The sequence below is a fragment of the Adiantum capillus-veneris genome, chromosome 27 (assembly GCF_014529385.1).
Source record: "Adiantum capillus-veneris isolate H3 chromosome 27, ASM1452938v2, whole genome shotgun sequence".
Classification (NCBI taxonomy): domain Eukaryota; kingdom Viridiplantae; phylum Streptophyta; class Polypodiopsida; order Polypodiales; family Pteridaceae; genus Adiantum; species Adiantum capillus-veneris.
In genome coordinates this window covers 134,574,540-134,862,897 of record NC_140957.1, presented here as the reverse complement: position 1 = coordinate 134,862,897, position 288,358 = coordinate 134,574,540, and the positions used below count along the sequence as shown (strand labels likewise).

Below are 288,358 nucleotides of genomic sequence, written 5' to 3'. Positions count from 1 at the left end.
AGAGATGGATATAGCTTCCTTAACCTTTTAAAAAGATTCTTCTAGGTCACGGCTATACTCATCAGTAGCAGCGAAGATATTCCCATGTACTTTAAGTAGCAAGGGACTTTTAGGTCTTCCCTTTATGATCTCAAAAGGTGATTTTCCCATAGTAGTATGGACAGTATTATTGTATGCATACTCTACAAGGGGTAAGTACTTCTCCCATTGTGAGCTTTGATCTACTTTTGTAACATAAGTCTCTAGTAGATTGAGTATTGTAAGATTGACTATCTCACTTTTTCCATCCGTTTGTGGGTGATAGGCCGAAACGAAATTCAATCTTGTAACTAGATTTTCAAAGAGACCTTTCCAAAAATTATTGGTCATTCTAGGATCTCTATCTGACATGATGGATGTTGGTAATCCATGGTGTTTGAAAATTTGAGATATGAAGATGATTGCCATTTGGTGTGTCTTAATAGTCTTTTTGACAGGAATAAAGTGTGCTTGCTTGCTAATATACTCTCCCATGGTGAATTAGGGATTGGCAATGGCTGAAGGAATACAAGTTTCTTCCCTCTATCATACTTAGTCTTTTGGCATACCACGCATTTTGAAACATACTCTTGTATGTCCACTTTCATGGTAGGCCAATAAAAGTACGTCTCTACTCCTCAAAGAGTAGGTTGAATGCCTTGCATAGGGAGGAGCATGAGATTCATACATGACTTTCTCATGAAGGGAGTGGGTAACACATAGCCTATTTCCATGGAGAAGATAACCATCTTGCAAGGTCAATAGTTCCTCTTTCTTCCCCAAAGAAAGGGCTGAAATTACATCTTTAAAGTCAAGGTCAGTATCATACTCATCTATCATAGAAGATAGATCATTGTGAGTTGCTATAGACACCGCATTGACTTTTGGTCGTCAAGAAGTGCATCGGCCACTTGATTGTGCTTACTAGCAATGTGAGCAATATGAAAATAAAATTTCAAAAGAAAATTTTCCCACCTCATTTGTTTGTCAAAAATCTTGGTTTGCATCATGAAGTACTTGAGACTTTGGTGGTCGGTTCGTAAAATGAATGGAGTCCCCAATAAATAGTGCTTCCATGTGTCTAGGACATGTAGAAAAGCTAAAATCTCTTTCTCATAAATGCCCAAGACTTGCTCATCCGTATTGAGCCTTTGGCTCTCATACGCTATGGCATGCCCTTCTTGAAGCAAGACTGCTCTAAGGCAATCACCACATGCATCACATTAGACCTCAAATGGCTTTGAGAGATCCGGAAGCATGAGTACTGTGGTTGAGAGGTAAGCTTCTCTTTGAGCTTGTAAAAAGCTTTTTGCTCCTTGGCAGTCCATGAATACTTAACGTTCTTCTTTGTTAAGTCATGTAATGGTCCTGCTATTCGAGAAAATTTTGCCATGAAGCGTCTATAGTATGCACACATACCAATAAAGCTTCTTAGCTCATGGTGATTCCTTGGATTAGGCCATGCTTTTATTACCTCTAACTTCAATGGATCCATACTGATACCATCTTGAGAGATAATATGAAGGAAAACTTTTTTCTTTTCTTTTGGTTGAGAAAAAGCTTGTTCTCCCTCAATGCTTAAGAAATCACTTGGAGATGTTGTTTGTGTTCCTCCAAGGACTTGGAGTAGATGATGATATCATCAAAGAACACTCTAGTGAACTTGCAATAGAGGCTAAATATTTTCTCCATCAAACGATTGAATGTGGCTGGTACATTGGTCAATCCAAAAGGCATGACTAGATATTCTTAAAGACCAAACATTGTACGAAATGCGGTCTTAACGATATTGTCATCCACTATCGTTATTTGATGATAGCCACTTTTAAGGTCAATCCTATTGAAGTAGGTAGAGCCTTGTAGCTTATCAAACAGATCTTCTAACTGAGGCACGGAAAATCTATTTTTGATAGTGATATGGTTTAGTGCTCGATAGTCCACACACATACGGTATGCACCATCTTTCTTTTGCACTAAAAGGACTGGAGAACAAAAGGGAGAGGAGCTAGGCCTCACCATCCATTTTTCTATCAATTCTTGTACTTGCCTCATGATCTCCTCTTGTTGAGCTTAGGAAACGCAATTAGGAGGCTTGTTAGGCGGTGAGCTTCCTGGTAGGAGCTCAATTTGATGGTCATCATCCCCTCGTTTAGGAGGTAAGAACATAGGAGAGTAGACAAGTCTAACTCTTCTTGATTCCTACCATTTTCATTTGATAAATCATTAGCATCATTAGTGGATTCTTTGACAAAAATCATGTATGCAGAAATCAAGCTTTTCATTGAATTATCAAAAGCTGGTGAATTAACAAGTGGTATAGTACGACCAGACTCATTATCATCTGTATACATGCTCTTTCCCCTGTAGGTGAAGTAGATTCTTCTTTCAGGGAACTTCATGTTGGAAGCCATGCGATCAAACCATGGCGCTCCTAGGATAGCATCCTCATGTTGGAGAGGAGAGATGAAAATGTCTTTTTTGTCGACATAGATTTGGACATGAAGCCTCAAATTCCCAATCAAGGGAGTAATGGAGGCTTCCCTTGAAATTTGTGTCAGTCATTACAATATCTTCCATCTAAAAAGCTTGAATGCCCAACTTGGTGGCCAACTCCTTGATATGAAGTTGTGAGTAGAGCCATGGTCAAACAAGATGAAGGCATCATGCTCTCTAATTACCTTTCCCCAAGCATAGGAGAGAGATGATCCTTTGCAATGAGCATACTCTTTTGGAGCTTTGATGGTGAAAGCCTTGGGAGTCCCATTGCGAGTAATTTTTTGGGGCAAGAACGATAGCCATGTCGTTGCTCCCCACACTTAAAATACTTATGGTCCTTGACAAAAGCTTCAAGATATTCATGAGAGAGTTTGTTTTTACCTTTGTAAACCCCTTGTAAACTCCCTTCTCCTTGGACCTATTGTTGTTGTTGTTGTAGGAAGTGCCCTGGGAAGAATTTTGGGCATTGGTTTTCCCCTTTGCATCATTTTTGTCTTTTTTTTTCCATGGGTTTGACATTCCATCTAGTCCCTTGTTGGAAATTAATGCGCGAAGCAACCATGGTGTGGTGGATTACTTTGGTGATAGAACCAAGCCATTTCTTTAGGTAATCCCGCACAAAATTGTTGCTTTTTCTCGGTGAAGTCTATCTTTTGGAAGACAATAGCCCTGAGATACACCACCAACAACAGAGACCTTTCTAGGCACATTGTTTCCATTTGAAGACCTCTTCAGGTCTGTTTCAATCTTAACCTTACCACTGTGAAGGCGAATTTCTGATAAAACCCTTTCAATACATTTGATTGCAGCATCTCTAGCTGAATTTGGCTGTAGCTTCCAGGCAAACCCCACATACAGATGTACAATTTTCTCCACAATTCTGCAAAGAGCATGCAAAGTGCATATGTGGACATTAGCAAGTGGAATATTTAAAACTGCTTTGAAGTTTGGATCTTGAGTATGCCTATTGGGTGCTTTGTTCCAATTTGCAGGATTACATTCTTTTGCTGATGCCATACAATACAGACAAGGGCTCTTTACCATAGCTCCTTTGGAGACATTGTACATACATTAAGGGTTTTAAGGTCTCCTCCCATGTGCCATTCCACCCTGTAACTTCCAAACCCTTTAACTTCAAGCTCTTCCCCTAATTCTTGTGCATTAATGACTTCGGGTATTGTTGTTTGATGAAAAACCCAATCCAGAACATCAAAGTCTTCACTCTCTACTTCAAAAGCACCTAACCACCAGACATTCTTCGCCAATTGCACGCTGAAGTACTTGGTATCCTTCGGTTTCAATGCTCTGTTCATTAAAGTTATGGAAATCCTCTCAATTTTTCTGTTCTTAACAATCTCGCATTCATCAAGCTTTATCACAAAACTGACAACACCATTTGCTTCTGTATGCTCCAGCTCATAGAATCTGATCATTTCCTTCTGAAGTGTCTTCAAGTCAAGGAAAATATTATTGAACTCGTCAAATTGAAGATCCCTCTTTTTACCGTGATAGGTACCATGAATGTGGTGAGGCTCACCCAACATCTCTATTATCCTCTCATTGATCTTTTTCCTTGCCTGCTGCACAATGGATGGCTTTGGAAGCAAAGAGGACCTGACTTTACATTGCTTTAACCTTGACTTCATATTTCTGAACAGCTTGCTATAACCATCTCTGTTAATTCCTACCTTATCCATAGTATATTGCACATCCTCCTTGTCCAAGCAAGAGCTCTGCAATAATCCCTCAATGCACTGCTCCTTTGCCTTTTTAAACTTCTTCTCTATGAAAATCTTTTTGGCACTTGGGAGGTAAAACATCACAATAATGTTTAGCTTCCATTTCCATGTTTGATGCAGAGTTTGGTTGTAGCAAACTCCTAAATCAAAAGGTACAAAATTAACTGATTATTGATCTTGTCCAAATGAAACCAACAAAATAAACAAATAGTGATCAACTAAATTAAAGTTAACTGAATATTAATCATTTAATAAAGAACAATAGTAATAGGGTCATAATAACAACCTAACAAAAAGATTAACAACCTAACATAAGCATAATAATGTGGAGCAGAATCATAATACAACTTAACAAAGAAAAGTAACCTAAGCATATTAACAAAGAATAGTAGCAACTTAAAAATGTAAAATAAGCATATATAACTTGCTGCTCTGATTCTCCTGCTGCAACCTCCTCCACCACGTCTCAAGGCTTCAATGTTCTTTAACTTCTTTTCCCTTTGTCTGTTTCCTAACATTGTATTCTTTCTTCTAGCTTGTTTGAGCTCAGTTTGTAGCTTTTCGTTGCTCTCTTTACATTCCTCAAGCTGTTGTTTAAGAGTATTTATCATTTGTTTGGCCAAATGATCTTCTAACTTAAGAATATCTCTCTTTGTCGCAAGACTCTGTGTATAACCCAGCAACCCTCTTTGACCATCACCCACAAATTTTATCAAAGATGAACAATTTGAGAATGGGGGAGTGCTCTTTGTCATTGGGTCCACTGGATACAATCTTCCATCAGTCCAGAGATCAATGTGTTTTTTTTTATCTTGCCGCATTGCTTCAAATATGGACGAGGACACCTCTGCACATTTGTTTCTCTTGTGCACTGGACAATATTCTTCATTTAGCTCAATGTGTAGATGGTACAAGCTTCTCTTCTCCATGGAAGTCTGTTAATAGTATTTGTCAGAGATAGTACTATAGGGAAAAGCTCTGGAGATACGAGGAAGAAGACGACACAGAAAAGGTTTGTTTCAGCTTTTGGAAATTTTGAATTTTGGGCCAGAACTGACGTTTTCGTTAGTTTTGGAGGGAGTATTTTTTATAATACTAAAGATCCTAGAAAGATTTGACAATGACATGTTTCGGCGGAGGTAAAAAGGACACAAACTCACCTTTTTACAAACATTTCACTATTTTTAAAATAAAGTATATATTCTCTCTCTACATATTCTTACAGGGCACAAAAGTGACCTCAAAATTCCCCTAATGCTTCGAAGTCAAAGAAGGACAATCCAACCAACAAAGCTGCACATTCCAAGATGAAATAGGTATGGCAAAAGAAACCCTCAATGCCAACTTGGTCCTTCTATAATTCTCACTTTGAGGATTCAAGCTTACTTTGACTTCAAGAATTATTTGTAGTAAGCTCAAGAATGTGAAAAGTCAAGTCTCTAGGGTAAAAAACACTCTTTGGTATAGTCAGATTCGGGTTGCTGAGCCACTAAATGTGTCATAATAATCAATAGCCAATTCTCCTAAATGATTTTCTCATGTTAAACTGATCATCTAATATGGGGAAGTGCCAGGGGAGAAAAAGCTAGAATATTGGTTAATCTAGTAGACCGGCCACCACAGTAGGGACCCAAAGGAGGGAAAATAGGGATCCAAAGGGGGGGGCAGCTGCAAAAGAGCAATGTGCAAAAATGGGCTTAACACTAGGTTGGTAACCTAACAAGACAAAAAAGTGTCCTTTCAGGGTTTTGAAAAAAACCTCCAAACCCATAGTAGATCCACTCATTTTGTAAAATCCTTTCATGAGGTTATAGTTCAAGGACTACTACACATGGAAAAAATAATAAACTTGTAAAATTTCTCATCTTTTGGTCACACCAAGCCTCCAAAGTTGATGGACCAGTACATTTTCATCAAAATAGTCATTTCTTACGTTTTGTTGCATAAAAATAAGATTAGGGATTTTTGTACGACTTGAGATAAATTCCCTAGTTAACTTCAATGGGTTGGTGATGTGAACATATGATTGCTTCTCACTCAGTATTTTTCTTTTTGCCAAAAGAAATAGGTACAAAAAAGTTGAATTTTTACCATTCTGCAAACCTATCATCAAAGTTTCTATAGCCACGCTCAATACAAATAATATATGCATGATTTCTTAGTTCCCTATTGTCCTTTAGGTTCATAAGGAGCCATGTAGCATGTCAAAAGAATAATACATCTCTTACCAAGGGGAATCTTGGGGACAAAGATGAAGTGCTAAATACAACAAAGATGAAAAAACTGGGTTCAACATTATGAGTTGTAGAATCCCATAGAAACTATTCAATATCTAGCCAAATTTGATCCTTATGACTAGATATGGTTACTACCTACAAAATGCATGTAGTTGTCACAAGAAACTAACAATATTGAAAAAGCTATACTTGATATACTAGAATGTTTTGTTTTCTTCTATAATCAAAAAAATCAACCATCGTTGTCTACTATGAAAAATAGGGTATTAGGTGCCCCAAAACTCAAGGAATATTAGCTTTATGTTACAATATGTGACATAGAAAATCAAAACTGGATTTGGATATCATGAAAGCCACTAAAAACATCATAGAAGAGCTAAAATTGGCTAAAAAACAGGATTTGACAATTTTTGTAATTTGGTCATAACTTACAACTTTAACATTTATTTCTCCCTAGAAGCATCAGGACATGTTGAGGACTACTAAAGATAGTTCTCTAGCATTATAGACCTCACAAACATGAATTCTAGAGTGGTATAGTTGCAAAAGTTGAAAAAAGCCAAAAACAGGACCCGTTTTTTCACACAGTTTAGGTTGTGAAATGTTGTGCAAGGACAAGGTTAAAGATGGAATTGATATTCCAAAAAAATGTCTAGTTTTTTTCAGCTCATGAGACAACTTTCTAGACAGATAGCACCTCAAAATCCATGTTGAAACTCTTGACATAATTCAAGGAAAATGGTCACTTAACAGGACATAAAAGTGTCCCATTACCAACCTAGTGTTAAAAGACCCTAAGGTTCAGCCCATCAAGACTTCCAAAATGCTAAGGTTCCAAAATGCAAAGGTTGTGTCCAAAGGCCAAACACTAGGGAAATTGGATGCTTAGTGTGTGTCACAAAAAGTCTTTATCAATCCCTACATAGGAGGGGGCGAGCCTTGCAAGTAGGGGATGAGAGAGAAACTCTCTCCCTCTCTCTCTCTCTTTCTCTCTCACACACACACACACACACACACACACACACACACACACACACACACACACTCCCTTTATACAAAGGGAATGAGGGACACATGTCAACTCCCTAGCCCAAATGCCCACAAGGTGTACCCAATTCCTATTGGATGGCCTTGGAGGTGGACCAATGAGAATTAGACTAGAGTAAATCTAGTCTAATTAATTTAAAAACACTTAATAAAAGAACCAATAAGAATTAATATGTCTAGAAGACTATTGGACAGTCTCCTAAGGGGATCAATGAGCATTCGGCAGTCCCATGGCTTGCCTGATTCCTATTGGCCAGGAGGCAAAGGGGTCCAATGAGAGTTTAGTTGAATTAAATAATTACCTAAAGCTCTCACAAAAGGGGAAAGGGGGACGCATGTCAGAAGGATATCACTTATACTGCTTAATTCCCATTGGCTAAGCCTAGGGAGGTCCAATAGGACTCTAGCAAGAGAAAATTGGAAGGGGGGTCGACTAAGAGAGAGAGGGGACTGATTTTTGCAAGGCATTATCACACACACACTCACACAATCTCATGTGTGAAGCAAAGAAGACTCTCTCTCCCTCTCAAGCTTTAATGGAAAGCTTACCACCTACTCCAAGCTTGTGAGAAGGGAGGCCTACACCAACAACTCTTGGATTTGTGATGCAAATCCAACTAAGAGCCAAGATTCAATGCATGCTCATCTCCTCTACCATGCTAATTACTAAGCTAAGCTATGCTAATATGAGTGATTATGTGAGGAGATGTACATCTTTCTCGTAAGAATACTCCTTCTTCCTCTCAATCTACTCTCATACCTTGCTCCCTCTCACCATCTTTGAAGGTGTGTGAGGTCTTGGGTCTGAGACCGTGAGGGAATTTATGTTGTGTTTGATAAGTGTTTTGCTTAGTGCATGAAGTTTCCATCTTCATTGCACTAGCTAGTATTGAAGGAGCACAAAAAATTGTATTGTAAAATGTCTCTCTTGATGGGAGAAACCATAATACAAAGCCTTTTGGAGGGGGGACCGGCTCCATGAAAATCCGGTCCTCAACTGTTGTCAATTGCTTAATTTCTCTCTCTTTTGAAGTATTGTTCATGCTATCCAACTAGGTGTCATGCTTTGTTTTTGCTTTCTCCACCCAAGCACTCTTGTTAATATCATTAGGAATCTATTCTAATAAAATGCTCAATATGTTCATGCTATTTTCCGCTACACACAAGTTACTAGGCCATTAAATGTTACATTCGTATTAGAGCACAAGGTTTCTCTTTTCTTGCTCAAGAAGGATGGTCCTCAAGCTAGCTATAAATGGTTGGTACTATTAATTGCATGTGAGTAAGCTAAGTTGCATTATTCGTTATTCGGGAGACAGACAATACGCGAATAATGGGCGTATTATTCGTTTATTTAAATTATACGACCGTATTATACGGTGCCACATCAGCATACACGGCGAAACGTATAACTTCTTAGTTTTTCGATTGAAATTTTTTTTGAATGAAATTATTTTCAATCTCAAATAATAACGATGATCGAATATATTAGTATATAAAGCAACACGCGACAACCAATTTTCACAACATCATTCACAAAGTCAGTGTTTTCCATGTGAGTATTCTCACCAAACAGTTAAAAGAGTAATATGTAAAAAAATAAAACAATTTGAATTAGATAAAAATTAAAATTCAATGGATTTGAAGTTTTGTGTTTCAAATTTATAAATTTGTTTTGAATAAATTAGTAAATAGTTGAAAGTTTGTATTTTGTGAAGAGTTTAATCTCTCACCTGATACAAAATGTAATTATAAGAACCACCTTTCAATGTGTTCAATTATTTGACACTTGAAAGTGACTAATTAAAAAATTAGGATATTATCGACGTTGTGTGTAGAGTGTACTCTCACATGAGATAATTAGTTTAAAAATATAATTACATAAAAATTAATTTTATGTAATTTAAAGTTCGATTTGATGTGTAGAGATTTTCTCTCACTTCAAAATGAATATAATGAAACAAGTTATATTTTTATGTCTTGTGTAGAGCTATTCACACCGCGATGCTCTCACTAGAGTAAAAATTTAGGAAAAACATGTCCAAAAATATTGATATTCTCTTATCTTTATTTGGACTGTAAAATCTATCGTACTGTGTGAGAGTATACACATGCTCGCATTGTAGATAGATAATCGCCTAAAAATCTATGGTAAAGTGTAAGAACTTTTTGTTTGCACTTTACATAGATACGATAATTATCAAGTATTTTAAGTGATTATCATTTTGACATTAAAAGTGTCACTTATAGCTCTTGTAGCTATAACAATTCATAATGATAATCATTTTAATACTTGATTTAATTGTAATTATTTATTATCGTAATGTGTTAAAGTTACAAGCTTGCACTTTAGATAAATTGATGCAATTTATATGTAATCCAATGGTATTGTTTTTTATCATTTTATTTTTGTTCAATCATTGTTTTTAATTATTTTAATTTCGTTCAATCATTGTTAGTTAAATTAATTTAATGTTTAAATTGATTTTGATAATGAAAATGATCATTGAATTTGTTTTCACTAGCAAATTACTTTTGTGCATCACGGTTAAAGGACAAGAGTGGAGTTATGTGCATGAGTTGAAAGCTGGGAGAAATACATCTCGACTTAAATGTAAATCTTGTGGCCACCAGTTCAGTGGTAATGCAACCAGAATTAAAGAGCATTTATTTAAAGTCCCTGGCAATGTTGAAAAGTGCGGGGCACCACCAAGAGATACTCATGAAAAATTTCCCATGTATTCTCGCAAAGTAGAGTTGATTCTTGTAGCTAAACATAAAGGTGATGTTTCTAAAGATATTCGTGCGAATATTGAACCATCTGTATGCAATGAGGCAACAGAAGAGGTGTTTACCACTCAAGTAAACGATCAGAGTTCTCAATTGAACCCTCTTCATGGACATGCTTCTACATCAGGAGGAGTTCCTAGCACAAGCAAATCTGGCAGAGCGTCATCCAATGGACAGACAATGCCTGAAGCATTAAGTAAACAATGGTTTCTTGAGTTTCATTTAAAATGGACACAAGCATTTTTTGCGTGTGGAATATCGTTCAATGCTATGCGCAATCCAATATTTCAAGATGCTTTGATGAGTACAGCCAAAAAAGGATTTGTGCTTCCTGACTATAACAAGATGCGAACGGAATATCTTGATAAAGTCAAAGACAGTACTGAAGCCATTCTCAAACGCATAGTGCTAGAGTTTGTTCCAGTATATGGATGCACCATAGCATTGGCTAGATGGACTAACTGTCAGAAAAAACCTTTAATCAATGTAATGCTTATTAACCCTAGAGGGGCTATGTTCGTGGAAGCAATTGACAGCTCATTGAAAGAGAAGACTATCACCTACCTAGCAGGGGTGTATGAGCGTGCAATTGCAAAGGCAGGTGGACCAAAGAATGTGACTGCTATTGTCACAGATAATGCGACCAACTACAAAGGAGCAGGAAGAGCTATTCAAGTCAAGTATCCGGAGATTTCTTGGGTACCATGTGAAGCTCACACTCTAAATTTTCTTTTAAAAGATATTGGTAAAATGGCATGTGTGAAGAAAAATTTATTGGATGCAAATCATGTGGTGAAATTCATTAGAGAGCATCAATTTTCGTATGCTCTTTTTCGAACCAAGTCACCAAATAAATCTTTGCAAATATTCTGCGCGACAAGGTTTGACACGGCATACTATGTTCTTGCTGCTTTGCAAGAGTTGAAGACTGCATTGATGGAAACCTTAGCAGACAGAAGAAGGGATGGATGGCTCAGCAAGTATCCAAGTTATCAGGATGCAGCTGGTCGATGTGCGCAAATAGTAAACTCGCCAGTCTTTTGGCGTAATGTAGAGAGAATAGTAACTGAGTCAAAGCCATTTGTAGATTTTTTGAGAGCAGTTGACACAGATTCTTTTATTTTTGGTCGGGTCTACTGGTATATGTCAGAGGCTATACGCAAGCTAAGAGAAAATGTCAGTTTTGGTGCAAAGGATAAAGCTACCATGATTACAATTGTTAACAAGCGTTGGGTGTAGTTGCATACGCCATTGCATGGTGCGACTTTTGTATTGGATCCTAAGTTTCAAATGCATCAACAATCTACCAACAAAGAAGTTATGTTCGACTTCAAAACAGTGTGCTCCCAACTCTTAGGGCACGAAGATGGAAAAGTAGCTTTTCATCAGCGAGTAGATTATGCCAATAGAACTGGTATATTTCAGGATCCGTGGCATATAGATGCCATTGGCAAAACAAGTGCACCTTTATGGTGGAAGGAGTACGGTGGAGAGAAAGTGGAGTTGCAACACATTGCAGTTAGAGTTTTATGAGTAGCTGTATCAAGTGGAAGTTGTGAGCAAAACTGGTCAACATTCGACTTTGTGCACACTAAAAAGCGAAACAGACTGCATACTAAACATGCTGCTGATTTGGTGTATGTTTTTTGCAATAGGAGACTTATTCATAAGCCTCAAAACATTGCAACTAGAGCCGCTCAAAAGAAATATGGAGTCTTCCAAATGCATGAAGCTATTTCTGCAGAAGTTGATGATGATGATGATATGGAATGGGAGATAGTTTCAGAATGCTCAGATATGGACGAAGTAGATGATATGGTTGCAGTTTTTGAAGATGGAGATGATTTGTGAGAGTACCATTGTAATACTTACTCAACAAGTTTTTGTATATGATGAAAGAAAATTTTATCTCGTTGTCGTTCACATCAAAACCTCTCTTTCTCTCTCTTTCTCTCTCTCTCTCTCTCTCTCTCTCTCTCTCAAACACACATATTTACTCACACTCAAATATATACACAATTAAGAGATGTGGTCTCTTCAGTTGAAAATAATAAATTGCCGATAATATCTTGTCGAATTAAAATTACATAAAGTCGATGTAGGTTTGAAATTACAACAAGGTTCTGGGAAATCACTCTATCAAAAAGAGTTTGATATAATTTTGAGATTACAAAAATCTTTTAAGTGACTTATGAGTTTGTTAGATCTTCTATAAGTTCGTCTATCGTAAAATCAGGGGATGGTTCAACAACATCTTGATGTGAAGTGATAGTATCATCTGGAAAAGGTCCATACAATGATTCATATCGTTGAAGCTTTGCTTGTGCATCACTTAGCTCTATTTCAAGCTCAAGAATCCGGCCACGAAGCATGTCCGGTGTTTCTCCTTGGCTGGCAAGGTCTTGTCCTTGGCTGGCTAATTCAGTTAGTGTTTCTGACTCTTTAGGAAGTAAAATAATAGGACGCTTGCGCGAAGGCATTGGATTGTTTGCATTGCGTGCTGCCACATTTTTTGCAATGCGTCCACGTCCAACGCCAGCGGTCCCTGGACGATCTGACCAATCCACTCTCTACAGCAAAACATATCGAACATAGCATTGCTGGATAAAGTAAATTGCTACTTGGTTGTTGTTTGGTAGGCATCTCTCTTGTCGTATAAACCTTTACAGCAATACACGTGCTAGTTCTTTATGTTGCAAATCAGAGAGCTATAACGGACCTGTATCTTTTGCATTGCCACTTATTTGAAATAGTTGATGGCGTACAAAGTGATTAGGGAAAATATTATTTCACTCTTTAAGGGTTAATGGTTTGCCCTGCAGTTCAGATTCATCTTCTTCAATGTTGGCAATAGTAGAAAGATCTGCTTGTCCACATCTAACTTGTTCTCTTTAAAAATTGCATGAGCTTCAACGTGGTTGAGTTCTTCTTCCATATCTGCATATCAGGTGAACATGTCATTACTTTTAAATACCCAGTCAATTAATTTGACAGTATATCGAATGACAAACATAGAATTTTTGCTCAATTAAACATACAATTAAATCTGACACCTAAAGTAAAACAATGATGAAATCATGAGACTGCGTTTTCACTAATCATCAACTGGTTGTAAGCCAGATGTCATTACAATTTTGTAACCCACTCTATGGGCACCATTTAAACATAAGGAGAGATCAAAAGCATTAGGCCGTTGGGGTCAACGCGCTTGCCGCTTTCAAGATGGGCAAGTACATTACTCAAAAAATGTCTCTTGCTTTGTTCTTGAGGGTTTGGTAAGCACTTCAAAATGCGTTTACATGTATGACACATGGAATAAATGTCCATAGCTTTGGTCCAGGAAGGAGGATTACTAGATATACATTCGGGGGCTGCCCATGGATAATCTCTCTCATATTGTTTTCTAGTTTCTATATTCATATCGCGTAGAGGAGGAAAACCAACTGTTTTATTTGTTTTGGTGCGTGAACCCCAATCCACAATGCTGGCGTAAACACCTTTTTCGCCAAAATGCAGCATCATATTGCGAGAGTGTAGATCATTGTGGAGGTAGTTATGCGTATGTATATACTTCATAGTTTGGAGGAGAGCATTGATGATCTGCAAAATATTCTCCTGGAATAGCTCTACTATTCCTGTAGTGAGTAAGTAATCGCGAATGACAAGTTGGCTACCGTCTGCAATGCATTCTTTTATCCATTGCTCCACATGGCCGCCATTCCAAAATCGTGAAATGAGCATAGGTCGGTCCACGTGGCTCACCATGGCAAGAGGGTAGATAATACCACGATGTGAAATATCCAAAATTGTTGCTTCTCTTTGACCTGTTGCTCCATGGTGGGCCCATGTAAGTGTACTTTGAACACTTTTGTAGCATACACTTGATCTTTGAAAGCGGGATGTGTGACACCCACACGCTTCACATGTGCCCATATTCCCTCTTCCAACTGTGGAGCTTGGATATTGAAGACGCCTGTGTCGGGTAAAAGGTGTAAAATAGGTGGTAGCTGAGAGGGGTCTAATGAAGCAACGGATGACGTTGCAGGCTCTATTCTAAGAAGGATTTCTGGTTCAACAACATCTTCAAAAGAGCTGTCTTCCACTCTTGCACGCTTTGCTGCTCTTTCTAAATTTTCCTTGCTCTTGAACTTTGTACAAAGTTTTTTCACAAGATGTATGCGCTCAGCTATGTTTGGCGAGGAAGTAATTATAGGATTTTTCAGTTCCTGAAAGGTCTTCATGATCTGCCCAATGTTTTGTTTGGCCATGTTTACTAAAGCACCTGATGTCATGAGGGCTATGTCAAAAATAGCTGGTGCAAACTCTGCCTGGAGCTGCTCAAACACAGACTTGGTTAGAGTCTCTATAAGCTGAAAAAAATGCTCCAGAGCGACAGGGTTTAAACAACGTCTAATCTTTGACTCGGACATGTAATGAAAGTGTCTCACAATCACTTTGAAGACGAACTTTCGTTGATGTTTCGCTAGCTTCGTGTCTGCCATATCTATATGACAAAATTATAAATTAAGAATCTTACGATAAGATTGTACACCATAGTTATTATATAATGAGTGTTAACCCTATATATATTAAATGATGATACAATTTATTAAAAAATATGAAATTATTGCAAATTAAAGAGAAAATCTTATGATTACAAACCACATTGTGCGAATCGACCATGAAAATTAAATTAGAGAGAGAGAGAGAGAGAGAGAGAGAGAGAGAGAGAGAGAGAGAGAGAGAGAGAGAGAGAGAGAGAGAGAGAGAGAAACAAGCCAGGAGTGTGAGATGCTCTCAACACAAGAACTGGACCCTGCTATGTGCAGAAGTGTGGGATGATGAAAGAAATCACATCTAAAGGATTGGAAAATCGTACATGTGAATAGCCCAGCTAGTGTGAGATATTCTCAGCACAAGTCCTGGATGTTGTTGTAAAATAGATTGATAGTTTTTATCAATCTAATCCCTCATAAAGTGTGTGGAACTCACAACACAACTATTAGTGTAAGTTACCTATCGTATGTGTTTACATCCAAAACAACACCAAGTCATTTAATGATGAAAAATGATGTTCCTTTGGAATATAAAACACACGAGTAACCAGTATATCACATTAAGATGAAGAGGGCATGAAAATATGCATCTCTTCACTCTTAATATAATGAGTGGTAACGCTTGTGTTTCTATGTAACACATATGATAGAAAAATTAATCTAAAACTGTAAATTTTATAAGCTATTTCTAGTGAAGTGTGTGGAACGCACAACACAACCATCAACAAACAGATCAACAATCTAAATGTAAATCAATTGTTGTATATATCTATGTTCAGAGTAACACCAAGTCATCTGCTGATAAACAATAATGTTACTACAGAAATAGTAGCACAAAAATAATGAAAGTCACATTAAGATGAAGAGGGCATAAAGTATGCATCTCTACACTCTTAAAATGACAAACGTTAATATTTGTGCTTCTATGTAGAATAATCAACACTGACTTACTTTAAGATTGTAAATTTTATAGGCCACTTTGAAGTGAGAGGTGTAGCATCATGCCTACTACACTCCACGAGTCGACCTCTAATCCTAACTCATCTCTATGGTGAGAGGTATACTACTACACTATACGAGTGAGAATCTAAATTTACCCTAAGCCTTCTCCTGGAGTGGGTCATATGACTACACACCACGGGAAAGGAGACTATATTCGACACACTTCTGGAGTGATCCATATGGCTACACACCACGAAGTGGCCGTAGCCAACGTTGTGGTGAGAGCCGAAACTACTGCACCACACAAGTATGGCACAACACAAAAAAAAAGTTAGTATTTACTAAAAATTGTTGTAAACTGAAGGGGCTGTCACTTTCTGCTAATCTCTCAAAATCTCCAAGCTCTGCAAATCCCCAAAAGCTCCAGAATGGTTTTCGATCGAATACAGCGACAGTTGTATATATATAGGCATTTTCGATCGAGATATTTTTCGACCGAAAAAGTTTTCGATCGAAAAATATCTCGATCAAAAACTTTTTTATATGGGTATTCGCGTACTATTCAGAAATACGACGTATAATGACGTTTTATACGTATAATTTTTGTTATACGGGCGTATAAATGCAACCCAGCGAGTAAGTAGAATAAGGATTTTTCAACCTTGCAGTGCGCTTGCCTTTGTGTAGTTAACGGGGCATCACCGTCGAGAGCTATGGTCTTAATAGTGGAGTCCTACGGGGCTTGCCTACGGCTTAACCACTATTGGGCCATTAGAAGCTTGACAAGAGCCGGTGTTGTTTTGGTGTTGAACAACCCTCTCTTCTATTCCTTGCAATTAATGGTATTCAAGCCACGGGTACAGTAGCTTGAGTGCTTTTTCTAAAGGGGTAAAGAGGAGTAGCAACTAGGTCTTGAAGTGCCAAAGTACACTTAAAAAGTTGTTAGAATGGCTGACAATAGTAAAGAGAGTGAAATTAATGTTGATAACTTTGATTTTGCTAATGAGCAAGCTACTAATGATGCCCCGATGCTTGTTAGCTATCTTGTTTCTAGGCTTCAACAAGCCATGTGCAATCCATCCCTCCAAAGTGAAGTGCAACGGTAGCTTCGTGCTCATGGGATTCTCCAAGCTCCCCACCATGATGAGAGAGCACCTAAGAAGCCTCCTTGTGAGACTTCCAAAAGAGGCATCTCTCCGATTCGGGAAGAAGAAGAGGATCCATATGAAGGGCTCACAAATTTTCTCCTTGATGACGCATCTCCTTCTCAAAGAAGAGTTCAAGAGACTCCACCCAAGGAACGAGAAAGAAGTGAGTCTCTTGCCACCTCGACGAAGATGGATCCATGAAGACAGCGGCCTAAACGCTCTCCGTCACCTCAAAAACAGAGAAGACCATGGAATACTTCTCCACACCATACTTCGAAGAGGGATGACAAAAAGGAAGAGATGAAAAAGGAAAAACAGAGGACACCCTCTTCTCCATCTTCTTCATCCTCTTGCTTTTATGAAAGTGATGGGGAAGACAAAGAAGATCAAGGAAAGAAAAAGGCGACAAATAGGTCACCCTCTTCTCCATCTTCCTCAAATTCTTCATCTTATGAAGAAAGTGATGGTGCAACCTTTGAACCATCAAAAATAAGAGGCCATAGGAAATCCTATGCCGCGTGGAAGAGGTCGTCCAAGCTCAAGAAATTCAAAGAGGGAGGGAAGAACATCTCTTTCCTTACCTATGATGGCACTTTTGGTGCTACGGACAAAGTCTTGGCCTTTATCCAACAGTTCGATGTGGCATTTGGAGATGATGGCTTCACGGAGTCCTCTAAGCTATGCCATGTAGCTATGCACTTTCAAAATTCTACCAAACAATGGTGGTCTAGCCTACAGGCCAACGGTGAAGCTCCACAAACATGGAAAGCTTTAAGAGCTTCCATGTGCCAAAGACAAAGTACTCACCAAATGGTGAAGCTTGAAGCTCTCTCCCTATGAATCCATTCACAAATATGTAGACAAGTTTTGGGACCTACAACTCAAAGCCACTGTCTTCAAAAAGTTGGATTCTAGAGATAAAAAGCAACAATTTTGTTGCTTGCTTAACTGAAGAAATGGCGGAGTATGTCAACTCGCAAAGGCCACGCACCATATCGGCGGTTATACACCATACTATGGTGGCCTCTCAATCAATTTCCAAACGGGGGCTAGAAGAAATTCTAAGCCCATGAAAAACAAGGGTTCCAATGAGCCTAAGGGGAAGGACAATGTCCAAAAGTCTCCTAAGGGAAACTCCAACAAAGCTAAAGAGAAGGGAGTTTATCAAGGCAAAAGTAAACTCTCTCCTGAAGAGCTTGAGCATTATCACAAGGATAACCACTGTTTCAAGTGCAGCGAGCAAGGGCATGCGTACCGCGCTTGTCCCCAAACTAACACCCACCATGAACCTCCTAGAGCTACCTTGGGCCCTTGAAATCCAAGAGGAGGAAATTTACCACAAAGAATCTCCTCTATGCCATGCTTGGGGAAAGGTAAGAGAACATGATGCTTTTATTCTGTTTGACCCTGGTTCTAATCACAATTTTATATCAATAGAGTTGGCCACTAAGCTAGGCATACAAGCCTACGAGATGGGAGATGTCCTACCCACAGAAGGTGCTTTGAAGGGGCAAGAAGCTTCAGTCACTCCCTTAATCGAGAAATTGAGGCTCCATGTCCACAGCTATGTGGACAAAGAGGACTTCTTTATCTCTCCTCTCAAGCATGAGGATGTAATCCTAGGGGCACCATGGTTTGATCGCATGGCTGCCAATGTTAAATTCCTTGAAAGGAGAATCTCCTTTAAGTTGAGGAAAAAAGATATGTACATAGATGCTAAGGAAAGGGGTAACACCATACCCATTGTAAATACACAAGCTTTCAACAAGTCAATAAAGAATTTTATTTCTGTGTACTTGATTTTTGTTAAAGATTGTCAAAATGAACCTAATGTTTTAGCAAAAGAAAATATACACAATCAAAAGGAATTAGAGTTATCAAATTTTCTCAAGGGGTTTCAAGATGTCTTTATTGATGAGATCCCTTGTGAGCTACCTCATAAACGAGGTAATGATGACCATGCAATTGAGCTTTATCCAGGAATTTCACCACCGAACAAACCTCCTTGTAGAGTTTCTCAAGCTCAACAAGAGGAGATTATGCAGAAAGTGCATGAGTTAGTTGAGAAGGGCATGGTTAGGCCTAGCTCATCTCCATTTTGTTCTCCTGGGCTACTAGTGCAAAAGAAAGATAGCACATATCGTATGTGTGTTGACTATAGAGCACTAAATAGAATCACTATCAAGAATAGGTTTCCCATTCCACGGGTAGAATACCTATTTGATAAGCTACAAGGCTCCACCTACTTCAGTAGGATTGACCTAAAAAATGGCTATCATCAAATAATGATAGTTGATCAAGACATTGTAAAGACCGCATTTCACACTACATTTGGTCTTTACGAATACATTGTCATGCCTTTTCGCTTGACCAATGCACCATCCACATTCAACCGCTTGATGGAGAAGCTATTCAGGTCTCACTGAACCTTTATTGGAGTGTTCTTAGATGATATCATCATCTACTCTAATTCATTAGACGAACACAAACAACACCTCCAGGTAATATTTCATGTTCTAAGAGAGAATAAACTTTATGTTAATTGAAAGAAAAGTGAATTTTTCTTACAAGAGATTCAATATTTAGGTCACATTATCTCTCATGATGGCATCCAAATGGATCCATCAAAGTTAGAGGTAATATAAGGATGGCCTAAACCAAGGAATCTTCATGAACTAAGAAGCTTTATAGGTATGTGTGCATACTATAGACACTTCATAGAAAAGATCTCACTAATAGCAAGACCATTACATGACCTAACAAAGAAAAACGTTAGGTACACATGGTCTGCCAAGGAGAACAATGATTTTGAAAAGCTTATCTCTCAACCTGTGCTTACACTACCGGATCTCTCAAAGCCATTTGAGGTCCAATGTGATGTTGTGGTGATTGCCTTGGATCTGTTTTGCTTCAAGATGATATGCCATACGCTATGAAAGTCGAAGCCTCGACCCTGTTGAGAAAGCTCTAGGCATATATGAAGAGGAACTCCTTGCAGTTCTACATGCCTTAGACTCATGGAAACACTATTTATTGGGGACTCCTTTCATTCTGCAAACGGATCACTAAAGTCATAAGTACTTCATGACGCAGACCAAGCTCTCCGACAAACAAATGAGGTGGGAAAACTTTCTTTCACAATTTAATTTTCATATTGCTCACATTGCTGACAAGCATAATCAAGTAGCCGATGCACTCTCAAGATGGCCGAGAGTGAATGCGGTTTCCATAGCAACTCACAATGATCTATCTTCTATGATAGATGAGTATGCTATTGATCCCGATTTTAGAGATGTGATTTCAGCCCTTACACTAGGGAAGGAAGAGGAACCATTTACTTTACAAGATGGTTATCTTCTGTACGGCAATAGACTATGCGTTACTAGCTCACTACGTGAGAAAGTAATATATGAATCTTATGCTCCTCCTTATGCAGGGCATAGAGGGATTTAGTCTATCCTAAAGGGGATTGAAAACATATTTCTATTAGCCTACCATGAAAGCAAACATACAAGATTATGTTTTAAAATGTGTGGTATGCCAAAAGACGAAGTTTGATAGAGGGAAGCAACCTGGATTGCTTCAACCTTTGCCAATCCATAATTCACCATGGGAGAGCATATCCATGGATTTAATCTTTGGATTGCCTAAGTCTATCCATGGGAATACGGGAATATGGACGATAGTAGACAGGTTTAATAAACAAGCTCATTTTATACCTGTCAAAAAGACTATCAAAGCCCATCAAATGGCAACCCTCTTCATTTCACAAATCTTCAAGTACCATGGATTGCCAATGTCCATAGTGTCGGATAGAGATCCTAGAATGGCCAATAATTTCTAGAAGGGTCTCTTTGAGAGTTTAGGAACAATGCTAAACTTCTCTTTGGCCTATCACCCGCAAACGAATGGCCAAAGTGAAATAGCTAACCTAACAATTCTCGATCTACTAAAAGCCTATGTAACGGAAGTAGATCAAAGATCCCAATGGGAGATATACTTACCCTTAGTGGAGTATTCCTACAATAACATTGTACATACTTCCACAGGAAAGGCACCTTTTGAGGTAATTGAGGGAAGATCAAGGTACACGGGAAGATCTTCGCTGCAGATGAGTATAGCCAAGACCTACAAGAATCTTTCCAAAAGATTAAGGATGCTATCTCTATCTCACAACAAAGGCAAAAGGCTGCTGCTAACAAGCAGAGAAGAGCCCAAGTCTTTAAAGAAAATGATTGGGTCTTACTCAAATTTCCCAAGGCTCGATTAAGGCACACGACGAGCAAGAATACTACAGGACACCAAAAGTACTATGCTAAGTTAGAAAAATGGTACTATGGTCCCTTCCAGATTCTTAGGCCAATCAATGAGATGGCCTATCAACTCAACTTGCCCAACCATTGGCTCATACACAATGCTTTCCATGTGAGCCTACTAAAGCCTTACAAAGGAGAGCCACCTCAAGACCCACCGGAGATCGAGGACCAAGAAGAGGTGCTGCAGCCCGAGTCAATTCTCCAACATGAAGACAAGGTACTAAGAGGTGGTAAGACTATCCGACGATATCTTATTAAGTTTAAAAATTATCCTTTTGAAGATGCTAGATGGATTCAAGGCATACAATTAAAGGATAACCTAAATCTTATCAATGCTTACAATGCTTCCCTAGAGTAAGCAAATGTACAAATTTTTAAAATGAACAAAGTTTTTTTCTTATAAGACTCTCTTTTTCTTTATTGTACACAAAAATGAAGTAGTATGCATGCTTAGATCACGTTTGCGAAGACAACATCTCCCAAACACCAAGTAGAGCTTGTCACCCTACTATGGAAGATTGATAGGACTAATATGTAGACATGCTTGTGATAGCTTAGGCTCTCAAGCGCCAAATGGACTAGTCATCCATTCTGGAACGATGTCGTAGGGTAACATAGGGATCCTCTACCCGCTAGGAAAAGGACTAATGAATATGGTTTATCTTCTCTACCCCATAGTCGAGGACAACTATGATTTCAAGAGAGAGGTAATGTCATAATAATCAATATCTAATTCTCCTAAATGATTTTCTCATGTTAAACTGACCATTTAATGAGGGGAAGTGCCAGGGGGGGAGAAAAAGCTACAATATTGGTTAAGCTAGCAGACCGGCCAGTAGGGACCCAAAGGAGGGATAATAGGGATCCAAAGGGGGGGCCATCTGCAAAAAAGAAATGTGAAAAGATGGGCTTAAAAGACCCTAAGGTTAAGTCCATTAAGACTTCTAAAATGCTAAGGTTCCAAAATTCAAAGCTTGTGTCCAAAGGCCAAACACTAGGGAAATTGGATGCTTAGTGCGTGTCACAAAAAGTATTTATCAATCCCTACATAGGAAAGGTCAAGCCTTGAAAGTAGGGGATGAGAGAGAAACTCACACACACACACACACACACACAAGCTCCCTTTACACAAAGGGAATGAGGGACACATGTCAACTCTCTAGCCCAGATGCCCACAAGGTGTACCCAATTCCAATTGGATGGCCTTCGAGGTGGACCAATGAGAATTAGACTAGAGTAAATCTAGTCTAATTAATTTAAAAACACTTAATAAAAGAACCAATAAGAATTAAGCTCTCTAGAAGACAATTGGGGGCAGTCTCCCAAGGGGACCAATGAGCATTCAACAGCCCAATGGCTTGCCTGATTCCTATTGACCAGGATGCAAAGGGGTCCAATGAGAGTTTAGTTGAATTAAATAATTACCTATTAAAGCTCTCACAAATGGGGAAAGGGGGACACATGTCAAAAGGCTATCACTTATACTGCTTAATTTCCATTGGCTAAGACTGGGGGGGTCCAATAAGTCTGTAGCAACAGAAAATTGGAAGGGGGGTCGACCAAGAGAGAGAGGGGGCTGATTTTTGCAAGGAATTATCACACACACACTCACACAATCTCAAGTGTGAAGCAAAGAAGACTCTCTCTCCTTCTCAAGCTTTAATGGAAAGCTTACCACCTACTCCAAGCTTGTGAGAAGGGAGGCCTACACCAACAACTCTTGGCTTTGTGATGCAAATCCAACCAAGAGCCAAGATTCAATGCATGCTCTACCATGCTAATTACTAAGCTAGGCTATGCTAATATGAGTGATTATGTGAGGAGATGTACATCCTTCTCGTAAGAATACTCCTTCTTCCTCTCAATCTACTCTCATACCCCGCTAGCTCTCACCATCTTCGAAGGTGTGTGAGGTCTTGGGTCTGAGACCGTGAGGGAACTGACGTTGTGCATGAAGTTTCCATCTTCATTGCACTAGCTAGTATCGAAGGAACACAAAGAATTGTATTGTAAAATGTCTCTCTTGATGGGAGAAACCATAATACAAAGCCTTTTGGAGGGGGAATCGGCTGCATTGGAATCCGGTCCTCAACTGTTGTCAATTGCTTAATTTCTCTCTCTTTTGAAGTATTGTTCATGCCTTCTAACTAGGTGTTATGCTTTTTGTTGCTTTCTCCACCCAAGCACTCTTGTTAATCTCATGAGGAATCTATTCTAATGAAATTCTCACTATGTTCATGATATTTTCCGCTACACACAAGTTACTAGGCCATTAAATGTGACAAAATGAGCAAAGCATTAGTCCCAAAGTTTCAAGTCATAATAAACTCTATGCTAAGAGTCGTAGTTATTAGGCTTATGCTCAAGGTGTAAGAGATGAGCATATGTAAGTCATGTTGCTCATGTTGAATGAGATGAGCATAAGAGTCAAATATTATCAACTTAATCATGGTGGAGTGACGTAGAGTCCAATACTCACACACAATGCACAGTAAGATGAGGGCACATATCCACGACAATGAGAACCCTTCCTAAAGGGGTTCCATCTTGTAAAGCCACGTCATATGCTTTTATAGATACACCTTCTTTTTGACGAACCCCTAAGAAATATTTCTTGCACAGCATATTGTTTTTCCATGTATTTCTTTGTATGCATATATAGGATGTTTTATCATTGGATATATGCATTAGACACTCTTCAATTTACTTCCACCTATGCACCTTGAGTGGACTACATCAGGCAGACCACCTTCTCAATCATGCTACCCTCTGACAATCATGTTGGACATATTTTCTTCCCTTTTGATTCTATATCCATCAACAAATAACCCTTTCAGTACTTTATTAATACTTCCCATGCTACTAACTTACTCCAATAATGCGCATATCCCAAAGGAACTTTTTCCCCACTAGGTTTTTTCCCTTTGGTCATCTAGGTTTTAGACCCCAATTTAGATTCTCATTATTCTACTTCCCTTGTACATACTCTTAATAAGTAAACAAAGCCTTGCCATTGCAATTTACATCCTTATAACATAATGTTAAGTTTCACTCGTACAAATAAATCTTGCATCAACATTATTAATTGGGGCATGATGCTCAGATCCCAACCAAGCACGTATCAAATAATTATGTATATAATGCATCTCAATCTTTTTTTTTTAAATTTAGAGGCAAAGAAAGAGGGAGAACATGATCTGTCAAAGTGGCCATGGATTGGTCTACAAAACTATGATCTACAATGTTTGGATACATACACAAAGGTGAATGATAAGTATGGACTAGGTTTTCTGTACGAGATATTGATAATTTTTGGAATACATCTAGGACATTATTCTTCAAACATGAAGTGTTTTGTCACCCTGACCGTGATACTCTTGAAGACATTCAATAGAAGGTGGACAAATGGTTAAAGTTAAGAGATCGTGAGGTGAAAAGAAATGCTTTAAACATTTTTCTATTTTCCAAAGAGCATTCAAAGATAAATCCTAACCATGTTCAACAGCCTCTCATTGAACTTACACAGTCTTTTCATAAGGCTTAAACACTTGGAATTTATCAATGTTTAATGTAAAATAATTTATTATCTAGGTTTTCATTTAGACCATCATTGTATAATCAATCGTGTTACTATTGTACACCTAAATGGTTTTCATTTGGGTTGATAATCTACAATCAATTTTGCTGATTAATTTACACATGAAGTGTTTGGGCCAATTGTCTATAATCTTGTTTATTGGGTGAACTATCTATAATCATGGTGATTGGGCCAACTAGTTATAATTGTGTTGATTACTCTATTTAAGCATTTTCATTCCTCTTGTTTGATGCGGTCTCGTCATGGTTGATAAACAATTTGAACTAAAAAGTGAAAAAGTAGATGCTCAAGAGAAAAATTTTTAGCCAAGATATTTAACATTTTTCTATTTGGAAATTGTAGTTTTGAGACACTATGGCTGGGTTGGACCAAGCATGTGACTAGCATGTGATGCACAATGAGCGTCAGCTTATCATCACCAAGCATGTGTTAATTCATTTCAATACATGAAGTCTCTAGCACATGGCATGTTAGCACAACAAGTGACGTGCATAGTCCGTCTGCTATCAAAATGGGAAAACTCGAATGACACGCAATGGAACGACATCAACAAAGAAGTGGTCAAGGAAATGATCAAGACAATATGGCCATGTGAAGCTGTAAAGATCAATAAAGGAAGATGGAAATTATTGAAGTAGAAACACCAATAAATCAAAGAAAACACCAAGAAGATATATTGAGAACTTTTCAGACACCCATTGCACAACGCAAATTGGGCTCTGTACTTTGCAAAGATGTTATATGCACAATTTTTTCAGGAATGTCCAGTAGACTTCTCCTCTAAAGAGACAACCATAGCCAGATACAATATAAGGGAGAGCTATGCAACATTTACATGAGAAGAGTTGGCACTAATAGTCAAAGGCACAGAGATGAACTTGAAAAAGGAAAAAGAAATTTTGACGACAAAGCTAGTGGAGAAGGATGCAAAAATCACAAGGCTCCTTCAAGTATCCCAACACCTCCAACATCACAAGAAGAATGAAAAAAATTCTTGATCGCCTAAGCCAAGATGTTCAAAACTTGACACAACGAGTGAATCCTCCACTTGTTCAAGGGACGCACATAAGTCACTTGGTTGTAAATCCAGATTTAGTCCCTGAATCACACTCACATGCATCTTCATCCTCTCAATGTATAATATGGTACAAGACTTTTGATGGGTAGAGTGGTTTATACACATTGGCATGTGGCTATTATTATCTCCTAATTTAGCTAATTATAATGAAAAACAATAGTCAATGTGGAATCTGTTCTCAAGTTCCACAGGGTGTATATTACATGTTGGGGATGGCCAATGAGTATAAATTCAAGCAAGTGCAACAAATCACTCCTTGTGCCATAAAAAATCTATTCACTACGGAAGAAGCACAGTCAAAAGTACACCAACCTTCACAACAAGAGACATTGTAATTTTGACTTAAAGCACCATTGTATATATTCAAAACTTGTCAAAGAATATAAGCTTCATTTGTAATTTCTTATCTTACAATCTTGTGACATCTTATGATGAATCTGTACAGTCATTGTTTTGCTCTGAGTCTATCCATTTTTTGTTTTTCTCTGTTGAATCATCTATATCTATCATGATATTCTCTTAGATTTTGGCTATCATACACTAAGATACACTAACATTGAACTTACCTTCATCTTCTGTTTGTTGACAATCATAATTGTAGCCGATAATTTCAATATGATGTAGTATATTTTCATTACTCAATATGTAAACTAATATCACCTAATAATCTGTTTGTGAATTGTGCTATGAACATACTTGTACATACTCCAATTTCTCTTAGAGCTTGAGTTTGTTGTACATTGCGCCAAAAATTTCATTGCAAGTGGACGCAAAGTCGAGTAATTCTCACCATCATGCATCATCCACCACTTCTATACATGCTTCTCTTTTGCCATTAATTAGACAAAATCATTTGCAAAAGATCCTTCTTCTAGTTTGAATGCCGTCATTCTTTGAATGCCCTCATCTCTTTGATGCAATTAATTTAATAATGAGCATTGGAGTAGAACATTTTGACTAACTGATAGAAATCGTTGACCACCTTGTATCTAATATCAAGTCTAAATTCCAATACTCTGGATCGAGCATATAAGCCACACTATAAAGTGGATTATGAACACTCTTCCACCTTACATCCAACTACTTGGACAAAACTTTTTGTTTTGCAAAGAATGATATTTGCCACTTGTTTTCTACTACAGATTTGTTTAGGATCCTATAAAGGCATTGAGGTGGATCCTTCAAAGGCAAAGGCTCTTATTGAGCTCCCATCACCGAAGAGTCTTAAGGAGGTCATCTCTTTCATTCAGAAGGTGAAGTATATGTCACGCTTCATTCACTTAGCCTCGGAGTTGCTTCATCCTTTGCAAAAGTTGACACAACAAGTAGAATTTGCATGGTCTGATGAGATTGAAGAGTATTTTTGTAACATTAAAGTCATTTTGTCAGAGCTACCAAGACTCATGCCTCCTTGTTGGGAGTACACATTCTTTGTTAGCTCTAGTGTTGGAAGAGAAACAATTGGTGCCGTGTTGCTACAACAAGATCCCCACAGTACAAGGATGCGACCCATCTACTTTGCTAGTAGGGTCATGAATGCTTTGGAGAGAGACTACACAGAAGCAGAACTCATGATGCTTTCTCTCATGTTTGCGTTGAGAAAGTTTAGATCCTACTTGCTCCCAAAACCTTTTGTAATCCTCACCGCAGAGAATTTGTTCCCTTGGGTGTCATCTCAAATGAATCTTAGTACTAGGATCTCAAAGTGGATTATGGAGTTGCAAGAGTTTCAATACTCTTTCAAGGTAGAAGATAGTGTGCGTGCACAATTGGCAGGGATTCTCACTTATAGGGTGCATGAAAAGGAGATTAAGGTGCTTGAAGTAAAGACCCTACCATTACCACCACCAAAAAGTATTCCTAATGCTTTTACCTTGTTCTTTGATGGAGCTTTTCGTCGAGCCACAGGAAAAGCAGGGGGAGGGCTAGTGTTGCTCAACCCAAGTGGAGAGGTGGTCATGAAAGAGAAGTTCAATCTACCAAGTTCAGCTAGCAACAATGAAGCAGAATACGACACACTAATTCATGGTTTGAAGATGTGCATTGGCCAAGGGATACAATGCCTCATGGTAAAGGGAGATGCACTTCTCATTGTTAAACAGATTTTAGGCATTTGGGCATGCAAGAATGAAAGCTTACGGACAAAATTTCATGCCATTCGTAGATTGTTTAATCAATTTGAAGAAGTGCAACTATATCATATTCCTAGGAAACAGAATGAAGATGCTGATTTACTTGCACAGCAAGTAGTTACATGTGTTGAGAAAGAAGTGCAGGTCATCATGGTGGCAGCAACTGTCAAGCAACCGAGATACCAAGGATTGGAGTCATTGACTCCCATTATTAGCTACATTTTGGAGGGCAAGTTTCCACAAGACTTCACAAAAGCTCAGAAGAGGAGACTCATGAAGAAGGCAAGCATGTATCTCTTCCTAGAAGGCTCCCTCTATCAAAGAGGGAAGGATCAAGTGTGCAGAAGAGTACCAACTATCGAGGAAATTTCAGCCATTCTAGAAGTTTTGCATGAAGAAGCATGTGGTGGTCATTTTGCCCAAGAATTATTTGTGAAGAAGATTTTGCTTGCGGGGTATGTTTGGCCAAGTCTGCATGTGGATGTCCAACATTGGTGTAAAAGTTTTCACAATTGTCAGGTAAATGGGAATAGAAGATTGGTTTATGGTCCAAGGCAAATCGTGCTTGCAAATGGACCCTTTGAAAAGTGGGGCATTGATGCTATGGGTCCTCTGCCTAGGACAAAAAATGGTAAACTCTACATTCTAGTGGCTGTAGACTATATGACTAGGTGGGTGGAAGCACAAAGTGTGGCAAAGGTAAATGAGAAGACAGTGAGCAAATTCGTCTACACTCACATTTGTTATAGATTTGGCACACCTTTGGAGATTGTTTATGATAATGGTCGAGGGTTTAGGAAGGGCTTGCTCACAGAAGTTTGTGAAGAGCTTCACATTCTACATCGTCATAGCACACCATACTACCCACAGTCAAATGGTTTGGTGGAGAAGGCTAATGGTGTCATTGCAGGAATCATTAGAAAGATGGTGCAAAACAAGACAAAATTATGGGATGACTTCTTGGATGGTGCCTTGTGGGCATATCGAACCACATATAGGGAAGCCAGGGAGTTCACACCATTTCACTTGGTCTATGGTCAAGAGGCTTTGCAGCCTATCGAGCTCAACATTCCAACAATGCGACTTCATGGCAAAGGAGCACAAGATGATCAAGAGGTATGGATGGATCGACTTCTTATGTTAGTGGAGCTTGAGTGGAAAAGAGAAGCAGCATATGAGTGCTACAAGAGGAAAGCCACACAAGCGAAAGAAACGCACGACAAGAAACTGAAGGACAAAGGCATCAAGGAAGGAGAGCTTGTGCTAAGGTATGAAAATCGACTCGATAATCGTTTTGATACCAAATTTGAAACAAGATGGTAGGGGCCATACATAGTCAAGAAGGCTTTCAATTCAAGTTACTATCAACTTATGGACTTGAATGGGAAAGAGCACTCCAAGAAGGTAAACGGCTATCGCTTGAAGCCCTATTTGAGTCGCCTTCTACCAAAGGATCTACCAAAGATCAGTCAAAAGGCCACTGTCTCATGTAAGTATTATTACATGAAGCATGAGTGTAACTCTAGCCAAAATTCTGAGGGGCCAAACAATAAAGATCTCGTCAAGGACTCTGAAGCACTCTCTTTGGAAAAGATGCTCTATGATGGTACATGAATATACCATCATCCAGGGGGAGGGCTAATGATAGCCGTTTTTCGGCTCTTTGTAATTACCAAGTGAGTTACCTCACCCTACCAAAATCACCCAAACACTGTGGCTATCCCTACCATTTCACTGTACATAGGCGTGCGTGAGTCACGGGACTTTTTCCATATCTTCTTAAAAAACCCTCAATTAGCTAGTCATTGGGCTAGTTGAGCCAAAAAAATAATAAAAATAATAAAAAATATAAGTATATTATGGCCCATGCGTATGTAAATATTTCTTTGTATATAGGGCCTAAATAAAAGATTTTTTCATAATTATTTTGGTATTTATTTAAATATTTCTACCTAGGTGTGTGTTATTTATGCTCTGTACATTGCCTCACCATTACCACAATTTTTCTTACCATTTTTCATACTCTTTATTCCATATAGAAATATTTTCATGTAAGATTCTCTTATATTTGGTGTAACTCCACCCCAACAAAAATCCAAAAAAACTAGTTTTATTTATGTGTATATTTTTTCACAATTGTGATTTTTCCCTTCCTACATCTATTTTGTTTTTTTTCTAAAAAATTAGAACACCAAAAATATTTATCTTTTTATGATAGCCTCATAATGAGAGAGATTTCTTTTGACCCCTTTATATTTTTTCCACTTATATTATTTATATTTGACATGTACATATTTTTTAGACCCCTCAATATTTGATTTTCTTAGTTGTACTATTCACTTATATCATAATCTCAACAATATCCTCAATTATAGACCTACCAAATAAGGTCAAGGGTAGGTGGCATGCATACATGCACTATGGAGGGCTCACTCTTGGAGGTATTCAAAAGAATCATCCAAAGAAGGACCCCACAAGGACCTTGTGCAGTGGAAAAAAACGGTCGGTTTTGCTGAATTTTTAAAGTTCACTTGCTCTCCGAATTTGAAAAGGTGATACAAACAAAAGTTGTAGCTCGTGGGCTGAACTTTTGCCTCAAAGTTTTTCATATTTTTTTGAGCTACGAGCTGTGAGCTATGATTTTATTAGTGGACCCCAGTTTTCCCATGCTATGCAGCCACACTCTCTCTTCCACTTTATCATTTTCCTCTTTCACACACACTTCTCCACTCATCATCCCCACCTCCTCACCACTCCTCTCTGCACCCTACTCACCTTCTCTTGAACCTTGAAGAATAAGAGAAACCATGGTGAACTCATACCTCCCACACACAATTCCATTCCAAAATTGACCACCTAGTCTCATTTTTCCTCCTCCAATTTACCCATATCTATCAAAAAAACCACAAAATTCAGCCTCTTCTCTTAAAAGACAGCATCATGGTGGTTGATTACTCAGCTTCAATTACCTTGTCTCTCAAGGAAGGTCAAGAGTGGAGAAAAAATGTACCGTCAAAGCTAGTGGACCATCAAAAAGCGTCAAAATTGGCCCTACTCAAGACACTTGGAGCATCAACCTTGTAAGAAATCCACCTTTTCTTACCTCTTAAGAGTTTTTCTTCCTTATTTGTATCCTACATGGATACTCCCATTGTAAATATCCAATTCCATTTGTAAATTAATACTAACTCTACTAACACTAACCCACTATGAAAAGTCCTATCACCTCCATTTCTCTCCTCTCTCTTTCCCCACCAACTTCTTGATAATTCCAAGCAAAAGAAATTAGATAAATTGCTGAAAATCCAACCCAACCATGGTTAGAGGAGTAACCCTAGCCTTCAAAATTGCTATAAAAGGAGGGTGTAGCTAGCACAAAATGGGGAGCCATAAGCAAGAGCACTATGCTATAGCTTGAGAAGCCAAGCTCAACCTCTCTAGAAGGAGCTCTTGAGTGGAAGCTCATTGTCTTATGCATGTGCATGTGTTGTAATAGGGGATTAGCAAGGGAACTCTATGCCATTGTAAGAGAGAGAGTGATCATTCAATTGAGAGTAGGAAATCTATCATTTCTCCTACTAGTGTAAGCCCAACATTTGCTGAATCAAGGAGGGTGGATTTGGACTAAGCTTGGATAGTTTGTCTCCCTTCCAACGTGAAGTAATGGACAACAATGATGCGTAGGTGTCTTGGTGTTTTTTGTTAAGTTCTTGATAGCTTGTCTCTGGTGTTGTCATCAATCTAGCCATAAATCCCACATACTGTAAGAGGGCGACAGGGTGGAGAGGACTCCCCTGGCTTTAAGACAGTGATTGGGGTGGCTTTTCTTGTGATGTGTTGTGGTGAAATTTACGCAAGCTATGTTGAACAAATACTAATCTCACTTTGATTTGTCATGACAGATTTGTAAGAAGGTATCAATGCAACAAGCACCCCCTCCCCCTTTCTCTCTCTTTCTTAAATATATAGTTGTGTTTGGTTGATCATTGCCGACACGTTTCAAAGCAGCCCGAGCACTATCTCTCTCCCTCTCTCTCTCTCTCTCTCTCTCTCTCTCTCTCTCTCTCTCTCTCTCTCTCTCTCTCGTGTTTTAGGGTGTGAGAGTGTTCCATTGGTGTTAGGGTTAGTGTAAATTCCTTGCTTGTTTGTGGGTTTCTCTAACGATTCTCCTCTTTTGCATCCTAGTTCGCTCTTAAACTAGGTGGTGCCCCTTGTGTAGTTGGGATTTTGCTATGGGTTTGTTGTTTTGGTTTGTGTTGTGTTGTGTCCCAGCCCCATTGAGCAGCACGGGAGCTTTGAAGGGTGTCTAGAGGTTGCTCTTCTTGTTGCCTGCCCCGAACCGCCTCAGCGCTTTTTTATCAATGTTACAAATCACAAACATAACAAGCATCATTACATAGTATGCATCCATTACACTCCTCCACCAAGCATGCTTGTTTATAGATCCTTGTAAACTTGTAATCTTCTCTTTCACTCATTGTTATTGTTCAAGGTGTCATTTGTCAAATGTCGTGCATGTGAAAGTATCAATCATAGCACACTTATTACATAGGAGAGATTCCAATGTTTAAAGTGCCTACAAAATCTAGTATCAGCAGGAAATTTCAACATAACTAACATGTGCATTTTGTATATATCAAGCACTCTTTTCCATTTCAAAATAAGCTTCAGAACTTGGCGTGCAACATCAATTGTTTTGGAAAACCATGAAGTCTCTTCACTAGTGTACCAATCTTTTAGCACCAAGTTTAAATTGTGCATATTAAAACCTTTGGCATAAATATATGGAAAGCAACTTCTTATTATGTTGCTAGCATTTTTATAAATCTTTGCATTGTCATTGTCTACTTGAATGATATGTTCAACACATATTTCTTTAATTTATATTGATCAAGGCACCAACAATAGATTTACCACTTTTAATTGCATTGTCCATGACTATTTGAATGATATGTTAAACTCCTATTTCTTTAATTATACTAATCAAGGCACCAGCAATATATTTACCACTTTTAATAGCACCCAACACTATTAATAGCTTTTTTAAACATCTCTCCTCTTGGACACACTAATAAATGGTCTTTATTTGAGCATTAGACCAACCATCACTAACAATTGTGCATCTTGAAAGCAATATATTTTCAAGAATTATATTGGAAACATGCTCTTTTACTTTGACGTAGCATTTTTCCAAGAGATCATTCCGTATCATGTGATATTAACCTAGGCTGTACCCATCAATTTTCTTCTATGCATGTTTCCATTGATGATTGTCAACCATGACTAATGCACTCCCATTAAAAAAAATTACTTTTGCACGTGCATTTTGTGCCTCTTCAGCATCTACGTTTGAAAGCTTTGATACAACAATCTTTGTTGCATTTTCCCAAGCCCAACCTCGTTGTCGCATTAAGAGGAAACACTCCTTCATATTGTGTCTCCTTGCGCATGTTGTTATGCATTGTATATTGACATTACCGTAGGATTGACATGATTGGAGTTCAACTCCCACTACACTTGGTATGCATTCATAACAGATGTTTCTATTTGGTGTTTCTTACCACCCTTCTTCTTGATGTCTTTCTCTCAAACGCTTTGCAATTGCACATTTGAGACAATTCTTTTTGAAATCACCCAAAAATGATGCCTAATATGTCATTTGGAAGAGGATGGGGTCTAGGAGGGCCTCTTTATTTGACATGAGCTTATGGAGGTGATTAACATTCTGAAAAATAGGTGTACGCCATGTGTGCAAGAATGGTGGGTGTGTAAGAGTGGTCAAAGGAAAAAAACTATGAAATCTTAATGCAGTTATACAGTTGAGGACTACTTTAACTCAATCAAGGATTGTAGCCCCCTCATACATTCAATTAGATATATAAGAACTATTTTCACCCAATTAAGAATTGTAACTCTCATATTGTGTAGTGACCAACAACATACATCAAATAAAATCTATGATGGTGTGAAATGCAAAACTTCAAGGATCTTTATATACCCGGTACAATAGTATAGGACATCCAACCCCTGACTTGCAATTCTTTTATAATATATAATCATCATCTAAATTCAATTTCAGCCCTTTATGAGCCAATTGTTAAAATGAGCATGACCCTAAGGAGATCCAACTTATATAGCATCGTATCTATGTCTTATGCCAAGATTTTAAATCATCTACGATGTGGGTACCGTATTGAGAATCACATTCAAATGAGTATCAGGACCTATGAATTTGTAGCCTTATGTCAATTCGCAAGGACAATTAATTGTACCTGATACAAGGATACACTCACTAGGGATCTGCCTAGTCAAAAGGTTGAAAATGGCAGCTTTTTATTCTATACAAAATGGCCCACCGAAATTTTTTATTTTTGGGGCCCGCTAGAAAGCCCCACGAGCCCACCAGGAAATTAAAAAAACTCAACGCTTATTAATTAGGGCGATTTCTACATATTAACAGGAAGGTTACATTAATATGTAAGATGATTTATGTGTTTTTGAGGTGTGATCATCACTCAATGTTATTAACATGTTTATATGTTTGTGATCACGTTAATGAAATCCCTAATATGGAGGTACAATAACTTGTCAAAATAGAATTGAGCTCTTGGTTGAGCTACAAGTATCAAAGGAACACTTGAATAATTGTGAGCACAAAACACACTTGATCAAGGAAAAACTGACTTCAACCTCAAACAAAAACTGACTTGATCAAGGAAAAACTGGCTTCAACCTCAAAAAAAAAACCTTGAAACATTCTCTCCATATTGCACACAAAAGAATACACACATACAAGATACACATATTCATCTTGTATTCTAGTAGCTCAAAAAACTTACAATGTGCAGCCATGGAACCAACCACATAATCAAATTATGATAGACTGTAGAAGAATAAATGAATGAATAAGCATAATTGATAAGAGTCACATAGAAGCATCTGGGTGGATATCAACATTGTTACAGCACAAAGAATTTATGTGGAAGCCTAGAGTCTACAAATATGAATACACTCTTTGACATCAAGAAATTTATTTGGTCTAAAATGATACATCCACATCAATAGATGGGCATCTTTGTGCAAAACTCTGCTCCAAAGAGGTATTCTTAAAACTATCAGCATCCATGCCACCAATGAGTGGAAATATTGAGTTCAAGTCCCCTTGTGTGTAGCACACAAGAAAATGAAGAAAACAATTCAGCTATTGTCCATAAATTCTCACACTTCAGTGTGAACAAATGAATGAGTAAACAAAATAGGTGCAATCAAGATATGGACATATTAAGTTACATAAATAGAAGCACATTTTCTACACCATGGCCTTCCATCAAAGCCTCAATATCATAAGCAATGATCATGGAAATAGGATCCCCATTAATGTCTGCTTCCAATTTTCTCACTGGAGGACAGACCTTCCAAAACAACAAAGCTGTTCAACAAACTACAAGAGGTTGTGTACACTTGTGACATTTTTAGTGACAAAAATACGTTGGGTTTTTATACTCCCAGGCGTGGCTAAGACCGTCACTATGGGAACGTCACTATATGTGTTGCTATCTGCATCACTATATTTGTTGCTATATAGCAACGTATATAGCAACGCAGATAGCGACGATTTGCAGGCTTCCTATAGCGATGGTCATAGCGATGTTGCTGAGCCTTATATAGTGACGCTTATAGCGACGCTTAAGAGTAACATTTTTTGGGTGGCAGGGCATTGAATGCCATGCCACCCATCAACGATATTGAATGTTTCAATAATAGAGTAAACCTGTTCACCTTTAAAAGAAAGTACAAGGTATAGACCCAAAGTAGTCACCCACAAGACAATATAACCATTAACTCCATCATGCATAGTATTGTTTGCAGAATAAAGATACAAAACTGACAAAAGTAAATCAATGACAATTGTACACATCACATGCAAAATCACTTGATTGTTAAGCTTTGGAAATGTAATAGTTACAACACCATTGTCATTATTGAGAAAATACATGGTTTTCCAATAGTTACAAAAAGACGTATACACGCCATCTCATTATACATGCTATGTGTTAACCCTCATGGGTCACGGACAACCTATTACCTACGACGGACGTTGTAACCTATGGCGGAAATTGTATTATTTATTTGGTAGAGTCAGGTATCGGGCTTGTCGGTCCAATAGGAAAAGGGTAAGAGTGATCGCCGATGAGAGGCGCACTCTAACTGGGACATTCAAGGGATTAGTTGGCTAAGCATGGGCACCCAAGTGTGAATGGGGCAAGCCCATATAAAAGTCATTCTAAACCTAAAATGTATCATTCTCTCATTTGTACAATAGAAGAGTGCTCTTGCTCCATCTCCATCTCCATCTTCTTCTTCTTCACCTCCTTGTGTGTGTGTGTATGTGTGTGTGTGTGTGTGTGTGTGTGTGTGTGTGTGTGTGTGTGAGAGAGAGAGAGAGAGAGAGAGAGAGAGTGCGATCGAGCATTGCGGCGGAACGATGGCGGTGAAGCAATTGAGCGCGACGTAGCGCGTCTCCTTCTTCTTCGTGGCGAGGAATCCTCCACGGCAGGAGCATAGAGCGGTGAGTGACACACCATTGCCCTCTTTTGAGCTTACTAGTTAAGCTAGTTGTGTGCTTGGAGCCATCTGTGGCTCGCACACAGTGTTAGGCAAGTCCCTTGCTTCGACAGTGTGGCAAGAAGCGCACATTTTTGGCGCCACTTTCGGGGAATCGCCCTGCACTAAGCCCAAGAGGCACTTTGTGCTTCTTCTATGAGTTGTTTGTAGTAGGAAAGAAGAGGAAGAGGAAGAGGAATGAGTTATTTTTCTGAAAGTTGTTAATTTCTGTATTGTCTGCAAGTTCTGTGATTTCTACATAATCTTGTGTTTTCTGTTTGCACACAGTCTTTGCACAATTAGTAGTCGTTAGCTTGTTCACAGTGAATGAGTAAGTAGGTAGACAGTTAGCAATTTCTGTTTGCACACAGTCTGCACACAGTTTTCTATTAAGGTTTTCCTGCACACAGTCTTTGCACAGTAAGGTAGTGAGAGAGGAAGTAGGTGGATAGTTAGCTCACTGTCAGTAAGCAGTTAGTAGAGTGGTTAACAGATTAGTTAGTAGATTAGTTAGTGGTTAGCAGCACTGTTAGTAAGTAGATAAGTTAGTGAGCTGTGAGATGTTGACAGAGAGGTTAGGTAGGTGTTGACAGTGTGTGTGGCCAAGAAAGGGTCACCTAAACCGCGCGCGGTCGTCGCCTAAAAAAAAAAACAAAAACCGAAAATATTCAAGCGTGAGTGACTGGGGGGCTACACTAAAATTTTGATCGAGATCGTTTCCCCAAGCCCAAGCCCAAGCCCAGGCCTCAGTCCTCAATCTTATGATATATACTAGACTCACTCTTATATATATACCCTACCCCCTCAAGAGGGAATGAGAGCATGTGGGGCAAGTCCTCCACTCTCCTCCCTTCTCTTCCCACTTGCACCCTTAGACTTTCTAATTTGGGCCTAGTCCCCTACTAGAAATTGACGGTTTTAGGGATTTCGAGGGCATAAAGTGACCAAACGGAGGGCTGTAAAGCATGGCACATCCCTCTGACCGAGACGCTCGTTTTGAGCTATCATACGTTCTATTCTATAGCTGGGTCAGAAAAAAAGGACCAAAAAATCAAAAAAAAAAAAGAAGAAAAGACTTGGGTTGCAAAACACCCAAAAATACTAGGTGAGCAGCCTTCACGGGCACTCACTGACACTTCTAGTGGATCCAAGTCATATGAACCTACGCTCTAGACGAGTGTTAGAGCACGAGCATATTGGTAGTGCCTCCATTTATGCGGACACCCATTATTCCTCCACCCTAGGTTCTGGACCTTCGGCCGGGACTCAAGGTAGCGCGGCCCAAGATCCTCATATCGCGTGTAGTGATTCTTCCTCTGACTACAAAGTCATGGAGGGGTATCCTACACCAAAACCTGATAGTTCAAGTCAAGACATGCATGCCGTGGGCCCACGGCCCGGGTCCAGTGTGTTTAGCCGCTTAAAAGAGACCCTTAGTAGAGCTACTCGCTCCGAACATGCGGTTAATGAAATAAATGAAGGGAGTGGGGAAGTAAATTTGTCATTCATGTCTAAAATAGACCCTAAGCTTCTTGAGAGTGTGCATGTGAATGTTCCATCCACTGCACCTCCTGATCCTTTAGGACTATCTCCCTCTAAGGTTCTACTACCCGATGGTAGGAGTCTTGCCGAAGTACAAGAGATCGAACGCTATATGCAAGCAACAAGGGAGAGGGAAATTGAGAACCTACGAAGGCTAGAACAAAGTCGAGCCCTGAAAGCAAAGGCTCCTATGACAACAATCATGCCAGCCGAGCAACCGAGTGCTCCCAAGGTAGCAGTCACGGAGGGGCAAGCGATGGGGAGCAATAATGATTACACTTCGAGGGAAACCTCCAGCACGCAAGGCCTAGATGGGATATTCCTAAATGAAAATTGGGAGTATGACCTACAAGCAGAAGCTTTAATTGATCGGTACACAACACACACCTATCATGTGGGTTGGTTAGATGTTCTACAATCCACATCGGGTGCTACTAGCATAGATGAGCAACAACAGAAAGTCTGTGATGTCCTCCATAGGATTGTCGATTTAGAAAGACAGAACACAGGGATCAACATGCCTTCAACAGGCCTAATGAGATTCTTGGATACGGGAAAGGCCAACCAACCAACCCTATCACAAATGGAGACTCCCTCAGTGAGCCCCATTGATCCTCCATATGTTGTTTCGCCAGGAGCCTCAGTACAATCTGAGCCCACAAGTGGCAGCTTTACCTTCCCAGATCTAGCTCATCTTTCTCTTAATGACACTACGGCCACCATGCATATCCCACTGGTGAGCATGACAAGAAGTACACCATGGAGTTCATTTGTTAATACTACGCCGAAGCCTAGTAGCACAGTGACCCCAACTATACCTACATGTATGTATCAATCATGTGCACCTGTCGTACCTCAGCCTCATGTAGCTCCTACACCTCCAATTATTCCAAGAGCTTACAATCCACAATGGCATTATCCAAGATCTTATACAAGTGGAGCCATGCCATTTAATAATAACATGCCATATCAGGCACCCCCTATGCCTAGGGCCACGCTGGACCACCGTCTGGTACACCACCATACGAAATATGGGACCCAAGAGCCGCGCGTATGCCAAGGCCAAGGCCAAATCCCATCTCACATGTGGTTCCAGGAGCACATACACCCATTATACCTGCTCAAATAGGAGATTTGGCAGCATTTTCTCAAACTATCAGTCGCTCTATTGCGGAAAACATGCGTAGTGCACCTGATAGAGAGCCTAGGAGCAAGGCAGTTCAAGTAGCTAAGCTCACACAGAAATTCAGTGGAGACGGAGATGCTAGAAAGCATACGGAAGTCTTTGAACATGTGTGCGATTCCTTGGAAGAGCACAATGAGCTACATAAGTGTAAGGCTTTGAGTTTGACCCTAAGCAGAAAGGCTGGAGATTGGTATAGAACCTTAAGAGTAGAAGAGAAAAGGATCTACTCTACTCTTAGGAGACTGTTCCTAAAAGAATACATACGAGAGGGATTACTTTGGGGTGTAGCCTCTCAGCTCCAGAAAGCCCAACGAGAAGAAGGTGAATCCATGAGAGACTTCATTAGTCGCCTAAAGAATTTGAATTCTCGATGCAATCCAAACGAGCGATTCAACAACAACCAATTGCTCGATAGATTCATTAGGGGACTACGACATGAAAGTATCTATAATGGCCTAGTCATTAGAGGTATCACTACTTGGGAATCAGTCACCATGAATGCAATCCAATTGGAGGATAATTTAATGATTGTAGGAGAAAGAGTGTCTGCCGAGCCGAAGTCTAGTAGCTCGCAAGCGTCAGGGCATGAGCCAATGAAGATAAAGCCAATCGTGAAAGAGCAAACGATATCTGAGATGACTTTGGCAGATCTCACCAAGGCCATTCAAGAAAGCCTTAGGGGTAATTGTGCTCCACATAACACTCATATGTATCCAAGAAGGGAGCAACAATGGTGCTCAATTTGCTTGGGCCCACATACTACGAGTGAATGCCCTACTTCCAGAGTAAAGTTTAACGTGACTTGTAACGCGTGTGGTAGGTACGGCCATCAAGCGAAGGATTGCCTAATGCTTAAACACATCATGGAAAATAGACCGCCCATAGCTTGGACAGACTCACCTCGAGTTCCGGCATTGATGCCTACCCCACCCATGGAGCAACAGTTGCCATTACAGCACATGGTCCCTAGAATCCAAAATGTGGTCCAAACCACACCGTTGCCACCTCCAGTGCTAGGACCGCAACCCCCTCATCCAAGAGTTACACCTATGAACCAAATAGGTTGCGAGTCATCTAGTACTTATGTAGATTGCGAAGAGGACATAGACTCTAGTATCACCTATGGAGTCGACATGCTTGAGGAGTGTCCCATGTACTATATGGAAGACCATTGGGGAAAAATCAAACCGGGATATCAAGCTACTGTGCTAGCAGCAAGAGGCCAAAACATTAATAGTTTTGCCAGGAGACCACCTCTTCACTGCTATGAATGTGGTGGACCACATCGAGTAGCTGAGTGCCCCATTAGAATGCAAACGAATGCTGCACTAATGCAAACAAGTCAAGGGAGTGCATTGGCAATGCCAATACTCAATTGTAATTATTGTGGCATAGATCATTTGATCGCAGAGTGTCCTAACAATCCAAACGCACCGAAAATCACACCATTGAACTTAATAGAGATTGTTGATGGGACACCACCAACTATAAACATAGTACTAGTAAACGCACTCACACGATCGATGCTCCAAAAACAAAATTATATTCTTGAGGAAAGAGACACGACATCAATTGCCCAATCTCAGAAAAAGAAGAAAACACAAAGAAAGAGATCGCAAAAAGCAGCGAAGTCAGACCCCAGCTCAAAGACCAACATAGGGACTGGTGATGACCCCGTATATATGAACGACGCTGAAGAATATTCTGATTCAGGTGAAACCATGGAGACCAAAACGACCACTAACATAGAAACCAACAAGGAAGATCTTCATGAGCCACAATGGCCAGGATCCAAAAAGAAGATAGGAACTTACCCAAACCCTACAGAGGAGATTGAGCGAGTCAAGTATTTAAGGAGTTTGGTAGAAGATACCCAAAGGGATCTAGAACCAGCACCTAGGAAGATTGAGATTACAGACACCGTGTTCCCTACACAACAACAACCTCACCAAGTCCATAGACCCTTGGACATACCTAGTGTCATCCAAGAAGAAAGTGACTTAAAGTCATGGGAAAGTGGGCGTACTCACTTCTTGATGGAAAGAATGTTTACAGAGGGACTACTTGATCCTATCGAAGAAATGGAGATCCCATCTTCCCCACGTCAAGGGACTCAAGGCCAAAAGGTGCCTTTAAACATTGCCAAATTGATGGATTTAATGTCTTCAGATGTTAGAACCACCATCATGATCAAACTATATAAAGACCCCGAGCTAGTCTCAGCTCTTCGAGCCTTCCTCAATGGAGAATTACAGGCTGGATTACCACAGTTTTCACATATGAACAAACCTGACTCGGTAATGAATGATGAGGAACATTTAGCACCACCATCTGACCTAGAGGGACATGAATCTGTAATTGAAATACCCGTTAACAAGTTGGGGCAATACTTTGAAGGTGATATATCTAATGCTACTCTACCAATCACTACTAAAGGATTAACTGTAAAGGGGGTCCTTGACAATGGTGCGGGAGTCAGCATGGTGACAAAGAGTTGTTGGGAGTCTATGGGGAGACCTCACCTTGAAGCCACAAGCGTAGTGGTAAAAATGGCTAATGGATCTATTGTTACGCCTATTGGAATGCTAAAGGATCTCAGGATCAAGGTCTTGGGACACAAGGTAAGGCATAATTTCATTGTTATGGATTTTTCCAAGCATCCTATGTTATTTGAGATGATCTTAGGGCGTCCATTCATGAGGGAAGCAAAAATTGTGCATGACTGGTCCAAAAACCACGTCTACTTACAGTTCCAAGACTCTGTCATTCGAGTTGATCTTTTAAGTGGTCGAACGCATCCTTTAGGAAATAAATTCATCATTGATAATCGATCAAACACAACAATTCACTCATCTCCATTACAGTATTGTTACACATGCAACGAAGACACGGATATTGGGGAGAACTCTCCTTATATGGATATCCTACCCAGAATGGCTGAGTCAGACAATGTCGATTGGGTACACCTAGCGGCAACTATAGATACATAGGGAGCTAGAGGAACAACCTGGGTAACACCAGATGGGGAAGAAGTCCATACATTGCACCAGTAAACATGTTAGGTGTAGCGCATGTAACATCTGATGATAAGAAAGAGGCACACCTACCTGAGAGTGAAACCGATGATTCCTCAAAGGCTTCAGGCCAATACACATCAGAAACGGAATCTCAGGGAGAAATGGATTCAGAACCTGAGGAAACATCGAGTGAACCAAGTATAGAAACTAAACACTCAAGGCCTAGTACAACCATCTATGGTAATTTATATGAGAGTGAAGAAGATACAAGCAAAGACCTATCAGGCGAGTCGAGTTCAAACATTTACCAAAATCAAAACCTTAACAAGAAACAAAGGTCATATAAGAGACGACGATATCGAGAAAATGTGAGAGCTAGGATAAACAAGGAAAGATCTACTGCAGAATGGCTTAGCTATCTAGGGGCATGTGATGCTCATCGAAATCTAGTAGACAATTGGGGTGAACATCTCCAGAGTGTCATGTGGTGCAGCCCGCGACCCATTGACCTCGCTCAATTGGAGGTTACAGAGCCGAAATTGAGTCGAACTATAAGAAAACGTCAAAACCGAGAGTTAGGACAAAAGGAGGCAGAACTAAAAGAAAGGTCTCTGTCAGGACAAGAGCCTGCTGACTTACATACGGCTCCTGAACATTTTAAATCTTATACCACGGGGGAGGGAAAGGTTGTGTATGCCAAAGCCCAACGAATACCTACCAATGGAAGCAGTGGAGTCTATGATGGTCCAGCGGTCGTTAAAGAGATAGAATTAGCAGAACCAGGTGAGGAGTCTAAACTAGTCTTTATTGCTCAAGACCTTACCAAAACTGAAGAGGCTTTACTTAAGGATCTCCTCAAGGAATACAAGGATATCTTTGCTTGGACATATCATGACATGAAGGGCATTCCACTATCTGTGGTGCAACACACAATTCCCATGATCAACATTGCTAAACCTGTCCAACAACGACCCTATCCAATGAATCCTAAGTATGCCAAAATTGTACAAGAGGAGATTGAAAAACGTATCCAATGTGGATTCATATACCCTATTGAGCACTCAAAATGGGTTTCTTCAATAGTCATTGTGCCAAAAAAGAATGGGAAACTAAGAGTGTGCGTGGACCTCAATAAAGTTAATGCAGCTACTAGGAGAGATCATTATCCCTTGCCATATTCAGAACATGTGCTTGAAAGAGTTGCGGGCAAGGAAGCTTATAGCTTTTTAGATGGGTACTCTGGTTACAATCAAATCACAATTGCATTAGAGGACCAAGATAAAACTGCTTTTATCACAGATTTTGGAGTGTTTGCATTTCGTGTTATGGATTTTTGCTTAACAAATTCCCCTGCTACATTCCAACGATTAATAAACACTGCGTTTAAAGAATTTCTAAGGGAGTTTTGTGAAGCTTTCCTAGACGACCTTTGTGTCTATTCTTCTTGGGAGAAGCATTTGTTATATCTACGAAAAATATTTGAAAGGTGCAGATTTTATCGCATCTCATTGAACCCTTTCAAATGCCAATTTTGGGTTAAGCATGGAGTCATTCTAAGGCATATAGTGTCCAAGAACGGGATATCCACAGATGAGAGTAAGATTAAAGCCATTGCCGATTTTCCACCACCTACGAACTATAAAGGAGTTCAAAGATTTATGGGCCATGTTGGTTATTATCGAAGGTTTATTTTAAACTTTGCAGAGATAGCGCGTCCATTGTACAAGCTTCTTATCGAGTTTCATTGGACAAAAGAATGTCATCAATCTTATGAGTTATTAAAGAAGGCCCTAACAAGTGCTCCAATCCTAAGAAGACCTGATTGAAATGTACCTTTTCATGTGCATATTGATGCATCAAACTTTGCTATTAGGTGTGTTCTAACTCAACCAGGAGAACATAAATTGGACTACCCTATTAGCTTTGCAAGTCGCCAATTAAATGATGCCGAGATGAACTACACTACTACAGAGAGCGAAGGTCTAGCTATGATTTACGAAGCAAAGAAATTTCGCTATTACCTTCTTGCTACCAAGTTTGTGTTTTATGTTGATCATCAAGCATTGCTATATTTGGTAAACAAGCCGTGTTCCACAGGTCGAATTACACGATGGTTGTTAATTCTTCTTGAGTTTGACTTCACCGTTGTTGTGAGGCCTGGGAGGAAACATGTCATGGCGGATCATTTATCTCGTATCCCTAATGGCAAAGCTCCTACGGGGGTTGATGATGAATTGCCTGATACTCCTTTGTTCATTGTTGAGACAATGCCTGAATGGAGTGAAAAGATTGTTAACTTATTAGTTAATGGTTTTTCACCCAAAGAGCTGCGAAAAGATATATCTCAAAAATTAATCAAGGAATGCGAACCCTATTGCTTACTGGCTGGAACTCTCTATAAGAGAGGAAAAGATGATGTTCTTAGACGCTGTGCCCGCGAGGATGAGTATTTATATATTCTACAAGAGGCACACATGGGCGTAGCTGGTGGTCACTTTTCAGGAAAGTTGACTGCCCGAAAGATCTTACAATCAGGCTATTGGTGGCCCACTCTGTTTAAGGATGCATCACTTTTTGCAAAGGGATGTGATGAATGCCAACGCTTCAAGAAGTCACAAAGAAGGGATAGGATGTCTCTACATCCCATCAAGGTAACCCAACCATTTGAAAAGTGGGGCTTAGACTTTGTAGGACCGATTAGTCCGGCTGCACGTAACACGCAATCACGATATATCATTGTGGCTACCGACTATGTAACCAAATGGGCTGAAGCAAAAGCAACACGAAAGGCGGATGCAAAAACAATAGCTAAGTTCCTCTTTGAGAACATTATCACACGTTTTGGATGCCCCTTTGAACTTGTGAGTGACAATGGAACTCATTTTATAAATGAAGTAATAAAAGAACTCACATCAAACTTCATGATATCTCACCACAAGTCTACACCCTATTATACCCAAGCCAATGGCCAAGCTGAGAGTACCAACAAAACTCTCATCTCCATTTTGACAAAGACAGTTGAGGCTCATCGCACTGATTCGGACCTAAAGCTTACATCAGCTTTATGGGCTTATCGTACTGTGTATAAAGTTGCTATTAATTGCACACCGTTTAAGATGGTGTATGACCAAGAAGCAGTTATGCCATGGGAGTTTGTCATTCCTAGTCTTCGAGTAGCTTCTCAAGAAGGTTGGGATGGTAACCCCTTAGTTGAGCAATTATATATCCTGGAAAGGCTAGATGAAGAGAGGCAATTAGCTGTGCGAAATGCTCTAGTGGAGAAGGATAGGAGAAAGAAGTGGTTTGATAGCCATTTAAAGGATAAATACATCAAGGCTAGTGATAAAGTTCTTATGTATGGGGTACGTAATGAAAAGAAGAAATTGAAATACACTGGTAAGGGACCATATCGAGTGTGTGAAATTACCCCGAAAGGTACCATTCGTGTGGAGACTCTAGATGGAGTTGAAACCATTGGATTCCTTAATGGGAGTAAATTCAAAAGATATTATGATCCTCTAAGCCAGGAAGAGTTGGAAGCCATCCATCAAAAGAAGGCTGCCAAGGAACAAGCAGAGCTTAGAAAAATACAAGCAAGAGTTGAGGCTCGAGAACGACAACAACGTCTTATACGCCAATGAGAGGCTAATCTGGGAATCACGCAAGAATTTTTCAAGGACACAGATGACGACTCATTAGAACCTAAGCCACCCCTACGATACCCATTTGAGCTAAATAGCCCCTATGGGAAAGTACTATACAATGCCTTATTAGATACGGGAGCTAAACACAATTTGTTATCCTATGGAGTTTGGTATCAATTAGGGAAACCGACCCTATCCCCGAGTACGATGCAAGTCAAGGGCATTAATAAAAAGAAAACTGCTATTCTTGGAGTCCTTCAGACCCCTGTTGTCTATGACAATGGAAGCATAGCGCAGAGGTTTCTAGTCATGCCCGCGGGAGCTATGGAAGGCAACGTAAACCTGGGACGCACGTGGATGTTGGCAACCAAATGCACTATTGATTGGGATACCGGTAGTGTCACGACGCGACCACCGACTCTTACCCCTATCATTCAAGCAAAGTCACCTACGTTGCAAACTCTAGCAAAGTTGAAGGATAGCCAACATTCACAAGCCAAGGTTTAACTCGTCTTTGCCGGCTACCCATGAACCTAGCACTTCAACACTTGTAGTTGCAGCAAGCAGTAATATTGCAAGTACTCAACCTGCACGACCTAAGAGTACATATCAATGGGTCCCCAAGGCCTTACTTCCAACTACCTCAACCCTCCCATCCATTCCAAGAAAAAATTTCCCTGGAAAACCAAGAGCGTGCCCTAGGAGAGTCAAGACCAAATCATGATGGATTCCAAAACGACTATTAGAAGCCCAAGGCTACTATGATGGAAATGAGCAAATTTGGGTTCCTAAACGCAAAATGTGTCCTTCTCTATCGACAAAAAACCCATATGAGTCAAATAGTGTAACGCTAAAGCCAATGGCAGACCGTGGGAAGGGAAAGATCACAGAATGCTACACACCTAGTCCAGAGCTAGTTTGGGCTCCAAGGAAAAACCAATTTATTCCACCTAGCTCAGGAAGGGGGGAGTTCCATGAAGCTTCTATCTCCTCATGTAATACATCCATAGAGGTAAAAGCTTCTACACAGCCTCCACCTACAATAGTGGACCTCCATGAAGCTACAAAGGAATCCACACCTTCCAGTGTTCAAGAATCACCTGATGAACCACTTCAAGTTCGATCCTGGGAGAGTACCGTACCACCCTTGCAACTCGACGAGGCACCTAAGGTAATAGAAAACTACTGGCAAAAATCTTCACCTATAACAAATTGGAACAACTGGTTTCAAAGGGTGACGACATCATTTCAAATGGTATGATCTACACAAGGAAGGGGGGAGTGTTTGTGGACATCCATTATTCACTTGCTTCCCTCTCAACCTTTCTCCCCGACCTCTTAATCTCCAATCTTAGGGAATGTATATATAAAGCCTTATACTCACAAAAACAAGATAAAAAAGTAAAAGAGAAAGAGCCATAACACAAAATCATAAAAACAAATTATGCACAAGAACATGACCCTTGTAATATTTGCACTCTAACCATCATCTATTTGTGTGTACAGATATGGCTAGTACGGTAGAGTCATCCACTCCTGCCTTGGGTGAGAGGTACCCTCGTTACTTTTCACAAATATTTCACATGGTCTTTCCAGTGCTTTCATGTGAATGGGATTTGATAGGTACGCTAGCATGTGAGAGGATTTTTGAGGAGTTAGAATGGCTGATACGTCTCTTGACCACGTCTGATCCATACTTAGTAGAGAGCGTTTCTCCCATTGCACAAGCCTACCCTTTTGACCAAGATGACTATAGGCGTCTAGTGACCTATTAGTAAACATGGGCACCTATGATGAAGAAGAAAATTTACAGGACTACACGGATGGCACATATGGTCTCATGGATGATGACTTTGTTTATCTCGACGATGAGGATAGGGGTTTAGCATTAGGGTTTCCCCACAACCTCTACAATATCCTATTCCCTTGACTCTCTAGGGGGAGTGCAAATAATTAGGTTAGGGTTCCTTATGTTTTTTGTTGTGTTCAATAAGTGTTGGTACCTTTTCCCACTAATGTGCCTCTTGGAGGTATTCCTTTTGTTTCCTAGTGTGTACAGGAGCGTGTTTCTATGGATAGGATTTGGACCTTCATGGAACCTTTCTCTCATTCACACTTCAGATCAAGCGCGACCATCAACACAACCAGGTGTTTTTTGTCCATTAGCATTGCCCCTATCTATTTTGCATCCATGTTTGTCTGCTTTAATTGTGATTGGTAGCCTAATATTCACCGCATTTGCTTAGTATCAAACATTTAATTCAATGTAATTTTTTGTCATAATCACTTGTCTAGGTTTAAAAATCAAGCAGTCCGACTAAGCTAGTTTGACCAAGCTAGGTGTTAGAAATCTTCTCTTAATACCATGGGGAATGCCTTCCTAATAAGCAATGGTTACTTAGGTTCTTAATCCGATTTAGCCAGCATTGTGTGAAATGTACTAGGGCTTTCTAGTGGACTTGACCCTATTGACCTTTAGCTTAAGTATTATCAAGGGAGTTTACTAGTGTGATGAGCCTGGGGAGGTGTATCAGAGTTATATGACCCCCCAAAGCTACAAAGTTAAAATGATGAAAAAAAACAACACAAAAAAATATCAAAGTGCCACAATGTAAAATTTTAAGCTGGAAGAGAAATCCCTGCTTAAATTGGTACTCCACTCACATGTATCGCCTATGGTACCAGAGCCCTAGAGGTTCCCAGTGTGGGCGCTTTTCCTTGAAAAGCAAAAAACCCAAGGCATACAAAATAAGAAAACACATCAAAATTGAATCACTGTGAAAAGACTTTGGGGGGTCAAAACAAAGGTAATCAGTCAGGCGATGATTTCATGAGAAATTCCTTTTATCGTAGCTTAACTACAAGGTCCTCTAGGTATAGCCTCTAGTCAGCCCTCGAACATGAAATACTTGGCTCTCGTGATCAAACAACTTAATTAACCAGAGAAAATTAAGAAGCTTACCCATGGTATTAATAGTCGATCTCTAGTGCCTTTCGATCGTTAAATTAGTGATCCCAGACTTGTTTAATTTTTTACCTTTACATCTGTTTATGCATTTGATTACATTGCAATTTAATGCTTATTGCTGACAAATTGTTTAAAATTCTGTTACCAATCAATTGTCTGCTTAAAATTGCATATGCTTTTTAATCGCTTATGAGAATGCAATTACTGTGCAATGTTGTTTGATTTTGCAGTGACTGAAGAAGGCTAAGGACATTCATCTCAAATGCTCTTCCACCTCGACCAACGAGCTTCAACTCAATAGCTTCCGAGGACGGAATCTACATCAGGAAGGGGGACATGTTAACCCTCACGGCTCACAGACACCCTATTACCTACGACGGATGTTGTAACCTACGGCGGAAATTGTATTATTTATTTGGTAGAGTCAGGTACCGGGCTTGTCGGTCCAATAGGAAAAGGGTAAGAGTGATCGCCGATGAGAGGCGCACTCTAACTGGGACATTCAAGGGATTAGTTGGCTAAGCATGGGCGCCCAAGTGTGAATGGGGCAAGCCCATATAAAAGTCATTCTAAACCTAAAATGTATCATTCTCTCATTTGTGCAATAGAAGAGTGCTCTTGCTCCATCTCCATCTCCATATTCTTCTTCTTCACCTCCTTGTGTGTGTGTGTATGTGAGAGAGAGAGAGAGAGAGAGAGAGAGAGAGAGAGAGAGAGAGAGAGAGAGAGAGAGAGAGAGAGAGAGAGAGAGTGCGATCGAGCATTGCGGCGGCACGACGGCGGTGAAGCGGTTGAGCATGACGTAGCGGCGTCTCCTTCTTCTTCGCAGCAAGGAATCCTCCACGGCAGGAGCATAGAGCGGTGAGTGACACACCATTGCCCTCTTTTGAGCTTACTAGTTAAGCTAGTTGTGTGCTTGGAGGCGTCTGTGGCTCGCACACAGTGTTAGGCAAGTCCCTTGCTTCGACAGTGCGGCAAGAAGCGCACACTATGACAAAAGGAAACTAATGCTATCTGGCTACGGCTAGACTAACGTTGTCTAATCAAACGTCTCATCGCGTCCAAGTGGTGTATCTATCGGATTCTGCAAAAAAACAATAAAACTTTCTGTAAGTATAAACATATAATTACAAAACAATCTATTTTCTTAGCTTATCATTAAAATACAAAAAATGTAAAAGAGTAAAGTGAAATACTAATCATGCCGTCGTGAGAACTCAGAATGTCCATCAAGGCGTTTAAGCCCTTTCTGCCTGCGTACTCGCACTCACACGGTGTGGGGTCACGTCCTGTCACAATCGACCACTGTTCAAAACATACAAGGAATCCATTATATTAGAATTTAAAAGTACAAATAGATGTAACTATCAAACCTAAAGAGCAATGCAAAAACAATTATAAATTCGGCCTCAAATAATACCCACCCGCCGCTCCCCAAGTGGTGCGAGATCCCTGCCACTACTCGTGCTTTGACTGCCTCCTTTTGTTGCTTCCACTTGTCAGGATTCTTGCAAGCTGCTCGATTCACTTTCTTCCAATCTTCTTTGGCCAGCCAATATGGTCTGTTCCACCCATGCTTTATTGCTTTTTATACTTCAAAATTCTTGTGCTTGCAGTATTCGTGCATTCAAACCTTCATTAAGTCTTCATTGAAGCGCTCATCCCGACTTAACACGGGAAACTCGTCGTGCAGCATGCTGATGACTCTTTCTTTTAATTCACTTGGCACTTCACTCCAAGTGTTTCGTACGTAGTGTCTAAACACCTGAGAGCAAAGACCACGCATGCCTAAGATCACCTTCTTGCCTTCTCATCCAAGATGATTCAGGCGTTGATGTCGATCGAGTACGGCAAGCCCTCTTGCCTGTGACACGTGAACCTCGGTGTCTCGGTAGGGGTCTCTAGCGGCGTCTCGATGGGGGTACGGATGTGAGGTGTCTCCACTGGAGTCTGGGTCCCAAAATGAGGAGTGTCGATTGGGGTGACTCTCTGAGGAGTAGCTAGTGGTGTGTAGCCAGGAACGGCCGATAGCCACACAAAACCTGGCATAGATGGCGATGATGTGGCTGGTGTGGGGGAGGGCAAAGGAGAGGAAGGTAAGGAACCTCGTCGGACACGAGGCGGTGTCAAGGCATCAATGGCGGCATCCCCACAGCAACCGCCATCGCCACCGCTAGAGCGTCGATCCCTAGACGAGTGTGAATATCGTCTCGTCTCGACACCAAAGCTTTGGAGCATGCTGAATGCTCCAAAACAGAGGGAGACGCTGAAGAAGTGGAACGACGTGATGGTGCTCTAGAGTGATGACGCTCCTCGTATCACCTCCTCTGCTGGGATGACAAAGAAGTAAGAAACTCATCATCATCCATACCTGCATTAAACACATGAATACTTAATTTTAATATCTAATGGAGAAGAAAACATGGATAATTATAATCTATACTATAGATAATAGGGAGAGGGATGCTGATATATATATATATATATATATATATATATATATATATATATATATATATATATATATATATATATATATATATATATATATATATATATATATGTATATATATATATATATATATATATATATATAGAGAGAGAGAGAGAGAGAGGACTCTTAAAGGGTGAGGGATTCCTGTGTAGAGAGATTCCTGTGAAGTTCTTGTGAATTTGTCTCCCGTGTGCATTCTACGTATCTTGTAAAATGATGAAACTTGTAGTGCGATGGAGATTGAGACTGCAATCACGAAAGAGGTGATCCGTCCCTGCTCATAGATGCAGCATCTATGAGCAGAGACGGATCACCTCCTTTGGGATTGCAGCCTCAATCTCCATCACACTCGAACCGTAGTGGTGTGTCATTGTATCACTTTCACGACACACCAAGGAGTGTCCCTACTTGTGAGAACATACGTGGATCATACCTGGAGTGGAAGCAATGACGATTAAGCACAATTTTTATTTCTCAAGTATAGCATATAGACAGGAATGGACAAAAAGCCACGTGAATACAATATATATTATAAAACGGAGCAAAATTGTTCAAATACGATGTTTATGGCTTTAAGAGGTCTCAATCTCTTCCTTGCATAGCTCTACAGGTAAACAAGAGGCTGTACAAAGATATGCAAGCAGATGACGCAGATAAAGACCATCCAAAGTGGAGGGTAAGCTGGCTGAACAAGAATTCATGGTATTTGATTCTGTTCACAAGAGCACTTGCATCCCTGCAAAGAGATCCCACATTTTGTCGTGTACCCAGAGTAAGGACATGGCAAGAGCATGAAGCACTGACAAATAAGAGGCCAAATTGGCTTAACTGCCCTAGACTGCCAGCTCCAGAGAGAGGACAAGCAACAGAGGAGTACATGTTGAAAACCCTAACGGGTGCCATGTCTTTCTTCAAGAGTCTACCGGATTTCTCCTGCGCAATGCTATTTAAAATCTGCAGAATGTTGCTCACATGCATCCAAGTTTTTCATGAGCCAAAGCAAGCAGGCACCCTATGGATTTTATTCCTCGAGGGCAATAAGGGTTTATGGTATGATTTGAGTGGGCAACCTTCGGAAGAAGTCCTTTACAGCTTTTATGCCAGATGTATGTTTTTACCATCAAGCAATATGTTGGCATTTGAAGAAGCTTTTTACACTGGATTCTTCACCTGGCGAACAAAGATACTTGCGCCAGTGATCAGCAACCTTAGATCCAGATTTGTAGGCTACTCAACGGCGGAGCTAAAGAATAGAGTGACCATGCAATTTATGCAAGTGCCAGACAAAGAAAGAAAAATCAAATACCAAAAGGCACTAGATGCGCTTAAAGACCGCCTTGCCAGCCGTCAACCCGAAGACTATTTCAGCCCATGAAGCTGTGTCAAGGGACGACACAGGCAAGGAGGGGGGGAGAATGCTAGCACCAAGCTAACACGGACACGATTTTTTGGAGTTCTCTTTGTAAAACATTTATTATTTTGATAAATACGGAATATTGTAACTCCTATTTTCTCCAATAAACTCTATAATTAATGAGCCGGGGCTACAAGCTTCCAGATTGTATCAGCCAGTCATTTCCCAGCTTTGATAGAACTCCAGATTATTAGTTTTAACCACCCAAAAACCTTGGCTAAGGTATTGATGGGGGCTTTTCACAAGCCAAGCTCACATATCCCTCTTCTCTCATCCCCACCCCATGAAAACCCCCTCTTATGGAGGGAGTGATAAAAGGCATTGGAAAAAGTAAGAAAAAAATAAAGTATGATTATGTAAATATATAAGAAAGGTAAAATAGGCCACCTCATGCCTGCGGGGTAGCCCATCCCCACCTTGCCTCCTTTTTCTTCACTGTTGCCCCGTCGGGTGTCCCTTTTCCTCTCCTCCACTCAAAAGGTCAACCCTCTCTCTCTTCCCCTTGTCCTTTCTCCTTTCTCTCTCCCTTGAAGCTACCCCACCCCCTGTCCTTACCAATAATGCACCCTAACTCACATGCCACCTCTCCTATCTTCCAAAACAGTATACCCCACCCCCCCTTTTCTCTCTCCTACACTCTCCCATGATCCAAATACCCCCCCCCTCTCTCTAAAATTCGAAATCTCTCTTGTCTTGTAGCTAGATGGCCTCCCCCACACTCACATACACTCAGTTTCACTGAAAAAGGTGCCCACAGACCCATCCCCACCCAGTGGTTACCTGATTTTCTTGTGTTCACACACATCTGCACACAGATTCACCTCTGAACACACTCCCCTCTCTCCCCTCTTGTAGTTACTTTATTCTCCATGTCACCTCTCTTTTTTCCATTCACCCATCTCTCTCTCTTAGTCTCTCATATGAGACTGCTGTTCTGGCACATATACACACAGCCAGACAAGTGGGACCCACAGTCACATGGCCTGTGTAGATAATGATTTCTTCATTTCTAAATTCTAGAATTTCTCCCCCCTCCTACCCTATATAAAGAGGGGTCACCATCACACAAAAACACACACAACATCACCAAAGAACACACTATGCACTGTGTGTGCCTAGTGCACACACACACACCCACACCATCACCATCACCAAAATCACCATGCTTGTCTTGAGCATGACCTCTACACCCTTGTCTATGGAAGATGAAGGGCAACTAAATGAAGGATGATGACCATAACCCTCGTGCGAGTCTTCGCCATCAACTCCCACCTATCCACCATGTGCTCTACCACTCTCTCCCTTCTCATTCCCCTACCCTATGCTCCCCATTTCATCACATTATTCTCTAAATAAAGCTTGAGGTTTTGTGAGTATGTTTTCTTGCAATGTTTTGCCCATGTGAGGTGTGCGGAATCGCCACCTAGTCTTGTGTTTGGAGTGAGCTTGTGTATGTGTGAAGGGTGTGCGGATTCGCCATCCTTTTGTGGTGCCTAAGTACTAAGCCGCTATACCCCCTCCCTCACTCTCTCTCTCTCTCTCTCTCTCTCTCTTGATCTGATTCCCTTTCCTCTTCATCATTACTCCCAAGCATCCATCTCTCTTGGATGAAAACTTTGTTATGGTGGTGTGTTGTTTGCGCCCTAGCCGCTGAAGCTAGGTGGTGCCCCCTGTTTGCTTTACCATGACAGGCTCGAGGCGCTCCATTCGGTCCCCGGTGTTTTAGAGGCCGTCGGGGGTTCGGGGTTCGCTTTGCTCCCGTCAGTATAAAAGCTAATATTTGTATGTTTTTGGATAAGAAATACACAGCGTGAGCTAACGACGCTCACTCCTCTCCTTCTCATGCTTTTTACTCCCTCCTCGGTTGTCACATTCCAATTGCGTCTGTTGCATTGCAACCGCAGGTAAGTGCTCTACGCATTGACGTAAGCAGTTCATAGTATTTCGTAGATTTTGGCGTCGCCGACCCGCGGCTTAATTTCATCTAAACTAGGAATTTACACTTTTAAATCAAAAACTAAGCATAGGAGGGGTATTGGGGAATCATTGCTAAGCATTTAGATGCATTCTGGGTCGAAAACGACTAGGTCAAAAATCCATTGTTGTTAATAATCACGATCTTGGAACTTGACCTAAAGTGGGGTTTGAGACCATTAGCATGTGTGCTTAGGTCTTATAAACTTGTCCTAGAAGTCTCGTTACATTTGGATTCCATTTGATGATGTAACGGATGTGATTTGTTTGCTGATGAACGATTGGCTTTTGGTGATTTCAGTCACTTGAGTGTAGCTTGAGTTAGATGTGAGTTGTTAATTGTTTGCCGAGAGATTGACAACCTTTTGTAGCCTCTATGCACTAGTCAAGTCAACTTCATCCCATGGTTTGAAAAATTAATCGTGGTTCTCACTAATGCTGCAATAAGATAGGATGATGAGGTTAGACATGCATCCCACAACATATCCCTCGACATCTTTGGTGAACTCTACGCAAAATGAGCCAGGGTGGGAGGTGAAGATGGAGATGCTAGAACAATTGAAGCAATTTATTGAGGATTTCAATTCTAATGGATTGGATAAAAATTTAGCAATTGTAGATTTTTCGTAAATGATGGTGTCATGACAACGGCAAGGCCGGACTAGACAAGGCCAAGGCTGGGCTAGGCAGTGTGGAAAGGGAGTCCAACTAGGGCAAAGGGCTAGGAGCCATGCTATATACTGGGTGGTTGGGAGGTGGACTCCTAGGTTCTAGTTTCCCCTATCTTACACTGGTATCATAGCTCATGGGAGGGGAGAGCTATGGAGGAGGGGGAAGGTCTCTCTCTCTGAAATTCGGTATGAGGCATGGCCTCTCTCACTTGGGAGTCTTCTCTCTCCCTCGTTTTCAGCAGAAGGGCGTGCATGATCTTTGTCTCTCTCTCGTCACCCTAGGGGCCTTTCCCACAGTAGTCCAAAACATGCAACGGCCTTTACATCGGGGAGGCATGCAAGGGTATCCGCGAAGGGCTCAAGGTTGCATGGCCGAGTGCAACACGGACTTCAATGACCTAAACAATATTGGGTAGGTAGGCAGGATTTAGAATCAAGAATTCAAAGGCAAACTCTCCAAGCACTCAAGGCAAAGATCCGAAGTGTTGTACATAACTTCGAGAGCATGTGAAGGCACGGCCTTGGTCTTGGCTCCATTTGCGGTGACAACATCTTGCAAATATGTACAAGAAGTTTCACTATACATAGTCATGCAGCGAGTCAGATGTTGCTAATAGGGACATCCGGAAAATGACGACATGGTTTCACCGCTCAAAGAGGGCTTGTTAGCATTGGTAAGAAAGTCGATTTTCACATTTCCAATTCTCAATTCATTGAATTTTGCAGATCTCTCTGCATTATAAGCAGGACAAGCAAAGGCATGGATTCCAACTTATTCTTTGGTGATATTTGTCCTCAGCATGGGGCAATTTGAGCATGTTCGGTATGTCTTGAATATTTTTCTTACATACCATATGATATCTTAAATAGCTACGAGCACAGTCACTATCAAGAATCTACCCTTATGGATGTCGAATTCCCAATTTTGGCTTGGAATTTTTTGATCCTAGGCAATGTTTGTTCCTCGGGTCCAAGCAAGGCCTATGGCATGCTTGCACAGGTAAGGCCTATGGCATGCTGGTACAGGCAAGGCCTGTGGCATGTAAGGTGTGGGTAGTCGGCAAGGCCAACCCTGAATTACAATTTTAAGAAATTGTAAAACAAGTTTGCTAGGGACATGGCTCCTATGCAGGTTGTTTGTCGGCAAGCGGGATCTAGCGAGTTTTTTTTTTTAAGACATCACAGGAGCAGAGCCCCATCTACAAATCCTCAGGATTACAATAATCCAGCCAATCAGGTACAAGGTACATACTTTGCAGGAATTTTTTTTTCTTTTGATTTTTCAATACATAATCTAATTCAACATGGTCGATTAGCTGTGAATACTCGACAAGGTCGACTTTCTTTTGCAATGCCCTTGTCAATTGGCAAGCGTCAATTGGCAAGAGTATCTATTTGCTATCCGCTTCAGAACTACATGAGTACTTATGTGAAGCATGGCTTCCCTTTTGGTATTTGGCATTGCGCTTTCCACAGTTTGGAATATGCTTTTAGCATACGAATTGGGAAACAACTGACATGATTTTCAATTCCATGCAGGTGTATATGAATAATACATATGCTAACTCCTGTGCGCAGTTCATCTGGCTCTGCACCGGAATCAAGCAACCTACCAGAAACCTGAACTCCATAAGTTGTTATGGGATGCAAGTCTTCCAATCCGCATCTTGCATTGAAATTTTCTTGTCTGGCTTATGCTATGAGCATAAAACCTTGGAGGAATTTGTCAGTTTGTCAGCATGTTCTGTGATTACATGCAAAAAGGGGGTATATGCTATACACGACAACTCTCTCCCATGCAGCAGCTATGGCTATGAGCCATCTTCCAACGAGTTTTTTCTTCAGAATTTCATGACAACTGGTTACAACGAGATGACCAGGTTAGATAATTTTAACTTTTGCTTGTTTTTTCATGTTTTCCAATTTATTTTGGACAATATCCTATGTTGTGCAAAGCAAAGTGCTTGGACAATTTTACGTGAAGCTAGCAAGGAACTTTTGTTGGCTCTCACGTTTGTGGCCATCACTCTCATCGAGGGCTTACAATTCTGCACGCAAGGCACGCTAGTTACGTGGATTCAATTCTACTGCCTCATGAATTACGTTTCCGCTATCACACTTGCAACTCTATCATGGACAGACTAAAAAAGGGATTGTTTAATATTATTGTTGGTTGCTATCAACATACGACAACACTAAAAGGAACCTAACTCTAGGACTTACTTTACGGGCAAAGTGCTGATGCTAAGTCGTCCTCGTATAATCACGACCCCTGCATGGTAGGTGGGTCGAAATGAGTTTTCTGTTTTTTTGTTACCTTTCTCGATGAGAGAGTCATACCTGAAAATTGTGGAATGCTTATACGATAAGATGCAATTTAGACAGAAGATGACCAGGTTAGATAATTTTAACTTTTGCTTGTTTTTTCATGTTTTCCAATTTATTTTGGACAATATCCTATGTTGTGCAAAGCAAAGTGCTTGGACAATTTTACGTGAAGCTAGCAAGGCACTTTTGTTGGATCTCACGTTTGTGGCCATCACTCTCATGGAGGGCTTACAATTCTGCACGCAAGGCACGCTAGTTACGTGGATTCAATTCTACCGCCTCATGAATTACGTTTCCGCTATCACACTTGCAACTCTATCATGGATAGACTAAAAAAGGGATTGTTTAATATTATTGTTGGTTGCTATCAACATACGACAACACTAAAAGGAACCTAACTCTAGGACTTACTTTACGGGCAAAGTGTTGATGCTAAGTCGTCCTCGTATAATCACGACCCCTGCATGGTAGGTGGGTCAAAATGAGTTTTCTATTTTTTTGTTACCTTTCTCGATGAGAGAGTCATACCTGAAAATTGTGGAATGCTTATACGATAAGATGCAATTTAGACAGAAGATGCGTAAGAGCACACAGCTTGCGTACACACTCTAAAAACTTAAGGAAAGTTCCTCAGCCCAACATGCTCGTGTTCTCTCTCTCTTTCTCTCTCTCTCTTTAAGGGAATAATGCAAACCGTCTCAGAAGCTTTTGATACATGTTTTGCTCGTGAGTCAGCCTGAGCCAAGGTTCTCTACCTCTCAGCGCTAACATGTGACTAAGATGCTACTCAAATTAGTATTCATCGGTTCGTCCATTGAACACTAATTTGCATCATGGCAATGAGCCACATTGGCTAAGAGCCATTGTCAGGCCAAGGGTAAGACCTAACTACTGGCATTCTTTGGCTGATTTTTTTCAAGATCGAATAGCTCTACCCAGGGAAGTACACATTGATGTTACTGGACAAGCAAGAGTCTTGTCGGTACGGATGTCTAGGGTGTCATTTTTGCACTCCATGTTTTCAGTGCGACACACAAGTTGAGTTTTTGATAATGTTCCACTCACAATAGCTGATCTCTACAAGGAAGTATCGATGCAGCAATCAATTGAGTCAGCATGGCTGCTAGACATTTCACTTTTGTTGTTTTCCTGCTCCTTCTATAGCACTACGAAGTGTCTGTGGACATACTATTTTGGGATATGACACCACGAGTGCTTACTAAATCACCCCATAGTCATGGAGGATCATAGTTGATCTATTCTCGTTATACTTTCAAGGAAAGAAGTCTGCAATATACCACACGGTAGCAAACGAATTCACATTCTCAAGTTGACACCAATCATTCTGTAGACGGTTGACTATGTTGGTTATCGTTACCTGCTAATCGAGCAGTTTTTACAAAGGGTCTTACCAAAGGGTTTGACTACGTAGATGCTAATCCAAGGGTTTGGATTGCGAAGGCAACACCCAGGGTTTGGACGACGTGTTCCTCTGTATTTGAATACAGGTAAGTGAACATTCAATTCAATCTCCAGGTACGCATCTATTGATTTAGTGTTATTCCAGTTTTTAGTATGCATTGCTTGGTTTTTTCAAGTCGTTTAAATACGCTTGAATATTTCAAGGGCATGTCGAAACAAGTATTTTGGGCTGTAGTGTCCATTATACATTATTTTGTTATGAACCCACTTGTCGTTTTTGATTTGGCACATGTTGTCACATAGGATACAACATGGTCTAGGGACTCAAGGACTTCGGTTTACCCAGTGTGGAGAAAGGCTAATGAGGGTCCCTCTCACTCCCGTTGTAGAGTGTTTGTAGTTATCTCCACACACAAGTACATCTTGTACTTGTAGGATGTTCTTTTTTCAGACATCCTCAGTTGAGACCTATTCCACACGTGGCGAATATGAGTCTCTCAGATGGACACTAGTGCCACTATTTCAAATATGGGCCACGACAAAGTCCCTAGGTACTGGTCAAATATGTTTTCTAGACCATTTTTAGCATGACGTATTAGGAGCAGTTTCAGTGGACCAAAAATGTCGGATACTTAGAACGACTTGTTCAACTCCAAGTATTGCTAAACAACATTAAAGATGGTTGTTTATACATATAGCAAAGCTATAAGTTGTTAATGAAAAAGTTTCATTGTTTGTATCTAGAAGTGATCATTGTTTTACCTTCTATTATGGTTCAGACGTTTCAGCAAGGCTTGCAAAAGATTGCAATTGAAAGTTTTTAGTTTCTTTTTGTAACTATTTACATTCCTTTTAATGTGTGCTAGGCGCATCACATTTGCCATAATTATTGGCAAGGATTACCATGCATATACAGGTTCAGATCTGTTTTTTGCTAAATGCATGCACGCTAGGTGTTATAGGCCCTAGTGTTCAGCAAAGGCTGATCTGGAACAACATGCGTATTCAACAAGTTGTTGCTTATGAAGTATTTTGCACTCAATGTGCATTATCTCAATTAGTTTACTTTTCGGTCTACCAATCATCAATAGAGGTCATGGCTCGGTTTGGGCGCTTCTGGATCTTTCACGTTAACCACCATGGTTATTGAGCCAATTGTTGATTCCTCAGCAATGTGGTACGATATTGTGATCCCCATTTACTAGCCATCTAGAAAGAATGGTTGTAAACCGTGGGGGAAACACACCTCAGTACTGCCACTTATCCAAGGGGATATGCACATTACAAAGTGTAATCTTGTGCTAAAGGATATGCAAGTGTGTACGTTAGCACCACGCGATCCAATTAGTACGCAGTTATTGCTCTACTTGGAGTTTTCTTACAAAGTTAAAGCATGTTTGCGACCCGGTGTAGTCTCTTCATGTATAAATCAAGTTCTCAACCTTGAACACTACTGATGGTGGGGTTGTTTACTGCTGAAATTGGAAAACAAGTCAAGGACTTGAACTTGGCTGATGAGTATGCTAGCAAGTTACTTTCACGGAAAGTGAAAAGAGGAACTCTTTAGTGTACATCTTTGTGTGATAACTGTTCTAAATGGAGTCTACACACAATGATAGGATATGAATTGGTAACATAAGCTGGTTTCAAATGAACAACAATGTGGAAATTCAAGATGTTACTCTTGGTTTCATTGAACCTCCTACGGAACCGTGTCCGGTCAACCAAACAGCTGGATCCATGAAGGATGCCACTTGGGAAAACATGAGTGTTTATAAGACGAAGTTTCCCACTTTTGTTTTTGAGGACGAAAAATCTCCTTTAAGGGGGGAGTAATGTCAAGACAACGGCAAGGACGAACTAGACAAGGGCAAGGTCGGGCTAGGCAGTGTGGAAAGGGAGTCCAACTAGGTCAAAGGGCTAGGAGCCATGCTATATAGTGGGTGGTTGGGAGGTGGACTCCTAGGTTCCAGTTCCCCCTTGTCTTACAGATGGAATTAGTTCAGGGATGTCTGCAGGAAGCAAAAGCCATGCAGATAAAAAAGGAGATCGATGATGCTGTATAGCTAGAACTTGATGTTGTATGGGAGCAGTATCATAATTTTCAAGGATATGATCCAGAAGGCTTTATTGCATGTTATGAAGCTGAGATGAAGAGCCAAAATGTTCCAGAAAATTGGATGATTGCAGATTTTGAAGAGGTTGTAAACTTGGATTTTAAAAAGTAGGTTCAAGAACTAGCAGAAGCAATTCCCACACGGTGGGACTATTTTGCAAAGGAATTTATTTATGAAAGCTCACAGATTCTAGATCTGGAAATAAAAGAGATCACTGAACGAAGCCAAGTTGTCTGTAGTAAAGGTGAAGGTGATCAGATAGAGTTCCTCAGCTATGATGAATTATGGGAGCATATTTCTGCAAGAAGCAAAGCCAAAGAAAATGCTGAGCTGGAAGTAGAAGATTCAGTTTCAGAGGAGCATATTTTGAGCATCGAAGAAAAGGTAAACGATGAATTTAATGCTAAAATGGACTTATATTTATTTTTTTCAAAGATTGCTTGCATGGATGCTACCTCCAATAATGGTTTTAGTGAAGACATAGACTGTACAACAAGTGGTTCACAAGTTGCTGACCTTGACATGGGTTATTTTGAAGGAGTTCATCAAGAAGATGAGCCTCTATAGGATATTTCTAAAACTATATGCACTATAGCCGAGCAGGACAACATGTTTGTTGTAGATGAGTGCATAAATAAAGCTATTATATACACAATAGCCGAGCAGGACAACATGTTTGTTGTAGATGAGGGCATAAATAAAGCTATTATATACACAATAGCTGATGAAGTGGCCAAGATTGTGGACCCAACACAGGATGAGTCTAAGGATGTCAATGAACCTATGATTGCTACTAGAAATATGTTTACAGATGCTCTTATCACAGAAGAAGATACCATAATCGATGATTTTTTGTCTAGATCTAAAGGAGATGATTACGAAAGTATAGAAGAGCTTTCTGATGTGTGTACCTCTTCAAAGAGGGTTCCAGATGAGCCTTTACAGTGCTATGATAGACTATTAAATAACATGGATGCATATGAGAAAGAAGAGGATGATATTGATGAGTATGAAGATTGCCTAGATCATGTTGATTGTGAACAGATTACTGATAGGGATTTTACATCTATGCTTGTCCATGGTTGCACGAGGAAATAACTCCTACAGTTTTGTTGGATGTTGAGACTTCCAATGGTGATTTTCTTGAGGATGCTATGGATGAAGATTTATAGGATAAAATTGTTTTTCATGATTAAGCTGAAACCCCAACAGGTAAAAATTCCTTTGATGATACAGGTCGAGAGAGGCCCAAGGTTTTTCGTGATGGCTATGAATCTAGAGGGGGTGATGATGCTAAATCATCCTTGATACTGCATAAAGTGGACAAGGTTTTTCATTTTCTTGGACAATGTGCGAAATGTGGATGGATTTGGATGCTATTCCTAATGATGCTTATTTCAATGATGTCTTGGCTACCAGGAAAAGGGAGTCAGATTTCTTTAATGCTTTCTGGTAACGAGCTTAAGTTGCCAAAACATTATGAGATGTGGGTGATGCACTATGCTTCAGGTGAAGCTCTAGTATATTGCGAAGCCCATCAATGCTATGTGATCTCAATGGTGTTTGATCCAGGAGGTTCTAAGGATATTTTTAAGCAAATTCAATATGGATGGATACTGTTAAGTATACATAGTAATTGCGTGCTATTTGAACCAAGGATAACATATTTTCACAAAAAATGCTTGATGCTAATTGATACAGGAGATGTATGCTCATGTGGATATTATGTTGCTTCAGTATTTGGCAAATTCCTTATTATTCCATTTGATCCTGGGGGCTACCAAAGTGCAAGTTGCAGATTCAGAGGATACCAGATGTCTGTTGTAGCATGTTTCATGGTATAAGGTTTTGTTTTCTAGATTATGCTTAGTCAGAAGAGTTTTTGGTTATGCGTTCAATAAGATTACATGGGTGGCTTCTAGTTGACATCTTTGGGCAATTGATGAAGTATCTTCACATTTTTTGAGTTGGTTCTGCTACCAGAACTTGAAGTAAAGGATCTGACGGCCATCCCATGTGCAGATAGAGTAAGGCATACTTGACTTGACAGGGTTCCCTAAAGAGAGCTTAATGGTCAAGCCGTGCTTGCATCATTAACTGGAGCACTTGAGTCTGGCGGGGTTCACTAAACAAGTTTCCATAATTGAATGCTTTGAAGATATGGTAGATATGGTTCAAAGATTTTTGATGGAAAACTATCTAATGATTAAGCTAGAACATTGATAATAGGGTATAAGCCTTATATTAGTTTTCATATCTTTACTAGTTACATGAGTCTGACGATGGCAAAGAGCTTAAGGTACCTATAGTAGATGCAGATTGAAGTGCAGTTGGCACAAATCGGAGACTGTGAAGGTTCAGTGGGGATGGATGTCGTGCACCTCCGCTCCCATGCTAAGAAAGATACGTGAAAAATGTACATCAAGCTTATTTAAATATCAATGCCTTGATGATGCTAAATTATGGGAGTATACTTGAAGTGAGCACATAAGGGATATTATAATCTAGAATTGCAATGCTTGAAGTGCTCTACCGGCTTGTCTTTACCGCTCGTCGCTTGGAGCTACGGTGAAGAAGTTATGGTAGTTTGAAGTTTGAGTTAATTGTAGATCCGTACTGGATTGGGCAACTGCAGATGAGGGGACAGAAATGAAATGAATGCACGGTTCTGAAGTGGTCACTTTGTGGAGTGCATCGGTCTTTTCAGATCAGTGATCAAAGTTACGGTTGCCAAGATTGTAAGACCGCGGGGGATTGGACCATGCAACTCTCCACCCAACTGTGCCATATATAGACTCCTAGCCCCTAAATATAGCGCCCCTTGACCACATGTCCATCCTGGACCTTGGCCCTGCCCTTGGCCTGACATTACTCCCCCCTTGGAGAAGCGTTTTCGTCCTCGAAAACACAAGTGGTAGTATCTTCGTAAGAACGCTAATGTTTTCCTTATTGGCATCCTCTACACGGGCCAATTGTCCATATGAACGATACCTGGTGCAGTGAGGAGGTTCAATGAAACCAAGAGCAACATCTTGATTTTCAACATTGTTGTCCTTTTGCAACCACCCGTATCTAAATAGTAACTCATGATAACTCATGTGAGTATCTTGAAAATCTCATAGCTACTGAAAGATAGAATACGGAGAGTCCTCATGTCAGACTTCCGAACCTTTTGGAACACACAGAACCACATGTTCACCCCTAACAAAGGTTACATGCCAACATACTCTGTCAGCACACCTACTAAGTCCTTGACTTATGAAACCGTCGGTATCCAACCCCACCACAAGAGGTGTTCAAAGTTGAAAACCTAACCGAATCAAATTCTAGAATAAGGAGAGAATCACCTATTCAGAATGCATTGTGCTAACGTATGCTCTTAGCAGATCCTTTAGTACGGTTTACTAACGTATGCACTTAGCATATCCTTTAGTACTAAATAGAATACTTGTAAGCTGCCCATCCAACGTGGGATGAATAACAGCAGTAAGAGTGAGGTACTTTCCCCAACCACTTAGAGACAGTCTTCCACGACTGACGACAAACTATGACTCAACCATTGAGTATCCAGCCATATACTCGATATAGAATGGAGACAACCAACTAGGTTGAAGGTAGATTGGAGGTTCCAGCAACCAATCACTAACATCCATACTCAGCCATCACCTTGTATGGCAGGGTGTAAACTCATACGAAATCTGCAAGAGAGATTGCACTAGAAATGAAAAAGAGTGCAGAAAGAATAAAGTACATGGATTTGCATGCCGCTCCAAATAAATTTGTGTTAAACACTAGGGCCCATAACACCTAGTGTGCATGCATTTAACACAAACATATCCAAACCTCAATTCCATGACGAGACTTTCCACGATACTTACGTGAAAATCTTGCAACAAAGTTGGACCATAATAGAATGTGACAACCCGGTCACACCTAGGAACCAACCATGAGACATTCTCATGAACGTAGCATACATTGCTATATGTAGAAATGACCCTCCGTTAAGGTGGTTTCACAGCACTTGTAATCACAACAAGTCTGTACTTAGTACCCGACAATTTTTGGCCACTGAAATTGTTCCTGATACTGTGTGCGTCAATTGCTCTAATGAATGGATGCGACCATCACCTAGGGACTTCGTCGCGACACATCATTTCGAATTGGGCGCCAGTGTCAGTCCCAGAGACTCATATTCTCCACATGTGGAATATGTCTCAAGTAAGGATGCCACGAAAAGTGACATCCATCAAGTACGAGTTGTACTTGTGTGTGGAGGAACTACAAACACTCTGCGACGCGAATGAGAGGGACCCTCATTATCATGCTCCACACTGGCTAAACCAAACTCCTTGAGTTCCTAGACCATGTTGTATCCCATGTGACAACATGTGCCAAATCGAACCCTACAAGTAGATTCGTAACAGCCTAAGGCAAAAAGGTAGATTGGACACTTGGCCCAAAATACTTTGTGCCGACATGCCCTTGGCATGGCTCTGTAACATTCAAGCGTACTTATACGTCTTGAAAAAAAAACAAGCAAAGCATACAAAAAATGGAATAACACCAAATTAATAGATGCGTACCTGGAGGTTTGAACGTAATGTTCACTTACCAGTATTCAAACAGAGAGGAGCACATATCCTACCTGAAAAACAAATAGCATTGCACTGGGAACCATGGGTGTTGCCTTCGCAATCCAACCCCTTTGGTTAAAATCTACGTAGTCAAACCCCTTGGTAAGACCCTTTGTAGAAATTGCTCAACTAGCAGGTAACGGCAACCAACATAGTTAACCGTGTACATAATGATTGGAATCAACTTGAAAAGTTGAGTTTGTCTGCTACCGCGTGGTAGATTGCGGAATTCTTTCCTTGAAAGTCTAACTGAGAGAGATCAAACTGTGATCCTCAATGCAGATCAACTGTGATCCTCAATGCCTATGGGGTGATGTAGCAGTCACCCGTTGGGTCGTACCCCAAAACAATATGTCCATAGACTCTCTGTAGTGCTATAGAGAGAGCAAAAAATCCACACAAGTGAACTGCCTAGCTCGTGTGGACAGCCATGCTGTCACCACTGATTGCTGCATCTATACTTCCTTATAGAGATCAGCTGCCGTGAGTTGAAGATTATCAAAAACTCAGCTTGAGTGTCGCACTGAAAACATGTAGTGCAAAAAATGACACCCTAAACATCCGTAATGACAAGACTCTTGCTTGTGCATTAACGTCGATGTATAATTCCGTGGGTAGATCTGTTCAATCTTGAAAACAATCACCCCAAAGAATGCCAATAGTTGGGTCTTACCCTTGGCCTGACAATGGCTCTTAGCCGGTGTGGCTTATAGCCCTTATGCAAATTAGTGTTCAATGGACGAACCGATGAAGACTAATTTGAGTAGCATCTTAGCCACGTGCTAGCTGAGAGTTAGAGCACCTTGGCTCAGGCTGACTCACGAGCAAAACACGTATCAAAAGATTCTTAGAAGATTTTTCATTTTTCCCGTAAAGAGAGGGTGAGAGAGAAGAAAAACATGCGGGGCTGAGGAATTTTGCTTAAATTTCTAGAGTGTGTGCCCAATCTATGTGCTTTTCCACATCTTATGCCTGACTTGTATCTTATCCTATAAGCATTCCACAGTTTTCGGGTATGACTCTCTCATTGAGAGAGGTAACAGAAAAACACAACCACAGTTTGACCTACCTGCCTTGCAGGGTCGTGATTGTATGAAAATGACTTAGCATTGGCACTTTGCCTGTGAAATAAGTTCTAGATTTAGGTTCCTTTTAGTGTTGTTGGGTGTTGATAGCAACCAACCATCATGTTCAACAATCCATCACTTAGTCTGTCCTTGACAGAGTTGCGAGTGTGACAGTGGAAGCGTAATCCATGAAGTGGTGGACTCCATGCCACCTGCTTAGCATGCCTTGCATGCAAAAACGTAAGCCCTTGGCTACTAGGACAGTCTCAAGCGAGAGAACCCAAAACCATAAGTGCCTTGCATATAATAAACTGGTAGGGATTCTGTGAGGTGACATTCCCTATTTGGTCAGTTCCCGAAACTTGGGTGCCAATGCCCTTGATCCCAAATCAATGGGCAGTATATTGGCACAAGGGAGAAGCCTTGCTTCGTATAAAATTTCCAAAGAACTTTGCTTTGCACAATGATAGTAATTTGCCAAGTAAAGTGTAAACATGGAAAAAATAAGAAAAACTTAAGCTTGGCTAACCTGGTAGTTGTTGCTACAACCAGGTGTCATGAGATTTCCAAGGGAAAGCTCGCGTAAAGATGGCTCATAGCCAAATCTGCCATGCGAGAGAAACTTGTCGCATATGGATATACGCCCTCGTGTATCATATACATCCGTCGTATACAAAATGAAATAATCTGTAAACATTTTGCTAAAGCCTTCCCAAGTTTGTATGCTCATAGCATATGCCAAACGTGGTGACTCACTATGCAAGATGCATAAATAGAAGCCTTGCTTCACCTAAATCGGGTAGTGCTAATAGCCAACTGTGTGGCAAGCATCCTATGTCGGCTTGTAGAGACAGTGACAACGAGTCGGCCATGCCGAGCAACTTGCTGCCCTCAACAAATCCAGTAATAGGCCATGCGTGTCACCTTGAGATACTGAAAAACTGGCCCTTGACCCTGCCTTTGAAGCAAAAAGTAACTTGTGACGAGCATGCTCCATTAAGGTACTCAGGAGAAGCCATGCTTCATTTAAGAATGTCTGGCCTCATTGCCAATAAATGTTATTAGCAATCGATGACATAGCAAAAAGAGTCGACCTGCTTGGCATTATGAATGATAGCCATGATCATTCATTCCATTGCATACGAGAGTTACGAAGCACATGCGCAATAAGTACTCCACTTCATGTTGTCAAGGGCCTTGCCCATTTCACAACCAATGTGGTATCATGTGAAAACGGTAATGCTCTTACCTGCCAGGTTTGATTGGCATTGTTCATGACAATCACCACCCCTAGCATTAGTGTCTGCATCACCACATAGTGTGGTTAAATGTTGTATAGGTAGAGAAACCTTGCTACTCTGCAAGCCCAAACTCAGGGCTCTTGCCAGTTGCCTTGAAATCGGCCATGCCGATCAGCGATCCAACCATGCAAAACAACTTTGCACGCATGAGCCGAATTAGCCATCGGCTTTGCCGTTGCATCAAAGATGAAGCTTCAAAATTCGATATGTATAAGTCTGCAAAATATCATCACATAGGGATTAAGAAAATCCTTGGAAGTACGAAAAGGACAACCTGATGAGCATGGAGTTTTTCCGTGTACGCGGCAAACATATCCATCCCTCGAGCAACAATATTGTCATAGAGAATCCCAGACCAAGGCCGTGCCTTCAAATGCTTTCAAACTTTTGTACAACAAGTCGGAGATTTGCCGTGATTGCCTTGGAAAATTGTCCTCGAATTCTCAATGCTGCATCTCGACTATCGGCAACTTTGATAGTGCTGAATTCATCTAAAAATCTGTTGCACGCGTCCATGCAACTATGGTCCCTTTGCGGATGCCCTTGCATGTTTATGCATGCCATGACAACCGCCGCCCACGGTTTGCCTGCGTGTGGGAAAGCTCCCTTACAAGGGGTGTGTGGCCCAAAAAAAAATTCAACTTGACGGCCTGTATGTGAAAACTCACCTCTAAACGATGGCGGAGACAGGTCGCAGGCAGCGCAGGGGGTAATCTTCTCCAACCAGCGGCTACGGCCCTCGTTGACCCTGCACGAAAGAACGAAGTTGCATCCCCTTGCCCCTGCGATCCTACTGAGCTCCGCAGTGCCGTGTTTGGTGCCGGTCGAAAACGCGCTGCTTCCCCGCTTAGGGTTGCTGCCCACGGTACTGCAGGATTTGATTACACCTCCCCGACTTGGGACAGCAGCACACCGTGCTTGCTTCCCTGCCTCCCTTGTCGGAGAAGAGCCATGCAATTCCATGCACCAGTTTCGCCATGGCTACGAGAGAGATTGAGAGGGATGCCTTGCAAGAAAGATAGAGAGAGCGAGCACGAGAGGGAAAGAGAAGACCAGGATTCTTCCCCTCCTCCATGCCTCCTTCTCCACCTGAGCTCTGATACCAGTGTAAGACCGCGGGGGATTGGACCATGCAACTCTCCACCAAACCGTGCCATATATAGACTCCTAGCCCCTAAATATAGCGCCCCTTGACGGCATGTCCATCCTGGCCCTGCCCTTGGCTTGACAAAGATATTGTCCGTTAAAGATTCACCGAGGACCGAATCCGTACCAGCCTGGTTCGCTCGGTCGTTGTTCCATCTAGGAACTTTACAGCCTTAGTAGGGTTTGTATGCGTTATATGCAGCTTGAGAGGTCTACAAGGATTTACGATTCGTCAAGCAGAGTTCAGCTTGAACAGATAATACGGCTTGAGGCTGGTGACAGCCGACAACACTGCTGAGCTGGATAATTTTGGCATTATCTGAGAAGCTGATGCAACCAATTAACAACCGAGTGCAAAGGGAATGCCTTCCGGCAAGTGCAATCACATATACATGTATCTTAGAGCATGTGGCATTATATGAGAAGTTAATATGGGCATCAAAGATCACGATGATAATATTAGTCAAGGAATGCTGGAGAGAATCTGGTGCTTGGTGATGATTTAGTCGATATGTATGCCAAATGGGGTGCCCTTTAAGGGGCCGCCCATTAAAAGCTAAGGGGTGACACTTCATTGGTCGCCCACTAAGGGCCGCCCAAAAATTAACCCAAAGGGTTTCCCAAGGGGGTAGAACCACTAGCCACCCAAAGTATGGCAAGGATGCCCATTAAATAAAATAAGGGCTTTAGTGTGGAGAGGAGAAAAACAAGAAATAAGGCATGGCGTGTAAAAACCAGTGGCAAGCAGCACAGGCAGGGAGAAGAAGGACTCATTGTTGTGAGTGATGCGCGCCTCAAGTGAGTTTGATCATGAACCGAAATGTGTTTAGATCGGTAGGGCGACCAGATTTGGGGCCATTTCTGCCGCGTTCCGTGCACCTCGACGACTGGGCTACCACGTCATAGGGGCTGGTTTTTTTTTTGCCTCCCTAGCAACGACGGTGCCATCGTTGCTAAAGGAGGAAGGAGCTATTAATAGGGTTCTTTTTATTGCATGAAAAGAGGTTTTTGTGTGGAGAACGAAAGAGGGGGAGTTGTGGAGGGCTTGCATAAGAAGCATGCTCTCTCTCTCTCTCTCTCTCTCTCTCTCTCTCTCTCTCGGGCTTGCACAAGGAGCCTATCTCTCTCTGTGCTAGAGAAAGGGGCAGGGGTTGTGAGCTTGGAAGAGGAAGGGGAAAAGAGGTGTGTTCTCTCTCTCTCTCTCTCTCTCTCTCTCTCTCTCTCTCTCTCTCTCTCTCTCAGGCTTGCACAAGGAGCCTATCTGTCTCCGTGCTAGAGAAGGAGTAAGAAGTTGAGTTGGAGCCTTGCTAGAGAAGGAGGCCGACAAAGCAAGGGGTACTCCACAAGGTGGAGCGTTCTCTCTCTCTCTCTCTCTCTCTCTCTCTCTCTCTCTCTCTCTCTCTCTCTCTCGTTCTCCAACCAAAACGAGGAGAGGCGAGGTGTGGGGAGAGTTTTGAAGCATAAAAGCCAAGGCGAGGAGGGTTTTTTCAGCATACAAGAAAGGAGGAAGGGTCTTTCTCTTGAGCTTGAACAAAAGCAAGACAAAGGTTATTTCTCTCTCTCTCTCTCTCTCTCTCTCTCTCTCTCTCTCTCTCTCTCTCGGGCTAGAGAAGCAAAGCAAAGCCTCGGCAAAGGGGAGAGATAAGCAAGGAGTCAAGGGCATGAAGCATTAAGGAGGGGGAGTAGAGGAGGGAGAAGGTGAAGCAAGGCTTTTCCTCTCACTCTCTCTCATGCTTAAGAACCAAAAGCAAAGGTTTTCTCTCTCTCTCTCTCTCTCTCTCTCTCTCTCTCTCTCTCTCTCTCGTTCTTGACCTTGACTTAGCTCAACAAAGAGAAGGTGCTTGGCAAGAGCAGATATTGGAGCTCGGCAAGCAAAGGAATGCAAACTGAGACGTCATCCTTGACCGAGAAAAGCAAGGCAATCAAAGAGAGTTTCAAGAGCTCTTGACAACATCGAAAGAGAAACTTGAGCCTTATTGTTGATAGCTGAAGCAATGGAAGGAGCTTAAGAACAGGCTAAGGAAAGCACTTAGAGAAGTTTTACGAGGACAATCAAAGGAACGAAAGCACTGCAAAAGGTACATGAGGCAGGTAAAGCGGTAGGCGGAAGTTTCCATCACCGTCATCAGTCTGAAAGGTTAATTAACCATCGTCTTAAGGCCCAGTGTTGTTAATGGCCTGGTTAATCTGTAAAGGGAGCTAACTCCTATTTACCAATTGATCCAAATGTTAGTGCTCCTAACGGCCCGCCTTAGCTACCGATTATATTGTACTCAGAGTTTGAATTGATTAATTGATGACTACGATGAGCCAAAGCCATATACATCTATTTTTCTTGTTCTCTTTCACACTTCTCACAGCCAGAGGTCCGACACCTGCCCAGCTCACGTTTCAAACACATTTCCCCCGACACCGCTTCAAGAAAACACATAGGCATGAGGAATTGGATGTAGATATTGGACCTTGCAGTGTTGTCAAGTTGGAGTCATGCTTGTGCAATCGAAATGTCCAGTGTTGTGAATATATGTCCTCTCTTCCAGACACAAAACAAGCATGGAGACAAATACATAAGATGTAGGATATTGATTATGCTTAACAAGTAAAGATAAGCGGATCTAACTTTATGTTCTATGTCAAAGATCCACCATATAAAGAGTTATAATGGATGCTTGTTTTTATTTAAAATTTGGCTTGTATGTTCACTAGCACTCATAGTGGGCTTGTTCTAGCCTAATTATTATTTTGAGTACAGTCCAATAGCAAGACTGATTTATTGTGAATGTTATGAGCAGGTTTGGGTGGGCGGATGCCTCTTATGCTTTTTTGTGATGTGTTTTATCTCCTACAATGAGCTGTGGTTTGGATCACGCTATACGCAGCAGAGCTGAGTTTTGAAAGGTTTTTGCGGGTTGATTTTTGGTTAGATCTATACACGAGCTGGGTGTCATGCAAGCGCCCTCAACGGGCTTGTGGTCGCTAAGCCGCCTGGTCTCCATTGAGCTAGAGCATGCTGATTCCTTTGTGGTCTTAAGACTTCTATTGGTTACTTTGTACGACGGCACTAGTTTGGTATCCGAGTCAAACTTTAATTCAATACAATGGTGCTGAGGGATACATTTTAAATTCTTGGCACCTATGCCATGTGGCTCCATGGAAGGTTATCCAGGAGATCGTAATCTCTCAATATATGATTGTGGCCGTGCACATTCCTCCTTGAATCACCATGTGAACTAGTAGAACATAGCGGTACCACTTCAAATTGAAGTGACGCATCATATCATCATCACCGGTAAATTGTGAGTATATCAATGTGACTTCCTCTTTAGCATCAGGAACTCGTCTTCATGCTTGTTCTCATTCAAAGTTACAAGCCTTGAACTTGAGGCTTGTCTTTTGATCACTATTAGCTTGTGTGTGTGTGTGTGTGTGTGTGTGTGTGTGTGTGTGTGTTGTCAGCTGCTTCGATCAATGATTTTGTCTTTTTGCAGGCTCTATGCTTTTATTTCATTAGATTTTCCACAGAAAAAAGAAACTATCCCATGAACGCTCAAGGTTCAAATCTCAACCAATCGTGAAACTACATATTCAAGTCAAAGTGAAAAAATCCAATTTTTGGTTGTATGGGGGGTGCGCTCAGCCTTGGATGAACGAGGTTATCACTCTTCATTGCTGTGTATGCCCTCTACCTGAGCGTCGTTTTTCCTTGGCCACCACTGAATATTTTTGACTCGCAAGTTTGCAAGCTGAACTCCTTGATCCGCGACAAACAACTTTGCACATACCCTTCTCCACCTCTTGCCCTCGCTATGCAGTCCTTTCTCCACCAGAGAGCACTCACCCTTCCTATGTGCACCAAGCCATCCAGCTCATCAAGTAATTAGGTGCAGAATCAAAATTAAGAAAATTGCATGCAAGGATTCAATCGTGCCAAGTGACATGCATGAAGTCGTATTGGTCATCATGTTTGGAGACTTCGAGGGCCTCGACTAGACGGAATTGAAGACGTCGACGATGTTCTTGGAGCATGGCAGTTGGCCGACATGATAAGAGCCGCACCCAGCTTGCAAGTCGCACTTGTCCACCGCTCCGGCCATTGTCTTGGGCTTCCCACAATGACCGCCCTTATTATCCCACACCATTGATAACACCACCACTCTCTCCGAATCATCGCGTGAAAATCTTTGTCACATTTCGATGACGCTCCCTTGTTAGGATGGCCACCGTCTTTTTGTTGCCGATGGCAACAATCGGTCTTGTGGTAGCTATGCGTCTTGCAGCAGTTGTCTGAATCTGGGAATTCACGATGCACGTCTTCTCAAGCCATCACCGACACACATGTAGCAGCTTGTACCATAATCAAACCCAGCATTGCAATGGTGCCCATTATAGCAAGCAATGAGCTCATCCCCCCCTCCGCTCTCTCTCTCTCTCTCTCTCTCTCTCTCTCTCCCCCCCCCCCCCCCCCCCCCCCCCCCCCCCCAAAAAAAACCTTCTGTGAGCGTCCAAAGTTCCAAATCCAACTTTATATCTAGCAGTGAGAGACATCATTTGAATCTCCGTTAATTATGATACAAACATACGTATATCATCGCTTCCCCCCCCCCCCCTCTCTCTCTCTCTCTCTCTCTCTCTCGCGCGCGTCCAACTTCACCAACAAAGTCCCCTTCCACACACACACACACACACACGTTGAATACAATCTCTCTCTCTCTCTCTCTCTCTCTCTCTCCCCCTCCCCATCCACCTAGAAAGAGAGAAATCACACCTGGAGCAAAGCCGTTGACAGAAAAAGGCCTTTTGTCAAAACACACAAACTTTTAGTACACCAACAAAAATAGCAATTACATGTATGTGCTCTACATTAAAAAAGAACCCTCACATGGAAAATCATTTTCTTTTAATAGCAAAACTCACAATTGTGAGTAAATTATATTTATCAACCCAAATAATTACAAGGTTTTGTCATGTTCGTGTTGAGCCATGACATCATCCAGGGACCATAATTACATCGGCTATCAGGGCAGCCATCCCACCCAACTCGCCCCCTTATCCTTCATACATGGGGTCCCTTATCATGTTCTTCTGAGATCTTTTAATTACTAATAGCCAAGATTTCCCCCCCATCCTAAGCATGCCCTTTGCTGTCAACAAGGCACAAGTAGTCCTAAACCAATCCTCTGAGTGTTGCTTGCATCCGAGCGTCCATATTAGCACTTTGCTTTGTTGTATAATTTCTGCGAAGCTTGCCACCTCAAGACCTCCTTCAAACACACGGCAGTCCCTTGTCTGCCATACATTATGTAAGAAAGCGTACCGAGTGCTGATGAGGATGACAAGACCACCTAAATTCTTCCCTCCAAGGAAAAGATCAGTCTTCTACACTACAACATAACCCAAAGTTATCGATGTCCGTGCCTTTTCACGTCCATATCGACATTCTTACACTCCGTCGATATGTGCGTCAATATGCCCGTGGATATTAGCATAAAAAGGTAAAGTTTTCCACGCGTATATCGACGCAATTATCGACAGACATATCGACACTAAGAATTTGGGGGAAAAAAAACCGAACCCGCGCGAAGGGGCCATTTTCGCCCTCAACGCGTGCGTTCTCAGATCTTGGCCGAAACCTGCGTAGCAAGTATTATGGCACTCTCCCCCTCCCCCAATCCCTCTCTCTCTCTCTCTCTCTCTCTCTCTCTCCACATCGTGTGTGTGTAGGAAAGAGAGAGAGAGAGAGAGAGAGAGAGAGAGAGAGAGAAGTATGTGTGTGTGTAGGAAAGAGAGAGAGAGAGAGAGAGAGAGAGAGAGAGAGAGAGAGAGAGAGAAGTGTGTGTGCGTGTAGGAAATTAAAGAGAGAGAAAAATGTGCGTAGGAAATTAAAACTAGAGAGAGAGAGAGAGAGAATTATGGTTTGCGTAAAAAATTAAAATTAAAGAAAGAAATGAAATGAAATGTTATATTAACTCTTCAAAAGTCCAAAGTGACCTATGAGACCAGAAAGTTACAATGTGGTAGACTGATACAAAGTCAGAATAACAAAATGACAAAATGACAAAATAAAATATTATGGAATCCTAAACTGCTGGGTGTGGACTAAGCAGCTAAAACAGCTAGCTGGGATAGGTAGATCATAGGAGATCTAACATCGGTCCTCGCTGGCGGACCTCATCAATCTCCTCCATGGTCAGTAGTCTGACCGGGCGTTGTGCATGTCGAGCCAAAGTGACCTAGATCGTCTGATGCAGCCTCTGACTTCATTTGACCAGCTCAAAATACATTCGAAGCTCAACAAGCCGTAGGTCAAACGGATAGAAGAAACGCCCAAAATACAAGCCGTTTTTGAAGTTCGGTTGGGTTTTTCTTCAGAAAAACGCAAACGGACTTTATAAACGGCTTCTACGCTGTAGGTCAAATCCGGTTGCGTTTTTCTATGAAAAAACGCAAACGGACTTCGGAAATGGCTTCTATGCCTACCGAAACCATCCGTAGTCCATTAGGTAGTCTTAAGACAATGTCAAGAGCGTGTATGGCAAGTCGTAGATCAATGGGTTTGAGTTAACGCCAAATACACAAGCCGTCGCCGGTTGCGTTTTTCTATGAAAAAACGCAAACCGATTTCGGAAATGACTTCTATGCCTACTAAAACCATCCGTTGTCCATTAGGTAGTCGTAAATCAATGTCAAGAGCGTGTATGGAAAGCCGTAGGTCAAACGGATAGAAGAAACGCCAAATACAAAAGCCGTAAGTCAAATCCGATTGCATTTTTCTACTGATTCTACGCCTACCAAAACCATCCGTAGTCCATTAAGTAGTCTTAACACTAGAATGGTAGCCTAATAGAACATAAAAGTATCCTTTCAAGGTTTTGGGAAAAAATTCCAAAACCATAGTAGTGATAGCCGTTTTTCGGCTCTTTGTAATTGCCACAGTGAGTTACCTCACCCTACCAAAATCACCCAAACACTGTGGCTATCCCTACCATTTCACTATACATAAGCGTGCGTGAGTCACGGGACTTTTCCCATATCTTCTTAAAAAACCCTCAATTAGCTAGTCATCGGGCTAGTTGAGCAAAAAAAATAAAAAAAATAAAAAAAATATAAGTATATTATGGCCCATGCGTATGTAAATATTTCTTTGTATATAGGGCCTAAATAAAACATTTTTTCATAATTATTTTGGTATTTATTTAAATATTTCTACCTAGTTGTGTGTTATTTATGCTCTGTACATTGCCTCACCATTACCACAATTTTTTCTTACCATTTTTCATACTCTTTATTCCATATAGAAATATTTTCATGTAAGCTTCTCTTATATTTGGTGTAACTCCACCCCAACAAAAATCCAAAAAAACTAGTTTTATTTATGTGTATGTTTTTTCACTATTGTGATTTTTCCCTTCCTACATCTATTTTGTTTTTTCTTTTCTAAAAAATTAGAACACCAAAAATATTTATCTTTTTATGGTAGCCTCATAATGAGAGAGATTTCTTTTGACCCCTTTATATTTTTTCCACTTATATTATTTATATTTGACATGTACATATTTTTTAGACCCCTCAATATTTGATTTTCTTAGTTGTACTATTCACTTATATCATAATCTCAACAATATCTTCAATTATAGACCTACCAAATAAGGTCAAGGGTAGGTGGCATGCATACATGCACTATGGAGGGCTCACTCTTGGAGGTATTCAAAAGAATCATCCAAAGAAGGACCCCACAAGGACCTTGTGCAGTGGAAAAAAACGGTCGGTTTTGCTGAATTTTTAAAGTTCACTTGCTCTCCGAATTTGAAAAGGTGATACAAACAAAAGTTGTAGCTCGTGGGCTGAACTTTTGCTTCAAATTTTTTCATATTTTTTTGAGCTACGAGCTGTGAGCTATGATTTTATTAGTGGACCCCAGTTTTCCCATGCTATGCAGCCACACTCTCTCTTCCACTTTATTACTTTCCTCTTTCACACACACTTCTCTACTCATCATCCCCACCTCTCTCACCACTCCTCTCTGCACCCTACTCACCTTCTCCTCAACCTTGAAGAATAAGAGAAACCATGGTGAACTCATACCTCCCACACACAATTCCATTCCAAAATTGACCACCTAGTCTCATTTTTCCTCCTCCAAATTACCCATATCTATAAAAAAACCACAAAATTCAGCCTCTTCTCTTAAAAGACAGCATCATGGTGGTTGATTACTCAGCTTCAATTACCTTGTCTCTCAAGGAAGGTCAAGAGTGGAGAAAAAATGTACCGTCAAAGCTAGTGGACCGTCAACAAGCGTCAAAATTGGCCCTACTCAAGACACTTGGAGCATCAACCTTGTAAGAAATCCACCTTTTCTTACCTCTTAAGAGTTTTTCTTCCTTATTTGTATCCTACATGGATACTCCCATTGTAAATATCTAATTCCATTTGTAAATTAATACTAACTCTACTAACACTAACCCACTATGAAAAGTCCTATCACCTCCATTTCTCTCCTCTCTCTTTCCTCACCAACTTCTTGATAATTCCAAGCAAAAGAAATTAGATAAATTGCTGAAAATCTAACCCAACCATGGTTAGAGGAGTAACCCTAGCCTTCAAAATTGCTATAAAAGGAGGGTGTAGCTAGCACAAAAGGGGGAGCCATAAGCAAGAGCACTATGCTATAGCTTGAGAAGCCAAGCTCAACCTCTCTAGAAGGAGCTCTTGAGTGGAAGCTCATTGTCTTATGCATGTGCATGTGTTGTAATAGGAGATTAGCAAGGGAACTCTATGCCATTGTAAGAGAGAGAGTGATCACTCAATTGAGAGTAGAAAATCTATCATTTCTCCTACTAGTGTAAGCTCAACATTTGTTGAATCAAGGAGGGTCGATTTGGACTAAGCTTGGATACTTTGTCTCTCTTCCCACGTGAAGTAATGGACAACAATGATGTGTAAGTGTCTTGGTGTTTTTTTTTTGTTAAGTTCTTGATAGCTTGTCTCTAGTGTTGTCATCAATTTAGTCATAAATCCCACATACTGTAAGAGGGCGACAGGGTGGAGAGGACTCCCCTGGCCTTAAGACAGTGAGTGGGGTGGCTTTTCTTGTGATGTGTTGTGGTGTAATTTACTCAAGCTATGATGAACAAATACTAATATCACTTTGATTGGTTACGACAAATTTGTAAGAAGGTATTAGTGCAACAAACACCCCCTCCCCCTTCTCTCTCTTTCTCACATATATAATTGTGTTTGCTTGATCATTGCTGATACGTTTCAAAGCAGCCCGAGCACTCTCTCTCTCTCTCTCTCTCTCTCTCTCTCTTTCTCTCTCTCTCTCTCTCTCTCTCTCTCTCTCTCTCTCTCTACGCGTCTTAGTTCGCATCCAAAACTAGGTGGTGCCCCAAATTTGTGTAGGGTTAGGTTGCGGGTTTGTGTGTGTGTTTGTTGTTTTTCCAACCCCAACCCAATTGAGCAGCACGGGAGCCTTGAAGGGTGTCTAGAGGTTGCTCTTCTTGTTGCCCGCCCCGGACCGCTTCAGTAGATCCACTCATTTTGTAAAATCCTTTCATGAGCTTATAGTTAAATAACTACTAGATATGGAAAAAATGAGAAACTTGTAATTTTTCTCATCCCTTGGTCACTACAAGCCTCCAAAGTTGATGGACCAATGCATTTTGCCCAAAACAGCAATTTCTTACGGTTGATTGCATATAAATAAGAGTGGAGATTTTTGTAGGACATGAGATAAAATGCCCCATTAACTTCAATGGGTTGGTGACCAAAACATATGGTTGCTTTTACCTCACTAATTTTTTTTTGGGCAAAAAAAATAGGTACAAAAAAGTTGCATTTTTGCCATTCTGCGGACCTATCATCAAAGTTTCTATAGTCACGCTCAATACAGATACTATATACATGTTTTCTTAGTTCCCTTTCGGCCTTTGGATTCAAAAGGAGCCATGGAGGTAAAAAGGGTAATGGACCAGCAAACATGAAAAAACTGGGTTTAGCATTATGACCTCTAGAAACCCATAGAAACTACTCAATATCTAGCCAAGTTTGTAGTCTATGATTAGATATGGTTACTACCTACAAAATACACAAAATTGGCCTAAGAAACTAGCAATATTGAGAAAGTTATACTTGCTACTCTAAAATGTATCGTATTCTTCTGCAATCAAAAAACTCAACCATCGTCATATACTATGCTATATAGCATATCAGGTCCCCCAAAACTCAAGGAAGATTAGGTTTATGTTATACATTACACTTACATAATCAAAATTGAATTTGGATATCAAGAAAGCCACCAAAAAAATCATAAAAGTGCTAATTTTTTGCCAAAAAACAGGATTATGCAATTCTTGTAAATTGGTCATAACTTTCAATTTTAACACTTAGCTCTCCCTTCAAGCATCAAAACATTTTGAGAACTATGAAGTCCTAACCTCTAGCCATCTAAACCTCACAAACATGAAGTTTAGAGTGGTAAGTTGCCAAAAATTGAAAAAAAGCCAAAAACAGGACCCATGTTTTCACACAGTTTAGGTTCAAAAATGTTGTGCAAGATTAAGGTTAATGGTGAGATCGATACTCCAAAAAAAATGCTAAGTTTTTTTCAGCTCATAAGGCAACTTTGTGGATATATAGCACCTAGAAATTCATTTTCATACGCTTCAAATAATTCAAGCAAAATGGTCACTTAACAGGACACAAAAGTGTCCAAGGACATAAAAGTGTCCTGTTACCATTCTAGTGTTAAGGCAATGTCAAGACCGTGTATGGCAAGCCATAGGTTAAATGGACAGAAGAAACGTCAAATACACAAGCCGTAGGTCAAATTCGGTTGCGTTTTTCTACGAAAAAACGCAAACGGATTTCGGAAATGGCTTCTATGCCTACTGAAACCATCCGTAGACGATTAGGTAGTCTTTATGCAATTTCAAGAGCGCGTATGGCAAGCCGTAGGTCGAACAGATAGAAGAAACTCCAAATACACAAGCCGTAGGTCAAATCCAGTTGCGTTTTTCTACGAAAAAACGCAAACAGACTTCGGAAATGACTTTAGGCCTACCGCAACCATCCGTAGTTCATTAAGTAGTCTTAAAGAAATGTCAAGAGCGTGTATGGCAAGCCGTAGGTCAATGGGTTTGAATTAACGCCAAATACACAAGCTGTAGGTCAAATCCGGTTGCATTTTTCTACGAAAAAATGCAAACCGATTTCGAAAATGACTTCTATGCCTACTAAAACCATCCGTTGTCCATTAGGTAGTCTTAAAGCAATGTCAAGAGCGTGTATGGAAAGCCGTAGGTCAAACGGATAGAAGAAACGCCAAATACACAAGCCGTAGGTCAACTCCGCTTGCGTTTTTCAATGAAAATACGCAGAGGGACTTCAAAAACTGATTCTACGCCTACCAAAACCATCCGTAGTCCATTAAGTAGTATTAAGGCAATGTCAAGACCATGTATGGAAAGCCGTAGGTTAAACGGACAGAAGAAACGTCAAATACACAAGCCGTATGTCAAATTCTGTTGCGTTTTTCTACAAAAAAACGTAAACGGACTTCGGAAATGGTTCTATGCATACTCAAACCATCCGTAGTCCATTAGGTAGTCTTTAGGAAATGTCAAGCCGTAGGTCAAACGGATAGAAGAAACGCCAAATACACAAGCCGTAGGTCAAATCTGGTTACATTTTTCTACGGAAAAACGCAAATGGACTTCGGAAATGGCTTCTATGCCTACCGAAACCATCCATAGTCCATTAAGTAGTCTTAAAGCAACGTGAAGAGTGTGTATGGCAAGCCGTAGGTCAATGGGTTTGAATTAACGCCAAATAAACAAGCCGTAGGTCAAATCCGGTTGCGTTTTTCTACGAAAAAACGCAAATGGATTTCGAAAATGACTTCTATGCCTACTGAAACCATCTGTAGTCCATTAGGTAGTCTTAAAGAAATGTCAAGAGCGTGTATGGCAAGCCGTAGGTCAAACGGACAAAAGAAATGCCAAATACGCAATGGATTGATCAGATACGATTACGTTTTTCTACGAAAAAACGCAAACGGACTTCGGAAACTGATGCTACGGTTACCGAAACCATCGGTAGTTGATTAGGTAGTCTTTAGGCAATGTCAAGAGAGAATGCCAGAGATGTGGCCTCGACTAAAGTCCAATGGAGCGTATGCTATTCCAAAAGGTCCATGGGTTTTGAGTCGTGCTGAAGAGCAACATGTGAAGAAACCCTTATATATATATATATATATATAGATAGAGAGAGAGAGAGAGAGAGAGAGAGATAGAGAGAGAGAGAGAGAGAGAGAGAGAGAGAGAGAGAGAGAGAGAGAGAGATAGAGAAGTGGAGAGCGAGACAGAGAGAGAGAGAGGGAAATAGGAAAATAGAGAGAGAAAGAGAGATAGCGAGAGCGAGAGCGAGAGAGAGAGAAAGGGAGATAGCCGTTGGATGTTGAAGAAACTATGGAACTAAAAGAGGCAAAGGGGTTTTGCCCGCTACGTGCATTGCCATGTACACCTAGGAGTGCACGTATGTGTCTACCCATATAGGATTTGACCAATCAAGACGAGATTTTGACCCGGTGGTCCTGATCTCCGTACACCTTTGGAACGAGGTGTACGGAGATTGGACAAGACTAGAGAATGCGAGGTAGTTTACATTGTGAGGAGTATATATATTAAAACAACATTCATAATCATTGTAGATGGCAACGTCATCAACTAACATGGAGGAAAAGATTGCATACTCGTGCACGCTCTGCAAGTATCAAATCCTGCGCAAGCGTATATGTAATGAACATGTGCACAAGTACGGAGAGTTTGCTAAAGAAATCGTACAGAATCTACGATACGACTCCTACGGAACGGGCATTGATTTTTGCGACATAGCACCTACATCTGAGAGAGAGAGAAAAAGGATTATGCATGAAGGTCCGACCAATATAGAGCCAAGGATGGAAGCAAAAAAGGACTTACAGACAGAAGATGACGGCATGGAGGAGATGTTGGATGCCTTCTTCCAGACAAGCGAGGAGCGCTAACGAAGCAGCACCAGAAGTCGTGCGCCTATCTCCTGAAGACATGTTGAGGAAGTTGGCACGTCAACCAATTTATGAAGGCGCCAAAATATCGACGCTTCGTACTTGTCTAGCGTTTTTGAATCTTCAGTCAGTGTACGGGTGGTCAGATGCAAGCGTCACTGCTTTGTTTAGGTACGTAATTTACAAAAGAGATTTTCCGATTGCAACAGTGACGTGCTTGGAGAGCTTTTTAATTTAATGTGGCTTAAATAGGTAGTTGCAGGAGCAACTTCTCCCGGTTGGCAATGAAATGCCCCCCTCCAGGCCAGACGCAAAGCAACTATTGACCTCAATTGTCTTGGACTACAACAAGATTCATGCATGTCCAAATGATTGCATTCTTTTTTGCAATGAGTTCGGAGATTGTCTGTCGTGTCCTAAGTGTGGAGCAATGCGCTACAAACAAGATGCAGTAGGCGAGACAGTGCCAGCTAAAGTGTTGCGGCATTTCCCTATTATTCCTAGGATAAAAAGCATGTTTCGTTGTGGTTCCATTGCAAAGTTGATGCGGTGGCATTCTACGAATAGATCCACTAACGCAACATTTAGGGTGCCTGCTGATTCAAAGGCCTGGAGGCACATTGAAGATATATGGCCACATTTTAAGAGTGAACCACGCAATTTGCGTTTGGGCATGGCAATGGATGGAGTCAATAATTTGGCTTGAGAAGCTCGTCATGGAGCACTTGGCCTGTGTGCCTTATCAATTACAACCTTCCGCCGTGGCTTGCCATCAAGAAGGGTAATTTGATATTAAGCTTGATTGTACCTGGTAAGTTCAAGGCAAAAAACATGGATGTTTATCTAGCTCCACTAGTTGAGGAGCTCCAGGAGTTATGGCATGGGATCGACATAGCAGATGCAGTTGAACCAGTAGGACAACAACATGCAAGGATCCATGGACTTCTTATGTGGACTATGCATGATTGGCCAGGATACGGAGAAGCTTCTGGTAATGGTTCTTGATTTACAAAATTCTCGCTATTCGCAAGCACTTTGCCTTGGCCTGATTCATGCTTTAATATATGCAGGGCTAACAACTTCGGGATACAATACATGTCCAATTTGCGGGCAGTCTTTGGATGTACGCTATTCTGCCTCTCTTCGAAAGACAATTTATCAAGGCCACCACCGTTATCTTCTTGATGGCAATCACTTGCGCGAAGGTCAGCTTGGTCGTATCGAATGTCGTCTTATGCATGTACAAGAGTGGCATCGCTGATGGGAGCAACATGAGGGACAACCTTTTCCAGGAATGAAACGTTTGTCCATTCTCCATACGTTGCCGTACTGGGGTGATCTACTAATTAACCATTTGATGGATCCAATGCATATATTCAAGAATGTGGGAGAGCTCCTCTGGAAGACAATCGAGCTTCACGAGATGATTTGCAGTCAGCTGAAAAGATGCCAGAGCTGTGGCCTTTCACCAATGCAGCTGGCCAAACAAAACTTCCAAGAGCGCCATGGGTATTGCTAAAAAATGAAGAGCAACAAGTTAAAAGGGTGATTTTAGAGTTCAGGACGCCAACAGGATATATGCGATGTCTCAAGATAGCATTCACCCGTGACGATCAACTATCAGGACTGAAATCGCATGACTCGCATAAGTTCTTGCAAGTCATTCTTCCAATTGCGATCAAGGGGTGTTTAATGGAGGAAGTGCGGACCTGCATATACAAGATTTTAGAGCTAGTGCGGTGGATCTCTTTCAAGGAGATACGGGAGGAATCTATTGCAATCGCAAGGGCTAACTCCATTGAGGTAGTTTGCATGATTGAGAAGTATCTACCCACGAGCTGCCTAACTATCTAAATGCACTTGCTCGTCCATGTAGTAGATGAGGTTGCAATGGCAGGTACAGTCCACAGCCTTTGGATGTTATTTCTAGAGCGGTTCATGAAAACACTTAAGGGTTTTGTTCGCCAAAAAGCGCGTCCAGAGGGGAGCGTGGCAGAAGGATGGCTGGCGCAAGAGTCTCTTGTATTGATGACCGAATTTCTATCCGTTTCTGACCCAGAAATGCCTCAACTGTGGAGCGATGAGGAGGATGCAAGACTCGTGGGAAAGGAGCCGCAAGGGCAAGGGGTGCCGAAGAAAATGAACGACGCCATGCAAGAAAAGATCATGAAGTTCTGTATACTAAATTCAACGCCGATGCAAAAATGGCTTGAAAGGTACGAAGAAGAGAAAGAGAGACGCAATAGGGAGCAACAGGATTTCAGGCGAAGCCGAACGACTAGAGGTTTACCCTTGCCAGACTATCTTGCTCCTCTACCTGAATTCCCTACAATGGCATGGTTGGACAAGACAGTGAGAGCAGCTCGACAGATCGGAGAACCCATATCTCTAGAAGAGGAAGAGCTGGCTATTGGATGTGACTGGAAGTATCATACATACATGGAACTGTGGTCGCATGGAAAGCATTTCAGAACACAACAAATTGACAGCAGCAGAAGAAACACGTTTGAAAATGGGGTAATGGTTAGTTTCATGCAAAAGAGCAGGGCCAGTGCCAGAGATACGAATGAAAGCACTAGCAACCTAGATTACTGTGGTTTGGTGTCAGATATCCTTAAAGTAAGCTTCAGGCGGTTTGAGATGTTTTTGTTGGATGTGAAGTGGTTCAAGGTGATTACTTTTGGTCGCAATGCAAGGGTACGCAGAGATGAAAACAAACTTATGCAAATAGATTCTACAAAGGTTTGGATAGATGCGAGAGACACATTTTCTCTCCCCGAACATTGCGAGCAAGTGTTCTTTGTACCAGACCCTCAAGAGCGACAATGGTGGTTTGTGGTTCAGGTTGCTCTAAGAAATAAACAAGTATTTGAAGGGCAAGATCTCCTGGAGGAAAGTCAGTCAGACGACGTCCATACTACCGTGACATTAGATGAGATGGACGAAGGTATGGTAGAGAAAGCTGACAGATATACGAGGGATGACGTAGACGAGCCAGAATTGACACTTGTAGATGAAGATGCAATGGATGAATACAATATGCCAGAACGAGTTGGGGTAGAGTTATGTTTGCAATTAGAGATAGACGATGATACAGTGCAAGATCTTATCAATGATGCCTCACTCGTCGAGGCCTAGGCCTGTAAGTGTTTGTGTGAAGACGTTGATTTAAAATTAAGCTTAACGTTAATTTAAACAACTGTGTTCTGATGCTTTATTTTACTTTCTTTGTGCAGGACTTTAGTATGGCAGACCAGTTTCCAGATCCCGTTTCTATGAGTGCAGATGCATTCATGGGCTTCGTTACACGGATGACGCCTACTCAGATGGCAGAGGCTTCTCAGTACTGGGTAGCCAGAGGCCCTGGGGTGGTCACTTTTTAGAATGTGTATGATATCACGTGAGTTAACCGGAGAGGATTATTAAAAGACCAAAATGTATAAAAATGTATACATACAGAGGGGGGTGGGGGTTTTTTAAATAGGCTCACAGTGTAAATATAGTATGTATATTGGGGTATTATTAATTACCTCTTGAACGCACGTGATATAGGGGTCTTTTGATAAGTGACTGCCCCGGGCCAGAGGCACGGGTACTACGCCTCCGGGCTTCACACCCGAGGGTCCGACGCCTAGGGGGGGGGGACACCTATGGGGGGGGGGGAACGCCTATGGGGGGGGGACACCTATGGGTACGATGCCTGCTTCTCCCATCATGGCCGCTTCGACACCTAGGGGTGGGACAGAGGCGGGTACGTCCTCATCTCCGCAGCACAGGCGCACTCACCGATCTCGGCGATCGTCAGGTGGAGATGGTGGTTGTTGTGGAGGAGGGTCCACAGATGCTTCGACCCCTCCTCGCTCACGAACCCTGTCCTACCCAGGCACACCTCTCGACACACCTCTTGGCACACCTCGGACACCTTGGGGGGCACACGATCCTAGTGCCTCCAAGATCTATACTGTACGGATAGATGGTTCTGTTGACATGGATAGAGTCGGGACTGAGATGAGACAGCGGATTCGCCCGCTCGCGGAGCTCCAGTTTTCGACCAGCATTCTGACGTCTTGGGATGAGCAGGAAAAGGACAAAGTCACTTACATAGTGGAGACCATCCTAAAAGAGTACTAGCCTGCTCCGGGTTCTGACGTTGTTCCGAGGAGGTGGATCAAGAGTGTTGCACGGGACACCGTGAAACATCGACGAGATACAGCTCGGAAGGCTTTCTGGACCACGTCGAAGCCTTCGGGCATCCCACACGAGACGTGGCTGCAGATCAGGGAGGATGAGCGGACAGTGGCCACGCGGTTCAGACAGCAACGCGAGGCCGCGTAGATACGACAGATGACCAGGGTGACATCTCATCTTGGCAACGGAGGCTTCGACACCTTTCGCTATGAGTTTGTGAGTTTCTAATCCAATCTTAACTATGGCGTTTTTAAAAACACAATGAATCATGTATTCTTATTACTTTGATTTTTGTATAAACGCAGAATCTTGCGATGCATCGAGCCCCGACACGTCAGGAGGAGTCATATGGATATCGCAGAGGTATCTATGAAGTATTGAATGATCTTGATGCTTCAGGAGAGCCTGTAGATTGGGAGGCCTTACAGTCTTGCTGATCGCTTGAGGTGAGACGTTAATATGTGTGAGTTGATTTACTTAAGTAAGTATATGTGAAGTAATATCAATACTAATTTTGTGAGTTGTCCTATGTGCAGGTTGTGATGCCTAGTCATCAGTGGACCGGATTTCATATATATACTTTGGGAGACATAGACACACTCCTGTGTCTCCTTTTGTATAGACATATATATACGGTTATGATTATTGTTCAGACAGTTATTGTTTTCCTTATGGTTATGGTTATTGTCATTGTCATTGTATAGACATGGTTATTTTTCCTATTCTTGTATAGACATAGTTATGGTTCAGGTTTTGTTTATGGTTATGTTTAACTTTCTGGTTATGCTTATGGTTATTGTTAATTTTGTTTTTGGTTATGATCAAAGTGGTTATGGTCAATTATGGTTTTAAGTTATGGTTATGGTTCGTTATGGTTATGCTTTTAAGTTATGGTTATGTTTCATTATGGTTATGCTTTTAAGTTATGGTTATGGTTCGTTATGGTCGTTGGCCTTAAATCTCATGTGAGCTCCTACATGGATAGCATGTAGGAGACGTATACATGACTTTTTGAAAAGTTTATGTAAAAACGAAGGAAACTCTGCCGAAATTTCTACGGGAGCACGGTTGATTTTGGTGCTGCTCGCTTTCTTGGGCAGAGGGCAGGAAGTCTAGCTGTGGTGGCTGTGTCCATCTTTTCACTGTGCACAGGCCAGGTTACCTGCCCTCTGCCCAAATTTTGTTTTTTTGTTATGGTCATCGATATCCGCATCGCTATCTGCGTCTATATGAGCGTCTATATACGCATCGCTATCTGCATCGCCAATAAACCCTTTCCACGCGTATATCGACGCTCTTTGCGACAGTTTCACTGAGACGCATATAGCGACGTTAAGCGTCGCTATATACGTTGATAACACCTTTTTTTGTTGTAGTGGTAAAAACAAATTTTCCATGTTCTTTGGATCCACTTACATATTTTTCCTGCGAGGCCTTTGATAGTTGGGCAATCCATGAAGAGGTGAGCCACATCTTCACTAGCCAACCTGCATCCCAAGCATCAATCTGACCCAATCCCTCTTTCTTGAATCTTCACCCCCGTCGGTAGAGCACCCCAAATTACCTTCCACAAAAATACCTTCATGTGCTGCGGAACCTTTGGCTTCCAGATGTTCTCCATTACTTGCTCCCGCTCCTCCGGCCATTGGTTTTTCCACATCTTGTTAAGGGGGCTAGACCAGTTCTTCTTATGCATCATTGTCTGGTAAACGTCTTTAGGATGGGGTTTCCAGAAGAGAATGCTTCCGGGCCATTTCCACTGACATGGAAAATCTTGATTGGTCAAAGCCCTATGACCATGATAGCAAAAATCATCTTCATAAGCCCTGCCTTAACGGCAGTGCCAACAATAGATAAACACTTTTACTCAAGTAATCTATGCTTGAAGCATAGAGATTCAAATAAGAATTTGACACCCAAAACCTAGGAGGTGGATTGTAATTGTTACAGGTTTTCTATGGACACTATTTGGCACATTGGGCAACCTCACTAGCACATGCTCGATTTGATGAGCATATTCTCCACAATGTTACCATTTCTCTTGTTGTGTAGACTTTGCTACCCAAGAGTCAAGTCCTACATCATTGCAAGGTCATGTTACGATGAATGAGTAAGAGAAGGTGAGGTTAGAAATATCTACTCACTTCATTTAAGGTTCCACATGTGTGCTCACTTGGGGGATAGGGATCGAACTTGGAGGGAAGTGGAAATACATTAATGGCACATCCGCACAAGCGGGGTTCTACACCCACCCCTCATAAGAAATTTTGGAGTTGTTTGATTATGAGCATGATTTAGGCTCCGTATGTGAGTTGCACATTATTTCACCAGTGGGAATAGAAGAGGGAGTTTGCCAAAGTTGGAGAAAATAGGCAGCATTTGTTGTATATCAAGAGGTAGGGTTCAACACAACCTATGCAAAACTGCTCTCATACTAAAGGACAAAAATTGAGAATTCACGACTAGTATGGAGGGTCACCTTGATGGAAATCCGCTAATTTTGGAGGATTTTAGTGTATAAATCGGTAAAAGCCCTAAAATTTTAAATAAAAATGCAGAGACTTCCAATACTCTCCTTGTTATGTGGTGAGCCAAAGGCCCCTTTGCCCCTCTTTGAGACCACAAGCCACTATGTGGCGCATGCACAATTCATCAAGTGAAAAAAAAAAACACATCGCATGCAAAAATAGCGTGCAAATAAAAGCAAAACAACACCATGAAAAGCTTTTCACGCTTTGCACTATGTGCTAGTATATCTAATAAATTGCTATGCTCTTATAAGCCAATAGCAAGAGAGAGGCAGAATTAGAAGTAACCAATTGCTTTGTTTGAAACTTTCTAGATTTGTCTCGAGCCAGTATTTATTCCCTATGCTTTGATTGCATGGATGCATCGGGGGAGAACATAGGAGGGTGGGAGGTGCTTGAAGCTATCAGTGTGCTTCAAGTTTCTCAAAGTAGGGTAGGGCATGCAAAATTTTGGTTCTCATCTCTCTCTATTTTTCACAAAGAAAGCTTGGATTAAAAGGAGATGTGATCATAGTAAGGATGTTTACTTGTGTCCTTCTCGACTCCCCCAATTAAACATCCTCTTAAAACATCAATGTTGGATAGTTTGATCTTGTCTTCCTCATTTGCTCCCAAGGAATGATTTCCTTCCATAGCTCTTTCACCACAATAATTCGTGGGAGCACTCAAATTCATAACTTCTTCGTGAATACATTCTTTCTTACGGGGAGCCCTACTGCACCTAAGCTTATTAGACAAGGAGACACCAAGGGAACCACTTTGGAGTTCCTTTCACCTTGTGGTTTTTGGAGGTAACCCTCTACCATTCAACACCATTTGTGTTTTTGTGCAGGCATAGTTTTGTGTAAGTATGGGTGTCCGTGGTGTTTCCATGTGAATTTTGAAGTGGATCTCACACAACCAATTGCCAAAACTAACATGCACTGCAGCAATGGATTTGCAAGCTGAAAATCTAAAAGTTAACCGTATTTTTTCTATTCATTAGCCAAACAAGAGGCTTGGAAACACGACTTGGAATTTGGTTGGCAATGTCTTGCTGGAAAGAACTTCCTATGTCTATATAGAGCTCTCCGTTTAGGAAGATGTCATCCGCTTCATTTTTTAGATCCTCTACATACAGGCTGTAGATAGTAGCAGGTTGATGCTCGTCTGGAACCACCTTAGCGGCTTCTGACTGAGTATCTTCTCCAATCTCCTCCATTGATGCCGCTGTGATTGGCACATGGTATCCCTCATATGTCCGTGCACTATGAGGGGCTACCTCTATGACGTACCACCAATTTGATGTAGACTTTGTAGGATGAGATACAGCTCTTTTAGCAATCTGCACAGCGAAAAAAATGCGGTACACTTGTGTAAGTAATCTATCAGATCATTATACATGTAGAGTTTTTTATTCAAGTAAACACATTGTAATAGATCACCTGAAAATCGTTCTGATGCTAGTGTCACTCCATCCAAACTTTGCCTACATGTTGAGAAGAACTAGGAGTGCCTTCAATCTAGAAACACTGCTCCATCTTACAATGGCGTATCGGCTTCACTTTTCATATCATCATAGATAAACCTTTTTGAATCCATGATCGTCTCGATCATTTCATCGATCTCGGGCTCAAACATTGCCTCCTTGGGAATGTGGTTTGCATGATCATCGTTCGAGCTGTCAGAGACTACATCTTGTGGCCTCACATATGCTGCTTAACCAAACCGCCTGCGAACAAGTCTATCGGGTTGCAAGATTGCTGCATGTTGGCCAGCGTCAGAGTCTGACGAGTTATAATTGACAACAACTCGATCTATAATAGATGGATCAAACTCGCCAAATTTGCAAACATGCTACAAAGAAACGTATCTTTTCTGTCGCACAGCATGCTTGCATTTATTACAAGGACATAAGATCCTTGTTGAGAGATAGGTGTTTCGGTTGGACGGCCCCACATCTTCGTCACTACTCATAATGAATGTAAAAACCTTATAACCTGGACATAAAAGATTAGAGTAGCTAGGTTAGACTTAAGTTAGATTACATTTAGGTTTAGGATTTAACACTAGGTTGGTAACCTAACAGGACATAAAAGTGTCCTTTCAGGGTTTTGAAAAAAACCTCCAAAACCATAGTAGATCCACTCATTTTGTAAAATCCTTTCATGAGGTTACAGTTCAAGGCCTACTACACATGGAAAAAATAAGAAACTTGTAAAATTTCTCATCTTTTGGTCACACCAAGCCTCCAAAGTTGATGGACCAGTACATTTTCATCAGAACAGTCATTTCTTACGCTTTGTTGCATAAAAATAAGATTAGGGATTTTTGTAGGACTTGAGATAAATTCCCTAGTTAACTTCAATGGGTTGGTGATCAGAACATATGATTGCTTCTCACTCACTATTTTTTGTTTTGCCAAAAGAAATAGGTACAAAAAAGTTAAATTTTTACCATTCTGCAAACCTATCAACAAAGTTTCTATAGCCACGCTCAATACAAATAATATATGCATGTTTTCTTAGTTCCCTATTGTCCTTTAGGTTCATAAGGAGTCATGGAGCATGTCAAAAGAATAATACATCTCTTACCAAGGGGAATCTTGGGGACAAAGATGAAGTGCTAAATACAGCAAACATGAAAAAACTGGGTTCAACATTATGAGTTGTAGAATCCCATAGAAACTATCCAATATCTAGCCAAATTTGATCCTTATGACTAGATATGTTTACTACCTACAAAATGCATGTAGTTGTCACAAGAAACTAACAATATTGAAAAAGCTATACTTGATATACTAGAATGTTTTGTTTTCTTCTATAATTGAAAAAATCAACCATCGTTGTCTACTATGAAAAATAGGGTATTAGGTGCCCCAAAACTCAAGGAATATTAGCTTTATGTTACAATATGCGACATAGAAAATCAAAACTGCATTTGGATATCATGAAATCCACCAAAAAAATCATAGAAGAGCTAAAATTGGCTAAAACATAGGATTTGACAATTTTTGTAATTTGGTCATAACTTACAACTTTAACATTTATTTCTCCCTAGAAGCATTAGGACATGTTGAGGACTACTAAAGATAGTTCTCTAGCATTATAGACCTCACAAACATGAATTCTAGAGTGGTATAGTTGCAAAAAGTTGAAAAAAGCCAAAAACAGGACCCGTTTTTTCACACAGTTTAGGTTGTGAAATGTTGTGCAAGGACAAGATTAAAGATGGAATTGATATTCCAAAAAAATGTCGAGTTTTTTTCAGCTCATGAGAAAGATTTCTAGACAGATAGCACCTCAAAATCCATTTTGAAACTCTTGACATAATTCAAGGAAAATGGTCACTTAAGAGGACATAAAAGTGTCCCATTACCAACCTAGTGTTAAGATTAGATTTGATTTATTAAGACAAGATTTAAGATTAGATTAGATTTACATTCAAGTTAGATTACATTTAGGTTTAGGTTAGATTTAAAATTAGATTAAATTTAGTTTTATGTTGAGTTTAAGATTAGATTAGAGCTAGATTTATGTTAGATTAGATTTATGTTAGATTTTAGGGCATGTCAATGAAGGCTTTGCCCAAAGAACAAACACTACTAGGTACACAACAATATGTATATTCCCATAAAAATCTGACACCTATTAACTCACCCACTAACCATGCTCAAAATCACCATATGTTCAATTAGGTTAGATTTAAGATTACACTTTGGATTAGTTTTTATATTAAAGTCTACCTTCGGGATTACAAAAAAAAAATAGAGTTAGGCGAACGGTGATCCCTCTCTTCTCTCTATGGATACGACCTTAAGTTGGAAAGCTTTCAACGGTATGACACTCAGATTGGAGGCCAACATGTAATGTGCTAAGGAATCCCTTGAACAAGGATCTGTTGTGAGGAGATGTTAAGATGCTATGAATTGCTACAGCTAGAGAAGAGGCAAAGGGGTTTGGTCCACTACATGCACTATCATGTAGACATGGGTGTGTAGATTTCTCGTATCCACAAATATAGGCATTGACAAATAAAGATGAGATTATAACCCGGTGGTTCTAATCTCCATGCACCTCTAACCCGAGGTGTGCGGGGATCGGACATGACTAGAGAATGTGAGGTAGTTTATAGTGTGAACACACACACACACACAAAGAATCTAACCTAAACCTAAATGTAATCTAACTTAAATCTAAATCTAACCTATCTAATCTTAAATCTTGTCTTAATCTTAAATCTAACATAAATCTAAATCTAATTTAATCTTAAACTCAATATAAACTTAAATCTAATTTTATTTTAAATCCTAAACCTAAATGTAATCTAGCTTAAATCTAACCTAGCTAATCTTAAATCTTCCCTTAATTTTAAATCTAACGTAAATCTAAATCTAACATAATCTTAAACTCAACATAAACCTAAATCTAACCTAAACCTAAATGTAATCTAACCTAATCTTAAGTCTAACCTAATTTTAAATTTAGCATAAATTTTAAATATAAGTTAAATGTAGTCTATCTTAATCTTACTTCTTAATCTAACATAATTTTAAATGTAATTTTAAATCTAACCTAATCCTAAATCTTAATATAACATTTCATTTCATATTTTTTCTACTTTTATCTCTCTCTCTCTCTCTCTCTCTCTCTCTCTCTCTCTCTCTCTTTGTTTTCTCATATCTCCCCTTACCTCTCTCTTTTTGTCTTCTCTCCCGCTCTCTCTCTTTGGTTTCTCTCTCTCTCTCTCTCTCTCTCTCTCTCTCTCTCTCTTTCACACACACACACACACACACACACTCACTTACTCTCCCTTTGTTTTCTCCTCTCTCTCTCTCTCTCCCCTTCTCCTTTATGCAAGAAGAAGGCATTGAAGAGGTCACTATTTGCAATGCGGTAATCATGCTTTTGTTGTATGCGGATGATGTAGTGCTTCTAACACACACTTTAGAAGATGCACAAAAGCTTATGGTGGTCCTTGAGAAATTTTGCTTGCATAGTGGTACGATTGTGAACGAATCCAAGACAAAGTTTATGCTTGTGAAAACCAACCATGAGTAGAAGCCATGCATTGTGTACAACAATGAGACACTTGAGATTGTTGAGAGATTTAAGTACCTTGGCCTTGAGGTTCCGTCCAATCACAAGTGGCATGAATGTTCTATGCATCGTGTGGAAGTGGGAAAGAGAGAACTTTATACATTTGATAACATGTGTAATGCAAAAACATCAAGTGTTGGGTTCTCAAGAAGTATCTTTTTGATGCATTGGTGACACCAGTTCTTCTATATGGAGTTGAAGTGTGGGACGGGAGCATCTGAAAGTTTACTTGGAAAGAGTTTGAGAATGTCCAAAAGCGTTTTCTTACAAAATTTCTCCAAGTGAAGACACAAACACCATATATTCTCCTACTTCTTGAGTCAAGATGTCTTCCAATTGAGGTTATGGGCATGGAAAGGGTTGTGGAATACATGATAAAGATGCATCAAAACCCTTCACATTGACTTCCTACAATTGCATGGGAAGCAAGCAAGAAAGTTCAAAAGATGCATAAAAGCAAGATCTTGAGCACGGGATGGATGCAAGACATAAAGAAGTGGTTTGGGAGATGGGATGCATTACACTTGCTCCATGATGCTTCAATTGAATCCCAAGTGAATGAAGCTTTTCTACAACACCAATGTATTATGGCTTGGGAGAAATCCAGAGGGTCACGCTTCATACATTACACCACCCATATTGCCCCCAGCTACAAAATCATGTTCTTCGTTGAAAGAGAAAACTGTACTCTTACTTACATGCCTGAGCCTATCCCTTTGTCGGCGATATGCACTATCGCAGCCATTCGGCTTAGCTCCCATTTTCTTCGATGCGAGATAGGACGTTGGGGCAATGGAGAAGAGTCAAATCGACTGTGAACATTATGCTCACTGCAAGTGCGAGAGTCTGAGTACCACACACTACTAGAGTGCTCAACTTTTTCTCAAATCCAAACTTTCTTCTCTCACATTTTCAGCCATAACTTAGACCTACTGTTGGACGGATACGCCGCGACGGACGTCAGCACAGCGAGAACTCACCTAACAAGATTTGCCAGCTAAGGACGAAGCTTGACCCACAGGCACGTGGAAGCAAACATAAGGTGTAAACCTACACTCGACCGGCTCCTAACTAATTCCTACAGAGGTCTCTACCCAATGTCTAAGTCACAGCCTTCAAGAGTGCATAAGAGGAAACTTCCTACAACGCTTTCTAGAGCCGAACACCCATCAAACAATCTCGAAACACCACAGAACTTGAAGGAGACCTTACTAACACCAATAGGTCACTCTCCCTAAGGTCTATGAACCAAAACCCCAACCCCAACCCAAAACACACGGTGGAAAATCACGTAGGATGTCTGGCCGAAATTTGCAGGTCTTCATTTCCAAAATCTAAAGTGCCTAATGTGTAGCTCTACTCAATGTGAACGCGTGGATATTCTGCAATGCAAAATCAGACAACGTATGCTCACCGAATCACCAGAAGCTCGTAGATGGAGCTCACAAAACCGGACCATACGCGCGTAATGTAGGTATCGGCCAACACGCTGCACTTCTCCACACTCGATTCCGACCACCAGTGCACACGTAGCATCAAGATGAAGCTCACACTCTCTCTCGTACGCAGTACGCTCACTCTCAGACTTCAAAACTTTTCTAAAATGACAAAAGTTTTTTTATTAAGGTCAAAAAGTGGTATAAATACCTTACAATTCTCAAACCCTAAAGTTCCAAATCAACCATCTACTCAATCTAAATGTCAAAACTGGGATACAATCTGGAAACTTCTGTAAGCCCCAATATTTACAAGGTGAAATGTCGAGTTTTCTCAATAAATGAATAATTACAAAAAATGATAATCTGCCGAGTAGTCAGTTTTCGTAGGGTGTCTAGCTTCCAACACTCCCCCCCCTCCTTGCTCATGCCGTCCCGGACATGGCTATTGAGCTGCTTCTTCATCTTATTGTTTCGCGCATCTTGAGCAACGACTCGTATCTTGCATGTAAATCCAGCAATGCTGGGCCGAATATATCAGTGTTGATGGTGAAGAACCCGGTGTAGAATGCTTCTTCAAAGGCCTGGAGGTGATAGGATGGCAGAAACATTATCCTTTGATACAATGCATATATCACCTCCTTGGAAGACTGACCAGACAGATCGTATACACATCTATAAGTATCTTGAAAGAAGAAGATATTGTCTGTCAACTGGCCCGGATTGAACGTCTCAAAGACTGCCAAAAGGGTTTTGCAGATCTTCCTCATCATTATGCAAGAAAGGTCAGGCGAGCCAATGAACAATTTGATGGCGCCCATTAGGGTTTTCACCATGTATTGAACACTTATTCTCTCGCCTGCCTTCAAGCCTGGCAACTTTGGATAGTTCAGCCAAGTGGGTTGGCTTCTTTGTAGTATCTCCTGGGCCTTCCATGTCCGTATCCTTGGTAGAGGGCAGAAGCTTAGGTTATCTCTGATGAGTTTGGGTGCCTCTACCAAATGGATTAGATACTGTGGATACTTAGTCATCCACGCCTTTCTCCACCTGGGTTGGGAGTTGAATATCAACTTTGCCCCTTCAGGCTGGGAGATATCTGTTGTGTAGAGTGGCACTGTTGGCTCTTCTCTAATCCTCTTGTTGATGGTGGCGGCTTCATATTTTAACAAAGGATATGGGAGAGAGAGGGCTGTAGCCATTCACGTCGGAGGTTTCTGGTATCGATCTTTTGAATGGTCATGGATTTAAAAACCCTTTGCTCCCATTACAAGGGTTCCTTGGCCGTTTCTCTGATTTCTGCCTCTATGGCCTTGCGCAGCTTCTCTTCCTCTTCTTGTGTCAGCTCTTGTGGCTCTTGAGAGGGTCCTACTAGTATTTCTTCTTGCATGGGTGTGTCCAAAGGATCTGCCACATTCTCTAGGTCTATGCCTTCCATGGCTGTCGGCCCTGTGCCTGCCTGCTCTTCTGCCTTCTGTCCTCTCAGCTCTTCTATCTGCTTTAGGAGTGTCTGTTTCTCTGCTTCAGCTTCTTCTCCCATGTTCACGAGGAGGTCATTCAACTCGGAGTTTACCTTCTTTGGTACTCCTCAAGCTTTCTCTTTATAATTTCTAGCTCATCTTGCATTGCTTTCTGCTCTTCTTCCATGCGTGTTTGCATAACCACTGACCCTTCCACCATCATCAACCTTTGCTTTTTCTCTAAAGTCAACTCTTTCTAAAGCTCTTTCATCTGTTCTTCATAGATCTGGCTTTCTGTAGTGGTGTGAGTCGAGCTAGTAGCTCTGACTCTGGCAATAGATGCCCGTAGCCGATGGATGGTTTGATCTTTTACTTTAAGCTGGTCCTTGAGCTCAAGGACCTCATCCTGGCTAGCCTCCTGGTCTATTTCTGCCTTTTCTTTGGCATTTTGCATGGCCTCAACTTCCTTGGACTCCTCAGCAAGTTGTAGGGTTAGGTTATCCCTTCCTCTCTCTGCATCTGTCAATGACTTGCTGAGTTGTCTATACTCCTCTTCTGCTCCTTGCAGTCTTTGAGCTGCTGCTTGATTTTCTCTTTCCATTTCCTGGCATCTTTGCAATGCCTTTGCTAGAATGGCTTGTAGCTCTGCTTCTCTCTCTATCTGCCTTTGGCTTTGTTTTTGTAAAGTGTCAACTTCTAGCTTTATCTGCACTTCAGTGGCTTTGAGAGTTGCCATTTCACTTTCTGAGGCCATTGACTGTGCTCTTAGCCCGATTAGCTTTGTCATCACCACATCCCAATCATTAGTGGGCGGGTGTAGGTCCACTATATCAGTGGCCATCTCCCGTGCTTGCCAAGTCGAATGCGACTGTGGTAGCTTCTTCTTTTGTATATCCGGCAGCTAGAAGGTCTAGAAATGTGTTGTATGATTCGTTTGGCTCTGGCTACTCACTTTTAGGCTTAGCCTTTTCCTTTGGTTCCTGCTCCTGGCTTTGCTCTTGCTTGGACTCTTCTTGGTCTTCTTGTGGAGGGCTACGAGGAGGTGGTGAGGGCGGTGGGCTGGACTTAGGGCTCGCCAATGGAGTTGTCGGCTTTTCTTCAAATCTCTGTCCGCCTTGGTCTTTCTTTCTCTCTCTTGGCCCTTCTGCTCTTCTAGCACTTTATGTCGGACTTGCTCTACTTCCTCTTCTGTAAAGAGTACATGTGGGATATTCTCTGCTGTGGCATCAAGAATCTCAAAATTCTTAATGTAATCATCGAATCTGTCTCTGTGCACCCTTCGGGATGATCTCGAATTGCTTCTAGAGATGGCTTCCATAGCTCGTCTAAATCTCTTTTGAGGGCTCTCTCTGCCCTGAAGCTTTCCATCAGCCGCTCTAGACGTGCCGCTTTCTATGATTTTGTCTCTTTTGCTATCACTTGGACAAATTCTTTCTTTCCTTTCTTCAGCTCTTGCTGCTCTTCTTGCACGGTTTCTAACCGGCGTTTCAAATGGGTTGCCACCCTTGGTGCTTTTGGCTGCTCGTCTTCCTTATCTTCCTTGAGCCCCAACCATTCGTTCTGTGATGGAGGGTCAGGCCATCTCCCCTTGGCGTGCAATGCTCCATAAATCACCTTTGTGATTAGCTCACCCAGCACAATGTATGTGGGGTTCTTGTTGCCCATCTTCACAAGATTATCATGTACATAAGCTTCATAATTGATGATCTTCGGTTTGCTTTTCTGCATTGCCCAACTGAATGTTGTGGAAATTGCTGCAGGCGGCATCCTATACTTTTGTGGCCGCTTTTTACACATATGGAAATATTGATTGTACAGCTGACTCATGATTGCCACTTTGGGGTTGGCAATATCTTCAAAGGTATAGTTGGCTTTTGTTGGACGGATACGCCGTGATGGACGTCAGCACAACGATAACTCACCTGACATGTAATGTCAGCTAAGGACGAAGCTTGACCTGCAGGCGCGTGGAAGCAAGCATAAGGTGTCAACCTACACTCGACCAACTCCTAACTAATTCCTACAGAGGTCCCTACCAATTGTCTAAGTCACAGCCTTCAAGAGTGCAAAAGAGGAAACTTCCTACAACACTTGCTAGAGCCAAACACCCATCAAACACTTTCGAAACACCATAGAACTTGAAGGAGACCCTATTAATACCTATAGGCCGCTCTCCCTAAGGTCTATGAACCAAAATCACGACCCAAAACACCCGGTGCAGAAACACATAGGATGTCTGGCCAAAATCTGCAGGTCTTCGTTTTCGAAATCTGAAGTGCCTAATGTGTAGTTCTACTCAATGTGAACGCGTGTCCATATGCTGCAAAGAGAAATCAGATAACGTATGCTCACCCAAACAACCGATAAAGCACGTAGAAGGAGCTCCCAAAGCCAGACCGTACGCGCACAATGTTGGTATCAGCACGCCGCTCTAGTCGGGGGCAACACGCTGCACTTCTCCGCACTCGATTCCGACCACCGTAGCACACGTAGCGTCAAGACAAGCTCACACTCTCTCTCTCGTACACAGTACGCTCACTCACAGACTTCAAACTTGTTTTAAAAATGACAAAGGTTTTTTCATTAAGGTCAAAAAGTGGTATATATACCTTACAACTTCTCAAGCCCTAAAGTTCCAAAATCAACCATCTACTCAATCTAACTATCAAAAATGGGATACAATCTGGAAACTTCTGTAAGTCCCAATATTTACAAGGTGAAAAATCGGGTTTTCCTCAATGAATGAATAATTACAAAAATAATAGTTCGCCAAGTAGTTAGATGTCGTGGGGTGTGTCCAGCTTCTAACATCCCCCTCCTCCTTGTTCATGTCGTCCCTGACTGCTTCATCTTATCGTTTCCCGCATCTTTAGCAGAGATTCGTACCTTGCATGTAGATTCAGCATTGCGGGGCCAAAGATATCTGTATTCATGGTGAAGAACCCCGTATAGAATGCTTCTTCAAAAGCCTGGAGGTGATAGGATGGTAGAAACATAATTCTTTGATACAATGCATGTATCACCTCCTTGGAAGGCTGACCTGACAGATCATAAGCACATCTGTATGTGTCCTGGAAGAAGAATATGTTGTCGGTCACCTAGCCTGTCTTGAAGGTCTCGAACACTGCTAGGATGGTTCTACAGATTTTTCTCATCATAATGCATGTAGGGTCAGGTGAGCTAGTGAACAACTTTATGGTGCCCGTGAGGGTTTTCACCATGTATTGGACACTTATTCTCTCACCTGTCTTCACGCCCGGCAGCTTTGCTTTGCAAGATTTCTTGTGCCTTCCACGTCCTAACCCTTGGTAGAGGACAGAAGCTGAGGTTGTCTCTGATATGTTTAGGTGCCTCTACCAAGTGGATTAAGTATTGTGGGTACTTGGTAAGCCAAGACTTCCTCCACTTTGGCTGAGAATCCACTATGAGCTTAACTCCTTCTGGCCTCGACGTGTCTGCATTGTAGAGAGGGACTGTTGGCTCTTCTCTGATTCGCCTGTTTATTGTTGTTGCCTCATATTTCAGCAATGGATATGGGAGAGAGGGCTGAAGCCACTCACGCCTGAGATTGCTGGCGTCAATCTTCTGAATGGTCATAGATTTGAAGACCCTTTGCTCCCATTCCAAGGCTTCCTTTGTGCTTTCTCTTAGCTTTGCCTCTATTGCCTTACGCAATTTTTCCTCCTCTTCTTGTGTTAGATCCTGCGGCTCTTGAGAGGATCATGCTATGCTTTCCTCTTGCATGGGTGTGTCCACCGGATCCGCCACATTTTTGAGCCCTCATTGGCGGCTAGCCCTGAGCTTTCTGCCTCTGCTTGTTGCTGGTCTTTTAACTCCTAAATTTGCCTGAGGAGTGTTTGTTTTTCCGCTTCAGCTTCTCTGCCCATATTTACGAGAAGGTCATTAAGCTCAACATTTACTCTTTCCACCTCCTCGAGCTTTTTCTTTATGCTTTCCACCTCTTCTTGTAGGGATTTTTGGCTGTCCTCCATTCTTGTTTGCATTGCTATAGAACCTTCAGCCATCATTAACCTCTGCTTTTTCTCAAGAGTCATCTCCTTCTGAAGTTCTTGCATCTGCTCTTCATATATTTGACTCTCAGAAATGATTTGACTCGAGCTCGTATCTCTAACTCTATTAGGTGATGCTCGCAGCCTCTGGATGGTTTGATCTTTGACTTTTAATTGGTCCTTGAGCTCAAGGACTTCATCCATGCTTGCTTCTTGTTCTATCTCTGCTTTTTCCTTGGCATTTCTCATGGCCTCTACTTCTTTGGTTTCTTCTGCCATCTGTAGTGTCAGATTATCCCGTTCTTTTTCAGCATCTCGTAATGACTTGTTGAGCTGCAGACACTCTTCTTTAGCTGCTTGTATTCTTTTTGTTGCTGCCTCATTTGCTTGGTAGTTTTGTAGAGCCGTTGCTAAGCTGGCCTGGAGGTCAGCTTCTCTCTCTTTTTGCCCTTGGCTTTGTGCCTGCAGAGAACCCCTTTCCATCTTGGTATTTTCTTCGGTGGCCTTAAGAGTTATCATTTCTTTCTGTGATGCCATAGATTGTGCTCGTATTCCAGCTAGCTTTGTCATCACCACGTCCCATTCATCAGAGGGCGGGTGCAGGTCTACCGTGTCGGTAGCAATTTCTTTTAGCTCCACTAGCCAGATGCCTGGCATCTGTTCTTTACGCCCTGTCCTCGCCAAGTCGAATGCGAGTGTGGCGGCTTCTTCCCTTGTATAGCCTACAGCTAGTAGGTCCAAAAATGCATAATAGGCCTCATCTAGTCCTTTTTGTTCAGACTCAGGCTTGGCCTCTTCCTTTGGCTCAGGTGCTTCCCTTTGCTCTTGCTCCTCAGCTTGATTTTCTTCTTGTTTGTCCTCAGCCTCCTTATCTTTTGGTGGAGGGCTGCTAGGCGGTGGTGATGGCTGTGGGCTGGGTTTAGGTAAAATTGCCGATTTGCCCTTTAAGTCCCTGTCTACTTTTGTTTTCCTTTCCCTTTCTTGGATTTCTTGTTCATCTAGCAGTGTTTGCCTTATCTGCTCCACTTCCTCCTCGGTGAAAGGGACATGGGGAATGTTTTCCGCTGCAGCATCAAGAATCTCGAAATTCTTGATATAATCTTCAAAGCGGTCCCTCTGCACTCTTCTTGATGATCCGGACATAGACTCGAGAGATGGCTTCCAGAGTTCGTTTAAATCACCCTTGAGGGCTCTTTCTGCTCGGAAACTCTCCATCAGCCTCTCGAGTCTTGCCGCTTTCTGAGACCTGGTTTCTTTGGCCGGCACTTGAGTAGACTCCTTCTTTCCTTTCTTTTGCTCGGGTTGCTCCTCTTCAACTGGCTCTAGCCATCTTTTCAGCCTCGTATCCACCCTTGGTGATCTTTGTGGCTCATCTTCATTGTCTTCTTTTACCCTTAGCCAATCATTCTGAGATGGGGGATCAGGCCACCTTCCTTTAGCGTGTAGTGCTGCATAAACCACCTTGGTTATCATTTCTCCTGGCACTATGTAGGTTGGCTTTTTGTTGCCCATTTTTACCAAGCTGTCATGTATGTATTCCGCATAGTTGATTATCTTTGGGGTGCCCTTTGTCATTGCCCAAGTAAACGTTGTGGAAATTGCACCTGCCGGCATCCTGTACTTCTGTGGCCTCTTCGTGCACATGTGGAAGTACTGGTTGTACAATTGGCTCATGATTGCCACCTTTGGGCTGGCAATGTCTTCAAAGGTGTAATTTTCCTTTTTCTCTTTGTACACCTTGACTTCATCCCTTCTTTTTGTCACATTGTCTCCCTGATTGGAGAGATCTAGCGCATGGGCTACAACCCGCTCCGTGATTATGATCTCTGTATCGGGTCTGCCTTGCAAATTTGTCACCTTGGCCACTCCATCCTCTTTGATGCTTGTTACAAACTCCCATACTCTTTTGATGTCCACCCCTGCTGGTATTGCTTCGAAATAGTTATGGAGGTCAATTTTCTCCAAGTAGCTAGCCATTTTGCTTCGTACAAATTCATTGAGCTCTCTTGGCAGCATTGGTAGCTCTATTACATTGCCTTCATTGTCTTTGAACACTCCCTGGTAGATCTTTAGGTCGTTTGACTCTAACAGATCTTCTTGTATCCAGGTGTTGGTGGGCTTTAGTGTTCCCTCTGGAATGACAAAAGGTTCTATCTCGTCCAGATAATCTTTGATTCTCATTCTTTTCTTCTTTGCCGGTGACTTCGAGGCTACCATAGATCCTGTTGCACTTAGTATTCCAAAGTTGCGTTTTTTCCATATTAGCTACGAAACTGAGTTTTACTTATCCAAATGACTTGAAAATTAAAATTATAGCTTAAAAGGAACTTGTGAAGCTGTGTATGTGCTCACAGTGCAAATCTGGCCAAAATTTTTCATCTAGACATCCTACGTGTAGGATGTCTTTTTCTTCAGAATTGGTTCATACTTGACATGCAGGTAGTGTAAGGCTCATGGAAAATGGCTATAGGCTTGGATTTGAATTTGGATATCAAAAAGTGGATTTTTGGGCTGATTCAGGATTTAGGTCACAATTTGGGTAGAATGTCCATCATAGGTAGCAATTGATGTCCAAATGGGTTGAAAATTGGTATATGGGCTCATTGCACCATGGTATTGGCTCTTATGATGTCATTTCTTGCACAGAAGGCTACATTTATGCTGAAGACATCCTACGCGTAGGATGTCTTTCTCATCAGAATTGCATGAAACTTGTTCTGTGGGTTGTCCTTGGCCTATGGAACATGGCCATGTTCTTGGATTTGAATTTGGATAAGATTTGATGCTTGTAGGGCTCTGTGAGGTGTTTTTAAGCTCAAAAAGTGTATCTTGAAGGTGTTGGGGGTCAAGAGTGGTTAGAATGGCTTCAAACTTGACATATAGGCTCTTGATGATGAGGTAATTAGATCTGGAATGACAAAATATCCCTTCCATGCCAAAAACGTCCATTAGACATCCTACGCATAGGATGTCTTTTTCATCATTTTGACTCCCTGACCACACAGATTGTTTGCTGATGTGTATGTGAATGTGTTGTGCAAGTTTCATGAGATTTGGACTAGATTTGTTAGGTCAATGGCCCATTATTGCCTCTATGTCCTAAATTTGCATTTTTCCATGCATATGAGGTCAAATCTGGTCCAAATGTGATGAAACTTGATGTATGGCTTGTAAATGTCATTCAGAACATGTGCATGAAAAAAATTAATGAAGTTTGTGCCAAAAAGTGCCCTTGAGACATCCTATGCGTAGGATGTCTCCTGGTGATTTTTTTTTAGTGCTAGTGCTCCCAGTGCTTGCCCTTTGCCCCCCTAAGTCCCTTTTGAGCCTAATTTCAACAAAAAAGTCAAATGGATAGAGTATAACTCCCTGTGTGGACTTCAGATACTCCGAGCCGTTTTCTGACTTTTGGAGTGCTTTTTGGCAATAAAATTTCTCGATGTTGGTCTCCATAGCTTCTCAATTCTTTGGGGATCCTTGCTGTATGGTTTTTGTCGACTTTGGCTTCACCGGAGCTCCATTTGGCAATTTGTCGCTCTAGAAGCACTCGTGGTTGAGTTTACATACCTTTGATGATTTGTGGTGGTCTACCACCATAGGACTTGGTTGTTGATGGTCTAGGAAAGCTGCTCGTGAAGTTTGGTGGCAAACGGACTTGCGGTTTGCCGCAAGTGCATTTTGACGCTTTGTGTGTATGATGCCGTTTCTAAGGTTTAGTGCCACTTCGGGTCACTTTTTGGTCATGCGGGTCATATGGACTTGTCGAGTATGTCGAGATGCTCCTACCCATGAATTTTGGTAGCATTTGGTCGCCGTTTCGCCGATTTCCCATTTGGTGGCCTCTTGCGGGTTTCTGGGAATTAGGTTTTTTCCCGATGGTTTCCCACTGCCTTTGGCTATCCACGACTGGTCTCTTAGACTAGGGTAAGCTATCGATGAAGTCTTGTTGCTTTCGGGTTAGCCGTTAGGTCGCCGTCTCTACTTGCAGGTCTCTACCGCTCACTTTGTGTGTGACCTCTACGCTAGTTTTTGCGACATAATGACAAACATGCGCGAAAAGCTCAAGGTGGTGAGCCTACCTCTCATGTCTGGAGCTGGTCGGGTAGACGTGCGCATCGTAGAAGCTGCTGGAAGGTTGATCCGCTCTAGGTGGCAGAAGCTCTCTCCACAAAGTCAATAGTGAGAATGAGCTAAAAATGGGGTGAAATTTTCTTATAATGGAGGTCCCCGAACCACTTTTCATGAAATTTGACATGTGCTCCTATCTTCTTGCGAGATGCGGTTTAGGCTAAAAAATTTCTTGATTTGGACTCCGTTTGCTCTATTTACCAAAAATTTGGCATTTCAGTCAAAACCTGGCCAAAACACGCTTTCCGCTCCAGTCTCATAATTGCACCCCCACTGTACCATAGGTTGTCCTTTAGTCACTGGTCATCCCCATATTTTTTGTTTTTCATTACGACTGTTTTTCACCTGCTTTTTGTATTTTTGAAGTTTTTCTGCCGAAAATTAGCAAATTAGGAAAATAACAAATCAAACCCAAAAAATTCTCAAAAATCATAATAGATCACAAACATCACCGCCACACATTATATACACTCACATGCAATTTTTATGGCCGGATTTCTCCTTTTTACCAATATTTTGTCTGAAAAATGGCTATTTCTACTTATATACACACACCTAGGGGCTTGATTTGGCGTTTGGACCCCTATACCTGTAGCTTCATGCTGTATAAGGGCATATATACTTGGGTTACTCCAAAAAAATTTGCAATCAAACGTCAACCCTTAAAATAGTCAAAAATCATGCCCTTTTTTGTTGTTTCTGTTATTGGTTCCACATTTGAGAATGCCTCCCCCCCTCCTAGCCGGAGTCCTCCCGGACGACAAGGTGTCACCTCGGAGTATGTGCCATGCATAGATTGAAAAATTTGTGCTAATGCCTGGCCGATATGTGTGGCCCTATTTTATGCATACTCGATCAATGCATGGAAAAATTAATGCTGTGCAAGAGAAGGGAATAAGCAAGATGCTTATTGGCATTCGCTGTCGAGGCTTCCTGCTTTCTTTGCAAGTAGTAGCTGTAACTCTACTGCTCTCTGTTTAATTGTCTTTTTGGTAAGAGGCGATTGCTTTGCCGACACTGTTGATGGAGTCGTAGCTGTTTCTGAGGATAGAATTGGCTGGGATGTAATAGCTATGGGCCTTATGGCCTTGGCTTTCCATTGGTATTTTGTTGCTGCCAACTTTTGTAGATGGTTTGTCACTTTCTTGTTTGCCACTGGTTTGTCTTTCATCGGCATCCACATATATCGGTTCTCCTTGTTGACATGCAGATGTCTGCTTTCCATTGTTGCTTGTACCGTAGGGAGTTCCTTTGGCTTTTTCTTTGGTATCCAAATGTGAGTGACATTTGGGTTATGGCTAAGCATTTTCTTTGGGATCCATATCTGTTTTATGACCTTGGTTTTGGGTTGAACCGTCTGCTTTGTTGGAATCGGGTTGTTACATTGTTTTTTTCCCGCTATTGCATTTCTATCCTTTTGCATCCATTCTTGTTTACCTTGTTTTGGTAGCCTAGATTTTTGCATTGTGGTCGGTGACTTCAGCTGTCTGTAATTAGCATGGTTGGCTTTTACCTGGTTGTTGGTCTCAGGTTTCATGTTGTTCTTTGATGGAATGTGTGCTTTTGTCTTTATTGCCAGTGGTTTCATGGCTTGCAGTTGATCCTGATGGTATTGCTGAGCAAAAGCTATCACCTGTTGTTCATGTTCATGTTGAATTTTGACCGCCTTTGCTTTCCAATCTATCTGGACATTGTTTGCCAAGGTTGCCCTAGCATCATTGCCCTAGAAACATAGAATTTGTGTCGGTAAATATATTGATGTAGCTGTACATGCAATATAGTCCATCCTAATGTTTTCAATGGGTGTGATGTGCTACTTTCCAGCACTTGGGGAGTAGGATGAAGTTGATCTGTGACTTTGAGCTGTTGGTATAATCCGTAAGAGATCAAATTTGCTTGAGCACCCGAATCAAGCAAAGCTATTGATTCAACTTGATTGTTGCCCACTTTGACTGTAATTATTGGCTCCACTATTTCCTCCTCCAACTTCGTCAGTCGAATGGCATTGATTCTCAATGGTAGTCCACTTTGTTGTTGTTGTCGCACAAGCCATCTTTTTGCAATGCATTCTTGTGCTTCGGCTTGAGCTTCCTCCCTTGCTATTTCCAGTTGGTTGTATCCTGAAAACCCATCCAGAAAGAAATAAGCCCGTTTCTCGACCACTCGCTCCAGTACATGTTCTGTGATTGGCAAGGGATAATTATCCCTCATGGTTGCTGCATTCACCTTCTTGAGGTCTACACACACCCGTAGTTTTCCATTCTTTTTGGGAACTACCACAATGGGTGACACCCAATCTGTATGTTCAATCTCATAGATGAATTCCGCTTCCATCAGTTTATCAATCTCTTCCTTGATTCATTTAGCAAATGTGTCATTATATGTATAAGGACGTTGTTTGCTAGGTTTTGCATCCGATGTCAAAGGAATTATATGTTGGCATATCAATGGATCAACTCCTTTGAGGTCTTTATAGGACCAAGAGAACACATCTTTATACTTCGTGAGAAGTTGTGTTAGCTGTGCTTCCTCCTCAGGCTCTAAATTGTTAGCTATATAGACCGGCTGAGGCTTTTCACCTGGTTCCGCGAGGTCTATTCTTTTTGCATTTTCAAGCCCATCGTAAGATTCTTGGTTGGTTCTCTCCCTGATTGGTGGTGTCATTATGATTTTTCTATCTTGGATAGTAAATTTCCGATAGTGTTTACCTTGTCTGTCAGTACAGATCCTCCTGATCCTGCACTTTTGGGCTCTGCTATTTCCTTGGGTGCTATGGCTGCTGTGGTGTGTGAGCTTAAGCTAGCTAGATCCTCTAACCGCTTCAATCTGTTCTTTGTATGTTTCAACTCATCGAATAGGGCTGTTTGCTCTCGTTCTTTCCTGGTTTTCCTACGCGCCTTTCTAGCTTTCCAAGTGCTTCTCTGATTTTTCATTTCTGAACTTTGGGCATTGGTTTTTGGTTCTTCTACTATGGGTTTGTTCGTCCTTCTTTGGGCTTGGGCTCGTGTTACCGCCTGAATAGGTAGGATGTTAGGAAATAAGACGTAGCTAAATAGATAATTGAGTAGATTACTTAATGGAGAGAGACAGATGTATATACACCAGATTATAGAGTAGAGAGATAGAGAGAGAGAGAGAGAGAGTACACACGATATACGTGGTTCACCCAATGTGGGCTACGTCCACGGGAAAGCAGCCACTCAATGGCTTTAGTACTTCAAAACAAGAAGTAGTTTACAAAGGGATTATACCCTTAATGGAGCTTCCGCCTTGCTTCACTCTCACCACCTCACACTCACCTTGTTGCATCAACTTCACACTATGAAATGTGTGTAGAAATGGCCTCCTTTTATAGGCCAAAAGGGTTGTGCTCTCTTATGAGAGACATCCATGTGTAGCTGCCCTTGTGCGAATAAGTCCAAATCGGACCCTCCAATCCGCCCATGTGTGGCCGCCCTTGAGAATACAAGTCCCCTTTTGAATTCGGCCACCGGCCATCGGCCATTGACTTCCGACCACCGGCCACCGGCCATTGACTTCCGACCACCGGCCATCGGCCATTGACTACCGGCCACCGGCCAACCGACCGGTTGTTTTCCGACCACTTTCTGGCCGCTTTCCGGCCATAATATTCCGGCGAAAAAGAATATTCCGACGAAAAAAAATTCTCGGGGGCGGAGTTTAAAGTTGCCCTTGATTCTTGTCCGTGAAAATTTTGGTTTCCGGTGAGTGATTTTCGTTCACGCACGATGGCTTCTCCTCATAATGGGGGCCTTACAAATGTGCGCTTTTACCACAAAAAATTACAAGGGTAAATCAGGCTCCATACTTAACAATCTCCCACTTGGAGACTGATCTCCAAACCAAACCTGTGACTGCTTTCCATTCTGGCTTCTTATCCTTGAATGCCGATTGAAGATGAGCAAAAGCTCAACTTTTCCTTGTTGACCACCTTTGTAAACATGTCTGCAGGATTTTCACTTGTATGCACCTTTCCTAGCTTTAGTTGTCCCTCTTCCAAAAGAGTGCGTATGAAGTGATATCTCACCTCAATGTGCTTTGTCCTTGAATGAAAGGCTGAGTTCTTCGCAAGATGGATAGCGCTTTGGCTATCACTGTACAAGACACAATTGTGTTGTTTGAATCCAAGCTCTTCTAAGAATCTGTGAAGCCACAGAATTTCTTTGCTTGCCTCCGTCATTGCTACATACTCTGCTTCCGTGGTAGAAAGTGAAACCACTTTCTGCAGCTTTGAATCCCAGCTTACTGTTGTGCCTCCAACCGTGAACACATATCCAGTAGTGCTCCTTAGAGTATCTTTGTCACCTGCCATATCTGCATCAGCATACCCTTCTAGAAAAATATCAGTTCCTCCAAAATACAAAGCATTTGTTGTTTTCCCTTTTAGATACCTAATTATCCACTTCACAGCTTCCCAATGCTCTTTACCTGGGTTGTCCATGAACCTACTCACAACTCCCACTGCATGTGCAATGTCTGGCCTTGTCCAGACCATAGCATACATTAGAGAACCTACCGCTACAGCATATGGAACTTTAGACATATAGGCTATCTCCTCTTGTGTCTTTGGACACATATCCTTCGTTAGTTTAAAATGAACAGCCAAAGGTGTAGAAACTGGTTTTGCATTTTGCATTGCAAACCTTTCTAGTACCTTCTTGATGTAATCTTCTTGAGATAGCTTTATTGTCTTCTTCGTCCTGTCCCTTGATATTTTCATACCAAGTATCCTCTTTGCAGCACCTAAATCTTTCATTGAAAAAGATTTGGACAGCTCCTCTTTTAGGTCTTTGATGTCCTGCATGTTAGCACTTGCAATCAACATGTCATCAACATACAACATTAGGATGATGAATTTCCCATCTCCCAAATTCTCCGTGTAGACGCAGTGATCCGAGTTGCACCTTGTGAATCCATGATCCAACATCCATCGATCAAACTTCAAGTACCATTGTCTTTATGCTTGATTTAAACCATACAAGCTCTTCTTTAATCTGCAAACCATTTTCTCCTTACCTTTTACTTCATACCCCTTTGGTTGAAGCATGTAGATTTCCTCCTCTAAGTCACTGTGAGGGAATGCCGTATTTACATCCATTTGCTCGAGATTTAGATCATGAGCAGCCACAAGGCTTAAGACAAGCCTAATTGAGTTCATTTTTACAACAGGAGAAAATATTTCATTGAAGTCAATACCTTTCTTTTGAGAAAAACCTTTTACCACAAGCCTAGACTTGTACCTTTTCTTCCCACCTTCTTCTTCCTTTAGCTTGTACACCCATTTGTTTTGAAGTGCCCGCTTACCTTTAGGCAAATCAACCAACTCCCATGTTTGGTTGCGATGTAGTGAGTCCATCTCCACTTGCATGCTCTTCGTCCATTCTTCTTTGGATTCATTTTGCATAGCTTCTTCATATGATTCCGGCTCTCCAGAATCTGAGATCAAGAGATGGTTGAAGGAAGGAACAAACCTTTCTGGAGGTCTACTTGCTCTTGTAGATCTTTGGGGAATAGGTTGAGGCTCCTCATTTGGTTGACATTGTTGCACATTGTCACCGTTTGCAGTCCTTGAGTCTTCACCGTCCTCAAGCTCCATGTACTCATCACCTGTTTCTTTTGTTTGTTTTCTTTCCAAGTAATGTTTGTACATATTTTGTTCGTTAAAAATTACATCCCTACTCCTTAAGATTTTACCATCTTCAAGATTCCATAGGCGATACCCAAAGTCTCCTTCTCCATAGCCAATGAAGAAACACTTTTTGGACTTTGCATCTAACTTTGATCTTAGGCTTCTATCTATGTGCATGAAAGCCTCACACCCAAACACTTTGAGAAATGCATAATTCACCGGTTTACCTGTCCATGCCTCTTTTGGAACTCCCCCATCCAATGCCGTTGAGGGTGACCGATTGATTAAGTACACAGACATACTTACAGCTTCCGCCCAAAGCTCAAGCGGTAGGCCTGCATGTAGCCGCATGCTTCGTGCTCATTCCATGATTGTCCTGTTCATCTTTTCCGAAATCCCATTTTGTTGAGGTGTCCTTGGGGTTGTCCTTTGCCTCCGAATGCCATTGCTAGCACAAAATCTTTCAAAAGCTTGGCTGCAATATTCGCCTCCATTGTTGGATCTGAGGCATTTAACCTTGGTACCTGTTTCATTCTCCACAAACGCTTTCCACCTTTGAAATATGGAAAATACATCGGATTTATTCTTCATGACATAAACCCATGTTTTTCTAGTCGCATCGTCTATGAATGTTACATAGTACAATGAGCCACCAAGTGATGGTGTACTTGCAGGACCCCAAACATCAGAATGAACCAACTCAAGTTTTTTATTTTTTCTTTCATTTCCTGATTTTTGAAATTTTACCCTCTTTTGTTTACCATAAACACAATTTTCATAGAACTCTAAGTCCACTTCTTTCAAACCTAGTAGAAGCTTCTTTGTTTGAAGGATTTGCATTCCTTTGGCACTCATATGCCCAAGTCGGTAGTGCCACACCGCACTGTCAACTTCTGTAGTTGCTGCGCAAGCTGATGGTTGCGTGCTAACAGTACACAAGTAAAGTGTACCGACTTTTTCACCCTTGGCAACCACCAAAGATCCTTTTGAGATCTTCCACCGTTTGTTTCCGAATGCAATGTTGTGACCTTCATCGTCCAATTGTCCTGTAGAGATCAAATTTTTGCGAAGAGAAGGAAAATGCCTAACATCTTTAAGCTTCCATTCATTTCCGTTAGCAGTTTTGACAGAAACTGTACCTTTTCCGACAATCTCACAAGTTTCATCATCTCCCAAGTATACATACCCAAAATTACCTTTGGTGTAGTCTTGGAAATGTTGCTTGTGTGGTGTCGCATGGAATGAAGCCCCGGAATCTACTATCCAGGAATTAGACACATTGTCTAATGAGAGAATTAGAGCATCTTGCTCTACTTTACCTGCCACATTGGCCTCCGATGTTGGCTTGTTGTCTTGTGACTCTGTCTCCTTCTTCTTCTTGGACCAGCAATCCTTCTTGTCGCAGTTCCAACATTCAAGAACTGACTTTGTGCGTGACTTGCTCCGCCTTGAGCGATCACGACCCTTTTGGTTTTTGAACCTCTCCTTAAGCCTTCCTCTTGTTTCCACTGATAGTGCAGCACTTGATGATTCTCGTGTGCTTCACCTTCGCATTTCCTCGCTTAGGAGAACACCCAAAACATCATCAAACTTAAGAGTATTTGTGCCAGAGATAGAATTACTTACAGCCATCACAAGGCTGTCCCAACTATCCGGTAGAGATGATAGTATAAGGAGAGCTCGCACTTCGTCATCGAAATTGATTTTCATTGATCGAAGTTGACTTATGTTTGTGTTAAAGTCATTTAGGTGTTCTGCAATTGAACCATTCTCTGCCATCTTTAGATTGAACAAGCGCTTCATAAGAAATACCTTATTGGATGCCGATGGTTTCTCGTAGAAGTCGTCAAGTGACTTCATCAAGTCCTCCGTAGTCTTCATCTCCGAAACATTGAAGGCCACCGTTGACGCCAAGCTTAACCGGATTGTTCCCAGTGCCTTTCGATCAAGGACAATCCATGATTCATCTGCCACTGTTGCGGGCTTCTTTGCAAGACCGCCTAGTGGCAAATAGAGGTCCTTCTGGTAGAGATAGTCTTCAATCTGCATCTTCCAATGTTGGTAGTTTTTGCCGTTGAACTTCTCCGCCATAACTCCTACTCAATTCAAGGAATCCTTTCCTTGAGATAATTTAGCTACGAGCAAACCTTGCTTTGATACCAGTTGTTAGGAAATAAGACGTAGCTAAATAGATAATTGAGTAGATTACTTAATGGAGAGAGACAGATGCATATACACCAGATTATAGAGTAGAGAGAGAGAGAGAGAGAGAGAGAGAGAGTATACACGATATACGTGGTTCACCCAATGTGGGCTACGTCCACGGGAAAGCAGCCACTCAATGGCTTTAGTACTTCAAAACAAGAAGTACTTTACAAAGGGATTATACCCTTAATGGAGCTTCCGCCTTGCTTCACTCTCACGACCTCACACTCACCTTGTTGCATCAACTTCACACTATGAAATGTGTGTAGAAATGGCCTCCTTTTATAGGCCAAAATGGCTGCCCTCTCTTATGAGAGACAGCCATGTGTAACCGCCCTTGTGCGTATAAGTCCAAATCGGACCCTCCAATCCGCCCATGTGTGGCCGTCCTTGAGAATACAAGTCCGCTTTTGAATTCGGCCACCGGCCACCGGCCATTGACTTCCGACCACCGGCCAACCGACCGGTTGTTTTTTGACCACTTTCCGGCCGTCGTCCGGCCATAATATTCCGGCGAAAAAGAATATTTCGACGAAAAAAAAATCTCGGGGGCCTCTGCCCCCGAGGCCTTTAAAGTTGCCCCTGATTCTTGTCCGTGAAAATTTTGGTTTCCGGTGAGTGATTTTCCTTCAGGCACGATGGCTTCTCCTCATAATGGGGGCCTTACAAATGTGCGCTTTTACCACAGAAAATTACAAGGGTAAATCAGGCTCCATACTTAACATATGATTGTTTCATTTTTCGATCCTCTACTGGAAGGTACTGTTTCTAACATGTTCAAGGTGGTTTTGCTCCATTTCTCAGGTTTTTAGGGCAATCGGGAATCAAATGAGTAATTCCACATTTTGGGCAATACACATTGACTCTAATGATTTCATCATGAGGACAGTCTCTCAGCCAATCGTCTCCGCCACACTTGTAACAGGGTCCTTTGGGTTGTTGAGGTGCTCCTTGAGCCCCTCTTTGCTGGTAAGCCTGTCTCTGTCCGCCCATGCCTCCATTGGCTATGAAAAACAATGTTCGTTCATCTAAGCTATATCTTCCTTCTCCTGCAGCCTGTGCAGCAGTCGGTGGTCCTTGATTCCCTATCATGCTCCATGGTTCTGGTGTCGAGGGTTCTTCCGGTGGATAATAGACAGGGTTTGCCGCATATCCATTAGGATCTTCATAATATGCATGCATAGGCACCAAAGCCTTTTCTTCTGATTCAGTTACCATTGGTGTGTATCTTATACCAAATGGTCGTAAACCTGGTAGGGGTGGTTGTTGCCCCAACACCGGTTGTGGTCTTTCTACACCTACAGGTCCTGGTAAGTTGCATGCTTCATATATGGGCATCGGTGGAACTTGAGGGGAAGCTACTGGAGCTTGGGGAGCATAAGGTCTCTCCCTCACATATCCCTTGTTATAATAACATTCCTCGGTCCCATGGTTTGCCCATTTTTGTTCAATAGCACACCACTTGGGCTGTTTAGCCTGGGGTTTGGTGTAGTTGATCTTTTTTAGCACTTCATCTACGAGCTGCTCCTGGTTTATTACCGCTATTTCGCCTTTCAGTGCTGTCTTGGAAGACTTGCTCCCACTTTGTTGTGAAGATGAATCGTCATCAAGGTCCTTAAACTCCCCTTCTTTGTAGACCGCACAATTGTCCACAAGGTACAGAGCCTCCTTGGTCAACTCATTCAACGGCGTGCTCCTCTTCATATGTAAGTCTTTCTAGAGATCTGCATTCCTTAGTCCTTGGATGAATATTAGCATAAGTCTGGACTAAGTTGGCAGTTCTTCAACAGGACAGAACTTAACATATCTTTTTAGTCTTATGGCTTCCTTCCGTACAGATTCTCCATCTTTTTGTTTCAATTTATGGATTTGTGAGACGGTATTATGAGCTATTCCCCTTTGAGAGAATTCCTCAATAAACTCGTCAAATACTTCCTCCATCGACTCAAAGTCTCTACGCTCCACAGAGTCAAACCAAGTTGCAGCATCATCCTCTAGGGTTAATCCAAACCCTGCAAATTGGGTAGGAAAATCTAGCACCTCTTCGGCTCTAATTACACGCACAAAGGCTGCTACATGATCTCTTGGGTCTCTGTTTCCTGTGTATTTCTTGTTTACCCATTTTTGCACTTGAGAAGGTATAATTATGCGATGGTCTACAAACCTCATCATTGGATCACCCCGTCCAAGTCGATACACCTCCTCAGGCCTTCTGTAATAGGCTGGTTCCTCTCCGAACGATTCTCCTAAGCCATAATTTCTAACAGTTCTCGCTGGAGGTGGTTCTTCTCTTCGAACTCGTTCCATGGGTGGTCCTCCAGGCTTGGTCGACCCTTGTGTCTTTGGCTTACTCTCTGCTTGATACCTTGAATAGTGTGGTGGTTCTTGCAAATCCCTGAGCCCTCGTGCGGCTTGATAACCATCTCGGTTTCGGTCTGGTTCCATTGTTGCACTCTGTCGAAGCCATGCCTGCAATGATGGCTGGTTTGTTGGTTGGTCTTGGTTGTTGAATGCTTGCGGTCTGGTGGAATGTGAGGTAGTGTCATACTCATCTGAAAATGGATTTGTTGACTTGCTTGGGGTGTGGGCGGCTCTCGGCATTTCCTCAAGGGCATATGTTGATGCTCCTAGACCTGTTGCTCTTTCTACTTCCTCTGGGAGAATACGTTGGTATTCTCGCCCGTATCTATCAACAAAAACTATGCCCTTCCTCGTAGCAGTTTCAAAAGAGAATAAGTAAAGAACCTTGTCTTTGCTTAGTTCGTTTACGTATGGTTCTTTGTTGCGAAAGTAAGAGACAATTCCCTCACTCTCATATTTGTAGATTCCCACATTCTCGTTATAAGTTGGAATCCTGGTTGTTTTCTTATCATACATAAAAATAGCTCCGGGCCGATCAATGTTTGGTGGCGGTTCTTGAGTTTCTGAAACCATTTTTCCTTTTTCCACGTTATCTCCATATCTGTTGTAATCTTCAAGGTTGCTAACTATTAAATAGTGGTTCCCCTTTTCGTCTCCGAATCTATCTCCATCATCATACACTCGGATTATCTCCAATCTTTGAGCTGGCCTCTCTTCGATAAAAATGCACTTGCGGCCTCGATAGTAAGAAGAGACTAGGGCTCCTCTTGAGTTTGTTCCCTCTAAGAAGATCACCGTGAGCCTGGAATCATTCAAAGGATTTTGGGAAGTGCTTCCTCCTCGCATAGGTCCATCATAGGTGAAACCTCCTGGCTCTTGACTACCCATCATGAAGAAAGATTTGTCTGACGAAGTGTCAGTATCACTACCTTCCTCAACAATCGGTGCTAGCGGATCTAGCCTTGCCTGAGTTACACTCTCTTTGGTGGACACTAAGCTACCTTGGTCACCTGCCACCTTCTGGTCTTTAACAATGTATCTTCCTTATCTTAAATTCATCAAACTTATCAATGCAATTTATCACAAATTCAACCACTCACCTAGCAATGGGTTAGTTTCTGCACAACTTCTTGCTTTGTTGCTGAATATACCTGTATACAAGAGTTTTAATTTCAGCAATTGAATCAAAGCATTTATCTGCTAGAGGTTATCTTAGTAATGATTGGTATAACTGGAGAGTTAATCTCAACCACTACTGTATTTTATACACTGCTGATGTTTTGGATTAGGTTTGCTAATCTGAAATATTACTTCCCTCTGATGTTGGCCAATTTACGCGAAAAAGTCTGAATTCGGTCCTTGCTTCGTCAAATGGGCAAACAAGGTCCAAATTCACTTCTGAAAGAAGTTCTGGAACCCTTAAGCCAAATGGAACCACACTGTCTAGGCCAGGTCAAATTTTCTCTGCAGTATGCCCCAATAGACATCCTACGCGTAGGATGTCTCCTGCTGTGTTTTGCCTGGATTTTTGCACTGTTGTTTTCCCTTGTTGTGTTGAGCTTACAACTGCTTTTAGTTTTTGATTTGGACACCTATTAGCTAGTCAATGAGTCAGAAATCTGTTCCGATAGCCTATTGCTGGTCTTGATCAGTCTAATCAACTCCAAATTGGACCAAAATTGACTAGGAGGCTTGCCTTAGGCTATATAACACCTTACAATGCTCAAAGTCAAATTCTGGCTTCATTTTCTTGCATTAGACATCCTACGCGTAGGATGTCTTTTTCTTCAGAATGGCTTTAATTTCAAGGCTCAAGCTCCCCTGAGCTGCTGACCACTTTGGTAAACTCAGAATTCAGTTTGGAGTCACAAATCACTCAGAAGACATCCTACGCATAGGATGTCTTTTTGGCCTGTTTGACCCCAGATTTGTCCCACAGCTTCCCCTTGATGTCAGTATGCCAGTAGTATGCTTAGATTTTGATTTGGATGTCAAAAGTCCCAATCTTCAGCTGTTTTCGCTTTTCCAGTCAAAAGTGCTAAAGTCCACATTGAACCCAATTTTCTTACCCAAATGAGGTGAAACCCCTTTCAGTCACTCAATATATCATGCAAGACATACTCATGCAGCCAACTTATGGTTTTGGTCTCAAGTTAATGTTTTGGCACTATTTGGGTAGGATGTCTAGCAATTTCAGTCTATTTGGCGTTATCCTGTCAAGATATGGCCAAATTTCCACTTTCCAGTTGAAATTAGGGTAAACCCTACCTTCTGTATACACTGGTCAACTCAAAATCCCAAAATTCCTCCCAGATTGGCCTGTAGACATCCTATGCGTAGGATGTCTATTGGCTTAAAATTAAAGTCTTTTCTGACAGGAATGCTCCTGATGCTCTGTAGATCTATCAGAAACACTCACAGTAACTTTTGGACTTCAATTAGGCTTTCAACCGCACTTTTGCGTCTTTTACAAACTTGTAATGATTCTACCAAGCAAGTGTACATGCGTGAAATGCTCTAGATCTGAATCATGATTTCCTACTTACTCTACTCCTACCTATCACGAAGAAATGGTGATAATGGTGTTTTTGGTTGCTTTTTGGCCTCTCCGGACTCTCAAGCTCTCCTCTCACCACTTCTACCACTCCAACTCCTACTCTAGAACTCGACTACTACCTAAAACTACCTAAGTCTACCTCCTCTACCTAAGTTGAAGGATCTAAGATAGACACACGCTTCCTAGACTCCCTCTAAGACCTAGAGAGTCCTCCACCCTCTGATCCTATCTAAATGTAAAGCGAGACTCTTGCCAAGCCAAAAATCCCAATCCTCAAGGATTAGTCTCGGTCACCTACCTAAGGTTTTCGTCCTCGGCAGTGGCGCCAATGTTGGATGGATACGCCACGACGTACGTCAGCACAGCGAGAACTCACCTAACATGTAATGTCAGCTAAGGACGAAGTTGGACCCGCAGGCACGTGGAAGCAAGCATAAGGTGTCAACCTACACTCGACCGACTCCTAACTAATTCCTACAGAGGTCCCTACCAATTGTCTAAGTCACAGCCTTCAAGAGTGCAAAAGAGGAAACTTCCTACAACACTTGCTAGAGCCGAACACCCATCAAACACTTTCCAAACACCATAGAACTTGAAGGAGACCCTATTAATACCTATAGGTCGCTCTCCCTAAGGTCTATGAACCAAAATCACGACCCAAAACACCCAGTGCAGAAACACGTAGGATGTCTGGCCGAAATTTGCAGGTCTTCGTTTCAGAAATCTGAAGTGCCTAATGTGTAGTTCTACTCAATGTGAACGCGTGGATATGCTGCAAAGAGAAATCAGATAACGTATGCTCACCCAAACAACCGATGAAGCTCGTAGAAGGAGCTCCCAAAGCCGGACCGTACGCGTGCAATGTTGGTATCGGCACGTAGCTCTAGTCTAGGGCAACACGCTGCACTTCTCCTCACTCGATTCCGACCATCGTAGCACACGTAGCGTCAAGACAAGCTCACACTCTCTCTCTCTCTCGTACACAGTACGCTCACTCACAGACTTCAAACTTGTTTTAAAAATGACAAAGGTTTTTTCATTAAGGTCAAAAAGTGGTATATATACCTTACAACTTCTCAAATCCTAAAGTTCCAAAATCAACCATCTACTCAATCTAACTATCAAAACTGGGATACAACTGGAAAGTTCTGTAAGTCCCAATATTTACAAGGTGAAAAATCGGGTTTTCCTCAATGAATGAATAATTACAAAAATAATAGTCCGCCGAGTAGTTAGATGCCGTGGGGTGTGTCGAGCTTCTAACAACTTTCTTTTCAGTGTACACCTTTACTTCGTCTCTTCTTTTGGGTACACTATCCCCATTGTTGGAGAGGTCTAGTGCAGCTGCCACTACTCTCTTGGTGATTAGAATCTCTGTGCCTAGCCTGGCCTGCAGATCCGTTACTCTGGCCACTCTATCTTCTTTTATTGTTGTCACAAATTTCCATACTCTTTTTATGTCAATACCTGTCGGCACTGCTTCAAAGTAATTGTGGAGATCAATCTTCTCCAGATACTCTGCCATCTTGCTTCTGACGAACTCATTGAGTTCCCACGGTAGCATTGGTAGCTCTATAGCGTTTCCTTCGGTGTCTTTGAACACACCTTGGTAAATCTTTAGATCATTGAACTCTAGCAAATCTTCTTGGATCCATGTGCTTGTTGGCTTTAGAGTTCCTTCTGGTATGACGAAGGGCTCTACCTCTTCTAGGTAATCTTTTATGGTCATCCTTTTCTTCTTTGCTGGTGACTTTGCGGCTACCATAGATCTTGTTGTACTCAATAGTCCGAAGTTAGCATTTTTTCCATATCATTTGAGAGACTGAGTTTTAACCATCCAAATGACTTGAAAATTGAAAATAAATCTTAAAAGGAACTTGTGGAACTGTGCATGTGCTCACAGTGCAATTCTGGCAAGAAAATTTCATTTAGACATCCTACGCATAGGATGTATTTTTCATCAGATTTGGTGTGATACTTGACATGATGGTGGTACTTGGCCTATACAACATGGCTATGTGCTTGGATTTCGATTTGGGCATCAAAGGGTAGATTTTTGGGCTGATTCAGGCTTTAGGTCACAAATTGGGTAGAAAGTCCACAACAGATAGCAAGTGATGTCCAAATGGGTTGAAAATTGATATATGGGCTCATTGCACCATGGTATTGGCTCCCATGATGTCACTCTTTGCACAGAAGGTCAAAAATATGATGGAGACATCCTACGCGTAGGATGTCTATTTCATCAAAATGGCTTGATATTTATTCTGTGGGTACTCCTTGGCATATGGAATATGGCCATGCTCTTGGATTTTGATTTGGACAAGAATTGATGCTGGTAAGACCCTGTATAGTGTTTTTGGGCTTAAAAAGTGTATCTTGAAGGTGTTGGGGGTCAAGAAAGGCTTCAAACTTGGTATATGAGCTCTTGAAGATGATGTGATTAGATCTGGAATGGAGAAACACCCTCTGTGGGCCAAAAATGTCAAATAGACGTCCTACGCATAGGATGTCTACTTCATCAATTTTTGCAGGTGACCACACAGATTGGTTGGCTATGTGCTTGTGAATGTGTTGTTCAAGTTTCATGTGATTTGGACAAGTTTTGGTAGGTCTATGGCCCATTATTGCCTCTATGCCCTAACTTTGCATTTTTTCATGTATAAGAGGTCAATTTTGGTCCAAATACGATGAAACTTGGTGGCTAGCATGTACAGGTCATTCAAAAAATGTGTGTGATGAGAAATATTGGGATCTGTGTCCAAAAATTCCCTTGAGACATCTTACGCATAGGATGTCTCCTGATGATTTTTTCACGGAATCTGTCCCTAGTGACTGCCCTTTGTCCCCCTGAGTCCCTTTTAAGCCTAATTTCAACAAAAAAGTCAAATGGATAGAAAGTAACTCTCTGTGTGGATTTCAGAGCCTTCGAGCCGTTTTCTGACTTTTGGAGTGCTTTTTGGCAATAAAATTTCTTGATGTGGTCTCCATAGCTTCCCGATCCCTTAGGGATCCTTGCCGTATGGTTTTTATCGACTTTGGCTTCACCGGAGCTCCATTTGGCAATTTGTCGCTCTAGAAGCACCCGTGGTTGCGTTTACAAGTCTTCGGTGATTTGTGGTGGTCTACCACCATAGGACTTGGTTGTTGATGGTCTAGGAAAGCCGGTCGTGAATTTTGGTGGCAAACGGACATGCGGTTTGGCCGCGAGAGCTATTTGATGCTTTGTGTGTCTGATGCCGTTTCTGAAGTTTAGTGCCGCTTCGGGTCACCTTTTGGTAATGTGGGCTACCTAGACTTGTCGAGCATGTGGAGATGCTCCTACCCATTAATTTTGGTAGCATTTGGGCGCCTTTCCGCCGATTTCCCATTTGGTGGCCTCTTGCGGGATTCTAAGAATTAGGGTTTTTCCCGATGGTTTTCTACTGCCTTTGACCATCCAAGACTGGTCTCCTATGCTAGGGTAAGCTGCCGATGAAGTCTCATTGCTTTTGGGTTAGCCGTTAGGTGGCCGCTTCTACTTGTAGGTCTCTACTGCCCGCTTTGTGTGTGAACCCTACGCTAGTTTTTGTGAGAAAATGACAAACATGCGCGAAAAGCTCAAGGTGGTGAGCCTACCTCTTATGTCTGAAGCCCGTCGGGTAGTCGTGCGCATCGTAGAAGCTGCTGGAAGTTCCGCTCGCTCTAGGTGGTAGAAGCTCTCTCTCAAATGTCAATAGTGAAAATGAGCTAAAAATGAGGTGAAAATTTCTTATAATGGAGGTCCCCGAACCACTTTTCAAGAAATTTGACATGTGCTCCCAACTTCTTGCAAGATGCAGTTTAGGCTCAAAAATTTCTTGATTTGGACTCCATTTGCCTTGTTTACCAGAAATTTGGCATTTCGGTCAAAATCTGGCCGAAACACGCTTTCCGCTCCAGTTTCATAATTGCACCCCCACTGTACCATAGGTTGTCCTGTAGTCACTGATCATCCCCATATTTTTTTTTTTTCATTATGATCGCTTTTCACCTACTTTTTGTATTTTTGAAGTTTTTCTGCCGAAAATTAGCAAACTTAAAAGGAAAATAGCAAATCAAACCCAGAAAATCCCCAAAAATCATAATAAATCAAAAATATCACCGCAAAACATCATACACTCACATGCAATTTTTATGGCCAGATTTCTCCGTTTTACCAATATTTTGCCCGAAAAATGGCTATTTCTAGTTATATACACACACCTAGGGGCTTGATTTGGCGTTTGGCCCCATATACCTGTAGATACATGTTGTATAAGGGCATAGGTACTTGGGTTAGCTCGAAAAATTTCGCAATCAAACAACAACCCTTAAAATAGTCGAAAATCATGCCCTTTTTTTGCTCTTTCTGCTATTGGTTCCGCATTTGAGAATGCCTCTCCCATTCCTAGCTGGAGTCCTCCCGGACGACAAGGTATCGTCTCGGAGTATGTGCCGTGCATAGGTTGAAAATTTTGTGCTAATGCTTGGCCAATTAATGTGGCCCTAATTTATGGATACTCGGTCAATGCATGGAAAAAGTAATGCTGTGCAAGAGAAGGGTATAAGCAAGATGCTTATTGGCATTCGCTGTCGAGGTTTCCTATTTTCTTTGCAAGTAACAGTTGTAACTCTACTGCTCTCTGTTTAATTGTCTTTCTTGCAAAAGGCAGCCGCTTTGCCGCTACTGTTGATATGGCCGTAGTTGTCTCTTTGGAGAGGATTGGCTTGGCCCGAATGGCCGTAGACCGTATCTCTTTTGCTTTCCATTGGTAGCTTGTTTTTGCCGATTTTTGTAGGTTTTTTGCTACTTCCTTTGGTGCCACTGTTTTGTTGTTGATTGGCATCCACATAAGTTAGTTGTCCTTTTGCAAATGCAGCTCTCTGCCTTCCGATGTTACTTGTACTGAAGGGAGTTCCATCTGCTTTTGTTTCGGTATCCAAATGTGAGTAACATTTGGGTTATTGCTGAGCATTTTCTTCGGGATCCATATCTGTTTTATGCCCTTGGTTTTTGGTTGAGCTATCTGCTTCGGTTGAATTCTTCCGTTGTATTGGTCTGCCATGTCATTTCTATCCTTTCGCATCCATACTTGTTTCCCTTTTTCTGGTAACCTAGATCTTTGCATTGCAGTTGGTGACTTTGTATGTATGTAGTTAGGATGGTTTGCTTTTACCTATTTGTTAGCCTTGGGTATCATGTTGTTCTTTGGTAGCACTCTTGTTTTTGGCTCTTTTTCCAGTGATTGCATTGCTGGCAGCTGATTATTCCAGTATTGCTGAGCAAAGGCTATTACCTATTGTTCTTGTGCATGCTGAATTTTGACTGCATTCGCATTCCAATCTATCTGCACATTGTACTCTTTTTGCCAAGATTGTCCCAACAACATTGGGTGTTGTGTGCTTTCATCCTCGACTACATAAAATTTGTGTGGGTAGTACATTGATGTAATTGTACATGCAGTATAGTCCAGCCCAATGTTTTCAACGAGTGTGATGTACTACTTTCCAGCACTTAAGGAGTAGGATGAAGTTGACTTGTGGACTTGAGTTGTTGGTATAATCTGTAAGAGATCAAATTTGCTTGAGCTCCAAAATCAAGCAATGCCATTGATTCAACTTGATTGCTATCCACTTCAATTATTGGCTCCACTGTGTCTTCATCCAACTTCGTTAGTCGAATGGCATTGATTCGCAATGTTGCTCCACTTTATTGTTGTTGTCGCAGAATTCTTCGTTTTGCAATGCGTTCTTTTGCTTCTACTTGAGCTTCTTCTCGTACTCTCTATTTCTCCTTCATTCGTTGTTTTCCTTGATGGATTTGTTGAAGCATATCCTGTATTAGTAGTAAATGATATTTCTTCAATCGACATCCACTAATCCAATTAGGAATTTCTTCATCTGCTAATGTAGCAAGCTTGACAGCTCCGCTTTGTGATAGATCACTAATTACAAAGGGTCCCATCCCTCGCTTTTTAAGTTTCTTGGCATGTTGCTTCAAAGTATAAACAAGTACATACTCACCTGTTTTGAACTCTTTCGTGCGCACATGCTTGTCAAAAAACTCTTTTTGTCTTCTCTTTTAGCATATATCGAAGCTACCGCTCTCAAATGGAGTTCATCTAGCTTTTCAAGATCATCTATTCTTGAAGAGAGCTCATGCCCTATCCATTCTAAGCGTTTCGCTACTCGTAGAGTTGGAATTAAAAACTCTATGGATAATATAGAATTTAGGCCAAACACCATGTTGTACGGTGTTGTTCCTATCGATGTTTTGTAAGCTACCTTGTATGCCAAAGTGTTGAGTGTAGCTGTTGATCCCAATTTGTTCTTGATTTTGATACAATTTTAGTGAGAACCGTGCATAGTGTTTGATTTGTGGCCTGAGCTTGTCCATTTGCCTGTGGATGGTATGGAGCAGATTTCCTATGTATGACCATGAATTCCTCTAACAGATATTCAATGACTTCATTAAGAAAATGTGTTCCACGATCACTGACAATTTCTATTGGTAAACCGTATTGTACAAAAACATTCTCATACAAAAATTGTGTAGTGGTCTGTGCATCTGCTTTTTGCGTTTCCTTGGCTTCCGTCCATTTTGTGAGATAGTCCGTAGCCACAATGATATATTGGGTATGGGTGCGATATGCAGGGGGTGAAACAGGTCCCACAAAATCAATGCCCCATTTTGCAAATGCCCTTGCTCCCATCATTGGCAGTAGTGGCATCTCATATCTCTTTATCGGCACCTTGGTGCGCTGACATGCGTCACAACGCTTTACAAACTCTTCAGTATCCATGTGAAATGTAGGCCACTAAATTCCTGCGGCCTCCACTTATTCCGCTATGTGCATGTTCTAGAATCAGCAGGTATTCACTTTTACTTGCACAGATTCTAAGTTGATTGTCCTTTCCTCGCTTATAGATTTGGTTCCCAATTAACTGAAAGTTGCTAGCCTCCAGCTCTATAGCCCTTTTCCGTGCTCTTGTTATGTTCTCAAGAAATGTCCTGGTGGTTAAGAAATCAATAATATATTGAATCCATGCAGGTGCAATGTTTACCTGAAACAATATTGCATGATCCACTGGTCGTTTGGCACTACATATAGTACAATTGGTAACATAAGAATGTGTGTCCGTATATATAGTTGTCCAATAAACCCCTAACTGTTTCATTCTCTGGTGTGTTTTCACTTTTGAACAATGAAATGCACAATCCTAGACATGTTCTTCTTCAAGGTAACACTCGAATTCCTTCGGATTTATATATAATCGTAGAATTTGGTCCGATCCTAGATGATACAGCCGTCCTGCAATCAACTGAAAGTTTTTTGTTTGTCTAATTGTTTCTTGTTTGGATTTGTCTTCCATGCTATCAAACCTACCTCCAAAGGAAATAATGCTAACAATTTCCTGAGACCATTTGGGTATCATTTAAATATTGAAAAGATAAGCATCTCGTATGTCATCATCTACTCCTTCAGGAGCTTCCCCGTTGTGTATCCTTGATAGATGATCCGCTCGTAGATGGGTTTTACCCATTTTGACCACCACTGTGAAATCAAACTCTAGCAATATAATAAACCAACGTACAATTCTCTCTGTATTGCATGATTTATTTACCAGATACAAAAGAGCTTGATGATCTGTGAAGAACACAAGTTTGTTTGCAAGCAAATAATGCCAAAATTTCTTTACAGCATAAATCATTCCTAGCCCCTCTCTTTCGGTGGTTGTGTAGTTATTTTCCGCACTATTTAACTGTCGGCTTGCATAACAAACTCGAAAATCCATTGTTCCGTCTCCAGGTTGAGCCAGAATACTCCCGATTGCATATGCAGAAGCATCAATGTGAACATGGAATATCTTTTTCCAATCTGGTGCTTTAAGTACAGGTGCTGATACAAGGTTTTCCTTCAGATTTTGGAATGAAGTTTCACACTCCTTGGTCCAATCGAAGTTGACTAGCAAACGATACAGAGGTTGTGTAATGACTGCATACATATATATGAATCTTCGATAATATCCGTAGTGTCCCATGAAGGATTGCACTTGTTTCGCATCAGTAGGCCTGGGTAGGTCTACTATGACTTTGACTTTGTCTAGGTCAGTGGTTATGCCATTTCTTGAGACAATGTGTCCTAAGATGTGGCCCTGCCTAACCATAAAAATACACTTTTCCAGGTTAAGACAAATTCGATATGTCCTGCATTTTTCAAATACCTTTTGCAAATGTTCAATATGTTCCTCTTGTAGAAGAGAGTGTACACAAAGATCATCCATGTATATTTCTAAGAATATTCTTAGGTATTCTTTGAAGGCATGCGTCATTAACCTTTGGAAGGTAGCTGGGGCATTAGTTAAGCCAAATGGCATAACTCGATACGCATATATTCCGCATTCTATGGAAAACTCTGTTTTGTGTTGATCCTCCATTGCATTTGCCAATTGGTTGTATCCTGAAAACCCATCCAGAAAGGAATAAGCCCATTTTCCGGCCACCCTCTCAAGTACATGTTTTGTGATTGTCAAGGGATAATTATCCCTTATGGTGGCTGCATTTACCTTTTTGAGGTTTACACATACTCGCAGTTTTATGTTCTTTTTGGGGACTACCACAATGGGTGACACCCCATCTGTATGTTCGATTTCATAGATGAATTTAGCTTCCATCAGCTTGTCAATCTCCTCTTTGATTCTTTTAGCAAATGTGTCATTGTATGTATAAGGACGTTGCTTGCTAGGTTTTGCATCCGATTTCAAAGGAATTGTATGTTGGCATATCGATGGATCAACTCCTTTGAGATCTTTGTAGGACCAGGCAAACACATATTTATACTTCTTGAGAAGTTGTGTAAGCCGTTCTTCTTCTTCAGGCTCTAAATCGGTTGCTATATAGACCGGATGAGGCTTTTCACCTGGTTCCACGAGGTCTATCCTTTTTGCATTTTCTGGCCCATCGTAAGATTCTTGGTTGTTTTTTTCCTTGACTGGTGGTGTCATGATGATTTTTCTGTCCTGGATGGTACATTCATGTTTCCCTTCTCTGACTCCCCTTTACCATCATTATCTTCTTCAGTAGTCCATATCTCACGTAAAGACCATTTCAGTTCTTGGTATTTCTGTTTACGCTCTAGTTTGGTCCACTCTTGGTCTTTTGTTATTTCTTTTTTTTATTTTTGAGATTTTTGTGATTTTGTTTTTGTTTTAGCTTTTCGTAGTTGTTTTATTTCCTCTCACGTTCTTTCCCTTCGAACTTTTGAGAATCTTCCTGATATTTGATCTTTTACACAATCCTCTGCTTTTACAAGCATCAAATAGCGAGTTTTACTTTTTATCCTAGGCATCAGGTTCTCTCTCGCTTTGTTCCCTGTTTGTTTTCTCCTATAGCATTCTTGTCGTTTAGGGTGTTGATTAGCAAAATCATAAAACTTGATATTCTCTGTTTTCCCCCCACGCTCACTCGAGTTGTCTGAACACTCATTATCTGCATCATTATTTACTTCCCGATGCTTAGAGGAGTTATAAAACTCTTATTGTTCTGGTGGTTCTATCGTCTCATCTCCTCCTGTTATAATGATTACCATGTAGTAGGGTAGCACATCATAGCCATCCTTATTGCAAAATTTTGTTGTTGGACTATCTGTAATGGTACATACATCCAATGTTGCTAGTATGTGTTCCCATTCTAGAGGTTCCAAGGCATCTTCAGGGAACGGTTTCGGAATATACTCCTTGTTCTCAATCGCTCTTTCTAAGACGCATTCCTCTCTTCTTAAGCTTTCACAATGTGAAGCTCCGCACATCCATAGCTCTTTTTGTTGCCCTAACCATACTGGGAGTTCCGATCCTGCTACTGTAGTTGAATCAAATTCTTCCACTGGTGTTTGATTCACATCCTTGTAACTTTGGTCTTTCAGGTGTATTTTAGTTTTTGTCTCGCCATGTCTGAGGTATATGTGATCGTAACCCCAATCTTGGACCATCTTCAATTGTCGCATGAATGGTCTTCCCAAGATGATCTCATAATTGTTCTTTTTGTGGAAATCGACTATTGCAAATGTATGCTCATACTCGATTCCGCACGAAGTGACAATCACTTTTTCTAAGAGTCCTAGAGGCTTCTCCATGAACCCATCTGCCAATTTTAATATCATTCTGGTAGCTCTTAAAGCTGGTTTTTCCCATTTTTTCCAGATTTCCTTGGTGGCGATAGCAACTCCCGCTCCACTATCAAGAATATCTTTGGGAACTACTCCTTGGAATTCTACTGGTAGCGTGGTGTTTCCATCTTCTCCCTCGCAATATTATCCAACCTTGTTTAATGGAACTAGCCTAGTGTTTAGTTGAGGCCTGTCCAATTCTTTCATCCCTTCCTGAAGCTTCGAGGTAGGGTCTTTCACTCCAAATTTTTCTAGGCATTTACCTACTGTGGTCCACATGTTTGGTCGTAACCTTAGGAGTTCGGCTAATGTGATTGTGCATGCCACCGGGGTGGACAATAACTCAATCAATCCTTGTGAATCCATCACTTTGTTATAAGAAAGTCTTTGAGATGGGATTTCTCTCACTTCAGACTTGGCTTCATACTCTCCTAGGTAAGAGGGTAGAGTTTTCAGCGAGTCTGGTTGGCTGTGCCCCTAACTAATTGATCCCCGGTCTCCCCCTTGTGAATGTATATCAAAGTTCATTTGTGACCTTGCCTCAAATTCTTCAATAGGAGGTAAGATCTCATTCTTCTCTTTTCTCGTACTATTCATGTGGTTACTCACCGTGTTAGCCTCGTTGGCCTCACGGATTTGCTTCCACAGATCATCGAGACCGTTACAGTCCTATGTTTTAGACTGGAACCCGTCACTTGCCTCATCTGTTGTGTTTGGCACTATGATAGGCTCTCCTCTGGACTCATAGACATTCGTGAGTCTTTCCTTCGTTTCTACTTGTTCCTCTAAAGTTGGTTGGCTAGGGGTTGGAGCTGGTACTTCATGCCAATTTATAGGTTTACCAAGCGGGTCTTCCATCAATGATTGAGTTGTTTCAATCTTTCTACACATTTACAACCTTTGTTTTTCCATTTCAGCATATGGATAAGTCATCCATCTTTGCTCCTGGGTTTGGTTCTTTTTGAGTTTGGCCTCATAAGCTTTTAAAAGTGCATCCAACTGCTCATTTACCTTGTCTGTCAGTACTGATCCTCCTGATCCTTCACTTTTGGGCTCTACTATTTCCTTGGGTGCTATGGTTGTCGTGGTGTGTGAGCTTAAGCTAGCTAGATCCTCTAACCGCTCTAATCTATCCTTTGTATGTTTTAACTCCTCGGATAGATTTTGTTTGCTCTCGTTCTTTCCTGGCTTTCATACGCGCCTTTCTAGCTTTCCAAGTGCTTCTCTGATTTTTTGTTTCTGAACTTGGGGCATCGGTTTTTGGCTCTTCAATTATGGGTTCGTTCATCATTCTTTGCGCCTGGGCTCATGTCACCGCCTAAATAGGTATAATTGTTTCATTTTCTGACCCTCCATTGGAAGGTACTGTTTCTAGCATGTTCAAGGTAGTTTTTGCTCCTTTGCTAGGGTTTTTAGGGAAATCAAGAATCAAATGAGTAACTCCACACTCGGTGCAATATGTGTTGACTCTCATGATTTCATCATGAGGACAGTCTCTTAGCCAATGGTCTCCACCACACTTGTAGCAGGGTCCCTTGGGTTGTTGAGGTGCTCCTTGAGCTCCTCTTTGTTGGTATGCATGTCTTTGTCCGCCCATGCCTCCGTTGGCTATGAACAACAATGTTCATTCATCTAAGCTATATCTTCCTTCTCCTGCTGCCTGTGCAGCTGTTGGTGGTCCTGTACTTCCTATCATGCTCCATGGTTCTGGTGTAGAGGGTTCTTCCGGTGGATAATAGAGAGAGTTTGCCGCATATCCATTGGGATCTTCATAATATGCATACATAGGCACCATATGCACCAAAGCCTTCTCCTCTGATTTGATTACGGTTGGTGTGTATCTTATACCGACTGGTCGTAATCCTGGTAGGGGTGGTTGTTGCCCCAACACTGGTTGTGGTCTTTCTACACCTGTAGGTCCTGGTAGGTTGCCTTCTTGATACCTAGGCATTGGTGGAACTTGAGGAGAAGCTACCTGAGCTTGGGGAGCATAAGGTATCTCTCTCACATATCCCTTGTTATAATAACATTCCCCTGTCCCATGGTTTGTCCATTTTTGTTCAATAGCACACCACTTGGGCTGTTTAGCCTGGGGTTTGGTACAAGTTAATCTTTTTTAGCACTTTCTCTACAAGCTGCTCTTGGTTTACAGCTACTTATCCTTTCGGTGTTGTCTTAGAAGACTTGCTTCCACTCTCTTGTGAAGATGAATCTTCATCGAGGTCCTTGAACTCCCCCTCTTTGTAGACCGCACAATTGTCCACAAGGTAAAGAGCCTCCTTGGTCAACTCATTCAACGTCGTGCTCATCTTCATATGTAAGTCCTTGTGGAGATCTTCATTCCTTAGTCCTTGGATGAATATAAGAATAAGTCTGGACTGAGTTGGAAGTTCTTCCCACAGGGCAGAACTTAACATATCTTTTAAGTCTTAGGGATGCCTTTCGTACAGATTCCCCATCTTTCTGTCTGAATTTATGGATTTGAGAGACGGTATTATGACCTATCCCCCTTTGTGAGAATTCCTCAATAAACTCGTCAAACACTTCCTCCATAGACTCAAAGTCTCTACGCTCTACAGAGTCAAACCAAGTAGCAGCGTCATCCTCTAGGGTTAGTCCAAACCCTGCGAATTGGGTAGGGAAGTCTAACACCTCTTCATCTCTAATTACGCGCATAAAGGCTGCTACATGATCTCTTGGATCTCTGTTTTCTGTGTATTTCTTGTTTACCCATTTTTGCACTTGAGAAGGTCTAATTCTACGATGGTCTACAAAACTCATCATTGGATCTCCACGTCCTAATCGATATACCTCCTCTGGTCTTCTGTAGTAGGCTGGCTCCTCTCCCAGTGGTGCTCTTAAGACATAATTTCTAACAGTTCTTGCCAGAGATGGTTCATCTCTTCGAACTCGTTCTATGGGTGGTCTTCCAGGCTTTGTTGACCCTTGAGTCTTTGGCTTACTCTCTCCTTGATACCTTGAATAGAGTGGTGGTTCTTGCAAATCCCTTAGCCCTCGTGCGGCTTGATAACCATCTCAGTTTCGATCTTATTTCAATGTTGCACTTTGTCGAAGCCATGCTTACAATGATGGTTGAGTTGCTGGTTGGTTTTGATTGTTGTGAATGTCTGTGGTTGGGTGGAATGTGAGGTAGAGTCATACTCCTCCAGAAAGGGATTTGTCGACTTACTAGGGGTGTAGGTGGCTCTTGGCTCTTCATCTGGGACATATGTTGATGCTCCAGGAACTGTTTCCTTTTCTACCTCCTCTGGGAGACTACGTTGGTATTCCCGCCCGTACGTATCAACAAAAACTATATCCTTCCCCATAGCAGTTTCATAAGAGAATAAGTAAAGAACCTTGTCTTTGCTTAATTCATTTAAGTATGGTTCTTTGCAGTGAAAGTAAGCGACTATTCCCTCACTCTCATGCTTGTAGATTCCCACGTTCTCATTATAAGTTGAAACCCTGGTTGTTTTCTTATCATACATAAAAATTTATCCAGGTCGATCAATGTTTGGTGGCGGTTCTTGAGCTTCTAAAACCATTTTCCCTTTCGCCACGTTATCTCCATATCTGTTGTAATCTTCAGGGTTACTAACTATCAAATAGTGGTTCCCCTTTTTGTCTCGGAATCTTTCTCCATCATCATAGACTCGAATTATCTCCAATCTCTGAGTTGGCCTTTCTTCAATACAAATGCACTTGCATCCTCGATAATCAGAATAGACTAGGGCTCCCCTCGAGTTTGTTCCTTCTAAGAAGATCACAGTGAGCTTGGAATCATTCAAATGATTTAGGGAGGTGCTTCCTCCTAGCATTGGTCCGTCATAGGTGAAACCTGCTAGCTATGAACTACCCATCATGAAGAAATATTTTTCTGAGGAAGTGTCAATATCACTACCTTCCTCAATAATCGGTGCTAGTGGATCTAGCCTTGGCTGAGTTACACTCTCCTCGGTGGACACTAAGCTACCTTGGTCACCTGCCACCTTCTGGTCTCTAAAAATGTATCTTCATGATCTTAAATTCATCAAACTTATCAATGCAATTTATCACAAATCTAACCACTCACCTGTCAAAGGATCAGTCTCCGCACAACTTCTTGCTTTGCTGCTGAATATACCTGTATACAAGCGTTTAATTTTGGCAATCGAATCAAAGCATTTAATTGCTAGAGGTTATCTTAGTAATGATTGGTATAATTGGAGAGTTAATCTCAACCACTACTGTATTTTATACACTGCCAATGTTCTAGATTAGGTCTTCTAATCTGGAACTGTACTTTCCTCAAGTGTTGGTCAATTTACGTGAAGAAGTCCGAATTCAGTCTTTGCTCCATCAAATGGACAAACAAGGTCCAAATTCACTTCTGAAAGAAGTTCTGGAACCCTTAAGCCAAATGGAACCTCATTGTCTAAGCCCACTTAAATTTTCTCTTCAGTAGGCCCTAGTAGACATCCTACACGTAGGATGTCTCCTGCTCTGTTTTGCTTGGATTTTTGCACTATGGATTCCCCTTGATGTGCTGAGTCCAAAATTGTTTTTACTTTTTGATTTGGACACCTATAAGCTGGTCAATGGATCATAAATCTGTTCTGATAGCCTATTGCTGGTCTTGATCAGTATAATCACCTCCAATTTGGACCAAAATTGACTAGGAGGCTTGCCTCAGGCTATACAACACCTTGCTATGCCCACAGTCAGTATATAGCTTCAATTTCTTGCTTTAGACATCCTACGCATAGGATGTCTTTTTCATCAAAATGGCTTCAAATTCAAAGCAGAGGCTCCCCTTGAGTTGTTGATCACTTTGGTATACTCAAAATTAAATTTAGAGTGAAAAATCACACAGAAGACATCCTACACGTAGGATATCTTTTTGGCCTGTTTAACCCAGACTTGACCCACAGCTTCCCCTTGATGTTAGCAACCCAGTGGTATGATTAGATTTTGGTTTGGATTTCAAAAGTCCCCAATTTTAGTTGTTCTTGCATTTTTCAGTCAGAAGTGCTAAAGTCTCCTTTGAACCCAATTTCCTCACCCAAATGAGATGAAACCCCTCTCAGTCACTCAATATATCATGCAGATCATGCTCATGCAGCCATCCTATGGTTTTGGTCTTAAAATAATACTTTGGCACAATTTGGGTAGGATGTCTGGCAGTTTTAGTCTATCTGGCCTTATCCTGTCAAGATATGGTCAAATTTACACTTTCCAGTTGAAAATAGGGTAAACCCCACCTTCTAAACACACTGGTTAACTCAAAATCCCAAAATTCCCACCAGATAAGCCTGTAGACATCCTACGCGTAGGATGTCTCCTGGCTTAAAATTATATTTTTTCCTGACAAAAATGCTCATGATGCTCTGCAGCTCTATCAGAAACACTCACGGTAACTTTTGGACTTCACTTCAGCTTTCAAACACATTTTTGCGTCTTTTACAACCTTGTGATGAATTTACCAAGCAAGTATACATGCATGAAGTGCTCTAGATCCTGAATCATGATGTCCTACTTACTCTACTGCGGACTCTCAAGCTCTCCTCTCACCGATTCTACCACTCCAAGTCCTACTCTCGAACTCAACTAATATCTAAACTATCTCAGCCTACCTAAATCTACCTAAGTCGAAGGATCTAGGCCATACACACGCTTCCTAGACTCCTTCTAAGACCTAGAGAGCCCTCCACCCTCTGGTCCTATCTAAATGTAAAACGAGACTCTTGGCAAGCCAAAAATCCCTATCCTCAAGGACTAGCCTTGGTCACCTACCTAAGGTTTTCGTCCTTGGCAGCGGTGCCAATGTTGGATGGATACGCTGCGACAGACGTTAGCACAGCGAGAACTCACCTAACAAGATTTTCCAGCTAAGGACAAAGCTCGACCCTCCGTACGCGCGTGGAAGCAAGCATAAGGTGTCAACCTACACTCGACCGACTCCTAACTAATTCCTACAGAGGTCTCTACCCAATGTCTAAGTCACAGCCTTCAAGAGTGCATACGAGGAAACTTCCTACAACGCTTTCTAGAGACGAACACCCATGAAACAATCTCAAAATACCACAGAACTTGAAGAAGACCTTACTAACACCAATAGGTCGCTCTGCCTAAGGTCTATGAACCAAAACCCCAACCCAAAACACCCGATGCAAAATCACATAGGATGTCTGGCCGAAATTTGCAGGTCTTCGTTTTCAAAATCTAAAGTGCCTAATGTGTAGCTCTACTCAATGTGAACGCGTGGATATGTTGCAATGCAAAATCGAACAACGTATGCTCACCAAATCACCAGATGAAGCTCGTAGATGGAGCTCGCAAAACCGGACGGTACGCACACAATGTAGGTATCGGCGCGTAGCTATCGTCGGGGGCAACACGTTGCACTTCTCCGCACTTGATTTCGACCATGGGTGCACATGTAGCGTCAAGATGAAGCTCACACTCTCTCTCGTACACAGTACGCTCACTCGCAGACTTCAAAACTTTTTTAAAATGACAAAAGGTTCTTCATTAAGGTAAAAACGTGGTATAAATACCTTACTATTCTCAAACCCTAAAGTTCTAAATCAACCATCTACTCAATATAAATGTCAAAACTGGGATACAATTTGGAAACTTCTGTAAGCCCCAATATTTACAAGGTGAAATGTTGAGTTTTCTCAATAAATGAATAATTACAAAAAATGATAATCTGCCGAGTAGTCAGTTTCTGTAGGGTGTGTCCAGCTTCTAACACCTACACACTTCCTGTCCCAACCAAAGTGTGGGCTCTCCATTGCGACTCTCATCACCACAATTTTGGAGCATTGAGAGTCACTCATCAGCCATACACATCCTACATCACATGTAACTTTGGTCCCATAGGTCATATTTGACCTCCAAGGGTTATAATAAAATCTATCCATCTATCTCTCTCTCTCTCTCTTTCAAAGACACAATGTGTGTGTGTGTATGTTTGTGTGTGTGTGTGTGTGTGTGTGTGTAGTTGTTTAAATCTTAACTAATAAGACATAATTGAATTTTTACATTCAAAAGATAGCTGGCCAAGGAACAATGAGCTGATATGTACTTTGAGGCGGTCCGGGGCGGGCAACAAGAAGAGCAACCTCTAGACACCCTTCAAGGCTCCCGTGCTGCTCAATGGGGCTGGAGCACAACACAACACAAACCAAAACAACAAACCCACAGCCAAATCCCAACTACACAAGGGGCACCATCTAGTTTAAGAGCGAAATAGGACGCAAAAGAGGAGAATCGTTAGAGCAACCCACAAACAAGCAAGGAATTTACACTAACCCTAACACCAATGGAACACTCTCACACACTAAAACACGAGAGAGAGAGAGAGAGAGAGAGAGAGAGAGAGAGAGAGAGAGGGAGAGAGAGAGAGAGAGGGAGAGAGAGAGAGAGAGAGAGGGAGAGAGATAGTGCTCGGGCTGCTTTGAAACGTATCGGCAATGATCAAGCAAACACAACTATATATTTAAGAAAGAGAGAGAAAGGGGGAGGGGGTGCTTGTTGCATTAATACCTTCTTACAAATCTGTCATGACAAATCAAAGTGAGATTAGTATTTGTTCAACATAGCTTGCGTAAATTTCACCACAACACATCACAAGAAAAGCCACCCCAATCACTGTCTTAAAGCGAGGGGAGTCCTCTCCACCCTGTCGCCCTCTTACAGTATGTGGGATTTATGGCTAGATTGATGACAACACCAGAGACAAGCTATCAAGAACTTAACAAAAAACACCAAGACACTTACGCATCATTGTTGTCCATTACTTCACGTTGGAAGGGAGACAAAGTATCCAAGCTTAGTCCAAATCCACCCTCCTTGATTCAGCAAATGTTGGGCTTACACTAGTAGGAGAAATGATAGATTTCCTACTCTCAATTGAATGATCACTCTCTCTCTTACAATGGCATAGAGTTCCCTTGCTAATCCCCTATTACAACACATGCACATGCATAAGACAATGAGCTTCCACTCAAGAGCTCCTTCTAGAGAGGTTGAGCTTGGCTTCTCAAGCTATAGCATAGTGCTCTTGCTTATGGCTCCCCCTTTTTTGTGCTGGCTACACCCTCCTTTTATAGCAATTTTGAAGGCTAGGGTTACTCCTCTAACCATGGTTGGGTTAGATTTTCAGCAATTTATCTAATTTCTTTTGCTTGGAATTTTCAAGAAGTTGGTGGGGAAAGAGAGAGGAGAGAAATGGAGGTGATAGGACTTTTCATAGTGGGTTAGTGTTAGTAGAGTTAGTATTAATTTACAAATGAAATTGGATATTTACAATGGGAGTATCCATGTAGGATACAAATAAGGAAGAAAAACTCTTAAGAGGTAAGAAAAGGTGGATTTCTTACAAGGTTGATGCTCCAAGTGTCTTGAGTAGGGCCAATTTTGACGCTTGTTGACGGTCCACTAGCTTTGACGGTACATTTTTTCTCCACTCTTGACCTTCCTTGAGAGACAAGGTAATTGAAGCTGAGTAATCAACCACCATGATGCTGTCTTTTAAGAGAAGAGGCTGAATTTTGTGGTTTTTTTGATAGATATGGGTAATTTGGAGGAGGAAAAATGAAACTAGGTGGTCAATTTTGGAATGGAATTGTGTGTGGGAGGTATGAGTTCACCATGGTTTCTCTTATTCTTCAAGGTTGAGGAGAAGGTGAGTAGGGTGCAGAGAGGAGTGGTGAGAGAGGTGGGGATGATGAGTGGAGAAGTGTGTGTGAAAGAGGAAAATGATAAAGTGGAAGAGAGAGTGTGGCTGCATAGCATGGTAAAATTGGGGTCCACTAATAAAATCATAGCTCACACCTCGTAGCTCAAAAAAATATGAAAAAATTTGAGGCAAAAGTTCAGCCCACGAGCTACAACTTTTGTTTGTATCACCTTTTCAAATTCGGAGAGCAAGTGAACTTTAAAAATTCAGCAAAACCGACCGTGTTTTTCCACTGCAAAGGTCCTTGTGGGGTCCTTCTTTGGATGATTCTTTTGAATACCTCCAAGAGTGAGCCCTCCATAGTGCATGTATGCATGCCACCTACCCTTGACCTTATTTGGTAGGTCTATAATTGAAGATATTGTTGAGATTATGATATAAGTGAATAGTACAACTAAGAAAATCAAATATTGAGGGGTCTAAAAAATATGTACATGTCAAATATAAATAATATAAGTGGAAAAAAATATAAAGGGGTCAAAAGAAATCTCTCTCATTATGAGGCTACCATAAAAAGATAAATATTTTTGGTCTTCTAATTTTTTAGAAAAAAACAAAATAGATGTAGGAAGGGAAAAATCACAATAGTGAAAAAATATACACATAAATAAAACTAGTTTTTTTGGATTTTTGTTGGGGTGGAGTTACACCAAATATAAGAGAAGCTTACATGAAAATATTTTTATATGGAATAAAGAGCATGAAAAATGGTAAGAAAAATTGTGGTAATGGTGAGGCAATGTACAGAGCATAAATAACACACACCTAGGTAGAAATATTTAAATAAATATCAAAATAATTATGAAAAAATCTTTTATTTAGGCCCTATATACAAAGAAATATTTACATACGCATGGGCCATAATATACTTATTTTTTTTATTTTTTTGGCTCAACTAGCCCAATGTTTAGCTAATTTAGGGTTTTTTAAAAAGATATGGGAAAAGTCTCGTGACTCAAGCACGTCTATGTACAGTGAAATGGTAGGGATAGCCACAGTGTTTGGGTGATTTTGGTAGGGTCAGGTAACTCACTGTGGCAATTACAAAGAGCCGAAAAACGGCTATCATTAGCCCTCCCCCTGGATGATGGTATATTCATGTATCATCATAGAGCATCTTTTCCAAAGAGAGTGCTTCAGAGTCCTTGACAAAATCTTCATTGTTTGGCCCCTCGAAATTTTTGCTAGAGTTACACTCATGCTTCATGTAACAATACTTACATGAGACCGTGGCCTTTTGACAGATCTTTGGTAGATCCTTTGGTAGAAGGCGACTCAAATAGGGCTTCAAGCGATACCCGTTTACTTTCCTGGAGTACTCTTTACCATTCAAGTCCATAAGCTGATAGTAACTTGAATTGAAAGCCTTCTTGACTATGTATGGCCCTTGCCATCTAGTTTCAAACTTGGCATCAAAACGATTATCGAGTCGATTGTCATACCTTAGCACCAGATCTCCTTCATTGATGCCTTTGTCCTTTAGTTTCTTGTCAAGCTTCTCCTTCGCCTGCGTAGCTTTCCTCTTGTAGCACTCGTATGCTGCTTCTCTTTTCCACTCAAGCTCAGCTAAGGTAATAAGTCGATCCATCCATGCTTCTTGATCATCTTGTGCTGATTTGCCATGAAGTCGCATTGTTGGAATGTTTAGCTCAATTGGCTGTAAAGCCTCTTGACCATAGACCAAGTGAAATGGTGTGAACTCCGTGGCTTCCCTATATGTGGTTCGATACGCCCACAAGGCACCATCCAAGAAGTCATCCCACAACTTTGTCTTGTTTTTCACCATCTTTCTAATGATGCCTGCAATGACACCATTAGCTTTTTCTACCAAACCATTTGATTGGGGATAGTATGGTGTACTGTGACGATGTAGAATGTGAAGTTCTTCACAGACTTCTGTGAGCAATCCCTTTCTAAACCCTGGACCATTATCAGAAACAATCTCCAAAGGTGTGCCAAATCTACAACAAATGTGAGTGTAGACGAATTTTCTCACTGTCTTCTCATTTACCTTTGCCACACTTTGTGCTTCCACCCACCTAGTCATATAGTCTACAGCCACTAGAATGTAGAGTTTACCATTTTTTGTCTTAGGCAGAGGACCCATAGCATCAATGCCCCACTTTTCAAACGGTCCATTTGCAAGCACGATTTGCCTTGGACCATAAACCAATCTTCTATTCCCATTTACCTGACAATTGTGACAACTTTTACACCAATGTTGGACATCCACATGCAGACTTGGCCAAACATACCCCGCAAGCAAAATCTTCTTCACAGTTAATTCTTGGGCAAAATGACCACCACATGCTTCTTCATGCAAACCTTTTAGAATGGCTGGAATTTCCTCAATAGTTGGTACTCTTCTGCATACTTGATCCCTCCCTCTTTGATAGAGGGAGCCTTCTAGGAAGAGATATGCGCTTGCCTTCTTCATGAGTCTCCTCTTCTGAGCCTTCGTGAAGTCTTGTGGAAACTCGCCCTCCAAAATGTAGCTAATAATGGGAGTCAATGACTCCAATCCCTGGTATCTCGGTTGCTTGACAGTTGCTGCCACCATGATGACCTGCACTTCTTTCTCAACACATGTAACTACTTGCTGTGCAAGTAAATCGGCATCTTCATTCTGTTTCCTAGGAATATGATATAGTTGCACTTCTTCAAATTGATTAAACAATCTACGAATGGCATGAACTTTTGTCCGTAAGCTTTCATTCTTGCATGCCCAAATACCTAAAATCTGTTTAACAATGAGAAGTGCATCTCCCTTTACCATGAGGCGTTGTATCCCTTGGCCAATGCACATCTTCAAACCATGAATTAGTGTGTCGTATTCTGCTTCATTGTTGCTAGCTGAACTTGGTAGATTGAACTTCTCTTTCATGACCACCTCTCCACTTGGGTTGAGCAACACTAGCCCTCCCCCTGCTTTCCCTGTGGCTCGTCGAAAAGCTCCATCAAAGAACAAGGTAAAAGCATTAGGAATACTTTTTGGTGGTGGTAATGGTAGGGTCTTTACTTCAGGCACCTTAATCTCCTTTTCATACACCCTATAAGTGAGAATCCCTGCCAATTGTGCATGCACACTATCTTCTACCTTGAAAGAGTATTGAAACTCTTGCAACTCCATAATCCACTTTGAGATCCTAGTACTAAGATTCATTTGAGTTGACACCCAAGGGAACAAATTCTCTGCAGTGAGAATTACAAAAGGTTTTGGTAGCAGGTAGGATCTAAACTTTCTCACCGCAAACATGAGAGAAAGCATCATGAGTTCTGCTTCTGTGTAGTCTCTCTCCAAAGCATTCATGACCCTACTAGCAAAGTAGATGGGTCGCATCCTTGTACTGTGGGGATCTTGTTGTAGCAACACAGCACCAATTGTTTCCCTTCCAACACTAGAGCTAACAAAGAATGTGTACTCCCAACAAGGAGGCATGAGTGTTGGTAGCTCTGACAAAATGACTTTAATGTTACAAAAATACTCTTCAAGCTCATCAGACCATGCAAATTCTACTTGTTGTGTCAACTTTTGCAAAGGATGAAGCAACTCCGAGGCTAAGTGAATGAAGCGTGACATATACTTCAACTTCTAAATGAAAGAGATGACCTCCTTAAGACTCTTCGGTGATGGGAGCTCAATAAGAGCCTTTGCCTTTGAAGGATCCACCTCAATGCCTTTATAGGAAACCTTGTGACCGAGCAAGATCACTTCATCCTCACCTATATGGCACTTATCGGGGTTGAGTTGACCTCCCATGTCGTAGAGCTTCTTTAAACCTTCTTCTACCCTTTGTAGATGCAATGATTTTGAGCTATAAATGCAGAAATCATCAATGAACACCCTAATTGACTTTCCAAAGAATGCTTGAAACACCATGTTCATGAAACGTTGGAATGTTGCAGGAGCATTTGTCAGACCAAATGGCATGACTCTAAAAGCATAACAACCCCAAGGAGTGATAAAGGTTGTTTTCAATTGATCCTCCAATGCGATACCTATTTGAAAGTAACCCGAGTAGCCATCACACACAGTGTACTTCTCATGACCAGCTACTTCATTTAGTATCTCATCCTGAAATGGGAGGGGAAAGTGATCTCTTTTTGTTGCCTCATTAAGTGGACGATAATCCACACACACCCTCCACTTGCCGTTTTTCTTAGGAGTGACAACAACGGGAGAGACCCACTCTGAATTCTCCACTGGATAAATGAAACCTGCTGCTAGAAGCTTTCTTACCTCCTTGAGTAGAGCCTGCTCCTTAATGACTCCTAGCCTTCGTAGCTTTTGAGCCTTAGGTGTGGCCTCTGGCTTCAACTCAATCTTGTGTTGAACAACATCTACTCCACGCACGTCGGTGTAGTCTTTAGCAAAAAGCCTAGGAAACTTCCTTAGCACACATTTGAACTCCTCTCTTTCATCCTTTGTAAGTGTTGTTGATAGCATACCTTCCAGCATCCCTTCATCTTGAACACCTTCGTTCTCTTGGGGACCTACCTCCTCCAAGCCTTGACAAGAGGTCTCTTGGTTGCTTGGCTTAAACCTTACCCCCATGACTTTGATGGAAGACTCCTCTTCAGTAATGCTGCCGCTACTTTCTTCTTCTGAAGTGCTATCGGTCCAACCTTCTTCCGTCTCACTTTGAGATGATTCTTCATGGAGCTCCTCTTGGCGTTGCTCCTTCATGTCAAAGACAACCTTCTTGTGATTGTCATTCCTACAAATTAGCTTTCCACTCTCCCAATCCTGCAAAGCCCGCATTTTCATTAGCCATGGTCTTCCTAGGATAAATGGGTAACCATTTCCCTTGGTAGACATGACATAGAAATCCACTGCCTTCTTAATGCCAAAGGCCTCCACAAAAACATTTTTACAAATGCCTACACACCTAGCCTTGCTATTGTTTGCCATTTTCACTTTGATTTCAGGTGTCTCATGGATGTGCATGCCTAGTCTTTGCATGAGCCCTTCTGTCATGATGCAAATTTGTGCACCCCCATCCACTAGACCTTTCCTAACCAATCTTCCTTTTATGTAACAATCTAGCACAGGTGTAATATCCTCGTTCATCTCAGCATGTGCAATTTTTACAACAGGAAAACTCTCTTTTACCTTTCTCCTAGTGCTAACTGCCTTTGTTAAATCCCTCCTAACTTGTGGGCATAATGCAAGAAACTGAGGCCATGAGATATCAAGACCCTTACCTCGCATGTCTTCCAACAGGTTATATGGAGCCATACCATGTCCAAGAGGGAAGTCTTGGAGATTGATACGACGTCGAGTCCTCTTAGCTTCCTTGGTCTCCTTTGCCTTCTTGCCTTGTCCATGGTCACTCTGTGATGGGACACCCTCTTTCTCTTTACCTTTTCCTCGGCCACGCTTAATGCCATTTGCTTCCATGTCAACCTCATTTGAGTTTGTCACCTCTACCACATGCACATTTGGATATGGCAAAGGTGGAACTCCTTCTACCCCTTGTGGAGGTGGTCTTGGTCCATTTGGTCTTTGTAGAAGCCTTGGTTGTTGACCAGTTCCTTCACCTGCATTCATCACTGGGTAATTCAAGTTAGGTCTCCCTGGCTCCCCACGGGGCCAAGGACAATTATACATCCCATGTCCAGACTCTCCGCAATTCCAACATTGCAAGACTCTCCTAGGTCGTGGATCTCGCTCTTCAGACTTCTTTGCTTGTCCCTTTGGACCTACAGCTTGTGCAAGGTGAATTGACAGGCTGCTTAAAGATTCGTTTAACTTCTCAATTACTTCCGCCGTTACCTCAGGAAGCTCCCTAGATGTTGATGCTTGTGACTTAACTTTGGGTCTAAGACCTTCTATTGGAACCTCTCCCCTTAAGCACTTGAGTTTCCTATACTTCTCAGCAGCCCTAGTTTCAGCTGCATCAAAAGTAGTAGGTGCACCCGCCTCAACTTTTACCTTAAGGTGAGGAAAGAGTCCGGCTATGAACCTCTCCTTCTTTAAAAATTCTGCACCATCACCAGGGTTAGCAACATTTCGTATCCATAGAGCCCAAAGACGTAGAAACTCTTGCTTGTACAAGTAGTAGTCATCTAAGTCTTTTTGCTTATGAGAAACAATGTCTTGCCATAGTTTTTGAGTGTTTTGGGGATCAAAGAAGTATCTCTTAAAATGATTCAAAACTTCTGTGTAATTCCCCTTAACTTCCTCAGGCAAAGAGTCAAACCAAGTACTAGCATCTTTCCTAAGGACCACCTCAAACATTTCTACAAGTTCTTGATCGGTTACTATCCTCTTGATACGGCAAGACATCTTGAAATTTGCTAAAAATAATTCTGCATCCTCTCCAGGCTCTCCAAAGAAAAGAGGATATCCAGACATTTGGCGTTGGCTCTCCATTATTATGAAAGATTACAACACGAGTTACAATAAGGGATACAATAGAGATTTAGAACCACTCGCCTGCAAATGAAGAAGTAAGAAAATACCACTCTAGGTTTTCTTCTTCAGCTATCCAAGCTTCAATGAGGTCTCGATTTGTTTGATCAAAACAAAAAGGTAGACTATTGATGAGCTCTAAGAAGGGTTGAAATTCTTCAAAGCTAAGGCGATAAACAGAAATCTCTAGAACTTCATTTTCTGGATCCAAAAGAGCAACCACGTCCCAAGTGATAAATTGCACTTGTTCTACAATTCCCAACGCACAAGCGGTTTGTATAAAAACTAGATCTTCATGCTCGTCGAAGGCCGTGAGAAAGTAGCAATTGACTAGGAGCTCCTTTCCTTCGAGTTCCACACAGTCGGAGTGAGGCAACCTTCTCACAATTTCATAAAGAACATCCTCATCAAGTCCAATCAAGTTTGCAAGATTTAAAGACTCCACTTGTGCTACAAAATTCCTGGACAAAAACTCCTTAGGATTATGGTTAAATCATTCAAAAGCATAAAGAGATTTACAATGTCTCTATGAACAAGGTGTCATAGAAAGTAGAGAAGGATGAGAATTTATACAAATTTGCAATCTTCTCTATGCTCTCTTTATTAAGACAAGCTCTGAATAGCTCCCTATCTCCTTTGTTGAAAGCGAAAGGAAGACTATTAATAAGACGCAAATGAGGGAAAAATTCACCAAATGTGAGTCTATGAAGCATGAACTCTGGCCGCAAGTTTCCTGAAGAGTCTTCCTCAATGGTGAAATGCACTCGCCAAACGCCAAATTTCACTCTATTTACCAATCTTAGGGCACACACTAGTTGGATGAATGCGCGGTCTTCCTTAGTGCCCAACAACAAGAGGAAAATGGAATCCACGCGTAGGACCTTCCGTCTTAACTTCACCACCCTCTTGTTATGAGGGAGACGCCTTACTACTTGCTCCTGCAACTCAATTGGTAATAGAGCTAGATCTCTAAGGATTGAACTTTCACTGCACACACATTCCCAATTAGAACAAATGATCGTTTTTTTTTTTGTAACAACTTGGACAAAGAAAAAACATACACACTATTTTGCCAGGCTGCACTTCATTTTAAAATAAAATGAACACATGTACATCAAAAGAAGTGTGGTAGTTGATGAGAGGTAGAATGACAGGGTTTGGTGATGCAAAAATTTCTCCTACTCTTTGGGCACCAAACATGAACACCATTCGTTGTTGAAAATGGATCTTTCTACTAATTGCAACGTTTATTCTAATGTGTGGAGTAAAATGAAAGGGAAAAACCTCTATTGCTGGGCCATTATCCATGGCTTATGCATGTCCTAATGCTTAAAATAACACAAAAATATAGACATCCAAGCTAATATCGTACCTAATGAGAGGCAAAATAAAAGGATTTACCGAAGTGTTTATCTCTGCTAACCTAAGAGGACCTAAAATTCTATGAATTACTCGCTGAAATTGCAACTTAGTACTAACAATTATGTGTACCTTTTGCCTTGCAATGGGAATGAAGGGATCATACAAATTCTCGTGATTCATGCAAACTACTTGATTGTGCTAAAGGTTGAGCCTTTACAAAACAAACACAAGCCTGTCCTCAGTGGGGGCACCAATTTGAGGTGGTCCGGGGCGGGCAACAAGAAGAGCAACCTCTAGACACCCTTCAAGGCTCCCGTGCTGCTCAATGGGGCTAGGACACAACACAATACAAACCAAAACAACAAACCCACAGCCAAATCCCAACTACACAAGGGGCACCACCTAGTTTAAGAGCGAACTAGGACGCAAAAGAGGAGAATCGTTAGAGCAACCCACAAACAAGCAAGGAATTTACACTAACCCTAACACCAATGGAACACACTCACACACTAAAACACGAGAGAGAGAGAGAGAGAGAGAGAGAGAGAGAGAGAGAGAGAGAGAGAGAGAGAGAGAGGGAGAGGGAGAGAGATAGTGCTCGGGCTGCTTTGAAACGTATCGGCAATGATCAAGCAAACACAACTATATATTTAAGAAAGAGAGAGAAAGGGGGAGGGGGTGCTTGTTGCATTAATACCTTCTTACAAATCTGTCATGACAAATCAAAGTGAGATTAGTATTTGTTCAACATAGCTTGCGTAAATTTCACCACAGCACATCACAAGAAAAGCCACCCCAATCACTGTCTTAAAGCGAGGGGAGTCCTCTCCACCCTGTCGCCCTCTTACAGTATGTGGGATTTATGGCTAGATTGATGACAACACCAGAGACAAGCTATCGAGAACTTAACAAAAAACACCAAGACACTTACGCATCATTGTTGTCCATTACTTCACGTTGGAAGGGAGACAAAGTATCCAAGCTTAGTCCAAATCCACCCTCCTTGATTCAGCAAATGTTGGGCTTACACTAGTAGGAGAAATGATAGATTTCCTACTCTCAATTGAATGATCGCTCTCTCTCTTACAATGGCATAGAGTTCCCTTGCTAATCCCCTATTACAACACATGCACATGCATAAGACAATGAGCTTCCACTCAAGAGCTCCTTCTAGAGAGGTTGAGCTTGGCTTCTCAAGCTATAGCATAGTGCTCTTGCTTATGGCTCCCCCTTTTTTGTGCTGGCTACACCCTCCTTTTATAGCAATTTTGAAGGCTAGGGTTACTCCTCTAACCATGGTTGGGTTAGATTTTCAGCAATTTATCTAATTTCTTTTGCTTGGAATTTTCAAGAAGTTGGTGGGGAAAGAGAGAGGAGAGAAATGGAGGTGATAGGACTTTTCATAGTGGGTTAGTGTTAGTAGAGTTAGTATTAATTTACAAATGAAATTGGATATTTACAATGGGAGTATCCATGTAGGATACAAATAAGGAAGAAAAACTCTTAAGAGGTAAGAAAAGGTGGATTTCTTACAAGGTTGATGCTCCAAGTGTCTTGAGTAGGGCCAATTTTGACGCTTGTTGACGGTCCACTAGCTTTGACGGTACATTTTTTCTCCACTCTTGACCTTCCTTGAGAGACAAGGTAATTGAAGCTGAGTAATCAACCACCATGATGCTGTCTTTTAAGAGAAGAAGCTGAATTTTGTGGTTTTTTTGATAGATATGGGTAATTTAGAGGAGGAAAAATGAGACTAGGTGGTCAATTTTGGAATGGAATTGTATGTGGGAGGTATGAGTTCACCATGGTTTCTCTTATTCTTCAAGGTTGAGGAGAAGGTGAGTAGGGTGCAGAGAGGAGTGGTGAGAGAGGTGGGGATGATGAGTGGAGAAGTGTGTGTGAAAGAGGAAAATGATAAAGTGGAAGAGAGAGTGTGGCTGCATAGCATGGGAAAACTGGGGTCCACTAATAAAATCATAGCTCACAGCTCGTAGCTCAAAAGAATATGAAAAAATTTGAGGCAAAAGTTCAGCCCACGAGCTACAACTTTTGTTTGTATCACCTTTTCAAATTCGGAGAGCAAGTGAACTTTAAAAATTCAGCAAAACCGACCGTTTTTTTCCACTGCAAAGGTCCTTGTGGGGTCCTTCTTTGGATGATTCTTTTGAATACCTCCAAGAGTGAGCCCTCCATAGTGTATGTATGCATGCCACCTACCCTTGACCTTATTTGGTAGGTCTATAATTGAAGATATTGTTGAGATTATGATATAAGTGAATAGTACAACTAAGAAAATCAAATATTGAGGGGTCTAAAAAATATGTACATGTCAAATATAAATAATATAAGTGGAAAAAAATATAAAGGGGTCAAAAGAAATCTCTCTCATTATGAGGCTACCATAAAAAGATAAATATTTTTGGTCTTCTAATTTTTTAGAAAAAAACAAAATAGATGTAGGAAGGGAAAAATCACAATAGTGAAAAAATATACACATAAATAAAACTAGTTTTTTTGGATTTTTGTTGGGGTGGAGTTACACCAAATATAAGAGAAGCTTACATGAAAATATTTTTATATGGAATAAAGAGTATGAAAAATGGTAAGAAAAATTGTGGTAATGGTGAGGCAATGTACAGAGCATAAATAACACACACCTAGGTAGAAATATTTAAATAAATATCAAAATAATTATGAAAAAATCTTTTATTTAGGCCCTATATACAAAGAAATATTTACATACGCATGGGCCGTGACTCACGCACACCTATGTACAGTGAAATGGTAGGGATAGCCACAGTGTTTGGGTGATTTTGGTAGGGTGAGGTAACTCACTGTGGCAATTACAAAGAGCCGAAAAACGGCTATCAGTACAAAAATAACTCAGTATCAGAACTATTTAGGTACAATGATTGTAGAAAAGAGGTCCTCTTTCAGTAGGATTGGTAGTAAAAAAACTTCCCCGTTCCTCAGTGGATATTTCATCACAGTAATGTTGCTTGCCAAAGAAAAGAAAAACCTCCAAGATAAGATAGAGCCCTTACATGCATCCATCCAAGCAAGACAACAATTCACTTAGCATTGGATGTGTATTACAGGTATCATTGGACCATATCAGTTGTTATCCATGTCCATATTATAGGATGTAATTACTTTAGACAAGCTACGTTAATTTAGTAATCTCTTTTTTTATGAATAAATGATATTTTTTACTTTTTAATGTGAGTGGTGAAGTCCGTCAAGAGTCCAAAATATTTCAAGATCCATAGCTCGGTAGCTATGCTTATGCCCAAAGATATCAACCATATACTTACCTTCAGATTTAGTAGTCCCATGGCATCATTGGTATCCCTATATTCAAAGATAGGTTATGTCCGACTTTTTCTAGCACATGGAATCCCAATTTTTTGAATCATAGCTTGGAAGCTATGCCAAAGCTGAAAACTCCAGCCATATACTTACCTTTATAATGCCAATGATATCCACAAGTCATTATCCATTTTAAAAGAACGACAGTGTCTGTCTGAGTGAGATACCTTACTTGTTTATCAACCAGAGGTACTAGATGAAGTGAATACCACCCCAACCATTTGTTTTTATATGAAATTACAAGTGCCAAGTTGTACTTAAGCCCAAAAATTGATCTTGTCAATTAACACACGTAGTTTTTAACATATACCTTCCAATTCTTCATGTCATGCAATATGTCAAAAAAATGTAATTTTAACGCCCTGCAATGGTTTAAGAACAGAGCCCCACTTAATCAGTATGCGCACAAACATCACCTATTATAGCCAATAGCGCATCATTTGCAGAACCAACAATAACCAGAAGCTACAAACCAAAAGCTACGACTACTCGAGAAGGAGCCAGTACAACACCCGTTAGCAAGAAATAGTCAAAGAATGTGTTTGATAGTAACTTATCCCCATTCTATGCAAATGAGTCCTTCAGGCATATGTTAATCATGCCCCGACTCATTAGTTTTTTTTTTAAAAGTCAGTTTAACCATATGTATAACAATAGTCTCCCAATTGAAGCCAGTCGTGCCACATAACTAGGTATCTTACATAGTGATAAAGAATATCAAGCGCCTTAGTTGCTACAAGAGCCAAGAGTATCCCTATTTTTTGAAAAGAACCATTTATGCCAAGACTAGGAAATGTGAGAACGTATAGTAGTACAAAAATACCCAGTGCCTAAGACATTATAAAGGCCAAGAATAACCCTGTTTTTCTGAGAAAAAAACCAGTTATGCCAAGATTTAGGTACAGCAAGCAGACGGAAATTCCGTGCAGCAATTTTCTTAGAGAAACCCATCTACAAGATCATATTGCAGTCGAAAGCCTTTTTGCACATAGTTCCTTTCCCAAACAAATGCAGAAAAAGTCCCCTATCTCTGATGTATACCAAAGTATTCCAGTTAATTATTGCCTAAGAGGTGCCAACCACATAAATTATGAAGAGTCAACAGATCCCGACAGCTTACCAAAGAAGTGGAATAACCAGTTCAAGGTTAGCAGCCCCTCACATATTACCATGATGTTATATCCTATTATGTTAGCCCATAGCAAATGGGGATGTATTATGCCCATAGTTACCATCCCATGCTAACACTATTCCTTCAAGTGTACAGTCAGTAAGATATGCTAGAAAAACCAGATGCTTTATATGCACAAGCAGTCCCAAGGCTCAAAAAAACCTCACAATTACTTTGGGTTAAACAAGGATGTCCATTGTCACCAACTCTCTTTGGTCTATGCATCGATCAATTGGAACAAATGGTACTTGACTTTATGCAAGAAGAAGGCATTGAAGAGGTCACTATTTGCAATGCGGTAATCATGCTATTGTTGTATGCGGATGATGTAGTGCTTCTAGCACACACTTTAGAAGATGCACAAAAGCTTATGGTTGTCCTTGAGAACTTTTGCTTGCATAGTGGGCTGATTGTAAATGAATCCAAAACAAAGGTTATGCTTGTGAAAACCAACCATAAGGAGAAGCCACGCATTGTGTACAACAACGAGACACTTGAAGTTGTTGAGAGCTTTAATCAAAATCTCTCTTGTCTTGTAGCCAGATGACCTCCCCCACACTCACACACACTCAGTTTCACTGAAAAAGGTGCCCACAGACCCATCCCCACCCAGTGGTTACCTGATTTTCTTGTGTTCACACACATCTGCACACAGATTCACCTCTGAACACACTCCCCTCTCTCCCCTCTTGTAGTTACTTTATTCTCCATGTCACCTCTCTTTTTTCCATTCACCCATCTCTCTCTCTTAGTCTCTCTCATGAGACTGCTGTTCTGGCACATATACACACAGCCAGACAAGTGGGGCCCACAGTCACATGGCCTGTGTAGATAATGATTTCTTCATTTCTAAATTCTAGAATTTCTCCCCCCTCCTACCCTATATAAAGAGGGTTCACCATCACACTAAACACACACAACATCACCAAAGAATACACTATGCACTGTGTGTGCCTAGTGCTCACCCACACACCCACACCATCACCATCACCGCAATCACCATACTTGTCTTGAGCATGACCTCTACACCCTTGGCTATGGAGGATGAAGGGAAACTAAATGAAGGACGATGGCCATAATCCTCGTGCGAGTCTTCGCCATCAACTCCCACCTATCCACCATGTGCTCTACCACTCTCTCCCTTCTCATTCCCCTACCCTATGCTCCCCATTTCATCGCCTTATTCTCTAAATAAAGCTTGAGGTTTTGTGAGTATGTTTTCTTGCAATTTTTTGCCCATGTGAGGTGTGCGGAATTTCCACCTAGTATTGTGTTTTGGAGTGAGCTTGTGTATGTGTGAAGGGTGTGCGGATTCTCCATCCTTTTGTGGTGCCTAAGTACTAAGCCGCTATACCCCCTCCCTCACTCTCTCTCTCTCTCACACACTTGATCTCATTCCCTTTCCTCTTCATCATTACTCCCAAGCATCCATCTCTCTTGGATGAAAACTTTGTTATGGTGGTGTGTTGTTTGCGTCCTAGCCGCTGAAGCTAGGTGGTGCCCCCTGTTTGCTTTACCATGACAGGCTCGAGGCGCGCCATTCAGTCCCCGGTGTTTTAGAGGCCGTCGGGGGTTCGGGGTTCGCTTTGCTCCCGTCAATGCCTTTGGTGTACGCTCTTATTGGGGTTGAACACTTGGAAGTTGAGTACCTGTTCATGCAAGGTGAGTGCTTGGGAGAAATAAAGTAAGAGTGTGTAATGCAAGCGCCAATTATGGGACACTCTATATGCACACAAGAGTTCTTTCAAGAAAATCATGCGATGTGAAAAATGAGTTGTTGGGTGCTTCAAGGAACAAATGTAGCACATGTGATGTCCAAGGACATCTCAATAGCTTTCACATTTCCAAGAAGGGTTTTTGATGTTGAAGCTTCTCCACTCATTACTCACTATGTATAGTGCATGAGTGTCTTTTGGACTCTCTTCTTCAATTTACCAAACTTAAAATACATAGACTTGGACTCTTCTGCTCACCTATACCAGCATGAGCGACACAACATAAATATGCTCAACTCCTCCACCTTGAGCAGTACCTAGAATAGCTAAGACTCTTAGACCACAGAGAATATTACTTGAAGCTTTGGGACTAATGCCTTGCTCATTTAGTTTCTCAGCTGCCCGACTCTTGACTTTTATGCCATGTATTTTTAATGGCAACTTGGACTTACCTGTTCCTGGCCTGAAACCCAATGCCATAAGTTCTTGAGATTAAGGCCTCTATCATTGTGTTGGTCTTTGAATGCCACCATTTTTTCAAGTAAGTTGGCATACTTCGACTCCTCTAGCTTCTTTTGTTGCATGGGATGTTCCGTAAGGAGGCCACATTGTTGTACCTTTACTTTTTCTTCTTTGTGAGGAGACTGAGTTTTCAACCGTGGTTTTGGGACCCACTTTGTTCTTGCTTCATGAGTTGCTCCCTTGACCTGATGGACACTAGGCTTTTGTATCCATACTTCGCTATTACCATTGTAAAAGCCTTGCTTTTGTAGTAGAAGACGAGGGATCCATTTTGAGGTTGTTTCTCCCTTGGTTGTGCTTAGTCTCCATTGGCTCTTTGTTGTTGTTGATTGTCTTTGTGTGGGGTCCTTTGCTACTTGGTTGGTCTTAGTGGCTCTAGGTTGAGCAACTACTTTGGGTAACCATATTCGGGTGTTACCCTCATAGAATCCTTGTGCTTCAAGTAGCTTGACGGGAACCATCCATTGCTGCACCTCTTTGTGTTGGGTAGCTTCGTTGAAGTTTGACTTTGGTACCCATACTTGTTGTGTTGCTTTCTTGGAAGGTCTTTTCTTCTGTCTTTTTTCGTTGTTCTTTCTCCTGCTTGAGTTGTTTTGATTTTGTTGATAGCTTGGCTCGCTCATTGTAGAACTTCTTTCTTGAGGTGAGTACATCCAGGTTGTTACTTTAGGCTTTTTGTCCCAAACATTAATGTTTCCTTCGAAGTAGCCTTGAGCAATGATTGACTCATTTGATGCTACCCACCCTATCACCTTTTGTTGTTGTGGCTGAACCCGTGTTTCATGTATCCAAACTGGGTCTTTGACTTGGATGTGCTCTTTGGATACCAACACTTGGTTGACATTCTTCGGCTTCTTCTGGATGCTTTTTTGTGATGGAAACTTTGGTTGATAGACTTTTTGCTTTGGTTTCCATTGCATTGTTGATGGTGTGGCTCTTGATGTAGAGGCTTCGTGGGAAATTTGATGGAAGCTCGTTGAAGGTAAAGTCATCTAGCGAGGTTGATATACTTCAATGTTTACCTTTGCTTTACCTTTTTCCGCGATGGTTGGCGATTTCTTCTCTGCATGGATTTGAGAAGCTTCATGGAGTCTTACCGTTGTTGTTGTTGAAGCTTTTGATTGTTGGCAAAATAAGATGTTCCTCCAACTTTCTGTCAGGACCAGACTCTCTTTGATATGATGGGAGTTGATTATGTGGAAAGTATCTTTATACTCCCCGGTACTCAATTTGAGTACAACTTCTGCCACTCCAAAGCTAGGAATCGGCATTTTTGAACTTGTGTAAACTGTTTCTTCTAGCTCATTGATTGGTGGCTTTCCCATCATGATCCACATTCCATAAGTCATTAGATTCTTTGTTGCTTTTGGATATATTACGGCCGAACATGTAACCTTGAGCCCTGTTTGTCTGCATAAATTGAATTTAATCATCGTAGGATATAGTCCATCTTCTTCCTTGTCCATGTTCTTATTTTGATCTTGCGTTTGTTGAAGATTTGCCGTTGAACTTGGAAGCTTTTCTCCTTCATCTACTTTCATTTGCACTTTTTCTGGAGTCTGCTTCTTTGAAACAGCTTTTGTTGTTTCTTCAGGTATGTCAATAATGACATATTCTTGTGGTTGCTCTGCTTCCTTCGTTTTCAATTTTGCCTCATGCTCCAGGATGTAGCTATCTATCTCAATTTTTATGCTTTCACACTCACAAACTTCATTAGCTTCCTTCAACAATTTCAACATAAAACATGAAACTAGGTCGTATCCTTCTTCATTACAAAACTTGGTTGGAGTTAGCTCATTTACACACACATCCAAGGTTGCCAATATTTGAGTCCATCCAAATGGCTCAAATAACTCCTCTGGAAATGGTTCCGGTATGTAAGCTTCATCGTCCATTGATCTTTCTAGGATGCAATCCTCCTTCACTGAGCTTCCACACTTCGAAGCACCACACATCCAAATTTCTTGTTTGGTTTGTAGCCATGCAGGTATGTCTTTCCCATTGACTATAGTAGAGTCAATTTCTTCTAAAGGAGTTCTATTCACATCTCTATAGCTATGTGTTGGGGTATAAAGCCCAATGTGGTCGCCCAGGTAAGTGGGCGGGCTGCCAGGTATGTACACATATTCTTTTGTAAAAACCGAATAAGAACTCACTATGCTCTACACATTACAGTAGAGCGAGTTCACCATATCGTCGTGCTCTTCTTCTCGCACACTCTCTCACGTCGTACTTCCGCTCGTACTCCTTCAACTGGTATCAGAGCTCAGATCGAGGCTCGGGGCAGCACTGCAGGAGGCTAGAGTCACCAACTCAGATTGGAGTGAAATTCGACAGGCAAAGACACGGCCCCAAATCTCGTGGGATAGCCCTAAGGGCTAGGTGTTGTCAGAATTCCATTCTGAGGTCATCTCAGCCACCGTTCGGCTTCGACAAAGGTCTGCGCAGGCCATTTTCGACTATGTGGTCTCGGCGGGTGCAGATCTGACTCTGCAAATTTGGGGTTTTCAGCCTACGACTACAGGTGGTGAGGATATCGACACTCCCAGAGTGTTGATTTGTGGCTGTCTACACATCGAAGGATGGCTCACAGTTCTTGGAGGCGTGTCACATACGACACAGGCGCATCTACACACAGACTGTAGGCGACATCCACTAGTTCATCAGGTAGCTTGTGTTTGCTGCTTGATATTCCAGATTTCATCCTGACATTGCAGGTACTTCCAAATGGGATTTATTGTCAAAGATGATGTATGTCTGTTGAGGGTTTGTTGGCTATGAGTCACGCAGCAAACAACCGCCGCAGCGGTTACAGCATACAGTGGAAAATTTGTGGATGTATGACTTTGTGGGAAGTCTATGTACTGTCAGATTTACTGCAGCCTTTGTTGAGGGTCGAGTGAGGTTTTATTGAGCTGGGGGATTCTCAAATGTTGAGATCCTTTCGGTGATACAGGTCTTGGAGCGATCCCTCGAGCACCCTTAGATAGGCAGCTAGGATGTATTGACTGTGAGTTAGACAGTTGGGATTGCATCTTTGCTTTACTGTCGTTGAGGCATTGTCGCAGTCTATGCTTATAGGACAGTGACAGGATAGTGAGAGACAGTACAGGTGCATGACAGGTTTACCCGCAGCTTACAGTGTCAGAGAGACAGTGTTTTTTGAGCTGTTTTTTGGTCTGTTTTTAGTACACCAGAGCCATTTTACAAAGGAGACTCTGCCAAAATTTTTGCAGAATTTGAAGCTTTCTTGGTTCATTTGACAGGTTGATATTGGTTCAGAGGTCAGTTTACAGGGGAAAATCTGTCGAATTTTTCCCAGAAAAGTAAACTACTATGAAGCGTAGCTATGGCTGGATCACAGGACACTACTCTTTACAATATCAAGAAGCTGGATGGAACCAATTTCCCATTGTGGAAGAAGCAGATTTGGCACGTGTTGGTACAAAGAAGCAGATAAAACCTATAAAGCTCAAGGGGATAAAACCAGAAGATATGGACGAAGATGAATGGAGCGAAATGGATGAATTGGCACTTTCTACCATTATGCTGACTTTGGCAGAAAGAGTTTACTTCAATGTAGCAGACAAGATGTCGACTTATCAAGCATGGTTAAATCTGAGTGATCTTTATGAGAAGCAGAGTGCAGCTTCACAGGTATACTGGCTTAAGAAGCTTGTTGACTTGAAGATGAAAGAAGGGACACCTATGTCCAATCATCTTAATGAATTCAACACAATCTATAGTCAGTTGTCAGCTCAAGGTGTCAAGTTTGATGAACCTGTTAGAGCTATGTTCCTGTTGATCACCTTGACGGAAAGTTGGGACACTTTTCGCACAGCTTTGAGTAATTCTGCACCTCCAGATGGTTTGAACATAGCAGGTGTAGAAGGAAGTGAGCTTACTGAAGAAACCAATAGAAAGACAATGGACAAAGGCAAAGGAACAGCCTTAGTTTTCAGGGGAAGGACCAAAGAAAAATACAAAGGTGGAAAGAGGAATCAGTCTCGTAGCAAGTCCCGCAGTGCTAAAGGCAAGAGTGACATAGAATGCTAACATTGTGGCAAGAAGGGTCACATGAAAAGAGACTGCAGAGAATGGAAAGCAGAAAAAGGCAAAGAGAAAGCTGAAGACCATGGTGAGAAGAACAAGTCCTCAGTGAAGATTCAAGAAATAAATGTGACAAACACTATTGCAAAGGATGACAGTCTAGTGTCAGGAGACATCTACTTCTTGAAGAATACAATGGACTCAGCTCTTCTTACAGCATCTGATGGAAATGCACTGAGTGACTGGATTATAGACTCAGGGGCATCACTTCATGTGTCTCCAAACAAGGAGTGGTTTACTTCTTATGTGACCACTAAAGATCATGTTCGGCTAGGCAATGGACAGACATGTGAGATCTTAGGTGTTGGAGATGTTCAATTGAAGTTTCAGAATGGCTCTTCTTTCACGCTGAAGAATGTGAGACATGTTCCCACAATTACAAAGAGCTTGATCAACACAGGTTTACTTGATGATGCTAGCTACGTCACCACTTTTGGACAGAACATGTGGAAGATATCCAAGGGTTCTATGACAGTAGCACATGGAGTAAAGTCTAGAGGACTTTACATGATTTATGTATCAAATGTCTCTAAAAATGTAATCAATGTAACCGAGCAGCCGAACGTTTCTTTGTGGCATAGCCGGTTAGGACATATGTCCAAGAAGGGAATGGAAATCTTGTCTCGTTCTGGTTATTTGCCTGGCTTTTCATTTAATGATTTTGAATTCTGTGAACATTGTCTGTATGGTAAGCAAACACAGCAGCCACATAAGCATAGAAGCAGTAGAAGAGATACACAGTTGGCACTTGTTCATAGTGATTTGTGTGGACCTATGCCTAACCTATCTCTAGGGGGAGCTTCTTACTTTATGAAATTTATAGATGATTACTCGAGGAAAGTATGGGTTTACTTTCTCAAGCACAAGGATGAAACGTTTAGTGTTTTCAAAACGTTTGTGACACTTGTGGAGAATCAGAGTGGCAAGAAGCTTAAATGCTTACGCACTGACAATGGTGGAGAGTATGTTTCAAAGGCCTTTCAGGACTTTTGTGAGTCAAAAGGTATAAAACGTGAACTTAATGCTCCTTACAATCCTCCTCAAAATGGTGTTGCTGAGAGGATGAATAGGACCATACAAGAGAAGGTCAGAAGTATGTTGTCTAATGCACAGCTGCCAAATGGGTTTTGGGCTGAAGCTGTATCAGCAACTGTTCATCTTGTAAATAGATCTCCTAGCAAGGTTTTGCAGAAGGATTCAGTGCTAGAGATGGTATGGTCAGGCAAAATGCCCTCATAAAAGCATCTCAGAGTCTTTGGCTGTGAGGCATATACTCACGTTCCAAAGGAATTTAGGAACAAACTTGAGCCAAAGAGTAGAATGTGCATCTTTCTAGGCTATGGTAATTCTGGTGAGATGGGGTACAGACTTTGGGATCCCGAATCCAGAAAGGTTGTCCGCAGCAATGATGTTCACTTTAATGAATCCAAATATCATTCTAAACCAGAGAGGGTTGAGGAGATTAGAAGAGTTGTCTTCCAAGAAGATGGACCTGCACATGCAAGACAAAATGTCAGGGCTCAAGAGGAGCAAGGACAGGATAGATTGGAACCACAGGTTGTGGCTGAGCCTGACCAACTATTGTGCATAGATCTGGATGTGTCACGCGACCTCTTGATAGGTTTGTTCCATCTATGAACTATGTCATGTTGACTGATTGCAATGAGCCTTCATGTTACAAGGAAGCAGTGCAAATGAATGACTCCGGGAATTGGCAATTGGCCATGCAGTCAGAGATGACAGCTCTGCATAAAAACCAGACATGGAAGCTAGTTAAATTACCACGGGGCAAAAAGGCTCCACCCTGTAAATGGGTTTACAGGTATAAGATCACCGCTCATGATAGTCAGCCAAAGTACAAAGCAAGTCTTGTTGCCAAAGGGCTTTAAGCAAGAACAAGGCATTGACTTTGATGAAGTCTTCTCTCCGGTGGTCAAGATGACTACATTGAGATGCTTTCTTGCATTGGTTGCCATATTAGATTTGGTGTTGCACCAAATGGATGTCAAGACAGTGTTCTTGCATGGTGATTTAGATGTGGAAATTTACGTGCAGCATCCAGAAGGGTTTGTTGAGAAAGGCAAGGAAGATTGGGTATGCCAGTTGTTACAGAGTCTTTATGGCTTAAAACAATCACCGAGGGCATGGTACCATAAATTCCACAAGTTTATGCTTTCTCAAGGCTACAAACGTAGTGAATTCGATCACTGTCTATATACAAAGAAGGCTAAGGATGGCAGTTGGCTGATCTTATTTTGTATGTGGATGACATGTTGATTGCTGGCAAGCACTTGGAAGAAATTTCAGCTTTGAAGTCAAAGATGGCAAAATCGTTTGACATGAAAGACATGGGTGACGCAAGTCATATACTTGGTATGCGCATTGAGAGAGACGGATCAAAGAAGTTGATTTGGTTATCTCAAACAGAGTATATTGACAAGGTTTTGCAACGTTTCAATATGGAGAAGGGAAAGGCACTGAGTGTTCCATTGCCACCATATGTGAAACTTAGCAAACAAGATTGTCTTGTGTCTGAGGAAGAACAGGCTGAAATGGATAAGATTCCATATGCTTCTGCAGTGGGTAGTTTGATGTATGCAATGATTGCTACTCGCCCAGACATTGCATTTGCAGTGGGAGTAGTAAGTCGATACATGTCAAACCCAGGCAAGAAACATTGGGAGGCAGTGAAAGGAATATTGAGATACCCGAAAGCTACAAAGAGTATGCGTATATGCTATGGGAGTCAGGAGCTAAGTGTAAAGGGTTTTACAGACTCAGATTATGCAGGTGACTTAGACAACCGAAGGTCTACGTCAGGGTATGTCTTTACATTGGCTGGTGGAGCAGTATCATGGCGTTCTAGATTACAAGATTGTGTTACTCAGTCTACTACAGAGGCTGAATATGTTGCAACATCATAGGCATGCAAAGAATCAATTTGGCTTAATCGACTAGTAACAGATTTGGGAATCAAAGAAGAGATGCCTCTGTTATTTTGTGATAGTCAAAGTGCTATACAATTGGCTCGCAATCCAGTTTATCACTCAAAGACAAAGCATGTGGATGTGAAGTATCATTTCATCAGGGAAATGCTCGAGGATAAGCAACTTCAGCTTGTCAAAGTTCACACCACAGAAAATCCTGCTGATCTACTTACAAAAGGACTTCCCTCAGAGAGCTTTGCGCATTTTCGATAGCAGTTAGGTGTAGGGTAGTACATCACTTCTCTACATCTCTTGTATATTAGCTTGTATAGTAGCTTATATCACACTTAAAGTACCACATTGGACTTTAAGTGGGAGGTTGTTGGGGTATAAAGCCCAATGTGGTTGCCCAGGTAAGTGGGCGGGCCGCTAGGTATGCACACATATTCTTTTGTAAAAACCTAATAAGAACTCACTATGCTCTACACATTACAGTAGAGCGAGTTCACCATATCGTCGTGCTCTTCTTCTCGCACTTTCTCTCGCGTCGCACTTCCGCTCGTACTCCTTCACTATGGTCTTTTATGCTTATTTTTGTGGTGATCTTTTTATGTCTCAAGTAGTCATAGCCCCAATCTTGAACCATCTTAAGTTGACGCATGAAAGGTCTTCCTAAAATGATATCAAAATTGTTCCCTTTTCCAAAATCCACTATTGCAAATGTATGTTCATATTTAATTCCACAAGAAGTCACAATAATTTTCTCTAAGATACCCAGAGTTTTTTCCATGTATCCATCTGCAAGTTGCAGCTTCATTCTAGTTTTCCTAAGTGCTGGTCTACCCCATTTTTCCCAAATGTCTTTTGTGGCTATGGCTACTCCAGCCCCACTATCAAGTATAGCCAATGTTTTAACTCCTTTGTATTCCACAGGTAAGGTGGTGTTTCCTTTTTCTCCTTCGCAATATTCCCCCACCTTGTTTATTGGCACAGGTTTAGCGTTTGCACTTTCTTGTTGAGTTTTGTTTGATTGTTCATTTGAGGGTAGATCTTGAAGAGGTATCTTTAATCCCATCTTCCCCAAATTGTTGCCTACTTCATCCCATACATGTGGTCTAATCTTAACAAGTTCAGATAGAGTAACGGTGCACTGTATTGGAGTTGACATCAACTCTTGCATACTCTTTGTATCCATCATCTTGGATATGGATTTCCTCTGAGATGGCACCACTCTAGTCTCTGAGTCTGCCTCATGTTCTCCTATGTATGAGGGTAAGGTCTTCAAGGACTCTGGTTTTCTTTCAATTGAAAATTCCATCCCTGCATCTCCATTTAGAGATTGAATGTCTCCCTGATAGACTTCATGCCCTATATTGACCTCAATTATGGGTGCAGATTGGAAAGTCGCACTTCCATATTTTGCACTTCTAATTGCTTCCCACAATTCATTTGGCCATGGCTCATCTATCTCTGGGATAGGTGCCATAAATTGTGATCTTGACCTTGCATCATTAGTGGTGTTGGCCACTACTTGATCATCTAGTTGAATTTCTAGGTTGTTGGTTTCTTGTGCTGCAGTTTTTGCTTGCACATCCTTTTGTGATTCTAGCTCAATGTTTCTTTGAGTTAATGTTTCAACAATCTTTGCCTTAGGCATTTCAAATCCAACACTTTTTGGTTTTGTTTTTGGAGGTGGAATTGGTGCTTCAGGCTCCATCATTTCCTGTGTAGTTTTACCAATTCCTTACACATTTCCAACCTCTCAGTCTCTACCTCAACATGAGGATATTTCATCCCTCGTTGCTCTAGGGTTTGGTTGGGTTTCAATCTAGCCTCATATGCTTCCAATGCAGCATCTAATGGCTCTAGGACTTTGTCTACCAACACAGATCCTCCGGAAGACGCCTTCCTTGGTTTCTTATCGCTCACCATCATTTTGTTTTCCCATTCTTGTTTTAACTGCTCCTTTGTTTCTTGTAATTCTGTTTGTAGTGCAGTTTGATTTGCAATTGTGTTTGCTTTAATTCTGTCTCTTTTGGCTTTCCAAGATTTTCTCCCAGTCCTCACTGGCACACTAGTTGTTTCCCCTTGTTTGGGTTGTTGATCTTTCTCCTCATTAGCTTGGTCCCCAGCATTTTCTTTTGCTTGGGCTCTAGTCACTACCTTCAAAGGAATTTTGGGTTCTGCGTCTGATCCACTTGGAGAAGGTACCACTCCCACAACATTCATTGTTGTTTTCCCTTGTTTGTTTGGGTGTTTTGGACAATTTGGAACAATGTGTGTAATGGCACACTCCAAACAATATCCAATTATCTCTACACGAGAACAATTCTTGGCCCAATGATTACCTCCACACTTGTAGCACGGTCCATCTTATTGAGTAACTGGTGGCACAATTGATGGTTGTTCTTTGCTTAGCCAAAATGGTCTTTGATCTACGCTCTTGATTGGCTATGAACATTAGAGTGTCCTCATTCAATGAATAGATTTTTCTCATAGGTTCTTGCCCTAGCCTAGGTTGTGATACCCCACCTCTTTGTAAAGCCCTTGATACAACCCTATTTTGAAATAACGGATGATTTGGTAATGGCATTTTTTTTTCTATTTGATGTCCAAATAGTATCCCCCTCATGTAGATTTGATTATAGTAGCACTCACTCATCTCATGATTGGTCCATTTATGTTCAATGGCACACCATTTTATTTGTTGTGCTACTTGTGCTACTAGCTCATCTAGGTTGGTCATTAATTGAGACATAACCAATTTCCTTGTGTTGGTTTCACTAGATGCTAAAGGAGCATTATCCATAGTGATCTTTGTATCACCAATTTCCTCGCCATAGGCTTTACAATTGTCAACTAGGTATAGCGCTTCTCTCGTGACTTGTTCAAAGGAAGTACATCTTTTTAAGTGCAAATCTTTCTTGAGAGTTTCATTTTTCAAACCCTCTATGAAGAGAATTGATAATCTTTCATCCTGTGGTAACTCGCGTTCCGGACATCTCTCTATATATTGTTTGAAGCGTAGTGATGCTTCCTTCACTCTCTCATCTTCTTTTTGCTTGAATGCATAGATTTGGGACACTGTGTTATGCTTGATTCCCCTTTTAGAGAACTCCACAACAAATTCTTGCAACAGTTGTTCAACATTTGAGAAGGCATTTTTGTCCAACGGTTGGAACCAATTTAATGCTATCCCTTCCAAGGTTAAGACAAATCCCTCGTACTGTGTATGAAAATAAAATACTTGTTCGGCTCTTAACACTTGTTTGACCAAGGATGCATGTACGTATGAATCCCTTAATCCATCATACTTCTTCTTGACACATTTGGCCAATTGATATGGTCTCATTGGTTCTGGTTCAACCATGTATCTTAGCATGTTGGGGTCTCTCACAAAGACATCCCTCGTTCCTTCTTCTCGTCTTGGAGAAAATCCTGGTGGAATCCCCTTTGAGACAGGTTTTGGAAATGTTGATGGATTTGTAAGTCTAATTGGTGGTCTCTTGGTTCCACTCAATGAGGTAGGAGCTACACTCCCGTGAATAGCTATTTTGGATGTTTGAGGTCCATTTGATCCCATAGTTTCAATGTTAGCTTCTTGCAAATCAGTCTCAAAAAACTCTGGTACGCTTACACTCGGTTGAAAGTAGTAAGCAGAGATTGGAGTACCCATGTATGTATATCTTTCTAGCTCAATTGGGCTGATAAGTTTGTACTCTCGTCCATACTTATCTACCATTAGAACTTGCACTCCTTGGTCATCTGTGTATGTGAAGGCATAGAGGTTCTTGTAGTCTGTCAACTCTTCAATGATGGAATTTAAACATCTATAGAAATTTTTTTGATCCCCAATAGATAACCTATAAAGGCCATCATAAGTGTAGTCCATTAGAACTCTCGTGGCTTCATTGGTTTTGATGAACCTCACATTGGGTTTGTTGATTAGAGGATGATTCTCATCTAAGTCTCCAGCAATTTCCACTTTTGCGCTTCCAAACTCCCGCATTTTAGTTGATTGGTTTGCCTTCCAGTGAGCTACATGATCACTTGACAAATATCCATGAGCCATGCCTTGAGGTTTGGCTTGATATGATTGATAAGCCTCATGGTCTTATCTCAACCCTCTTGTTATAGGTGTTGCAGTATTTCTGGCTGTTTGTGTAGGTGGCATAGCTCTGAGTTGAGTGGGAAACCCTAATGATGGATGAGTTGTCATGATTAAGCCTCACTCAATACTCTCAAGATGGTCCTTGATAAGAACACCTTGGCTTAGTGCACACAATCCCTTTTTGCCCCTGGTTAAGTCTCTAAAAAGTCAGGAATTTGTGACTTTTTTGTTCTCTGGAAATTGGTTATGGGTACCCTAAAAGTTTGTAATTAGGAAACCTAGAAAACTTCAGCTCTATTTCCCGCAAGCTAGAAAAGTTTGGTCTAGGTGTGTGATATTGCTCGCAAGCTTTCTTCCTAGCTATACCTGACTCAATTTGGAGTTGTCTATCAAAAGTTAGAGCAATTTTAGTGAACTGCACTTGAAACAGCACCCCAAACAGTCTCAGGACCTGAACACAGGAACTTTGGCTTGTATCTTGGCTTCCAGAGGGTATTTTTCACTCAAACTTGAGATTTGGGATGTACTCAAGTAGGTCTACAAACTTATGAAGTCAGATACCCCCACTATGTAAAGGTACACCGATCGCGATCGTTGACCCCATATCACAGATTTGGAAGATTTTTGCACAATAGCTCGCCCTTGATATCTGGATACCAAGTGTCTTTGTATTTTTGAATTTGGAGATGTTTTGACCAATGAAAACCCAAATCCCATGTAGTTTTACAGTGATAGCCATTTTTCGGCTCTCCGTAATTGCCATAGTGAGTTACCCCACCCTACCAAAATCACCTAAACACTGTGGCTATTCTTACCTTTTCATTTTACATAGGCGTGTGTGAGCTAGGGGGCTTTTTCCATATCTTCTTAAAACCCTCAGCTAGCTAGTCTCTCTGGGCTAGTTGAGCCAAAATAATAAATAACATAAGATATATTATGGCCCATTTGTGTGTAAATATTTCATTGTATATAGGGCCTAAATATAAGGAATTTTCATAATTATTTTGGTATTTATTTAAATATTTCTACCTAGGTGTGTGTTATTTGTCTATGTATGCTATGTACATTGACTCACCATTACCACAATTTTATTACCATTTTGCATTCTCTTTATTCCTTATAAAATATCTTCACACAAGATTCTCTTATTTTTGGTGTGAATCCACTCCTAAGAAAAAACCTCAAAAATACTTTCCACCATCAGTCATTGCCTTTCACTAAATTCCTATTTCTTACAGATATTATTTCTTACCTCTTATAAATAAATATACATCAATAAAACAAATGAGGGCCCTCCTCATTTGATTCCCTATATTTTCATATATTTATTTTTTATATATTTATAGCCCACACTATTTTAGATTCCATAAATTGTTTATATATACTAGCCTGTCTTTTCTCATCATATCCGTGTATTATATTTATGCATAATCCACAACCATGCACATTTTCAAACCCCTAGGAATCAATTATGTCATGCTCTCATGCAAGGAGGGGCTCCCCTTTGGAGCCATATGGAAATTCAACAAAAAGGGGGCCACTCAAAAAATTTTGTGAAGAAAAAACAGGTCTTTTGGTGGGATTTTTAATATCCATCTCCACTCCGAATTTGAAGCGGTGGTCAAAAGAGAAAATGTGAAACAAAATCTGAATAATCACTTCAAAAAGTTTGGTGGTTTTTGGAGAAACCACCGATGAGCTACGATTTTTTGAGTGGACCCTAATCTGTCCACTTTTCTCACAAGTAGCCCTTAGTCTTCTTTCACCTCTTTCCACACTTCTACAACACACACACACTCATTCCTCTCAATCTCTCACACAAACCTGCACCTTCCATGGTTTCTCTCACCTTCTTCACCATTAACCTCCCCTCTTACTTCCATAGATCTCATATGGGCTCTCCATGTACATACACCATCTCTATGCCTCTCTCTATTACTTCCAAAGTACAATTCCATCTTACTCCTTCTCTATATACATAAAATTCAGCATGTAAACCATGCTTAACCTCTGTAAATCAAGAGATCTCATCAACAAAATTATCATTTTCATCGCGATAATCAACCTTGTCGGCGGTGGCGTAAAGAAGAGAACACAAAGAAGAAGATCAATAGTCATTTTGAGAACCTACACAAGTAAGTCCTTCTTCAAGCTTCACCATCACAAGAATTTCCTCACTTCATTCAACCATCTTACTTCAACCATCCACCCCATTCTAACCATTGTAAATATATCATTAACTTTCTAGTGATTACTAACACTAACCACTAACATACTGAGGCGGTCCGGGGCGGGCAACAAGAGAGGCGACCTCTAAACACCCCTCAAGGCTCCCGTGCTGCTCAATTGGGGCTGGGGCAACCACAAGCACAACACAACAACAAACCCACAGCCAAACCCAAACAAGATAGGGGCACCACCTAGTTATGGTATGCGAACTAGGACGCAAGAGAGATTTTGGCACAACCAAGAAGATGCACCACACAACACACACAAGAAACCTCACACCAAGACACACATGAAATGGACCAGAGAGAGCTAGAGCAAAGGGAAGAGAGAGAGGAAAGGATCTTGCGTAATACCTTATTTCTGACTTGCAAATGGAGATGGTTCGTTATGATGCTATTGTAGAACTTGTACAAAACTCACTCAATACTTAGTGATTGCTAAACATTGCCAAAACACACACACACACTGTCTTAGGGTGTGGGAGACCTCTCACCACAATACCCTCTTACAATGGAAAAAAAACTAACAATGAAAAACACACTAAAACACTTTCTAAAATCAAGATCAACCGATAAAAACTCAAAATACACAAGTCACCTTGAATTCACCAAACCGTATTGCACAAATGGAAGGACAAAGATTTGAACGTCGAATCACGCCTTTGATGCACCAAACCTCAATTTATTGATGATGAAGGAGCATATACAGTAGTGGTTTTGAGATTTGTGGAACTCACGCTCTCTCACTTGCAATGTGTAGCTTGAAGGCTTCTCTCACACCAAGAGTGAAGCTCACAAGTGGTTGCTACACCTAAGTCTCTCCTCACGCATAGAGTGTTGGGGTGCTATGTGAGATGTTGGAGGTTGTTTTACAAGAAGGAGAGGGGCCTATTTATAGGTTGGAGACCCCTCATTAAGATTATTGGAAATCCTAATTTACAAGCTAACAAATCAGGATTATGATTTTTTTGAATATCAAAACATTGTGGGCCTTCTTTGTCTGCTTGAGTCATGGGTGTGGGCTCAAAAGAGAGCATTATTGATGGTAGATACGGTAAAAGTAAGTAAGGAGAGAGAGAGAGAGAGAGAGAGAGAGAGAGAGAGAGAGAGAGTGAGAGAGCTACTTTGTACATGTCTTGAGGTGAGGTGTCTTTTATGGTAAGGTCAATGCTATTTTGTGTTAGTATGTTAGTGGTTAGTGTTAGTAATCAATAGAAAGTTAATGATATATTTACAATGGGTAGAATGGGGTGGATGGTTGGAGTAAGATGGTTGAATGAAGTGAGCAAATCCTTGTGATGGTGAAGCTTGAAGAAGTTTTGGACTTACTTGTGTAGGTTCTCAAAATGACTATCGATCTTCTTCTTCGTCTTCTCTTCTTTACGCCACCGCCGCCAAGGTTGATCATCGTGATGAAAATGGTAATTCCGTTGATGAGATCTTTTGATTTGCAGAGGTTAAGCATGGTACACATGCGGAATTTATGTATATATATAAGGAGTAAGATGGAATTGTACTTTGGAGATAATAGAGAGAGACATAGAGATGGTGTATGTACATGGAGAGCTCATATGAGAGCTATGGGAGTAAGTGGGGAGGTTAATGGTGAAGAAGGTGAGAGAAACCATTGAAGGTGCAGGTTTGAGTGAGGGATTGAGAGAAATGTGTGTGTGTGTGTGTGTGTGTGTAGAAGTGTGGAAAGAGGTGAGAGAAGACTATGGGCTACTTGTGAGAAACGTGGGCAGACTGGGATCCACTCAAAAAATCATATCTCACCGCTGGTAGCTCCAAAAATCATGAAATAATTTGAGGTGATTATTGAAAGCGTGGGCTACATTTTCTCTTTTGACTACCACTCCAAATTCGGAGTGGAGATGGATATTAAAAATCCCACCAAAAGACCTGTTTTTTCTTCACAAAAAGTCTTCAGTGGCCCCCTCCTTTGTTGAATTTGTACAATGCATCCAAGAGTGAGCCCCTCCTTTGTCATATCATAATACAAAGCATCCAAGTTGCCCTTGACACATGCATGGAGGAGGACTATTGGTGAATAAAGAAATATATACATGGTGGGACTAGTGTATGGACTATTCATGGACTTTAGCTCAATGAGCACATGGTGTTAGAATAATGAGTAAAAATAATAATAAAAATATGGAAGAGTTATGGATATGGAAAGATATTGGAATCATATGATATGGTCCCTCTTTGAATTATTTTGGGTGAAAGAGGAAAAGGTATGCAAGTAAATAATATAATAAACGTGACCAATGAGTAGACATATATATTTTGTTTTCACGAGGGTGAGGATGAAAATGTGGGAGTGATTTGTATAAAGGAAAAATATAAGGTTAGAGTATGTACATATTGGCAAAAAATATACTTATGGTGTAAGAGGATGAAAGAACGCATACACAGGTTTAATAAAACACACACCTAAGTATAAATATTTAAATAAAATACTAGAATAATTATAAAAATCTCTATATTTACGCCATATATATAATGCAATATTTACACACAAATGGGCCATAATATATTTTATTTTATTTATTTTTTTGACTCAACTAGCCCAGTGACTAGCTAGCTGAGGATTTTAAGAAGATATGGGAAAAGCCCCCTAACTCACACACGCCTATTTACAGTGAAATGGTAGGGATAGCCATAGTGTTTGGGTGAATTTGGTAGGGTGGAGTAACTTACTATGGCAATTATGGAGAGCCGAAAAACGGCTATCAATACTAACACAAAATAGCCATTGACCTAACTATAAAAGACACCTCACCTCAAGACATGTGTATAGTAACTCTCTCTCTCTCTCTCTCTCTCTCTCTCTCCTTTTACTTACTTTCACCTTATCTACCATCAATAATGCTCTCTTTTGAGCCCACATCCATGACTCAAGCAGACAAAGAAGGCCCGCAATGTTTTGATATTTAAAAAAATCATAATCCTGATTTGTTAGCTTGTAAATTAGGGTTTCCAATCACCTTAATGAGAGATCTCCAACCTATAAATAGGCTCCTCTCCTTCTTGTAAAACAACCTCCAATATCTCATATAGCACCCCAACACTCTATGCGTGAGGAGAGACTTAGGTGTAGCAACCACTTGTGAGCTTCACTGTTGGTGTGAGAGAAGCTTTCAAGCTACACATTGCAAGTGAGAGAGCGTGAGTTCCACAAATCTCAAAACCACTATTGTCTATGCCCCTTCATCATCAAAAAATTGAGGTTTGGTGCATCAAAGACGTGATTCGACGTTCAAATCTCCGTCCTTCCATTTGTGCAATACGATTCGGTGAATTCAAGGTGACTTGTGTATTTTGAGTTTCTATCGGTTGATCTTGTTTTTAGAAAGTGTATAGTGTGTTTTCGTTGTCAATTGTGTGTCCATTGTAAGAGGGTATTGTGGTGAGGGGTCTCCCACACCCTAAGACAGTGTGTGTGTTTTGGCAATGTTTAGCGATCACTAAGCATTGAGTGAGTTTTGTACAAGCTCTACGATAGCATCATAACGAACCATCTCCATTTGCAAGTCACAAATAAGGTATTACGCAAGATCCATTTCTCTCTCTCTTCCCTTTGCTCTAGCTCTCTCTGGTCCATTTTGTGTGTGTCTTGGTGTGAGGTTGCTTGTGTGTGTGGTGTGGTGCATCTTCTTGGTTGTGCCAAAATCTCTCTTACATCTTGGTTTGCATACCATAACTAGGTGGTGTCCCTTTATTTGTTTGGCTGTGGGTTTGTTGTTGTTGTTTCTTGCTTGTGGTTGCCCTAGCCCCAATTGAGAAGCACGGGAGCCTTAAGGGGTGTTAAGAGGTCGCCTCTATTGTTGCCCGCCCCGGACCGCCTCAATTTTGGTGCCCCCATTGAGGACAACCGGTTGTGTTAGCATACACAAGGTAAGTCTTCAAAAACTAGTTGTGTTTACATGAACAATCCACCACCTCCTAATCCTGCTCATGCAATTCAATTTCATCAGTTTCATTGGGTGCAAGGGATTAGGATAAATGTTCTCATTGATAGAAAAATCTTTTTTCAACAACATATTGTATTCCTCTTTGGTGCTGAAGCATTAAGAGATATTCTACAATCTCCAAATCCTATTATACTCCCACTTGTAGACTATAATGTCTCTTTTGAGGTACATGTGTTTATCTTGTTTTAGCTAGGTTAATGAATCAAGAGGACTTGTATCGTACATTCATTTCTTTGGCTAGACAAGACATGCATGTAATAGTTGGCACAAAGTTACAATTTCAACGTGTTTTCCGTCGTATGTTTGAACCTAGGCAAGTAGCGGCTATCAACGCCTCAGTCAATCCGTTCATTTTGCCATTGACGTTTACATTTTCATTCTACTTTGAAATTTGATTTTTCAAAAAAAAAATAAAAAAAATTTGAGTAAAACCAGCAACATGGATACAACTAGGCAAATGAGTGGCTACCCCTTGTTCTTTGGAGAGCCTGGGGAGGATGCAGAATTATTCTTAGCAAATTTCAAAGTGTCTTGCCATATCAAGAGAATAGTAACTGATCAGGAACGTGTAGAAATGTTTGAGGTAGTCCTTAGGAAATATGCTAGCACTTGGTTTGACTCTTTGCTTGAGGAAGTTAAGGGTAATTACACAGAAGTGTTGAATCGTTTCAAGAAATACTTCTTTGATCCCCAAAACACTCAAAAACTATGGCAAGACATTGTTTCTCATAAGAAAAAAGACTTAGATGACTTCTACTTGTACAAGCAAAAGTTTCTACGTCTTTGGGCTCTATGGATACGAAATGTTGCTAACCCTGGTGATGGTGCTGAATTTCTAAAGAAGGAGAGGTTCATAGCCGGACTCTTTCTTGACCTTAAGGTAAAGGTTGAGGCGGGTGCACCTGCTACCTTTGATGCAGTTGAAACTAGGGCTGCTGAGAAATATAGGAAACTCAAGTGCTTAAGGGGGGAGGTTCCAATAGAGGGTCTTAGACCCAAAGTTAAGTCACAAGCATCAACATCTAAGGAGCTTCCTGAGGTAAAGTTGGAAGTGATTGAGAAGTTGAATGAATCTTTAAGCAGCCTGTCAATTCACCTTGCACAAGCTGTAGGTCCAAAGGGACAAGCAAAGAAGTCTGAAGAGCGAGATCCACGACCTAGGAGAGTCTTGCAATGTTGGAATTGTGGTGAGTCTGGACATGGAATGTATAGTTGTCCTTGGCCCCGTGGGGAGCCAAGGATACCTAACTTGAATTACCTAGTGATGAATGCAGGTGAAGGAACTAGTCAGCAACCACGACTTCTACAAAGGCCAAATGGAGCAAGACCACCTCCACAAGGAGTGGAAGGAGTTCCACCTTTGCCAGACCCAAATGTGCATGTGGTAGAGGTGACAAATTCAAGAGAGGTTGACATGGAATCAAATGGCATTAAGTGTGGCTGAGGAAAAGGTAAGGAGAAAGAAGGGGTTACATCACAAAGTGACCATGGACGAGAAAAGAAGGCAAAGGAGACCAAGGAAGCTAAGACGACTCGACGTCGTATCAACCTCCAAGACTTCCCTCTTGGACATGGTATGGCTCCATACAACCTATTGGAAGACATGAGAGGTAAGGGTCCTGATATCTCATGGCCTCAGTTTCTTGCATTATGCCCACAAGTTAGAAGGGATTTAACAAAGGCAGTTAGCACTAGGAGAAATTTAAAAGAGAGTGTGCCTGTTGTAAAAATTGCACATGATGAAATGAATGAGGATATTACACCTGTGCTAGATCGTTACATCAAAGTAAGATTGGTTAGGAAAGGTCTAGTGGATGGGGGTGCACAAACTTGCATCATGACAGAGGGACCCATGCAAAGACTAGGCATGCACATCCATGAGACATCTGAAATCAAAGTGAATATGGCAAACAATAGCAAAGCTAGGTGTGTAGGCATTTGTAAAAATGTTTTTGTAGAGGCCTTTGGCATTAAGAAGGCAGTGGATTTTTATGTTATGTTGACCAAGGGAAGTGGTTATCCATTTATCCTAGGAATACCATGTCTAATGAAAATGCGAGATTTGCAGGATTGGGAAAGTGGAAAATTAATTTGCAGGAATGACAATCATAAGAAGGTTGTCTTTGACATGAAGGAGCAATGCCAAGAGGATCTCCATGAAGAATCATCTCAAAGTGAGACAGAGGAAGGCTGGACAGATAGCACTTTAGAAGGAAAAAGTAGCGGCAGCATTACTGAAGAGGAGTCTTCCATCGAAGTCATGGGGGTAAGGTTTAAGCCAAACAACCAAGAGACCTCTTGCCCAGGTTTGGAAGAGGTAGGTTCCCAAGAGAACCAAAATGTGCAAGATGAAGGAATGTTAGAAGGTATGTTGTCTACAACACTTACAAAGGACAAAACAGAGGAGTTCAAATGTGTGCTAAGGAAATTTCCTAGGCTTTTTGCTAAAGACTACACCGATGTGCGTGGAGTAGATACTGTTCAACACAAAATTGAGTTGAAGCCAGAGGCCACACCTAAGGCTCAGAAGCTACGAAGGCTAGGAGTCATCAAGGAGCAGGCTTTACTCAAGGAGGTAAGAAAGCTTCTAGCAGCAGGTTTCATTTATCTAGTGGAGAATTCAGAGTGGGTCTCTCCCGTTCTTGTCACTCCTAAGAAAAATGGCAAGTGGAGGGTGTGTGTGGATTATCGTCCACTCAATGAGGCAACAAAAAGAGATCACTTTTCCCTCCCATCTCAGGACGAGATACTAAATGAGGTAGCTGGTCATGAGAAGTACACTATGTGTGATGGCTACTCAGGTTACTTTCAAATAGGTATCGCATTGGAAGATCAATTGAAAACAACCTTTATCACTCCTTGGGGTTGTTATGCTTTTAGAGTCATGCCATTTGGTCTGACAAATGCTCCTGCAACATTCCAACGTTTCATGAACATGGTGTTTCAAGCATTCTTTGGAAAGTCAATTCGGGTGTTCATTGATGATTTTTGTATTTATGTATCACATACTATGGCAAGAAAAAATAAACCTGACCTCACTATTTTTGCAGACTCTTGCTTTATCTCAAGGATTGAAACTTACCGCGGAGCCCCTCTCTGTGGCCTCCTCTTTGGTCCTCAGATGTATTAGCAGTTTGGATGCTTCACAGCTTATTTATGATTCAGCTCTTATTTTGGACAAAAAAATTTCAGTCTTGCATATGTTATCATTTAATGACTGGGTAAAATTTTTGGCTTCGTTGGACAAAGACCCCCTAGAGGTGTTAATCTGCTATCCCAATATATTGCCCAACTTCCTGTCCTTGCTTCACAATATTAGCAAGAGCTTGCCCTGTTCTCCTCATCTAGAGCTGAGCTGACAAATTTCCTTAGAAAACTCTGTGGACTTAACCCCTCGTTTGTCTGTACCCCAAATACCCCCTCCATCCCTCCAACTGGTGGCATCTTCTGTCGACATAGTGCAGCTCTAGAAGTAGTAAAAGAGTTTCAAAATAATTTTTGCTCTCTCAATGATGTTAACCTCCTTGAGATGGTACCTAAAATCTCAAAAGTCTTTCCCATCTTACCAATAAAACAAATAGAAATTGAATCTCTCAGAGTTGACCATCAATTGTGAGTTCTACCAAACAAAGCCTTCATGGCTCCTATTCTTAGTGAAACCAGGGTATACTTAGCCAACCTGCCCGCCTCAACAGTGGAAGACTGTAAACTTAAGATTCTTTGTTTGGAGGTGATAACAACATACAAGTGCCCACCTAGCCAAGGCGCCCGTTGGGTCAGCTGGCCAAAGTTTTGATGTGGTCACATTATTTTTCCGATGTTTAATACATCAAACCCTGTAAAAGCCTAATGACAATTGTCTATGTCAAGTGTAAGTCAAAGATGTAATGGTCCATGAGAAGTTGGCCGCTGGCCACTTTAAAAATCCCTTGGTATATAATACACTAAGGTTAGTGTGAAAAATGGGATTATTTTTTGAAGATAAGTGACTATTGCGCTACGCACAGAGAGCTGTCTCTTTGCTCCAACTTGTAATCATCGCTTCTGTGGCTACGGTAATCCAAATTCAGTTTTGTTTCTTGCGTTGTGTTCCTCTTACTCTGCTCTTTCATTCAAGTGTAAGCATTCAAGATTCGGTGAAGGTTTCAAACGCGTCTGTTTAGGCCTTAAATCACTGTTTTGAGTGTTTATATGCGTATTTTATGTTGTTTTGACCCTAGGAGAGGCTTTAGGGACCCAAAAACGACCCTTTAGGATCATCCGTTTACTGTTTTTGCGTACTATGGGACAAACGATTGCGATCTTTGTACCTCTCCAGAATGCTGTGACAGTGATAGGACATGTTCCTGATAGTCCTGTGTAGCTTCCCTTCAAGTTTTGTGTGATTCCGATATGATTTGCATGGTGAACGGGCATGATGACTGTAGAGCTGTGTAGAAGGACATAGGCAGATTACTTGGATTTAGTGCGATTGATTTTCTTGTAGAGTTAGTAGTTGCATCTCTTCGAGTTTACTGCATTAGGGTTGACATCCTAGTGAGTTTCCATGCCTCGTCTGAGTCGCTTCCCCTATATCAATAATTTTATGTTGATGCTTGAGAGCTATGCTATGGATGTCCGTCGCGACGACCTGCAAACATTGGCGCCGTTGCCGGGGAATGAATCTTAGGTGATGAGTGATCGAGTGCGTATTCAGAGTTTTTTTATTGCTCCAAAAGATAATTTCCATTCCATTTACATTTTAGTGAAGCATCTAGACAGGGGTTTAGTGCTTAGTGGAGTCTAGGGTCAGTGGACTAGCTAGATCTACTCTTGAGAGACATAGGGAGTTGTGAGTGAGGTTGCTCTAAGCATTTTTCTCTTCAAATTTCTTTGTATTGATTGAGTACTGATCCATCATCCGTTTTTTATCTTGTTTGTTTTATTTGATTCATTTTCTTATGTTCTTTCATTTCTGTACTTAGGAGTAGGATAAGTAAATCACATTCCAGCCAGATTTGGGGTAAAAGTTAGAGTAGAGGAACCAGAAAACCATAACTTTGGCAAAAAGGCCATAAGACTTTGAAATTTTGAAAATGTGACCAAACAGAGCTGAAATTGATTCAAATCACAAAGTGGTAGCACAAAACACTAGAAAACACTTGTCAGAGGGAGCAGACACAATTTCATCAGATTTGGCCCAGGTACTACGATCGCGATCGGTGTACCCCAGTGTCAGAATTGTACAAGATTTGACGTGTGCCTTCCTGATAAGATTTTAAACAAGTTTGTCTAAAGCAACCACACCCAAAAACATCAAAAATCAAGGAAATCAGGCCACTTGGGTAAAACTAGCATGACAGACCCAGAAACTGCAAAATCTTGGCTTTTGGTGATCCAAATGAAAAACGACTTTGGGGATAGCCTTAAAACATCAGTGTCTACAAGCATGCCAAATTTGGTCTAATTTAAGCTCTAAACTATGATCGCGATCGGTGTACCTAAGTGCCAAATTTTGACCAGATTTCATTTGTGGGATCCTCAGGTGCATACACAAAAAACTGGTCAAAACCACTGAATACAAATCCAAGTCAAAAACCGCTAAACTGGCATAAAAATTGACTTTCAGTACACCAAAACACATCAAAACTGGGAAGAAACCATGCAGAGGAATAGCCTGTGCATAGGACAAGCCTAGGTATCTCTCAAATCCCAAATCAAACACCAAAATCAAGTCAAACTGATAAATTTGGGAAAATAGGCACTTCCAACCAAGAAATGGTAAAAACTTGACTTTTTCTTGTCCAAATTCAAAAAGATTTGGGGAGTAGACTGTACACATCATTGTCTACCATATCCACAAGTTTCATCCAATTTGGGCTCCAAACTATGATCACGATCGGTGTACCTCAGTCCCAGATTTTGACCAAACTTTACCCACACATACACCTAGGTTATATAAGATACCAGGAGTTTTCAAAATTAAAAAAAAAATCACCCAAATAGCCAAAAACAGCAGACAGTCAGGAAACCACTACAGCAGACCAAGATCTGGTGAAAACATGACTTTTTCTTGTCCAAATTCAAAAAGATTTGGGGAGTAGACTGTACACATCATTGTCTACCATATCCACAAGTTTCATCCAATTTGGGCTCCAAAGTACAATCGCGATCTGTGTACCATAGTGACATTTTGAGTTGAGACTTGGTGAGTAGGTAGCTGATGACTAGACAAACAACTTTCTCAATAGAACCAGGGTCAAAAAACCAAAAGACAGTTGTCAAATAGGGAAAACACGGATCACTGATCCTTCTTACCAAAATTTTGAGAAAATTCAAGTTTTTGTTATCCAAATGCAAAGTGGGTTTGGGAATAGACTAAACATACCCATGTCTATCAACTCCTAAAATTTCATGCAAAAAGGAGCTGGAACTACGATCGCGATCGGTGTACCCCAGTGACATTTTGGACTGAAAATTTATGAGTAGGTAGCTGACATCTAGTGCAACATATTTTCCAAAAGAAGCAAGGTCAAAAAAGCAAAAGAAAGTGGTCAAAAGTCACAGTTACACAATCGGACCAATAACTGCTGATAGCTTTTTTTGGCTCTCATAAAATAATTTTAAGAAGCCACTTCACCCCACAAAAACACCCTAGCGCAATGACTAGGCTTGCTTTTTCATTGTAAATAGTGTGCGTGCGTTTAGGGTTTTTATCACATTTTTTAATTAAATCGTTAAGCGAGTCATTGGGCTAGGAGACAAAAAAATAAATTTATAATATTACGGTCCTCTTTATATGTAAATATTTTCTATCAAATAAAGGACCTAAGTATAAAGGGTTTTTTTTTCACATTTTTTGTATTTATATAAATATATATTCCTAGGTGTGCGTTATCACGCCTAAGTATGCTAGCTTCCATCGCGTGTCATTTCTGATACATATTTTACTATCATTCTATCCCTTAAGCTCAATTCACACAAGCCTTGAAAAACCTTTATGTGACTTCATTGTAAAAATTCACCAATAACCTTATCGGCTCCGTCATATTTTTTTCCATCCCTCCCAATTAAATATTCACAAGTACATATATTTTATCTTCAAATAAATTCCATGAATTACTCAAAGGAGAGAATAACTGAGGGTCCCTTTTCTCATGATTTTCCTCCTTTTATTTTATATATTTTTTGCCACCATGCATCCCATGTATCCATTTTTCATGACTAGCTAGCCTATCTTCTTACCCCACAAGTATATATTATATTTGATACTTATCCTATACCATACATGTGTGCAAGCTCCTTGGCAATATTAGGTCATGGTTGATGTATGGGGGGCTCACTTGGAAGACTACAAAGGAAAAAGAATCAAATAGTGGCCCACTTCAAGCTTTATTAGGTGCTGCAGGAACATCTTTTTGCTCGAATTTTGGAACCTTCTTATGATCCGAATTTGAGCATACTTCCAAAGACAAAACATAGCTCGTGAGATGAAGTATTTTCCATAATTTTTTCATAAATTTTGAAGTCAAGGGAGATTTTACATGAAATTTATGGCCGACTTCAAAACTGCCACCTCATACACCCAAAAAATCTTCCTATTTCTCTCACCCTTCCACACACCTACTCACTCTTATACACTCCTCCCTCTCCTTCCCACTCCGAAACCTGCAAATCCCATGTCCTAATTCACCCTCTTCACCATTTCCACTTCTCTCACACCTCCATAGCCTTCATCCTCCATTTCTACACCCTATGTGTCCCCCTTTCTCTCTACATATATGTCCATATTACCATACTCTCTTCAGCTTTGTAAAGAACTTCAAAAAATCAACAAAAATCCAAGGTTAACCTCTATGAAGGATTTTATCATGAATTTTCCAAGGTTTGAGGATAACATAGCTTCATCGACACGCGCTACTTCGCCATGCTGACCGCTTCTTCTACCGGTGCTGTAAAGAGGTGAATGTCAACTTCTCCAAAGCTTCAACCTCTCTTTACAAGCTCATCCCTTCTCTAACTTTTCTCATCATATATCTCACCATTTGGTGAATGATTTTGTAAATATTTTTTAGTGATAATTACTAACCACTAACCTTATTGTAAAATGCACCCTCTACTAGAGTAGGCACTCCCAAATTATTCACTCAATCCCTCTCTCCTTTCATCCTTAATAATTCTCTTCCCTTGAGCCCACATCCATGTGACTCAAAGGACAAGAGAGAACCACCCTCATTTAAACAAATAAAAATATTCATAATCTTTTATTCCTTCAAATAAACTTGATTAGGCTTAATCCTAATCGGGGCTTCTAAAACCTATAAATAGAGCCCTTCTCTCCCTTGTAAATCATCACATGATCACACTACACCACACCATTCTCAACACATAACACACCACTCTTCAAGCCTAGTTGTGTAGAGTGTGTGCATTGTGAGTGCTCTATTCCATCACTACACATAGGTGCATGGAGAAGCTTGAAGTTAGTTATGCCATCTAGAGGAGTGGAGTGATACTATACTCTACAATCACACTTGTAGCCTACTCTTGTCCATAAAAAAGATTCATAGTTTTGGGTGCAATTGTATGCTGCAACTACGACTCTTCTCTCCAAATTGACTTGATAAGTTGGCTCATCAAGAGGTTGAAGGTATATTGTCTTTGAAGTTTGTTGTGCCATTTCATGCTTGGTGGTTTGAGGGCTTGTTGAATTGTTTGCCTAAAAAGTCAATTGTAAGAGGAGGCTCGGTGAGAGGTCATGTTTTGTGTTGTCTCTCTATTTCTCATCAAGCTTTGTGTCCATCATACTTTAAGGCTAAGATTGAGTTGCTCAAGTTGATTCGTGCTCTTTACCTCTCTCTGGCGTGGTGAATGTTTGTGTTTGGTGTATGTGGCTATCTTGCATTCCCCTCTCTTTGTGCGTTTGAGTATGAGGAGATATCACGTGCGTCCTAGTTCACATCTACAACTAGGTGGTGCCCCTTTTATTGTTTGGTTTCTGGCTGTGGGTTGTTGTTGTCTCTGATTGTGGTTGCCCCAGCCCCAATTGAGCAGCACGGGAGCCTCGAAGGGTGTTTAGAGGTCGCTCTTCTTGTTGCCCGCCCCGGACCGCATCAAATTGGTGTCCCCACTGAGGATGACTTTGTGCTTATTGTTGTTGTATTGCATGAATGCTTGAACTAATCTTTGTATCGTTGTATTGTAGTTAGTTGATGTTATGAGAGAAAATATTTGTTTGAACCTAATCTTTGTGTGGATGTTGATGATTTTCTTGCTGATTTTAGAATCGTTTGCCATATCCTTGGTAAAAGGGATGAAATTGAAAAAGGAGATTTTTTGTTTCTATGCCTTAGAGGCAATGCTGAGCAATGGTTTTGGAGTATGTCTTCTCAGATTGAAGATGGATATACCCAAATTTCCAAAGCTTTGAAGACCAGATTCTCTAAAGTTCCAACAACAGAGAAAGCATGGGCTTCATTAGGGAGACTTCAACAACATGGTGAAGACTACTATGCTTATGAGGATATTTTTTCTCGTCAATGGGGAGGATGTGGATTTAGTTCTACATTTCCAGATTATGTAAAAATGGAGCAATTTATTTCGGGTTTGTCTCTTTCCTAAAGACTAAGGTTACTTGTAGTGGACCCTCTACTTTTGAAGAAGCGGTCACTATTGCCCGAAGGAAGTTTCACAAGTACTTCTACATCAAAAGTGGTTTCCATCATCCTAAAAGAACCAACCATCATGAATGTGTTTCTATCAAGGAGTCATCTCCTTTTCCATAATTGTCTCCTTCTACTCCGACAAATGTTGAAGAAGTTACTTACATGTCAACTGATTATTCAAGTGCGAAAGTGTGTGGCCAAGATTCAGATGTGGAATATCTTTCTTCTACATTTATCACAAGCATGCAAAAATAGACACAAGATATCTCAAATGGCATTGATGATTCAATAATGGATACATCCAACCTTTTGACAGAGGATCAATTTCTAGTCCGAGCAGACGAAGCTTTTGTGCAACATGACTCTATGGAGAATGAAGACCTTGAAGGTACCCTTGATCTTATGGAATGTTCTGAGAGTGTATCTTGTCTAAAAGAAGAGAGTGAAGAAGAAGATGAAATCATAGGTGGGGAGATCATAGAACACATTGATCATAAAGAGATGATTGTGTACATGGAATGCCAACTCCAAAACAAAGTAGAAGAGTTGAATCCATGTGAGGATAATCTTCAAGAAGTGTTTGAAGATGTTGAAAAGCATTGGTATGACCCATGTATGTTAAGCATGGAGGAACTTATCATGCAAGAAGCCAAAGTTCCATCAACCTTTGAGGTGGTACAATGTAAGGAGTTACAACCTTGCCAAAGGGAGGGACTTAGAAGGGGATGAAGAACATGGGAGAGTAGTAAAACATAAAATCATAAAAGGAAATTGTCAGAAGGGTATCATTCTCTCCAATGGTGTTTTAGTGGGTGGCTCTTCATTCGTGGGACAATCTCTTAGCAAGAAAATCCAAGCTTTTGAAGCCCCAATCATCTTTACATTGGGTTTCACCTCTTCAAAGTCAAATTCTCCTCTCTTCACAAAAACCTTTCATTGGGGGTACCATACCTTCTTAAGTGGAAGAGGACATTATTACTTGGTGATGAACGGATGTTTCCAAACCTTCTTCATTTGGTTCTTTGGTGTATGGAGGTCGCACATTGTGATGCTTCTGGTCTTCATCATAGATGAAAAACTTGTAGATTGCTACATGTAGATATTTCATCAATCAGTACTAAAATCTATTCTCTTCCAATGTGTTGGAAGCAATAGAAACCTTCGTCTATTATCTACTTATGTGGTAAACTATTTGCAATATCTTCCAATAGCAGTTGGAAGCATGGATCAAGCTTTCCTAAATCATGAAGGTCGTAGAATTTTTGACTTGATGAGCCTACCCAGGTTGAATGAGTTTTATGAGCTACAGTTCAGGAATTTGCTCATACAAGCTCTTGAAGATCGTAGCAGATACATCAAATTTACACAGGAGGAAGAGCAACCAATCTTTTACATCACATTCATAGTGATAGATGCAATGATGGACAACTGTAAAATCTACAAGTTTCTTCAACCAAAATCAGTAAGTGATTCCATACCATACATCTCTCTTTGGGAAAGATATTTCAAGATCTTTGATCCTGGGGGGTGCTTATGGAAACTTTCTCAATGGAGGAGGTTTAATCAGTCACTTCATTAAATCGTGCTATTGGCTCTGAGAACCTTTTATATCACACAAGGTTTTTTAATCATACAACAAAGGTTCTTCAAAGATGAGAGCAGACAAAGACAGACGTTACACAATCTACATGTTGTATGATCGGATAAATAATACATGAATGTACCATTATCTAAGGGGGGGGCTGATGATAGCCGTTCTTCAGCTCTCCATAATTGCCATAGTGAGTTACCCAACCATACCAAAATCACCTAAACACTGTGGCTATTCTTACCTTTTTATTGTACATAGGCGTGTGTAAGTTCGGGGGGTTTTTACATATCTTCTTAAAACCCTCAGCTAGCTAGTCACTGGGCTAGTTGAGCCAAAAAAATAAATACAATAAATAAAATAAGATATATTATGGCTCTTTTGTGTGTAAATATTTCATTGTATATAGGCCTAAATATAAGGATTTTTCACAATTATTTTCGTATTTATTTAAATATTCTACCTAGGTGTGTGTTATTTGTCTATGTATGCTATGTGCATTGACTCACCATTACCACAATTTTCTTACTATTTTGCATGCTCTTTATTCCTTATAAAATATCTTCACACCAGATTCTCTTATTTTTGGTGTGAATCCACTCCTAAGAAAAAACCTCAAAAATACTTTCCACCATCAGTCATTGCATTTCACTAAATTCCTATTTCTTACAGATATTATCTCTTACCTCTTGTAAATAAATATACATCAATAAAACAAATGAGGGCCCTCCTCATTTGATTCCCTATATTTTCATATATTTATTTTTTATATATTTATAGCCCATACTATCCTAGATTCCATAAATTGTTTATATATACTAGCCTGTCTTTTCTCATCATATCCGTGTATTATATTTATGCATAATCCACAACCATGCACATTTTCAAACCCGTAGGAATCAATTATGCCATGCTCTCATGCAAGGAGGGGCTCCCCTTTGGAGCCATATGGAAATTCAACAAAAGGGGGGCCACTGAAGACTTTTTGTGAAGAAACAACATGTCTTTTGGTGGGATTTTTAATATCCATCTCCACTCCGAATTTGAAGCGGTGGTCAAAAGAGAAAATGTGGACCAAGATCTGAATATGCACCTCAAACAGTTTGGTGATTTTTGGAGAAACCACCGGTGAGCTAGGATTTTGTGAGTGGACCCTAGTCTGCCCACTTTTCTCACAAGTAGCCCTTAGTCTTCTATCACCTCTTTCCACATTTCTCCACACACACACACACTCATTCCTCTCAATCTCTCACACAAACCTGCACCTTCCATGGTTTCTCTCACCTTCTTCACCATTAACCTCCCCTCTTACTCCCATAGCTCTTATATGGGCTCTACATGTACATACAACATCTCTATGCCTCTCTCTATTACTTTCAAAGTAAAATTCCATCTTCCTCCTTCTCTATAAACATAAAATTCAGCATGTAAACCATGCTTAACCGCTGAAAATCAAGAGATCTCATCAACAAAATTATCATTTTCATCGCCATAATCACCCTTGACGGCGGTGGCGTAAAGAAGAGAAGACAAAGAAGAAGATCAATAGTCATTTTGAGAACCTACACAAGTAAGTTCTTCTTCAAGCTTCACCATCACAAGGATTTTCTCACTTCATTCAACCATCTTACTTCAACCATCCACCTCATTCTACCCATTGTAAATATATCATTAACTTTTTAGTGATTACCAACACTAACCTCTAACATACTAATACAAAAAAGCAATTGACCTAACTATAAAAGACACCTCACCTCAAGACATCTGTATAGTAACTGTCTCTCTCTCTCTCTCTCTCTCTCTCTCTCTCTCTCTCTCTCTCTCCTTACTTAGTTTCACCTTATCTACCATCACTAATGCTCTCTTTTGAGTCCACATCCATGACTCAAGCAGACAAAGAAAGCCCGCAATGTTTTGATATTTAAAAAAATCATAATCCTGATTTGTTAGCTTGTAAATAAGGATTTCCGGTAATCTTAATGAGGGGTCTCCAACCTATAAATAGGCTCCTCTCCTTCTTGTAAAACAACCTCCAATATATCACATAGCATCCCAACACTCTATGCGTGAGGAGAGACTTAGGTGTGAGCTTCACTCTTGGTGTGAGAGAAGCTTTCAAGCTACACATTGCAAGTGAGAGAGCATGAGTTCCACAAATCTCAAAACCAGTATTCTTTATGCTCCTTCATCATCAATATATTGAGGTTTGGTGCATCAAAGACGTGATTCGACGTTAAAATCTCCGTCCTTCCATTTATGCAATACGGTTCGGTGAATTCAAGGTGACTTGTGTATTTTGAGTTTCTTTCGGTTGATCTTGGTTTTAGAAAGTGTTTAGTGTGGTTTCATTGCCAATTTTGTGTCCATTGTAAGAGGGTATTGTGGTGAGAGGTCTCCCACACCCTAAGACAATGTGTGTGTTTTGGCATTGTTTAGCAATCACTAAGCATTGAGTGAGTTTTGTACAAGCTCTACGATAGCATCATAACGAACCATCTCTATTTGAAAGTCACAAATAAGATATTACGCAAGATCCATTTCTCTCTCTCTTCCCTTTGCTCTAGCTCTCTATGGTCCATTTTGTGTGTGTCTTGGTGTGAGATTGCTTGTGTGGGTTGTGTGGGGCATCTTCTTGGTTGTGCCAAAATCTCTCTTGCGTCCTAGTTCGCATACCATAACTAGCTGGTGCCCCTTCATTTGTTTGGTTGTGGGTTTGTTGTTGTTGTTGCTTTCTTGTGGTTGCCCCAGTCCCAATTGAGCAGCACGAGAGCCTTGAGGGGTGTTTAGAGGTTGTCTCTCCTATTGTCCGCCCCGGACCGCCTCAATTAATGATAGCCGTTTTTCACCTCTCCGTAATTGCCGTAGTGAGTTACCCCACCCTACCAAAATCACCTAAACATTGTGGCTATTCTTACCTTTTCATTGTACATAGGCGTGTGTGAGTTAGGGGGCTTTTTCCATATTTTCTTAAAACCCTCAGCTAACTAGTCACTGGGCTAGTTGAGCCAAAAAAATAAATACAATAAATAAAATAAGATATATTATGGCTCATTTGTGTGTAAATATTTCATTGTATATAGGCCTAAATATAAGGAATTTTCACAATTATTTTCGTATTTATTTAAATATTCTACCTAGGTGTGTGTTATTTGTCTATGTCTGCTATGTACATTGACTCACCATTACCACAATTTTCTTACTCTTTTGCATGCTCTTTATTCCTTATAAAATATCTTCACACAAGATTCTCTTATTTTTGGTGTGAATCCACTCCTAAGAAAAAACCTCAAAAATACTTTCCACCATTAGTCATTGCATTTCACTAAGTTCCTATTTCTTAAAGATATTATCTCTTACCTCTTGTAAATAAATATACATCAATAAAACAAATGAGGGCCCTCCTCATTTGATTCCCTATATTTTCATATATTTATTTTTTATATATTTATAGCCCATACTATCCTAGATTCCATAAATTGTTTATATATACTAGCCTGTCTTTTCTCATCATATCCGTGTATTATATTTATGCATAATCCACAACCATGCACATTTTCAAACCCGTAGGAATCAATTATGCCATGCTCTCATGCAAGGAGGGGCTCCCCTTTGGAGCCATATGGAAATTCAACAAAAGGGGGGCCACTGAAGACTTTTTGTGAAGAAACAACATGTCTTTTGGTGGGATTTTTAATATCCATCTCCACTCCGAATTTGAAGCGGTGGTCAAAAGAGAAAATGTGGACCAAGATCTGAATATGCACCTCAAACAGTTTGGTGATTTTTGGAGAAACCACCGGTGAGCTAGGATTTTGTGAGTGGACCCTAGTCTGCCCACTTTTCTCACAAGTAGCCCTTAGTCTTCTATCACCTCTTTCCACATTTCTCCACACACACACACACTCATTCCTCTCAATCTCTCACACAAACCTGCACCTTCCATGGTTTCTCTCACCTTCTTCACCATTAACCTCCCCTCTTACTCCCATAGCTCTTATATGGGCTCTACATGTACATACAACATCTCTATGCCTCTCTCTATTACTTTCAAAGTAAAATTCCATCTTCCTCCTTCTCTATAAACATAAAATTCAGCATGTAAACCATGCTTAACCGCTGAAAATCAAGAGATCTCATCAACAAAATTATCATTTTCATCGCCATAATCACCCTTGACGGCGGTGGCGTAAAGAAGAGAAGACAAAGAAGAAGATCAATAGTCATTTTGAGAACCTACACAAGTAAGTTCTTCTTCAAGCTTCACCATCACAAGGATTTTCTCACTTCATTCAACCATCTTACTTCAACCATCCACCTCATTCTACCCATTGTAAATATATCATTAACTTTTTAGTGATTACCAACACTAACCTCTAACATACTAATACAAAAAATCCATTGACCTAACTATAAAAGACACCTCACCTCAAGACATGTGTATAGTAACTCTCTCTCTTTCTCTCTCTCTCTCTCTCTTTCTCTCTCTCTCTCTCTCTCTCTCTCCTTACTTACTTTCACCTTATCTACAATCACTAATGCTCTTTTTTGAGTCCACGTCCATGCCTCAAGCAGACAAAGAAGGCCCGCAATGTTTTGATATTTAAAAAAATCATAATCCTGATTTGTTAGCTTGTAAATAAGGATTTCCGGTAATCTTAATGAGGGGTCTCCAACCTATAAATAGGCTCCTCTGCTTCTTGTAAAACAACCTCCAATATCTCACATAGCATCCCAACACTCTATGCGTGAGGAGAGACTTAGGTGTAGCAACCACTTGTGAGCTTCAGTCTTGGTGTGAGAGAAGCTTTCAAGCTACACATTGCAAGTGAGAGAGCGTGAGTTCCACAAATCTCAAAACCACTATTGTATATGCTCCTTCATCATCAATAAATTGAGGTTTGGTGCATCAAAGACGTGATTCGACGTTGAAATCTCCGTCCTTCCATTTTATGCAATACGGTTCGGTGAATTCAAGGTGACTTGTGTATTTTGAGTTTCTATCGTTGATCTTGTTTTTAGAAAGTGTTTAGTGTGTTTTCATTGCCAATTTTGTGTCCATTGTAAGAGGGTGTTGTGGTGAGAGGTCTCCCACACCCTAAGACAATGTGTGTGTTTTGGCATTGTTTAGCAATCACTAAGCATTGAGTGAGTTTTGTACAAGCTCTACGATAGCATCATAACGAACCATCTCTATTTGAAAGTCACAAATAAGGTATTATGTAAGATCCATTTCTCTCTGTCTTCCCTTTCCTCTAGCTCTCTTTGGTCCATTTTGTGTGTGTCTTGGTGTGAGATAGCTTGTGTGTGTTCTGTGGTGCATCTTCTTGGTTGTCCCAAAATCTCTCTTGCGTCCTAGTTCGCATACCATAACTAGCTGGTGCCCCTTCATTTATAAGTAATTTTCACAATTATTTTAATATTTCTACCTAGGTGTGTGTTATTTGTCTATGTATGCTATGTACATTGACTCACCATTACCACAATTTTCTTACTATTTTGCATGCTCTTTATTCCTTATAAAATATCTTCAAACAAGATTCTCTTATTTTTGGTGTGAATCCACTCCTAAGAAAAAACCTCAAAAATACTTTCCACCATCAGTCATTGCATTTCACTAAATTCCTATTTCTTACAGATATTATCTCTTATCTCTTGTAAATAAATATACATCAATAAAACAAATGAGGGCCCTCCTCATTTGATTCCCTATATTTTCATATATTTATTTTTTATATATTTATAGCCCATACTATTCTAGATTCCATAAATTGTTTATATATACTAGCCTGTCTTTTCTCATCATATCCGTGTATTATATTTATGCATAATCCACAACCATGCATATTTTCAAATCCGTAGGAATCAATTATGTCATGCTCTCATGCAAGGAGGGGCTCCCCTTTGGAGCCATATGGAAATTCAACAAAAGGGGGGCCACTGAAGACTTTTTGTGAAGAAACAACAGGTTTTTTGGTGGGATTTTTAATATCCATCTCCACTCCAAATTTGAAGCGGTGGTCAAAAGAGAAAATGTGGACCAAGATCTGAATATTCACCTCAAACAGTTTGGTGATTTTTGGAGAAACCACCAGTGAGCTAGGATTTTGTGAGTGGACCCTAGTCTGCCCACTTTTCTCACAAGTAGCCCTTAGTCTTCTCTCACCTCTTTCCACACTTCTACACACACACACACACACACTCATTCCTCTCAATCTCTCACACAATCCTGCACCTTCCATGGTTTCTCTCACCTTCTTCACCATTAACCTCCCCTCTTACTCCCATAGCTTTTATATGGGCTCTACATGTACATACAACATCTCTATGCCTCTCTCTATTACTTCCAAAGTACAATTCCATTTTACTCCTTCTCTATAAACCCAAGAATCCACTCCCAAGAAAAAACCTCAAAAATACTTTCCACCATCAGTCATTGCATTTCACTAAATTTCTATTTCTTACAGATATTATTTCTTACCTCTTGTAAATAAATATACATCAATAAAACAAATGAGGGCCCTCCTCATTTGATTCCCTATATTTTCATATATTTATAGTCCACACTATTCTAGATTCCATAAATTGTTTATATATACTAGCCTGTCTTTTCTCATCATATCCGTGTATTATATTTATGCATAATCCACAACCATGCACATTTTCAAATCCCTTGGAATCAATTATGTCATGCTCTCATGCAAGGAGGGGCTCCCCTTTGGAGCCATATGGAAATTCAACAAAAGGGGGGCCACAGAAGACTTTTTGTGAAGAAAAAACAGGTCTTTTGTTGGGATTTTTAATATCCATCTCCACTCCGAATTTGAAACAATGGTCAAAAGAGAAAATGTGGACCAAAATATAAATAATCACCTAAAAACTTTTGATGATTTTTGCAGAAACGATCGGCGAGCTAGGATTTTTTTAGTGGACCCCAGTCTGCCCTCTTTTCTCACAAGTAGCCCTTAGTCTTCTCTCACCTCTTTCCACACTTCTACACACACACACTCATTCCTCTCAATCATCACACAAACCTGCACCTTCCATGGTTTCTCTCACCTTCTTCACCATTAACCTCTCCTCTTACCTTCATAGCTCTCATATGGGCTCTCCATGTACATACACCATCTCTATGCCTCTCTCTATTACTTCCAAAGTAGACTTCCATCTTACTCCTTCTCTATAAACATAAAATTCAGCATGTAAACCATGCTTAACCTGTGCAAATCAAGAGATCTCATCAACAAAATTATCATTTTCATCGCGGTAATCAACCTTGGCGGCGGTGGCGTAAAGAAGAGAGACAAAGAATAAGATCAGTAGTCATTTTGAGAACCTACACAAGTAAGTCCTTCTTCAAGCTTCACCATCATAAACATTTTCTCACTTCATTCAACCATCCACCCCGTTCTACCCATTGTAAATATATCATTAACTTTCTAGTGATTACCAACACTAACCACTAACATACTAACACAAAATAGCCATTGACCTAACTATAAAAGACACCTCACCTCAAGACATGTGTATAGTAACTCTCTCTCTCTCCTTACTTATTACTTTCACCTTATCTACCATCAATAATGCTCTCTTTTGAGCCCACATCCATGACTCAAGCAGACAAAGAAGGCCCGCAATATTTTGATATTTAAAAAAATCATAATCCTGATTTGTTAGCTTGTAATTTAGGATTTCAATAATCTTAAAGAGGGGTCTCCAACCTATAAATAGGCTCCTATCCTTCTTGTAAAACAACCTTCAATATCTCACATAGCATCCCAACACTCTATGCGTGAGGAGAGACTTAGGTGTAGCAACCACTTGTGAGCTTCACTCTTGGTGTGAGAAAAGCTTTCAAGCTACACATTGCAAGTGAGAGAGCGTGAGTTCCACAAATCTCAAAACCACTATTGTATATGCTCCTTCATCATCAATAAATTGAGGTTTGGTGCATCAAAGACGTGATTCGACGTTGAAATCTCCGTCCTTCCATTTATGCAATACGGTTCGGTGAATTCAAGGTGACTTGTGTATTTTGAGTTTCTATCGGTTGATCTTGTTTTTAGAAAGTGTTTAGTGTGTTTTCATTGCCAATTTTGTGTCCATTGTAAGAGGGTATTGTGGTGAGAGGTCTCCCACACCCTAAGACAATGTGTGTGTTTTGGCATTGTTTAGCAATCACTAAGCATTGAGTGAGTTTTGTACAAGCTCTACGATAGCATCATAACGAACCATCTCTATTTGAAAGTCACAAATAAGGTATTACGCAAGATCCATTTCTCTCTCTCTTCCCTTTGCTCTAGCTCTCTCTGGTCCATTTTGTGTGTGTCTTGGTGTGAGATTACTTGTGTGTGTTGTGTGGTGCATCTTCTTGGTTGTGCCAAAATCTCTCTTGCGTCCTATTTCGCATACCATAACTAGGTGCTGCCCCTTTTATTTGTTTGCCTGTGGGTTTGTTGTTGTTGTTTCTTGATTGTGGTTGCCCGAGCCCCAATTGAGCAGCACGGGAGCCTTGAGGGGTGTTTAGAGGTCCCCTCTCTTGTTGCCCGCCCCGGACCGCCTCAATTTTGGTGGCCCCACAGAGGATGACTTTGTGCTTATTGTTGTTGTATTCCATGAATGCTTGAACTAATCTTTGTATTGTTGTATTGTAGTTAGTTGATGTTATGAGAGAAAATATTTGTTTGAACCTAATCTTTGTGTGGTTCTATAATTGAAAGACTATGGCACGCTATACCTTTGAGGATATCCCAAACTTCTTTTGAAATTTAGAAAAAGATGTTGATGATTTTCTTGCTGTGGTTTGCCATATCCTTGGTAAAAGGGATGACATTGAAAAAGGAGATTTTTTGTTTCTATGCCTTACAGGCAATGCTGAGCAATGGTTTTGGAGTATGTCTTCTTAAATTGAAGATGGATATACCCAAATTTCCAAATCTTTGAAGACCAGATTCTCTAAAGTTCCAACAACGGAGAAAGCATGGGCTTCATTAGGGAGACTTCAACAACATGGTGAAGATTACTATGCTTATGAGGATATTTTTTCTCATCAATGGGGAGGATGTGGATTTAGTTCTACATTTCCAGATTATGTAAAAATGGAGCAATTAATTTCGGGTTTGTCTACTTTCCTAAAGACTAAGGTTACTTGTAGTGGACCCTCTACCTTTGAAGAAGCGGTCACTATTGCCCGATGGAAGTTTCACAACTACTTCTACATCAAACATGGTTTCCATCATGCTGGAATAACCAACCATCATGAAAGTGTTTCTATCAAGGAGTCATCTCCTTTGCCATACATGTCTCCTTCTACTCCGCCAAATGTTGAAGAAGTTACTTACATGTCAACTGATTATTCAAGTGCGAAAGTGTGTGGCCAAGATTCAGCTATGGAATATATTTCTTCTACCTTTATCACAAGCATGCAAAAATAGACATAAGATATCTCAAATGGCATTGATGATTCAATAATGGATACATCCAACCTTTTGACAGAGGATCAATTTCTAGTCCGAGCAGACGAAGCTTTTGTGCAACATGACTCTATGGAGAATGAAGACCTTGAAGGTAACCTTGATCTTATGGAATGTTCTGAGAGTGTATCTTGTCTAAAAGAAGAGAGTGAAGAAGAAGATGAAATCATAGGTGGGGAGATCATAGAACACATTGATCATAAAGAGATGATTGTGTACATGGAATGCCAACTCCAAAACAAAGTAGAAGAGTGTGAGTTGAATCCATGTGAGGATAATCTTCAAGAAGTGTTTGAGGATGTTGAAAAGCATTGGTATGACCCATGTATGTTAAGCATGGAGGAACTTATCATGCAAGAAGCCAAAGTTTCATCAACCTTTGAGGTGGTACAATGTGAGGAGTTACAACCTTGCCAAAGGGGGGGACCTAGAAGGGGATGAAGAACATGGGAGAGTAGTAAAAAATAAAATCATAAAAGGAAATTGTCAGAAGGGTATCATTCTCTCCAATGGTGTTTTAGTGGGTGGCTCTTCATTCGTGGGACAATCTCTTAGAAGGAAAATCCAAGCTTTTGAAGCCCCAATCATCTTTACATTGGGTTTCACCTCTTCAAAGTCAAATTCTCCTCTCTTCACAAAAACCTTTCATTGGGGGTACCATACCTTCTTAAGTGGAAGAGGACATTATTACTTGGTGATGAACGGATGTTTTCAAACCTTCTTCGTTTGGTTCTTTGGTGTATGGAGGTGGCACATTGTGATGATTCTGGTCTTCATCATAGATGAAAAACTTGTAGATTGCTACATGTGGATATTTTATCAATCAGTACTAAAATCTATTCTCTTCCAATGTGTTGGAAGCAATAGAAACCTTTGTCTATTATCTACTTATGTGGTAAACTATTTGCAATATATTCCAATAGCAGTTGGAAGCATGGATCAAGCTTTCCTAAATCATGAAGGTCGTAGAAATTTTGACTTGATGAGCCTACCCAGGTTGAATGAATTTTATGAGCTACAGTTCAGGAATTTGCTCATACAAGCTCTTGAAGATCGTAGCAGATACATCAACTTTACACAGGAGGAAGAACAACCAATCTTTTATATCACATTCATAGTGATAGATGCAATGATGGACAATAGTAAAATCTACAAGTTTCTTCAACCAAAATCAGTAAGTGATTCCATACCATACATCTCTCTTTGGGAAAGATATTTCAAGATCTTTGATCCTGGGGGGCGCTTACGGAAACTTTCTCAATGGAGGAGGTTTACTCAGTCATTTCATTACATCCTGCTATTCGCTCTGAGAACCTTTCATATCACACAAGGTTTTCTAATCATACAACAAAGGTTCTTCAAAGATGCGGGCAGACAAAGACAGATGTTACACAATTTGCATGTTGTATGATCGGATAAATGGTACATGAATGTACTATTATCTAAGGGGGGGGCTAATGATAGCCATTTTTCGGCTCTCCGTAATTGCCATAGTGAGTTACCCCACCCTACCAAAATCACCTAAACACTGTGGCTATTCTTACATTTTCATTGTACATAGGCGTGTGTGAGTTAGGGGGCTTTTTCCATATCTTCTTAAAACCCTCAACTAGCTAGTCACTGGGCTAGTTGAGCCATTACAATAAATAAAATAAGTAAAATAAGATATATTATGGCCCATTTGTATGTAAATATTTCATTGTATATAGGCCTAAATATAAGGATTTTTCACAATTATTTTGGTATTTATTTAAATATTTCTACATAGGTGTGTGTTATTTGTCTATGTATGCTATGTACATTAACTCACCAATACCATAATTTTCTTACCATTTTGCATGCTCTTTATTCCTTATAAAATATCTTCACACAAGATTCTCTTATTTTTGGTGTGAATCCACTCCTAAGAAAAAACCTCAAAAATACTTTCCACCATCAGTCATTGCATTTCACTAAATTCGTATTTCTTACAGATATTATTTCTTACTTTTGTAGATAAATATACATGAATTAAAAAAATGAAGGCCCTCCTCATTTGATTCCCTATATTTTCATATATTTATTTTTTATATATTTATAGCCCATACTATTTTAGATTCCATAAATTGTTTATATATACTAGCCTGTCTTTTCTCATCATATCCGTTTATTATATTTAGGCATAATCCACAACCATGCACATTTTCAAACCCCTAAGAATCAATTATGTCATGCTCTCATGCAAGGAGGGGCTCCCCTTTGGAGCCATATTGAAATTCAACAAAAGGGGGGCCACTGAAGACTTTTTGTGAAGAAAAAACATATCTTTTAATGGGATTTTTAATATCCACCTCCACTACGAATTTGAAGCGGTGGTCAAAAGAGAAAATGTGGACCGAGATCTGAATAATCACTAGTGAGCTAGGATTTTTTGAGTGGAGCCCAGTCTGCCCACTTTTCTCACAAGTAGCCCTTAGTCTTCTCTCACCTCTTTCCACACTTCTACACACACACACACACACACACACACACACACACACACACACTCATTCCTCTCAATCTCTCACACAATCCTGCACCTTCCATGTTTTCTCTCACCTTCTTCACCATTAACCTCCCCTCTTACTCCCATAGCTCTCATATGGGCTCTCCATGAACATACACCATCTCTATGCCTCTCTCTATTACTTCCAAAGTACAATTCCGTCTTACTGCTTGTCTATATACATAAAATTCAGCATGTAAACAATGCTTAACCTCTGCAAATCAAGAGATCTCATCAACAAAATTATTATTTTCATCGCGATAATCAACCTTGGCGGCGGTGGCGTAAAGAAGAGAAGACAAAAAAGAAGATCAATAGTCATTTTGAGAACCTACACAAGTAAGTCCTTCTTCAAGCTTAACCATCACAAGGATTCCTCACTTCATTCAACCATCTTACTTCAACCATCCACCCCATTCTACCCATTCTAAATATATCATTAACTTTCTAGTGATTACTAACACTAACCACTAACATACTAATACAAAATAGCCTTTGACCTAACTATAAAAGACACCTCACCTTAAGACATGTGTATAGTAACTCTCTCTCTCTCTCTCTCTCTCTCTCTCTCTCTCTCTCTCTCTCTCTCTCCTTACTTACTTTCACGTTATCTACCATCACTAATGCTCTTTTTTGAGTCCACATCCATGACTCAAGCAGACAAAGAAGGCCCGCAATGTTTTGATATCTAAAAAAATCATAATCCTGAGTTGTTAGCTTGTAAATTAGGATTTCCAATAATATTAATGAGGGGTCTCCAACCTATAAATAGGCTCCTCTCCTTCTTGTAAAACAACCTCCAATATCTCACATAGCACCCCAACACTTTATGCGTGAGGAGAGACTTAGGTGTAGCAACCACTTTGTGAGCTTCACTTTTGGTGTAAGAGAAGCTTTCAAGCTACACATTGCAAGTGAGAGAGCGTGAGCTCCACAAATCTCAAAACCACTATTGTATATGTTCCTCCATCATCAATAAATTGAGGTATGGTGCATCAAAGGCGTGATTCGACGTTCAAATCTTCCTCCTTCCACTTGTGCGATACGGTTTAGTGAATCAAGTTGACTTGTGTACTTTGAGTTTTATCGTTTGTCTTGTGTTAGAAAGTGTTTTAGTGTGTTTTCATTGCCAATTTTGTGTCCATTGTAAGAGGGTATTGTGGTGAGAGGTCTCCCACACCGTAAGACAGTGTGTGTGTGTTGGCAATGTTTAGCATTCACTAAGCATTGAGTGAGTTTTGTACAAGCTCTACGATAGCAACATAACGAACCATCTCCATTTGCAAGTCACAAATAAGGTATTACGCAAGATCCATTCCTCTCTCTCTTCCCTTTTCTCTAGCTCTCTCTGGCCCATTTTATGTGAGTCTTGGTGTGAGGTTGCTTGTCTGTGTGTTTTGTGGCCCATCCTCTTGGTTGTGCCAAAAATCTCTCTTGTGTCCTAGTTTGCATACCATAACTAGGTGGTGCCCCTTCATTTGTTTGGATGTGGGTTTGTTGTTGTTGTTTCTTGCTTGTGGTTGCCCCAGCCCCAATTGAGCAGCACGGGAGCCTTGAGAGGTGTTTAGAGTTCGCCTCTCTTTTTGCCCGCCCTAGACCAAGGTGAATTAGGACATGGGATTTGCAGGTTTGGGAGTGGGAAGGAGAGGGAGGAGTGTGTAAGAGTGAGTAGGTGTGTGGAAGGGTGAGAGAAATAGGAAGATTTTTTGGGTGTATGAGGTGGCAGTTTTGATGTCGGCCATAAATTTCATGTAAAATCTCCCTTGAATTCAAAATTTCTGAAAAAATATGGAAAATACTTCAGCTCACGAGCTACGTTTTGTCTTTTGGAAGTATGCTCAAATTCGGATCATAAGAAGGTGCCAAAATTCGAGCAAAAAGTTTTCCCTGCAGCACCTAATAAAGCATGAAGTGGGCCACTATTTGATTCTTTTTCCTTTGTAGTCTTCCAAGTGAGCCCCCCATACATCAACCATGACCTAATATTGCCAAGAAGCTTGCACACATGTATGGTATAGGATAAGTATCAAATATAATATATACTTGTGGGGTAAGAAGATAGGCTAGCTAGTCATGAAAAATGGATACATGGGATGCATGGTGGCAAAAAATATATAAAATGAAAGGAGGAAAATCATGAGGGAAGGGATCCTCAGTTATTCTCTCCTTTGAGTAATTCATGAAATTTATTTGAAGATAAAATCTATGTACTTGTGAATATTTAACTGGGAGGGATGGAAAAAAATATGACGGAGCCGATAAGGTTATTGGTGAATTTTTACAATGAATTCACATAAAGATTTTTCAAGGCTTGTGTGAATTGAGCTTAAGGGATAGAATGGTAGTAAAATATATATCAGAAATGACACACGATGGAAGCTAGCATACTTAGGCCTGATAACGCACACCTAGGAATATATATTTATATAAATACAAAAAATGTGAAAAAAAACCCTTTATACTTAGGTCCTTTATTTGATAGAAAATATTTACATATAAAGAGGACCGTAATATTATAAATTTATTTTTTTTTCTCCTAGCCCAATGACTCGCTTAACGATTTAATAAAAAAATGTGATAAAAACCCTAAACACACGCACACTATTTACAATGAAAATACGAGCCTAGTCATTGTGCTAGGGTGTTTTTGTGGGGTGAAGTGGCTTCTTAAAATTATTTTATGAGAGCCGAAAAAAGCTATCATTTAGCCCTCCCCTAGATGATGGTACATTCATGTACCATCGAAAGGCATATCTTCCAATGAGAGTGTTTTTTGATCCTTCGTGATATTTGGTGGCTTAGTTGAATCTTCATCTTGTAGTACCAAGATCAAAGACTTACATGGTATTGTAGTTGTTCCATGCTCTTGTAGATCCTCTGGTAGAAATCGACTCAAGTAAGGCTTTAATCGATACCCATTCACCTTCTTGGGGTGCTCCTTGCCATCCAAATCCATGAGTTGATAGTAGCTAGAGTTGAAGGTCTTCTTGACAATGTATGGTTCCTGCCATCTGGTATTGAACTTCACATCAAAGCAATTGTCAAGGAGATTATCATACCTTAGCACCAAATCTCCTTCCTTGATCCCTTTGTCTTTCACCTTTTTGTCAAGCTTGTCCTTTATTTGCGTAGCCTTTCTTTTATAGCACTCATAAGCTGCCTCCCATTTCCATTCTAGTTCTGCGAGGGTGAGAAGTCGATCTTCCCATGCTTCTTCTTCTCCTTGTGCCACCTTTCCATGAAGTTGCATTGTTGGAATGTTGAGCTTGATGGGTTGCAAAGCTTCTTGACCATAGACAATGTGGAAGGGTGTGAACTTTGTCGCTTCCTTATAGGTAGTCCAATAGTCCCACAATGCTCCATCCAAGAAGTCATCCCATAGCTTTATCTTGTTCTTTACCATCTTCCGGATGATTCCTGCAATGATACCATTAGCCTTCTCTACCAAACCATTTGATTGAGGGTAGTAGGGTGTGCTATACCGATGTAGAATGTGAAGCTCATCACAAACTTCCGTGAGCAAGCTCTTCCTAAACCCTGGACCATTATCAGAAACAATCTCCAAAGGTGTGCCAAATCTGCAACAAATGTGAGTGTACACAAACATGCTAACTGTCCTCTCATTCACTCTTGCCACACTTTGAGCTTCTACCCACCTAGTCATGTATTCTATAGCCACCAAGATATACAATTTTCCATTTTTAGTCCTGGGCAATGGACCCATAACATCAATGCCCCATTTTTCAAAGGGTCCATTTGCAAGCACTATTTGTCTCGGGCCATGCACCAACCTTCTATTTCCATTTATCTGACAATTGTGACAGCTTTTACACCAATGTTCAACATCCAAATGCAAAGTTGGCCAAACATACCCCGCAAGAAAAATCTTCTTCACGGTTAACTCTTGGGCAAAATGACCACCGCATGCCTCTTCATGCAAACCTTTTAGAATGGCTGGAATTTCCTTGATAGTTGGTACTCTTCTGCACACTTGATCCTTGCCTCTTTGATAGAAGGACCTTCTAGGAAGAGATAGAAACTTGGCTTCTTCATGAGTCTCCTTTTCTTAGCTTTAGTGAAGTCTTGTGGAAACTCGCCCTCCAAAATGTAGCCAATAATTGGAGTCAATGACTCCAATCCCTGGTATCTTGGTTTCTTCACAGCTACTACCACCATGATGACCTGCACTTCTTTCTCAACACATGTAAGTGCTTGTTGTGCAAGTAAATCGGCATCTTCATTTTGTTTCCTAGGAATATGATATAGTTGCACTTCTTCAAACTGATTAAACATCCTACGAATGGCATGAAATTTTGTCCTTAAGCTTTCACTCTTGCATGCCCAATTGCCTAAAATCTGTTTAACAATGAGAAGTGCATCTCCCTTTACCATGAGACGTTGTATTCCTTGGCCAATGCACATCTTCAAACCATGAAGTAGTGTGTCGTATTCTGCTTCATTGTTGCTAGTTGAACCTGGTAGATTGACCTTCTCTTTCATGACCACCTCTCCACTTGGGTTGAGCAATACTAGCCCTCCCCTTTCTTTTCCTGTGACTCATCGAAAAGCTCCATCAAAGAACAAGGTAAAAGCATTAGGAATACTTTTAGGTGGTGACAATGGTAAGGTCTTTACTTCAGGCACCTTAATCTCCTTCTCATGTACCCTATAAGTAAGGATCCCTGCCAATTTTGCACGCACACTATCTTCTACTTTGAAAGAGTATTGAAACTCTTGCAACTCCATAATCCACTTTGAGATCCTAGTACTAAGATTCATTTGAGATGACACCCAAGGGAACAAATTTTTTGCACCTCAGTGAGAATTACAAAGATTTTGGTAGCAAGTAGGATCTAAACTTTCACACCGCAAACATGAGAGAAAGCATCATGAGTTCTGCCTCTGTGTAGCCTCTCTCCAAGGCATTCATGACCCTACTAGCAAAGTAGATGGATCGCATTCTGGTACTGTGGGGATCTTGCTGTAGTAACACATCACCAATTGTTTCCTTCCCAACACTAGAGCTAACAAATAATGTGTACTCCCAACAAGGAGGCATGAGTGTTGGTAGCTCTGACAAAATGACTTTAATGTTACAAAAGTACTCTTCAAGATCATCAGACCATGCAAATTCTACTTGTTGTGTCAACTTTTGCAAAGGATGAAGCAACTCCGAAGCTAAGTGAATAAAGCGTGACATATACTTCACCTTTTGAATGAATGAGATGACCTCTTTGAGATTCTTGGGTGATGGGAGCTCAATAAGAGCCTTTGCCTTTGAAGGATCCACCTCAATGCCTTTATAGGAAACCTTGTGACCAAGAAAGATCACTTCATCCTCACCTATGTGACATTTGTCGGGGTTGAGTTGACCTCCCATGTCGTAGAGCTTCTTTAACACTAGAATGGTAACCTAACAGGACATAAAAGTGTCCTTTTAGGGTTTTGGGAAAAAATTCCAAAACCATAGTAGATCCACTCATTTTGAAAAATCCTTTCATGAGCTTATAGTTCAATAACTACTACATATGGAAAAAATGAGAAACTTGTAATTTTTCTCATCCCTTGGTCACTACAAGCCTCCAAAGTTGATGGACCAGTGCATTTTGCCCAAAACAGCAATTTCTTACGGTTGATTGCATATAAATAAGAGTGGGGATTTTTGTAGGACATGAGATAAAATGCCCCGTTAACTTCAATGGGTTGGTGACCAAAACATATGGTTTCTTTTACCTCACTAATGTTTTTTTGGGCAAAAAAAATAGGCACAAAAAAGTTGCATTTTTGCCATTCTGCGGACCTATCATCAAAGTTTCTATAGTCACGCTCAATACAGATACTATATACATGTTTTCTTAGTTCCCTTTGGGCCTTTGGATTCAAAAGGAGCCATGGAGCATGTCAAAAGGATAATGGATCTCTTACAATTGGAACCTTGGGGGCAATGATAAAGTGCTAAATACAGCAAACATGAAAAAACTGGGTTTAGCATTATGACCTCTAGAAACCCATAGAAACTACTCAATATCTAGCCAAGTTTGTAGTTTATGATTGGATATGGTTCCTACCTACAAAATACACACAATTGGCCTAAGAAACTAGCAATATTGAGAAAGTTATACTTGCTACTCTAAAATGTATCGTATTCTTCAGCAATCAAAAAACTCAACCATCATCATATTCTATGCTATATAGCATATTAGGTCCCCCAAAACTCAAGGAAGATTAGATTTATGTTATACATTACACTTACACAATCAAAATTGAATTTGGATATCAAGAAAGCCACCAGAAAAATCATAAAAGTGCTAATTTTGGCCAAAAACAGGATTATGCAATTCTTGTAAATTGGTCATAACTTTCAATTTTAACACTTCGCTCTCCCTACAAGCATCAAAACATGTTGATAACTATGAACACCTAACCTCTAGCCATCTAAACCTCACAAACATGAAGTTTAGAGTGGTACAGTTGCCAAAAATTGAAAAAAAACAAAAAACAGGACCCTTTTTTTCACACAGTTTAGGTTCAAAAATGTTGTGCAAGAGTAAGGTTAATGGTGAGATCGATACTCGAAAACAAATGCTAAGTTTTTTGTAGCTCATAAGGCAACTTTGTGGATATATAGGACCTAGAAATTCATTTTCATACTCTTCAAATAATTCAAGCAAAATGGTCACTTAACTAGACACAAAAAGTGTCCAAGGACATAAAAGCGTCCTGTTACCATTCTAGTGTTAAACCTTCTTCTACCCTTTGTAGATGCAATGGTTTTGAGCTAATTTGTCTTTCCTAGCAAGGAAAGGTCTAGTTCTAGCAGCTAGGGCATCCTTTGGTGTATGGTCTTTAAGGTAGAGCTTAATCTGATCAAGAATCTTTGCATGATTCTCAAGGTTGTGATTAGTACTCATGCGAGGTGTCATTCTATAACGTGAGTAGTCCTGAAACAGAGGTGACATAAAAATTAGCAAACTGTCTAAAAGGTAAAGTCTTTTTGGTCCTGCAACCCTTCAACCGGAAAAGTCCGAAACTATGGTAGCCGTGAGCAGGAAACCATAAGAGAGTCTAAAAGGGGCCACCTAACACTAGTCTACCAATGAAGGATTTAACGAATTTGGGTCCAAATTAGAGCTCCATTCCTATGATAATATCCTAGGCCAGCATCCCGGTTTCCCCGAAGAGGAGAAACCTTATGTATATGATGTGTGTGTAGTTGTTTTAAGTCTTAACTAATAAGACATAATTGAATTGGTACATTCAAAATACAACTGGCCAAGGAACAATGAACTGATATGTACAAAAATAACTCAGTATCGGAATTATTTAGGTACAATGATTGTAGGAAAGAGGTCCTCTTTCAGTAGAGTTGGTAGTAAAAAAACTTCCCCATTCCTCAGTGGGTATTTCATCACACTAATGTTGCTTGCCAAAAAAAATAAAACCCTCCAAGATAAGATAGAATCCTTAACTACATCCATCCAAACAAGACAACAATTCAGTTAGCCTTGGATGTGTATTACAGGTATCATTGGACCATATCAGTTGTTATCCATGTCCATCTTATAGGATTTAATTACTTTAAACAAGCTAGGTTAATTTAGTAGTCTCTTTTTTTTATGAAAAAATTATATTTTTTACTTTTTAATGTGAGTGGTGCAGTCCATGAAGAGTCCAAAATACTTCAAGATCCATAGCTTGGTAGCTATGCTTATGCCCAAAGATATCAACCATATACTTACCTTCAGATTTAGTAGTCCCATGGCATCATTGTATCCCTTTATTCAAAGATAGGTTATGCCCGACTTTTTCTAGCACATGGAATCCCAATTTTTTGAATCATAGCTTGGAAGCTATGCCAAAGCTGAAAACTCCAGCCATATACTTACCTTTATAATGCCAATGATATCCACAAGTCATTATCCATTTTACAAGAACGACAGTGTCTGACTGAGTGAGATACCTTACTTGTTTATCAACCAAAGGTACTAGATGCAGTGAATACCACCCCAACCATTTGTTTTTATATGAAATTACAAGTGCCAAGCTGTACTTAAGACCATCAATTTATCTCGTCAGTTAACACAAGTAGTTTTTAACATATACCTTCCAATTCTTCACGTCATGCAATATGTGGAAAAAATGTAATTTTAACGCCCTGCAATGGTTTAAGAATAGAGCCCCACTTAATCAGTATGCGCACAAACGTCACCTACTATAGAAGAACCATCAATAACCAGAAGCTACAAACCAGCGACTGCTCGAGAAGGAGCCAGTACAACACCCGTTAGCAAGAAACAGTCCAAGCATGTGTTTGATAGTAACTTATCCCCATTCTATGCAAATGAGGCCTTTAGGCATATGTTAAGCATGCCCTGGCTCAGTAGTTTTTTTTTTTTAAATCAGTTTAATCGTATGTATATCAAGAGTTTCCCAATTGAAGCCAGTCGTGCCACATAACCAGGTATCTTACATAGTGATAAAGAATATCAAGCGCCTCAGTTGCTACAAGGGCTAAGAGTATCCCTATTTTTTGAAAAGAACCATTTATGCCAAGACTAGGAAATGTGAGAACGTACAGTAGTACAAAAAATACCTAGTGCCTCAGTCATTATAAAGGCCAAGAATAACCCTATTTTTCTCACATATTACCATGATGTTATATCCTATTATGTCATCCCATAGCAGAGGGGGGTGTATTATGCCCATAGTTACCATCCCATGCTAACACTATTCCATCAACTTTACGATCAATAAGATATGCTAGAAAAACCAGATGCTTTATATGCACAAGCAGTCCCAAGGCTCAAAAAAATCTCACAGTACAGTAGTCAAGATTATGCAGCGGCTACTTTCTGAGCCGATTATATGTAGGTAAAAGAATCCATTATTTTTCTTAAGTGCTTTAGGCAAAACAAAAAATACACAGTGTAAAGCTCAGACAACTTCATTCCTCTCTTACCATGCAAGGTATTGCAACACTACTTGAACAAAATCCTAAGCTTAGTAAGGTACCTATGTTACTTGAGCTGCGAGCTCCATGTTGGCAAGATCAGACAGCAGCAAAAAAAACAGAAAGAAAGACCTACCCCAGGGCTAAGTGAGGGCTAGAGTGTGCCCTCACCTCAGTATAAATAGGAAGTCATGCACGCTCCCAGAGTCGTCAGTTTTGAATGCAGTCGGCCGCCCTCAACTTCTCCAGCTTGTAGGCGTCATAGCCTGGGAAGGTGATTGAGAGTGGATAGGGGGGCGCCTATCCCATGGAATCATTCCATTTTCACGCTTTGGTCTAATCGGGGGCCAAGTCCCTATTTATCATTATTATGCACCCAAGGGGGGGGGGGGGGGGGGGGGGGGGGTGAGGGAGAATATAGGAGGGTGAAAATAAAGCATTTAATAGTACCACAGTGTGTGTGTGTGTGTGTGTGTGTGTGTGTGTGTGTGTGTGTGTGTGTGTGTGTGTGTGTGTGTGTGTGTGTGTGTGTGTGTGTGTGTGTGTGTGTGTGTGTGTGTGTGTACCTGCCCTAACCCAGGCACCACACACAATGGGTCGGCAGTAGGCCCATTGTGTATGGGCCTACTAACTTATGAGAGAGATGAGACTCTCTCTTTGGAATAATAGTCTAGGCCAATTGTGCCGAATGAGAGCTTGAGTGATGGTATTACGGATCTGATTTCAATTAAATCCGTTAAGGCGGTATTTTTTAATTAGTACAGAAATTTCTTCCCAAGCCATGGATGGTGTAGATGAAGAGTAGCAGATTAAGTAAAGAAGGATAGTACAGGAGCAGATAGAGGCTTTGTATGGCCTATTGCTATTTCTCTTGATGAATTCTACGTGAGGCAGCTTAAGAAGATCCTTTCTCCAGATAAATCTAAGTTCATATCCATCTTTAGATGGGGAGTGAAGGGATATTGAAAGGTTAAGAAATTGGACTGATTTGCAGAAGCTCCCAAGAGTCGAATTATCTGGGATGTAAGTAGGCTGAATTCTTAGGCAATGGGGGTATATTTGATCAATCTCCGAAGAGAACAATCTGTTGTTGATACTAAGTAGGTCATCCATATAGCTAAAAGTGTGATTGACTAGTGGAAGTTTTTTGTGATTAGTTTCCATGTTCTTAAGACACCATTTGTACTCAAAAAGGCTAGGTAAATGTTACACATAAGTGGTGAGCAAGAGAAGCCCATAGGGATACCAAGGCTTTGATCAAAGCAACAACCACCTGCAATAATAGTAAGTTGTTTAACAACCAAAAAATATAGGAGCAAAGTTTTGCTTCATTGAAGTGTAGAGGGTTTACAGAGTGACATGCTTGAATCCATCTAGGTTTCTTGGCTAGGGAGATAAAATGATGCTTTCTTTTTTTAGCATTGGTAAAGGCTAAGTTAATGACCTTGGCTAGCACCGTCTTAAGGCCAAGATCCCCACTATGTGGGATGTTTTCGTAGCATTGTGTAATATCAGCTGCTATAAAGATGTGGAAAATATGTTGAGGAAGGTTGAGTGTGACTTCTGTAGCATTTTTTGTCAGCCAAAAGGGATTGTATTGGGTATTTAGGAAATCCTTGCAGATTTTCTATTTCTCTGCACAAATGAGTTCTAATTTTGTAAGAATAATATCAAGGCAAAGAGTAATATCTTTGGTGATATCTGTGATGATACAGTTAGAGGCATCAGATATCCATCTGAATTTATGTTTGTGGAATTTATATGTAGGAAATAGTACTGGTAACTTGGTGTTACTGATAGCATAGCCAAGATGTCCTAAATGTTGAGAGATATTGTTAGAGATATCTTGCACCATTTTGTTGGTATGACAGAATTCTTTTCCTGATACTCGATCCCGAGCTGCTTTCCAAGCAAGGTGTTTGCACATAATAGTAGGATAGTTAGAGCTTTTCTCAAGCCCGACCACCAACCATTTATCTGAGATTAGTTGAAAGTCAAAAGCTAGCTGAGGTGTAAGCCAAGAACTATCAGAAGAAGGCCACTTTCTAGGAAGTAGAGAAATTTTGTGAAGGAAGCATTCCTTTACTAATTCCTTTAAGTCCGGTAGGACTGTCATCTCCAATCGGAGAGCACTGACAAGGTCAGTGAGGCAGCTAAGTAAAGATGATAGGGCAAGGTAAGGGCTTTTTGGATATTTGGGTATGTGATTGATTCCTTTGGCTAGTAACTTACGTATTGTGACATTATCGATAATGTTGAGGTCCTAAGTACAGACATGGTTCCCAAGTCCTTCAAAATTCCTGCAGAATGAGGTAAATTGAATGCATGTTTCTTGTCTAAGAAAGTCATTGTTCAAAACTAATCCTTTTATAGTATGATGATATTTCCATCCAATGAGAATATTTACAAGCAGTTTATGATTCCCAAAAAATAATTCAAAGCACTCACAAAAAATACTTTTTGGTAAGATCCAATCGAGAAGTATGTTGTGAAACAGACAGTGTATGTAGATAGCACCATAATTCGAATCATCTTTGCTGAGAACTTTTCTTCCACATGGGTTTGTAGAGACATGCAATATATTCAGGGGTTAGATTTCAGGGAAGTTTCTGATTGCATAGAATCTGCCTCTCCTTCTAGTAAAGCTACGAGACTTTCCTCGATTAGATGAGGAGCTAGGTGTGAAAAAAGAGGTGAAAGATTTGGGAGAGGCTAAAGAGTTAGCTATTTTTAAAGCAGGAGAATCATCATCTTCAATACAAGGTTTAGGCAGATTAGTGATGTATTTGACTCCTTTGTAGTTAACATAAGTGGTGAGGTATAGACTGGGCTCATCAGCTTTAAGTTCTTTCACAATATCAGGCATCAATCCTCAGATAAGATAGAGTCCTTACATGCATCCATCCAAACAAGACAACAATTCAGTTAGCCTTGGATGTGTATTACAAGTATCCATGTCCATCTTATAGGATTTAATTACTTTAGACACGCTAGGTTAATTTAGTAGTCTCTTTTTTTTATGAAAAAATGATATTTTTTACTTTTTAATGTGAGTGGTGAAGTCCATCAAGAGTCCAAAATATTTCAAGATCCATAGCTCGGTACCTATGCTTATGCCCAAAGATATCAACCATATACTTACCTTCAGATTTAGTAGTCCCATGGCATCATTGGTATCCCTTTATTCAAAGATAGGTTATGCCCGACTTTTTCTAGCACATGGAATCCCAATTTTTTGAATCATAGCTTGGAAGCTATGCCAAAGCTAAAAACTCCAGCCATATACTTACCTTTATAATGCCAATGATATCCACAAGTCATTATCCATTTTACAAGAACGACACTGTTCGACTGAGTGAGATACCTTACTTGTTTATCAACCAAAGGTACTAGATGCAGTGAATACCACCCCAACCATTTGTTTTTATATGAAATTACAAGTGCCAAGCTGTACTTAAGCCCAAAAATTTATCTCGTCACTTAACACAAGTAGTTTTTAACATATACCTTCCAATTCTTCACGTCATGCAATATGTCAAAAAAATGTAATTTTAATTCCCTGCAATGGTTTAAGAACAGATCCCCACTTAATCAGTATGCGCAGAAACGTCACCTATTATAGCCAGTAGCGCATCATTTGCAGAACCAACAATAACCAGAAGCTACAAACCAGCGGCTACTCGAGAAGGAGCCAGTACAACACCCGTTAGCAAGAAACAATCCAAGCATGTGTTTGATAGTAACTTATCCCCATTCTATGCAAATAAGGCCTTTAGGCATATGTTAATCATGCCCTCGCTCAGTAGTTTTTTAAAAAAAAATCAGTTTAACCGTATGTATAACAACAATCTCCCAATTGAAGCCAGTCGTGCCACATAACCAGGTATCTTACGTAGTGATAAAGAATATCAAGCGCCTCAGTTGCTACAAGGGCTAAGAGTATCCCTATTTTTTGAAAAGAACCATTTATGCCAAGACTAGGAAATGTGAGAACGTACAGTAGTACAAAAAATACCCAGTGCCTTAGTCATTATAAAGGCCAAGAATAACCCTGTTTTGCTGAGAAAAAAACCAGTTATGCCAAGATTTAGGTACAGCAAACAGACGGCAATTCCCTGCAGCAATTTTCTTAGAGAAACCCATTTACAAGATCATATCGCAGTCTAAAGCCTTTTTGCACGTAGTTCCTTTCCCAAACAAACGCAGAAAAAGTCCCCTATCTCTGATGTATACCAAAGTATTCCAGTTAATTATTGCCTAAGAGGTGCCAACCACATAAATTATGAAGAGTCAATAGATCCCGAAAGCTTACCAAAGAAGTGGCATAACCAGTCCAAGGTTAGGAGCCCCTCACATATTACCATGATGTTATATCCTATTATGTCAGCCCATAGCAGACGGGGGTGTATTATGCCCATAGTTACCATCCCATGCTAACACTATTCCATCAACTCTACGGTCAATAAGATATGCTAGAAAAACCAGATGCTTTATATGCACAAGCAGTCCCAAGGCTCAAAAAAATCTCACATTACAGTAGTCAAGATTATGCAGCGGCTACTTTCTGAGCCGATTATATGCAGGTAAAAAGAATCCATTATTTTGCTTAAGTGCTTTAGGCAAAACAAAAAATACAAAGTGTAAAGCTCAGACGACTTCATTCCTCTCTTACCATGCAAGGTATTGCAACACTACTTGAACAAAATCCTAAGCTTAGTAAGGTACCTGTGTTACTTGAGCTGCGAGCTCCATGTTGTCAAGATTAGATAGCAGCGAAAAAAATAGAAAGAAAGACCTACTCTAGGGCTAAGTGAGGGCCAAAGTGTGCCCTCACCTCAGTATAAATAGGAAGTCATGCACGCTCCCAGAGTCGTCAGTTTTGAATGCAGTTGGCCGCCCTCAACTTCTCCAGCTTGTAGGCGCCATAGCTTGGGAAGGTGATCGAGAGTGGACAGGGGGCCGCCTACCCCATGGAATGATTTCATTTTCATGCTCTGGTCTAAGAGGGGGCCAAGTCCCCAATTATCATTATTATGCACCCAGGGGGGGGGGGATATAGAAGGAGGGTGAAAATAAAGCATTTAATAGTACCATAGTCTATGTGTGTGTGTGTGTGTGTGTGTAAGAGAGAGAGAGAGAGGGAGAGAGAAAGAGGGGATGGGAACATGAGGGAGAGGAGAGGGAAGGAGCATACCTGGATCTCCTTCCTCTCCTCGTGTGTGTGTGTGTGTGTGTGTGTGTGGGGGGGGGGGGGGGGGGGGGAGAGGGAGAGCGCGGGTTACCTGTTTTGCTAGAGCGTTAAAACTCAAATCTGAGATCTGAGTTTTTGGCACTCTGTTTATTTTCTTACCCCTGTTGGCGTCGCTATGAGCGTCTCTATAAGCATCGCTATGCACCAAAGAAAATAGCGACGCCCATAGAGATGCCGTGGATTTTCACTTTTGAGCGTCGCACTGTGAGCATCACTAATGTGAAGTACCTATTGTAGTGTTTGATATCCACAGAGTATAGGCATACTAGACCAAATTACATTTTCAGAATGGTTAAACATGGATCGCGATCCATGTCCCCCTTTATCATTTTGAGCTAATATTTGACCAATCGATACTTGATACCATTTGGAACAAGTTTCCAAAGAGGACCATAGCAAAAAACTAAAAAAGTTGGCCAAAATAGCCAAACACAAAAACTAGTCAAAAATCATAGGGCAGATAAAAAAGCTTGCTTTTGATTGAGAAAAAGTTGTCCAAATCCACACAAAAAATGTGGTGGAGTAGACTACTGACACTGCAAGTAATTAACATTTTAAATTTGATGTCCAAATCTGATGGAACATTGGTCGCAATCCATGTCCCCCATCAACATTTTTGGTTGAGATTTTAGTAGTAGGTAGCTGAGACATGACGCATGTGTAAAAAAGTTGTAGAAATTCATCAAAAGAGCCAAAAACAGAACATTGTCAAAACACTCACAGCAGACTCAAGAATTTACCTTGGTTAGTCAAATTTAATCCAAATTCAAAAACAAATTGTGGAGCAAGCTACAAACGTCACAAGCTATCAGTACACTAAATTTCAGATCCAAAAGTGGTGGAACATGGATCGCGATCCATGTCCCCCATGAGCATTTTTGGACAAAAACTATACCAGCATGTAGCAAAGACAATTGTGAACAAAAGTTCCCACCAAAGGTAGTTTGTCAAAAAAGTTCAAAAAACTCATCAAAAGTGCCAAAAATAGTTCAAAGTGAAAAACTGCCAAATAGAGCTTTTGGTTGACCTAATCACGACCAAATCATACAAAAATCGTATAGCAGGTATCAAGGGACCAAGAGAAAGCTGTGTGTCAAGTATCATCACCAACACAATAGTACATGGATCACGATCCATGTCTCCCTGTCACACAAACTCACTTGTGCCATAGCTAGAGCACATCACAAGGAGTCTAGTGGTCTTTTCAAAGCTGAATTTGGATATAAAAATCCAATTTAGAAGCCCAAAGTTTCCAAGTACTCTAGAAATCACAAGAATTAACATAATTTTCAATCCATAGGTCCATTTCAAAATTTTCTAATACCATACGACCTACTAGTCATGTTGAATCTAATGGTATCAAGAAAAGTCAATTTGGGCTCCAAACATGGATTGGGATCCATGTCTCCATAGTGAGAGCTTGACCTGAAAGTTTTTTTATCATTAGTGCATATACAAGGAGACATATCCCAAGTCAAAAGGGAGCAAAATAGGTGATAGACTGAAAATCTTAGTGCAGACCTAGTGTTGGGGATTTGACCTATCAAACCAACTCTAAATAAAAAAGAGATAAGATTTAGCTTGTGGACATAGTGAGTAACAAGCTACCAAGATCAAGTCCAGATGTGGTTGAACATGGATCAGGATCCATGTCCCCCAACCTCAAAATTTGATGAGAATCGGCACAAATTTTGCATATGAACTTGTCTATATGCTATCAAAATTTGGAGTGAAAATTTGACAGGGGTCATGGATCACGATCCATGTACCTTTTCATAGTGGGAGTATATGACTTGATGAGCTTGTAGAAATACTTGAGTGCATCTCAAATCTCAAGTTTGAGCTAAAAATACCTTTGAGATACCAAGACACTAGCCAAAGTTCCTATGTTCTGGTCATGAGACTCTTTTGAATGTTGCTGCAAGTGCAATTCACCAAAATTACTCTAACTTTTGATAGACAACTCCAAATTGAGTCAAGTATAGCCATAAAGAAAGCTTGTGGGCAATAGAATACACCTAGACCTAGAGCTAAATGTTTTTAATTTTCCTAATTCTAAACATTTAGCATACTTGAACCCATTTTTAGAGACCAAAGGATCACAAAGACTTGACTTTTGAGAGACCTCACCGGGACAAAAAGGAATAAATTGCACTAAGCCAAGGTGGACTTGTCAAGGACTACCTTGAGAGTTTTGAGTGAGACTTTACCATGACAAAACATCCACCACCAGGGGTTTTTACTCCACTTAGAGACATGAAAAACACAAGAAACAATACAATGCCTTCCACTGTGGGATTGGGAGAATACCTAGAGACGAGGCATCCACTGATCAACAAACCAAACATGAGATTCAGTAAAACCAATGAATCCATGAGAGTGCTTATAGATTATGCTCATGAGGGTTTGTATAGACTCACAAATAGAGATCCATATACCTTCTACAAGTGTGTAGAACCCAAGCCAAGAGAGTTGACTAACCATAAGAATCTCTATGCCTTCATGTATATAGATGCACACAGAGTGCAGGTTTTAATGGTAGATAAGTATGGACATGAGTGCAAACTTGTTGATCCAATTGACTTAGAAGGATACACATACAAGGATACTTGGATCTCTACTTACTTTCAACCAAAAACAATGCCAGATCACGCATTAGAGAGAATTCCACCATGATTTACTCCACAACGAGAAGAGAGACCAAGAGATATCCTTGCCAGAGACCACAAATTAGTTAGATTGGTGACTGGACCACAATGACTAAGAACATATCAAGTGACCCAATGTATCAAGATAAAGTAGAATGGTCAGGGGATCCATATGTTCATGTCTCACTCTTCAAATAGGTTTTGAGAGCTGAACAGATTGTGGATTCTCATACACAGTATGAGGGATTTGGGTTGACAATGGAAGGAACAACCTTGACTTGGTTCCAACCGTTGAACAGAGATGATTTTCCAAACATAGCACAACTCTTGCAAGAATTCACAGAGGAGTTCTCAAAAAGAGGGGAATCAAGCACAACCTTGTCTCACAAATCTACGCTTTCAAACAAAAATCGAAGATAGGGGTGAAGGAATCTTTGCTTTGCTTCAAACAATTCATAGAGAGATGTTCTATGAGAGAGCTACCACAAGATGAGAAACTATTAGTTTTCTTCATTGAGGACTTGAGGAACAAGACTCTCAAAAAGAACCTGCATTTGAAAGGAAGTCACGATGTTCACACAAGTCACTAGAGAAGCTCTCTATCTAGTTGACAATTGTAAATCATATGGAGATATGATGGAAGATTCAGATAATGTAACTAGTGGAGCCTCCTCTCCAGAGAGAGAATTTGCAACAAAGTGAGATATTTAGACACCTTGGGGATCGAGCATTGATCAAGTGGTTGAGGAGGTGGTTAAAAGGATAAACCAAGGCTACACATAGAATGTGAATGAATGACAACAACCCATGAGAAGATGTGACATATGGAGAGGGAATCACCCCACCCCATGGTATAACACTCAACCAAAATTGCAACGTGTACTAGGGCAAAAACTACTTCTTTTGAATGATGGTAGAGTAGTAGTCAACTAAAATCAACCAATGTATGTGTCAAAACCGATGAAAAATTAGTATTTCATGGACAAGAACATTGTCATAAAATCTAATATCTAACCAACCCAAATGATTTTCTCATATTAAATTGATCACTTAATGTGGGAGAATAAACGGGAACAAGTGTTAAGATATAGATATGTGCTTATAGATCTATCTGAACATGGGGCCAATAGTAAAGGGGCCCAAATGGGAGATGGTCTATCAAGAGCAAGGCTAACCAATGGAGCATAAGACCTTAGGGTTAGCTTCATTGAAGACCTCCAATAATGTGTGTAAAAGTCCTTTGACCTTAGGTAAGTTAGGGTTGAGCTTGAGGTGGGAACCCGGCCCAAACTCGAGGTGCTTGTAGTGCTTGAGGTGCTTGTCCTGCTTGAGGTTCTTGTCATGCTTGAGGTGCTTGATTAAGATGCTTGAGGTGCTTGACTGGCTCCATGCTTGAAGTGATTGACTTGGTGCATGATTAAGGTGCTTGAGGTGCCTTGAGAAGCTTGCCTGAGATGCTTGTGGGAACACCCCCTACTTCAAGTGCTTAGTCATGCTTGATGACTAAGGGGCTTGCTCATCCAAAGTCAAAAATATCCCTACAAGGAGGGGGGCGAGCCTACAAGGTGGGGGGGAATGAGAGAGAACACACACACACACACACACACACACACACACACACACACACACACACACACAAGGGAAGCCCCAGCTTGAAGAGGCAGCAAGCACACTTGTCAAGTTCCTCCTCATGTTGCCCTCATGGTGTGCCTGAAACCTATTGGTTGGCCACCCAAGGGGTCCAATGATAATAAAGGATATTTAATTAATTGATTTTGCATTTATCAAGTCCTCTCTCTCAAAGGGGAACGGGGGACACTTGTCCCAAGGCTATCCCTGTTGCTTGTAATGGCTCCTGCTTGTGATTGGCTAGGCCTGGAGGGGTCCAATGAGCTTCAAGCATGAGCTACAAGGGGGGGTCGACCCAAGCAAGCTAGGGGGGTGCTTAGGGGGTATACTCACCCACACACACTCACAAACACTCTCATTGTGTACTATGCAAAGTGCAAGAGCTCCCTCTCTGTCTCCAAGCAAGTAGAGGTTGAGAGCCTACACCAACACTCTTGGCTATGGAGTGCAAATCCATCCAAGATCCAGGATTCAATGCTTGAGCTTGCCATATAATTCTTCTCCATTACTATGCTATTATGTATGCTAGCACAAGAGTTATGATAAGTGAGGAACTAGCTCTTTCTCGTATGAAATGTTTCTTCTTCCTCTTCCCTACCCTCATTCCCTGCTAGCTCTCTCCACCTACAAGGCTCTACCTACTTCAGTAGGATTGACCTTAAGAGTGGCTATCATCAAATAAGGATAGTGGATGAAGATATCCTAAAGACCGCGTTTCGCACAACATTTGGTCTTTATGAATATCTAGTCATGCCTTTTGGCTTGACTAATGCACCAGCTACTTTCAATCGTGTCATGGAGAAAATTTTTAGACCATATCGTAAATTCACTGGAGTGTTCTTTGATGATATCATCATCTACTCCAAGTCTTTGGAGGAACATAAGCAACATCTCCAAGTGATTTTTCAAGCCTTGAGGGAGAACAAACTTTTTCTCAACCAAAAGAAAAGTGAATTCTTCCTTCAAGAGATTCAATATCTAGGTCATATTATCTCTCACGATGTTCGTATGGATCCATCAAAGTTAGAGGTAATAAAATCATGGCCTAACCCAAGGAATCTACATGAGCTAAGAAGCTTTACTGGTATGTGTGCATACTATAGACGCTTCATAGCAAAATTCACTCAAATAGCAGGACCACTACACGACTTAACAAAGAAGAACGTTAAGTTTGTATGGACTGCTAAGGAGAAAAATGCTTTTGAAAAACTCAAAGATAAGCTTACTTCCCAACCAGTCCTCGTGCTTCAAGATCTCTCAAAGCCATTTGAGGTCCAATGTGATGCTTGTGGTGATTGCCTTGGAGCGGTTTTGCTTCAAGAAGGGCATGCCATAGCATATGAGAGCCGAAGGCTCAATAGTGATGAACGAGTCTTGGGAATTTATGAGAAAGAGATTTTAGTTGTTCTACATGCCCTAGACACATGGAATCACTACCTATTGGGGACTCCATTTATCCTACGAACCGACCACCAAAGTCTCAAGTATTTCATGACACAAACCAAGCTTTCTGACAAACAAATGAGGTGGGCAAATTTAATTTCCATATTGCTCACATAGTTGGTAAGCACAATCAAGTTGCCGATGCACTTTCACGACGACCAAAAGTTAATGCGGTGTCTATAGCTACTCACAATGATCTATCCTCTATGATAGATGAGTATGCTACTGACCCTGACTTTAGAGACATAATGTCAGCCCTTGCTTTGGGGAAGAAAGAGGAACCATTCACCTTGCAAGATGGTTATCTTCTCCATGGCAATAGGCTATGTGTTACCCATTCCCTTCGTGAGAAGGTTATGTATGAATCCCATGCTCCTCCATATGCAGGGCATAGAGGTATTCAACCTACTCTCCGAGGAGTAGAGACGTATTTCTATTGGCCTACCATGAAAGTGGACATACAAGAGTATGTTTCAAAATGTGTAGTATGCCAAAAGACCAAGTATGATAGAGGGAAGCAACCTGGATTACTCTAGCCATTGCATATTCCAAATTCACCATGGGAGAGTATATCCATGGATTTCATCTTTGGATTACCCAAGTCTATCCATGGGAATACAGGAATATGGACAATAGTCGACAGGTTTAGCAAGCAAGCACATTTTATTCCTGTCAAAAAGACTATTAAGGCACATCAAATAGCAACTCTCTTCATATCTCAGATTTTCAAGCACCATGGATTACCCACATCCATCGTGTCAGATAGAGATCCTAGAATGACCAGTAATTTCTGGAAAGTTCTCTTTGAAAATCTAGGTACAAGATTAAATTTCTTTTCGGCCTATCACCCACAAACGGATGGCCAAAGTGAGATAGCCAATCTTACGATACTCGATCTACTCAAGACTTACGTTACCGAAGTAAATCAACGCTCACAATGGAAAAAGTATTTACCTCTAGTAGAGTATGCCTACAATAATAATGTCCATACTTCTACGGGGAAATCACCTTTCGAGATCATAGAGGGAAGACCTAAAAGTCCCTTGCTACTCAAAGTACATGGGAAGATCTTCGCCGCCGATGAGTATAGCCGTGACCTGCAAGAATCTTTTCAAAAGATTAGGGAGGCTATAGCCATATCTCAACAAAGGCAAAAAGCTGCTGCTGATAAGCACAGAAGAGTCTTAATGTTCAAAGAAAATGATTGGTTCTTACTCAAGTTTCCTAAGGCTCGATTAAGGCAAACGACGGGCAAAAATCCTACGGGCCATCAAAATTATTATGCTAAACTAGCAAAAAGATACTATGGTCCTTTCCAAATCTTGAAGCCCATCACTGAGACGGCTTATCAACTCAAGCTGCCCAACCATTGGCTTATACACAATGCCTTTCATGTAAGCCTACTTAAGCCCTACAAAGGAGAGCCACCAACTGAACCAATTATTGAAGACCCTCCCGAAGTTGAAGACCAAGAAGAGGTGCTACAACCCGAAGCTGTCCTACGGCATGAAGACAAGGTACTACGACATGGTAAGATAATCCGACGGTATCTTATTAAGTTCAAAAATTATCCTTTTGAAGATGCTAGATGGATGCAAGAAGTACAACTTAAGGATAGTATGAACCTTGTTAATGCTTACAATGCTACATTAGAGTAAGCAAATGTACAAATTTCTTTTAAATGACTCATGTTTTTGTCTTATAAGACTAGTCCTCTTTTTAATTGTGCACAAATTTAACTAGTATGCATGCTTAGAATCATGTTTGTGATGACGACGTCTCTCAAACACCAAGTAGAATTTGTCACTCTACTTTGGGAGAATGAAATGAACTAAAGAGCAGACATGCTTGCGGCAGCTATGTCTCCCAAGAACCAAATGGATTAGTCATCCATCTTGGAAAGATGTTGTAGGGTAAAAAAGGGATCCTCTGCCTGCTAAGTACGATTGACTAATGACTAAGGCTTTATCTCTTCTACCCCATAGTCGAGGACGACTATGATTTCAAGAGAGAGGTAATGTCATAAAATCTAATATCTAACCAACCCAAATGATTTTCTCATATTAAATTGATCACTTAATGTGGGAGAATAAACGGGAACAAGTGTTAAGATATAGATATGTGCTTATAGATCTATCTCAACACGGGGCCAATAGTAAAGGGGCCCAAATGGGAGATGGTCTATCAAGAGAAAGGCTAACCAATGGAGCATAAGACCTTAGGGTTAGCTTCATTGAAGACCTCCAATAATGTGTGTAAAAGTCCTTTGACCTTAGGTAAGCTAGGGCTGAGCTTGAGGTGGGAACCCGGCCCAAACTCGAGGTGCTTGTCGTGCTTCAGGTGCTTGTCCTGCTTGAGGTTCTTTTCATGCTTGAGGTGCTTGATTAAGATGCTTGAGGTGCTTGACTGGCTCCATGCTTGAAGTGCTTGACTTGGTGCATGATTAAGGTGCTTGAGGTGCTTGGAAAGCTTCATGCATCACCATCATAGCATAACCTAAACTTGAAGAAAGCTTTAACTATACCAAGCCTCAGTCCCAAGACCTCAAACACCTTCGAAGGTGGAGAGAGCTAGCAGGGAATGAGGGTAGGGAAGAGGAAGAAGAAACATTTCATATGAGAAAGAGCTAGTTCTTCACTTATCATAACTCTTGTGCTAGCATACATAATAGCATAGTAATGGAGAAGAATTATATGGCAAGCTCAAGCATTGAAGCATGGCTCTTGGATGGATTTGCACTCCATAGCCAAGAGTGTTGGTGTAGGCTCTCAACCTCTACTTGCTTGGAGACAGAGAGGGAGCTCTTGCACTTTGCATAGTACACAATGAGAGTGTTTGTAAGTGTGTGTGGGTGAGTATACCCCCTAAGCACCCCCCTAGATTGCTTGGGTCGACCCCCCCTTGTAGCTCATGATTGAAGCTCATTGGACCCCTCCAGGCCTAGCCAATCACAAGCAGGAGCCATTACAAGTAACAGGGATAGCCTTGGGACAAGTGTCCCCCGTTCCCCTTTGAGAGAGAGGACTTGATAAATGCAAAATCAATTAATTAAATATCCTTTATTATCATTGGACCCCTTGGGTGGCCAACCAATAGGTTTCAGGCACACCATGAGGGCAACATGAGGAGGAACTTGACAAGTGTGCTTGCTGCCTCTTCAAGCTGGGGCTTCCCTTGTGTGTGTGTGTGTGTGTGTGTGTGTGTGTGTGTGTGTGTGTTCTCTCTCATCCCCCCCCCCCTTGTAGGCTTGCCCCCCTCCTTGTAGGGATATTTTTGACTTTGGATGAGCAAGCCCCTTAGTCATCAAGCATGACTAAGCACTTGAAGTAGGGGGTGTTCCCACAAGCATCTCAGGCAAGCTTCTCAAGGCACCTCAAGCACCTTAATCATGCACCAAGTCAATCACTTCAAGCATGGAGCCAATCAAGCACCTCAAGCATCTTAATCAAGCACCTCAAGCATGAAAAGAACCTCAAGTAGGACAAGCACCTCAAGCACTACAAGCACCTCGAGTTTGGGCCGGGTTCCCACCTCAAGCTCAGCCCTAGCTTACCTAAGGTCAAAGGACTTTTACACACATTATTGGAGGTCTTCAATGAAGCTAACCCTAAGGTCTTATGCTCCATTGGTTAGCCTTTCTCTTGATAGACCATCTCCCATTTGGGCCCCTTTACTATTGGCCCCGTGTTGAGAGCCTACACCAACACTCTTGGCTATGGAGTGCAAATCCATCCAAGAGCCATGCTTCAATGCTTGAGCTTGCCATATAATTCTTCTCCATTACTATGCTATTATGTATGCTAGCACAAGAGTTATGATAAGTGAGGAACTAGATCTTTCTCGTATGAAATGTTTCTTCTTCCTCTTCCCTACCCTCATTCCCTGCTAGCTCTCTCCACCTTCGAAGGTGTTTGAGGTCTTGGGATTGAGGCTTGGTATAGTTAAAGCTTTCTTTAAGTTTAGGTTATGCTATGATGGTGATGCATGAAGCTTTCCATCTTCATTGCTTCACCTAGGTCACAAGGAACACAAAGAATGTATTGTAACAAGTCTCTCTTTATGGGAGAAATCATAATACAAATGCCTATTGGAGGGGGGACCAGCTCCACATAAATCCGGTCCTCAACTGTTGTCATGTTCTCTAAATTCTCTCTCTTTCAAAAGTATTGTCTATGCCAAGTTACCTAATTTCTATGATTATGTTGCTATCTTCAATTATGTCAACCCGCTATGGTCACAAAATCATTTCTTGAAAGTACTCTCTTAAATTCCGCTACTCTCAAATTGAATAGGCAAATTCCATTACAACATGCTCATGTTTATAGACAATCGAGAGTATGGTTCAAAGATCATTCTTACCAGGCAAGAATAACCATCAGTTGCACCACCAGCTACACAACAAGTAGGACCGTGCTATAAGTGTGGAGGTAACCATCGGCCAATATATTTTCCTTGTCGTGTTAAAAAAATGGAGTTATTTCAATATTTTCTAGAATGCATTGTTGCACACCTGGTTCATGATTGTCCAAAACACCCAAACAACAGGGGAACAGCAACAATGAATGTTGTAGGAGTGATGCCTTCTTCAAACGCATCCGAGGTAGAACCCATAGTCCCTATAAAGGTAATGACTCGAGCTTAAGCTTAAGAAGCTACCAAAAATGCAACCATTGAGGAGGAACCCACATTGCCGCCCCAAAAGGAAGTCAAAATATTTTCGATGAGAACTAGAAGAAAATCATGGAAAGCCAAATGAGAAAAAATGAAAGAAAAAAGGTTGAAGGAGAAAAATGGCCTAGAAATCGAACTGCAACAAACTAAAGAGCAATTGAAACAAGAAAAGGAAAAAATGGAACAAAAATAGAAAGAAAAATCATCCAAAATAACATCGGGAGGTTTGGTCTTGGTGGAATATGTGAATGAGCAATTAAACGCTATGTTCCAAGCCTTTGCAGCAAGGCTCAACAGCAACCAAACTTTGAAACAGAGATTGTTGACATATCTGCATCCAAAAATTGAAACCAAGCGGATGGAAATGTGCATATAGCTCATAGATAAATCTCAAGCTCTAATGTATCCAGAAGCATTGAAAGATCATGAGCAAGTAGTTCATGTACTAATAAAGGAGTACACATGCACACTAAAAGAAAACAAATTAGTAGAGCCACCCAAACCAGGGAATGAAAATCCATTGGATACAAGGGTTGTTGCAAACACTACGGACGACGCAAAGTCTCATGAGATGCCACCAATTCTTGAAGTGGAGAAGCCGTGGCCACAATCCTTATGGGATATGATCAAAAACCAGAAAGACAAAATTGCTACCTTACAGTGAGCACCTATTCTTGAAATCAACATGGAGCATGAATTTTTCCAAGGAGACATACAATCTCTATACATAGATGTTGGGTCTATAGCATCTAAAGAGAGCAAACCACACTCCCTGTAGACTTTTCCATCTTTCATAGGAGAACACAAAACAAAGTATAAGGTTAGAGTGGTACCATCCTAGTGGAAATCTACACCAAAAATGATGGATACCAAAAGCTTACACAAAGTGATGTCATCACCTATAAGATGCCCTATTACTCTTGTAGAGTTGCTAGAAATTAGACCACATCTATGGGGCCAAATAAGAAAACACCTGGAAAAGAAGGGGTTGAAAATCCCTTTACATGAAAATCCTCAGATGACAACATGTGTAAAATTCAATCCGAGAGACCAAATTCGAAGCCTATACCAGTGAATAAGGTGTTAGGAATTGGATCGAGCTAGCTATGGTGGATGAAAGAGAAACATAGCTTCAATGTGTGAGTGTGTGTGTAAGCAAGGTTGTCACTCAAGTGAATTAGGTTCCAAGATAGAATTATCTTGGAATCATAAACACAATCTTGAGTATTGACTTAGCTTAGCACAAGCTCACCATAGACAAGCATGTAGTGCAAAATAGAGTCATTCATGAAATGAGCTTTAAGTAGCTCTACATCCTTGCTCCACAGTATGTGGGATAAATCCACTCTCTTCTCCTTGACTCATACCTTAGGACAAAGCTCACACTTTACAATCCTCCCCTTGAGGTTTGGACTATGACAAGATACTGAAGATGCATGATCCACACAGGCTAACAAAATCCACATAGGATGGTGATATCCACATAGAAAAATAAAGTCCACAAAGGATGGTGATATCCACACATGATGATAAAATCCACATAGGAAAAATCCACAAAGGATGGTGATATCCACATAGGATGATGGAATCCACACAGGAAAAAGTCCTCCCCTACAAGTAGAGAGTCTACATCTTCAAAATGGGTCTTCTTCAAAGACAATGTTGCCCTCGTTTTCATCCTTTTTGTCTTCTACTATGTGAGCTGATCCTCTGTCAGGTCTCTTGCCTTCGTTGCTTCTACTGTTGCTTTCAACTGCTTCATGGTCTGACTTTGTATCCTCCCCTTGAACGAGTGCTTTTGTCCCCCTTTTTGTTGTGCAATCAGGCTTTATTCCATGCATCATAATGACATGCAACAATATGCTAAAATATCCTATGAAAAGGTTTATGAAAAAAATTAATGCTTTCTCTTCCATCTTGGTCATACTCCGAGAGCCCAAGCATGCGGTGTTTCTCATACACTTTGTCACAGAATCTTCACACATAGAGAGATTTTAGCAATTTGGAGACTCTCCAATGTCAATGTCTATCCCATTACAAAAGCAAATAACGTCATCCATGTAGACAAATACAATTACATACATTGCAAGAAGTTGTTGTTCTTGGCTGCAAGATCAATGTGTACTTTGGAATTTCCCTTCAATGTGAAGCTCCTCTTCACCGTCGGTCAAGCCCCTCTTCAAGAAATAATGCTTCTTTTGATTTGCTTTGATATTCAGCCAAGCCAATGAGGAGTGATCCCTTTTTGAATGCTTGGTGCGGAAGATTTCGGATGCTTGTTTGATGGCCGCTCTTGAAATCCGTGTGGATATTATTTGAAGCTCAAAAAATTGAGGCCTTGTTTGATAACTTCTTTTGCTTGTGGGAATTTTTTCTTCGTTGTCAGTCGAAGCTCTGATTTTGGGTGTGAAAGTCAACCAGAGGAGGGCATGCAGCAGGAATTGGCCCCTATTGGGGAGCTCCTTGGAGCCGATGCACAGGGTGGGAGCATCCCCTTGTGGGAGCTTGGCCTTTGTCAATCACTTGAGGCCCGTGGGAGTGGTTGCTTGTTAGGTAATGTGGCAAGGGGAATTTCGGGCACGTGGGGAAGCCCGTCGGGCAAGAGGGGTAGGCCAGGGCAGCAGGCCAGGTGGCGGGCAGCACTCCTAGGCAAGCACGGACAGGCGCGGGCAGCGGAGTAGGCTAGGCACCAATCGGACGCGACAGGGCAACCAGTCGGCATATGTGCGGGCAGGAACGGTGCAACCCGGCCAGGGTCCGTTCGGACCCAAAAATTCTACGCAAAACGGCTTACCACCTGGTTTGAAGTCCTCTAGTGTGGGCGCCCCAAGTGTGGCCCGTCTTCAAAAGGCGATCAACACCCTATAATAGGGTTGCTTCTCACGGGTCCAACAGAAAGTGTTTGAGCATTTAATGCATTAACTTTACACACATACACACACACACACCTAAACACACTTCCTTGCTGCAGAACACAGAGAAATAGTAGCATAAACTTTCAAAAAGGTTCAAAATTAATCAAGCAATTATTTTCACATGAGATGTCCAATTGGAGCATGGGAGCATGCATTGCGAAGCTCATGACACTGGCTATGGATGCTCATAAGTGACAAAGCAAGGTAGTGCCGTACTTGGGAAGAATGGAACACAAAAAATGGTAAGAAAAATATTGAGATAAACACCTAATGATTAAGCATTAATACTAATTAACCTTAGCATTAGCCAGGAGAGTAGTGGCCCAAGGGAATCAAACCCAAGAACGTGCTCACACTGACTAATTGATGCTAATTAGTCACAAGGTATGCAATGGAAAGAGAAGAAGAGAAATACCAAGGATCCTAATGATGATTAGGAGATGCCAATCAAACTAACACACAAAAGTAAAACAACAATCCTAGCTAGCACACCATGGCTCTGATACCAAATGTTAGGAATTGGATCGAGCTAGCTATGGTGGATGAAAGAGAAACATAGCTTCAATGTGTGAGTGTGTGTGTAAGCAAGGTTATCACTCAAGTGAATTAGGTTCCAAGATAGAATTAGCTTGGACTCATAACAATCTTGAGTATTGACTTAGCTTAGCACAAGCTCACCATAGACAAGCATGTAGTGCAAAATAGAGTTGTTTTTACTCATTCATGAAATGAGCTTTAAGTAGCTCTACAGCCTTGCTCCACAGTATGTGGGATAAATCCACTCTCTTCTCCTTGACTCACACCTTAGGACAAAGCTCACACTTTACATAAGGTGGGTGATTATTATGAAAGAGAAGAAGGGAATACCACCTTACTACTCAAATACGAAGGAGTAAAAATGATAGCCATACTTGATAGTGGGGTTGGATTATACATTTCTACAAAAGGAATCTGGGAGAAATGGGAATGGCGAGCTCTCAGGAAATTGCGCATGAAGTTGTAACTAGTAGACAAATATGTAGAAAGACCCTTGGGAATGCTAGAACAAGTAATAGTATCCTCATGCGGGATAGAATATGAACATACCTTTAGAGTAGTAGATTTTAAAAAAGGCAACAATTTGAAGTTATTTTGGAGCAACCTTTTATACGTCAACTCAAAATGGTTGAGGACTGGGGTTACGGTCATCTGTATTTACGGCACAAGGGACTTATAACCAAGGTAAACACCAAGGACCACAGTTACAAGGATGTAAGCCAAACTCCAATACAACACTTTGTTGTCATTACAAATGACAAAACACAATTGCCTGCTTGGTTAGTGAAACATGCATATATTTGGATGTGCGGAGCATCTGAATGTGGAAGTCTTAGAAAGGAAGATTGCATCCTAGAGAAAATTATTAAAAGACAACTACTACATGAAGGAATCATTTCTAGAGAAGTTGTTTGAATCCTTTGAATAGGAGAAAATACTCGCGACTTGATGTTTGCATCAGTGAGGTGACTAATACTATATTTTTCAACAAAGACCCTTTCTAATGGTATTTGCAGTCCATGAAACCAAAAACAATTATGAAACAACTGAGATTGAACAAACAAACGATTACAAACGAATAGTGGACAAAGCTTTTGTATGGAATCTTCCATAAAATGATGAGGAAGAATACCATGATTCGAGGAGCGATGATTTAGGGAACGATGTTGAAGATGAACTTTCAAGTTGCTATGACATAACTCTCTTATTTACTATAGGGGTGTTGAAGGAAGCTAAAGAGGTTTATGAGTATAAAAAACAAAAAAAAATGAGACAGATAGATACTCCATGGAGCATGGTGCCAAAATGCAAACAAAGAAAGTAGATCAACCACATGACTTTGTCATCATCAACAGACCTGAAGAATCAACAAAACTTGTTTCAAAAAATTTGACTCCAGAAAATGCAAAACCCAAAGGAGGTGAAGGAGAAACATTTCCAAGCTCAACGTCAAATGTTCACAATAAACACAAGATCAAGAGAAGAACAAGGATAAGGAAGAAGATCGATCATCTCTTACAAAGATCAAATTCAGTATATGCAAAGAAATGGGACTTGAAATCACATGTTTAGTTGTGATAGATCCAGAAGAAACTAAGAATATAATATCTTATGGCACATGGATAATGATGGACAAGCCACCAATCGCTGAGCTAGAGGAGATAGTGTACACAAGTTCAAAAATGCCAACTCCTACCTTTGGTGTGGCAAAATCCGTACTCAAGTTGAGTATTGGGGAATTTAAGGACACTCTCTACATATCGACCCCCATCACATCAAGGAGAGTCTAGTCCTGACAAAAATCTGGAGGAACATCTTCTTTCATCAACAACCAAAAACTTTAACAACAACATTAGTGAGATTCCATGAATCTTCTCAAACCTGTGCGAAGAAGAGATCACCACCCATCGTAGAAAAAGGTAAAGCTAAGGTAACTACTGAAGAAGATCAATCTCGCAAGACAACTTTACCTTCAACGCAAACTTCCCATGTAGCCTCTATACCAATGCCACACCATCAACAATGCAATGAAAACCCAAGAAAAAAGTTTATCAACCAAAGTTTCTATCACACCAAAGCTACAGAAAATCAACCAAGTGTTAGTATCCAAAGAGCACATCAAATCTAAAGATCCAATTTGGACACATCAAGAACGTGGTAAACTTTAACAACCAAAGGTCATCAGGTGGGTTGCATCAAATGAGTCAATCACTGCTCAAGGCTACTTCCAAGGAAACACCAATGTTTGGGACAAAAAGCCTAATGTAGCAGCCTAGATCTACTCACCTCAAGAAAGACTTTCTACAAAGAGGAATCCATGCTATCAAAGAAAAAAAACAACTCATGTAGGATAAAGAACAATAGCGAAAGACGGAAGAAAGGACCTTCAAAGCAACAAGCAATGGACAAGTTTGGGTACCAAATTCAAACCTCAGCCAAGCTACCCCGCACAAACAGGTGCAAGAGTGGAATATTCCAATGAAGCTACTTGAAGCACAAGGATTTTATGAAGGTAACACTCAAATATGGTTACCAAAATTGGGGACTAAATTTAGAACAAGGAAGATCAGTCATCATTAGGAGAAATATGAACCTTGCATGGGCCTTGTAAAGAATCCTAATTTTTAGGGATTAAGGCTAATGTTGTGTGGGGTTTAGGGGGCAAGGGCATTGAAGAAGGTAGTTTTGAGTAGGCTTTTCTAGCCTTTTTTTTAGACAAATGTAGGATGTGGACCTAAAGGGTTACTTTCTCTCTCTAGCTTTTTTTAAAGTGAAGGAAGCATAGGGGTGTGTCCACATCAGCAAAAACGTGGGTCACAAAGAGACAAAATTTGACTTTAAAAAAAAAAAATCATTTTTACTTGTTTCTAACTTAAAACTCCCTCCCAACATATATACATATCCAAAAATCATTTTTTGACCCATTTTTTAACTCACAAGCTTAGAAAGTCCATTTTTTCAAAACTCTTTTCCCCCAAAAAGTAATAAACATTTTGTTATCTCCTTCTCCTCCTCCTCCCTCTCCCTCCTCTCTCTCTCTCCCTCTCCTCTCCCTCCCTGCCCCTACCTTCCTCTACCTCCCCAATCTCTCCCTCCCCCCCCTCCCTCCTTCTCTCCTCCCATCTTCCTCAACCTCTCTACCCTTCCCCCTCTATCTTTTCATCATTTTCTTCCTCACGCAACAGCTTCCATGGTGTTCACGGACATCACAAATGGTCTGCTTCCACCACCACGTACTCCACACACCAAAATCATACATATTCGCTTACCCACGGCATTTGCACCGAAGACCACTAGTGAAGGTGATCAAAGGTCATCACAGGAACGTCGCACCGCTTGTGAGACCAATGTTGACATTTGGGTGGATGGCCATTTGTACCCTTACAATCCTATAAGCCGCTTCCATCCACCGTTTAATAGCCTTTCCACATTTCTTCAATTTCTTGGGAGGGGAGAAGCAGGTTTGTTAGGCTATTGCAAGCGGTTGTGTATGGGTGCAGGTGCTTCTTTGCATATGTGGATGCACGAATGTCAAGCTTCACCTCAAGACGACGGCATTACAAGAGAGTGTTGCCTCTTCGAAGAGGGTAGTTAAAACTCTTGAACAAAAAATGCAAGAAAAGGAGTCCCACATTCAGAAGCTTACCAACACCATCACATACTTGAAAGAAACACCCCTTGGTGCAAGGGAACACAAACGCACGTATTCATCCATTGAAACTCTTGCACATTCGTGAGGAGCACGCAAACGACGAGTTACAGCCACAAGGTGATTTGGTCTTTACTTGCATGATGCATTTTTACTTCACACTATTTTCTAACATTTATGTTTATTTGTTGCTAGAAACTTCATCCAGGAGGCATGCGGTGGAACAAGCCAAGATGATCGAGTCAACCTTCTCACTAGTTGTCTCAATACCCAGGACGTGATTTCTATCTTACGATCACCTGGAGGTAAGCACATTAAGGATGCAGTCACCAAGGACCTTCTACATAAATTAAGAAATGTGGTTAGTGATGATGACGTTCAACAAGCTTGTGATGAGGCTGGAATCAACGCCTAAAGCCTATCAGGCTATTTTCCAACTCCTAAAGGATGCCCTCAAAGAACATGGCATTGTGGAAATCCTATTTCCCGTTCCTCACAAGATCAAGCTCGCAAAGAAAGCACAAAGGAAAATGTGTTCTCCCGCATTGGGACATACCTACACATTGAGGACACAATGTCAACTTCCCTTTATGCTTCGTGCGTAACAAAGACAAAGGGAAAAGGTAAGAAACAATCCATAAGACCTTCGGAGAAAGGCTTTCCTTACACAATGTGGAACAATATTTTCGTGGATCTTAGAAGGCTTCAAGAAGCCATGCTTAGATTTTACGAGTTACCTGAAGAAGGTGACACACTTTACTTTTTTCTTTGGTATTATTCTTATCATAGACTCTGAAGTTTAAGGTCTTAGCACTATTTATTTTGTAGTGCTTGGCACAAAAGTCGCTTTTGTGCTGAAACTCGATGAGTGTCAAATAGTGAAAGGCCGAAGGTTAGAGACGCTAAGTGTCACTCTAATGAACGAGGCCCTTCTGCAAACCAAGTGAAGGGATTCAGTCGAGCCATCTCCCACCCCATCTTTTAGCGTGCAATCAGAGAAAGACATTTGGTGGTTGGGTACTATTGAGGTGCCCAAAGAGACCAATGGAGTACTTTCATGGATTTTTGAGAGAACTCCATGGATCACAGAAGTAATACACTCCCAAATTGCAAGTCAGAAGTTGGAGATTGAGGGTTTTGGTAGTTATGATGTGGAGTGGCACTTAGGTGGGGATTTGAAAACCATAAAGTGTTTACTTGGCTGCAAACAAGGGGCTTCTTCTCTCATGCCTTGTCCATTTTGCACTCGAGGGTACAAACCTAATGGAAAAAAATCACATAAGAGCACTGCAAAGGCCGTTTCCATGCTTCCATGGCAAGGGCATGGAGAACAAGGGTTAGATTGTCGTTATGTCGGAGATGAAGGTAGAGAATGGGAAGCGTCTATTCTGAGATGTCCCATGCTCAATGCCCCAGACCGTGATCAAAAGGACCACGCTTGGAATCCAATCTTTTGATTTCCTCTATCGAATGTACATTTTTGTACATTACACACATTCATGCGCATTTTTGATAGGCTATTGAAGCTCCACATTGACTATGCTTTCACAATGAAACCGTTGGAAAAGTCCCAGGAAGCGATCGAAAGAGTGGAGGTACTCTTGAATTCCATTGGCTGTCACGGTGGAAATGTGTCTATCGTTGCTGCAAAGAACATAGGGGAGGCCCATGAAATTGCTCAACAAGTTTCAATGAGTAAACAAAAAGCTAGACACTTTTTGAAGAAAGTTTCCCAAGGAAAGCCAAGTCGATATGATGCTCAAAACAGCTCCAACCAGCAGGCAGGTAACCTTTGGGAGCTTTGGAAGGAGTTATGCAAAGCTACTACCGACAATGATTCAAATGGCGAGCTTGCAAACAAGCGCAAGCAATTTTGGGCACATTTTGATAAAATGGTCAAGCTTATGGGCCTTAACAGCACAACAAAAGAACAACGCCAATCATTTCAAGAAGCCTTGGCGGATTTTACCAATGTCTTCACCCTTTCTTGGGGTGAAAATAACATAACACATTACATGGTAAGTCATTTTACATGGTGTATTCATTACAAGGGATTGTTTTTATTTAATAATGTGGATCGTTTACTCATGTGAACAACATATCTTGTTTGCGCATGGTGCATTTTTTATGCACAAGTATGGATCGCTTGAAATTTTTAGCACTCAAGGCATGGAGAAGTCCCATTATCGAGCAAGGGGAGTGTACTTCAAAAATACTCGACATGGTGGTAGAATGGTGCAATCCAATTATTTGGAGGAGATGTTCAATTGGTTTTTTTGCACAACATTTGCTTGTAAGCTCACAATGGAGCGTGCTCGACAATCCAAGATTGCTATTGAAGTGCGGAAATGGAGTCGTCAAGAGCATAGCAACAAGTGGCAAATGTCGCAAGATCCCACCAAGCATGCTGCATGGCGGCGATGCAGAGTGAAACAAGGATCAAAGTGGATACTGCGCGAGTCACTAAACGTGAACGCAGGGTCCAACTCTTAGCGACATGTTTATTTAAAAAATAATACTTCAAAAAAAAAATTAGTGTGAACAGGGCCCTTTTTAAATGGGCCCTTATAAATATTGCATGCTCTCATAAACCACTCATTTCTTAAGAACAGGTGAGCTCTTACCAACGAAATGGCGCGCACCAAACAAACCGCGAAAGAGCATCCGCCTGCCAACAAAAACACCCTCCAAGGATGTGAGAAGCCGTCATGGCTTAAAGGCACAAGAAAACGGCCACGAACGCCTAGCCGTTCCAGGAACTCATCTGGTAGTGGGCATGGTGGTAGGGCACGAGAGTCATCGAGGACTGTTGAATCTCCACCTCCTCAAGATATAACACCTAGAAGGAGAATGAAGCAACATGCCCAGCGCTGGAGAGAAGAAGAGGGCCAGCAAACAACAGAGTCCGATAGGGAGCAGCCGTCGCGCCACCAATCACAAGCAGGACCATCCAGGACTCGGGTCACAGATGGTCCATACATACACTGAATCAGAGAGTGAGACACCATGGCTGCGAGAAAAAATACCGCGCACACACCGGGTGGCCGTTGGGGGGAAGACATTGCCTGGAGGCCAGGGAGCTCTCCCCACACGACAAGATCGGCAGCCAAGGGAAGAGGAAGAATCAGAAGAGGCTGCAGAACCAGCCCCTAAGCATGTAAACAGGCACAAGTCTAAGTTTTTCAAGAAGCCTAAACGTTGCCCACCAGCAAATGTGCAAGTGCCCCCAAGACAACCGCAGCGGCGCCGAAAAATAGCAAGGGCATTTGCAGAAATCTGCCACTACCAGAAGACGACGGAGCTTTTGATTCGACGCGCCCCCTTTGCTCGCACTGTGAAGGAGGTGCTTCAAAGCTATGGAAATCAGTATAGAATGCAAGCAATAGCGCTAGAGGCTATTCAAGAAGCTGCAGAGGCCCACATCATTTCGGTGTTGGAAGATACCAACCTATGCGCCATACATGCAAATCGAGTGACAATACAGTCAAAAGATATGCAGCTTGCACGTCGATTGCAACGAGACTTCGAGCATTTTTGTATTGCACACCCTTATCTTTGTAATGATTTGACTTTTCAATGACAATATGATCAACAGTTGTGTCTACTGTGTCTATTATCTTTGTAATGAAATGACTTTGTAATTTCAAGTTCTGTATGTAATTTCAGTCAATTTCAGTAAATTTGTGCTTTTTAAGTACCCTTGGGGGTAAATAAGCCTATAAGGGGCAAAAAAAAGCCTGGCCACAAGGGCGCGCAAATGGCCCATCCATCAGTTTTGGCTGGGCCATTTGCGCTCCCTTGTTGCCAGGCTTTTTTTTGCCCCTTGCAGGCTTATCTACCCCCAAGGGTACTTAAAAAGCACAAATTTACTAAAACCTATTGGTTTTGCAACATTATTTTACATGGATCCTTGTGGACACCCTTTTTTGGCCATTTCAAGCTTTGAATTCCCTATAGGATATCAAAAAAAATAACATATTGTGAAACCAAGTGTCTATGCAACATTAATTTGGATTTTTCAAATGCCCAATGTAATCGGACTTTTTGGTATAGGGGTGTACTAGGTAGAGCTAAAGCAGGTGATAGTGTGCTGGAAACTTCATTTCATAATTGATTTCACCTTTTCTAGTGTCCTTGAGTGTGAACATATGCTGGAATTTCCATAGAAAGGGTGCATCTAAATTAATGATGCAAAACCAATTCATTTCAATAAATTTGTGCTTTGTAAGTATCCTAGGGGGTAGATAAGCCTACCAGGGGCAAAATAAAGCTTGGCCACAAGGGCGCGCAAATGGGGCATCCAAAACTGATGGATGGGCCATTTGCGCGTCCTTGTGGCCAGGCTTTTTTTGGCCCTTGATAGGCTTATCTACCCCCTAGGGAACACAAAATACCTAAATTTACTGAAATTGACTGAAATTACATACAGAACTTGAAATTACAAAGTCACTAATCAAAACAATTTTCATATCACCAATTGAAACAATTTTCAAGATTGACAAATCACATTCAAAAGAATTTGCAAGATAGAGAGACAATTTCAAATATTTTTTATTACTTCCAAAACGGTGATTTTACATCATGTATCTAAGGAGTTCATAATTTTTTTGACCATTTCCTGGCGTCTAATTTGCGCGTAAGGAAACTCCCCAGTCAAGAGGGACTGCGCTATGGCCTTTGGGTCAGTTGAGCCAATGGAAGCATGTATCCCTATCTGGGCAAGCACTTTACCACGAAAGCCAGTGCCAAATGCTGTGCATACAAGGGATCTACGCACTAGGAACACTTGATGCGCAGTTTGAGCAATGGTGCTCAAACACAAAAACTTGCTCAAAGCTTTTAACGACCAAGTCATAAAATGGGCTTGGGGAGTAAATTCATTATGGATAATGGCCACATCGCCAGGGGGGAATTGTCCTAGGTAATGGGCAAGGGAAGCTTGAGGTCCAAAGCCCGTCTGCTTGCCACCCGTCCTTGCAGCAAAATCATCAACCTCCACGACATCCTGTCGTGGAGGTTGAGCAAAATCATCAACCTCCACGACATCCTGTCATAAACCGATGAAGGTTGAGAAAAAAGACAATGAAGGATAAAATAGTAACATGAAATTTAGGATACATTTTACCTCCTGCTCCTTGTCGTCCTCCTCCCTGTTGCCCTTTGCATCCAAGTCAATGCTCCCATGCACCACAAATACGACCTTTAGATCATCAGATGGGAGGTTGCATAATGGCATAGGCATCCTAGCAGCCTCAACCTTGGCTTGTGTGGCTTGGAATTCTTCATCAGCCATGTGCAACTACTCTGCTGCCAGGACCTCCACACATACAACTACAATAGTGTCAGCAACAGAGTCCCCATCTGGCAAGAGCTTGCTTTCTAGGGCATCTGGCGTATTGTCTAAGGGACATTTGGTGATGTTGCATAGCACGCTCAAGCATTCATCCATGCGCAGGCCAAATGCTTTCTCCAAATCATGCAGGAACACATACTCCTCCCCATCCACTAACACTGAGAAGAAGCGGCTGATTTCTACCTCTGGGATAGCCACATCCATCAGTGGTAGTGGCACTGGAGTGTCACTAGGGCCAGCCGCAACTATGGATTTCTCAACCACTTCCTCAAGACCCCTAGGGTACTCGAGCCGGTGTGCCTTTCCATCCGCTGCTGCAGGGTTCATGGGGATAACCTGCTGCTCCTTGGTGTCCTTGATAAAGGACCCAACCTGAAGGTGTGGTAAGCGAAGCTCTTCCAAATTAGGTTCCTCGCTCACCAAGAAGATAAATGTTGCGAGCCGAGAAAGGTACTCCACCCCCAACTTGCGCTTCTTGAGCGCTGACACCCCTGGGGCTTGCTCGTCCAAGTAATGGCATGCATCGGTTGCAATTTCTTGGAATCGTTGCAACCGCTTGGAGAATGGGTGATCACCTTTGTGTAGATAGCGCAAAAGATCGCAAGGCACCCAGATCCCTACATGTGGGGGGATAGATACATAATATTTTATGATGTGCTCCTCCATGAACGCAAAAATCTCGGCAAATGCATCCATGTGAAGGGAAACTGTGGCATCAAGGTCAGGGAGACGAGTAAAAAAGGTGTGGAGGTCCAACTTCCCTTTGTATTTGGTGTCCTCGAGGAAGAGGATGAAGCGTGACAAAGGGGTGGATGTGGCTGCAGATGCAGGGGCTGTGGAAGCATCCATGTCTATCCTGGGGTGTAGATAGAGAGTGGAGGAGCTCAAGAGTTGCAAAAGTGAAAATAGTGAATGAGTTAGGTGGCCCCCCTTTTATAATGGACCCTTTTTTTAATACATTAAAAAAAAGGCACTTTCACCAAAAAATGATTTCTCATCCCAATGTAAAAAATTATATTCAAAGGCATGATTTGCAGAAGCAAATCATGTTGATTATAGCGGGGATCAGTTTGAAAATTTCAAGAGTTACAAAGTTATAAGATCGATAGCATAGTTCCATCCATCCCCCAGTCCTCCTCGACCTTCAATTTGTCTTCCATTCTCTTCCCAATCTACGGACATTCATTACAATAAGTATCCAATGATCGACAAACCATGATGTATTGAAAATGTGGTGGAAGGATTCTCACCTTGTGACCTTGTAAACGAAATTGTGCTTGTTGAAGGGCCTCAAAACCCATAATAACCAAATGTTCTCGAACATTACTGAGAGTCCAATGCTTGTTCACTTGGACTGCCTCCAAAGCATCGTTGGGCATCTTCACTGCAATCTCAAAGCTTGCAATAGTGCCATCTACACTCTGTAAGGGAGTCCACACTCCAAGCTTGCACATCCAACGATCATAGTGAAATCGTATGTACAAGAAGGTGCGGGATTTCAAGTAGCGCATTCCAATACCTGAAGCTCCAACCTTACAACGGTACCGGTCCCAGTTGTGCATGCCCTCCACAAAACCCCAGTCCTCTTCTAAAAGCCTTCCTAATTCCTCGTAATGCGCATCTTTACATACAAGCATTGTGGTAGTCTGAGTCTCCACAAATTCAAACTTTTTAAAAATGTGCACAAAACAATGAATAGGCAAACACCAACTCAAGCCCATAGACCTAGAAGCTTTAGAGTATTTCAAAGAGTTTTGGACATCCATTATCATCTTTTGCTTAAAAGATGCTACCGACCACAAATCTGGCACCGGCCACTCCATACTTAATAAGGAAGTTACTTTGATGGGTTCAAGCGTTCCAAACGCTTGTGTAGAAGTAGGGACAATATAGGAGTGAGAATAGAAGAAAATACTTCTTTAAACCAGTTTGGTTGGGCAAAGATGTGGGAACATTATTGCTCCAATATCCGCATGTATAGCATTGAATGTGCCGGAGAGACTATGTAGTGGCTGCTCCTTCACCAACGTGGATGGAAATATGACTTTAAATGCATGACAAATCTTAAGTATGAATCCATAATAACATTACACTGTGATTTCACACCTAGCTTTGTATTCTCAAAACATGTACTTACAATGTGTTGGAAATCGAGGTGGTTGTTGCAAATGCATGGTTGACATTGAGAAAACATGTTGCACAATGGCTACGGTCCCCTTGTCTTTGCGGTTCTTGAAGCCAAGGATCTTTCCTTTCCAATAAAGATCCGAGTTTGCACGATTCCGCACACGATGAGGGCCAATAGCAGATGGTTGCATGTATACCAGAGCACCTTTGGTGAACTCTTGTGGCACCCACTCATCATCTACACCTCTAGTGTTGTGGCATGCAAGTGCTGTGACCTCATCCTTTGGCCGCCTTTGCGAAGTAGAGTTGGCCATGGTTGAGCAAAGAAAACTAGGAGGAGGAGAAGGACCTTGCTTGTTGCTACAATGTACAGAGGATAAAGTGATATGAGAAGGTGGATAACCCTTGTGGCAATGGGAGGAGAAGGTGGATAACCCTTGCTTGGTGTGGCAATGGGAGGAGAAGGTGGATAACCTTTGCTTGGTGTGGCAATGGAAGGTGGTAGGGGAGGAGAGAGGAGCTTCCTTGCTGCAGCAATGGAGATGGTGTAGAGAGAGAGAGTGTTGGAGTAGAGGATGAGTGTGATGGTTGCAACCAAGGAGAGGTTGGAAAAGGGGTTCTAGAGAGAGAAAATCACTTTTTTCCTAAGAACTACTTTTGGGGGAGCTCTAGATAGCAAAAAAAGATTTTTCAAAAGTTTTTTTAAAATTTTGAATTTTAGGGTTTTTGGGTGCACGTTTTGACTTTTTGAGGTCAAAAAATTCTTTTTTGACCATAAAATAGTTTTAAGGGGGTTTTAAGAAGATGAAATTTGAGTTTTGAAAATTTTGAAAAATTTCAAATTTTTGGGATTTTTTCATAACCGGATCAAAAAGGAGGGAAGTTGAAGGTTCCATATGGCCCACCCCCCTCCCACCCCACCTCACCTTCTCACTAGGTAAGAGCCCATTTAAGAAGTGTAAGACTATTCATATTTTTCCTAATGTGTAGCATAGGGCTTCACCCAAAGGCAAGCAATGACAACCAATAGCCAACAAAAGCCAATTGCAACCAAGGGTGATACAACCTCCAAATGGATACCTCGTCATCTACTAGAAAATCAAAGCTTTTACAAAACAAATACCAAGGAATGGATACCAAAGCCTAGTATCCATTGTATCATCAAGAAAAAGGAGCAAATGCAAAAGATGGTCACTCAGGGACCAAAGACAAGGTGGGTTTCGACATTGCTAGTGGAAGCTCAAACACAAAGAACCCACACACATCAACAATTTCTTCTCATGGGAGATAAAGAGAAGTCTCCATCAATCTCTACAACAGCCAAAGAACTTGTTTCATAAAGCAGTTACAACATACAACAGGCAAGTCAAGAGGAGCCAAAGTATGCCAATCTAGTAGACTAAATGGTGGCATCCATAGACTAACACAATGAAAAAGGCCTAAATTTTCAAGAACCTATGGCATTGAGTTTTTGCCTTGAATAGGTACGTCCAAGTCACCATTAAAAGTACATGGCACAAGAGTCTGAGTCGAGCACGTAAGCCACTAAATGAGTGAGGTGTTAGTCCCAAAGCTTCAATAAATATTCTATGTGGTCTAAGAGTCTTAGCTATTCTAGGTACTACTCAAGCTGGAAGAGTTGAACATAATTATGTTGTGTTGCTCATGCTGGTATAAGTGAGCATAAGAGTCAAAGTCTATGTAAATTATGTGTGGTAAAGTGAAGGAGGAAGTTCAAAAGACACTCACCCAATGTGCATAGTGAGGTATGAGTGGAGAAGCTTCTACACCGAGAACCCTTCTTGGAAATGTGGAAGCTATTGCAATGTTAATTGATGTCACATGTGCTACACTTATTCCTTGAAGCACCCATCAACTCCATCTTTCAAACTGCATGCTTTTCTTTGATAAAATTCTCATATGCATATAGAGTATCCCATAATTCTCACTTGCATTAGGCACTCTTCCTTTATTTCTCCCGAGCACTCACCTTGCATGACAGATACTTCAAGTTCAATTTCTCAACTCCAATAAGAGCGTATACCAAAGGCGAGGTTTTTCCCTTTAGTCGTTGTAGTTTTAGATCCTACTCTAGAAACCCTCATTATCATCTTCTTGTATATATTTCTTCTACATCAGCAATAAAGAAATGGCTGCCCAAATCAGGCATCAAAGGAAGCAACAGGTGCAGATCACAACATAATTATCATGAGAAAATTAACCAAGCTTCATCAAATACGGGCAAAACAAAGAATGGCATACAAAGAAAAAGAATGGCATACAAAGACAACGAACAATCAATGACAAAGTTTTAGACAAAGAGCTATCCACAACAATCAAAAGTAGCTCACACAGTGCATCAAAATTGGTGAAATATTGCAAATAACTCGCATTGTAGTGTAACCAAAGAGAAAAGGTCCATCATCAAGTCACCGAGGAAAGAAGCTCAGTTCCAAAAAATGCAAGAAAAACCAGAATCTATCTTCAAGGCCAACATTGGCAATAAAGAGGAAAATGCACAACCAAGTCAAACATTGTTTCAACAATTGAAGCCCATCTTTATATCAAACACAACATAGCAGAGATGAATCACTCAAGGAAGTGGGGAGTATCATCAACGACAAATCACTTCCCAAGCTAAAGGTCGGCCTTGAAGATAAAGCTGAAGACAACCCTCACAACAAGACTGCACATGGTCGTGTCAAGGAACAACATGAGCTAGTAAGGGGTAAGTGTAACAGATTGACCAAATGGGCACCCACCTGGTCGGACACATAGTTGGACACCACATTTGTACTCTATTATTTTTCCTAGCTAGTGTAGCTACTATGTGTGTAAATTTTGATTCTAGAGTAGCAGGGCAATTCCTTGAGTTGTAATTCTTTCATGATATGTGTAAAGACCCATGTGAGTCGGCCACTGGCCATTTAGAAAGCCCTAGGTATAAAAGTCAATAACTTTAATATGAAAAGGAGGCTTATCTTTGGAGAAGAACGAGCTCTGTAAAATGTACTCTCAAGCTACTAAGCTGCTCCAACTTGTAATTGACTTTTCTAATGATTGAGTAATTTGATTGTAGTTTTGAAACTTGCATTGTGTTCCTCTCTCTTTGCTCTTTCATTCAAGTATAAGCATTCACAGTTTTGTTGAGGTTCACGACTACATATTGGTGAGTCTAATCTTCATATTTGAGTACTTAAGTCACTAATTTTTGACGTTTTGACCATAGAAAAGTGTTCCTAGACCATAGGGCGACCTTTCTAGATAGTTTTTTTCAATTTTTAGGACATTTTCATGTTGGATAGTGATTTGGTACCTTGTCAGACTGCAACCAAACTTGGTTGGTAGGATAGTGCCCTTGAAGATATTCGTCCCTCCCATAGACATCCTTTGCATGTTATTTATCATATCATTCATGCGTTTAAGCATATCCTTCTTAGCATTCATAGGAGTTTTCATAGTGTGTCCTACCTATGTTGGTGTCATAGATGTGGTCTGCTCACTTTGAGTATCCTTAACAGTGCCTTCTTCATTGAAGATTGCGCATTTATCCCCCAAGTTGATTGCATCCAAGTTGCATGCTTCCCAAGTCATATGTTTCTTACTATATAGAATTGCATGCAAATCCTTGTTGAGTAATCCTTGTGGGAATAGTGATACAATCATTTTCTTGGTTGGAATCTCCAACTCTAAACATCTGTCAATATATTGTCTCATCCAACTCACACAATCTCTTACAATTTCTCCCTATTTTTGTTTGAAGTTGTAGATTTGTGCTATACTGTTGTGTTTGATTCCCATTTTTGAGTAAGCAAAAATAAATATCATACCTAATATCGTTGATAGGTATGCGCTGTAGAGGTTTGGTATCTATTAAATTGTATCTTTCTAACTCTAACACTCGAGAGATTTATACAAATTGGCGAGTGAATATTTTTTAGCATTAAAATAATTGAGCAAGTCCATTGAGAAAATCTTTACTTTTTAAAGTGAATTGTATAAAGTGCAAAAGGGTGAATATACATTGTTGAAAACTAAACAACATGACAATGGAAGAGACAAATTGGTTTGTGGCTGATTGCATTAACTGTGATGTCTGGTTCATGATCATGAGAATGAGCATTTGCAAGTTTGAATTGTTTTTCATACAAATTGCAAGATGGATGCTAGAAAATTACATTCTTTGAGTTCCATTAGGGTATGGCTAATCTAGGGGCATTAGGGAATGAAGTAGGACATGGTTTATACGGCAGTCACAAACCGGTCATAACCTGGTTTTGTATGAGGAATATAGCTATTCCACAAACAGAGCCACAAATGAAAATTTCCACTTACCTTATGGTTATTAGATATCACAATAGATTATGGCAATTATGAGGTTTTCTTACACTACATAATCCACAAACCAAACCACAAATGACAATTTCCACTTACCTCATGGTTATTAGATAGTACAATAGATTATGGCACTTATGAGGTTTTCTTTTTTTTTTCCTCTTTTTTTAATAGCAAAATTCACAATTGTGAGTGAATTATATTGACCATTCCCTTAAAATACAAGAATTTTCCATGCTCGTGCCGAGCCATGACATCATCCGGAGACCATAACTACATCGGCTATCTGAGGAGCCACCCCTAACGACCTGCCCCTTGCCCTTGATACACAAGGTTAATTATCATGTTCTTCACAAATCTTCTATTTTCCAATGGCCAAGATTTTCCCCTTTCCTAAGCATTCCACTGACAACAAAGCATAGGTAATCCTAGACCAATCATCCAAGTTTTGCTTGCGCCCGAGCGTCCATATTAGCACTTTGCTTTCTTGTATAATTTCTGCGAAGCTTGCCACCTCAAGAACTTCTTCTTGAACACATGGCAGTTCCTTGTCTGCCATACATTATGTAATAAGAAGTACCTAATAATTTGAGTGCAGACGAGGAGGGTAGGACTACCCAAATTCTTACCTCCAAGGAGTAAATCAATCTTGAAAAAACCAACTTTCCGTGTTCTTTGGACCCACGTGCATATTTTTCCTATGAGGCCTCTGATAGCTGGGCCACATTCCATGAAAAGGTGGGCCAGATCTTCACTAGACAACCTTCACCCCAGGCATCGATCTATCCCAATCCCTCTCTCCTGAATCTTCACCCCCGTCAGAAGAGCACCCCTAATTACTTTCCATAGAAATACTTCATGTGATGCGGAACCTTTCGTGCCCAGATGTTCTTCATTACTTGTTAAGGGGGCTAGACCAATTCTTCTTTAGCATCATTGTATGGTAAACGCCTTTAGAATAGGGTTTCTTTCCATAAGAGGCTGTTTCCAGGCCATTTCCAGGCATTCCAGTCTCCGAGTCACAGATTGGCATCACTCCATTGTCAAGCTCTTTCATCACTTTGTTGATAAGCAAAACCTCCAAGCTATTAAGTTGGTATTGGGTTACGAAAAGTTCAGTGGTTTTCCAGCTCTTGATGTCACTGTCCCAGAAGTGCCCAAGTCAATTTAGACCCTTATTATTCAGTTTCGTAGATGTTTCTATCCAATAGCGATTTTGCGGCAGATCTACAACTTTGGAAAGCTAGGGGGGCCAATGCAAAATGGAGTTCTTGAAGTATCTGGTTTCTTCCCCCCACTTTAGGACTCCCGCTGCTTTGTTGCATTTCCTTACCAATTCCCCTGAGCCACAGACCCCAGACTTAGGGTAGACCACGTCGGGGCTAATAGTTTGTCATGAACCTCTACCCCTCTCCACTTTCCTTGTTTCGAACCAAGTTTAGCTGCTTCTAGCATATCTCTAATCATGATAGCCCAAGCTTGATCTTGTTTAGCCAAGGAGACTACAAATTTGGTGCAGCAAGCTTCTGCATGGGCCACAGGGTTGAGAATTCCGAGGCCTCCTTGATTTATTAGCCGAGCGACTGACTCCCAACAGGCCCATTGCCATGGCTTGGAGGACTTTGTGTTATTTTTCCATTAAAACCTTTTTACCGGTTTTAAGAACTCTTTCCAGTGACACTTAGCCATCTTGAGAAGCGGGCTAGTGAAGGAAATGTAAGGGAGCATAAAGGCATTAATCACTTTTATTTGGCTTGGGAATGGGAGAAAAACATACTCCCACCTACTCATTTGTGTTTTGATGTTTTCTAGGACCCACTGACATCTTTGTTTGTGAGTTACATCCACCCCCAAGGGGGCCCCCAGATGTCTAAAAATATTCCCTTTTGTAACAATCTCCCCCAACCAGCCAAAAAGGTCAAATGAGTCACTTTTTGATAGGGAGATCAGCCTTGATTTCTCTATATCACACTGGGACCCCGAAGCTATAGAGAACATTTGTACAATCTCTAGAGCTTTCTTGACGATGTGGGGACCTGCCTTCAAGAAGAGGTTCTATTAAAGGTTCTCCTTTGCCTATAGAATATGTAGTATAAGAAAACCTCATAAAGACTTATGAGGTTTTCTTATACTACATATAGGCTATAGGCCAAGGAGAACCTTTAATAGAGTAGTAGATATCCAACACCGTAAATTGTTAGCATAAGGTAAATCAACTAAAGAAATAGGCTTATTCTCAAGCTAATAAGCTTGAAATGTTAAAGTAGCATATGGTAGAGCTAAATGAGATTCACTAAACAACTATCAATCAAGACAATATGACCAAAAAAACCATGCAAAAAAAAAAAAAGCATCCCTGGCTTGCAACCGAGCCGGACAACATGAAAAAAATGGGAAAATTACCAAAATACTCCTCTAATTTATGGCAAATCCCAAAATACCCCTCAAATTTCAAAAATTCCCAAAATAACCCCCAAAATGCCCTTAAATTTTCCAAAATTTCAAAAATACCCATGGTTGTGATATTAAATTTCTCTTAAAGATAAAAAGTTTCTAACTTTTCATAAGAAGATTGATTGTCTAGCAATAGAAGATGTTTATAAAACAAGAATTTGAGTTGGTTATGTAGGCTTTGGAGATGAATCGCTTCATTATTTTTAGACATAATCGCCTTTCATTGCGAGGTAATTTTTGACAAATTATGTGCTAAGCACTCAAAAAAAGATCTCAATTGTCAAAAAGGAATAAAGATTAGAAAATCTTGAGCAATTCGACCAAAATAGATATAAGGATATTTTGGGATTTTTTGAAATTTGAGGGGTATTTTGGGAATTTTCCCAAAAAAAATTGCGCCCTTGGTTTGTCGACTGCATCGAAACCTGGCGCAAAACAATTGTGATAGTCGTGTACCGCCATCAACAAGCAAGGGGTGATTTTTTTTGCATGATTCTGTGAGGCATTATAATATTCGAATTAGTTCTTGTTTTTCATTTATCACATAAGGCACAATTTCATTACTCAGGCACAATTTGGTAGCTCAAAGGGAATTCAAAGAGTTGGGGACTCTAACAAATGAAATAATTCATTTTCAAAGCACATGATAGTTGTGCTCCCTACTATATGACACCTACTATATGACACCTACTGGCTTGTCCTTCAACTTATTCAAAAATCACAAATATTACCTCCCATTATGAAGTTATTTCCCTCCTCCAAAAGGACATGAAGGATGGCAAGTGTGAAGATTTGGACCCTCGTTGTTCATACACCAAAACTCTATCCTCTAAGTCATCCAGGAAATTGCCCTGCATGATGGTTGCTGCACTAAATAGAGCAAATAAAAAGCTACCCCCCCTTCCTGTAGTCGTAGCCATCCCTGCTCCTTCCGCTAGCACATGGATGTTGTCGCCCCCCCCTTCCTTCTTGGTTGCCTCGCCACTTGGCTACGCATGTCTTTTCCTTGCTGCTTCGCCATCTCTAGAGCCTCATGTATGCCATTTGGTTGCTCATTGCACAGGTGTTGTTATCACTGCCACATTGCCTGGAAAAACTCTTCGTCATCTGTGCCTTAGCTTTCCTTTGCCATCTATGCCCTCTCCTGCAGCACCATCCACCTTGCCCATCTCCCCCGCCCCAAACCCCCAATCTCCTTTGAGTTGCCTCCCTTGACCACCTTCTCCATCTTCGTGTCTCTACACAAAGACCTCTCCTCCGTCCATCTCCATTGGTTTATGAAACCTCCTCCCCTCCACCTTGACCACCTTCTACGCCTCTGCACGAAGATGGCATTTGTCTGATTCCTGCGAGAAGGAGTTACCAGAGAGAGAGAGAGAGAGAGAGAGAGAGAGAGAGAGAGAGAGTCTAGTTCTCCCTATCCTCCTTTACTCTCTCAAGCGGAGGTGCCTCGCATCTCATTTAATTCTCCTCTTTGTTTCTTTTACAAAAATTGGTACAATCTACTAACTCCAATTGTGTACAAAATTTTAAAAAAAATGCCCACTACGTGCTCTGTTGGTGGCGCCACCTATTGCAACAACTCATGGTTTGTTGCTGCAACCAATTCGTGACAAAGAGAGAGAGAGAGAGAGAGAGAGAGAGATTCTAGTTCGCCTTCTCCTCCTTTACTTAAGCGGAGGCGCCTCGCATCTCATTTTATTCTCCTCTTTGTTTCTTTTACAAAAATTGATAGAACCTACTAACTACAATCGTGTACAATATTTTTCAAAAAAATACTCCGCTACCTGCTCCATTGGTGGCGCCGCCTATAGCAATAGCTCGTGGTTTGCTATTGCAGCCAGTACAAGTGCATAACGCCAACGCAAGGTCTGCCTGTACAGGTCGCTTCTTCCAATCGGTGACTAGGCCATAAAAAACGTTTATTAATCTTTTAAATCGTGATCGGTCTTGGGAGATGGTAAAGGGTTTGTTTTTTCTCAGCATTGTCTATTTTTGTCATTCTTGATATAAAGGAAAGATTCTATTTTTGGGCTCAATAGACAATAGACACTATAACATATGCGTGGTATTATCGCCCACATTACCAAAAAAAAACAAACAAATTTGAAATTTGAAATTTCCCGTATGCGGAAAAGACTGCCGCAAATATTGCAGTAATGGTCTAGCGGTAAAATCCGCGGTAATGCAGATGTGTTACCGCGCATGTGTTATCGCGAGCATTACCGCAAACGCGTTTATTATAAAAAAAACAGATGACCATCCAAAAGGTCATCTATTTTTTTATTTATTTAAAATATTTTACAAAATTATTATTAATTACAACAAAATATCTTAATTGGACAATACATTGAGCCAATAAAAGATTGATAATTTCATTTACATAAGTGGAATTACAATTGGACAATACATTGAGCCAAAAAATGATAGGTATTGCATTTACATAAAGGGCAAAAAAAGCCCGCGTATACAAAATAGAGGATGGTCATGGGGGAGAGGGCACAAAAAGCCCACGTATACAAAATAGAGGATGCTCATGGTGGAGAAGGCGGGATTTCACGTGGAACTCCTTGACTCTGCAAAACCAGAAAAAGAAACAATTAACACTTTGTTATTTAATATTTGATATAAAATCAACAATTTGATAATTTAAATAAGATTAAACTTACATGTTGCAGACTTCTGCACGCATTTTCGAACTCCTCTCGAGAGACCATTTGATTTTCAAATAACCAACACCAAGTTTGATACTCGGTATGGTTCTCTCTGCACATCTCTGGTCGCGCGACTCATGGTAATATTATACTGACAAAAAAATAGCAACAAATTAATTAAATGAAAAACATTAGATTTTTTACAATAAAACTAATATTTTTACTTACATATTTGTCTTTCCAAGCCGTTTTTCCTCCCGGACCATAATGCATAGAAGTCTGATGGGATCTGGCCTCAACTTGGCGCATATACATCCTCGCACCCGTTGCCCTTTCGTCCTCTTTCTCTTCCATAGATGTCTCCCACTCCACATCATGGACATTTCTTGGCCGCTAGCTGTGCTCAGGAGACTCCATTGTCTTCTTTGCAACTCTCCTCACACTAGATTTTTTGTTCTTGAGAAATGTTTTGACATGCTCTTCCAACCATTTCCTTGAGAATTGTTGCCCCTCAGGGTTGGGGAAACGCATGTGCATGGTTGTCTCTATATATGTGAGGTTGTAGGGATCCTGCTGATCAAATTTGAGAAAATAATTGATATATGTGGAGTGGATTAATTAGTTGATGTGTGTGTGGAATCTCCTGCCCTGCGCTGTCTCGAGATCCACCATACCTCCTCTATGAACCTGGTAGTATAACCCGCGATCATCTGGTGCAGGCATGTCATGGTCCTCATCTTCTGTTGGAGCAGGGAGCGGTGACTGTGGAGGAGAATCTGTAGTACTTCCCCCCCCTCCAAAACAACAACTAGCTCCGCTCCCTCATCGAGATCGACCAGCGCTAGCACGCGAGCTGCCCTGGCGCTGACTGCCAGAAGAGCGCCGACGTGAATCTCGGGCAGAAGGTGGGATAGGTGATGGATAGGTGGATGCCCGTGGCATCGTACCCTGTGACGTCCCACCCAAGGGTGTCACACCCAACAGTGTCGAACCCTGTGAAGGAAAAGATGAACCTGGAGTTGTAGGTGGAAAACTCTGTAGGTATGGAGTGCCACCAGTCGGAGTAGAGACCTCAGATAATCCAAAAGCTGCTAGCTGCACCGGTGAATAGTGTTGTGTAAGGGTCTGCTATGAACCTAACCACTCAGTTCGAAGACGCAATGCCCTCTCCACATCTGGATCTGTCACAGGTAGGGCAGCGGACCCACCAAGAGCGTCCCGAAACCAATCGAACCCTGATGATGACTGTTGAGGTGACGACTGTGAATGATAGGCAGAGAGAGCGTCGGGATATGACATCCCATCTGCTATGAAATCCTCAATGCTGCGAAAGCATGGTGTGGAAGAAGAAGACATGGTCTGCATTTATTACGACAAAGATTAAACTAGGTAATAAAAATTGGAATATATGAGTAAAAATTTACACATTGATTTTTTTCAAACATTGGATTTTTTAACATTGGATTCTCTATAGTATTCAATGTTGAAAGAATCCAATGTGGAAAGAATCCAAGGTGTGTCTACAACCTATAAAAGAACCTTGCAAAGCCTTGAGTGCTAATAAGATATTAGTGTGTGTATTGGCTATAAGAGATTATTGTGTTTATGATTAGTGTGACCGATTGCGCGATCACTTGGACGGCCATTGGGGCCTAATACGTCACCTACGACTTAATCATGGAGGTATGTTTATGTTTTTGTGTTGAATATTGTTTAATTTAACATAATTAGTGTGTGTAATTGACATGTACACACACTAATTACTGTGTAATTGACATGAACACACACTAAATAGTGTGTGCATTGGCCAATGCACACACTAATCACACACTAAATAGTGTGTGCATTGGCCGATCACACACTAATCACACACTAATTAGTGTGTGCATTAGCTTATGTGATTCACTTGTGCACACACTAATTAGTGTGGGTTAACATACACTAATTAGTGTGTGCGTTGTCTTGTGTAATTGGCTTGTGCACACACTAGTTAGTGTGTGTTAACATACACCAATTAGTGTGTGCATTGGCTTGTGCACACACTAATTACTGTGTGTTAACATACACTAATTAGTGTGTGAATTGACTTGTGTAATTGGCTTGTGCACACACTAATTAGTGTGTGTTAACATACACTAATTAGTCTATGCATTTGCTTGGGTGATTGGACTAATCACACACTAATTAGTGTGCGCATTGTCCAATCACATTGGTCAATGCACACACTAATCGCACACTAAATAGTGTGTGTTACACACACTAATTAGTGTGTGCATTGACCAATCTCATTGACCAATGCACACACTAATCACACACTCATTAGTGTGTGCATTGGCCAATCCAATTGACCAATGCACACACTAATCACACACTCATTAGTGTGTGCATTGGCCAATCACATTGGTCAATGCACACACTAATCACACACTAAATAGTGTGTGTTAACACACACTAATTAGTGTGTGCATTGGCCAATCCCATTGACCAATGCACACAATAATTAGTGTGCGCATTGACCAATCACATTAGTCAATGCACACACTAATCACACAGTAAATAGTGTGTGTTAACACACACTAATTAGTGTGTGCATTGGCCAATCCCATTGACCAATGCACACACTAATTAGTGTCTGCATTGATCAATGAGATTGACCAATTCACACACTAATCACATACTAATTAGTGTGTGCATTGGTCAATGGGATTGGCCAACACACGCTAATCACACACTAATTAGTGTGTGTTAACACACACTAATTAGTGTGTGCATTGGCCAATCCCATTGACCAATGCACACTAATTAGTGTGCGCATTGGCCAATCCCATTGACCAATGCACACACTAAACACACACTAATTAGTGTGTGCATTGACCAATCACATTGGCCAATGCATACATTAATTAGTGTGTGTTAACACACACTAATCACATTGGCCAATGCACACACTAATTAGTGTGTGCATTAGCCAATCACATTGATCAATACATACACTAATTAGTGTGTGTTAAGTTTAGGTTTTGTAAGTAAGTGTTAAGTTTAACATGGGCATTAGAATAATTAACAAATTTAGGTTTTGGTGTGTTTTTACTTACACTAATTAGTGTGTGCATTAGAATAATTCACACACTAATTAGTGTGTGTAAAGAACACATGCACTAATTAGTGTGTGTAATCACACACTAATTAGTGTATGCACATACTAATGCATAACCTACACTAACATATGTATGTGTGTGCGTATGTGTATTTGCATGCGTGTTTATTTGTGCATCATGTGTATGTGTATTTGCATGCGTATTAACTTGTGCGTGTGTATGCATGTGTGTGTATGCGTGTGTATGAGTGTGAAAAAATCAAGAAATATAACAAGAAAACTTACATGGAATTGAAGAGCTTGTTGAGAGAGGGTAGGAGAGTATAGATGGAAGAGCAGAGATGGTGGAGAGTAGAAGAGTAGAGATGGAGGAAAAGCTCAAGGTTGTGAGGTTCGCGCTCTCATCTTCTGTGAAGAAGACGATGAAATTCTAAATTTAGGGTTTTGAACTTCGCGGGGCACGCGGGTGCCCCTATTTATAAATAAATTTGAAAAATGTTTTTCCGCTCCTATTACCGCATGCATTACCGCAACTATTACCGCGCGCAATTTTGGCCCATCCACAGAGAAGGCCACGTTTTCACATTATTACTATTGATTTCCAAAATTATTGGTACTATGTTTTTGATAAAATGTATATAAAATGAAAGTATTCCTAGTACTTTAAAAATGACATTTCTATCTAAAAGTTTTGATTACCATGCATCTTAAATTTTTTTTTTTTACTTTTTACTGATATTTTATTAACCTTTTTTTGTAATTTGATTTTAATTAGTGTATGTAATTTATTAATGTAGCTTGGGATGATTTTGGCCCGTCCGCTGAGCCGGATAGATCACGGTGGTTGGTCGAGCGATTACCATCCCATGCGTGCGTTTCAAATGCGCCATTGCTCGACTTCGACGGATATGCTTGAGTCATGTAAAAGATTATGGACTATGGGACGATCCTCACAAGCGTGCACGGATGGAAACAAACGATCCGCAAATTATAGCAGCTATTGACATCACCCCTCATTGGCGTGTGGTTGGTGGAGGAGGGGAAAGGATGGTGGAAGAGCGCATGCGCCAAGAATCCATTCGAGAGGGAGGAAGCACATCAAATCATCCAACTGCTGCTCCCTCTACAAGTGACCACATCCCATCTCCTTACGTGGATGCAGAAGACGACCATTTGCATAGAACGGTTGAGGATCTCCTTGCACGAGAGGAGCATGAACCAAAGTGTGCATGTGAAGAAGCTTCCGAAAGAACGAGGAGTGAGCTACTTGATTCGGCACACATTGCACTATATAAGAGATGCTCTTACTCCATTTTAAGGGCATCTCTCCAAGTCCTTAACCTTCATGCGATGTTTGAATGGACCAATGCTAGTGTCGATACACTTTTGAGGTATGTATACAAATTGTGAAGGATGCTTGTGGAGTGCATAAATTAGCTTTTAATGTACTTTCTTCTTGTGATAGGTTGGTAGGAAAGATGCTTCCAACTGGCAATCACATGCCAGAGAATAGACGAAAAGCACATGAAGTGGTGATTGTATTAGGGATGGATTATGATCGTATTCATGCTTGCGTGAACGATTGTGTGCTCTTTCGTAATGAGCATGCCGATTGTGACACATGTCCATTGTGTGGGGAGCTTAGGTTCAAAGAAGGAATGCAGAGCAATAGAATTCCACGTAATGTTTTGAGGCATTCTCCACTCATCCCTCGCATCCAACACATGTTTAGATCGAAGGGTACGAGCGAGCTTTTGAGTTGGCATGCAAAAAATCGCTCCACAGATGGTATTATAAGAGTGTCAGCTAGCTCACTAGCGTGGAAGCACATAGAGGACACATGGCCAGAGTTCAGGGATGAGCCTTGTCACTTGAGGATTGGGTTAGTTAGTGATGGAGTAAATCCATTTGGGCACCGCTCTACTTCGTGGAGCACTTGGCCGGTGGTGGTTGTGAACTACAATATTCCTCCTTGGGAGGCAACAAAAAAGGAAAGCATTTTACTATCACTTCTCATTCCAAGAAAGCACGAGGTAAAAAACATGGATGTATATCTACAACCTCTTATTGAAGAGCTTCAAGAACTATGGAGAGGCATAGATGTCATTGACATTTCACGGCCACCACGAGACCGCAAAGCCGTCATCAAGTGCATCCTCACGTGGACCATGCATGATTACCCAGGATTTGGAGAGGTATCTGGTAAGTATGCACATGTTAATTTTACTCTTTGCTTTAGGTTTATCATCTCATGTGTAACGTTTTTTTACCTCTTGGCAGGATTGGCAACATCGGGAAATAGTGTGTGTCCCACTTGTGGCCCTTCCCTTGTGACAGAGAGACCTCCTCTTCTTGGGAAGGTGATCTATCCCAACAACCATCACTTCCTGCCTCCTTCTCATCGTAGATATGCTCCCCCTATCAATGGAGTGAATCCGTTCCATTGGAACATGGATGATTGGGCGAAGCATTGGGAGGAGCATCATGGTACGTCACCCCCTCCCAATGGGCTGCCAAGGGGTATGTCGAGGTACCCAATCTTCTTTTCGCTCCCCTATTGGGCTTCGTTGAAAATTCAGCACTTGTTGGACCCTATGCATGTGTTCAAAAATGTTGGGCAAGCTATATGGGATCACATAATTGGCAAGAAGGATTCATTGGGTACTAGGGAAGATTTAAGAGCCATGAGACGTCTCCCCCCTTCAGCCACGCCCCGCATGGGAGAGTGGGGAAAGATGATTCTCCCAAAAGCACCGTGGATACTGTCAAAGGCAGACCAAGAGCGGACAAAGCAAGTTATGGCATCCATCCAAACTCCAACGGGATATATGCGGTCACTCAAAGGTGCTTTCACAAAAACCAAAAAGGGTGGCTCCACTCAATTGTATGGATTGAAATCCCATAATTGGCATAAATTCCTTCAGGTAAGAGTAGAACAGTTTGTGGTGTCTATGTGTCCTTATATATAAGTTGACATTCACTAAGATGTTTTATTGTTTGTAGTTTGTACTTCCCATAACTATTAGTGGTTATGGAGACACTAAGGTGAAGGTTGCAATATTCAAAGTGGGTGAGATTGTGAGGTAATGAGTTTTTTTCAAGTACTATATCATGTTGTGCCATGTACAATGGACTTTTTTTTCATCTACAATATTATTTGTGCCCTGTAGATTTGTGAGCTCCAAGGAGATAGAAGTGGAAGCCATACCAGTAGCCCATCAGCTAGCAGTAGAGGCAGTGTGTGCTATTGAGGATGCATTCCCACGTAAAATCCTTGTTAACCAAGTACACCTATTGCTTCACCTTGTTGAGGAGATTGCCATTTGTGGGGTGGTTCAATCTAGATGGATGTTCTTCTTGGAGAGATTCTTGAAGACTTTAAAGGATTTTGTTAGATTGAGGTCACAACCGAAGGTATGCAAAATCAATACAATATAGATAGCATTTATACGCTATGGAGTTACTAATAAAAAATATGTGGTTTTAATGTTTTCAGGTGAGCATGGCAGAAGGTTGGGTGGTGCAAGAGGCATTTGTGTATGTCTCACAGTATCTCATCACAGTGGATCCATCATTGCCTCGTCTGTGGAGTGAGGAAGAGGATCCTAGGAAGCACTCAACCATTCCCAGTGGAAAAGGCTCACTCTTGGTCATGGATAGAGATTTTCATGCCATAGTCAACAACTACTATTTACTCAATGCCACTATCATGACCAAATGGGTCAATATGTACTTGGAAGCCCGCGCAGCTAGAGAAAGGGATAAAGATGCATGGAAGAGGTCCCATGGAGGTAGACGCACACCTCCTTTTCCTAAAGAGCTTGCAAAATATCCTGATTTGATTCAAGTAGAGTGGATCCATAATGCCATGACCAATGCCAAAGCACAAGGAGAACAAATAAGCCCTAAAGAATGGGAATATGTGCGAGGATGCTTGAGCAAGGTGAGTGTGTATATGTTATGTATGCATGTATGAAAATCACTTAATGAAATGCGATGTAACCTCTTATGCATTGTGATTGTAGGGTCTCACTTTCAACTCCATTTGGTCCGAAGGCTGACATTTCCGCACCCGCAAGATAGATGAGCGTCGAACCACTAATGATTGTGGCGTGATGGGAAACTTTGACACAACAACAGATGAGATCAGGTATTTTGGTACTATAGAGAGAATAATCAAAGTGGATTTCAGGTCTTTTCACAAATTCCTCTTTGAGTGCCGATGGTTTGCGGGTGAGGTCAAAAGACATGAAAATGGACTCATTATGGTGGATTCCACCCAATTCCGTCGGGGAAAAACTGACAACTTGGTGTATCCTAGTAGTTGCGAGCAGGTAATTTAGGCAATGTGCAATTAACTTAAATTAAAAATTTAATATATGTATATCAGCTTATTCTTTGTGTGTGACGTACATGTCTTTTATGTGCCATGTATATATCAAAGAAAACTTTGGTATGTCATTCCAGTCACGCCGCGGGGTAGATCTATCTTTGCAGAGACGGACATTGAGCCAGTAATTGATCCCATCATACCATCACCACAAGATGCAGAGGAAGATGTAGTTGAAGTTAAAGAAGGTCAGCCAAGCCTTGCAACTAGTCATCTTGAGGAGGAGGAAGAGGGAGAAAGCACTGATGATTCTATAGGAGGTGATGGAGAGGAGGAAGAATCTCTAAACTTGTTTATTGAATTGAATACTATGGGTCTAAATATGGATCAGAGTGCTTGTAGAGATCTTATACAAGATGAGAATTAATAAAACTCTCCATTCTTTTTTTGGTGTAGTATATGATTAATTCGCAAATGTTTCGTTATGTGCTTATGAATAGTATTTGTAATGGTTTTGTTGTGAGTATTATGATTTATGTATAGAATTTTAAAAGCGAAGGAGAGATTAAGTAAAGTGAGCATTCTGGAGAGTGTAGAAGTTGTAGTGTGTAAATACATTTTGAGTTGTATTGGATTTAAATGGTAACCCGTGGGAGAGGGAGGGGGAAGGGGGTCTATGGCCTTAGCGGTAATGGACGCTGCAATAATCGCGGAAATACTCGCGGTAATACAGGCGGTAAAATGTCGCATGAACAACTAAAGGGTTTCTCTCTCCTCATTTTGAATTCCTCTCTCTTGTTTTGCGGTAATGGTCCGTGGTAAACACCACGATCTCTCATAGTGAGTGAAATCAAAAATCCCGCCTACGTCGCGGAGATAAAAGTGTTAAGTATGGAGCCTGATTTACCCTTGTAATTTTTTGTGGTAAAAGTGCACATTTGTAAGGCCCCCATTATGAGGAGCAGCCATTGTGCGTGAAGGAAAATCACTCACCGGAAACCAAAATTTTCACGGACAAGAATCAGGGGCAACTTTAGAGGCCTCGGGGGTGGAGGCCCCCAAGACTTTTTTTCTCGCCGGAATATTATGGCCGTACGGTGGCCGGAAAGTGGTCGAAAAACAACCGGTCAGGTGCCCAGTAGTCAATGGCCGATGGCCGGTGGTCAGAAGTCAATGGCCGATGGCCGGTGGTCAGAAGTCAATGGCCGGTGGCCGAATTCAAAAGCGGACTTGTCTTCTCAAAGGCGGCCACACATGGGCGGATTGGAGGGTCCGATTTGGACTTATTCGCACAAGGGCGGCTATACATGGCTGCCTCTCATAAGAGACGGCGGCCCTTTTGGTCTATAAAAGGAGGCCATTTCTACACACATTTCATAGTGTGAAGTTGATGCAACAAGGTGAGTGTAAGGTGGTGAGAGTGAAGCAAGGCGGGAGCTCCATTAAGGGTATAATCCCTTTGTAAACTACTTCTTGTTTTGAAGTACTAAAGCCATTGAGTGGTTGCTTTCCCGTGGACGTAGCCCACATTGGATGAACCACGTATATCGTGTGTACTCTCTCTCTCTCTCTCTCTCTCTCTCTCTCTCTCTCTCTCTCTCTCTCTCTCTACTCTATAATCTTGTGTATGTAAATCTGTCTCTCTCCATTAAGTAATCTACTCAATTATCTATTTAGCTACGTCTTATTTCCTAACAAAAAGGTCATCGATTTTATAGAGGCAAGATTGTTTACAATTTTGTTCAGTTAATATGTGTGTCGAATTGGAAATATAACTATTGTTATATACATTTCTGTATAAATGTCTCGTAAATATACCTCTTAATCTCCCTTTGAATTTTAGCAAAGGGTTGATTGTTTTATACAACAAATCTTGATCGTCAAATACTAGCCGCAAACGAATGGGCTGAAACAAGAGATAAGTTATGAAACATATCACGTTTAGTTTTTGCATTAAATTGCAGATTTAGCATATCTAAATTTACTTCAATATTTGTACAAAGTGTGATCAAATTTTGGTCATCTCCTAGCATTCTCGTGAGAGAAATTAAGTTTCTAAAATTTTTCCAATTCTGTTTCAAATTTAAATTTCCATCAAAAAATGTAGTCCGCATCTTCTCTTTCATCTAACGTGAGATCATTCAACTGATTCAATACCTTTTGGAATCTGCCAAATATGTCTAATACATATTTGTATCGGTAGTGATTTCTCAATAGAGGATCTTTTAACTGCTTTGCCTTTTTTTTAAAAAAAATATTTTTGTTTTTGGAATATTAGGATCTAGCCATGATAGCAAATGAATTTGCAAATTCAAATTATTTTTGTTCTCCACATTGGAACTCAGAAAGTGAACAAATTTGCTAATTCTATTTCTTCCTCCTCTACTACTTTTTTGAATGCAACTCTTGCAATGAAACCTTTGCTCCATAATATCTCATTGCATAGATAAATTTCCACATCGCCATTTTGTACGAAATCAGTTAGGTTTTGTAGCAGGTTTCTATGTTTACACAGTTTACTAAAATTATTAATTCTATTCCTGAGGAAAGATTTTTTTCTATACATTGAATAATAACTGTTTAGCTTGTTTTTGAGATACCTGATCTTTTAATTCAGTTATCGTATTTGTCTCAATACTGCTAAGTTCACTCAAGCAAACTTTCCACTTCCGAGGTGGTATACTGCGCCAGGCTGGTAATGGTAAGTTATATCCTGAGAGATAATATAACCATTCATTCCAATTAATTTCATCCAATTTGCAAGAGTTATTCAAAAATCCCCAATTCTCTATAGACTTCACAATCTTTTCATCAAAAAATTCATCAGTTTTGCCAGTCTCCATAGCAAAACACATTGTTAAATCATTTACATAATTATTTCTCATTTCAGGACTCAAAAATTTTGTTGCAATTAAATCGTAATGGACGGGATTTTGTTTCTCGTACATTTTGGCTTGATATAGCTTCGATACACCGTCAATTTTTGTGAGGTCCCCAACCCCGAGAAGATTGGGGCGACTTGATAGATGGCCTTCCTTTATTCTCATTTCCCATATTGACGACACCCTACTCTGTTTCCACAAAGTAGAGATACGCGCACTAGAAGAGAGGAAGTCCTCTATCCATAGTTTACGTGGTTATAAGGGTCTTACGCCACAAGCCAGGTTGATACATCTAGGATTTTAATGAAGTTGTTTCCTAACATGAAGATGAAATCCCATTGACATATTTAGAATCCATAAATAACGCCTTTTTCCCCACTTTTAAGAAGCACGGCACCATCCGTAAACCATAAATATGATATGAGACTTAGTCTAAACTAAATACTAATCTTGTGCTACGTAGATTTGGGCCATCTCGTCTCATGGCACAATGAGTCTCTAATTTCACTTCTCTTAATAAGAGGGAGTGGAGATTTTCTCAACTAATCGAGACCACCCATCCTTGACTGACAACCTGAGCCAGCCCCCACTTTCCACCCCACACTTACACTTTTTTCCACATTGTTTTACATATACAAACAGTGTTCTTTAATTAGTTCCAGACACAGATTCTTTTATCCATCCCTTCAAAAAATACCAAAACAATTCAAACAAGGCCTAATGAAGACAACCCTATTATTCAACAAAAATAACTTTTCCAATTTCTCATGAGTTACCGCTACCCGTGGACTTTCTCTGTCTAACTAACAGAGCCTTTGCAAAGGATTTATTTGCTAACCGCGAATTGCGCAACCTTCCCATCTCACTAACCGCGAGGAATCCCGCTAACCATGAGGCATCCCGCTACCCGCAAGGCATCCCGCTAACTGCGAGGCATCTTGCTAATCGCCAAGCATCCCGCTACCCGCCAGACATCCCGCTACCCGTGAGGAACAAAAGATATTCTTTCAACAATTCTCCTGTTTTAATGATTCTTCAAATATAGTCAACCAATTCTTCATATTAATCAGAATCCACTTATCAAACAATAACAATTTATTAAGCAATAAAAATTCAACAAACAGTGACAATTTATCAAATAGTTCTTTCACTAATCTATAAAAACATATACTTATTTCTTGTGATGGAATCATGTTCTCAAAAAATTTAAGGGGTTTCCTATGCTTAGCTTCCCAAGTCAAACATGAATAGCAATGCAAAATTATAAATTTGTCTTACCGGATTTGGAGCGCGTACGGCTAACTCCTGTGTTGGAGGTTGGACGGCTTCGACTTCTTCTTTGGTTGATGCTTTCTCATGAGATATGTTCATAGTAGACACCTTTCTTCCCACCTTCCTTGGTGATGCAACAGCATGGGCGTCCTTAGAACTTTGTGTTATACGCTTCGGAGCCATAGCTTCGAAATAGAGAAAAGAAAAGTGTGTTGGAGAGAGAGAGAGAGAGAGAGAGAGAGAGAGAGAGAGAGAGAGAGTGTGTTCACAAACCGGGAGACGGCACGTCGACGATTGGAGATGGAAATGGCTTGAAGGTGAGAGGTTAAGGGAGAGAGGCTTCCTCCAGCGCGTCGTTGCAAGAGAGCTTCCGCTTCTGTAGATGTATGTGTTCAAAGTGAGAGGAGAAGGATCCTTTATATAGGCCATATAGGGGTGCTAAGAATACTGAGAAGGTTTCAAGAATAGGAGAAATAAAAGCTCGCGCGTCGTCCAGGTTCTTTAAAATTTAAAAAAAAATCTTTTTTTTTAACGTTTGCGAAGCGATTTTTAAAAAGCTCTATACTTACAAGTTCCCATTCTATCTTCAAAGAGAGAAAGAAAAAAGTATCTTAATTTTGACTCACCTCTCTTTCTTTCCTAAAGATACTATCTCTAAGCTTTTTCTTCACACATAGACAAGGTTCTCACCTAAACCTATTGTTCCACATAGAAAGTTCATAAATAAATAGATTCTGAACCCGATTTTCAATCCGATTGCTCTGATAAACTCATGATGACTCACAAACTTGAGAATATCAATTACTTTGCAAAATAACTGAAATGACTTATATGGATAAATGTTGGGTACATTACAATCTCCCCAACTTAGGGATTTGAGATGTCCTCATCTCGAGGAAAAGTGAAGATACTCCTACTCTAGTTACTAGCGGCCATCATTAATGATGTCTTTAGTCTACTTCACTTGCTACTGCTGCTCCATTAGTCAGTCGTGGACAAGTGTTCCGATAATGTCCCAACTCTCCACATTCAAATCAATAGGGTACTTTTCAAACATAGACTTATCCAGTCCACTAAAAGCTCAATCGTATGATTTAATCAATCCTTACTTATCCGATTCATTAAAACTCAATCACATGACCTAAACAATCTTGACTTAACCAGTCCATCAAAAATTAATCATATGACTTAACCAGTCATGACTTATCCAATCCGTCAAAACTCAATCATATGACTTAACCAGTCATGATTATCTCAATCACATGACTTAACCAGTCATGGGTCATCCAATCACATGACTTAACCAGTTATAGCTTATTCAATCTACACAAAAAACTCACTTAGATGACTTAACTAGTCAAACGATTTCTTTGTAGAAAACAACTCAATCTTCTATCATAAAATTTTCAAAATGTCATATAGGGGTCTACAAAAGATCTCTCCATGAAAAAAATATAATAGAGGTTTTAACCATAACTATGGTACACGTCAATCGACATAGCGTAATATAGATAATGGGTATAGTAACCATACACATGAGGAAGCTTGAAGTAGTCAATTTAATGTCTTTTAACCTAAGCTCTGATACCAATTGTGAGGTCCCCATCCCCGAGAAGATTGGGACGACTTGATAGATAGCCTTCCTTTATTCTCATTTTCCATTGACGACACCCTACTCTGTTTCCACAAAGTAGAGATACGAGCAACAGAAGAGAGGATCCTCTATCCATCGTTTACGTGGTTATAAGGATCTTACGTCACAAGCCAGGTTGATACATCTAGGATTCTAATGAAGCTATTTCCTAACATGAAGATGAAATCCCATTGACATATTTAGAAACCATAAATAATGCCTTTTTTCCAACGTTTAAGAGGCACAACCGTCATCCATTAACCATAAATATGATATGAGACTTAGTCTAAACTAAAAAGTAATTTTGTGTCACGTAGATTTGGGCCATCTCGCTTCATGGCACAATGAGTCTTTAATTTCACTTCTCTTAATAAGAGGGAGTGGAGAGTTTCTCGACTAATTGAGACCACCCATCCTTGACTGGCAACCTGAGCCAGCCCCCACTTTCTACCCCACACTCACACTTTTTACCACACTGTGTTACATATACAAACAGTGTTCTTTAATTAGTTCCAGACACAGATTCTTTCATTCAGCCCTTCAAACAGTACCAAAACAATTCAAACAAGGCCTAATGAAGACAGTTCTATTATTCAACAAAAATAACAGTCCTATTACTCGGTTTGTGAAGAGAGTCCTATTAATCATCGACGTGCCGTCCGTCGATTGGAGATGGAGATGACTTGAAGGTGAGAGGTTAAGGGAGAGAAGCTTCCTCTGGCACGTTGTTGCAAGAGAGCTTCCACTTCTGTATATGTGTGTGTTCAAAGTGAGAGGAGAAGGGTCCTTTATATGGGCCCTAGGGGGGTGCTAAGAATACTGAGAAGATTTCAAGAATAGGAGAAAGAAAAGCTCGTGCGTGGTCGTACCTCTTTAAAATATATTTATTTATTTATTTTGACGTTCGTGAAGCGATTTTTAAAAAGCGCTATACTTACAAGTTTCCATTCTATCTTGAGAGAGAGAAAGAAAGAAGTATCTTAATTTTGACTCACCTCTCTTTCTTTCCTAAAAATACAATCTCTAAGCTTTTTCTTCACACATAGACTAGGTTCTCACATAAACCTATTGATCATCTTACATTCCGGAAAAGGGTTGCCCCAATAATCTCCAGTCACCATACCAGTGCTCAACTTAATGACAGAGTAGGTTCCACATAAAGAAAGTTTATAAATAAATAGATTTTGAACCCGATTTTCAATCCGATTGCTCTGATAAACTCATGATGACTCACAAAATTGAGAATCTCAATTACTGTGCAAAATAATTGAAATGACTTATATAGATAAATGTTGGGTACATTACAGTTTCAACATAGATGCCACTCTGTCTACTTTTTACTCCGCAATTACTACTACTTCTTTTATCATTAACTAACAGATCCAGGTTTAAGCTGCCCCTCATACCAATGTTCTACATATCAACATAAATGCAGGTTTGAGATGGAAAGTCAAACTGCAACAATTTACTTTTTGTTGATAAATTGCTTCCCTCATTAATGTTATCCAATATCCCTGCTAATTGTGTATACATTGCAAGGAATTCACTGAAGGATGAACGAAAATCCTGTTAATTGTGAAAGGCAAGTTTATTATCACTGAAACAAATGTTTCAATAGATTCTCTGACAAGTAAATATAAACTTAATCTTGCTTCCTCGGAATCGACCAATTACTTCCGTTCAAATTTGGTGGAATTCACAAGATTTATGTCACCTGATGTAGTATCGACTGTTTCCAAATCCTTCAAAGTTATTTTGGAATATGGCTCATCTATTTCACCCTTTTTGTCCAAAATATTTTTGGAGTCATCTGCAACGATACTCATTAAAAATTCTCTTTCTACCTAGTCCCGAGCAACAAGTTGTTTACGAGTAACTTTAGGCGGACTCATTTCCCCACTAATAGCAATAAATCTCTCACTATTTGAAATTACATTACAGTTAGGTTTTGTCTTTTCATTTATGTAATTGGTAGTTGAAGTTTTCATCCAACTTTTCTCATCCAGACTATAGTCACTTAGTAATTTATCCACCTTTACTTAGATTGGAAATAAGATTCAATTTCTTCAATGGAGTTGAATTCAATTTCGATACTTTCTCGAACCTAGAGTTGAATTCAATTTCGATGGAGTTGAATTCAATTTCGATACTTTCTCGAACCTAGAGTGAATAAATTGATAGGCTTGTTTAATTTGACGAGGCAAGCTTCTTTTACAAATCCAAATTAACTCTCGGAACAGGTTTCGAAAAAGAAGTTTTCTTTTGAATAGTTCCAAAAGGTATATCTGTCTGATACCCAAAACAGTTAAATAAGTAAACTTGTGCTTCTTTTGCTTCAATTTCATTTTGCTTTTCAATTCGCAGCTTTTAAATCCAATTTCCTTGTATTCTCTTCGAGGAGTATGTTGTTTTTCATTCCCATCTGTGTGCCAAGGATACACAATTTTCATCAGAATACCTTCTCTAAACCATTGTGGGGGTAACTCGTCTTATGAAAAGTCTTCGCCATCAAATGTACAATTGATATGAATTTCTTTCTTCCATCTCGTCGAGTCCTTATTTCATTCGGAATTTTGACAGAGTAAAATACGTCCGATATTTTTCAAGACTATAAGTATTGGTAGTTTAATAAACTTTTGAAATCTGGATTGAAAAACTAGCATATATCCCCTTCCATTATGGATAGGACCTATGTCTGATGTAGCTGCTATAGCTGAACGAGTAAGCTTTGATTCACCAATTAAACTCCTTTTCGCTGATAGAGAGATATCTAGTAGCTATTTCTAAAATTTGTAATACGTGTCTTTTTCCAACTCACTAAGTTTTTCTTCACGGCTTGAAGTTGTTCATCACTCAATAAGTGATTGAAACAAGATTGTCCTTTCTGCTGATCTGAGGAAAAAAGACGAACGTATTTTTTCTTGAAGTGCTTTTCAGAGCAAGATCTTTTGCCTCCTAGAACGCATAGAGCCCTTCAGAAAATTTCTATGGAAATCAGATACTTTTGCATATCGCTTCATTAATCTTTCCAATGTGCGCTTTCCTTTTACGAAAGTGATACCCAAATTACGCAATTTTCTGTGGCAAAAATCGTTGTCTCCTCCCGGTATATCAAAATTATTTTCAAAATACAGGATAGTATATCGAGCCAGATCCATAATCAAATTACCAATTTTATTTATTCTGTGTATTCTCCGTTTACATTTGACAAACTCTTAGAACTTTTTCTCAAAAAGGCTTCATGTGGAGATATCCAACCAAATTGGCGACAGCATCCCACCTCTAAGTAGGTCAAAAATAAGATATGGTCTTGATAATCTAAATCCATTATTTCTTTCCAAGTAACATCAAGTGTGGACAAAGATTTTATCTTTTGCAAGATATTTTGTAGATCGTAGCCGTATAAAGCTCGGTTTTCAATATAAAATAGAACATGCGTTTACTTCTCGACGACAATGGTTCCCACGATAGCAGATTTCCATATCCATGTTTCCATCCCCAATTTTTTGTGAAAATATTATCCGTGATAGCATTTATCCTGACAGTTTTTTTCTCCTTTCTAGTTTTTCTTTCCGTTCATCGCTGATTTCTCCCATTTCCATAGACTCAAACCCAAGTCATCTTCTAACAAAAATGTCTATGAAACTGCAATTCTTATGCGGAAGTTATTGACAAAGGGGTCATAGGTGCACAGTATTCTACTCCTTTTACCGCCCATCAATCTTGTTTTTCTACTCATCGTCTTTGAGAATGACGAACCAGTGTCTAACAACTTGATTTGATCCGTTAATTCTTTCTCAAAGCATTTTGTTTTTGCTAATTTTTTTGAAACCCAATTTTGATATGACAAATGGATTCCAAAAGATCTACGGGACTTTGCCATTGATTGATACGTTTCTTTCCAAAAATTGACAAACTAGGCAATGCTAGAAAAGATAATCTCTCTTTCCCATCAGTTAAACAGTTTTCAAAAAAGTATGTGGATGTTCTCCCCTTATAAAAAGTGTTATTCATGTGGAATCAACGATTTTTGACAAATCGATTACTCCAATTTTTCCTAGAGGGATCAAAAAAAGAAGTGGGTCATGGTTTAGAAAACCACCACAATAGATCCGAATATTCAGCAATACCCCAAAGATTCATTTCTCTATCATGAGATTCATTCATGAACTTTTTGGTCCAAAAAGAGACCGGAGCTCTACCCAAATATGCCACAGCATATGATATTGAAACAATACAAAAAGTTGCATATATAAAAAGTTTTGCCACTAGATATAATATCGGGGAATCCCCTTTCACCCGACTTAAAATTAGTCTAGAAAAAAAATTGAATGTTGTCTGACTAGTCAACCAAACCATAAAAGTAGATACCATAAAAACTATATTGGTGCTATATCTGAACAAGTATAGATAAATCAGTCTTGTTAACACACTATTTGGTAACATTATTGGGTTCAATATTTGAAAAAAGAAACTTATCTAGCTACTCGTGAGTCACGTAATGATGTCACGGGATGCAAAATATAATAACTTGAAAAATCCTTGATTACCATACAAAAAAGGAGTGTATACGGTATTGCCATAATAGTTAGTAAATGTGGCCTTAGCAGTAATAGATAGATGGCGAGCAGTAGATCGACGATGTAGTTATTAGTTGTGCCAATACCGACCCACTGATAGAAACTAGCCCACGTAGATTCCCACCCAAAAGAAAAGATCTCACACATAGAATTTGCGAAGGCCCCACGGGTAATGTTGTAAGTAACCCATAACAGAAACCAAGTAGCATATAGGGATCCATCAGTCTTGGCCAAGGCAGTGGCAACAATATATTTGTATTCATTGCAGCTTTTTGGATGTGTAGAAAATTTTACTAATTGCTTGTATTCTCACGTACTTATTGCTTGTTTACTAAAATCTTTCTTAAAACTCTATCTTTCAACATTTCCTTCAAATCTAATTCTATTTCTACTAATACCAATAGTATTAACGTTATTGCGTGGAAATACAAGATTATTTAAGTGATTTTGGGAAATTTAAAAAAAAAGTATAATTTCCCTCCTTAATCGTTTTCAAAATTGTGGAATTGACAAAATTATTGATTAAGGAATTGAGTAAATGGAATTAAATATCTCATCATAGTGATTGGCTACCAGTTGTTATGTAATTTTCAAAAAGAAGATTAAATAGAAATTTAATCAATCTCCTATCGTTTGTTTTGATAAACTGCAAAAACAAAGGGTTATAACACCCCTACATCGCAGTGGATGAGTAACTAGTTCAAGGATGTCTCAAACGCTACCGAATCCGTGAATTTGTGCAAATGTGAATTCGACTGACCATCTGGTATCTATATTTCTAGCCTCCAAAGGATTGGCATGAGCCATTTTCGTAATAGCCAACTGTGTTTTAAGCTCATGCATACGTTGTATCTGTCCATAATTGTCGAGTTTTTCAACAATCCGGGGTATGGGTGTTTTCATCTTCCAGCAAGTATGCTGTAAAAACAAAAGCTCAGCAGCTTGGTATCGTCTATGCATATAGGGAATTCCTACTTCGTAAACAATCATTCCGCTTCGAATTAAAAATCTTGCCAAAGAAATTTCCAATAAATTATCTCCCGTAAAGAATACGACTTTACCATTTATTACCCGGATATAATTTTTCACATTTTTCCATATTTCACTTTCCCTATTTTCTAAACCGTATGACTTAATATCAAAAACTGAACAAATTTTTCCGATCCAGGTGCATGTGCCATCCGGACCAATTGGGAAAGGTGCTCCAACTAACTTACATTTTCGTTGACGCATTAATGTTGTTGTTGTACAACTCAGAAAATGATTTACTCCGCAAAAATAGATACCCTCTCCTAAGTCGGGGAGTTGCTTGTATCTCTACGAAGGTAACCAACCTGAAACAGAAATTGATTGACGTTTCAATTCTAAATTCAGTTGCAAAGCTATATTGGAGGATAAAGAACCAAAAAGCACTGAATTGAATCTTGTCAATTTACTCGCTTCAAAGGGAGATTCGTTAGTACTATGATTATCAATACGCGCCATTTCATCAGTCCGGTGTCGTGCAGCTCTGCTGCCATGAAGAGAAAAAGAGCAACAAAATGCAAGCTACGCTTCTTTGAAGCCTACACATTAAGTGAGCAGTGATCAAGGCTTGATAACAGGCCAAGCTTAATGATTAATGTATGCCAGATGCGGGTTAAAAGGGGCAACAGATGCCTCAATGATGCCAAAAATAATATTCTTGAAGTGGGCAAAAATGGGAGATTATGATTGAAAATTGCAGTGCTTGAAGTGCTCTACCGGCCTGTCTTTACAGCTCGTCGATTGGAGCTACAATGAAGAAGTTATGGCAGTTCAAAGTTTGAGTCGATTGCAGATTCGTACCGCATTGGGAAACTGCAGCCAAGGTGACAAAACCAAAAAGAATGCACGGGCTTGAATTTCTCACTTTGTGGAGCACATCGGTCTTTTCAGTTCAGTGATCGGAGTCTCGGTCGCCAAGATATTGGCGGATTAAGATACACCAGGGGCCGGCTCCGTACCAGTCGAGTCGGCTCGGTCGGTGTCTCAGCTGGGAGTTTTGTCTATTTTCCAAAGTTTGGGATGTTGGAGCAATAGTAGCTTGATGAGTCTCATGCCCGGGATGTCATTTCATGCAGTGCTTGGCCGGCAGTGGTCGTAATTGGCAATACTCGGCTGACAAGAAAGGAACTCTCACACTTTTTATCGGATGTGATGGGAAGGTCGTAATTGGCAATACCCGGCTGACAAGAAAGAAACTATGACACTTTTTATCAGATGTGATGGAAGGCCTTACTTCAATGCAATCACCTATACTTGCATCTTAAAGGTATGTAGGATTATACGAGAGGTTGACACGGGCATCGAAGTTCAAGATGATAATGTTAGTCAAGGAATGCTCACAAAGAATACCGTGTTTGGCAGTGCTTTGTTAGGTTTGTATGCCAACTGTGGTGCCGCAGATTTTTGCAGAGCTTCGTGTCTGGAATGTCGGCTCGCAATGCTTTAAAAGATATATATGCCAAGTTTGGTGCCAAGCCCATTAATAATGGCCAAGGGCCACAATTATGTCTGCCTTGATGGCCGCCCAAGCATTGGCCTCCAAAGTTTGCCCATGGTCGGTCGCCCAAGGGCCGCCCAATGTGGCACTAAGGGCCGCCCAGTTAAGGGTTATAATGTGAACAAAAGAAAGGAGGGAGGTCGATGGCGTGGGCTGGCAGCGAGGAGGGCGCAGGAGAACAGAAATTGCTTGCAGCGCTTGGTAGGGGGTTGGATGATGACGAGCATGAAGAGACAATTGCTCAGCATCCTGAGGCGATCCCTTTCGATAGCAGCCACGTAAAATTCTGCGCCAGTCTCAGTGACGGGCCTGCCACGTCATCACAGATACTCCCATGCCACATAAGTCACGGCGCCGTGACTGCGTGGTGGGGAAAAAAAACAAGGAGAGGAGGGCGATTAAAAGCAAGCTATCAACGAGAAGGAAGGGTTCAAATAAGCAAAAGAGAGAATCGGGCAAGGGGAGAGCGGATAGAGGAGGAGGAAAGCTTGGTCGAGGAAGGGGAGGAAGTTCTCTCTCTTTCTCGCTATCGTCTTTTGCTAACCAAGGCAAGGCTCTCTCTCTCGGCTTAACACTAGGTTGGTAACCTAACAGGACATAAAAGTGTCCTTTCATGGTTTTGAAAAAAACCTCCAAAACCATAGTAGATCCACTCATTTTGTAAAATCCTTTCATGAGGTTATAGTTCAAGGCCTACTACACATGTAAAAAATAAGAAACCTGTAAAATTTCTCATATTTTGGTCACACCAAGCCTCCAAAGTTGATGGACCAATACATTTTCACTAAAACAGTCATTTCTTACGTTTTGTTGCATAAAAATAAGATTAGGTATTCTTGTAGGATTTGAGATAAATTCCCTAGTTAACTTCAATGGGTTGGTGATCAGAACATATGATTGCTTCTCACTCACTATTTTTTGTTTTGCCAAAAGAAATAGGTACAAAAAATTTGAATTTTCACCATTCTGCAAACCTATCATCAAAGTTTCCATAGCCACGCTCAATACAAATAATATATGCATATTTTCTTAGTTCCCTATTGTCCTTTGGGTTCATAAGGAGCCATGGAGCATGTCAAAAGAATAATACATCTCTTACCAAGGGGAATCTTGGGGACAAAGATGAAGTGCTAAATACAGCAAACATGAAAAAACTGGGTTCAACATTATGAGTTGTAGAATCCCATAGAAACTATTCAATATCTAGCCAAATTTGATTCTTATGACTAGATATGGTTACTACCTACAAAATGCATGTAGTTGTCACAAGAAACTAACAATATTGAAAAAGCTATACTTGATATACTAGAATGTTTTGTTTTCTTCTATAATTGAAAAAATCAACCATCGTTGTCTAGTATGAAAAATAGGGTATTAGGTGCCCCAAAACTCTAGGAATATTAGCTTTATGTTACAATATGTGACATAGAAAATCAAAACTACATTTGGATATCATGAAAGCCACCAAAAAAATCATAGAAGAGCTAAAATTGGCTTAAAAACAGGATTTGACAATTTTTGTAATTTGGTCATAACTTACAACTTTAACATTTATTTTTCCCTAGAAGCATCAGGACATGTTGAGGACTACTAAATATAGTTCTCTAGCATTATAGACCTAACAAACATGAATTCTAGAGTGGTATAGCTGCAAAAAGTTGAAAAAAGCCAAAAACAGGACCCGTTTTTTCACACAGTTTAGGTTGTGAAATGTTGTGCAAGGACAAGGTTAAAGATGGAATTGATATTCCAAAAAAATGTCAAGTTTTTTTCAGCTCATGAGACAACTTTCTAGACAGATAGCACCTCAAAATCTATTTTTAAACTCTTGACATAATTCAAGGAAAATGGTCACTTAACACGACATAAAAGTGTCCCAAGACATAAAAGTGTCCCATTACCAACCTAGTGTTAAGGAAGAATTCAGTGGAAGGATTTCATCTGATTACAGTACCGAAACTTAGGGCCCGGATTAAAGAAATTCAAGCGGCTCAAGGACCGAACTGGCAAGATTTTAAGAAGGCGCTGCAAGAGGAATTTTTTTTGGAGGATTCTCAACGGGTGACCAGACGGAGTTTTACGAAGTGGGTGCAGAAGAAGGGTAAAAATTTATCTGCACGAGAACTGTTGCGAGAGTTTGAAAAGAATTTTGATCAGTTATCGTCAGCAGAACAACGTTCCTTGAAGGATCAAAAGGTGGAATTGTTTATTTAAGTTGTTGATCCGCGACTACAAAAGAATTTGGTGCAACTATTGGAGGACCCGGCAGGAGAATTGGGGTTGACATCGGATTGGAAAATAGTCTGTGATGAACCGGTGAATATGATTGTAAAACGACAGAAGCGAGGTGACAAGCAGATCGTGGTTGAGGTTGTAGATAATGATGAAGAAGAGATTAAGAGAAGCCGCCCTCTGCAATACCCAAAGTGGAGGGGCCTGTTCTTGACGACCTGGTTAAAGGTATTCAAGAACTAAATTTGAATTTTAAAACTGTTAAATTTGAAGGGTTAGTTGCAAAGGCGTCTACTTCTAAACCTAAGCAGCAGCAGCCACCACGTAAAAATTGGGATCGATGCATGTGGTGCGATAGTGAAGACCACAGGTTTGTGAGAGAGTGTAATGAGTTTAATGAAGCTTGTAAGAAGAATGTGGTTTTCTTGAAAGACAAGAAAATTCATCTTAGGGCGATAGGGGAACTGCTCCACTTGAACTTTGGCAGAGGCGGAATAAAGAAGATAGTGGAGGAAATACAGCATAATGTTGCCCTTGTGGAAGCAGCTACATATGGGCTGCAAGTTTGTGGTAAGGAAGATGATGATGGTACAGGTACAAAGGGCCAATTGTGGCCATATGCTTTAAAGACAGCAGAAGCAGGTAAGGTAACATATGGGAAGTTACGCCATGTGGGTAATTCAATTCGAGAAACTAATGGGTGGACCGATCCAGTGGATTCTCTTTCAGTATATGCTTATATTGCTAAAGCTCAAGCCAATGAAGCTATGGTGGAAGAGAAGCGGAAAAGAGATGAAGAGGTGGCTGGGACATCAAAAAGGTAGAGGAGATCCATCAATAAGAAAGAAGAAGTGCCAGCTCCTAAACCTGCTCCGGAGGTGGTTATGGAAGAGGCTCCGAAGGACAAGAAGCAAGGTAAGCCTAAAGGACCCTCGTATAAACTCAAGTCTGATATTGAATTGGCTACAGATTTGAAGAAAGTTTTTGAAGAACGTATCCTAAATAGTAAAGTGGAGCTCACATTGGGGGGATATTCTTGGAATTGCTAAGCGCGAGTTCCACGAAGAGATTATAGACATCATAAAAAGAAAGCGACAAGTACCGAGTGATCAAGAGTCAGATCCAGTTAAAAGCCAAGTCGTTCGTCACATTGAAGCAATTTTGGAAGACTATGAAGAGTATTTAGCAGATCTTGAAGAAGAAGAGCCAAAGCCTTGGTGGTTCCAAGCCCGATTATACCTGAGGTAATAAACATGCATTTTAATGATGGTGAAGATGAAGAAGTTATACCCAAGAGTCACTTTTCGAGGACTCATTGGGCTAGAGCAACGACAGAAATAGTGGTAAAGCTTGGTGACATTGAGAAGCGGGTCTTAGCCCTCATAGACCATGGTTCGGAAATCAATCTCATGGCAAAGAATTTGCACCAAAAGGGGAAGTGGCCTATTGATGTAGATCACGGGTGGAGGATTCGAGCTGCCAACATGCTTCCTGGAGATCTTTATGGTGCATGCGCAAATGTTAAGGTAACTATTGGGGATGTCTGTGATGAGTAGAACTTTTTTATACAGGAGCATTCCTCCTACCCATTGATTCTGGGACAACCCTACATTACGGCTGTGCGGATGGAAACTAAGGTTCTGGATGATGGCTCAGCCTATGCCAGGGTTTGAAGCCGAGATGGTAAGAAAGCGGTTCAATTTCTAACTGTATGTGTTGATCATGCTAGAAACAAAGACAATTTACGTGATCGTCCAATGCCAAAGATACGTAAGGAGTTTAAAGAACAAAGATTTGCTCAGGATTTTCTTGGGGTGCCACTATAAAGCGGGACTATGGTGGTGCAAGTGAGGAGAATTTATCGCAAAGAGAAACCTTCTCTTCAGGATTTCTAGGGTTGACATTTGAGGGTTCAGTATCTTAGAGGAAATTTAATGATTTAACTAAGTGGGAGAAACAATATGTTTCAAGCATTCAAAGTGACTTGCAGGGATGTGATGTGCTAGAACCGGATGATGCGATTTCAGGAATCTTCGAAGAGATCTCTTATGTTGATACTATGTTAGAGCTTGAGGATATCAAGCAAAACAGGTTAGAAAGTGGAACTGAAGTTGTTAAAGTGCACTCAATGGACATATACGAGGCACTTATGCATATTGAGGATGACTTGGATAAAGAAGTTGAAGCACAGGTAGAGACGAAGTACAAGACAGTTGCAAAGGAAGTGAGACCTGTGGCTACACCTCTACCAGAGGAAAGTGATGAAGTAATTAATATTCTCAGAAATCCTAAGAACATTGGGCACAAATTCACTAAAGAGACATTGCAGCAGCTGAAGGTGGGAGAAGATGGTTTTCTCAACGAAGAGGAAATCAAGTGTTTTCAAGGTATGCTTGAGAAACATGGTAAAGCTTTTGCCTTTGAGCCAAGTGAGATTGGGTGTGTGGATCCAAGTGTTGTTGCACCTATGGTTATATTCACTGTTCCTCACATGCCATGGAGCTTACGTCCTATTCCAGTTCCTAAAGCTCACTTGCCAAAGCTTTTCAATTTGCTTAATGAGAAGATACAAATGGGAATCTTGGAACCATCATGTGCGCCATATTCTAACCGATGGTTCACTGTTCCGAAGAAAAATGGTACTTTAAGGTTTATACAGGATATGCAGCCTGTTAACAAGGTAACAATCCGCAATGTGGGTACCGGCCCAATTGTGGATGAATTTGCTGAGGCTTTTGTAGGTAGTTCAATTTACTCTATGGGTGATCTTTATTCTGGATATGATCAATTTCAGTTAGCTTTGGAGAGCATGGATCTTACTACGATGCGTACACCTCTCGGATTGGTGAGGATGTGCACTCTGCCGCAGGTTGCTACTAATTCTGTAGCTCATATGATGAACGGCATGAATAAGGTATTAAGGGACTTTATCCCACATGTTACTATGCCTTTCATTGATGATCTGCCGATTAAGGGTTGTGAGGAAGGCTCAAAAGATGAAGTAAAAGATCAGAGGGGATGCCGACAGTTTGTTGCTCAACATATTGCTGATTGTGATGCTATTTTATCCAGGCTTGAAGAAGTTAACTTAACACTTTAAGGGCAAAAATCAACTTTTGGTGCCAAAGAGGTTCTAATTGTAGGGCACATGTGCAGACCAGAAGGTAGAAGGCCAAGTCCGGCTAAAGTTGAAGCTATTCAAAAGATGAAGGAAATGTGCTCTTCGGTTACTGAAGTTCGTCGGTTTTTGGGTGCATGTGTATTCTATCTTATTTGGCTGCCACATTTTGCTCGTGTTGCAGAAGTGCTTTATCAACTGTTGAGAAAAGGTAAAAGATTTGTTTGGGAAGAAGTTCACACACGAGCTATAGAAAATTAAAGAAGATGCTCCTTGAGGCTCCGACCTTGAGGAAAGTTGACTACAAATGCGGAAGGCCAATAACCTTAACAGTTGACACTAGCCCGACAGGTATTGGCTGGGCTATAAGTCAAGATGATGAAGAAGGGAACAGGTATGCGGTTCGATTTGGAGCAAAAGTGCTCAATGCTCGCCAAAGAGGTTACCCACAGGTTAAGAGAGAACTTTGGGGCGTTGCTATTGCTCTAAGGTCTGATAAAGAATACTTTATTGGAGCTTCAGTCATGGTAGAGACAGATTGCTTGCCACTGATAGGGATGATTGCAAATTGCTCTACTCCGGATATTGCTATGCTGCGATGGATAGCCTACATTAAATCTCTTAATCCTGAATTTTGTCATATTGCAGGTAGAGATAATCCTGTTGCAGATATGTTATCAAGAGCTAGATTTGAAGATGAAGAAGAGATGTTGACCACAAGTGATGATGTTGGCTTGAAGTTCTATTCGTCTTCTTATCTGCATGTAGATTGTGGCAATATTGCTCATACTTTTGAGGTATTTTATGAAGAGTTCTATGAAGGAGAATGGCTTTTGATTGGTCGCTACCTTAGCACTCTTACTAAGCATGAAGTGTGGAAGGATCAAGAGTACTAAAAGACCAGGAAGAAAGCTTACAGCTATTTTCTAAAGGATGGCCATTTATGGAAGCAGCCAAAATGCTCTAAAGGAGTACCGCAGTGGGTTGTTTGTGATAAAGCGACTCAACAGCAGGTTATCAAAGAGTTTCATGAAAGTTTATGGGTTGGACACAAATGGGTCTAGGCAACTTTTGTCAAGATTAAGGATCGTTACTGGTGGAAAGGTATGTATAAAGATGTGGCTCAGTTTGTGGAGACATGCCTAATATGCCAACAGTATTCTAATGTGGAGACATGCCAACAGTTTTTGGAGACATGCCTAATATGCCAACAGTATTCTAATGTGAGACATCGAGATGGATTGCATCCCACCTATCCACTGGCTATGCACTACAAGTGGGTGGTGGACCTGATTACCATGCCAGTAGGTGTCTGGCAGATGCAGTATATTGTTCTTGCAAGAGAGGATCTTACTAATCAGGTGGAAGGCAGAGCTTTGTGTACAAAAGCTACCAATTCCGTATGCAAGTTCTTGCTTGAGGATTTTATTTCCAGGTATGGATGTGTTGGTAGAATTACTGCTGATAGAGGAGAGTTGGATGCAGATGAAGCTCGGGATTTCTTTGCTCGCTTGGGCATTAAATTGGCTCTCACTACAGCATACAATCCAGAGGGTAATGGTAAAAGTGAAAGAGGTCATCTGCCTATTGTTAAAGCTTTAGCAAAGGCATGCCAGGGACATATTGGTGATTGGCCTAAACTCGTACCATTTGCTTTATGGGTTGATCAAACTACACATAGTTCTGTTACAGGTTTTATGCCATTTGAGCTAATGTACGGGAAAAAATCCATTATGCCTACAGAGGAAGCGGTTATCTCTTGGATTGTAATGCCATGGGAAGAAGGTATGTCTACAGAAGATTTGCTTGCATTGTGCATACACCAACTTGAGAGACGTCAAGAAGATATTGAACAGGTTAAAGTACTGCTTAAGGAAGCAAGGTTGAAGAACAAGGCAGCGTTTGATGGTAAGCACAAACTATGACCTCGTGTTATTAAAGATGGGGATTGGGTCCTTGTATATGACAGTAGCCTGGAGAACCAGTACACTGATATGCGCAAAATGGTTAAACGATGGTTTGGACCATATGTTGTACTTCATGTTTATGATAATGTGACCTACAAGTTATGCGAGCTTGATGGCACTGAGCTCAAGGTGCCTATTGCAGGGAAAAGAGTTAAGTTGTTTAAGCAACGCGATGGTGAGATTAATATTGGAGACTTCAACACAGATCAACCTCCTGAAGACAATTTTATGTATGCATCAGACGATGAGTCTGATGATGCTTTATAAATACGGTTGGCACAGATCGGAGGCTGTGCAGGTTCAGAGGGGGTGGATGTCGCGCAGCTCCGCTCCCATGCTAAGAAAGATGCTAGAAAAATGCACATCAAGTTGTTTGAAGCCTACATGATTAATGAACACTAGTTAAGGTCTGGTAACAGGACAAGTTCAATGTTGAATGTATGTCAAATTCGGTTAAAAAGGCCAAGAGATTCCTTAATGATACCAAAAATGATTATGCTTGAAGTGAGCACAAAAGGAAGATTATGATCTAGAACTTCAGATTGGAGCTATGTTGAAGAAGTTATGGAAATTCAAAGTTTGAGTCGATTGCAGATCCATACCGGATTGGGAAACTGCAGCCGAGGTGACAGAAATGAAAAGAATGCACGGGCTTGAAGTGCTCACTTTGTGGAGCACATCGGTCTTTTCAGCTCAGTGATCGGAGTCCCAGTCGCCAAGATATTGGTCAATTAAGATACACCGGGGGCCGGCTCCGTACCACTCTAGTCAGCTAGGTCGGTGTCTCAGCTGCGAGTTTTGTCTATTTTCCAGAGTTTGGGATGCTGGAGCAGTAGTAGCTTGATGACTCTCATGCCCGGGATGTCATTTCATGCAGTGCTTGGCCAGCAGTGGTCGTAATTGGCAATACCCGGCTAACAAGAAAGAAACTCTGACACTTTTTATCGAATGTTATGGGAAGGCCTTACTTCAATGCAATCACCTATACTTGCATCTTAAAGGTATGTAGGATTATACGAGAGGTTGACACGGGCATCGAAGTTCAAGATGATAAGGTAAGTCAAGGAATGCTCACAAAGAATACCGTGTTTGGCAGTGCTTTGTTAGGTATGTATGCCAACTGCTGTGCCGCAGATTGTTGCAGAGCTTCATGTCTGAAATGTTGGCTCGCAATGCTTTAAAAGATATGTATGCCAAGTGTGGTGCCAAGCCCATTAATAATGGCCAAGGGCCACAATTATGTCTGCCTTGATGGCCGCCCAAGCATTGGCCTCCAAAGTTTGCCCATGGTCGGCCGCCCAAGGGCCGCCCAATGTGGCACTAAGGGCCGGCCACTTAAGGGTTATAATGTGAACAAAAGAAAGGAGGGAGGTCGATGGCGTGGGCTGGCAGCGAGGAGGGCGCAGGAGAACAGAAATTGCTAGAGGCGGTTGGTAGGGGGCTCGGACGATGACGAGCATGAAGAGACAATTGCTCACCATGCAGAGGCGATCCCTTTCGGTAGCAGCCACATAAAATTCTATGCCGATCACTGACGGACCTACCACATCATCACAGACGCTCCCTCGCCACGTCACTCACGGCGCTGTGACTACCTGGTGAGGAAAAAAAACAAGGAGAGGAGGGCTATTAAAAGCAAGCAATCAACGAGAAGGAAGGGTTTGAAGAAGCAAAAGAGAGAATCGGGCAAGCGGAGAGAGGACAGAGGAGGAGGAAAGCTTGGTCGAGGAAGGGGAGGAAGTTCTCTCTCTTTCTCACTATCGTCTTTCGCTAACCAAGGCAAGGCTCTCTCTCTTGGCTTAAGGAAGAAAGACACTCTCTTTCTCTCCTCCTTCGCTAACCAAAGCACAAGGCTCGCTCTCGACCTTTGCTAAGGAAGGAACCAAGGGGATACTCTCTCTCTCGGCTTAAGCAAGGAGAGAGCAAACAAGGCTCGTAAGCAGTCTTCCAGGAAGAAGGCCAAGATTCGGCATAGCAAGCAGGACAAGTTTTGAGAGCTCGGAGCAAGCCGACCATGAAAGGAAATTGGAAAGTCTAGTGCTAAATAAAAGGCAAGATAGTGTTAGAAGACAAATCGAAAAGATGGAATCGACACAACAAGATTTTTCTCATCAGCAGGCAAATTAGTTTAGTTATCTCTTTTTGATGAATTGCGGAGCCGTTAATGGCCCGGTGTGATCTGTAATGGGAGTTTAAGCTCCTAAACTATCATTTGCATTATTTAATGGTGTTGTTAACGACACTTCTTCTTGAATGCATATCAGTTTCGTTGGTGTTACCAATTTTCAAGCAAGTTTTGTGCGTCGATAGCATTACCAAGTAATTAACTGCTGCTGTATTGTGCCGTGCAACAATTTTTCGCTCTCAATTTTTCCACAGTCAGCAGCCCAACGCTGACCTGGCTCAAGTTTCGAACACTTATTCCCCGACACCAGTTCTTGCAGTTCATTGTGCAATGTCTGTATTCCGGATAGAGATGCACCATGGCAGCCAACGCAGTATCTTCCCCCTGGGTGAAGGCGTAATCCAATCCATTTGCTCGTGCAACTATTATAGGTATTCCAATTTGTTTTTCCAATTTTGGCGCTATAGCTTCTAAATCCATTTTCATTATTTTTGTGTTACAAGTGCCAATCCAAATGATAACATTGGGATTCCTATCGTCTCTTATTTGTAAGCAAATCTTTTCCAATTCTTTGTTATCATGTAAGTGAGCTGAGATATCGCCCTCTTCGAATTCTGTCATTGCATATCGAGGTTCGGCAAAAATCATCACTCCAAGAGCATTTTACAAAAAATAACCACGAGTTTTTGTACCCACTACCAAGAAAAAACTATATCCAATCTTTTGGCTTGACCCGCGGCAGTGCCTTGACGAACACCGGGTCGGATTGAAGCAAGGCCTACAGCCAACCCAGCGGCGATGACAAAAGCGGCAGAAATCAATGGATTCATATTAGCCTCCTTCTATTTAATCTAGGAACTTTAGTCGATTTTGCTTATTCCGTCGAATATGAAGAAAATTGAATTTGGTAAAGGTTTTTTGAAAAAAAAATTAGTAATTAATTCCACGTAAATATAAATATAGTTGGGACCAATAGTGTACTCCAATTTTTGCATATTTAGTCTATGTTAACTGGAAGCAATGGTTTAGGAAAGAAATATCTACTTCACTTCTACCTAGACGTGGATTGGAAACATTTCTCGACTAACTTGATTTTTAAAATTAGATAAAAGCTGGAGAAAATACTTTTGGATATTTGGTATTAATAACAATCACTTGTCAAAGCACGTCTCCTCTATACCCAGCAACAATAAAATGGAATAGCTTTACCTGATAAAATATATCAAGGGATAAACACAATTAGAATTTAGCATTAATGGCTTGAACGAGAAATGAAAAAACAATGTATATTCCCCCCCCTCCCCCCGTGCGCTCAAAACTCTCGCGAAACATTTGCGACTGGCACCGAAACTCATTACCTCTTTTTTATTTACCTATTTATTCATTGAATAATTAAAACAATTTGATTTAATGTGTATGTAGATTTAATTTGTATGTAGACGGTGGATATGTGTGAGGGAGAGAAACATCCCTTTTCTTTTGGGGATACTGAAAGTGACGAAAGAAAAGGAGGGAAAAACGCAGGTATAATTTCTTTATGTAGTTTTATGATACCATATAAACGGCTTTTTATTGCTATAGTGACCCGCCAGATTGTAATTGTACCCAAAAGGAAAAGAGATTTTCCGCAACTAAATTAGAGTTACGTTTCCTCATACCACTAATGATGGTACCTTCCATAGATTCCCCGATATAAGCTGCAGCTAAAGTGGCAAAGATTAAAGCTTGGATGCCACTTGTGAACAATCCCAAAATCATTGTAGGTACAGGGACAATTAGAGGTACTAGGGAGACGGAAACAGCTACTACCAACTCGTCAGCCAAAATGTTTCCGGAAACTAAGTGATAGGGTTTTGGTGGAGTCTTCCAAAATATTGATAGGTAGGAGTATCGAAGTTGGCTGTATGTATTTGCCAAAATAGCTAAACCCTCTCTTGTACAAACCCGCGTAAAAATGTGCTATTGATGTAAGCAAGTCTAATGTGACAGTGGTGTTAATATCGTTCGTAGGTGCAGCCAACTCCCCATGAGGTAACTGAATGACACGCCAGGGTAGAAAAGCACCTGACCAATTAGAAGCAAAAATAAATGGAAACATTATTCCAATAAATGGGACCCAGGGTCGATATCCCTCTTCCCCCATCTTGGTCCTGGTTGAATCTCAAATAGATTCAAGAACATACTCAATAAAATTTTGTGTACCAATTGGTATCGATTGCAAATTGCCGATAATTGTAGCGGGTAAAGCTACCAATATGGCGACGACAACCCAAGAAGTTATAAGAACTTGTGCATGAACTTGAAAGTTTCCTATTTGCCATTAGAGATGTTAACTTACTTCTACACTTGATACTTGATTCGGATTATCACTTTCATTAATTTGCAATTGTTCAATTTGCATAAATACCACAGCCCCCCCCCCTCACAATGAGGAGCAAAATTATCTAAACTATTTTTCATTATATAAATGTTCTAAGTAGGAAGAGGCAAGTTCCTTTTCCATCAAATTATAAGATTGATCAAATCAACCCATTTTCCCAAATAATGCCTTTGGGTATTTCGTTGCAAATCAACAAGGTCGGTGTATAGTTAACCGCCTTTTGGCCCATTAAGTTACTTTTATGTTTGAACGACCCTCGCTAATAGCTAATGCAGATTTATCCAATATCCATTGAATCGCGGATCTAGCATCATCATTACCAAGAATTGGAACATCTACAAGATCTGGGTCACAATCTGTACCAACAATACAGATTGTGGGAATATCCGGAATACTGCATTCTTTGAGGGCAATAGATTTTAAGTCTTGATCTGTAATTATCGCAATATCGGGTGAATATGACATATATTAAATTCCACCTAGACACTTTTTTAATTTAACCAATTATCCCTTCGAAATCACGGCCTCCTGTTTTGGAAGTCGGTCGAATTCTCCCATATCGCCCCGAGTTTGTAAGTGTTGAAACCTACGGAGACGTGTCTCTATAGTGACCCAATTCATTAATGTACCAGCTAACCATCTCTCGTTTACATAATGGCATTGAGATTTTAATACAACTGATGCTATTAAATCAGTTACTTGATTCTTTGTACCCACCATCGAGAACTCCTTTCCCTCAATTGTTGCATCAAATACTGAGTCACAAGCTTCAGATAGGAGACGAGCGGTCTGGGTTAAGTCGAGAATATGAACACCCTTACATTTTGTAAATATATAAGAAGACATCTTTGCATTCCATCTTTGATTTGATATCCAAAGTGAATTCCTGCTGTCATCATTTCTTCTGAGTCGATAATCTGATTTTTCTGTTGCATCTTCCCCTCTTTTATGAAAACGGATGTGAATTTGTCTCATTTTAACTAAATTTGGTAAATTGTTACAATCCAGTTAATCATTTTGCGGTTTGAAATGCACGAAGAAATTGTCTACCACTTTTTACCACGTATCAAGATGAAGACGAGTGAAAGATCTATTCAATTCTTTACGAATGAAAAAACTGGATTGAAATCCCGTTTTTTATGGTAATCGCTTAGACTACTTCCAGTCTCCCATTTTGTCAACTTCTTACTACCCCCACTTGCCAAACAAGATTCTTTCTTTTTATTTATGTTTAATTGACAATAGATTTTTGGACTACCTGTTCCAACGGGCATGGAGTCGCCAATAACAACATTTTCTTTCAACCCCTTCGACTAATCAATTCGGCCGTGAAGGGCAGCTTTAGCCAATACGCAAGTGGTTTCTTGAAACCTTGCTTCCGCCAAAAAACTAGTAGTACGAAGAGAAGACCTCGTCATACCCAATACAATAGGCTCGTAAAAAATTGATTTCTTTAAAACACAATTTATACGTTCCACCTGTGATAAAACTAGCTCTCGAGTAAGGAATACATTAGTTACCCCATCTTCAGACGCTACGACCCTAGATGTCAATTGGCAGAAAATAATTTCTAGATGCTTGTCGCATATCCATACTCCTTGAGACTCATAAACTTTTCGAATTTGATCAATTAGAATCAATTGGCAATGCTCCATACTTCTTCCAACACCTAGCAAGTGATTCCAGGGATTCCCAATTAATTTAGTAATAATTTGACACCATCTCTCAAAAAGATCTCCAATTCCTGTTGAAATAGAAGCGATGGAACAGGACTCCAGGAGTTGCTCAACCTTTAGGAGACCTTGAGTAATGTCTCCAAATTTCAATCTGTCATACGGCAATGTTATTAACGTATCTCCTTCCTCAAGGATATCCCCAGAACTCCTATGGGGATTTGCTCCCCGGGTTGCCAAAAAGATTTTACCCGTTCTCACTAATGAATAATCTTGGTGAATGGCCATGACCTGGCCAGATTGGAAACATGTCCGATCTCGATGTAGATATCGACTTCCACTGATCGGTAGTCCTAACATGATTTCTTGACTAAACACTCTTGTCGATAAATAAGAAGGTTTGTCCAAGAAAACCTTTTTTAGCATAAAAATTTATGGGGCATTTCAATAGTAATTTACTTTCATCAATCAAATAGAAATCTTGATGTTCCGACTTATCTATCGAATAATCTACGAAACCTTTTCTGGTATTATTTTTGCCGCCAAGTGATAGGCGATGGGGAATCGATGAACAAGAAATAGGTGATAAAGTCCCCACTAGACCTACCTCCTCAGCTTTCCTCTGGCCGAGATTGGAACTTGCTCTTCTAGTTTTAGTCCATCCCTCTTCAACATTTGGATTTTCATAATTTTCTGAAATACATTTATATTTAGAACTCAGTGAGATTATTTTTTTATTCCCGTCGATGCAAAAGAAACCATCTTCTGACCCGTGGAAGTATTTTCCAATTTCTCCTCCGCAACCACCACCCCTTGCATCAATATTGCGGGACAAATTAAATGGCGACAAGATCAGGAATGATGTGGCTAGTTACAAAGTCAAATGAATGATACCCTGATAGTTAAAGGCTGATTTACAACAACTGTTAGCCAGGTCAAGTTGAGGAGGAGATGGTTTGCCAAGAGGCGTTGATGTTCGAAAGATTTCATCAACCCTGACTCCTCTTTGTGTGGGGGGAGATACCATCGGATTTACTTGACAAAAAGTTTTGAACAAAAAACTTATTTTCACACTGATGAGAGAGAAATAGTTTCTTTTTCTAGGAAGGGTTTTGTGCAAATAATTTTCCATTCAATTATCAAACAAAGCCAAACTAATTGAGTAGGCACATCGTTAATTACTTCAAATTTTTCCCCATTTTTGCAACAAATGAACAAGGGTCTTGGCTTTTACGCGTCTCTGTGTTTTTGGTTTGTCAAATCGAGATGCTACTTGTGCCACAGAATCGTTGGATAAGTTATACTCGCTAACTGGTGCCATCGGGACAAAGGTTTTTCTTTTTTTGCAAAATGTAAATGGTTGTAAGTAAATCCAATTTTTGACTTCAATGTCGTCCGAATCCTATTACTCAGCGCTAGTTATGTATCACCCTACTTGGATATATTAATTTGCTTCTTTGGATTATGAATATATTCAGGGATAATTCTTATTGTAGTAGCATCTCTTGATCTCTTTCTCATCTGAATCAATCCACCTGAAGTGGTAATAATATTGTTAGTGATTTGCGCACCTTTTTTAACAATAGCATTATTTATCACCAAAATAGACGACAAGGGCTCGTGCGTAAGATAAACCTCTTCTGGAATCCGGAAGAAATTTCCTTTTCTAACTACCCTGCACCAAGGAAGAGAATTTTTATTCCCTATCCCACCATCTAAATGGAGCCTCTTCGGATTGACCGGTTTAATTTCTGCAGTGCCATACTTTATGATCCCCAAAACGATGGTTTGATACTCGAACTTTTCATAGGTGGAAAAAATGTGATCCAGATCCGAACCATTGTTTAATTGAACATTGATACTTATGAAATCTAAGTGTTTGATATTTTTTGGGCATCGCTCCATTAGCAAAGGAACCGAATTTTCTAACTCGGCCCGCTCCAACCAGACATTTGAAAGGATGTAATTGAATCTCGGATGTTTTGACCAATTTAAAAAATATTTCGAACTGCTTCCAAATTCTTGAATCCCTTTTTGACAATCTATGCAGTTATTGCACCGGCTTGTGCTTCAAAAATTCCCTCAGAGTGACTGCGTATCCTTTTGATAGGGTGGGATTTTATCCTAACTCTATCTTGATCTTTATGAGAAAAGAGTTCCCATCAAATTTGGATGGAGATCCTGAAAGAATCCATATATGGCTCGCCTCTCGTACGAGACAAGCGATATTGCAGATGGAATGACGGACATGCCAAACAAATTTACTCCAGTGAATTTCTCCCCTTGACTTTGGATAAATATGTTTTCTAGTACATTCTTTGGGAGGAAACGCCTTGGCTCGTACTCCTGCGATAACTTGTTGCGGCTCAACATATTGATCAGTTCGAATTATAAGCAGACTCTGGGCTGGAATAACAGAATTTTGTGTACCGACGGAATTGCCAATAAAGAGGGGTAGATCGTTTTGGCACATCCAAGCAGGATGCCCGTGCCTCATACGCGTCGGATGAAGTAATCTTTCGTCAAATTTAATAAGTCCATTGAATGGAATTTGTACGTACTCCGCAATATCCTCTGTAAATACCCCACCTGTATGAAAAGTCCTCGATATCAATTGAGTTCCCGGTTTTCCAATTGATTGACCCGCAATGATACCAACGGCTTCATCCAATTCTACTAAATTGCAATGGGCAAGGCTCCAATCGTACAGAACTCAAAATCCGAAAAATGCTTTTGCATGTCAAAGGAGATGTCACATGTACTGATTGCAAGGACGCCATAAAGTTACTAGCCAATCCGTCGCTATTATCTTGGTTACGAGTGGCAATACATCTAGCATCCCAGTAAACATGATCCGCCAACATACGTCCAATCAATCCCTGATACGGCATCGTGCCAAGAAATCCTTGTTTTTGTTCGTCAGTATTTGAAGTCAAAAAAGCGAGACTTCTAGGAGTTTCACAATCCCTTCTCTGTACAACAATATGTTGAACAACTTCGACAAGTCTACGTGTTAGGTATCCCGCATTTGAAGTTCGTATGGCAGTATCCACAACCCCTTTGCAAGCGCCGTAGCGAGAAATAATATATTCTGTCAGGGATAAACTTTCGCACAAATTTCTTCGGATGGGTAGGTCAATTACCTGACCTCGAGGATCTGCCATTAATCCCCTCATGCCAAGCAATTTGTGGACCTAGGAGATGGTCCCTCGGGCTCTTGAAACCAACATCATGTGAACGAGATTCAAAGGATCAATCATCTTAAAAATTGGATGCATTTCTCGTTTCAAACATTCACTTGTGGCATACGAGACTTCAATCGTTTGACGCAACTAATCTACGGCATGCAGACTTCCGCAGTGGTAATGCCCCTTCAAGACGTAACCTTATTTCTCCACATCTCGTACAAGACAACCTCTTGTTGTACTGCTGAAAGGTCGTCAATACTCGATGAGATAGATGCTTCTGTAGCTTGCTGAAAACCAAAACTTTCACTTGATCTGATATAATTGTTATAGATGCAATTCCGAAACAAACAACTAACTTGCCCATGAGTCGCTTCATCGCAGCCCTATTGATCGTCTTGTTGCAGAAAGGTAATTCATTTTGATCCATCATTATGAAGACCTTAACTTCATATTTATATGCATATTGTTTTATATCGCAGTATTTACAAGCTCTCTATTATTAACTTCTTCATTTCATTAAACTGGTTCATTTTATTTATTCACCCTCACCCATTGCCTATAATAAAAAGCTTTATCATTCCTCATTGTTCCTATTAGTATTAGACCTATCGATTGTTGATGTACTCATCGTAGATGAGGTGGTGTATAAAAAAGAATTCTTTGATACACCTTGCATTGCTTCCTTCAATTGTTGATTGAATAAAATACCACCGGCTGTTGTAAGTACTTACATACTGGAGATATATCCATCCCTACATTTTTTTTAATTTGGTAATTTTTGTAGAAGTGAAAAGAAGTTCCTGACAATTCATAATGAGATTTGGAAGATAATTCACAAATTTTTGAACTACTACTTTGCAGATCGATTTTCCATCGAAGCCACAATAGACTGTGGGAATCCACTTGTCTCGATCCCTTGGCCTGAAGTAAGTCACAGTAAGTGCTGAAATGAAGTAGTTTGGTGGAATATATGTTAACCCTGTCTATAAAACCAAGATTTCTATTTCTATAGATTCCTTGCCCACTTTCAATTTTTAGCGCATAAAGACCAAGAAGCATGTCTTGACTTGGTACAGATACGGGATCGCCCGTACGGGAGATAATAGATTGAGATGCAAAAAGATCACAAGACAAGCCTCAATTTGAGCTTCGATAAATAAAGGGAAATGAACGGCCATTTGATCCCCGTCAAGATCTACGTTAGACCCCCCAGAAACCAATGGATACAGACAAATGGCGCATCCCTCTATCAAGAGGGGCTAAAACGCCTGTATGCCTAATCTGTGCAAAGTAGGTGCCCAATTCAGCACTACAAGATGGCCTCGCATAACTTCCTGAAGAACTTCCCATATTATGGAAAATTCCCCTTCCGTATCATGCACTTAGCAGCTCGTAAATTACATGCAAGGTGTCATCCAATCAAATTGCGAATTACAAAAGCTTGGAAAAGCTCAATTGCCATTTCTCCAGGTAATCCACATTGGTGTAATGAAAGAGATGGGCCGACAACAATTACTGAGCGACCCGAGTAATCGACCCACTTGCCGAGTAGATTTTCTCTAAATCGACCCTCCTTGCCCTAACCTCTAAAAATGACTTGTAGGGTCTATTATGAATATCCCTCATTAGTTTCCCACTTATACACTACCGATGAGAGCATCTACAGAACACGTCGTTTTTGGCAAACAATTAATCCTTCCGGTGTAGATTCACTACGCGATAGGAATTCTCTGAGAGTATTATTTCGATAAATAATCTTCCTAGAAAGTTTTTTAAGATGAGAGGTAATCAATTCACCTTCATACAATTCCACTATTGGTCTTAATTCAGGCTAGAGAACCGGTATAAAATATATATAAAACCATCCATTTCGGGTTTCATATTCATCCGTAAAAAATCCTTGGCTAGTTTAATCCTCCTAATCAGAAGATCTTTTCTTCTTTGAATTGTTCGATCTTCCCATTCGATTCCAACTGGCTTCTGTTTTACTGACGTGCCACTCTAAATATGTGCAATTAAGAAAACTTTGCAAATCTAAGCTAGCTAATCCTTCTCTGATAGCATCTCCCCCATTAACAATTTTATTTTTTCAAAGCATCTCGTAATTTTGGGTAGAAAAAAAAGCAGGAAGTATGTTTCTCCAGGCTCGATCCTCATAATTGAACAGCCCCCGTAGTCTTAATAGAGTGGGCCTTTCAGCCACGGGCCTAGCTAGAAAAAGATTGGGATAGGTTGGCTGACACCCCCCCCCCCCCCCCCCCCCAGAATCGGACAAGAGCGTTTCCCCTCATCCGGCTCAAATAACTAGTACCAGATTTACAACCCGACTAATTAAATGTTTTCGAAACACAATAATAAAATCTAGAATAATCTAAATAAGTATCGCCCTGTCCAAAATAGATGTTCAGTACTCGAGTTTCAAATAGTATTTTTTGAGTAGTCTCAATTTTTCCATCTTGGATGATCCTCTACAGGAGGAAGTAGGTTCTTTGCCTTCCTATCATAAGTCAGAAATTTTTTTCTTGTTCCTAATGTGATCATTTCCCCCCTTTGGGTTTTCAATCCACTTCGATGTCTATCGGTTGATTTGAGAAGTACATGCGATGATTAGCATCCCCTACCCATACCTACAGTCTTTCCTAACGGCAAAAAAGAAAATCAAAGGATCGGGGTTATGTTAGGAAGCATTTAATATTTGTCTACTAACTGAAACAAGTATCTTATTCTTTTTTTCACAAAGCCTGATTTAATTAGTTTGGTAGATTATCTCTCTCTTTCTACCAAAAACTAACCATGGGGAGGATTCTTCGGTTTCTACGCAATAGATTGTGTATTTTCTCCCGAGTTGCGTGAGACTTCCTCATCTTTAATTTTGATCGAGGGACGCATCGGTTAGAGGCCTCCAATTCCTACATGGAATGACAAATTGTATCAAATCTATGCCGATCAACATGTGAAGTCGAGTCACGTGTCGCAATAGACTGGGCTTTCTAATTCTTTAAGAGGTTTGGCTAGTAGGTTTGCAATATAACTAGGGATTCGTTTAAGAAACCATACGTGAGTTACTGGACACGTGAGTTTGATGTATCCCATCCAATACCTACAAACTCGAGAGTCAATAAACTCGACTCCACAATGCTTGCAAAATCTGGAAGACTCTCCTTCGCCATTGATAGATCGGTAGTTTTCACATGCACAAACTCCACTTTTTGTAGGCCCAAATATTCTTTCACAAGATGACCCATCACTCTCTGGTTTGTGAGTCTTATAGTGTGATATGTAAGGTTAATCGGCTTGTCCAATGACATCCCCATTAGGTAACTCCCTTTCGGCCCAACTGCGAATCTGTTCGGGAGAAGCTAGTCCAATCCAAAGTTGTTGATAATTAGTTCGATGAACCATAATAAACTCTCAATTAATTTTCACGAGAGAAATTTAAAGCAAATATCAAATGTTTTCAAATTCCCTTCCCAAATCTTCTTCAGGTATGAAATTGAGCTCCAAATTTAGGCCCATACGTCATAACTCCCGAACTAGCAATCGGAAAGACTCTGGAACGGTTTTTGGTTTGCAAACGGATTTTCTGGTCATAATTGCACTAAGTGCTTTGTATCGAGCCTAAATATGACATGATTTAGTTGTAAGCATTTCTTGCAAGCTGTAGGACACCCCAAACCCCTCCGAAGCCCAGACTTCCATTTCTCCAATTCGTTGTCATCCCCGTCTTAGGACCACGAGATTGTGCGTGAATCTTATCATCAACCTGATGAATAAGTTTCATTATATGAGCTTTCCCATTTGTAATAGATTGTCCAAAGGGATCACCCATTCGTCCATCGATCAATCAACTCTTTCCAGGGTGGCTGGGTTCGAATAGCCACGGATTATTGGTCCACACACCCACTTCCTGAGGTTCGCCAAATACTAGTTTTCTAGAAGCTTCCCGTTCATATCTTTCGTCAAAGGGTGCTACACGGTAATGAGTTTCTGAAACACCCGGCTAACCCAAGCAGGCATTCAAAAATCTGTCCCACATTCATTCGTGAAGGTACTCCCAAGGGACTTAAGTATCATATCAACCGCCATATCGTTTTTCAAATAGGGCATATCTTGTCTGGGTACTATCTTTGATACAATACCTTTATTTCCATGCCTACCGGCTATCTTGTCACCCACTTGTATCTTACATCTTTGCAATATATATATGTGAACTACTTCCAAATCATTTGTAGCATCGTCTTTGGGGTATACCCACCTCACATCAGTGACTCAACCTCTCCCACCAATTGGTACTCTTAGACAACTTTCTCTTGCATTAACCAGTTGTATACCAAAAATAGCTTGTAATGATCTTCCTTCTGGAACATGTGATGAGCTTGCCCCCTCCTGAGGCGTCAATTTACCTACCAAAACGTCTCCGGCCTCAACCCAAGATCCTGATTCTACAAGCCCATCGTCATGGAGGTGTCGAAGTAAATAACTATCCAATTGAGATATTTGCTTGGTAACCCGCTCAGGTCCTTGATTTGTTGCACAAATTTCAACCTCATGTTTTTCGATGTGAAGAGATGTGAAAATATCTTCATAGATAAGGCGTTCACTAATCAAGACCGCATCTTCGAAGTTGTATCCCTCCCACGGCATGTAGGCTACTAATATATTTTTACCCAGAGGAAGTTTCCCCCTGGCAGTCGCTGCTCCATCCGCTACGATTTCTCCGCCTCTTAGGAGTTCTCCCGGCGAAGCCGCGGGTTTTTGGTGCATGCAAGTGTTATTATTGGAACGCGCAAATATCTTTAATTCCTCAATTGTAGTAGGTTGATCCAATTTGTTCTTTTTCGCTTTGTGGATAAGAGATAGCTCAATTCTATTACCATCAATATAGCAAACTTTACCATCCTGTTCGGATATAGCTACACTTTTCGAATCCAAAGCTACTTGAATTTCCAACACAGTTCCTACAATGCATCTTTCGGGCTTAATTAATGGAATAGCTTGACATTGCGTGGTAGAACCCATCAAAGCACGGTTTGCATCATTATGTTCAATGGAATGAGAGAAGCTCCGATGGAAAAATGATGGAGAGGATGAATGCTTCGAAAATCAACTTGTTCCTAGAGAACGTTGAGAAACTCTTGTTGATATTGCACTGGTATAATTTCCTTCTCCGAACCTCTCCATTCGGATAATAGTAAATTCCCACTTGCTACTCTGTAATAATCATCTTCGGCGGGTGATAAATTGACTAACTACTCCTCCCTAGACGAATCTGACATTTCAAGGTAAGGGCTCCCCAAAGATCCCGAAGTGTTAACTCCTCTAATGAGGAAATGAGGCCAGCATTCATACCTTCTGATTTTTTTCGATTGGGTAGATGCGACCATAATGACTGAAATGAATATCTCTGGCTTCAAAACTAGCGGTTCAACGTGTTAACCTGTCGAGACCTACAGAGCTTAATCTTTTTTTATGAACCATTTAAGATAATGGATTTGTTTGGTCCAAAAATTGCGAAAGGGAGTGTGAACCAAAAAACTCCTTGAAAGCTGCTATTACCGGCATGGGTGTCCTTTGTAATTATATCACATCAGCAATTTTGATTGTCAAGAAAATCTAAAGCTTGGTGGAAGGAAAAGTAAGATGTCTTCCCACTGATTTTGGCAACACCAATCCGTGACGTCTCCAACTCTGGGCAACTTGAATAGAGGTACTTGTCAAATAAAAAATTTCTATCTTTAGATAGATAGGTAGATAGATATAGATAGATTGTAAAAAGATTGCCTTAGGGTTAAGATAATTTATTGCCAACGCCTTTGAAAAATATATCAGATTGAAGACCTCCTACAACCTGAATATTTTCTAACCGATTTCTTTTATTCCCTAACAAAGTCAAAAAAAAAACCTCCCCCCCCCCCTCATACAAGAGTTTTAACAAAAATTAGATTATGAATCATTGACTCTGGGACAATTACTACGTACACTCCAACTGAGCTAATTGCTACTTGGGGTTGTAGTTCAATTGGTTAGAGCACCGCCCTGTCAAGGCAAAAATTGTGGGTTCAAGACCCGTCAATCCCGATACGAGAAATTGCAACAAAACACATCGGAGTTCTATTACCCATCCTACATAGATGCTAAAAGATACCACTTATAAAGAATATGCCCAGATTTAGATTTTCCTATTTTACTTTTTGGGTCGAGCTGGATTCGAACCAACGTAGGCACCGCGAGCGAATTTACAGTCCGTCCCCATTAACCGCTCGGGCATCAACTCGTAGGAAAGGAATTTTGGTTCTATTCTATTACATGAATTGTTGCTCGATTAATCAATTTCATTCAAAAGCTTCCATTCAATTCTTTTCAGTTGTCCCAAAATTTACCGGGAGGGGTAACAATAGACTTGTTATTTGTGCAAAGAAGTTATTGAAACTCGAATACCCCCAGGGGAATTCAAATCCCCATCGCCTCTGTGAGAGAGGTGTTTTGGGCCTCTAGACAATGGGGACCAGCTTATCTGCAAGAAGCTTAGGTTATTTCCCTCGAGTTGTCAATATGGAGGGATTAAGGATGACATAGAAATAGTTTTTATTAATGTCTGCAATAGCAAACCACGAGCTATTGCTACAGGTGGCTCCACCAATGGAGCAGGTAGCGGAGCATTGTGAAATTTTGTCTATCGGGTGGGCAGGTGACGTCTAGGCGGCATTGCTGAGTCGAACAACAGCAAGCGAATGAAAGTTAACACCTACGAGAGCAACCAAGGCACGTTTTTTGTCTGCTGAAAAACAAAGAGCAATAAGGGAAAAAAGAATAAGTAGAATAGATTTCCGGAATGTGGGAAATGATAGGGCCTAGGTGAGGCTGGCCGAAGACGAAGCGAAGGGTAGACTGAGCCTGTGTGAGGCCATATTATGGCATCAATTCAGCTTGGTGTGAGCCTACATTCAACCAATGAACTATAGTGTCACGCCATCAAGAACAGCAATTTTCTTTGTGATACCAAATTCCACAAAGACACTCACTTCCTCTGACTAGTAGATTTAAACAAGGGCGGGAGACAAAATAGAGTATGGAGGTGCATTGTGTTTGCTATTTGTCTCTCTTCGTGGCCGTCAATTGGCGATATGATGACCTAAACGCACTGACAATGACTCGACTTTCAAGGATGCTCTCCATAGAAAAATAATTAAAGAATGTTTTTTTGTTTTTATGACAAAATGAGACACTGCCTATTACATCTATGACATTTAAAGTAGTTGCTTAGCCGTTATTTATATTAATACTATATCCCCCCTATTGGCCTGCTCAAATACTTTATCTTAGCATTTACCAAGACTTAGCTTCTTTTATGTTTTGCAAACAATGAGTAGACACATTACTATATTTGGACCTCAATAAAGTCAAAAGCTGGTTCTTTTGTTTGACTGTCAATTTCAAGCGATCAAGGTTTGGCACACTTAAAGTACATTTTGATATTCAGAATAGAGATTTTTTATATGTCCTCTCACATTGTCTGGATGAAATGGTCACCTGGAATGTGGATAAAACAATACTGGTGACCCAGTTTACATCCTTGAGCACTAAGTCTCACATTTTTACAAAAGTGGTGTCACTTCTAGTTTGGCCCTAGACATTGTTGGCTCAAACGTTTCACCAATAGTGATCAAAGAGAAAAAGACTCAATGTTTCCATGGGTAGTGTCGTTGACATCATTAGAAACCTTCCTTGGCTCTATGTCAAGTGCAAAAGGTTGTGCAAGTCTTTGAGCTCCCATTGCAATGTGAAGTGTATGTCGATTTCGAGTTGCTACCACAAGGTGAAAGCTCAGATATGAATGGTAGTTGGAATGGTATGGAGAAACATTTTGATGGACACTCCTAGGTAGAGTATGTACCTTGCAACAATAATTTGTTTGAAGGTGTAGTGCACTTTAGCAGATGTTGTGGCCATTTGTGCCCTTGTACTTTCTCGGAATGTGTCTTTGCTTGGTTTCTTTTGCTTGGTGATTACAAAGTCTCCACTGGAGGTCCCTCCTTTATGGCCATGTTTAGAATCAAAATCAACCTCCAATCCCCATCAGTCTACGGTGTCAAGATTTTTTATTTTGAGGGATTGCACCCTGTTTTGGTCCATGTAGAAGGCATCTTCCTTGCTAGCCCTAACCTCCTCTTGAAATTCAGCGGTATGGCTATCTATCCTTACTACATACTCCTTGTTAGGATCCAGATAAATTTGATCCCCGTTCTTGTTGGTCTAATAGAAAGTCAAAATGTGTCTGAACATGAGAGAGGTTCCAATCCCTGATTGGGTCAAAAAGGAAGACATTTCAGAACTTAAGTCAGAGTAAGTATTTGGCACACCTTCTTCTATAGTCTTTAAATGTTTCCCTTGGTTTACACTTTCTTCTATAGATACTCTACTTCAGTCTCTCAATTGTAACCTTGATTTGTGACAAAACAGCCTGACCTTAGGTACATAAAGACTTGAACCTCTGAGCAAAAACCCGGGGCGGTCACTTTTTAGAATCTGTATGCTATCACGTGAGTTAACCGGAGAGGATTATTAAAAGATCAAAATGTATCAAAATGTATACATACAGAGGGGGGTGGGGGTTTTTTAAATAGGTACGTAGTGTAAATATAGTATGTATATTGAGGTATTATTAATAACCTCTTGAATGCACGTGATATAGGAAGCTTTTGATAAGTGACCGCCCCGGGAGCAAAAATGAATACCTGGCCTTTAGTACCAATAACAACCCGTTTGAGGTGTCCTCAATTCAATCTAGTAATTTCCCAAGTTATTTTCGATATCCCAGTGAAATCGAAAGTAATTAAGTTAGTCTGATGATCGCATGAATACATAAGAACTCTTGATGGAAATTTTCACTTCAATCCTGTCAAAACAGTCACAATGTCAATATGCACCCTTCAATTCTCAAAATCTTACTTCAAGTAGCAAACCATGTCTAAATAACTTCACACTTGCTAGGCTAGTTTCTTAAGGTGTCTTCCAACTATCTTAACTAGAAATTGTCAATTTTGACCTCTCTAGCTAGTAGGAGATAATAAGCGTGCTTATTATCTCCTAGTCCAAAAAAATGATAATTTTGTACTTTTTCTTGTCCACACTAGCCAAGTATGTCCCCAACAAGCCCTAAATATGGTTATTTTAATTTTTTGCTAGTTTGGTCTCAGTCCCCAATAGTTTTTGTATCCCAATAGCTAGCACCCCAAGCTAGTAGCTAGCGCCCCCTTCTCAACCAGATGTAGCCTCATGCTCTTGGGCACTTTACTAAAGAAATGGCATGATTTTGGAAGTCAACTCTCACCCCTTTCCCTTCAAGTTTCCTCCAAATTGATTGATAGAAACATTATTTCAGCAACTAATGTGCCCGTAAAGATTGTACTAGGTTGCACCATGATACTCTAGCTTAATTATAACTTTCTCATACCTCAGTGCATTTATGATGCCGCTTTTCATACAAATAATTTTTGTAAAAATCCCGTTTAATCCCAGGTCTTCATCGTATGGCCGTTTTTTCTCAAATAGTGAATAAAATTAGTATTTTTAGGTGTAGGTCAATTTAAAAAGCACATAGCTAAAAATATCGAAAGTATGAAAAGTTAAAAATATCATAACCATGTTGTATACATATATCAATGTGCTAAACATGATGAAACAATCATGGAACATCCTTGTACACATTCAGCAACAAGCCCATGCGTGCCTATGTATACAAAAAAGAAACCACCAAGAGAGTACTTTCTTAGAAACAAAGTAGTAGAGAGAAGGATATGATTGCTATGGAGTTTAGAGCTTCTTATAGTGATTGAGAAGTGGTTCCGATGGTCAAAAGGCTTCTTGCTTTTTGACAAGAGAGTGGTGATGAGAGCTACATAGAGGTTTTCACCACAAAATTGATGTAGAGCATGTACACAGTGAAAAGAGAAGAGAATATAGTAAGAAAGTAGAGAGAGAGTGTGTTTTTCTTCTTCAAGAGAGAGAATGAGATAGAAGTTATTATGGAGATGTTGATGGATGGTTTGTACCACTCCATAAAATAAGTACGTATAGTTTCACGATAGTATTTACTAAAAATTGAGTAGAACTGCTCCTTATATGCTAATTCTACCAACCCAAAGTGTATCTCAAGCTAGAAGATAATGCCTCCTTCTCATCCAGATGTAGCCCCATCCTCTTAGGCACTTTGCTAAAGACAAGGCATGATTTTGGAAGTCAACTCTCAGCTCTTTCCCTTCAAAATTTCTCCAAACTAATTGCCAGAAACATTATTTTAGCAACTAATGTACCCATAAAAGTTGTAGTAGGTTGCACCATGATACTCTAGCTTAATTATGGCTTTCTCATCCTACATCGGTGCATTTACAGTGGCTCTTTTTATAAAAGATAAATCTTGTAAAAATCCCGTTTAATTTCCT

At 40.7% G+C, this 288,358-nt stretch overlaps 1 protein-coding gene across 1 annotated transcript; it reads left to right on the top strand.

The window, feature by feature from the left end:
- Positions 1-84,810: 84,810 nt before the first annotated feature.
- On the top strand, positions 84,811-219,572 carry LOC147422795 (uncharacterized). Its single transcript, XM_086503095.1, has 3 exons — positions 84,811-85,618; positions 219,111-219,147; positions 219,278-219,572. Exons 1-3 carry the CDS (start codon positions 84,811-84,813, stop codon positions 219,570-219,572), a joined length of 1,140 nt encoding a protein of 379 aa, XP_086359221.1.
- The last annotated feature ends 68,786 nt before the right edge of the window (positions 219,573-288,358 follow it).

Bases quoted from the DNA above. Each gene is read 5' to 3' on its own strand.
- LOC147422795 (XM_086503095.1), top strand. From the start codon at position 84,811: ATGAACGACGCCATGCAAGAAAAGATCATGAAGTTCTGTATACTAAAT. The intron at 85,619-219,110 runs GTATGGTAGAGA...TTTGATATTCAG, and splicing joins ATTAGATGAGATGGACGAAG to CCAAGCCAATGAGGAGTGAT. The intron at 219,148-219,277 runs GTGCGGAAGATT...CTTCGTTGTCAG, and splicing joins GATCCCTTTTTGAATGCTTG to TCGAAGCTCTGATTTTGGGT.